Below are 288,358 nucleotides of genomic sequence, written 5' to 3'. Positions count from 1 at the left end.
AATCTATGAGAAAATTATATTAATGTTAATGACCTGGTTACATACAGATTTTAATTTTCTGCAAACTGGGGCTGTCTTCCGTATCTCATTTCGTCTGAGCACAGGTATGAACGCGCCCCCACACCGCTTGCCTGCCAGTGCCAGCCTCGTGACAGAACCCAGATGCCGTTCACAGCCTGAGCCTCTGTCACAGAGGGAAATCCCTCTTCCCAGCTCTGACAAGTCTGTTTCCTGACAGACCAGAAGAGGGGCCTGCGCGGATAGACAGGGAGGTCGTCCGTCCCTCATTCTCATCACAGCAGGCCTACTCGGCCACACTGTGTTACCTTGCTCGCCCTGGCCGTGACATCATCGAGGCTTGTGACCTCACTCCTGATGACGTTCGCTGCTGCTCCCTGGCAACTTGAATGTCCTCTGGCTCTATGACCTCACGCGACAGTAGAGCCGTTGCCGTGGTGATGGGAGTTTTAGTGGGGGTCTTTGCAGCATTACGCTCAGTGGCTAAGTACAAGCTGCGTCCATATGGACCGCTCCACCATGTGCCTGGAGAACAAGCTGGAGACACTGAGGATGGGCCCGAGCAGTGTTCAGGGTAGGAGTGTGAAATTGCAGCAGGCGTGGGCGGTAACAATAGGGCAGAAACAGGCGTGTGTAGGGTCAGAGACAGCAACTTCACGTTAGGCCATGGGAAGCTCTGGAGTACGAGGAAGAGCCAGGCCCTCCGGTGTGGGAGAGCAAATCCGAGGGGTTGGACATCGCCCTCACCCCCGCCCCAGCGGTGTTAAACATCTATTTCTTTTCCTTTACGCCTTTTCTCTCATCTCTGTTCACTCGATTCCTTTCTCCATCCATCCATTTGTGTTCCTCCTTCCTTATCTCCTCCTCCCTTCCTTTTCTCCCTTGCTCTCACTCACTTCTGTAACCTGAACAGCTCATCGAAGCAGTATTTGATGGGTTTGCAGAAGGACGAGGAGGGTAAAGAATCCTGCTAAGTTTTGTAGTGTACTACCCAACAGCAGTCAGTGCTTCTACCGGGACCAAGGTATCCTGGGAAGGATTAGGCCATTCACGCGCACAACAGGGCTTCGTCGTCCTAATGAGCACTGCCCAGACTCCTGAGCCTAGCTTATTGTGGGCTTGCTGTGGAAACCCCGTATATCACCTTTAGCGTGGTCAAGAACGGCCCCGCAGCAGGGGGGGGGGGATGTTGGGGGGACGAGGTATCAATGACTCGAAGTACAGGGAGAGAAACAAACCAGAACACGAAAAAGGGCACAAGCAAGCTAAATAGTGATGGAATGGAATTCACTTGTGACTCAAATGAATGCATATTTTTTTTAGTATTCTTCTTGCATGTGTTTCAATATATGGAAACTTTGGGATATGGCCCTTCTTAAAAGAACCTCTATACGAACAGCCCAGTAAGTGGTGTGATATTTGTCGCACCTGATTGAATCTGACTCCACTGAGTTAGAATGTTTTGGGTGCGATAAAAAGCATTTAATTACGACTTCTTGGGGAGTAGCTTGTAGATTTTGGTGCTTACTGGGTGTTACCCTACGGTAGCTATTTAGCCTGTGTGATAAATACCACCTCTTTCAAGTTTTTCTAAGCCAGAATGAGGCATAGCGTGTGACATCAGATATTACTGTCGGTATTTCTGTACCCTTTTCCCATTTTCCTGCTGTGTTTTCCTGTAGGTTCCTTTCACTAGTTAGGTCGAGCCTGGGCAGCGCATGTGCTGCTCTGCGAGCCATGCTGTATTGGAGTAGGTACTTGAAGCGCCGCCCACTCTCTGCCCATATTCGTCATCGGCTTGTGTCATTGTCTTTCGTAAATGCTGGCTTCTGATTCGTTATTAGGCTTGTTAGTCCCTCCATAGTACCACCTTGTCTTTATTTGTAACCTCCCATGAGGACTGTCCCTTTCACTTCAGTTGTTACACGGTACGTCTTCTTTAGTCTGTAAGCACTATTTTCTTTGATGACTCTCTCTTACTGTAGGAGGGCAGCAGGGTCTCTTGTGCGTAGTTGTGACCACCGACTTGTTTATTTAACTCGTAGCAAACGGGGAGCTCTTCAAGGGCCATGGGAGACAGAAGGGGGCAACTTAGCGATGCCTTCAGGCATTTGGAATGCAATAGGTCTCACATTTGTGAGAGTTTAAGCTATTGGCATTGTAAATGACAATGCTTTTTATTTATGTAATAAAAACCAAAACATAAATAGAAGGCATTGTCATTTACAATGCCATTAGCTCTAATCGCGTAAATGCGAGATCTATTGCATTGCAGATGCTTGTTTGTTGAAGTGCCCACCCTGAAATAATAAAAACAAATCTAAAATTTACTTACCCATGCTTCCTCTTCCTCCGCTCTTTGTTTCTTCTGGAATGCAGTCAGCGCGAGTCCTCCTGGACCCTCAGACAACTCCCCTCCATGAATCCAGACGCTGTTCTCATGCTGCTGATAATGGTAGGAGCATGAGATAAGTACCAGGATTGGTAAGAGTGGACTGCTGTGGGGCCTGTGCCTGCTCTCCACCTAGCTGTCTAAAGCAGCTGAGTGGAAAGGTTTAAAATGTGCATGTCAGGCTGGCCATCACAAGACAGCTGGCCAATGTGACGTGCAATGTTTAAACTGCAGCAGCCAGCAACACTGATCCCTGTGGTCAATCAGCAGCGTTGGCACCGTCCAGCGCTGCCACTCGGCTGGAATGGAAAACATAATGGTAATGAAATGTCTTCATAACCATTTTATTTTTCATGCTTGCTGCACTGTCAGCGGAGGGGTGGTGATGCTCTTCCACCCTAAGGAAGGAACCCTCACTGATATCTACAGCCTTTGATTAAAGTAAATAGGGTAAATAAGTAAAGCCCTATCATTAATGTTGGCATAAAAATAGCTTTCAAGATTCCTCCTCCTGCAGTGGCAAACCAAATAGCAATGGTTAAAACTCCCTATCCAAAGTTTTCTAAAATACTGGGTATCTCTAATGGTTCTAATTCGGATTTTAATTACATGGCTAACCATCAGGTGGGGTTGGTAGTTTTATCTATCCCAGTAGGGAGCTAGGGCCATAGTGACCTAAATCCAACATTACTAACCCCTTGTGAACTGGACAAGAATCTTGTAGATAACCGGTGCAGGCACTATGTTGTTAACAGTACCAACCCCACTGGGAATCTTGACCAAGTGGAGACATTATCTGTCCCGACTGGAAATGAGTTGACTAGGCAGAGTAGCCCCATCCCCCTTTTTCAAACTACTAACCTGGAATATAGCTGGTTTGGGGCCAAAACGAGTTGATTCAGACTGGATGGCAGATATAGCAAAACAAGATATTTGCCTGCTGCAGGAGACGCGGGTGACAGAAAAAGTATTTATTGATGGGTTCACTTGTTATAGTGTGGAGGCTACACCGGCAGCCCACTTTGGGAGAGCTATAGGGGGGCTTATGATTTTAATTAAGAACGGACGTGTTAGCAGTTCCACGCTGATGGCGATTGATAGTTTTGACCTAATGGGGATTATTGGGACTTTTTCAGCTGGACTCTGTCTATTTTTAATATTTACATCAGGAGCTCTAGGGGACCGGATAATTTCCCCACATTATCCCTACTTGAGGGACTTATGGATAATTTGGAACCAAGACCATTGTTAGGTCTCTCTAAGAAAAAGCTTTCAAAAGTTGCCCTAGAATTGGTTTCATTGACATTAAGTAAGGGTTCTCAGAGCATGCAATGGGTGCACTCGCACTGATTCTCCTAGGGCAGTAACATTCAAGAGAGGGGATTGTACCAGTACTAGTGACTCCTTTTAGTTGATATAAGAGTATGGCCACTCCTGTATGATATGAAAGTGGCGACGCGTCTGGATAGTGACCATAATTTCCTTGAAGTAACTCTGACTGGTGATTCCTTGAATCAAGACAAAAATGATCAGATAACTATTGTGCCAGCCCCCTTAGTAACAAACAACCGTCGCTACGTTTCTTGGCCGAATGTTATGTCCAACCATAAATTATTTACACAGATTTATAAAATCTATGTAACGTACCTTGAAGCATATAAAGGATCGAGTGAGGATACAATCCCTATTTTAGATATACATGTTGGCCTATTTAAAGCACTACGGGAATTTTTTTATCAAAATAGTACTGTCAAATTTCTAACTCCTCTAAGGTGGAGAAATGGTTCAATCAGGCTTGTAAATTAGCTCTGAGAAAGGCTATAATAGAGGGGAATTGTGCCGATATCAAGGGAGCAAGAACCGTAAACAAATCTAACTTGACTAAAGCAAAGAGGAATTGGGAAAGTAATCTACGGAAAGATATTTTGGACTCCCGCAAAAATAATGACATTAGACTATTCTGGTGTCCCCGTTTCTACGACTTGCGCTAGGTGGCGTGCAACACCAGGGAATGTGTTGGATTTTAAATCCAACACCTTCCCTGCTGTTGCGCTAACTGCAGAAGGAATAGTAATTTATACTATTCCTAAGTCCAGCGCGCCACCTAACACAAGCCGTAGAAACTACTTGGGACGTAAAGCCACGCATGGTAACAATGCAGTCGTTGTAACGACCGCGTTGTAACCTACTGCGTGGTAATATCACGCGTAGTAACGTGCTATATTCAGTTCATCAGGGCTGTGTTTTAGCGCCTACCCTATTTTCAATGATATTGTGGACGTTTTAGAACATTGCATGAACGACTCCCCGGCCTTGAATAACAAGAAGATACCTATTTTAATTTTTGCTGACGACTCACTCCTTATATCGAAATCACCAATGGGTCTCCAAATTTTAATTGACATGTTTTAAAAAATTTGTATTTTAAGAGACTTAGAATTAAACTTAAATAAAACCGAGTTTATGGTGTTTCAAAAGGCAAAGAAGGGAAGTCGTAGTATTCACATGGGTAGCGAAACTCTTGATAGAGTACATAGTTTTGATTATCTAGGGGTTAGGCTCATGGACAACCTAAGGTGGACGAGTCAATTGGAAAAATCTACATTAACGATTGAACATAGATCTAATGCTATTTTAAGGTTCTATAATCAAACCAAGTCGCGTGCAATTTCCCCAGCTGTGGAAACTTACTGCTCAACTTCACAGGGAGCTGCTCTTTACGGGCGAATATCTGGGGCTGTGGAAATTTACATTCACTGATGATTGCAGAGAATAACTTTTTCAGAAGGCTACTAGGTCCACCATCTAGTTCACCACTAACCCCCATGTACTTCGATGTTGGGATAAAAAAGTCACCGACCTGGCTATTCTAAAAAGTTTAGCATATTGGATCCGACTTTGGTCTACACCTGAACTTGGAGTTTTGTTAAATTTATTGGTAGAGCTATTGAATCTCCAAGCAGCCAGGGATATTCCTTGGGTCAAATCCATCTCTGGTTGGTTCTCTAAACTTGGAATGCAGAACTTGTGGGATGACCCCAACACTATTTCAGAATCTGACCACAAATTCTAAATAATTCGGTATTGGGCTTATATTAATGACTGCTATGTTATGAATAGCCATCATAGGTCTGTAACTAGCACATTCCTAGGACACAAGCATACCTCTATGTTTGAAGAATTCCTAGATCTAATATTTCCATCTTCAACTAGGAATTTGTATATAAGATTTCACTATGGAATCCTACCATTGAGGTCTTTTACAAGTAAATGGTGTACTAATCAAGAACTCAGAATTTGCCCCACATGTCACTTGGGTAATGAAGATAGACACATGTATTGTTCTTCTGCAGGAAGTATTGTTTCATACGTCAATCTGCCGCGGCATGGCTACTTGTAGTCACCTGGAAGCTTTTAGGATTTTAAAAAGCGACATGTTGCTAAAAATAGTATTTGCTGTAAGTAAATATTTACAAGCAATGTGGTGCAAGAGACTAAAAGTTTTAAATTTTACAGAATGATGTGTTTTACTGGCTGATGCCTCCTTTTATGTATTGTAATCCAACCGCCTATTTGCACTATGCACGGTCACTTTATGCACTTGTTGCACAGCCTCCATCGCATATTTGAGGATTATACTTGTAAATGTACAGGAGGCCTATTGCTGTTGTGCTTTATATGCAATGGAAAATAGAGAATTTTAAGCCCAAAGTTACCTGTTCTGCTCATTTTCTGAAGTAATACATATTTAAACATATTCTTGCACTTTAATATTTGCTGTATTTTGCACGGTCACTTGTGTGTTTTAATATATCACACTGCCTGGAGGAATATTATGAATTATAAGAAATGTTTAAATGAATTGGTTGCAATTTTAATAAGGACACCGGGACGATGCTGTATTTGAGTGTACATAGGTCCCCTTTTAAAAATTGAGCTATTTGTACTATTTTTCTTGTGTATTGATTGTTGGTGCTTCTGTTTTTACTTGCTTGCGTATACTTTGATGGTTATTTCAACTGAATAAAGTTACTACTATTCATACCATTAATGAACAAAAAATTGTAAAACCATGGGTCTAATAGCTACTAATTCTCAGTTCACTACTAATAAAGCTCCAGAAGTGCTGGTTGCCAACTTATCTACAACTGTTGAAAGTTTTCTAATCATTTTGTCATTCATTATGACTCCTACCGGTGGTTTAATTGCACCAATATCTCCCACCAATTGTGTTCCATCTACTGTACTATGTGTGTGTCTGTGTGATGGAGTCATTGTAAAAACATCTATACTATATACGTGATACACCTTAGGAAACAATACAGCTAAATAGCAAATACCCTCCCTACCAGCAGGTATCTTGAAATATGTATCTTGTCCCCAAACAAAATAAACTCCTGGAATGGCTGTTTCTTTACCTTGTGAAATTTTCCATCTACCTCCTACAGTTAAAAATGTGTTTGCAACTACTAAGTCCCACATGTCTGGTTCTACTTTGTGTTTTAATTTTGGAAACACAGATTTTCCCTTTCTCTTTCCAGTCTAATTTCAGGTTTGGAAAACCAAAGGAAATGATGGACGGAGTGTTGAACATTGCAAGCACTCACCCCCAGTCTGAGCATACCCTGCCAACTTATGGCGAACAAAGCGAACTTTGTTCGCCATAAGTTGGCAGGGTATGCTCAGACGTGAGTCCCTTGCTCACTTTGCCACTGGATTCAAGCAAGCCTGGCTGAAGACGGCTGAAATGCCAGAAACCGGTCTAGGAAGCTTGTTTCCGGTCCAGGGAAGGCATGGCTTGGCAGTTTGGGCTGGACTGTTCCCATGAGGCACAGGGTCAGACTGATGTGCATATGACCATGTCTGAACTGGGGTGGCAGAGTGGGCTAAAGAACGGTGATGGATCAAACCCAGATCTGTTGACTGGGTGTGAGTGTTTGATTGGTTCTGATGCTCCGTCCATCACCACCCCCTTTTGTACCACTTTGTTCGCCATAAGTTGGCAGGGTATGCTCAGATGTGAGTCCCTTGCTCACTTTGCCACTGGATTCAAGCAAGCCTGGCTGAAGACGGCTGAAATGCCAGAAACCGGTCTAGGAAGCTTGTTTCTGGTCCAGGGAAGGCATGGCTTGGCAGTTCGGGCTGGACTGTTCCCATGAGGCACAGGGTCAGACTGATTTGCATATGGCCATGTCTGAACTGGGGTGGCAGAGTGGGCTAAAGAACGGTGATGGATCAAACCCAGATCTGTTGACTGGGTGTGAGTGTTTGATTGGTTCTGATGCTCCGTCCATCATCACCCCCTTTTGTACCACTTTGTTCGCCATAAGTTGGCAGGGTATGCTCAGACGTGAGTCCCTTGCTCACTTTGTCACTGGATTCAAGCAAGCCTGGCTTAAGACGGCTGAAATGCCAGAAACCGGTCTAGGAAGCTTGTTTCCGGTCCAGGGAAGGCATGGCTTGGCAGTTCGGGCTGGACTGTTCCCATGCGGCACAGGGTCAGACTGATTTGCATATGGCCATGTCTGAACTGGGGTGGCAGAGTGGGCTAAAGAACGGTGATGGATCAAACCCAGATCTGTTGACTGGGTGTGAGTGTTTGATTGGTTCTGATGCTCCGTCCATCACCACCCCCTTTTGTACCATTAATTTCAGCTTTGGACAAATAATTTTCTTCTTGAACTCATCTTCTTTCTTCTAAACATTTTTCCAAACAGCTTCCTCTCTATTCTTACTGCGTGTAATGTTTGTGTTTCTTCCCTCTAATGTCATAATGAATACTCTCTCTAAAGGACTTGTTAAGCAGGTTAGATTGTTCACATAAACCTTAAAGCTCTCTATAGGCATAGACGGTCTTAAATAATACCAAGCTGTGTCTATTTCTTTTGCTTGCAGATGTAAATTCATGCTTTGTTGCAATGGTACTCTATCTAGAAAGTATTAAATCATAATTTGAGTAAAAATATTCAAAGTGTTCCTGGCTAAATACTAGTGTAAGCAAAATACTACTGTGACTGCGTAAAATAATGATATATGGCGATAAGTAACCTCTTTTGCAGCTGATGACAGTAAGTGGGTGCAGACATAACAGTCTTTTGCGTCTATTCTGTGTGTATACTTGCACTAATCTAGAATAAATGTTAGTTGTGTAATCATCTCTCTTGCAGTTTGCAAAATATGCTTTTAATTTCTCATCTGTTGTGTGTGTACATGTTGCAGTTACATTTGTAGATCTTATCTCCTCATGGGCTGTAAAATAGAACCCTACTAATACTATCGTAATTACGATCCTGCTACTAGAAATACAATACCCATTATAAATTTGCATCTATTTCTAAGGCAACACATGTTTGGCTGTGGTCAGAGCATTTAAGAAACATTGCACAGCAATAAGTCAATAGTTGAATTCAGATTCTCTCAAGCAGTTTTCTTTAAGCAGTCTCGTTTGCACAGTCTTTTTATTTTCAGAAAATCTTCATATAGTCAACCTTAACCCTGCTCCATGTTCTTCTAAAATGTTATCCCTACTCTTCTACTGCAGACTCGGGCCTAGTTAAATCTTATTAACACAAAACAAAAATGTATTACAGTCTTTTGGTTTTTCAATTAATATCGCCTCTTATTCTTTTAAAACAAAACATGTATTTCAGTCTTTTGCACTTTCAATCAATATTGTCTCAAATTTCATTCAATCTTTACTTCTCAGAAATCTTTCTGAACAGTTAGATCCAAGTCATTTGTTTTAGAGTGATGCCATGGGGGTTCAAACAGATAAGATTTTACATCACATAGGTCATCCACTGATGCATTCAGCACTTGGTTTATGTAGAGAGTTCACTCAGGTGCGGAATACCTTCGACAAGGCTCTCTTGCATTCGATCTTCTCAGTCTTTATTGATCTTCCTCTGTGTCACTTGCACCACTTTACTCTGTCTCCTCAGTGATAGTCTGTGGTATTCGATCAACTAACACACTTTTTCTCTGTCTCCTTTGACCATAGTTTTGTGGCCATTCAATGTTGCGGGTGACTCTTCTTCTTCCAGTATTTGTTCCTTTACCCGGATCCTCTGTTCATTCTGCTGTTGTCTCAACTGCTTTCTCAAGTTGAGGTACGGTCTCTTCTTCTTCGTCAGACACTCGGTGAAATCACAGGAACTTGTGTCAGTGCAACTGTTGATTACTCTTCACCCCTTGTTTCTCCTTATAGTTATGATCTTGTGATACTGCTTCTTGCAGTCATTCCTCTTGCTTTAATGCTGTCACATTTTCTCTTCATGCAGGCTCAAAGAACACTATTTCTTCATCTGGATCTCTGACTCTTTGAATGTGCGAAGCATGCACCCAGTTTGGTAATCTGTCACACTTAACAGGATTGTTCTTTATCGAAATCACCTGGAAGGGGCCTTTCCATCTCAGTTCCAGGCAAGTCTTCTGAACGTGCTTCTAGATCACAACCCAATCTGCAGGAATGCGATCATGGCACTGTGCTCAATGAAGGTCTTGTGCGGCAGCTTCAACCTGGTGAGAAACAGAATGCACCACTTCAGCCAATCCTTTGCCATAATCAAGCATCATGTCATGTGTGATGCTCACAAGTGCATTTGCAGGTACGGCAGGCAGACTCATTGCACTCCCCTTCAAGATCTAAGGAAGGGATAACCTGGTCTTCCTATCTGGAATACTTTGGATACACATTAACACCAAAGGTAAAGCATGAGGCCACTTCAGTGTTGTAGGAGCACAAACATTTGCCAATCGGGACTTTATGATGCCATTAAGCTGTTCAACGATACCAGAAGCTTCAGGTCGATAGCTAGAGTGCAATCTCTCCTCAATTTGTAATGCTGCACAAAGCATCTTCAGAACCTCATTATTGAAATGAGTTCCACGATCTGACTCCAGAGAAAGTGGCATTCCTTACTGTGGTATTAACTCTCTTAATAACAGTTTTGCTACAGTGAGACTGTTGTTTCTCCTTATTGGATAGGCTTCCACCCATCTGGAGAAAATGCGCACTATAACAAAGACATAGCGCAACCCATTGCAAACAGGCATCTCAATAAAGTCCATCTGCATTCTGTTAAAGGGACCACCAGATCTCCCTATGTGTCTCAGTGTGATGGGTGTTCTTTTCCCTACATTTATTTTGTCAGGCCGTACTGCCCATGGCCGCATTTCCGACCCCGCCTGCAGCCTCTAGTGAAAGTCCCACCTGACGACTCCCATCAGCTGACGAAGGCAGGGCTTGACATAGTCTTAAGGAAGGGGTCCGCAGGGGAAACGAGCTTCACGTTCCTTTACGGACCCCTGCCAGGCCTCTCTCCTGTTCCTGTTAACACTTGCCTTAAATGCACTCTTGGATCCACGCCAGAGAGTGGAGACGTCCCTGTGTTCCTCTCCCTCCGTTCACAGAGCTCTGTTTGTTTCCGGGTCACCATCTCTGCTTCTTGGGCTTGGTCAGCCTCGGAGTTTCCCTCACCGGCTGCTACATTGTTGCACTCGTGAATGTAGCAATCTTTAACGCTGCGTATCCCGGTGCCTGCATATGGTTAGAGGTATTTAAAGAACCCTAGTTCCTGACTAAGGTAGGATACATGCTGTATTGGTATCCAGTGGCAAGTTCCCATTTTGTGTTCTTACAAATTGGGTCGAGAGCCTTCTCAGTCCTGAATTTTCCTCCTTTTTTCGATTGCTTCATATCTCTTGCTTCTGTACAAGGAGAGATTGCTTTTAAACCAACTGTTTACTCTATATAATCACACCTTTCGACCCTGCACCGTGTTGTGCTGTATTTCTTCCCTTTCCTTATTCTCCTGGCTAGGAAAATGAGTTTTTGTTTTTTTCCTAGTTTCAGGCGATATGTTTTAGGGTCTATTGATCTCCAATGGTGGTTCTCATTGAGGTTGGTATGTTTCACGCTCATCATTGTTGCTAGAATTCTACAGTCCTTAGGAATAATATGTGTATGTTTATTTTCTAGATACACTAATTGGGACTTACGCTCTAAATAAATTGTTAACTCCTACATTCCACTGGCAGACCATTCCACAGGTAGAATACCGGGGAGGCGAGCAGAACAATGCTAGGTGACGCCGCGGAAAGCGCACCTTGACGAAGGTTTGACTACAGGGGCTTTCCTTTTCTCCTCCTCCCATGAAGTACGTAGGGTAAAGAGTGTGGGGTACTAAAGACCCCAAGACAGTGGAGAGTGACAAAGGTCACCCCACAGTAAATTTTCTAAACCACAGTGTTGGTAAGAGTGGTGCCCTTTATATATTAAAATATTAAGGTCCTGACGAATGCCATTTACCACTGTTGACACGAGGCAGAAACATGTCGACCCAATCCTTTACAGCGAGGGGTTAATAACTCACCCCATTTCGCCGTTCACTTAGTTTTATACACCATACAGTCACCTAGTTCATTAAAATTTTGTGAGGTAACTGTAATGGCTTTTAATTTCACTCACTCACTTTGGGCCCCCACTTAGTTAGACGTGCATCCCTGTCATCAGGTGTATGCCCGCCCTCTATCAAACCAGGTTTTTAGAGGGCGAGGACGGCAGATGATGAAGCATGACACCAGGTGGTGTGTGAGACCTTTTGTGAGATGTCCACACTCACATACACATAACACTTCTGAGCACCATTTAGGTCATTCTGATGGGAGCGGCCCTGTTTGTGTATAACAATTTGTGTTGGAGGCTGGCCGGCTCCTATCGCCCTGTTGTGCCTCTAGTTCCCTTCCCCAGTAGAACCTGGGGCTAGTGTGGTTTCAGAATACTAGAATAGCCAGTAATACAATAGCAAGCTTTTTAGTTCTAACAAGTTCTTACTTATGTTTGTGTCTTTCTTCTTTAGGATACCTGGTGACACAGTACTGACCAGAGCAGTGGACTCTACTCTTTCTCCCTTTCATTGTTTTGTTTCCCCTCTTCCCAATCTTCCCTTTTTTGCTTTGACCCAGTTGGGCGAAGGAGGTGGGTGAGGAAAGCTAGGACCTAGCATCTGTTCTGTCCATTTCACCCCTGCGGAAATCCCAGGTGAGCCTCACAGAACGCCAAGCCCACATTTCATATTTCTGCCTGGGCACAGTGAAGGAACGCCAGATAACACTGGCAGATGTGGCACACATGAGAGGGAATTTGCAAGAAGAAACCCAAGCTTTGACACTTAGAGTGGATGCCCTACAACACCTCTCTCGCACCTCTCCACCGCCAGATCCGGGGCCAGAAACCCATGGTACCTTTTTCACGTCACAACCCTCGGCTTCTGGGAGTGTGTCTCCAGTCTATCACATTACAACTCCCTCCTCTATACCACTAGAACCCCCAGAAAGGTTTCTAGGTGACTCTGCAAAATGTCCTACTTTCATTAATCAATGCCAGTTGCACTTTATGTTCAAAGCCTCCTGTTTTCCTACCGAGCAATCAAAAGTTGCTTTTGTCTTGTCCTATTTGGGAGGTATAGCAGCTACGTGGTCAATTCTCTTAGTGGATAGAATCGACCTCTCATTGTACGATTACAGGGCCTTTAAAGAGGAGCTACGATGTCTGTTTGACAGACACTCATTTATGCAGTCTGTTGATACCAAATTATTGAATCTCAAGCAACGATCGAAGGATCTTATGACATACATCTCCTGCTTTAACAGGCTAGTTGCTGAAGCCGGATAGCCAGAAGCCAAGCGTAGTGCTCTGTTCTACAAAGGTCTAAGGTATGACTTGAAAGACATGTTAGCACAAGTGGTAGATCCTACTGAATCTTGTGATGCTTTAATCGACTTAGTGATTAAGTTAGATCACCGTTTGCATGAGAGGAAATGTGAGGAAGGACGGTCTGAGGCTTAGTTTCCTGTCTTCAGAGACAAGAAGCCAGAGTCGGAAAAAACCTGCTGAGTATCCTGAACCTATGTGGATAGGCAGCATTAAAGGGCCCTTGAGTAATGAAGAGAGGTAAAAAAGAAGGGACAATAAATTATGCCTATACTGCGGTAAATCTGGATATTTCCTTCCCTACTGCGCTATCAAACCCAAACGACATACTAAGTCAGGAACTAACGAATCTGAGTAAGGTGGAGTCAGATTGCTTGTGTAGGACAGGTTTAATGGTCTCCCAACTTGTGAGTTATGATCCCATACCCTTCCCAATGCACCATTTTTTCTTCACAGCTTGACTGAGCTGGGGGAATAATACAGCGGAGGTGCAAATCATGCTTGATTCAGGTGCCACTTGGAATTCTATAGATTCTACATGGGTTGAGGGCATGGAAATCCCAATTGAACCAAAAGGTGGAGTGGAAATCGTCAAAACTGTGGATGGAAGTCATATGAAATCAGGGCCTGTCACCATTTCTACCAGAGAATTGGGTTTCTGCATACATAACAGACATTTTGAAACCATCCAACTCGATGTCATTTCTTCGCCTCAATTCCATGCAATTGTATGACTCGCTTGGTTGTAGAAACATGACCCTGATATCAAATGGAGAGACCATACCATGTCTTTTACCTCTGATTACTGTAAAGCTCATTGCCTAGAGAATAACACTTCCTCACAACACATAGCAGGAACTACTGACCCCTGTCTACCCGAATTACCCGCTTGCTATGATTCTTTAAGAGAGGTTTTCGATAAAGAAAAAGCCTCTGTTTTTCCGTCCCTGTGACAGTCGCATAGATCTAGTGCCTGAAGCAGAGATTCCGTTCAGTCGTAGATATGCCTTGATAGAAAAGGAGAACATCTATTTAAGGGAATACTTAGACGACATGTTACAGAAGGGGTTTATTCGGTCATATAGATCAGCAGTATCGTCTCCTCTTTTCTTTATACCCAAACGGGGTCTTCGGTGCTGCATACACTTTAGGGCACTAAACTGTATTACAATAAAGAATCCAATCTCTACTCGACCAGGTAAAACAGGCCACCATTTTCACCATGCTTGATCTGAGAGGTGCCTATTACTTTGTTAGAGTAAGAGAAGGTGACAAATGGAAAACAGACTTTTTTACGAAGTTCGGGCTTTATGAGTATCTGGTTATGCCGTTCGGTCTATGTAATGCCCCTGCAGCATGTAATGCCCCTGCAGCATTCCAATTCTTTATTGACATGGTATTAGGAGAGACATTGGATGTTAACACAATTGCTTATATAGATGACATACTAATCTATTCTTCGTCAATCAAAGAACACATTGGACATGTCAAGAGCCTTTTAACCCGCCTCGAAGCTAACAATCTTTATGAGAAACTAGGCAAATTCGAGTTTCACTGTCCCGAAGTTACCTTCTTGGGCTTTGTACGTCAGCAAAAGGTGTGACCATGGATATTTAAAAAAGGGCTGCCATCACAAAGTGGCCATCTCCTTCTCCAGTGAAGGAAGTACAGAGTTTCCTGGGCTTCGCTAATTTTTGTAGATGCTTCATAAAAGGGTTTGCGTCATTGACAACCCCTATCATCAAACTATTGAAAATAGGAATACCTTTTTTGTGGACACCAACCGCTAAAGAAGCCTTTTCCTACCTAAAGAAATCCTTTATCACTGCCCCCTTTCTGAAACATCCTGACACCTCCCTACCATTTATAGTGGAAACAGATGCATCCCAAGTAGCTATTGGAGGATTATTGTCCCAGAGAGGCAGACAAACAGGTCAACTACACCCAGTAGCCTTTTATTCCCATAAACTCACACCATCCGAAATAAACTATTCAGTGGGAGACAGGGAATTAATAGTAATCAAAAGAGCATTAGAAGATTGGTGTCAGTATTTACTAGGAGCCTTACATACGGTTACAGTTATCACAGATCACCGAAACCTACAGTTTTTGAAAGCCGCCAGGGCCTGATCCATGAGGCAATTAAGATGGACCCATTATTTCAGTAATTTTGACTATATTATACAATTCCAGGAGGGCTTCAAACATGGCAAAGCAGACGTCCTGTCCCGCTATGGGTACAATCTATCTGAAGACCTGAATACACATGACCAACCTTTTATTTTACATCCTGAACGTATTCTGGGAGGTACCTTTTCAGAGGAATCATTTTTGAAAAAAGTGCTTCAGGCACATGAAACTGAGGAAGTCAAGGACCTTTTAACCAAACACAAAGGAATCAGAAACCACAAACTTGTGTACATTCAAGGAGCTCTCGTCCTCCCTACTAAGGCTCTGCAGTTACAAGCACTTGAATGGTGTCATTTACATGTGTTAGCAGGACATCCTGGTCATAAAAAGCCCTTGCCCTGCTCAAAAGATACTTTTGGTGGCCAACTATGAATCAGGACACTCATGTGTATGTTCAGCTATGTTATGTCTGTGGTCAAAGTAAAAGCTCACACTAGGTTCCGGCGGGGCTTTTGACTCCTCTGCCCATGCCTCCTACACCATGGCATTCCATTTCTATGGACTTTATCGTAGAACTACCACCTACCTAGCAAGGGCATACTGTCATTGTTGTGGTTGTAGACATGCTATCAAAAATGTCCCATGTCATACCTCTAAAAAACATACCTGACTCTGAAGAACTTGCTATTATTTTTCTCCAACACATGGTGCGCATTCATGGCCACCCTTCTTTTATTGTTTCAGATAGGGGTCCCCACTTCCTGTCTAGATTCTGGAAAGGGCTGAACACATTGCTACAAATAGATGTAAGGCTCTCTTCTGCTCATCACCCCCAAACATATGGCCAAACTGAAAGGGTTAATCAATGCATTGAACAATACCTCTAAGGTGCCAATGATTGCAAGTGGATAGAGATTGGGACACTTTCCTATGGACTGCAGAGTTTGCATACAACAATGGTGATCATGCCTCCATAGGGGTATCCCCTTTTCTTTGTGACTATCGTTTTCACACCCGTTGTGGCCTTGTCTCCCCTCAGGTTCCTACTACCACTCCTACTGCATCAGACTTTGCGACTCAGCTCCAAAAGATTCATGTTGAGGCCAAACGACATCTGGAAGAGGCAAAAAGTAGATATAAGAATGATGCTGATCACCATCGAAGACCTCCCCCGGATTATGCATGGTGACAAAGTTTGGTTGTCTACTAGAAACATTAAGGTTAAGGGGACAAGCAAATTTAAGCCTCGCTTTATTGGTCCCTATACTGTTTCTAAAACAGTGAGCCCTGGTGCTGTAAAGCTCATCCTGCCTGACTCCTTACTGATACATCCTGTATTCGATGCGTCTTTGCTGAAGCCTATAGCCCCTAGTACTGTTGTTCCTACTCAGCCTCCCCCTGTTCTGGTGGACGAAGAACCTGCATTGTAGACTCTTGTAGAGTCAGGCGTAGGCTTCAGTATTTGATACATTGGAAGGGCTGTGGGACTTGGGAACCTGCTTCTTATGTTCATGCTCCCCGCTTGGTGCGTTTGTGTCATAGACCCTGTCCCAATAAGCCTAAACCTGTTTGAGGGGGTGTACTGCAGGCCGTATGGCCCGTGGCTGCATTCCTGACCCCGCCCGCAGCTTCCAGTGAAAGTCCCACCTGCCAACTCCTGTCAGCTGATGAAGGCAAGGCTTGACGTAGTCTTATGGGAGGTGTCCACAAGGGAAACACACTCCGTGTTCCATCACGGACCCCCGCCAGGCCTCCCTCTTGTTCCTAATAACCCTCACCTTACCTGCATTCTTGTATCCACTCCGGAGAGTGGAGACATCCCTGCGTTCCTCTCCCTGAATTCACAGAGATCTGTTTGTTTCCGGGTCACCATCCGGGGCTTGGTTCAGCCTCGGAGTTTCCCTTGCCAGCTGCTACATTGTTGCACACATGAATGCAGCAATCTTTAACACTGCGTATCTCGGTGCCTGCATATGGTTAGAGGTATTTAAAGAACCCTAGTTCCTGACTAAGGTAGGATACATGCTGTATTAGTATCCAGTGGCAAGTTCCCATTTTGTGTTCTTACAAATTGGGTTGAGAGCCTTCTCAGTCCTGAATTTGCCGCCTTTTTTCAATTGCTTCATATCTTTTGCTACTGTACAAGGAGAGATTGTTTTTAAACCACCTGTTTACTCTATATAATCAAACCTTTCGACCCTGCACCTTGTTGTGCTATATTTTTCCCTTTCTTTATTCTCCTGGTAGGAAAATAAGTTTTTTGTTTTTTGCCTAGTTTCAGGCGATATGTTTTTGGGTCTATTGATCGCCAATGGTGGTTCTCATTGAAGTTGGTATGTTCCACGCTTATCATTGTTTGTTGCTAGAATTCCGCAGTCTTCAGGAATAATATGTGTATGTTTATTTTCTAGATGCACTGTGTGGGTCTTATGCTCTAAATACATTTTTAACTACTACATTCCACTGGCAGACCATTCTACAGGTAGAATACTAGAATAGCCGGATATACAATAGCAAGCTTTTTCGTTCTAACAAGTTCTTACTTACGTTTGTGTCTTTCTTCATTAGGATACCTAGTTAGACAGTACTGACCAGACCAGTGGACTCTACTCCTTCTCCCTTTCCTTGTTTTGTTTCCCCTGTTCCCCACCTTCCCTCTTTTGCTTTGACCCAGTTGAGCGAAGGAGGTGGGTGAGGGAAGTTGGGACCTAGCATCTGTCTGTCCATTTCGCCCCTGCAGAAAACCCAGGTGAGCCTCACACATTTGTTGACCTGTTACACAACAATGACACAACTCTTCTGCAAGAATTCTGAATCTGGGATTAAACCAATTTCATCTAAACAAACACACCATTGCATCTTTCCCTAGATGTGTGTATCAATGGAAGTGTTGTGTTAAAGGAAACAGCAAACTATCAGGCAATACTGGTCTCCCATCAGCTGATATTCAGATGTCATTTGCATTTTATCACAAACTGCTCTGATCCAACCCTACTGCTCTGCTTCTGAAACATATTCTTGTACTCTTTTCAGTTCCTCTCATGTGTCAGCTACTGACATCTACATTGAAAAGACAGTGTTCTCTTCGGATTCACCTGCGTAAACACCAACTCCATTAAACATGCAGGCCACTCATGCACAATACTGTGCAACTTCATCAGCATATCTCTTCCTGACTGCAATGTAATTATTGACACTTCAGTGAGCAGCACATTTTACTACTGCAACTTCCGTGGGCAACTGGAGAGTCTCCATTAAGTTCTGCAAATGCTGGCCATTTTTTATTGGCATTCCAGAGTATGTCATGAAACCTCTCTGTGACGATAAATGTCAAAAGTCATGGACCACACCAGAGCCTTACTGACTATCTGTAAAAATTGTTACTTTCAATTGGGCTGTTAATCTACAAGCTCTTGTAATCAATTCTGAAACTTGTGCTGAGTTAATACCTTGAAGCCATGAAGTTTCTACAATATAATTAATGGAGCAAACAGCATAAGCTAGTCTTACGGTACCTTTATTGTTTCTCAGACATGAATCACTGGCACAGATTATATAATCAGGCTCTTTCAGGGGTTCATCTTTAATGTCTGGCCTTGGCTTGGTGCATAAATCTGTGACATCTAGACAATCATGTTCAACTTCATCTCAAATATTTTCATTCACAGGTAATAGTGTTGAGGGGTCCAAAATGTGACACCGTTTCAAAGACACATTGTCTAAAGATAGGATCTGTTGCTCATATTTTGTGAGCCTGTTGTGGGTCATGTACTGTGTTTTAGTTTGGGTGAGCAAAATCTTAATCGATTGAGGGACCATAACAGTTGAAGGATGTCCCATCACTATGCTCTCATACCTTTCGATAGTAACACTGACAGCAGCAACCGCTTTAAGGCATCCAGGCAGTCCTGCAGCTACAGGGTCAAGGGTAGCTGAGAAATAAGCCGTAGGTCTTCGAGCATCTCTATACGTGTGAGTAAGAATTGAGAGAGCGCAGCTCGCCCTCTCACTGCAAAACAATGTAAACATCTTACAGTAATCAGGTACTCCTAGTGCAGGGGCATGAAAGAGACTTTCTCTCACCTCTCTGAAAGCTTTTAAACAATCTTTGCCCCATGGAAGTGAATCAGGCACATTGTTGTGTGTCTGCCTCAGTAAAGGCTTAGCCCCTAGGGAAAAGTTAGGTATCTACTGCCTGCATTAGCCAACCATTCCCAAAAACATTCTGACATCTCTCTGTGTTAATGGTGGATTCATCTGAAGAATCGCCTCCACCCTCTCTGGAGACACTTTTCTCGCACCTTTCTCAATGGCATGTCCCACGTACTGGAATTCTTTTCAGCAATCTGCAGTTGGAGGCTTTCCGACTGACATCTTCGGTTTCACTTTACAATGCCTGTGGTCGAAAGTGAAACTGGCCGCTCATTCCGGCTGGATTTGAACAGGCTCAAGGAGTCCATCAGCCAGTCGAATGCCCCACCGTAATCCCTGAGTACGGCATTTCTGCCATCGGGATCACTATGTCGGCTTTCAACAAGCTTTCCATGTAGGGCTTTCCGACAGGAAAATAATAATTGTAAAGCCTGTCAGAAAGTGACTTTAGGGGCCCTTAACAGGGCCCTATTCCTTCACGTCCTCCGGTTGGGGGCCGAGGGGGCACTTATGGTGCCCCCCTGTTAATCCCTGCACTGTGTGGCAGGCACCATAAGGAATTAACAGAATCTTACATTTCTCTATGGGAGCTTGTGGTACGAACATGTTATGGCCACAGCACAATATCCCATAGAGAAATGGGAGTATGCAACCGCACCATGTGCGGTTGCATTGTAATACTGCGAGCAGATGTCGGTCAGTCCAGAATCCGTAATGATGTCGGTCGTAGGCAACTCCGACTGATATAATCAGGGCCCTAGTGTCCATTCTCAGCCAGGTGATTCAATAAGGCAATTGTATACTGTTTACAAGCTTCTAGTGTCTCTGATGCCACAAGTGGGTCATCAATGTATTGCATAAGAACTGAATTGTAGGGCATTTGTAATGACTCCAGATTCTTTTTCAAGATCTGACTAAAAATAGAAGGACTCTCTGTATACCCTTGTGGGACTCGGCACTATGCCAAAACTCACTGTTGGAACACAAAGAAAAACAAATATTGTGAATCTTTATGCAATGGCACTGAAAAGAATGCTTGGCAAGGGTCTAACGCTATGAGCCATTCTGCTGTACAGGGAATCTGAAAAAGTATGGTGGCTCGATTTGGCACCAAGAAACAACATGGGAAACAATGCTATTAATCTGACAGAAATCCTGCACAATCCGATATTTACCATTGGGCTTCTGTAAACCCATGATCGGAGAGTTGCACGTACTCCCAATGAGTTCCCCTGAAAATACCTTTCCTCAGCATAGCTTCAATTAAGGGTGTTATTCCTGCAATTGTTTCTGATATCAAATTGTATGGTGGTATTCTTGGATACACCACTTTTTGTTTCCGTCCGATATCTTTCCCTGTGAAATCCCACACTTCTAGGTTCACGGTCTCTTTTAAATCTGGAGGCAATTCATTTCTCACTGGGAACCACCCTACAGCTGTATCTTGTTGAGCCATTTCAAACTCGATGCCCTCATCATGTGTTTGCAACTCTACATCAGCTGGAGTACAGTAAATTGTGCAATTTAACTTACACAATAAAGCTTTTTTAAGTTCAAAAGATTTTTATTGGATAAGTAAAGGTGTCAATACAAGAGAAAAAAAAAAAAAAAAAAAAAAATACAAACATGTCTTCAATTGGAGAAGAAAGGTAATACATGGTAGTGAAAATATACAATTAATCAGAGGATAACAAGGGTTTGAGGCTAAATATCAAAAAACAGCACTGGTAATAATGAAAATTAAAGTAGCTTATATAAAAAGAATAATACAAATGAAAAACAATATCACTCAGGGAGGCTTAGAGACCTCTTGCTGAATAGGTGATACATGGGAAGAGCGTTTAGCACAGATATCTAGATACAAGGTTACAGGAAGCCATAAATCATGTCGTTTAGCAACTAAACTAAGGGGGTGCACAAAGACAGTGTCTAGCCTGTGATTATAACACACATTGTACCACCATGCTTTAAAAGAGATATTCGTAAAGTTTTTCCAGTTGACGGTGATTTGCTGGAACGCAACAGCTAACAACAAATCAACAATTTGCGTATTAAGATGAATGTCATCCCAGCAGGGAGAAAGGCTTCCTAAAAAAATATTGACAAAAGAAAAGGGGAATGTAGTGTGGAATATGGCATTGATTTGGGCCCAAACTAGTGTCCAGAAATTTTTCGTGAAAGTACAAGAAAAGAGCATGTGAGAAAGAGTGGCGTTAGGAGCAGAACAGGACCAACAGAGATCAGGTGTGGAAGAAAATCTTTTATTCAACATCTGGGGAGAGAGGCGGAGTCTGTTGTAAATGAAGAAAAGAGTTTGTGTGAGGGAGGCAGCCCTAGATGTCTTGCGAAGTTTGGTCCATAGTTTATCCCACAGGGAGGTGGGCCAAGAGATGGCAAAATCAGATTCCCACTGTTCCTCAACTTTGGATTTTGGTCTGGGTGTGAGAATCGTATGGAACGAGTGGTATAATGAGGAGGCTGTAGGGTGGGTGCGCAGGAAGGAATGAAGGTGTGAGGTAGGGTTGGGAGGGCGAGGATGCGTAGGGTGGTTAGAGAGAAGAGCATAAGTGGACATGACTGCATTTTTAAGCGCAAGATACTTGCAGGCAGAAGAACGGGGGAGATGGAAGTGTTGACTGAGAACGGAGAAGGATAAGAAATCGGAATTAGAGAAGAGTTGAGATACCCAGATTAAACCCCTCTGTCTCCAGGTTTTCCAATAAAAGGGTTTGCGATTGATGGTTATACTATTGTTGTGCCAGATGGTGGAATTGAGAAACTCTGCTACAGAGGAAGGGGGGCTTGGGGAGGTGGAGAGAAGCAGCTTGGCTGTGAACTTGTGGATAGGAATGGAGGAGAAGTGAGGCTTGCGTGAGAATGAGAGGTATTCAGCAAAAGTGAAAGGGGATAAGGAAAGTCGCTCAATGACAACCCATAAGGGGGACGGCTCAGCAGGGTCTTGCAGCCATTGGGAAGCTTGCCGCAAGAGGAATGCCTTGTGGTAAGCGGGAAAATTTGGAAAGTTAACTCCACCTTCAGACTTGGGGAGTTGCAATCTGGACAGGGACATACGTGCTTTTTTGCCGGACCAAAGAAAGGAAGAGAGAATAGTGTTGATTTTCTTAAAGAACTTAGCAGGGATAGGAATTGGGATGTTAGAAATGGTATAAAGGACTAACGGGGAGAGCATCATTTTAATCGTATCAAGACGGCCCCACCAGGAGAGGTATAATGGGTGCCATCTAGAGGTGAGGTCGGACAGTTTTTGGATGCATTTATTGAGACATAATGAAACAGTGTCAGGGAGGGAGGAAGTAATGTGTAAACCTAGATATTTGATGTGTGAGGAGCTCCAGGTAAAATTGGACGCCATAAAGTCCGGTTTAAAGGTGAACTTGGTAAGGGGTAGAATCTCACACTTGTCATTGTTTAGCTTATAACCTGAAATCTGAGAGTAGTCATGGACTTCAGCTAGGAATGCGGGAATGGAAGATGTAGGGTTAGACATGAATAGTAGAATATCGTCTGCGTAGGCAGCAAGTTTAATATTAGTTTGGGAAATTTGGAAACCATGTAAGTTGGGGTTTTGACGAAGCTTTGAAAGAAAAGGTTCCAAGGCCAAATTAAAAAGAAAAGGGGAAAGAGGGCAACCCTGACGAACACCCCTACCCAGATTGAAAAAAGAGGAGACTAGACCGTTGGCGCAAACCGCCGCTCTAGGGCTGGAATACAGAAAGGAGATAAAGGAGATGAAGTGTGGGCCAAATCCAAACCATTTGAGGGCGGAGAAAAGGAAAGTCCACTCCACCCTATCGAACGCTTTTTCTGCATCTAGGGCAATGGCTGCAAGTGAGTCTTGGAACTGTGGAGATTTGGAAAGGACATTAAACAAAAGTCTGGTGTTATCAGTGATGAAGCGGCCCTTAACGAAGCCAGATTGTTCAGGGCCTAGCAATTCGGGAAGGTAAGGGTCTAATCTAATGGCGAGAGATTTGGCATACAGTTTATAATCAATGTTAACCAAAGAAATTGGTCTGTAATTCTTACAATGTTGGGTATCTTTGCCTTCTTTGGGTATGACACAGATGTGGGCATCAGAAAATGTACCTGAGGAAGAGCCATTCAATATGAAGGAATCAATAAGGGAATGTAGTCTGGGCAACAACAATTTGGAAAAATGCAAATAAAACTCAACTGTGAATCCGTCTGGGCCGGGGGCCTTATCTTTCTTGAGTAATTGAAGTGCTGAAAGTAATTCATCGCTAGAGATTGGTGATTCAAGGGCGGATAAATCAATAGGGAAATTGGAGGGTGGTTGGATGGTGGCGAAGAAAGTAGCAAGAGAATGAGGAGTGGGGTGAGTCTCAGAAGAGTAGAGTTTGGAATAAAACTGGGAGAATTGCTCTAAAATATCAACATCCGTATGCTTTAAAACAGAATTAACATCGTAGATAGATTCAATATTCAGTTTGTTTTGCTTGACTTTTAAATAGTTGGCTAAGACCTTCCCCGCCTTGTTTTTACCCCCATAGAATTTTGAACTGGATTTTAACAAATACAATGAAGCATCCTCAGTGGATTGTTTGTTAAATTGCATCATAGCAGCAATGAGAGCAGTCAAACTTTCTTGCGAATGGGATGTATAGAAGGAATGTTCTAATTTTTTAATCGTACAAAGGAGGTCACTGGTACATTTACGAGCGTTCTTGCGTTTAGTAGCCACAAAGCTGATAATAAAACCTCTGGCTGCTGCTTTATAGGCATCCCAGACAACGTGGTTAGGCATAGTGGGAGTGTCGTTAGTGTTGAAAAATTCTGTGGTAAAGTCTACAAAGGAGGCGGAGAATTTGGGGTCGAGGAGTAAAGTGTTGTTAAAGCGCCATCTCTTTGGTCCAGTGGACTTGGGTAAAATGTCAATGTTTATCAAAACAGGGGCGTGGTCAGAAAATAAGATGGGGCCTATGTCAGCATGGGTGAGGGATTGGGACATATGATGGGAGAGGAAAATATAGTCAATACGGGACTGGGAATGATGAGTCGGGGAGTAGAAGGTGAATTCTTTAGAGGTGGGGTTGCAGAGACGCCAGGAATCAATGAGTTTATGCTGGGATATCGCTTGAGTAAAAAGCTTGTGGGACTTGTTGGGGATAAAAGGTGCCTTGGAGTTCCTGTCTAAAAAAGGATCAAAGGGTAGGTTATAATCACCTGCTAAAATAAAATTATCATCAATATATTCAGTGATGCGGGAGGCCATTGCGCGCCAGAAGACCTGATCACCTCCAGTAGGAGCATAAATGTTAAGGAGGGAGAGAGGGACGCCTTTTGAGGAGAGTTTGACATACAACCATCTACCATCAGGATCTGATTCAGAAGCCAAGAGCAAATGGGTAAGAGACTTGCGGACTAGTACAACCACACCGTTTCTCTTACCATCACCCGGAGATGAAAATACAGCCCCCACCCAACCTCTCTTAAGTTTAGCAGCTTCAGCATCAGATAGATGGGTTTCTTGTAAAAAGACAATGTCTGCATTTAATTTGGCTAAATGAGAGAGGATTTTTTGTCTCTTGATAGGAGAATGCAGACCTCTAACATTCCAGGAAACAATTCGAACTGACATTAAAGACTAATCAAAAAATGGACCAATTGGAGGGTAGGACAGCAAGGAAATGCCTCACAGCGGACAGGAGCATAAGAGGAAAAGAGAGTGAGATGAGAACTGACGCGAAAAGACAAGGGTAGAAGAAAAAGTGAGTAAGGAACCAGTGAAGCCATAAAAATAGGAGAGAGCCAAGAAAGCAGAAAGAAAGTGAAGAAGATACAACAATACTCAAAGATAATGGTAGGTAAGGGCCAAGGGGAAATAGAATAGGTAAAGGGAGATGAATACAAGCAAGAGAGCCAATACACAATGGGGAGAAGAAAAAATGAAGAAAGAAAGATAAGGGAGAAGCATGAAAAATGCAATGACACCAGTAAATCTGAAAACAACGAGGGAAAAGGTACAATAAGAAAATATAAAGCAAAGAAAAACATGATAAATGAGGAATGAAGAGTACTTACGAGGGGTAGCACGGGAAAAATACAATCAGGAACTGGGAATAAGCGGAAACACACATGGAGATGAGGGGAGGGAGGTAGGGCCAACTGGGAGAGGCAGGGCATTCGGGGTGAGAGAGACGTCCAACCAGGGATAACAGAACGGAACGCAAAACAGTGATCTGTGAAGGGAGAAAGAGAACATAGTTAGAAACTCGAATACACGTTGATAAAGAACAAACATATGACCAACTGAAGAGCCCGATTAACACTATCAGAGGACAAAATGAAAGGCATAATCTTGACGAAAGGTCATACATTCTGAAGAACCTGCGAAAGAAAATGAAAGCATTAAAGCAGGACAAATTAGAGAATCAAGCTGCAGCTGCAAAAATAAGTCATGGTGGATGGGAAAAGGGACCGGCTATCTCCATGTCGGGCTGACCGCAGGAGTTCAGGAAGCTTCGAAGACGGGCAGGATCCTCATATGTCGTAGTCTTGTTATTATAAGTGACCTTAAAAAGGCAAGGATGAAAAAGCCCATATGTGGCACCAATGGAGCGTAGGTCAGGTCTCATGTCCAGGAAGGCCTTGCGACGGTTTGCAGTGGTCCTGGCATAATCTTGTGCAAAGAACAAGGTGGAGCCTGACCAAGTGAGGCGAGGAGAGGCTTTGGCGGCTAAGAGGACTTTCAACAAGTCTGTGTACTCTAGAAAGTACATTATTACACCTCTAGGCTTCGTTGATGCGGAAGGAGAGGAGGAAGCTCGACCAAGTCTGTGGGCACGCTGGATATTCAGTGAGGTGTCATCAGGTAGGTGGAGAAGCTTCGGGAGAAAGGATTTGAAAAAGCTGATGGGATCATTCCCCTCACAGCCCTCCACCAGGCCGTAAAGGCGAAGATTGTTGCGCCTGTTACGATTTTCGAGGTCCTCCACCTGCTTCTGAAGAAATGAAATCTGCGTGTGCATGTGGGAAACCTTGGACGCGGATTCCTGAAGAGAGGAGACGTCACGCTCCACCAGCGATACTCTTTCGTCCATCGAGGCCCAGTTATCAGTGAGAATCTGCAGCTTAGCATTCGTCTCCTCCATGAAAGGGCGCAGGGCCCGTATCTCTTCGAGGATTAGCTCCATTGAGATGGGCGAGGAGGACTTAGGAGGCGAAGGCGGGTCTTTCTTTAACCTCTTAGAGTTCACTTTTGCCGAAGGCTGTGAGGTGATGTCCGCAGTCGATGTCATTTCAGTTGAAGGTAGAGACTGAGAGGCTTCCAAGTGGGCCAGTGCCGTGAATAGTTTGGAGTTCTTAATGTAACTACGTTTTTGAGTCTGACTAGAGCAATGCGCCATCGGCACGCCAATGGAGCGCGCAGTCAAAAAAAGAAGAAAAAATATCTTATTGCCCAACTGAAAAAGGAGCAGGGAGCAAATTAATAAGGGAAGGAAAATGCCAGGCCACAAAGTTGGAGTCAAAGGTGTTGGAGACTGGAAGCATAAGATGGCATAAGATGGCCGCCGTATATGAGGAAAGTTGAAAATTCCAGTCAGCAGAAAAAGGCAGCGGAAATAATCATGTTGAGGAGAAGAAAGAAAGTCACCTTAGAGTGCAGAATGTCCACAACTGTGCTTCAGGAGGTGCTGGGGTCAGTAGTTATGCATGAGGCGTCCAGGGGATCCATGCGCGGCAAAGCGCACTGCTGAGGCAATCACGGGCGAAAATAAACAAGATGGCGGCCGCGGCCGCTGACGAGCCGCGACCGAAAATAAAATGGGTTGTAAAACCCAAAATAACTGTGCCTCAGCGCCAGAAAAGGATTAAAAATGATCTTGGCATGTTCCGACAGGAGAGGGTGCCCTTCGTTGGTGGAAACTGAGGCGCGAACCGCCAGTAAACCCTGGTGTGAACGGAGCTCCTAGCCGAACGCCGCCATCTCCTTCTGGCGCCAAGCCACGCCCCCTCCACAATAAAGCTTTTCCTAGCAGATATTTGGGACTTTAATCACAAATGACAAATTGGCATTTTTTCCTCAAACGACCCTATTTGTACAGGAACTTCTTCTTAAACTTGGTTTCTGAACTGTTAATTTGAAACTCCTACAACTTGGGTCTTCTTTCCCAAGAGGGGTAGGTCTGGAACTTCTGCTGTTCTTACAGTAGATCTGGTAGCACCGTTTTCAATAAGGAATGACACCGGTGGCCATTTACTTCTCCCTTCACAAATGGTCCACTCTGGTCTACCTTTAAGACTGCACCAAGATAGCAACCCTCCTTTCCCCTCAGGCACCGCCATTGGGAGTTGACGGAGCTGAAACCATCATTATCAAACACAGGAAACTGCTAAAATGGGTTCCGTTCCGGAATGGGTTTAAGTGTGCTTTAGGCAACTGGTTCAAATTAAATCTGGGGTTTCCCATATTATGTGGTATAGTCAGAGTTTGTGGAACTTGCATCACTGGGAACTGTTTCTGCATTGGCACTTGCATATGCTAAACTGGCACATGTTGCATCTGAAATTTGATTCCTTCCCTGCATTTGTACATTTCCATTTACTCCGTCTGCTGAGGGATTAAGCCTACGCTCCTTCTTCCAATGCCCAATCTTGTTACATAGGCAACAAGGAGTCATTTTCTTCAGTGTTGCAACATCCATACCAGTATTCGGATCAACCAGAACACCTCTGCATCTACCAAATCACTCTTGAGTACCTTGTACTCCATCTTGTAAACCAATACTTTGCATACCACCGAGAACTTCTGCAAACGACTGACTCTGAAAACCTTTCTGAGCAAACTTTGTGTGGACTCACATGAATTTCCCCTTAAGCTTTTTCTGCTTCATCTCTTGTTCATCACTACAGTATTTTGCATATCTCAGAATTTCATCTAATGACTTTGCCAACAAATCACAGTCTGCTGAATGTGCGTACTAATTTCTGGTCTTAACCAAATTACAAACTGGGACACGAAGAAACCCATATCACTAGGTTCTGAATATCCTCTTCCACTGTGTTGTAGAAACACCTGCAACAAAGGCTCATAGTAATCATGCACTGATTCCTTTGGCTCTTTGGAGGTCTTTTATTCTTAACCCAGTCAATGCCTTTTGGAGGCAACTTTGCACTCAGGAAAGTAATCAATGCTTCATATTTCTCCATGGCTACAGGAGATGGTGCATTAGTGTGAGCATCTCTCGTTGGCTCTTCACGCTGCCATTGTACAACAACCTTGCATTCAGCCCACAATTCATTTGGCACTACAATGTCAAAGAATGTATTTACATTAATCCACCATAAACAGGGGATTCCCTTTTGTGCAAACCTATTTCATGTGTGAACCCAAATATATATCCCAATAGTACCAAACACTGTATTATATCAATATTAATAATTCATAAAAATGTAAAATAATTCATAAAATCACTTTGTCTCCTTGTTGTCATACAAAATCAATACAATAATCTTCTGCTGTTCACACATTCAGTGTAAGCAAAACAACTTAGGAAGAATGATTAAGATAAAGTGGACCTAAGGAGCAAACAAAGAAATGTATACATGTACTAATAGGTACAAAAATATGATTTTCTTTATTTTATAACAATATGTGTTTTATATAAAAAGATTACACATCATCTTTACATATCTTCATATATCCCAAACAAACCAAGAAGATAAAAGATAGCGCATATGGTTAGCAAATATTTAAACACATGATTTCAACTTTGTCAAAAAACCACATGTGGGCAATGTTTCTAAACATGAAGTACATATAGATTCTAACTTCTATCTTGTGGAAAGCAATATAATCATTTAGGCATGGCTCTGCAGATGTTGAATCCTACGCGCGTTTCGGCTAGAAGCCTTCATCAGGACGCCATGTATATATATTTCATATGACCTAAACAGAATACATGTAAACAGAAATGAATATCAATGTTGCAAATAGATCCTATTTAAGAAAAGTTTTATATACATTCCTAAACTAGGGGGAGTTTGAGCTAGATAGCTCATCATTGTAAGTAACAATTCTTACAAAATCACCACAAGGCAGATGATTCAAACATCATTGACTGGCCATACCAGACCCACAGGTAATTTCAAGTGCCTGTCTTGTGTAGCTTGCCAATTTGCAATAGAAACATCTACATTTACTTTCAATAAAATCAATCTAAAGCTTAAAACCCTAACTAATTGCAAAACATCCAATATCATCTACCTACTTCTGTGCCCATGTGAAAAAGGTTACGTAGGTGAAACTGCACGCACCATGGCTACACGACTTACTGAACATAGGTCAGCTATTCGCACACAGAAAACCCAAGCTCCTTTAGTGCGACACTATATGGAAGCACAACATAATGAGGATGAAATAAGATGGCTGATTTTGGGGAAAATCCGTATGAATACTGGTACTTCCAGCATACACATTCGTAAATGTCGAGAGTTTATTTTTTTTTTTCACTTAATACCTACCAAAATGGGATGAACAGTGAAATCCCATGGGACCAGGTACTAAAACATAACTGTAACTAACTTTCAGATCACTACTTTTAGAGCAGTCACTACAATACTTTAGATCTGAGAGCATTCCTATACATGACAGAACATCTCAAATAAGTGGGTCACTCTCAATTAATTCACATAACAATACCATTGCCATACTTTTTCGGTCATCACACGTATACCTGGTTCCCCCAGAACGTGCAATTCCAGATCTCGTGCCCGGTTAGACTTTCCACTCTTTTCCTAGAATTATGTTCGGGCCGATATCCTTATCAATGTCTGAATTGCATCATTCACATTACACCCAATTCCAGGAAACAATTTTTCATGGATAATACATTTTCCTCTGATGTCCCAATACAATCATGTTCTCTGTTTACTTAAGGTTTCACCTTCAGTACTATGAACTATCTCTAGATCGGCATACAAATGTCCAGGTTTACCATTCCAAGATGGCCATTACTTAGCTTTTCCTCCCGTATGAGAGTGTATCATCGCTTTCTACCCCCTTAGTTTCCATTTCGGATCACTCTAACTGCATCCGGAGCACTAGGTATGCTACCAACTCTAACTATACAGCATAAATAGCACCGCGTTTTGGGGTCTTTCCCCGCTGGTTCCAACAAGGTGAACTCCCATCCGGGCAAACTTCTGATTCTCCTCCACTCGGTTCCCCCTCGCCTGACAGCGGACATTCGGACGCTACAAGTAAGTACTAGGCGTGCTAATAAATGCTCCGCATTAGTGGCTACTCCCTATCGCATAGGCATAGCAGCCTGTTATACCTCTTTCCCGGTTTTCATTTCTGCAGACCATTGTTCTCCGCCATCCACAGATGCTAATATACCCACTTTGGAGTCATTTACCATACCCGGTGTTTACGCCAAAACTACTGGGTAAGCGGTCGATTCATACACTTAACAAACCTTGCCTAGAATTTTGCTGAAATATCTCTAGTCAATATTGTTTTATCTTTTCCCCTGCAGTCTATTGTGACCTTATCACACAACACCTTTTTTACATCCAGAAGGCGAGGGGAACACACTGCTCGACTAAATTCGAGGTACACTCTATTTTGCCTCTACATCGGTTCCATTATTCTTCTTTTTTATCCACACTCTAAAGTTTAGATACATAGGTGTATAAGTTCCACTTTTTTATGGCAATCTTAATAATTTACATACATGTGAGATCAATAACCTTTCCAGTCCAATTCTGTATACATATGGACCTACGGACCAGTAATTTCATTGCGATATGCATCTAAGGCACTTCATCTTGATATTCCACTATTGGACTTTTGCACTGATATTTTTGTATAACCAATAAAATGTTTCTTGACATTTTTAGGATATTAATATATCGTTCTGTTTCTACAGGGATCAGAACTTATCTAGATCAGACTACATCGTTGGGCTTGATTTAATACTTACCTATATATCTCATTGATACATCCTCTCTTTGATCCTGATACCCATCTCAGAAGTTAGAATCTATATGTACTTCATGTTTAGAAACATTGCCCACATGTGGTTTTTTGACAAAGTTGAAATCATGTGTTTAAATATTTGCTAACCATATGGGCTATCTTTTCTCTTCTTGGTTTGTTTGGGATATATGAAGATATGTAAAGATGATGTGTAATCTTTTTATATAAAACACATATTGTTATAAAATAAAGAAAATCATATTTTTGTACCTATTAGTACATGTATACATTTCTTTGTTTGCTCCTTAGGTCCACTTTATCTTAATCATTCTTCCTAAGTTGTTTTGCTTGCAATTGTTAGAAGCACCCAGATTTAGGATTTGTTTCAGGGGTACCCTTATTTTTTCAAACACACATTCAGTGTAATACACAATTTGAAACCTTAAAAATATCATACATATACATATATTGTGTGCAACTCTCAAAACCAACTGTACAGTGTTTATCTCATATAGTAATTACATTACATTAATGAGCACAATTCTTTTCATACATTCCTAAGATTCAACAAAACCCACAACAATGAATACTCATACAAAAAATATCACCCTAATTCCTAAAGAGATTTTTCTGTCGACGTGGCGTTTCGGCGGCTCTTGTGATAGATTCCCCTCCTTCTTCAGTACTAATTCATTTTAAAACATTTCCCATACAATAAAACAATTCTGTTCAAAGAGACAAGTAAACATAAAAGCCCAATCGTTAAACAATTTATATTTTTTCACTAAAAACATCACTTAATATATGCATGATAAACAAATACATTTTATTTTGATTGGGCTTTTATGTTTTCTCATCCTGAGAACCCGTTGATGGCTTTTTATTTTCCCCATCTACCTCTGATTGTTTCTTTTCACATTTCTTTGACCATTTTCTCTCTAAATTTTTCAAAGCCACTCCATTTACGAATGCATTTCATGAATTCATTTATGTGCAATCGCATTTCTGAGGAACACATTGTTTCCATAGCTTCATCATTCAATTCAACTCTGTAACTTCTCTGTAAAGGAAAACTTTTTTAAAGATCAACATCATGTTTTCTAGTCAAATCTGTTAATTAACGTGTAATTGCTCAGGTAAAATCATTTTATTTTCTGATACTGGTTCATATGATCAAGTTCTAAGCATCCATTAATAATCTTCTCTAACTCCACTTTTAGTTTGAAAACATCAAGCAGTCTCTCCCTTTCAGGTTCTGAGGTAACTTATTGTTCTACACTTTCTGTCTTTTTAAATCCTGCAGGTTCCTTAAACCATGGTGGAAAAATCCCATCTTCAAATAAATTGGTTTCTCCCTGGGCTATTGGTGTTGTAAAGACAATCCTCCCCCCTTCTGCCAATGATTTAATCATTTTTGGTGGATTCCAGACAACAATCTGTAATTTCTGTGATGCTGGAACAAACCCTTTTACAGGTCCTACTCTAATAGTTCCTTGAACTACTGCATTTGGAATTACATGAGCCGGACCAGTTATGATGTGAATCTCTAATGGCAGTGCTGTCACAACCCTGGAAATGGATGGACAACTGGAGGCATCACTGTAGAAACATTTTTGATTCGTGCAATCATATTCGGATCTACAGCAGCAATAGCCATTGCTAAATCAGATGCTGAAATACTCTCAACATTTGTTACAGGATCCACATAAAGTGGTGGACTTGTTGCTAAAATTGCATCCAATATATCATCCCCTGAATCAGTATCTGTCTTTGTCTCATCTTTTTCATTTTCTTTTGTGTGATTTATTCTTTCTCAATTTATCAGGTGTCTCTGTGGTAATAGCTGGATATAGTCTAGTTCCCTTGACTATGGCTTTCCTCCATCTCTGTTGTTCCTCATCCCATCGAGCATCTGCTCTTGTAGTCTTATTCTGGTATGTTTCACTTTCCCTATCTCATTCTGGCATTTTGCACATTTTTGTTTTTTTATACTCAATTTTATTGGGTTTTAACAAGGTGCAAAATCAGCCAACACATGAAATCCTGACATAATTTCCATGCAACTCATCACCTACAGTACACATAGTCAAAGCTTTCCATATCTCAAACCAAAGCCCATCTTGTTTGCCTCTTAACCCAACAGACCCAGCCACTTGCCCCATACTTTCTTGTGTTTAGTCAGGCATCCCCGGGCTTCATACATCAATTGCTCACCAATCCAGTCCTTTGCACCACTGGGAGATCGTGGGCGGAAGGCAGTTTTTCCATTTAGCTGCAATGTCCCTTTAACCACCATAATGGCCACACCCAAGAAGGCGTTGTCCGCTCTCGTGCCTCTGTGCCCTCCATCGCCTCCAGAATCCAAGTTTGGGGCATAAGGGGAACTTCCCAACCCAGTACCTCAGTCAGTTCCTCAACCACTCGCTTCAAATACTTCACTATGTCCTTACAAGATGGTAATTGTTCGTGGGCCATAATGGCGTCCCGCCAATCCTCGTCTTCTAGGGGACTCAACCATCTCTCCCACTGGGACCGTAATTGGTCTAAGGTGTTGGGCGAGTTATTTACTAGGGATCTGTTAATCTAAGAGACTCCTCCTCTCCCCAGTGCTCCCAAGAGAAGCTTGGCCTCTAATGGGCTGAATTACGGTAATGTGGTGCCAGGGGGGATGAGCAGAGTAAGGGCATGTCAGAGCTGCAAGTACTTATAAAATGGTGTATGGTTGAGTAAGTAAATACCCTGTAGGTCTTGAAAGGTACAGAAATGCCCTCCTGTCCTCAGGGGCCGCCCCATCTCCAATGCCATACTGGTGTCTGGAGTGTCAGTTTGGTGTCCCATGGAGAGTATTGCAGTGCTGCCCGCCAAGCAAGGACTGTTACCGATAGAATAGTGCGAGGGACAACTGACCCGTAAAGCATCGCTTGAATCCAGGAAAATCCTAGCTCGTCTAGTTCTAGTTGGTAGGTCGGGTCCGACCAACCTGGTAAACCACTCATTGATGATCAGAAGCAGCGTCGCGACATAGTAAAGAAAGAGATTTGTCATGCCCTTTCCACCATCATACGGAGCCCTCTGACAGTGGGTCAGTACCATCCGCGGTCTAGAATGCCCCCATAGGAACAATGTCATTAGTTTATCTATGGATAGAAACCATTGGCGCAGGAGATAAAGCAGTTCTGCAGTACGTACAGGAAGCACAGGATTATCATAATTTTATACAAGGCCATTTTCCCCATCGGGTTTAGTGGCAGCTTCTGATGCTTTCGCAGATCAACCCTGGTCTTCTTTACTAAAGGAGTCAAATTGAGGGACCCGGTCAACTCTGGGTGCAGCGCTACCCAGATCCCCAGATAACGGAAGCTGAGGCGTCTGATGGGGATGTTGGATTGCCTGTCAATACACTCTCTTTAGTTATGAAGGGGGACCAATATAGATTTGACCGGGTTAAGTCTTAAGCCTGACGCCTCCCCAAAAGGTTACAGGAGCTTAAGACACCGGGGGCCAGTATGTGCTGGATCCTCAATAAACAGGAGGACGACATCTGCGTACAATGCAATACACTCGCCGTGAGAAGCACTCCAGCGCCAGCCCTGGATCTGGGCATCACAGTTGATGCTGCAGGCCAGGGGTTCAATCGCTTAAGCGAAAAGCAGGGGGACAAGGGACAACCCTGCCTCGTCCCCTACAGAATCGGGAAATCTTGTGAGAGAGTCCCATTGATCAATACTCGGACCGACGTAATAGAGTACAGCACTCATACCAGCCCTCTGAAATACGGGCCAATACCTGCCCAGACCAGGACCTCTTCTAGGTAACGCCAGTCCACCGTATAAAAGGCCTTCTTGAAGTATATCAAAAGGAGCGCTAGGTACGGCGACAGGAGATGCAGTTGGGCTAGTGCCACATGTAGCCGTCTGAGGCAATGCCTCGTGCTATGCCGGGGCATGAATCCACATTGGTCAGGGTGTACCAGGGCAGCTAGTACCTGTTTGAGACAGGTAACAAGAATCGTGGGGTAGATTTTAACTTCGGTGTTAATATGGTAGATCGGTCTGTAATCCGAACAGGAAGTAGACGGTGGATTTGTTTTGGGTATGACTACAATCGTGGCCATATCGATGTCTCACAGGAAACCTCCTTGTTCTATCGCCTCCTCGTACAGGGTCTGCAGTTGCGATGCTAGGGTCTCTCGAAATGGCGAGTGATATTCTGCCTGGTAACTGCCTGGTCCTGGCATTTTACCAGAAGCTATTGCTAGTATAGCTTGGTCTACTTCCTCTCTGTGATCGGCCCGGGCGTCAGCCTCCGACAGTCATGGGAGCGGGATGTGTCGCAAGAAGGCAGTGACGTCTCCTGCCTTTGGGGCCCAGACGTTGGAGTAGAGGCACTTGTAATACACTATGAAAGTTTGGGCTATTGCCTCCTGTGTCTGTTGGATACATCCGTTAGTATCGACGATTTCTGGGATTATCCGACAAGTTAAAGGGCGGGATGCCATCCAATACAAAAGCTTACCATTTTTGTCCCCCCATCCATAAACACGGGCAATAGAAGACCTCCACATTTGTTTGGCCGATTCTAAGGAGACATGGTGAATTTCCTCGTGTATGTGCTCGAGCTGGCGAGACTCCGTGTTTTGGGTTGTTGCGCTCACGTTCCAGACAGAGCGTCTAGGTTTCTAAGCAAGAAAGACGCTCTTTCTGGGATCAGTGCATTGCCTTGACGCATCCTTTAGCAAAGCCTCTGATGGTGGCTTTACCAGCCACCCACAGTGTACCCAGTGATCTCACTGTACCTTTGTTATGCTGGTGTTCTTCACCTAGGGCCTTTTTGCTGTCTTTGTTTTGGAGGAACCAGGCGTTAAGCGGCCAGACAGGGCGAAGTGCTCCAGAGGGTCCCCCATAGCGAGGAGTAGAGGTGAGTGATCGGAGATCCCCCGGACGAGTATTTGGATGCTTGCTACCATGCAACAATCTGGGGTGGGCATAAACATCATGTCATTGTGGGACTGGGAGTGATGGGCCGCAGAAGTGTGGGTATACTGGTGGAGTCAGGGATTCCATGTTCTCCAGAAATCACAGAGCCCAAGCCGGGAGGCCCCGTCTGAGAGTCGCCGGGCACCTGAGCGTCGACCATGAGAGGGGACCCCTGTAGCATTGTTGGTAGGATCCATGACTGCAGTGAAATCCCCCCGATCACTGTCAGTCCCTAGGGAAGAGGCGTCAGAAGGGTTGTGAGATCCCTGAGGGAAGTCTCCAGGAGCACTGCAGGCATATAGACCGTTATAATATTGAGGGTGTGTCCTCCCATCTTCCCTGTGAGGACTAAGAAGCGTCGCTGGGGATCTAGAACATCTCGGGCAACCGTGAAAGGGAGAGAGCGGTGAAGGAGAATAGCTACGTCCCCAGATCCGCAGGTGAACCCTGCATGGTATACCCTATCATATCCCTGCCAGGCTTAAAACCAGCACTGAATGCCCAACAGATGGGCTTTTTGCAGCACAAGGACTCCGGGGGCTGAGCGTTGTGTTAACTTCAGGACCCTAGCGCCCTACACCCTGTCCATGAGTCTGTTGACGTTCCAGGAGAGGACGCGGAAGGACTCTTTATCATTGCAGGATGGTGCCATTGATGGTGTTACTATAAGGACATTGATTGCTGAACCTGGATGCATGTGGGTCTGCGTGCACCAGGACTGCAAGCGAGAGCATGGACTTATCGTTATCAGGTCACTAAGGGCCATATGTAGGAAGCCCAATACCGGTCGGTAACGGCCGATTTTCGGTAAATATACCGTTCCCGACCGGTATTTAGGCTTTTGCTATGTAGGGGGATCATTTCTGGATTCGGTAATTTACCGAATCGGTAAAATTACCGAATCGGTAATTTTACCGATTCGGTAAATACCGAATCCAGAAATGAGATGTAGGGGGAGTGTGTCGTGGGTGTGGGGATTCGTTATTTACCACCAACTGAGAGTTGGTGGTAAATGACGAATAGGTGTAAAAATGCATTTTTGTGCACTGTGAAGTGTGCAATGTGGCAGACATACATGCCCTTAGGACATGTATGTGCGCCACATGTGCACACATCGACGAATCAGGGGTGCAACAGGGTGTCAATGTGACACCCTGCCACCCATGATACAGCCTCCCCCATTACCGATTCGGTATTTACCGATTCGGTAATGGCAACTGGCTTCCCATTCATTCCTATGGGCCTCCAGGCCCATAGGAATGAATGGGAAGCCAGTTGCCATTACCGAATCGGTAAATACCGATTCTAAAATACCGACACTTACCGATTCGGTATTTTTTTACCTACATTACATTTACCGATTCATAAATACCGAATCGGTAAAATTCGGTATTTAAGAATCGGTAAATGTAATTTACCTACATATGGCCCTTAATGAGGAATACAGGCTATGTGTGTATGATGTAGCAAAAAGCTGAATGATGTGCAGGAACTTGGAAGAAATCTCCTGAACAATCCCCCCAACCATCCTCCTTCCCCATACTTCTTTCCCTGAAGCATCTGTTGCCCTACCCTTAATAGTTCAGTTCAAACAGGTGTAACCATTACAATTGGAAGGCGAAATGGTGGACGCTCCATGCTGTAGGATTCAAAGAGTCTCAGAAGTTTAAAGTATTAATGTTTCTCGAGGCCGTCATAGCATACTCATGTGTCTGTGGGTGCTGCCCTATATCGCTGGGCTGCGGGAAAGGTCTGTGTCTCCAGACTCAGTGAGTGGTCAAACTGGAGATTCCCTCTGAGATGCTCTCCCTTCCAATACACGGTCTTGCAATCTTCCGTGTTGTCTACTTTCAATAGGGGATGTGAATGCGCTTCTTCCCGTCAGTCTTGGTTACCGTTATGGTTTCCGTAGAGTGTTGCGGCCCCTCCGGGACCGAGTGCATCGCCTCTGTGGCCCTGATCATTTAATCTGCTTGATGTTGGTGTGCGCCTTGTCGGGGATGCAGCTGTCGCATTTTGTAAGGTCATGGGTCGTTCCTCAGTAGTCCATGTCCAGGCTGCCTCAGGAGTGACAAAGAAGTGAATCTTATTGTTCAGGATTACCCTGAGGCGGGCAGGGAACAGGAGTCGGTAGGACATATTAAGCACCCTTAGTTTTTGTTTGACTGAAGTGAAGGATCTCCTATGCATCTGTACTTCTTTCGTATAGTCTGGGAAGATCATCACTCTGTTCCCTTGACATGAGAGGTGGGGCTGAGAGCGTGCCTCCTGCAGAAAAGCATCTTTGTCCTTAAAATTGAGGATGCGTGCTATGATCGGTCTGTGTGGAGCCCCAAGGTGGTGGTTTGGGTGCCAGGGCATGGTGAGCCTGTTCCACTACAAACCATGCGGACAGCGCACCAAGGGCATCCATGTCTTGATCCAGTTCTCGATTAATGGGGTGACCTGGGTAGGTTCTGTCCCCTCTGGTATGCCCACAAAGAGGTGATTATTCCTACGCGAACGATTTTTGGTATCTTCTGCCCTTCTGTGGAGCACGGCCGTGTGGGACATTAGGCGTGATAATTGAGTCTTTATTGTTGCAATATCATCTACAAGGGTGGAAAGTCGGGACTCGGCTTCAGTGATCCTGGCCGTCGCATTATGGAGGTCCTGCCTAATGAGTGCAACGTCTATGTGCACTTCTTATATCTTGTTCTCCACTGAGCCCTTGGAGGTTTATATGGCCTGAAGGATGGTGGCCAGGTCCCCTTCTGGCAGAGGCGTTGTGGCTTGGGTTGAGACCCTGGTGCCAGGGTTGCCAGAAGTGTACTGTTCCATGCGAGTTTGAGAGGGAGGTGGCTTCATCACCTTGTCCTTATCCATGGTCACGTAGTCAGTCTTCTCACCTGTCCTCAGTTACAGGAGGGAGAGGGGAGCGGTCTCTCCAGAGGCAGCCTCACCCCAGCCACCAGAGTGACCGGACCTTCGTCTGCTCAGACTCTCATGACTCATGGAACATGTCAGTTATTTCCGTGCCCAGGCACTTGAACCACCAGGGATCCCTTTCTGTGAGTCGGGAAGGGTTCGGGTCTCCAATTCTGTGTTACATTTCTTACTGGGGGCTTAGATGTTGTGCCGTTATTCCGTCATCTCCGGATAAGGCTCAGGTCGCTGTGTCCTGCAGGGTAAGGCCTCCACCTCGTGCCATCGACGGTGTCAAGGTCTTCGCCCTATTTTTAGTTCCTGCGCCAGTACAGCCCCCCCCCCCCAAGCTGTTTTCCACATGGAGCCTCCTCAGTCGTTGGCTAAGGGCCTCTCCGAACCAGATTCAGACCCTGTATCTGTGGGCTTATCCACTTTTTTAGCGTGGCCACCAGGTGTCAGGATGTCAGGTCGGCGCAGCCTCTCGCAACCTGGGGAACCCACTCATCAGTAGGGCCCCCCTCAAAGATTACCCCTCAGAACAGGCAGAGAAGACCACCCAATGCCAGGGAGCCTTCAGGCTGGGGGTCCCCCTCCTCTCAGAGTCCGAGGAACATGGCCGGGTCTCTGCTCACATGTGACTGGTGTCAAGGATTGGGTGTGTCCTCAGCCAGGAGTCCACTGCTGGCATTTTCCCTCATGGGAGTTAGGCAATTAATGGATCCCTGTGGGAGGGCTTGCCCCGCACCCCCAAATCCGATGCCGCAGCCTATCCTCCCGGGTCACTTCCTCACCTGGGCGGTTAGCCTGCAGTCACCCAGCCTTTAAGGTCCCCACTTGCCGGTCCATTGTGAGTACCGTTGGGTCCATGAATCTGTCGTTTTCTTGCAGCTTCACCTCTCAGAATGATGCAGCTGTGGCTCTGATGGGAGTCATGAAAGAGGGGGGAGAGAAGGGGGAGGCTGGCGCCGTCCTCACAATTTTCTCTGTCGGGGGTGTTGCCGCCCGTCCAGACAAAGTGGCCTAGTCCATATGTCTCGCCCTGGCAGCCTCCTGGAGGAGGGCCAGGGCCAAACTTGCAGCGTCAGTGGAGGCCTCGACGATCTGACAATTTACTTCACCCTGGACCAGGCAGGCATTGTGTTCTGCAGCATTGTCAGGTCAGAGGAGGTCCGGACAACCCGGCAGTCCCCGCCGGCAGATTGTGCAGTAGGCATGGGCCCCGGGAGTTTAGGCTGGGTTAGGGGTTGCAGTCTTCTGGATTTTAGGCGTGGGAAGCCGGCCGGCCCTGGTTCAGACCCTCTCGCTCCGTCCCAGGGGCAGTTACACCTCCTCACCTTCAGTCACGTCAATCTCTACCACACGGTCTCCCGTGCCACCTCCTTCCTTGAGCGGGGACGGGTTTCCAATTGCTCTTTGGGCTTCCCTTGGCTAGCCCAACACGAGGTCCGATGGGCCCAAGCGTGTACAGCTCTTCTTCTGGGCTCTACCACAGGGATTTTGCCACCACGATTCATGGTGGAGGGCCAACCTGGCGCAGCACAGCCCCTGGAGCAGGGAGGAGAGAGGGAGGGAGGTCGCTTCTTCCCCCCACTGCCCCGATCCTACCCCTCTGGTCATGCACCGTACCTCGCTCCGGCAAAGTGGCCTAGTCTGGAGCTGTGCTCCCCCTGTTAGCTGTCTTCTGGACACTCGGTCAGGGATCGCTCCTGCGACCGCTGCTGCAGTGCTGGTGGAGACCCCAGAGGCCCCGGGGGGGTCCCCCCGCAGGGGACAGGCAGGTTGCAGATTGAGCAGTAAGTTTCGCTGTGGTTGAAGATGCTCGGGGCAGGCCGGCAGGGCCCACCAGCCGAGAGGAGGCATCGAGGATCTGGGCTTGAGTGTTGTAATAAGCTTGTGGACTTGGAGCGGTCCCACCCTCGGAGGTCGATTGATCCCAGGCAGACGTTCTCCGCCTGCGGCTCTCTCACAGGTTTGCTCCTGCTCTCTCAGTCGGCACTGGTCTCGGCGGGCCATTATTCTCTGGGGAGTATCATACCAGAGGCTCTAGTCACTGCTTTCCTGGGGGACCTCCATTTTAAATGGGAATGCTTCTTCGATTCCGTCCGGGACAATCCTTCCATCGCTGACCACCAGGTTCACTGGCCGTTATCCATCACTGGATGCAGCAGCCAGCGATCCTGTTTGGGTGTCCTGAGATTAGCATGAATTCGAGCGGATGATGGAGGGGTCCGGAGCACTCTCAGAGTGCAACCGCCATCTTGACGCTAGAAGCCCTGCCGCCATTTTGCACATATTTAATGCTTCATACTGTGCAGGTCTATGTGGTGGCTTCATTTTGTACAACTTCTCTTTCAATTTGTCAATAATTTTCAACTCAAATGTACCATATCTAGGAAAACTCAACTGACCCTCTTTTTCAGTAATCTTGCACCATTGACGAAGCCACAAACATGTATACAATCCCAATTTCTTTGTCATATAATGTGCAAGTGTACCCTCGGGAAGCGTCACTTCACCTTCCTGTATCGGAGTTCTAACATCACCTTTCACAAAGTTCTTAAATCCCTTAAGACATTTCATGATTCTCGCACAGTTCAACAATAAATGTTTCAGAAAATACAATTCAAATTCAGTGTTCTGATTCTTTTCCGTAAACGTCAAATCTCTTTCTACAATCCTGTCACAGTTTTAATTCTTGAAGACTTGTCAACTAATCTCAATGTGGTATACACACAACAACTAACCTATCACAACGCAGCACTCTGTGTTGTCATCAACCAATCACTGTGCGACAGTACACCAACCTTCCAATCTCAGCGTGGCACACTATGACGTATGATCTCACTTTCTGCAGCAGCTCACCCTACCTTATAAATTTCTCTCGTACACACAATTCTACAATCTTAAACAAATGTAAATAAACAAATCTTTGTCTGCTCCACCAAAGAAAACAAAAATGAAACTCAACATTCAGAATATTAAGGGTTTTACACTGTCTGACTTTTCACACAAAAATAATTTTCACACAAAGGAATGAGATCTTGAACAGTGGGAAATTACTCTAATCAATGCAGTTTACCCCTTTGCGTAATTAGGTTCTGCCAACATCAATTGATATTCGTACAATCACAACAAATCATTATAATCCCTATCTCAATTGTGTATTCGACGGGACTTAACATTCTTAACAGACAAGAAAACCACATAAGTGTCTTTTACACTTATTTCAATATCCAAGGTTCCTAGGCTACGCCGAGCCTGAAATCCTCTTCAACTTCTTAACAATAAACACAGAAACATCCCAAAGTCATTCAACACATGTACTCCAAATTCAATCAATAAATACAACAATAATCACAATTCACAATGCATACCCCTATTTATACTCACACCTCCAATGTAGCAACCTCTTTCAGAAAATCGCACCTCGTCAGTCTTCAAGTTCTGGGCATTTGGCTTTGGGACTCGGGCATTACTCTAACTTGGACAAGTATTTATAGCTCCTCTTCTCAACTGGCCCTGGCCACCTTCCCACGGATCTGCAAGATCATGGCTGGAGGAAGACCCTTCTCCTACCTCGCTGCGAAGACCTGGATCTCCCTGCCTCTACATATCTTGCAATAACTGTCGCTGTCTCAGTTCAGGTAGGACCTCAAGGCCTGGCTCTTTGACTGACACGTAGCTCCCCACCCAACTCAGCACCTTGAGACCCTTACGGGTGAATAGTTGTGCTTTACAAGAACCTTGATTGATTGATTGATTGATTGATTGATTGATTGATTGATTGATTGATTGATTGATTGGTTGATTGATTCTCAGAAGGGAAACCGTCCTTCTGCTAACATATTTTGCTGGAGCAGGAACCAGTTTAAATAAAACTCTGGTTTGCCAACACAAGCACACAGGGCTGATCTCAGCTTCCAGTGCTGCGGACTAACAGGTTGACAGACCTTAGCCGTTGTAGTTGAGAAGATCAGGAGCAAACCATCACATAAATATTAAACACAATTTCTGTCTAAGTTCAGTCAATAATGAGAATTTTTAAAGATTTCTAGGGTTTTATTATTTTCAAAGTTTAGTAGATCGTCTTTATTAAGCATCATAAGTTTTATTTATATTAGTTTCAAATAATCAGTCTTTTACAGAACTGAAACAGAAATAAAGGTTAATTCAATTAAATACAATGCATTAAGCGTGTTCCATGAAGGAAGAAAATCCCTATTCTAAGAAAGGGCGAAAGGTGTCAGTTGGTACCCATAAAGAGTTTGAGCTCGAAAGAGAGTAAGATCAAGGATAAAGCTCGAAAAGATATCCAAAGGTCATAAATTGGTCAAAGCAGAACTTTCCATAAAGAGATGTTCACGAAACTCTGTAGAATCTCAAAGCAAAGGAAGTAGAGCAAATGAAATATGCATTGGAAGTAGCAGTAGCAACCGCAATCAATAAGTTTGCAGAAGAGTCAAGGTATGGCGTGAACAGCATGGAAAGAGTGAGTCCCTGCATGTGAGGTGTGGAAAATGGTGTGTGTGTTAACCTCCTCTAGGAACACGTATTATTAAACACAGTCAAAACGTAATGTTTCATTTTCTTCTGCTCCCGTCCAATAATCTTTCAGGATTCTTCCTGGGACCAGGTTCACTCCTTGGCTTCTCATGTGAAACACAATAGTGTACAGACAGTAACCTTCGAGTATGCAACTTTGTTATTTCAAAATCCAAACTACACACGGCTTCTTCATTCTAAACATCCTTTCCCATAAATGAGACTACATTTCTATCCTTCTTATGAAGCAAATGAAGTTTTAGCTAACAATGAGCAATGTAAAAATTGAAACATCTGTAGTAATGAAGGAACATTCTCTTCAAGATTTTATCCTTGGGAATAAAACAAGTATGCTAAATGAAAGCAAATTAAATTTGTGTGCTATAGTCTGTGTGCTATTTGCCATAATTCTATTAAATAAAGTTTTATAGTGTACATCTTTAAAAAGAAATTGCACAAAGTATGTGGTGACATGTAACCCTGACCTCTTGCAGGGTCGTCATGAGCAGAGGGACCCACCACATTTGCCACACGTATGCACCTATTTGAAAACCAACTGCTGAAGTTGTGGTGGACAGAGAAAAGCTGTAGACAGTGTGCCTCCCTGCTTTAGAGTGATTCACAGTGAAGTCAATGAGTATACATCATGGAAAAGCAGGGGGCATGCAGCAGGAGAGAATTTGTCATCTTGCTCTTATTTTTGGCAGTCCAACAACAGTATGGTCACTTGTCCCAATATTTTGCAGTTTAATCACAGTAGCAGCTCTGTAACTGTGTGTTGTTTCAGACTTCTGGAACCTAACAGTTCCTTTTATGAAAGGAGAAGAGGCTCATGCTTGACATGAAGTGTATATACTTTGTGATTTTCTGGCTATTGATACGTATATTTGCCTGCTCATTTCATATCACTGGCCTTCTTGCTATTCCTTACAACATTCATCTATTCCTAGCAACAACAAAAAGACTCGTCCATGACATATAACAGGCATTCTTGCTATTCCTGACATAATAGAAGTCCATCACTAACTTGTCAGTTAGTCACAGGCATTACTGATACATTCCTCCTACCGCTAGGATAATAGAGACCCATTTGTGATATATCAAGGACATTCTTGAGAACATTTTTGCCATCCCTGGCATTATAGTGGCCTATTCATGCCATATAACATACATTACTGACAATATTCTTGCCATACCTGGCATAATGGTGCACCACTGTTGATGTGTTATGGTGATCTTTACAACATTCTCAAAACCACCACCATACTGGTGCACATCTTAGACAAATGATGGGTATTCTTAAGAACAGGTTGGCTATCTATTTTATATTAGTGAGCCATTCTTGACAAATTATATTCATCTTTGACAACATTATGACTGTCCCAACCATATTGGTGCCCTTCTAGGTGAGTGTTATTGTCATAATGGTAGTTGTGAGCACGAACCTACACGTACACTGTCTGAATGTAATGTGAATTGTTGGGAAAAACCGACCAGAGACGACACCAAAACCAGGTACAGATGGTATTAAATAAAGGTGTTTCTGCAATAAATTATTCTTCAATCTTTAATTCACCGGTCTTATTAAAATACTAATAGCTTTTTACCGATTTTAATTTAGGTGCGTACAGAATAGAGCTGGCTGTGATTGATTAATAAGATGTAACTATCTCCAAGAAGGACATATTAGAGTCCCACAAGAATTAAATTAGGGTAATAATGATGCCCTATATATTTTTTAATCTCTAAGTAAAAAGTAGGACTCTTTAATTACTAAGTTCCACTTTCCTTTTCTTAAAATCCCCAGAGTCTGTAAATCATTGATACGTTGAAAACCAGATGCTGGATCTCGTAATGTCACAGTTAGCGTGAAACCTAAAGTAAACGATTCAGTCTATTTAAAATCACTACTTAGATTTTTAAAAAAAAAAGCAAACTGGGTTCTGGGATCTATGGCTTTCTATGGCTATGGCTTTCTATCAACTTTATTTTACCTGTTCACGCTATATCCTGACTTTCTAACATCTTTGGAAAAGACACGAAAAATAAAACCTTCACTACCTTTTCCTATATAAAGACAGACACAACCATAGGTGATGGTCAATCTACTTTGCAGTTACTATGTATAATGAACTACAGTGTAACTCTCAAATTATGTTCTAGGCAAATGAGTGGCATTTCCTGACGAAGACACAGCTTGCATTGGAACAAACGTTGAAGACAATAACTTTTTCTGCCACAATTTAAGTTTTTGAATTTTATGTGAATTGCTAATCAATTGTTTTTATATATTTGAATGTATGTATTTGTATACTAATTAGACACCCAACACAGTATGATATATGTTATAAATTGTTTTTAAAATTGTAATAAACTATAGAATTTTAACTAGATTAAACTACAATTGCAGTGTTTTATGTTGACTGTTACACTGAGCTCACAATTAAAATGTACCCAATAGATGTATATATCTAAAGACTTGCAACGATAATACGTTTTTAATTGCCTAGGGATTTACTCTACACTATATTCGTGCCCTGCCCTAGGAATTGCTGTATCAATTCAATAGGGGGGTCCTTGTTATTTTCATAAAAGCTGCTAGCTCTAAATAGAGGTGGAAACTCTAACGTAAATTGTAACAAAATATGGATGAGTTCTGTCAATGCACAAAGGAGTTTCTCTTAATCTTACCAAGTGAGCGCCAATGGTTCCTACAGGGAGCGGTGTAGTCCATATACGGCATTTGGTGCTTCCCGATTGGACCCATCTCTATTTCCCATGATTTCAAATCAAGAATGGTGATATTCTCAGTAAGAATAAGAGGCACAGGTCAAGATTTTAAGGAGTTTATATAAAGAATTATTAAGTAAAGTACATGTTAATGTTATATGAAATTTGTTAAGCGCTCGTACGCCCGGAGGCTTCATGGCGCTATAGAAAGGAACAGGCGAAGCCATCGGTAGGTAAGGAAAAGCAGCTAGTGATGCGCCTGGGAAAAGAGCCAGGTCTTCAGAGAATGTCTGAAGCTGAGGATGTTGTCGATGAGTTTAAGATGAAGAGGAAGAGAGTTCCAGAAGGCGGCTGCCAGATGGTCAAAGCAGCTGCCTCCCAGACGTTTCTTCTTATACGAGGGAATAGTCAGAAGAGCTTTATGAGCAGACCGGAGGTTACGGGAGGGGCTGTATTTTTTAAATAGGTCTCTGATAAAAATAGGGCCAATGTTATGTAGAGACTTGAAGAGAATACACCCAGCTTTGAAGGTCACGCGTTGCTCAACCGGGAGCCAGTGCAGCTGTTTCAAGCCAGATCTAACTGATTGCCTATTAGAGATATTCAAGAGAAGTCTGGCTGCCTGGTTTTGAACCAGCTGGAGGCGTTTAAGCTCTCCAGTATGGAGCCCGAGGTAAAGACTATTGGAAAAGTCCAATCTGGACAATACAAGGGAGATGACGATCTGAGTGAGGGCAGCTTGGGAAAAGAAGCGGGCGATTTTCTTTATTTTCTTCAGCTGAAAGAAACTAGAGGAAACAACAGCTCCGACCTGTTTTTTCAGGGAGAGATCCTCACTAATAAAAATACCAAGGCTCTTGACCGAGGAAGATTTGGATGGGGGAGCACCCATACAGGAGGGCCAGAAGCTGGGGTTCCAGCTGAGGGTGCTACATCCAGGCAAGACCAATTCGGTCTTGCCTGGGTTGAGTTTCAAGTGGTTGCGGCTCATCCAACTCAAAATGTGGGACATGGTGTTTTGAAATTCTACCACAGAGTCCTTGGTGTTCAGAGGAAAGATGAGCTGCAAATCATCGGCGTAGTTAAAAATGGTGACCTTAGCGTGCCTGAGGGAGTACAGAAGAGGGCGTAGATACAAATTAAAAAGCAGGGGAGACAACGAGGAGCCCTGGGGTACTCCACAGATGGTAGGTATGATGGGAGCAGTAAACGAGCCCAATCTGACCGATTGAGTGCGGTCGGTGATAAATGAATGGATCCAGCTCAGCGCGGGGCCCCTAAGGCCTGCCTGTTCGACACGGTCGACCAAGATGGTATAGTCGACCGTGTCGAAAGCGGCAGAAAGATCTAAAAGTACCAGAGCTTGATGGATCCCCTCATCCGCATTCCGCCTCAGAGTATTCTGCACCGAGAGGATGACCGCCTCAGTAGAATGGCAAGGGCGGAAACCGGCCTGATTAGGTGCTAAATATTCCGACTTTTCAAGGAATGTGGAGATGCTGTCACATACATGGGATTCCAGAAGTTTAGCACAGTATGGCAGCAGAGATATAGGCCTGTAATTGAGAGGGTCTAATGGGTTGGCTCCTGCCTTTTTTATGAGGGGAATAAGGAGGGCTTTCTTAAAGTTGTTAGGAACTTTACCCTGAGCGAGTGAGCCATTCAGCAAGGGGAGTAAGCCCCCAGGGATGATGGTGCCCACTTCTTTCAGGATGTAAGGGGGACAAATGTCATCAGGGGAACCAGATTTAATTTTAGAGAGAAGTAAAGATAGATTAACGTTATCAATGGGGGGGTAGGAGTGCAAAGTAGCAGGGTTGTAAAAAGTGTCTGCAAATAAAAGGGGAGACTGAGTGGTAGAAATGTTTTGTTTAATGGTGCAGATTTTGTCAAAGAAAAAAGAGTTTAATGAATTGCAAAGTTCCTGAGTGGGAACAGTCGGAAGGGAGGTTCGATTACTGGTGCTAAGATCTTCCACAATGTTAAACAGTTCCTTGGATTGATTGTGGGCCTTGAGAATTTTTTCCGAAAAATAGTCAGTTTTGTGTTTTAAGATAAGCTTTTGATAGTTTTTGCGAGCCTTACAGTAGTTAGCCTTATCTTATTCTGAATAGGCTTTACGCCACTTGCGTTCCAGTTGACGGACCTCTAGTTTGAGGGTTTTCAAAAAGGGTGTAAACCACCTATGGGCGTCATTGGGGCGAGAGCGTGAAGAGTAGGTACATGGAGCGTGAGCATCCGCTGCCTGAAGTAACCACCCTGAGAAAGCTTCTTCCATTTTTTCGATGTCCCGGTCAAACGAGGGAAGGGAAGAAGTTAATGAAGAAATAAAAGCAGGGACATCAACATTCTTCCACCTTCTAGTTTTTCCTCCTGGCTTAGGCAGGGGGTTTCTACTTCTCCCGGTGGTCATAGTAAAATTGATCAGATAATGGTCCGACCAAACACAGGGTGTAATAGACTGAATAGCCATGGAAATATTTTGGGACCAGATTTGATCTAGGCTGTGCCCTTTGACATGAGTAGGAAGGTGAATATGTTGAGAAAGGTTCATATCAAGAAGGGTTTCTTTCAGCGTGGCTGCCTGAGAGTCAGACTCGGCGGAGTCCAGCCAAAGGTTGAAATCTCCTAGCAGCAAAATTTTCTTATGGGAGATTATCAGAGGAGCGAGTTGTTCAGCTAGAGAGGCCGAAAAAGAGGACGTATTTTGGGGGGGGCGGTAAATAAGGATGAGAAGTAATGATCCAGTGTTAGTATCCATTTTAAAAATCAAATTGTCTGTTCCTGGTATGTCCAGAGATGGTAGAGAGGAGACTTTATGGGTGCTGCGAATAATAGCAGCGACTCCCCCGCCTCTTTTACCGGCTGGTCTATCAACGTGCAAAATGTAGTAGTTTGAGGGAACTGCCGCTAAGATATCGGGTAAGGAGCCCTCAGTAAGCCATGTTTCAGAGAGAAACAGGAAATCAGGTTGTTCCTCCTGAAGCAGGAGAAAGATATCCAGATGATGTTTGACCATGGATCTAGTGTTTAGGTATAAGCATTTGAGAATAACCTCAGATTCATTAGAGGTGGGATGAGGTGCATAAGACCTGGGCTTAGGAGCCTTACCGAGAGTGAATTCGGACTTCAGAATGCCGTAAGTGGCAGCGCGCTTTAGAACAAGAGCGGGTGGTGCGGGACCAGCGCTGTCGGTAGGCCTAAGTGACAGCAGTGAAAGGGAGGAGTAAGTGTAAAAATTACCAGGAGTTATGGCCCCAGGCCCCGGGCTGCCGCGGACGGGCGCAGACGGGCTTGTCTTAGGCGCGTCTTCGGCGCGAAGACGGCGCTCCCGCTGCGCTCGTCCGCTGCGCTGGGGGGGTCGGCACATTTGTAGAAGAAAAAGAGGGCGTGGCCTCGCAGTGGGCGTGGCTACTCCTTTGTCGCGCTGGAGGGGAGGCCGTTGTCCAGATTACGGAAGATATGTTTTAGCGCGAGGCAACAGCGCTGTAACACAGGTGAGCAAGTAGCATTTAATAATAAAAACACAGCACAAGAATGAAAGTTTTAAAAAAGAAATGCGAGATGCTTAACAAAACCTCCGGCTTTCCGCCTCAGAGGGGTTCCAATTAGTCTAATTGAGATCTAGCATAAGCATGGTTAGCAATAGTGCATACAGAGAACTCAGTTAAGTTCAATGCATAATCCAGCATAGAACACGTCTGCCTAGAGTTCGTTTATACATAGATAGAGTAGCCAGAACAAATTCTTTCTTTCAACTTAATTCAGCCAAATCAAGTTTTTTTTAATTTGGCTGTGATTCAAAAGGAAATATACAAAAAAGGGAGGATTTATTTTTATACTTTTAACTATACTTTTAAATACATACTTTTTTGTCACTGCGCTTTAGATTTTGTGAGTGAAGAGGAAAATAGATTGATAAAGGAACCCCATGTGACATAACCATAACCAAATTCCTAGATATGTGTGCCAATAAAGTGACCATTAATAAAAACAAGGTTATTGGTATTTATAAGGATGTCCAATTGTTCAGTTTTCAATGCAGGGGAAGATCATCCAAATTGTTCTCTGGTACTTCATTATTTGGACTATACTTTTGGTGTTGTCGACGACGTTTTAACCCTACTTGTAATGTGAGGTCTCATCAGGACAGATTTTTTCCTGGAGACTAAAAATAGCGCCGTATTAGAGGTGGTCTTATTTATTATTTATTTTTATAGTTTTATAGAGCGCGAACCGGACCCAAGCTAGGGTATCAGAGCGCTTTACATAAGGAGTAAGGTGAACACTGCATACAAAGCAACATAATATACAAGTAACAAGGAATAGCAGCATTGAGAAGAAGTGTTCTGTACAGAAAAAGACAATTCAAGTTTGTGTAGGTCTTAACTTCACGGTCAGGTGACCCGAGAGTAGAGGTAGTTCGGAGGTTGTAGATCTGGTGTCGTGATTGTGCGGATTTAAGGTAGGAATTTGCTCATCAGGAATAATTTTGCTTCCTTTTTGAAGAGAGGAGTAGAGGAGATTTTTCTGATGTATGGTGGAAGCGAATTCTATATTCTTAGCGCTGCCCCAGAGAATGCGCTGTTGGAAGTTTTAGTCTTCTTGAAATGTGAGGGTTTAAGAAGTAGATTGTTTGCGCTCCTTGAATGTCTGTTTCCTCCAGATAAGGTACGTTTTTGGTACGTTTTTGGGCTAGATACTGGGGAGTGTTGTGGTGTAGCACCTTGTGTGTGATGCAAGCCATTTTTGGGTGGATTTGAGCTTCTTTAATGTTACAATTTGTTCAAGTGGTATTAAACGGGGCTACAAGAGCTAGGAGGATATGCTTAACTGTGGATGAGCTGTGCTCTTCCTAGTCTGCACAGGTCCGATATACTGATATTGTGTAATCATCCTTGTATATGGGGCTGAGTTTGCCTGGAGGGAAACAAGGACTCTATATTTGGATTTCCCAGTTGTGCGAAAGTGCCTTTTTATAGGGACTCACTGTGAGTAGGAGTCCGAATGCTTTACAATACTCAATGGGTTTTCTGTAAAATATGATACTGGGGAGTCTTACGGTTTGGAGAAGCCAAGGTTAAGGTCTTCTTCCCAGTGGATAAATGTTGTCTATATAGAGGGTCAGAGGTTCAGAGAATTACTGATCTAGCCATATGAGGTTTCTTGAGGTGCTCAAGAATCAATACATCATTCTCGCTGACGCACCTTCAGTTGCAGTTTTCCGGCTGTCCACGGATGTCAGATGCCGCATAGAAATTTCAACACTGCATAATCAATCTATACTCAGCGCAGGCTCTTCTCAGACAGTGACTGTGTTGTAGGGGTTTCAGTAATTTATAAGAAACACCGATCGCAGTGTCTAACCCCTGACCTCAATTACATCGCGCATGTGTGTGTGGTGATGTCACGTGCCTAGGGAAGGCAAAACTTGCCTGCAACACAATCGGTGTCAGATCATGATGCACATGCACAGAATCCGCAATGTGCGGTTTGCTGGTATCTTGATTTATTTAATAAAAAGGGTGGGTTAGGTATTGAACTAAATGTGCATATTATTTAGATATTTTTTAGGGAAGGGGATACAGTCAATACATCCGAAATTATGCTTTATTGGTTGGTTGTTGTCACTGAAAGTGACCATCATTTAGGTGTACACAATATAACTTCATGATACAGTTATACACATGTATAAAGGACCCTATATAGAACCCTTGAAGTCGTACTTAATTCATATTTGTCACTAAATGTGACTGTCATTTGTACAAAATAGCCAAAAAGAATATGAAAGTTAATGAACGTTGATGTAGATATGCACTTGTAAAAACCTTTATAATACAATTCATTCATGTATTCAAATAAAAGGTGTTAGTTGAATTACAAAGATACAGCGATTTACAGAGAAAGGAGCCCATAGTAGCTTTATACATATTGGTAGAGGTCTTGTTTACCAACATAATATATGGCATATTACAACTGTGTATGTAAATGTCTATCGGTATGCAAGAGGACTAATGATACCGCCACAATGGAAGGCTCACCTCATAGGGGCTAGCAGGGAAAACTTCTGTAGGTGTTAGACGGTGTGGTTAACTACTGAGAGTCACAAGCTTACGCCAATCTTCCAGTGTGTTCAGTCCTTATCTAGTGGAATTGCATCTGTCTTTCCATTTACACTCCAAGCTCTGCAGGATACCTCTTGGTGGGACAATGGCATTCTCAATAATCTGCCACCCTAGATCATCTGGTATGTGTTTTTTCACTGTGTAATGTTGTACCAGCAGGACAGTTTCAATTTGACAACGAATCCGGCTTCTATGTTGGCCGACTCTTGCCTTGATTGGTTGAGATGTCTGTCCCATGTAAATCACATTGCGGCGACACCAGATACAGTACATTACATTTGTGGAAGCACAATTGGTATGCTGACGAAGGTTGAATTTTACATCTACAGATATGAAGTTCCTTGTGTTGGTGGTGTATTGACAGGCAATACAGTTGCAGCATTTGAAGTGACCTCTAATAGGGGATAGGCCTCACATTTCTTGTAGTGTGTTGTTCTGTTTGTTTAGCAATGCAAGTATTTGAGTGGACCAAATGGTTCCTGATGTTTTTCCCTTTTCTACACGAAAAGAGCAGAACTTCTTTGACTGTACTCATGGTGTTCACAGGGATGAGTGCCATGTTTTGTCTGCACCAAGACACGCAGGTTGTAGTGGCAGTGTGTGTGTGCTTGGTGAGGAGACCCTTAGGGTAACACAATTCATGCTGCAGTGCTTTAACCACAAGGCCCTTGGTACCAGGGGTACCTTTACTAGGGACTTATATGGGAGCTAAAGTGGTGCCAATTGTGGAAACAAAAGGTACAGTTTAGGGAAGGAGATCTGGCACAAGGGACTTTGTTGCAGGGACCCTGTGCACTTCCAGTTGAAATTACATCATTTTCCAGGCAGAAAGTGGGGTCTAACCATGTCCAAATGAGGCACTTTCCTACAATCAGCTACCAGCATAAAAGGTTTTCTGTACAGAAATACATGGAAGTGTTCACAGCTAAACTTCCTTTTTCAGGTTATGAGTAAGCACCTTCTGGTTGGGACAAACTCCTACTTGCATATGCCACAATACACCTTCAAGCATTCAGGTGTCTGCTGTGCTGTGCAAGAATAGCACCTAATCCAACTGGGCTAGCGTCAACAACACCCGCTGTATGACGTTTTGGATTGAAATAAGCCATTTCAGTTGCATTCTCAATGGCTTGTTTGATTTTCTTTAAACTGTTTTCGCGTTCATGTGACCACTAACATTAAACATCCTTTATCATCAACTCTCTCAATGGAGCACTTACAGTGGCAATGTCTGGTATATATTTAGAACAGTAGCTGGCCATGCCAAGAAATGTGAAAAACAACAAGAGAGAGAGGGTAAGGACACACTCTTAATCCCCCTAAGCAATGATCATTAAACAACGGAAGAGTGCACAATAGACAAGAAAAAATGGGAAAAATAATAGATATATACTATAGGACATAGATATATATCAGTGCGCAAATGACAAATCACTCGAGTTTAGTTAAAGAACCCTCACTCACCAACCTGGTTAGTGACATGCTTCATCATAGGGTTCCACCAGAGATGCCTACTGCACCTCTGGTGTGCTTCAACGCTTATTTATAGTGGAGCTCAGGATTGATCTTGTACCAAACAAAAAACAATTTTTTATGTGGTAAATGTCAAAAAAAGGGAGAAAAGTGCTGAATTAAAAAGTGCACAGGATTAGACCAAGGCAATTTTAATGGTGGCAAGCCTGGCACTGAATAAAAACAGGTGAAAAACGGATGTTAGTCACTGATTGAATTTGGTCAGGTACATCCTAATCCTTGGTCGACATGTTTCAGCCTCTAGGCATGATTACACGAAGCTTTCTTCAGGACATACAAAACAAGCACCTTGGCGGTATAAGCTCGCTAAGGCTTACCCTAACCTCAGGTGCAAAAACGTATGAACTCATGGTTTTTAAGAGGCCATCAAGCACTTCCCAAAGGCCATAAAAATGTCTGTAAAAGAACATACATGTGAAAAGGCAAGTAAATCTTATGTATTTGCACGACATTTAGTAGTATATTCTTCTACTTCATCCAAGAATGAGATAGTCATAGGGCAAATGTTCAAATAAAGTTCTTTCAACTCATTGTTCCAACATAGGAAACTGACACTACTGCGTCTACGTCCTAACTTGACAAAAACAGAGGAGAGCCCAAACTCTAGATGCTACTCTTCTGAATAGTCAGAAAAACGAGTAACTCTACTCATTGAAACAGTTTATCTCTTAAAATGTTATGTAAACTGTTAGAAGTGATTCAACGAACATGACTACAAAGGCCAAACATAATTGTTCTGGCTATAGCTAGGCAAACCAACAGTTAAGTGAAAACAAACTTTGATAAAAAGGGAGAAAACAGGGCTTACGTTTAAGAAAAAGTCATCCTGCTCCTTGGGCAAACGGTGGGTAGCGGGACTCCAGAACAACTACAAAGGAAGATGATCAGGGGGAGACTTAGTGAAGCAGAAACCCCTCGTCCCTTGACATAGCCAAATCGTACTGCTACTATAGCCGATCTAGTTTGCAAACGGTACTTACTTCTTCCGAGTCCACTGCCCAACAGAAACACCTACTAAATCCCACCAGGCCCCGAGACGAGGAGGTGTTGTCATGTCCGTGTATAAATAGACGGCGCGAAATCTCGCTCGCATTGAGCGGAAGCATTCGCCTGTCACATGACCAAACCTCGATCACGTGAATCTCGACGTGAACAGGACATGACTGGCAGAGCAAAAAAACTAGACTGCCAACCTCGTTCACCGCTGCAAGGAGAGGAAAAAACTTTATTGGTATCTAACGGAAGCGCAGACACAATTACAGTATCTTGAACATAAAAAATCGGGGATTCAGTACCCATGATTTTAAACGTGTATTACGCCAGGTTAATAGAGTTAATACCTTTCATAGAAATTCGGTATACGGTTGACTGTTGTTCAAAGAAATTGTCCTACGTTATCTAATGGACCGAATCAGAAAAACACGAATCCTAATGACTCAAAGGTGTAAAGTATCTTAAGCATAAAATCCGGGGTAAAGTACCCGTGATCTTGTATGTATACTGCACCAAACTAGTAGAATTAGTACCTGTCACAGAACTTAGGTCTAGAATTTACTGTTGTTCATAGATATTGTCCGACGTTGTCTGATGAGTTTAATCAAAAAACTAAAAAACAGAACAAAATAGATCCTTATGACTCACAGGTGCGGAAAAGTAATTAAAGAAGGCCAGCAAGGTGGCATAGAAATATCAAAGGTATGGGGCATCTATGTATACACAGAGAAGTAATTCCAACTAAGTTCAGTACGCACTACTAAACTCTGCGCCCCAACACAGTACCTCAAGGAATATTTTCTTTTTCTTCTTCTTCTTCTTTCTTCCTGTTCTTTTTCGAATAGTAGATTAGGTGACTTGAACCCCGATTGAATGTGCTCAATAATAGTCCACTGTAGATCGTCCGAAGTGGGATTGAGACGCAGAAAATGTTCAGTCAGTTTCGTAGTGTGTTTCTTGCAGCGGATGTTACTACGATGCTCGCAATGCGTTGTTTAACCTTGCGAGTGGTCATACCATCATATTTCATCTCACAAGGACAAGTGATTAGGTACACCACATTAGTGGTATTACAATTGGTATGACCACGTTGGATCCACGTTTTGCCATTTTCCAGATTCAATACCTTGGTAGTCGAAGTGAGGTGGCACACACTACATGAGCCACATGGAAAATGCCCCAAAACAGGAGGTGGTCCCCAAGCATTAAGGACAGAAGTCTCTTCAGGATTATTTAGGCTCCTAGGTCTGGTGTGCACCAGGGAATCTTTAATACTTTTTGCCTTTCTGTATGAAAAAAGCAGCTTCTCCCACTTGATGTTATTACTTTCGAGAATCCGCCAGTGTTTCTTAATAGAGTTAGAGATGGCATTAGATGCAACATTGTATGTGGTTACGCAAGTAAGCGGAATATCAGCCGCTTGCTTACAAAAATACTCCAGAAGGGCCTCCCTAGGTTGATTCCTAGCCCTCTTACAGCTGTTCCTCAAAATTATTTTGGGGTAACCTCTGTCCCTCAATTTTTGTGTCAACTCTTTTGACTGTTTTCGAAAATCCTCCACCTTACTGCAATTGCGTTGAATATGCAAAAATTGCCCATAAGGGAGGTTCTCTCGTTACGGTCTTGGATGAAAACTTGAAAAGGTCAAAAGGTTGTTTTTGGCTGTAGGTTTGTAATAGGTCTTTTTCAATAACGACCCTTCTGTCTTGGTGACTACCACATCCGGAAACACCATCACATCCCTGTTATAAGAGTGAGTAAAAGTCACATTTGGGTCACATGTATTGATCCAAGTAAAAAAATTGAGAAGGATATTTTCAGAACCTTGCCAGATGATAAAAACATTGTCTATATACCTCTTCCAAAATAACAGATTGGAAGTGAAAGGATTAGACAAACTCAGAATATGTTTACATGCCAAGAAATGAACAAACCATTGAAACGTTTTGTGGGAGATCAGCATTTGACAGTGCATGTACTTGTTAGGACACCAGTCACCTGAAAACCAGGTTGTTCCTCTGGGGCGACGACTGGCCCCCACACCCCTTAAACCCTTCTCCGACAGCAATGACAGAACATACACTGTTCCTGAGAAGAATTCCATGGGAAGAGGAATTGGGAAGAGAGAAAAAGAGAAGAGAGAATAATTGCCTGGCCGATGCACGTCTTATAGCTCTGGTTAGTCTTGCGCAGTATCCTCTATAGGCAAGAAGATGAAAAGTTGACAGATGTTCTACAACACGTAAACATTTGGTATCAGTAATGGTTACCACCTGACTTAAACATACACAAGAACATATAAATAATTTATCATGTAAACATTAGTACCGTTCAATATTCTGACACAGTTCAAACGATCATGTGAATAGATTCTGTCTGCACTGGAATTCTGTGCTAGTATTTTCAGACTGATTTTGCAAGGTTGAAACTACATATGACAAATGTTAAAAGATACAAACAGAGTCTCTTTACACTATAATTATATACCACTTTTCTGTGAAAAATCTTTGAGTTTCTTTTGATTTATAAGCAGCACCAATAATTTTGCTTACGTGCGCTCCTTTATGTAGAATACGTGCTTTTAAAATGTCCCAGAACGAATTTCAATAACCAGCAGATAATGCTATTGTCATGTGCAGTCTCTAATTATAAAAACATTCTGGAATTGTCTTTTGTAGTTCGAGAATGATAACAGAGTAATTATAGTAAGAGTACCTTTGAAGTTCAAGAATGGCACCGCAAGGTGCGAGGGCCAAAGAAATACCTTCAACTTGAAGTCTTTGTATTTCTTTTTCTAGGCTAAGAAGCAGAAAAAGCCTGGTTTGCTGATAGATGCTAGAGAGCATTGACAAGGAGTGAGCAGGAAGAGGCGTGACCGAAGGATGAGGACCGGAGGAGCCGGAACATCAAGGAGGACTAGAGAAGCTGGAACAGCTGCTGGAAGATACCACCAGGAGTCACCCTGATGCTGGATTCCAGGTAAGTGGAGAATAGAACGAGGCCAAGCAAGACTGTTGGTTAGCTGTCACTATTTATAGCAGATGCTACGTGTTGAAGAAACACGTGGTGGGTGTGTCTCTAAACAGTGCAGGAGCACCGGTGTTGACCGTTGGGAGTTACCAGGTGGAAACAAGCTGTTGCTCACTAAGGAAAAGTGTTATGCTTATTTACATATGACACGTGTACCAAGCCCTTTAATACTTTGTTTAAAAATGACACATGAAACGTTATCAATTCTTTACCAGACTTTCAATGATAACAACACTTGTTTAAACATAACACATGTAATAACAAGCACTTTATGCATAACTGTTTATTGCACAGGTTTTTATGCGCATTCTGCTTAATCAATGTATCTTATGCATAACAAAATATCACATGTAAAGAAATTATATACCCATATGAATGGTACTTGCACTATTCACCTTGTGATTCCTAACAGTACTTTAGCAGGCTCAGGTATCATACCCCCATCAGAAAATATATTTTTAAAGAATTGTAACTTTGTCTTATGGAATTCACATTTATCTGCATTCAAAGTCAAACCTGCATCAGCCAGTAAACGACATACTTGTGTGTGTGCCTTATCGTGCTCCTTTTGGGTAGCTCTGAAAACCAATGTCATCACTATAATGGAACACATTCATGACAGGCTGTATGATACGTCGAAAGGCATATTGGAAAGGTTCTGCAGCTGATGACACACCAAAGCGTAGTCTTTTGTATTGAAATAGACCAACATGTGTTTAAAAGGTTGAAAAGTACATATAGTTTTCTTTGAGTTCCAACTGATAACCTTTATTCAAATCAAGGCAAGAGAAAGCCTCTGCACCATTTAATTGCGTTGTCATAGCAGCACAATGTGGACCTGGATGTCATTCTCGTTCAATTGATTTTTTTGTCTAACGAGGTGATACTTAAAGTACAGCCCTCCTGACCTTCACATGCGGCCCCCTGCTGAACGACCGCACTGGGCTACTGTTTACTAAGGAGAGCACTAACCTTAAGAAAGACATTAAATAAACGGGCAACTGTTTATTTACAAAATAACTGAAGAAAAAGAAAAGAAGCAAAAAAAACTACCCTGCACCACTTAACTTTAGGAACACATTCTTTTTTAAGACATCTTGCAACAAACGAATAAAAATGAAAAAGTCTCTTCAAAATTCAAAACGTTTATTCCTTAACACACAGAAGCAGTTCACCTTTAGTACATCAGATTATATCATTGCATTGAGAAGTATATTTTAAAGGTGATAGTTTTTATAAATGAACGTAGAAACATTCATGCCTCTTCCCATCCTGACAACAATGCCAATAAGAGGCAAGTCCGTTGTCACGTTGAACCCTCTGGGTGGCCTGGACTGTTATACATGGAAACCATTATAGTTTATTAAATCAAACACAATAGATGGTTTTGTACAGTTCATATCCTGAACACGTATATTTCAAGGTGCTCTTACATGTGAAAGGAAGAAAAGGGAGGCAAAGTGAAATGTAACAATTGCCTAGGATCGCAAAATTTGGACAAGTGGGGAAGCCGGGATTGAGCATAAGTTTTTTCTTTCACAGTGTGTAATCCTATTTCATTCCAATTCAATAATGAAGTTAATTCTTTTTTAGGTTGAGCCTACAGCGAACATGTGCTGTCTGCAAGACCTGCTGTAATCACTTCCACCACATTATTCCCAACTGCTGCTTGCCATAGATTCCCTCCACTGCCCCTCTTATTTGCTGCATCCTGACTCATTCTGGCAGCCGATAGCTCACTTCCGTTCAAAGCAGAGGAGCACCGGCCAATGACAATCTCCTTACGGATGTATTCTTTATCTGTTTATTGGAGAAGCCTTATTCTGGTGCTCTCTCGCCCAGCCCCTGTAATTTCTACAAGTGCTGCTCCATACCACTGCTTCCTCGTGTAGCACTATCTTGCTCCGGTGCTTCCTTACCATAGCTTGCTCCATCTGGGCAATAGAATTTAAATATTAGGTCTTAAGGAAAGGGTGCAGTACCACAGGCTGTTACTAGACTTCCCACACCTAGTAATAGCATGTGGTACTGAACCCTGTCCATCATTAGTGGAATTCTTTTTCTTATGCTACTGCTGGCATAATTTTAAATAAAAGAAATTAACATTTGCAACGCCAATAGCTCACATTTTTTCGCTAAGGCAAGACCTATTGAATTGCAAATGCTTGTTTACACTTGACTCTCCCGAGGTAGTGATAGCAAGAAGAGAAGTCTGGTAGAGGGATAGCAATTCAGATACTGCATAACACAGTATTGTCAAATCTATGAATCTTCTAGAGACTCTGGTATTAATTTAGAAGCAGTATGGAATGGAACCCTCAAAATAATTCCATGACTCACAGACCACATCATGTCCATGATTCGCTTCCTCAATGCCCACCTTACTCCCCACTCCGCTGGCATCAATGCGGCCTTCGGGCAAACCACAGACCATATTTTGTGGCTCCTGTGAAAATGTTTGTGAGTACCCATGGCCTAACGCATGTCAATGCATATGTGTACCACTCCTTCACAGTCCTTTTTAGGCATTACCACGATGGGAGAATTTTATCCTACTGGGGTGAGTTTGTACTAGGAAATTTCTGGCGCTCACAAAATTAAATCTTAATTATATTTCACAGACTCAATTAACTGCGGTGCTCCAGGGGAGGGGAATCACCCTAAACCCTCCAAATCGTTACCCTTAGGTCCTTACAAGAGAAATGCAATCCTCAGCACACGCATTATAAAAGAAATTTCATTTTTAATAATCGCACACAAAAATTTGTAAAGTTTTTTTCTGGTCTTTGTCTTCAATTTTCTGCGCCCAGCCAACACGTGTTTTGTTGATAGGGGGATACCCCGTGGCTTCTTCAGGACTATAAGAAGATGATGAGACCAATTTCATATTCCAACCATATACAATATATTATGCATTGCATTTAACAAATGGCGAAGAAACATCACACCACTGTGAAATATCCTTTCAGTTGATGTGAACATAAAAAGGAGATATCACAATCAATTTTGTACTGTGGAAACCCATGCATGAAATATTCTTTATATATAAATGGTATAGCATTATATTAGCAGCCCCTAATTATGCGGTGTCAAATATGTCACCACATCTCAGTGACTCCATTTGGTGGTGCCCAACATCTCAAACCTTCAAATCCACCTGTAATATTTTTGTGAAACCTGGAGATCAACACAGAAATTGTCCCCACATCTTTCTAAATAATAAGAGAGCCTACCTGTCAGGCTCGCAATTTCTGTCTTCGTCTCCCACCTGTAATGGAGAGTGCATCAAAACCATTCCTGGTGATTTGATCTGTAGATCACATTTGCTCAACAAATATATAACCCCTTTCTCAATATTTCCCAATATTTTACCTCTCTGCCAGTTCTACTTCTGTCCCGGCTGTTCATATAATATTGTCATCTCCCGTGTTTTGATTGTATTTCAATGTGGTGTTACCCTGTCAACCATATTTCATATATTACTCAATACTAGAGTCCATATTGCATCATTATAGTGCGTATCCAAACGGTGTGGAAATTTATACCATCTTACCCATACTACGGGTGGTGTTCCAAATAACTTCAATCCAGTCGAGTGTCAAGCAATCCGCACATTTAACACTTTCAGTGTAATCTCCTGCAAGTTAATATGTCAAAATATCTTCGTATGAGTTTCTCGCTATATTTAATGGGCACCCCTGACCCAAAAGAGCTTAAAAACTGGCTTGTTACACATACTTGTCAGCGAGTACACTCGTGTACATATCTCCTGCAAAAGTGTTGTCGTCGGAGACCCGGAAGAGGAAACTATTCCTTGTACAGGTACTACTTCACTAGTTCTTCTATTGACAACTAGACCGCCCACCTCCTAATCTGATTTTAGCAACCAATGGGGTAACCCAGTATCCCTCAGAACCTGGGCAAACTTATATCAAAAACACAATGGTTCTGTCGGGTAAAACCATATCCTACTAAATACACAGCAAAAGTCTGAGTGAGTCAAAGGTGACACAAGGAACAAAAAACAAATTTTCTAATATTTCAGTTTTTATATAAATTCATTCATTTATACGTTTATCTCCAAAGATTATTTGCAAAGGCCATCACAATACAGAATCATAACAAATAGTGACAAAGTGAATCTTGGTGCTCAGTGAACAAAGTGCAAGACAAATACAGTGTAGTTTAAAAGGTCTCAGTTATTATTGGCCAGCGAACAAAGATTTACAGTAGTCTTGCGAACTAAGGCAATTCAGTAGTTTGAGCAGACTCTAATTACTGGTCCGGGGAAAATTGTCGACGTTTCAACCCTGTTAAATGCACTATTAGCAAGTCGGTGTGGGTCTTCATCAGGACAAAAGCAACGTGATGATGGCCTGTGAAGAGTAAATTAACTAGTATCAGATGTGTCACGGGAAGACTACCACTCACAGTTAATTAAGGTGGTATCGCACTCACCTATGATATAGGCGGGGTTTTCAATCCTTTCCGCAGTTAATGATTCATTATTAGGATCGAATGTATCTATGGACGAGTAGAACAGAATCATGACTAGTACTCGTTGTGTTCATGAAAGATTACCCTATTTACATTTAAATGGCTCTAGTGGCAATTACAGCTCACCTCGATAATGGCCGTCGTGATTATAACTAAGTCACGAGGATGTCACTACGTCTGCTATTTCTCAGGAGAAGAATGGTCCAGGGCGATCCAATCTAGAAACCATTAAATTAAAATTAAGGATATAAATGGTATAGTCGTATTTATATCCAATTGTTCTTTATTTGTATATACCAAATTAAAATAGTGTCCGTGAAAGAAGTGGCCAAAAATGCTCACCTCTTTAAGCTCGGTTGAGGCGATATAACGTCACTCAAACTGCTGTTATACTCGATCTGTTAAATATAGAAATTTCCAATTAAATACAAGCTATTTCAGTGTATCACGGGTAATGCAGAGCAGAGTTCCACATCATATAATTACCTTGGTCCGAGTATCACAAAAAACGGCAGGCGAAAATCCCAGCTCGTCCGCGTCTATAGAGAGACGCGTTCGAAATGAACTAGCATATATATCCAATGCGCATGTGTCTATGCGTCAGTTACGCGTTGCTAAGCAACGACGTCCAAACACGTCTTCTATGGTAATCGTTGCCTGTCAACGTGGAATGCCATATGGTCCGCCGAGCGTGAAAGGCAGAACGTAACCATAATAGTTTCCATCCTAATGCGCATGTGTCTATGCGTCAATTGCGTGTTGCTAAGCAACGACGTCCAAACACGTCTTCTATGGTAATCGCTGCCTGTCAACGCAAAATGCCATATGGACCGCCGAGCGTGGAAGGCAGAACGTAACCATGATAGTTTCATTCTCTCAACTATACGCCTGAGTTGAGCGCATTTCCAAAGATAATAAGAGACATATGCCTTAGCATTAAATGTCAGTGTCTTACATCGAGACTCGTTATTTAGTACAGCGAGAGAATCTCATTAAAAGCTTCCATTCATCCAATGTGAGTTACTGTGTACTTCGATATAATCTACCAAACTTGTTGATTGCATCACTCTTAATTTAGACATTATATCGTGTTGTTGTTACAATATAAACTAACATATATGAACACATACATTTAAGAGAATCCCATCAGATCCAAGTGTTGAAACAATTCAGTAATGATAAATCCACAGTTAAATTACATTCAACGTTTCCAATACTTTTGAACAACTATGACATTGTAAACAATCATAGATTTTTTGGCCTCATCTAGATCTATGGCATTTGGTATCTTAATAGACCCTCTTCAGTTTCGATAAACTAGAGCCATTTAAATGTAAATAGGGTAATCTTTCATGAACACAACGAGTACTAGTCATGATTCTGTTCTACTCGTCCATAGATACATTCGATCCTAATAATGAATCATTAACTGCGGAAAGGATTGAAAACCCCGCCTATATCATAGGTGAGTGCGATACCACCTTAATTAACTGTGAGTGGTAGTCTTCCCGTGACACATCTGATTCTAGTTAATTTACTCTTCACAGGCCATCATCACGTTGCTTTTGTCCTGATGAAGACCCGCACCGACTTGCTAATAGTGCATTTAACAGGGTTGAAACGTCGACAATTTTCCCCGGACCAGTAATTAGAGTCTGCTCAAACTACTGAATTGCCTTAGTTCGCAAGACTACTGTAAATCTTTGTTCGCTGGCCAATAATAACTGAGACCTTTTAAACTACACTGTATTTGTCTTGCACTTTGTTCACTGAGCACCAAGATTCACTTTGTCACTATTTGTTATGATTCTGTATTGTGATGGCCTTTGCAAATAATCTTTGGAGATAAACGTATAAATGAATGAATTTATATAAAAACTGAAATATTAGAAAATGTGGTTTTTATTCCTTGTGTCACCTTTGACTCACTCAGACTTTTGCTGTGTATTTAGTAGGATATGGTTTTACCCGACAGAACCATTGTGTTTTTGATACACCTCCTAATCTGAGCATGAGGGCCTATCCAATGGCGGTTTCTATGGAACTCTTCTATGTCTATCCTAAATGCGCTCTCGTGTATTGGGCACCAAGTAAAATCTCTTCTTCTGTAGAAACAGAGTTGACCCAATATTCCCCGTGTTGTATGGATAATTCTTTTGCCACATGTTTTGTGTTAAATAGCTTCCCGCATTATCAGAATCGGAATGCCTACATGATTCCAATCAAGTTACACATTTGTTGTGCCATATTTCAGAAGTCATCAAGACTAGTGTGCTTTCATTAGATGCATCAGCTAAATTACAGTATTTCATTGGTTATAAATCCCCACCAGTGAGAGCCACAATTCTTCTACATTGTGTAGAGAGCATGAAAACACGTTTGGAACAACAAATGCGTAAGTTGATTGGAATCATTCAGGTATTCCGATTCTGATCATGTGGGGGCTATTTAACGCAATACATGTGGCAAAAGAATTACCCATACTGCACGGGGGATAATGGGTCAACTATGTTTCTACAGAAAAGGAGATTTTACCTGGTGCCCGATACACAAGAGCGTATTTAGGATAGACATAGAAGAGTTCCATAGAAAACACCATTGGATAGGCCCTCAAGCTCAGATTAGGAGGTGGTCGGTCTAGTTGTCATGAGAAGAACTGGTGAAGTAGCACCGGAACAAGGAATAGTTTCCTCTTCTGGGTCTCCGACGACAACAACACTTTCGCGGGAGTTATGTACATGAACGTAATCGCTGACAGGTACAAGTAACAAGCCGGTTTTGAAGCTGTTATGGGGCTCAGGGGTGCACATTAAATATAGCGGGGAAACTCATATGAAGATTTTTTGACATGTTAACTTGCAGGAGATTAGACTGGAAGTTTTAAAAGTGTGGTTTGCTTGATAATTGACTGGATCGAAGTTATTTGGAACACCGCCCGCAGTATGGGTAAGATGACATCAATTTCCACACCATTTGGATATGCGCTATAATAATGCAATATGGACTCTAGTATTGAGTAATATATGAAATTTGATTGACAGGGTAACACCATATTGAAATACAATCAAAACGCGGGAGACTACAATAATATATGAACAGCTGGGATGGAAGTAGAACTGGCCGAGAGGTACAAAAAGCTGGACAATATTGGGAAAGATTGAGAGAGGGGTTATATATTTCAGGAGCAAATATGATCTGCAGATCAAATCACCAGGGATGGTTTTGATACACTCTCCATTACAGGTGGGAGATGAAGACAGAAATTGCGACCTGACAGGTATTTAGAGAGATGTGGGGACAATTTCCGTGTTGATCTCCAGGTTTCACACAAATGGATTTGGAGGGTTTGAGATGTTGGGCACCACCAAAGGAAGTCACTGAGATGGGGTGACTTAGTTGACACCACATAATAAGGGGCTGCTAATATAATGCTATAACATTTATATATAACGAATATTTCATGCATGTGTTTCCACAGTACAAAATTGATTGTGATATTTCCTTTTTATGTTCACATCAACTGAAAGAATACTTCACAGTGGTGAGATGTTTCTTCACCATGTGTTAAATGCAATGCATAATATTCTGTATATGGTTGGAATTTGAAATTGGTCTTATCATGTTCTTATAGCCCTGAAGAGGTTGCAGGGTATTCCCCTATCAACGAAACACATGCTGCCTGGGCGCAGAAAATTAAAGCCAAAGACCAGAAACGTAGACATTTTCATTGGCAATTATTAATAATGAAATGTTTTTTATAATCATGCGTGTTCTGAGGATTGCATTTACCACGGTGGGAGAAACCCATGGTGTGGGACCAGTAGAACGCTCAATGATATCATGCTTAAGTAATGATTCAAGTTCTTTTTCAACAGCATTTATAAATGAAAAGCCATTTGTCTATGTCTTTGAGCAACGGAACGGACGACCTCATTTGCAACTTTACTTTCATTGTCTTAAGCTTTTCAGAACCATGAAGCAATGAAAGGAAATTTTATGGCAAGACCTGAGGCTCCCATTATGCTTTCTTATCTTGCCTTTATTCACATAGCAGCCAAGATAAGTACTAAAAACTACAGTTCCCAGAGGGCCAAGCAAACAACTGGCCAGTGGGAACACGTAAAATCAGAACATCATAACCAATAAGGTCGTAGTAATACGTATAACGTCATAACTGACTGCGAACAGTCCTCTTTTCTTGCAGCTCGCAGTCAGATAAGTGCCTTCTCTTCGTTGCTCCGTTTTTCAATGCATTAATATATAGTTTTTATTTAAATGTGGCATTTGCTGTACACTGTATTGTTTCATTGTTTCTATTGTGCCCTTCGCGCTTACCGTATTGTTCCGTTTTAGCGCCTTCTCGCTTTTCAATAGCTCAGCTGTTTTCCCGTTCGCTCTCTCGTGTGCGTTGACTGTTGTGTCTAACGCGTCGCGCAGCGGCTGCTTTCAGCGCGCTGTGGCTGTTTCGCCGTTCTGTAACCTCCCTCAGCACGCGTCTGTTTTTCAATGGCGCTTCCGACTTCTGGTGCCTCACGGAGCCGTGTTCGCTCCCTTTCAGCGCCGCCTCTGGGGAAGTGTCTTGCAACAAGTTTCTGCTCTGTTTTAACGCCCTACATCACCCGGTCCTTCAATTTAACCCTTTCTCTCCGTGTGAAGCATTTGCTTATATGGAACTTGATAGCTCCCCTGCTTCAGACATGCATAATGAGGAAGGTGAAGCCTTCAAAAGCGATTTGAATGCTTTTATCAACAGTTCTGTGGAGAATGCTGTGGAAGCATCAATGAAACGTTTTTCTAAAGGCATGGAGACTTCAATGCTCAGTCTGTTGTCCAAAGCCTTGTCCCATTCTGCGGGGGATAGCAGAAAACGAAAGTTGGTACCGTCTGTGTCTTCTAATGTCCCCGAAAATGCGTCACGCTTGATTGGCGAAACTTCTTCGCACCAGACTGAGTTCTCTGTTCCTCCCAGGCCTCCTTCTAAGGAGGGGTTGTCATCCTCTGACGGTAAAAGAAAATCTAAATCCAAGCACGTTGAGGTACCTAAAAAGTTGGTGATTTCCACCATTATGGACACAGCCGATGATATGGGTGACGCAGATGATGATTTGTTTGACGTCTTTGACGTTTCAGACCCTCCTTCCCTTCCCTCTAAAAAATTCAAATCTGACTCCTTTGTTTTCACTCCGGTGTTAGACTCTGAAGGTGCCCCCATGTTTTATCCTTCCACTATCCATCACCCTAACTCCACGGAGTGGTTTACGGCTTCGCATGTTGGCGATTATATTTCGGCCAGACTCCGGCTTTCCCTCGACAAGTCAGCCCGATCTAAGTTAAATTCTGAATGTCCTAAACCTTCTTTACCTTCCAACATTACCGTTGCTCCTTCCATTGACCAACCTCTTCTTACTTTTTTCTCAAAATTTGGCAAAGACCCCCGCAAAGGGGTGGATAAAGCTTGGTCCACCTGCCAGGACAAGCTATTGGATATTGTGGGCCCTTTGGCTCTCATTTTTGACTTGGCAGAAGCTGCTCTCTTGGAAAGACATGATTTGAATGCTGAAGATATTTCTTTGTGGGTCCAACGAGCCTTCTGTCTTTTAGGTAACGCCAACGCAGCTCTCACTCATGAGCGCCGTAAAGGGCTTCTTATCAAGCTTGATCCGAAGCTGGCTAATCTGGCTCCTCTAGATCCCGGCATCAAGGCAGATGGACTTTTGTTTGGGGATTCCTTGGTTAAGGACCGAAGTAAATTTGTCACTACCTTCGCCTCTTTGGATAAGGCTCAACAATCTATTAAAAACGTTTTTTCCCCTCGGGTTTTTGGGTGGGCCGACAGAGGCAGGAGTCGCTCTTCCGGCCGTTCCTATCCAAATCAAGGCTCCAGAGGCTCCTTCAACACAGGTTACCAGGAGTTCAAACCTCAGTTCTACCCACAACAAGGTCGTGGATACAGAGGTCATGGACAGAAAAGTTTCCGACACAACAACAGCAACCAACAAGGTAGGTCTTCTCCCGGTGGGGGGTCATTTGAAACTCTTCATCCACAAATGGCACACTCTCACTGCAGATCCTTGGGTTCTAAACTCCATCCAATGTTATCTTATAGAGTTCTACGCGCCACCTTCCCAAACAGTTTGCCCTCCTCCTCTAGTCTTCTCGGCAGACATGTCTCCCCTCATTTCAGTTGAGATTCAAAATCTTCTCCAAAAACAGGCCATTCTAATCGCCCCTCTATATCCGTCGGGGTTTCTCAGTTTCATTTTCCTTGTCCGAAAGAAAAACAAGAAAATGCGCCCTGTTATAAGTCTAAAATGGTTCAATCAATTTGTGGTGTATCGCCACTTCAAAATGGAAACTATCATTCATTTGCGAGATACTCTTCGCCCAAACGACTGGATGGTCAGATTAGACTTACAAGACGCTTATCTTACCATTTCTATTCACGCTTCTCACACCAAATTCCTTCAATTCCGATGGTTAGGCGTCACTTACTGTTTTTGCTCCCTTCCTTTCGGCCTTTCGTCAGCACCATGGTGCTTTACAACAATCATGAAACCAGCGGTGTCTTACCTTTGATCCTCGGGATCAGGCTGATCATTTACCTAGACGACATTCTGCTCATGAGCACCGACAAGCAGAATCTCTTGTCGGACTTGACCACCACTCGTTCTCCTCTTCTGGATCTGGGTTTCCTTCTCAATGTCGAAAAGTCTATGCTCTTTGCTTCCCAGAGCATTGAGTTTCTAGGTTTTCTCATGGACTCTTCCACGGCGTCTCTTCTGCTTCCACAGTCGAAGGTCTCAACCAAGTCAGAGATTTCTCACGTTCTTCAAACCTCCCTGATATCCATCAGATCTCTTGCTCGGATCATCGGCCTACTCTCTGCTTCCATCCAAGCTATCTTTCCAGGGCCCCTTCATTATCGCGCCCTTCAACGTCTAATGATTCGGCACGTCCGCAAAGGTCTGGCTTATTCTGAACTCATTGCTTTGGATCAAGAGTCTTGCGTCGAGCTCCAATGGTGGATCGACTATTTAGATGCTTGGAACGGGCAAACTATCTTCGCTTCGGCCCCAGATTGAGGTTCTGTAGCGATCCAAACCCGTGTGTTCGGTATCGTAGTACTGACACGATTTTGGTACCAGTGAACCGTAAATGATCCATTTAGTATGTGACAGTGTTTTCGCTGTGCTACGAGCATGGATTCACTGAGGAATAGGGCATTCTGTTGTAAATTCATGGCATCCATCTTGGATACGGCATCCATTTTGTTTCTTGCCCTCACATAGTCAATGGACAAGCAATGACCCTGGCTGAATCACCTTGTTAAGGACACGTAAGCTTTAATCCAAGGAAGCTGATGCTGCGTGACAAGGCAGAAGCTACCTCCCTTGCCTGAGGCCAATCATGCTATACTGGTTCTTGTGTTCGTTGTCCTGATCACAATTAGGAGGCCGAAGACAGTAGCCATGCCCGTTTATGACCCACAAGCATCTCTTATCCTACTTATCAATCTTTCACACCTGGCTCCGCTCCTCTCCTTCTGGGCTTTTACTATGGGGAGGATACAATTTTTATGATGGGGTGGATCGGTCGAAGAATGGAAAACTGACATGAAGACTTGATCGAACACTGGAAACTTACAAATAATTATCGTTTGGTATATGTTTATTGTTTGTTTGGGATACCGGGCTAGGCATGAAAGATATTTTTGGAATGCTGCCTGAGGACACATTTGGTGTATTTAAGGAGCGACCCACTTTATACAATTGGAACAGTCTCCTAGATTCTGCCTTTGTGTGGTTCCTACGACTTCTGTGTCCCTGCAGTAAATAAACCTTGGTCTCTGACGCCACCATCGAGAAGCCCGTGTCTCTGTTTATTTGTGCACCAAGGCAGGAAGGAACTCAGGGGTCTTTTGGGTGTTGTTTCCCTGACACCTCTGGACTCTAGAAAAGTCCGGAACCTCAAGATCTTGTATTAGAATCCGATGCAAGCCTATCGGGTTGGGGCGCCTGTTGTGGTCCAATATCGACTGGCGGTACATGGTCTTGCGAGGAGTCGAAATTGCACATCAATTGTTTAGAGATGCTGGCAGGCTCCTTTGCAATCCAAAGCCTCACGAAAAACAGAGTACGCTGCTCCATTCTCCTTCGAATGGACAATGTTTCTGCGGTCCGCTACATAAACCATCTAGGTGGCACCAAGTCCAGACCTCTAGCAGACCTAGCAAAGAGTCTTTGGGAGCATTGCCTATCAAACAAACTATCGCTCAAAGCAGAGTATCTTCCTAGAGAGCTCAACTCCATAGCAGATTGGCATTCTCGCTACCTTCGAGACTCCAGCAATTGGAAGCTTCCTACATCCGTTTTCTGATCTCTTTCTCAAAAATGGGGCCCTTTTCATATCAATCTTTTTGCTTCTCGCCTCAACACCGAATTGCCTTGTTTCTTCAGCTGGCGGCCGGACCCTCTGGCTTTAGCGACGGATGCGTTTCTCCAGGACTGGTCCCTTCATCTCAATTACGCTTTTCCTCCTTTCCTCATGATCAACAGGGTACTTTCTCAGGTTTGCCGCCAGTCGACCTCCTTGGTCATAGTAGTTTCATTTTGGCAATCACAGATGTGGTTCCCGTCTGTTCTGGAGATGACGGTGGACTTTCCGGTTCTACTCCCCATTTGCAACGATGTGCTTCTGAATCCCTTGGGTCATCCTCACAGCCTCATCCTGGACAACTCCTTGGTTTGTCTGCTTGGAAAGTCTCCAGCATGTCCCTCCTGACCTCCTTATTTTGCAAGAAGCTTCTCTCTTTATCAGTAAATCCTGGGCCCCAGGTACCTCCAAAGTTTACAAGTCTGCTTGGTATTTATGGTCAAGCTGGTGTCTGGAATGACATATCTATCCCTTTTCAGCCCCTCTAAATTTTGTGGTTAATTTCTTGGCTTCCGAAGCCAGTGCAGGTAAGTCCTACAGAACGGTCAATTTGTATAGGTCAGCCATTTTCCTTAACCATTGTCCTATTGATGGCAAGCCTGTCGGAGTTCATCCTCTCATTTGCCGTCTTCTTCGAGGAGTAAGATTTTCTAAACCTCCGTTGGCTATGTATTCTAATTTATGGGATGTTAATTTGGTCCTTATGTTGTTTTCTGATTGGCCAGACAACTCTGCTCTTTCCCTGCAAAATGCTCTCTGCAAAACTTACCATGTTACTTTGTCTTGTTTCCATTAAACGAGTTTCAGATGTTAAGGCTCTGGATGTTTCCTCTCGCCAGTTTTCTCCTACTTGTGTACTGTTTCATGTTAATAAACGTACTAAGACGAACTTAAGCTCTGTTATTTACCCCTATTTCCCTTCCATCCTAACCTATGTGTAGGTCAATGACTCAAGGTTTATGAGCAAAGAACCTCTGATCTCAGAAAGTCCTTTCATTCCCAACTTCTCATTTCTTTCCGTAAACCCCATCTTCCTGTTTCTTCTGCTACTCTGGCTCGTTTGGTTCGTTGGGTCATGTCCCTCGCGGGCATTGACGTCTCTGTGTTTGGGACCCTTTCCACCAGGGGAGCCATGGCCTCCAAATCTTTCTGGGCAGGCTCGCATTTGGAGGACATTCTGAGATCTGCGGATTGGTCTAACGACAATGTATTCAGAATGTTTTATTGCAAACCAGTTCTTTCTGCTGTGTCTTTTGTTATAGATATGCTTTAAACAAGCATAAAAGGAGCCTCTTCGTGATGGGCTTCCTAATCTACAAGAGTGTTCTTCACCTCTTCATGACGCCTCGTCTTCCTGTTCAGCTTTCCCCGCTGGGATTCCTACTGTTCGAGTGACCTGGTTGGATTTTGGTCAAGAGATTTGTTCCTGGACTTTGGCCTTTTGTATTGTGTTATCTATTGTTCCTCTATTTAGTGACCTTATCTGAGCTGCTTGCCAGCGAAAAGAGGACTGTTCGCAGTCAGTTATGACGTTATACCTATTACTACAACCTGATTGGTTATGATTTTTTGATTTTACGCGTTCCCATTGACCAGTTGTTTGCTTGGCCCTCTGGGAACTGTAGTTTTTAGGTCGAGCCTGTAGCGGTGCGCATGCGCTGCTCTGGCGAGACTTCTTGTAAGGGGCTTTGAAAAGCACACCACACAATCGTGTGTGTGGTTTTGTTTTCGTCACAGGCTATTGGCTTTTGCGTGCGTCTTTCTAAGAAAGACAGCACGCAATTGGGCAAAGGCGGGTGCATGTCCCGCCTTTGCCCCACACACGGCCTATTGCTTGTGGTTACCCGCACAGGCACCATCTGTTTTGAATTATCATGCCCAGATGTGTGCGTGATAATTCAAACCAGATGTCTGGCTGTCGCGTGCGTGCGCGCACACACCACTTGTGTGCCTGTTTTTGTTGGTGACGTCTTTCAGTTAGTTATATATATATATATAGTACACACCAGCCTAAAAGTATCCATGAAAAGGGATACCTAACATCACTGTGCATTTAAGCAATGACTTCGGGTTTGCGTTGCAAAACTCTCAAATAGGCATCACAACGCCATCCTAACAGTCGGTTTTTCTCTGTTTACTAAAACCTTAACAGATCAGATGCTGTTTTGTTTAGATTTGTTAATGTCCTTCTCCCGTGTACTCATTTACATTCAGATCCCTTTGTCCATCCCAACCTCCTGTCTCCTCTTACTCTTTTTCTGTAAGTTGTGACTACTACACAGCAAAGCCCTACTGTCATCTCATTACATTGCACTTAAAGCCCACCTGCTGCCTACATTTGTAGGTTTTATTGTCACTCTCAATGCTTGCTTTATATTCACTGTCTTGTCTTGTTCACCTTATATTTGTCCCTCAACTGGAGCATATCGTCTGTACTTGTGTCCTTCCATCGCCCACTTTTAAAGAATTACTTTTTTCTTAAACACTCCATGGGAGTGCCTGTGTTTTCCAAATGCTTCCTTAATGTGCTTCTCCCCAACTTGAACTCTACGTTTCTCTCTTGCCTGTTTGCGTCTCTCCCCTCAGTCTCTGTTGCACTCTCCCGTATCCTTCTCCCTTTGCATAGCTGTCTCCCTCATCTGCATCTCTGCCCGCTGTCCTTGTTGGTCCCTTGCACTTGTGCTTCTTTTTCCTTTTTGCCCGCACTCACAACCCAACCTTCTCCTCTGTACCCACTCTTGCCTTGGTTCTCTCTTTTTATGTTTTTTATGAACACACCTACAAGGGAATTTGTTGGCTGCATACTCATGAGGAAGTTGCCCCTTTGCATCTCAGCTGGGCTGGCTCTCTAAGCTTCCCTACATCATTTTAAAAAGTGAGGTTATTAATATATGGAAACATTTACCTCTGCAGTTTAGAAATTCTTCATCAACTGCCAACATACCAAATACGTGCCAGTTCATCATGTTTTCCTTCTGCCTTTAAAAATTTGGAAATTACATGCAGCTGATTGTACGGCTCTAGCAGAAGAATGAACTAATTTACAGCGTTTTGTGTTTCACTATATAAAGTTTGAATAATTAATGTCATTCATCTCGGGGTTAAACCTACCTGTATCAGTATCAGGTCGCCCATTACGTTCCAGTTTTTTCTTACAGCAGTTGTTGCTTTCTGGCTTAGGCAGTTAAAGTGCTACACTGCTTTGGTGTCTCGAGCTCCACTATTAGGAAACTTATGTTTGAAGATCACTCCCACTTGATCTAACATGATACACAAAGGGCTACATTGGCTTTTAGATGCCCGTTCCACGTGTGATAGATAGCCCAACCTGCAGGCAGGAGGCTGTAAGGGGAGGAAGGTGGGCTGCCATTCTACCCATTGAGGAGAAAGTTCTCGATCAAGCAGGGGGAAGCAGAAAGATAAACGTTGAAATATTTGTGCAGAAGACTTTTGTTGACCATTATACAATACCAAACTATTTCTGAATCTACCAATATGCTATTGCTTTTGTGGCGTCAGTACAATTTAAAGTACTACTGAAAGTCATAGCTGGTAATATCACTAAACAAGTTTTACCTATTTATAGAGAAAGGTAATCTTCCCCGGGTGGGGGCAATTGAACATGGATACTGGGAGGTGAAAGGCTGGGAACACTGCTCTAGTTGACGTTCAGCCACTTTGGTTTAGAGCCTTCATAGCCAATAGGTCTCGCCTTTGGGATCTTATAAGTGTTTAGCCATGCAACAGTTGATGTTGTTGCACGAAGGATATTGTGCTGCATAACTAAATACTTATAAGGCCCCAAAGGCGAGACCTATTGGCTATGCCAATGCTTGTTAGTACTTATCTTGGCTGCTATTGGAATAAAGGCAAGATAAGAAAGCATAATACTCGCCTCCGTGTCTTTAATAAAATTAAGACTTTCCGACATAATGTATTAGGAAAATCTACATTATTTACTATTTTGTGGTGAGCATTCATGTTGTAGTTCTTGGAAATCAGTCCCATATCAATAGCTGTGCCGAAGCTAAGTAGAGAGGCACTTGACTCTGTCCCTTGAAGCACATGGATGGGTGCTTGCACCTCCATTTTATTGTGTTTCATCGCTGCTACAAATGAACTTTGACTTTTTAAGGGTATCGATGCAGCCCATATATATACTTTAGTTTTCGACAGCATAAATTGTGGTAAGGGATGCAATTCATTATATTTCTCCACAGGCATAATGTTTATCGATGAATCACTGTCGATGATGAAAAGTATCGACAAACCATTTACTTTCAGTGTGATTTTTGGACAATGATTGAATGACTTTGGTGCTTTGGCATGCCGACTTTCTTTTGACTGACATTTTTCTTCACATGCGGCCAGTGCAACATGCTCACGCATTTCTCCGGAAAACATCAACATGGCACAACCATCTTCTTCTCTTTCACTTGAAACTGATATCAAAGATCTGTTTAACGATGATTTAGATGACAATCGACTTAGTTCAGTGTCGCTTTGTCGTGTCTGACATCTCAGCTGGGCCTTGTGAGTGTTTGCCGAACGTTGCTTCTGGAACGTTCTGACGGCCATCTTGTCTTTGCACCGTGATGCACTTGGTTTTCCCTTTGCTTTGCACACAGTCACAAAATGGTTCTCCTTCCCACAGCCCTTACATATCAGTCTAATGAAGGGACATTTGTCATTGTGTAGAAACGAAAACCCACATCTAAAACATAACTTCTTTTTATGTGTAGACATCACCTTGTGTTCTTCAGTATTTTGCTTTGACTCTCTTTTCACATTTATGACTCATTCATTCTGGGCACCTTCAGCCTCCATGTCAGCAGCTTGTCGATTGGCAGGCTCTTCAGCTCTAGCAACCATTAACACTTGTTTCAGACTCAGAGTTTCTCTCAGCATTTACTGTCTGAATGAATTGGACAAGCATTCATCAATGACCCTGAGAGGTATAGCTTATTCGTCATTAAATTAATTGAACGTACAGTGTCCGATGAGTGTGTTAAGTCTTTCTACAAATTCATCAATGGTTTCACCAACTTTTGTCGTTCTTGACTGAAAATTTATTTTCCATAGTCATCATTGGATTGTACTTATGATTGAAGGTTTCTTTAATCTGACAGTATGTGGTCTTTTCATTAGTATGTGGCATTTTCTTTATGACTTTCTTCACGCCATTGCCAGCAAGATTTTTGAGGTATTTGATGATCTTTTTATAAACAACTTCAAGTGCATCAATGAAATGTTCAAATGTCTCTATCCACATAGTCTGTCGATTGCCAATATTTAGCTTTTTGGCGGTATCGAATTATGAAGGGGGTTTCAAGAAGTGAGAAGCGTAGGTACCAATTGTGGGAGTGGCTGACACAGAGAGTGGACCTCTCTCCGACACTGTCTGCCGTCTGTTAGGACCGGGGTTATCATTACCATCTCAAAAGGACCTGTGATGTGCTGGTCTCTGGTTCACTATGGACGTTCGGTGAAATGGTGTCCTTTCTCTTGGCCTCCATTAAAGCTCTTCACTTTCTCAGAGACCTTTGGCGTTGTTCTGAGCCACCATCCGGCAGCTTTGATGGTGTGCCACTTCAGATACTGAACAAACTAGTAAGCAAAGCCCCTGTGCTTCTTCTAGAGTCTCTTCGTCCACTGCTGAGGTCCTAGAGCTCTTCCTGTCAAGGCTCTTGTAAGTACATTGACAGTAAGTGATTATCTGCCTCCAACCACAGTGTTCTCTTGCACTTGGCTGTCGCTTTGTACAGGGGCGTAACTTAGTTAGTAAGATTGGTGGTGGGAGGGGTGAGCTCCAGACTTTCCAACAAACCTGCTGGCATATAATGTTAAAATTCATTTTGCAACAAGCATGATGCATGAGAAGGGCCTACGGGTCAAGGTAAAGGGACAGGACTGTGGAGTGGTAGGAGTACCAAGTGAAAGAAAGCATTATATTTTGTAAAATAACCAACATTTTTTAAGACTGTCAAAACAGAGAGAGGGAGAGAGTGTGTGTGCATTTTTGTCTGTGTGTATGTAAAAATTCCTGGTGAAATCCGACAGACACCTCACCATACTCGACTGAAAGCCCCTGCACCCATCTATTTAGCTGAAAATAGATTTATTGGGGGGGGTGTAACACTCCAAACACCCTAGTGGACAGACTTAAGACAACAATATATCAACATCTTATGATTTCAACAATGGATAACACATAAACATATATCAAAAGGAGAACCAACAATATCTTGATTTTTTTTACAAAATAGACATTATTTTTATTGATAATGATACTAGAAAATTCATTTAATTAAAAAAAGACTCCATTTATACTCATTCATTCATCCTCATTCATCCAGCAAAAATCTAGTGTACATTAAAATTTACAATTTTTCTTCATTTCGGATGGGTACAATGATAACAATTGGAGTTTAATAAAAAAGGAGACAATGTGGCACACAAGTAATGGACTGTTGTGTTCGACGCGCGTTTCGGCACTGAGCTGTGCCTTCGTCAGGAAAACAGGCCACAGTAGATCAAAGTTGATTTCTTATGTCTCTTAACGATGATCAAAAGATCCTCTTTTATTGATGAAGGCTGTAAGGCATTTCTTGCCTTTTAGTAAAAAATAAGGATACGCTGAAAAATGAGTATCCAGGAACAAGGTGATGTTCTTTGGTTTTTATTTTCTAACTTTTTAACCCAGGTTAGAGATGGACCTGGCATCCAGCTTCGATATTGTCCTTTATATGGATTCCGATATGTTTGTCTGATAGTATATGCATTTATTTGTCTATTGAATTCTGTTTGCCGGATAAAAGGGTCCTCCGCACACCGTCTGTACACTAGATTGATTAGTCTCTGCCTTAAGGAACACTACCCTATTAGCAGGGGGCCTCTCTCCTTACAATATATACACTCCAAACACCCCCCAGAAGCTACACCCATGGCATTGTACATTATGACACCGGGTTGATCTTTGCTTGACAGCACTTGTAAACGCAGCGTTATCACTCCGTACTAGGTATGGCTCTATGTTGCGTAGTAGTGCTATATCTTTTGGCCTGATCAACAGATTCTCGATCAATGACATGTAGATTCTCTGTAAATACTTTCGTTTTCCAACTGCATCACAGTGACTGAAACTCCACATACATTCAGCATTGATTATGTACTACAATGACGGCACACGTGGCACTACAAGCGGTTTGCCTGGACACCGGCAAAGTCCCTGAGGGAGCACTAACAAACTTTGGGTTCCTTATCCCCTAATCTCATTGCCATTTGTAGAATCTTCCCATCTGGGGTATCTGCCAATGAATACACCACACATAGAACTTAGTAATACACGTCTTTATTAGTCTGAGAGTAACGCGAACTCTATATTCTAAAGCAACCTTCACTGCAATACACTCTAGCCATTATGTCATAGCTCTACGGAGTTCATTAGGAACCAAAAGGCTTCAATCATTGTTAACTCTCAAGACACTACACACTTGTTTTGAGTTATCACAATTAATTCAAACATTACAATTGACAATTTGTAGGAATGATAATCTGAGACAGTTGAGATGTCCTTGATTAGGTACAACATGGTGAGAAGCCTCTGGAATGCTCACCCTCTTCTAATGTAAAGCTTGCAATTTTATGGCAAGACTGGAGGCTCCTATTATGCTTTCTTATCTTGCTTTATTTTCAACAGCAGCCAAGATAAGTACTAAATACTACAGTTCCCAGATGGCCTAGCGAAATGCTGGCCAATGGGAATCCACAAAAGTACCACATCATCACCAATCCAAACGAAGTAACCTATAAAACGTCATAAATGACTGCGAACAGTCCTCTTTTCTTGCTGCTCGCAGTCAGATAAGTGCCTTCTCTTTATTGCGCTATGTTTAAATACATTATTGTTGACATTTTGCTAATTTAGCGGTATTTATATTGTTGTTTCGTTCTCAAGATACCTCTGTGGTTTCATGCTTGCCGTTTCTTTGCTTATGCAGCCGTTCTGTCACGCCCGGTAGCGCTCAGCTGTTTTTCCCTTGCTCGCGCGCGCGTTGACAGTTAATCTCAACGCGTCGCACGGCTTTTGTTCATTGTCCCCTTATCTCTTGGAGTGCGCGTCTGCATTCTGTCGACGTCTCTTCTCGCTGGTTTTCTCCACAAGCCTCGTTCGGCTTTCCTTTTACCGCCGCCTCTGGTGGGAGTGTACCGGTGCTGTTTTCTGCCCGGTTTCAGTTTCAGCTTCTCTTGTCCTTTTTAGTTAACTCCATCCTCACCATGTGGCTTTTCTGTTATTCCTATAATGGAGGTGGATAGCTCCCCTGGTTCAGACCTAAATAATGAGGAAGGCGAACCCTTTAAAAGTGATTTGAATGCCTTTATCAATACCTCTGTAGAAATGCTGTGGAAGCTTCCATGAAGCGTTTTTCCAAAGGAATGGAAAATTCTATGCTAAGTCTGTTATCTAAAGCTTTGGCCCATTCTGCGGGGGATAGCAGAAAAATAAAGTTGGTATCCTCTTTGTCTTCTAAAGCTGCGTCACGTTTGGTTTGCGAGTCCTCCTCGCATCAGAATGAGTTCCTCCCAGGCCTCCATCCAAAGAGGGGTTGTCTACTTCTGAGGGAAAAAAGAAATTCAAATCAAAACATGTTGAGGTACCTAAAAAAGTGGTGGTGATTTCTACCATTCTAGACACAGACGAGATATGGGTGACGCAGAAGATGACTTGGGTGATATTTTTGACATTGCAGACCAACATTTCCCTCCATCTAAGAAATGCAAATTGGATTCTTTTGCTTTTTCTCCTGTTTTAGATTCTGATGGGGTCCCTATGTTTGACCCTTCTACCATCCGTCACCCCAATTCCACGGAATGGTTCCCTGCTGCTCATGTGGGTGATTATATCTCGACCAGACTTCGGCTTCCCCTCGACAAATCTGCCCGTTCAAAATTGAAGTCTGAATGTCCCAAACCTTCCTTGCCTTCCAATATTACGATTGTCCCTTCTATCGACCAACCTCTTCTTACGTTTTTCTCTAAGTTTGGCAAAGACCCCCGTAAAAGGGGTGGACAAGCTTGGTCCACATGTCAGGACAAACTTTTGGATGTTGTGGGTCCCTTGGCTCGCATTTTGATCTAGCAGAATCTGCTCACCTTGAGGGTCAGGACTTGAATGTTAAGACATTTCTTTGTGGGTCCAAAGAGCTTTCTGTCTTTTAGGTAACGCCAGTGCAGCTGTTATCCATGAGTGCCGTAAAGGGCTTCTTATCAAGCTTGACCCTAAGTTAGCCAACCTGGCTCCCCTAGATCCCGGCATCAAGGCAGATGGTGTTTTATTTGGAGATTCCCTAGTCAAAGATCTCAGTAAATTCGTCACTACTTTTGCCTCCCTGGACAAGGCTCAACAGTCCATCCAAAACGTATTTTCTCCTCTGGTTTTTGGACGGGCCGGCAGAGGCAGGGGTCGCTCTTCCGGCCGCACCTATCCCAATCAAGGCTCCAGAGGCGCTTCCAACTCAGGCTACCAGGAGTACAAATCCCAATCCCAACGAGGACGTGGGTACAGAGGTCGTGGTCAGAAGAGCTTCGACACAACAACTACAACAACCAACAAGGTAGGTCATTTGCTTCCACCTGTGGGGGGTCATTTGAAACTTTTCATCCAAAAATGGCACACTCTAACCACAGATCCCTGGGTTCTAAACTCTGTCCAAGGCTATCTTATAGAGTTTTACGCGCCACCTTTCCAAACAGTTTTCTCCTCCTCCTCCGGTCTTTTCAACAGACATGTCTCTTCTCATTTCCAAGGAGATTCAAAGTCTTCTTCAAAAACAGGCCATTCAGATAGCCCCCCTAGTTCCTTCAGGTTTCTTCAGTTCAATTTTTCTTGTCCAAAAGAAAAACAAAAATTGCGTACCGTCATAAATCTAAAATGGTTCAACCAGTTCGTGGTGTATCGCCACTTCAAAACGGAAACTATTATTCATTTACGAGACACTCTTCGACCAAACGACTGGATGGTCAGATTAGACTTGCAAGACGCATATCTTACCATTTCCATTCACGCTTCCCACTCCAAATTCCTCCAATTTCAATGGCTATGGGTAACCTACCGGTTTTGCTCCCTTCCGTTCGGCCTATCATCAACACCGTGGTTCCTTTACAAAGATCATGAAACCGGCGGTGTCGTATCTACGGTCCTCTTGATCCAGGTTACTCATTTACCTGGACGACATTCTGCTTATGAACTTGGACAAACAGAATCTCTTGTCAGATTGAACACCACTCGGTCTCTTCTTCTAGACCTGGGTTTCCTTATCAATGTCGAAAAATCAATGCTCATTCCTTCTCAGAGCATCGAATTCTTGGGCTTTCTCGTGGATTCTTCCACTGTGTCTCTTCTCCTGCCAAAGTCAAAAGTCTCCTCCATAAAGTCAGAAATCGCTCACGTTCTTCGGTCCTCTCTCGTTTCCCTCAGATCTCTCGCTCGGATCCTTGGTCTCCTTTCTGCCTCCATTCAGGCCATCTTTCTAGGGCCCATTCATTATCGTGCCCTCCAACGCCTAAAGATCCGGCATCTGTGCAAAGGCTTGGCTTACTCCGAACTTATCGCCTTGGATCAGGAGTCTTGCATCGAACTACAATGGTGGATCGACCATTTTGATGTGTGGAACGGACAAACTATTTTCGCTTCGGCCCCAGATCTTGTGTTAGAATCCGATGCAAGCCTGTCGGGTTGGGGCGCCCATTGTGGTCTAATCTCGACTGACGGTACATGGTCTCACGAGGAGTCCAAATTGCACATCAACTGTTTAGAGATGCTGACAGGCTCCTTTGCAATCCAAAGCCTTACAAAGAACAGGGTCAGCTGTTCCATTCTTCTTCGCATGGACAATGTTTCTGCGGTCTGCTACATAAACCATCTAGGTGGCACCAAGTCCAAACCTCTTGCAGACCTAGCAAAGAGTCTTTGGGAGTACTGTCTGTCAAACAAACTTTCTCTCAGAGCAGAGTATCTTCCTGGAGATCTCAACTCCATAGCAGATTGGCATTCTCGCTACCTGCGAGGCTCCAGCGATTGGAAGCTTCTTCCATCCGTTTTCCAATCTCTTTCTCACAAATGGGGCCCTTTTCACATCGATCTTTTTGCTTCTCTCCTCAACGCCCAATTACCTTGCTTTTTCAGTTGGCGGCCGGACCCTCTGGCCCTAGCGACGGATGCCTTTCTCCAGGACTGGTCCCTTCATCTAAACTACGCCTTTCCTTCTTTCCTAATGATCAACAGAGTACTCTCAAGTTCGACTTCTCTGGTCATAGTGGTTCCCTTTTGGCAATTAAAGATTTGGTTCCCGGCTCTTCTCGAGATGACGGTGGATTTCCCAGTTCTTCTCCCTGTCTGCAACGATCTGCTTCTGAATCCTTCGGGTCATCCTCACAGTCTCATCCTGGACAACTCCTTGGTTCTGTCGGCCTGGAAAGTCTCCAGTCTGTCCCTTCTGACCTCATCATTTCACAAGAAGCTTCTCTCTTTATCAGCAAAGCCTGGGCCCCAGGCACCTCCAAAGCCTACAGGTCTGCTTGGTCTTTATGGGCAATCTGGTGTCTGGAAAGACATATCGATCTCTTTTCAGCCCCTTTAAATTTTGTGGTTAATTTCTTGGCTTCTGAAGCCAGTGCAGGTAAGTCTTATAGAACGGTCAATATGTATAGATCAGCCATTTCCCTTAATCATTGCCCTATTGAGGGCAAACCGGTTGTAGTCCACCCCCTCATTTGCCGTCTTCTTAGAGGAATTTGATTTTCCAAACCTCCGTGGGCTAAGTATTCTAAGTTATGGGATGTTAATTTAGTCCTTAAGTTATTTTCTGATTCGCCAGACAATTCTGCCCTTTATCTAAAGATGCACTCGGCAAAACCTACTATGTTACTCTGTCTGGTTTCCATTTAACGTGTTTTTGATGTTAAAGCTCTAGATGTTTCTTCTAGACAGTTTGCTCCTAATGGTGTTTTGTTTCAGGTTTCCAAACGTACCAAGACTAAGTTGAATTCAGTTTTTTATCCCTATTTCCCTTCCCATCCTAAGTTATGTGTAGGTCAATGTCTCAAGGTATACAAGCAAAGAACCTCTGATCTAAGAACATCCTCTTATTCTCAACTTCTCATTTCCTTTCGCAAACCCCACCTTCCCGTTTCCTCTGCTACCCTGGCCCGTTGGGTTCGTTGGGTTATGTCCCTTGCAGGGATAGATGTTTCTGTTTTTGGTGCCCATTCCACCAGGGGAGCCATGGCTTCCAAAGCCTTTTGGGCAGGCTCTTGCTTGGAGGACATTCTGAGATCCGCGGATTGCTCTAATGATAATGTATTCTGAATGTTTTATTGTAAACCGGTTGTTTCTGCTGTTTCTCTGGTTATTGATATGCTTTGAACAAGCATAATAGGAGCCTCCAGTCTTGCCATAAAATGTAGATTTTCCTAATAAGGTTATGATGGAAAGTCTTAATTTTATTAAAGACACGGAGGTGAGTATTATCCCACCTCTACACTTCTAATCTGTGTTTTCTCCCTCCCTACAGCGGCTACAGCATTGCCTCCCGCTTCCTCGTGATGGGCTTCTTTTCCTGCAGAAGTGTCCCGCTACTCTTCATGATACCTCTTCTGCTCGTTCGGCGTCTGCAACATGGATTTCTCCTATTTCTACGTCTTGGTTGAATTTCGGTCAAGATATTTTTTCCGGGACTTTGTTTTATCTATTGTTCCATTTTTTATTGACTCTATCTGAGCTGATCGGCAGCGAAAAGAGGACTGTTCGCAGTCAGTTATTGCGTTTTATAGGTTACTTCGTTTGGATTGGTTTTGATGTGGTACTTTTATGGATTCCCATTGGCCAGCATTTCGCTAGGCCCTCTGGGAGCTGTAGTATTTAGTACTTATCTTGGCTGCTGTTGAAAATAAAGCAAGATAAGAAAGCATAATACTCGCCTCCGTGTCTTTAATAAAATTAAGACTTTCCGTCATAATCTTATTAGGAAAATCTACATTCTTTAGTTACAGCTGAGAAATAACAACAATCACGTGGTGTGGAACAGCATAATTTCAAATGGAGGACAGTACTTCTGTAATGTATCACAGATTTGATTTTAAGCAAATTTAGAAGCATTAATAAGAAAAAGCGTTCATAGTTCCAATAATGGACACATTTGACAAACTTCAAATACAGATGTGCCTTATTATGTCCAAGTTACCATCCTTCACCCGTTACATGGGGGGAGGGGGGATTTACTTCAGGGGGTAATGTTGGCTTTTAATGATCAGTGCTTCAGCGAAGCTGTATAGGATAAACAGTTTCTCGTTGGTTTGAACGAATAGGCTTCAATTACAAACCTAACAAATGATTAGGAAAACCACACTACACTCTCTTCTTCGCCCTGCTTCACCAGCCGTCACTAGATATTCTATATTTTGTTGTCTCACTTTTAAAATCATCATCACATTATATGGCTACACCATTTTATACATGAGACTTGTAAACATTACTCTTCTGTATGCTTAGCATAATAATTATCATACTGCATACTTATTTTACGAGCTAAGCTAAACACTTCAAACAAGGCGCACAGTGCAACGTGGCGTTCGGAAAAACACAAAACTGAGCAAACATGTAGGTGAAGTCAAATTGCCCTGTTCATTTCATTGTTTTTAGGTCTCGCTAGCGTAGGCTGCGCGCATGCGCAGTCTCGCTGGCGAGATTTAATGATATGGGGTATTTTCTGTAAGGGGCATTAAGCCCCGCCCCTCTTTTCCATTGGCCGGCATCACCGTTTATGCTAAACGGTGGCCAGCCATTGGAAAAGAGCTTGTTGTGACATATTCGCTCGGCTTTTTCGGCCATCCCATTTGGACGGCCTCGCCTGCTTTGCGTTCGTCGCAAAAGGTTTCTTATCTTTATGGGGCCAAACACATGGCCCCATAAAGATAAGAACACTTTTAGCAGGCGAGGCCACGGCAGAAAAAGCCAAACGAAAACGTCATGGGCGAGCGCTTGTTCTTAAAAGCCATGTGGGGATCCTGGTGTGTCGTTATGTCATACCTTCTTGTGCCAGTGTCTGATGTCAGCATGGGCCGCTACATTAGAGGCGCAGCCAGGCATCGGCGTGAGAACTTCCCTCAGTACAATCCGCCCTTGAGGCCTTCTTCATACAGGGGTGCCCTCCAATGCCCACCTCGCATTAGTCTGTGACCCGGGGGGCAGTGGATGGCAGAGGTCTGTAAAGGGTGCTGAACCAACCGAGTTATATTATAGGCTATCAACGCGCACCCCCATTCTGCAAAGCGCCCGCTTTTTCTGCGTCCAGTCAGCGCTGTGCCCGGCGCCCTGGCACTTCTCATGCCCTCTGCACGCCACTAAACTAATGTTTACCCAACACCCCCCTACGGCGTCTATCTGCTGATACCATCTTATCTGTGAAGCAACAGGGCTCTTGGACCTTGGCTCTGTGCTCCCCTGCTAATAAAGAGTGGTTGTCTAGGGCGGTTCAATTATGCTCTGAGGACAGCTGTCATGCCTTCTTGCAGGCTTTGTTAGTCTGTGGTGGTTCTCCGATGTGTTCGGGTGAACACCCGCACCCCCCCCCAGGCTTTCCATCCTTTACAGGGCGCGGCGCAGCGGAACGGCGTGTGAGCCGCTACCAGGTTGGAGAGTGTGGGAGACATTCCCTCTGGTGAGCACGATGAACCTTGGCCCCTTCCCTGCAGATCACACATGGGAGGACGAGGGCCAGGCCTCCCTCCTGCTGGCGTGCAGTGGTATGAGCCTCACCGCCCCCTGAAGTCCACCCTCCCAAGGAACAACTCTGCACCGCAACATTCCTGCGAGGAGACGTCATGATCCCCTAGCCCCTCCAACTATTCAAATCCTGGTACCAAGGCTGGGACGCCGAGCCCAAGTGTCCATCCGCCTGACTCCAGTTCAGAGGCTCGGACGTTGCGAGCAGCACCACCTGCCACGCCCCCCACTCTCCCAACCCAAAAATTATAGTTTCTTTCTTGCAGGTTGAAAGTGCAGAACTTGTACTTTCGGAGTCGCTTACTACATTCAGTGAAGCTAAACCCCTGATGATGTGTTCCCAGGTGTTTTCTTATGACTTCCCCACCTTAGGCCTGGTGCCTTTCTCTCTCTCAATTGTCATTGTAGATTTGTATTAAACTGCCTCTTCATTGCAGCTGAGCACCATTCAGGGATCAGCAGCATAGGACGGAGATCTCATGTGCCCGAAGAACCATTTGCTAAATTTCATACATTCAATTTTCTGAAGCTAGTCCTGAAGCCTTGGCAGACCTCCAAAGTCTTGCTGGTCTCCGACATTTGCAAATTTGACTGAAAAATGTAACTCCCTTTGCCTGTAGGTGGGTCTATGACAACATAGGGCCCTACACCCATGGCTTATAGTACTGTTAGCTAAAGTAGTGCCTTCCTTCTGGAGTCAGAGAGCAACTTTTCATTCCATTGTCTTTTAAAGGGTAAGCATTGTTATCATGTTTGCTTCTCTTGATGCTCAGTAGGCCTGAATCTTGGCGCCATTTTGATCATGGATACTACCGGCCAATGAAACTTTCTTCGATGTGGTGAAGCATGAGACGGTCAGTGAGCTCTGAGGTGTGGATCAGAAGTGATTGGATTGATTACTGATAGGCAGGTTGTGTGACCTTTGTTTTCCACATTTTTTGTGGAGCCGGGAATGGTCATCAGACCCAACTCTAGTGCCAGTTGTTCTTGGAGGAACAGAACCCCAACAAGTCCTGCAGAGGAATTACCAAGTAGGCAAGCTTTTGTTACCCAGGTGGCATTCCAACATCATCCGAACGGCACAAATACCTTTCTCAGCCGGTATGTGCCAGGTTTGTCCAGCAGCTGTGAGCACACATCTTCAAGAGGAACAAGCCCATGACACATTCATGTCACGCAACAGGCGTGATGCTACTCACCAGGGAACCTTGACGTGGTTTACTCATGCTTCTGTTTCATACCTCACAGGGTTCTCGCCTGTCTTGTGTACCTCAGATTCTCTTTAAAACGCAGGAGAGAAATATATATACCATTGTGTTGTAATCTGGCTCTTGCTGTAATTTGTGACATGAGTTATTGTCTGTTGTGAAGATGTTTTGATAAAACCACGTATTCAAATTAAAAGATTTTGAAGCATATACTTGTCCTTGGAAGAAGGTGTGTGCAGCCACAGGAGACCTCTCATCTGAATCTAACATAGGGTTGGTGGCAAGAGTGAACCCCTGAAGCTTTAGAATATCGGGGTGAGTCCTTTGTGCGAGGGCTCCCCGAATCCATAAGAAACTGCATAACGTGGGTCTGTTGTCCATCTGTCCCCCCAGAGTGCCAGGCACCGAGATGGTGAAAGAGTGATGCTCCTGCTTGAGGCTTGCGTCTCATCAGCCCTCTCGCTGGTGCAGCCAGGACCCATCGCTACCGGGAGGGGGCACTGAAGGGCCACTCCAGAGAGGGGATCAGGGATGGCTGCCTGCTCCCATGAGGCACCATGGCTCCCCTACGGCATTTTGGGTCTGCAAGTTGGAACCAATCACTACTTTTGATGGGCATTGGTACAGACCACTGTCTCACTTCTTTTCCAGGTTCTCATGAATTCTCCAGTCCCCACTGGGTGTGGCAACGGAGGAGCGCATTTCTGGCTGGGAGCAAGAAAAGATTCCCAGCCCACAGTGTGGATAAGGCTGGGCGCCTCATCACGCCAGTAGCAAACAAAGACGCCTTTCTATTTCCACAGGCCTGTTTTGGCAAGTTTTAAAAACTAAGCTACATACTCTTGGCTTTAAAACTCACAGGAGCTCGCTTGTACAGAGCTTTGAGTTGAGACTGGCGGCACATGGACACTTGAGCCGGTGGGAGGGCTAAACCTCTCTCAGAGCCGCATCTCTTCTTCCTGTCTGCCTTGTTCATTGATTTTATAGTTAGAGCTCAGATTAATACCACTAGAGACATGGCCCGTGTGCAGGCTGCGCTGCCCCCCCCGGACTCACTGTCTCTGGAAATGGTATCTTCCTTGCCAGCTGAATGAACCGACGCCGAAGAGGACTCTTGCTAGAAGGTGCGATGCAGGGGGGGGGGTAATCTCAAATGATTTTGTCCTCGTCATTATCAGCTACGAGAACCAACTCTTGCCCTACTCAGAGCAAGAAACTCACACGTTCCCCTACTCTCTCCCATGCCGCCGGCGAAGGCGACACAGCCCCACCTCCTCCCTGCCCTGTCCAGCACACTCCTTGCTCAGCTCTTGGCCTGCTGTCACAATAGCATCCCGGTCAGCCCTGGGTTCAGATGGAGCCATCCCAGCTGCTGGCTTCCTGAGGCAGGAGGAGGGGCTTGTTGAACCGCCGCTGGCCCTGCGGCAAGCGATGATGGATCTCTTTCTGCTGTCCTAAGTGGGCCGGGACGGGTCCGGGGTAGAGGGTGTTCCCATTCAAAGGGGGTCTCGTTTGGACATTCGCGTTTGATTGTTCCCATTGTAGCAGTGCTCGGGCTGATCTGCAACTGTCTGGTCTCTGCCTGGAGTGGGAGTGTTTGTAAGTGGATGAGACTTTTGTAAACATTCCACTGAACACTATTGTTTTTCCGTACTGGTTCCCCCTGCTCATAGTGAGCAGCGGTACACAAGGCATAGGAAGGCAGCACAGTCAGTTCAGAGAGGGAGGCCCAAGTGGCATGCCGCCGAGAGCAGTGTTGGTGTACAAGTCCGTAGGCATGTGAGTGTGTCTACACTACACCTCTAGCAACCCGTACTTAAAGCCACCAGTGTTCCTGGGCTGATATCAGACGCGCAACACCCATTGGGCTCACCGGGCTTCAGCCCCCCCCCCCCCCTCATGTGTGTCAGCCCGGCTGAGACAGCCTTGCGGGCTGGCGTTCGTCTAATTGCAGCCGGACCCGAGTACTTCACAGGTCTTTAAAAGACCATTTACTCGTTAATGAGGCTTTTGTTGCGTTTTCGCCCATTCTTACAGCCACTCTGCCTATGGCTGGAAGACTTAGCCCCCCCCGAAATCTTTTTCAGGCCCCCCCCGAAATTTGGCTCTAGTTGCCCGCCTGGCTGATGTGCGAGGTCTTTGTTTTGGGAGATGAGGTACGTCAGTTTTTAGTTCGCGCATGCGCTGCTCTAGCCAGGAGAGCACCTTTTGAAATCAATTCTGCGAGGGCTCTCATGCACGCGTCTGCAATGGACAAAGATGGCTGCTCTCACCATTTGTCCATTGCAAACAGCATGCGCGTGTCCGTGGGACTGTGGACAGTCCTACGCCATTTTGTTGCCATAGCAACAAAATGCTGCTTCAAGTGTTTTTTTTTTTAATGTCAGGCCCCCCGGGGCACAAGCAGGCATCCACTTCTGTCTTTTTGCTGAGATCAGCTGTCCTCACAGAAGTGGATGCCTGCTTGTGCCCCGGGGGAACTACAGGACAGCCGTTAGCATTTGCATGCAATAGGTCTCGCATTTATGCGAGTTTGAGCTATTGACATTGCAAATGACAATGCCTTTTATTTGTTTTAAAAACGAAAACAAGAATAAAAGGCATTGCCATTTGCAATGTAAATAGCTCAAACTCGCGTAAATGCGAGACCGATTGCATTGCAAATGCTTGTTAGAGCCTTGTGACGCTTACCCACATGGGAGTCGAATGTCCAGTAAAAACGAAGAAAAGACTGTTTGAGGAAGCAGTGTAGAAATACTTGATGAAAAAAACAAGCGCCTGAAGCTTTCTTCCTTTTATAATGACAGGTCCAATATGTGCTGAAACGGAAAAAACTCCATAAAATATGATTTGCATTCGATCAGCAGTATTAATAATCAACGTTAAATTGCACGGAAGAACACTCGCTAACGAGAACAATTCATAAACAAATACGTACGAGTAGGCATCGCATAGCAAATAAACAATCAATCAGGCATAATCAAGAGCAGGCCTTTTTTCTTCAAGTACTGAAACGCCAGCAATCGATATCTATACCGTTAAAACACTTAGAGAGATATATTGGTGAGTTCCAATATGGCCGCTCGGCTGTAGCAATCGGAGACTAGAGTAACACAGTCCACTTTCTATGTTTACTCGAGGCGCCAATTTCAGTTTTTTTTAAACCGTACTGGAACCTCTGCAGCTGTTATATTAAGGGGGCAGAAAACGTCTATTCAGGTAATATGGGGAGAGGTGTGCAGCCGATGGGTTGGGGGTTGCGGTTGACACCAGGGAATGCAAGCACAGGAGTCGCCGCGATCGTAGTGCAAACATACACGAATGTAGGGATTCTTAGTAATCCAGTGGTATAAAGCTGTCATTTACCAATAACAGTTTTGTCAGTCAGTGGCAACTTTGTATTTGCAATTGCTTGAACATAGAAAACCGTCCCCATGTCATAACGGTTTCCGGTAGTTTTACGGTGACCAGATGTTCGCAACTAAATCATCGGCAATGCTATCAGTTTGGCTTGAGTTGTACAGGAAAATGCAAACCTGGTCGTTTGGCTCTGACTGTACCTGTCTCTATTCTGGACTGCTACTATCGCGTGATTTAGGGTGACCTGCCAGACCAACTTGCATTCATTCATTCCCACCGAGCCCATTTGGGTCTTTGTTAGAGACCTGGTCTTTGAGAGATGCAGAGTGCGTCAGCAGTATGTGAATGCTACTCATTGTGGGATTGTTGTCTGCTAGTATGTGATGAGCGTAAGGATCGTTCAGTGTGTGACAGCTAGTCTGTAAGGCGGCTGATAGTGCTGGTATTTGCTAAGTTTTACTTTTACACCTTAATGACCTCTGACCCGCCAACCCCCAATTTGTATCACTGATCCATACGTCGTCTATGCAACTGATTGTATTTATTGCTGTAGCCAAGCAGAAGCTCAGACGTGTCCCCGGGAAACCAGCCTCAGACCCTTCTAATTTTTTCCTAATAAACCGAAAACAACAATTAATATAAAATTAAAAACACATTTCTTTGATACCTTTGACATCCTTCCAGTAGTTAAAACTTTATCGTCATTATGCGAAGAAACATTTTGTTCAGTAGGTAAGCCTACATTCTTGTCTAAGTTGTCTCAATTACCACTGTAATAATCCTTTTCATCATCTACCATATTATCACTCCTTTCCTCATCTGTGTATCATTTACTTAACATACCACTGGTATGATTATCCATAACATTTTCACCATGGGGCATATTATCAAGGACGGCGATACAATTATCGCAGCTTTAGCGGCAGGAAACTGCAGCTAAAAGCTGCGATAATGGGCTTGATAATATGCCGCAGAGAATTCCAATAGAAGCCCGTGTTCTGGTGTTAACATGGGCTTCTATTGGAATTCTCTGCGGCATATTATCAAGCCCATTATCGCCACTTTAGCGGCAGTTTTCTGCCGCTAATGCGGCGATAATTTTACCGCCTTCCTTGATAATATGCCCCTATGTTCTTTAAAATCCCAATAAGAATAATCCTTTTCACTGGAATTATTGGCTTCCTTGTCCATTAGCAATCTTTCTTGTCTAGGTTTCAATAACACAACGTCACTCTTACTCCACAGTTCCTTATCCTTTAACAAGACTGCACTATTTGAGACTTTCACAACTTGAAAAGGCGAGGTAAATTGACCTACACCCCCTCACATATCTTAACCAATGAATAGTTTTATTACAAAGGGATTCACTATTTTCGTGAACATGTTTATGTTTACGTTTGGGGATCTTGGTCATATAAATTGTTGGTAAGTTGGTACCTTCTCGAATAACACTTCTTTGCAGATTGGATCTGATAAGGTCTTTGTTATAAAAAAGTGGCCTATTAGAAATTGCACTATTTCGATTTTGGTCCGAAGATCTATGTACTTTTAGGGATTCAGCGTATGATCCAGTAGATCTAGGTAAAGTGTCCGTAATAGTAACAGCGGAGCCCCGGGGTTGAATTTCCCGGACTGTGCTCGAACTAACCTCCTCCCCCGAATATGTGTAGATGGTGCTCCTAGTGCTGAAACAGTAATAGGAGTAATTGAGGGGAAGGGGACAGGAGTTAATCGTTGCTGCTCAATTCTACGTGACAGATCTTCTACTACTTCTAGATGCTGTAAATAGAAATAAAAACAGAGTAGTTAAGTTAGTGGATTAGGTTATCAAAAAACCTGTGAAAGTACCGAAAGGAGAATCTGAATTATACGGGATGATATGTTGGCAGTAAGGAGGATCTCAATGGCAAATTCCCAGACTGACTGTATAGAGTTGAAAGTGACCAACGTTGAACTAGCGGAAAATGTATTGGCTTTGGAATACCGCACCTCCGCCCCAGGGCAGTCTGCAATTCAGATTAGATCCTCCCCTCTGTGATCATTGGCAAGCCCGGAGGGGTTGACTAAACAGGGCCAGGTTGGAACTGAGTCCGGGCTAAATGCCATAGACTGACTAAAAAAGGGTACCCAGCAAACAAAGTTCAGTATGAGATCAGATGTCAGCTGTGGTGTTTTGGGTTCCCATCCAAAAAGCCTAGATGTGAACAGAACGGAGATGACTATCCGAACTATTGAATCAATGGATGGGGTAGTCGAGGCTAATGTGAAGGGGTCTAATAGACACACCCCAAGGATGACCCATGTTCTTTCGTGGAACACAGCAGGCCTTCAGACCAAATTAGCTGTCCCTGAATGTAATGAATTCATCGAGAAGTATGATGTCTGCATGTTCCAGGAGACCTGGAGCATGGTTCCCCTATATAAATCTGGGTATACTACTTTTTTTGTTCCAGCTTCTTGGTCAGGGAAAGGTCGTCCATCAGGGGGCCTTCTCATATGGATTAATATTTCTCTGAATTGGTCAATTGTGAAGGGTAATCTCGATTCAGCAGACCTACTACAGCTATCGATTAAAAGTCCAACCACAAACATAAAAATGGAGCTCTTTAATATCTATGCTCGAGGGTCTCCTGGGGCCCAAGTATCCTCAACCCTTGCTGCTCTGGATCGAGAGTTATTACATCTTTATCCACTTGCTAACATTATTGTAGCAGGAGATTTTAATTGCACTTTCGAACCATTGAGTAGTGAGGACTTGCTGGGCACGAACGACACAGATAACAAATGGGGTATTCCAACTCTTAATCTAGCTCCCATCAAGAAGTCGTCCCAAAGGACTATTCAAATGAATGCCTTAATGTTCGAATATAATCTAAGGGCAGTAAACGGCCGGACGCGTTCAGACCTACACGGGGGTAATACTTTTAACATAATCAGTTCACCATCACGCATAGATTATATCTTGATTAGCGTACATCTATGGGGAGATCTCATAGATATGGTAGTAAAAGACACCCTCGATAGCGACCACAATCCCCTCTGTATGCAAATTAAAAATAAATGGTGACCCAATGACCCTAAAGCAGAGGAGCCCCTTAGATTATTGACAAAAGAGTATGAGCCCTCTAACTGTAACCGTCGGCTTAAATGGCATAAGGTTGCAAATCAGGATGACAAACTTTTTAGTATAATTGAATTATTACATCATAAGATCAAGGAGCTTGACTCGTTAGGTGACAATTTAAAACTAACTCACGATTCCTGTTTCCCTGACTTTCATCAAAATTCAATTACAAAGTTGGGACAATTTTATACCATCAAGGTCAGCAAAACAGGGAAGGTAAACCGAACAATGCCGAAGAATTCTTGGTATTCGGTTACATGCAGGGATAAGAGGCAGGCGTTATCCGTAGCCCTGAGAGGGAAAGATGTGTGTTTAATTAGAATGGCCAGAAAGGACTACGCTAGATCCCAAGTGGCAGCAAAGCGCGAGTGGGAAGAGACCCACTGGCAGGAGCTCAAGTTAGCCTCGCGACAAAAAGATTCCACGCTATTCTGGGAGATAATCAATAAGGGGACCCGTAAAGGTTCTGAACCGATATCCAATCATATTACGGGGTAACAATGGTATGATCATTTCTATGACCTTTACTCTGGTAAGGCGGATGTTTCATATACAGAAGATGATTATCACCCCTATACACCGGGAGATTCCTCATTGGATGAACCTTTTGACTTACAGGAGGTAACCCGGGCAATAGGAAACATAGCCCCCGGCAAAGTAGCGGGTCAGTACAGCATACCCGGTGATCTCCTTCTGTATGACCGGAAACCCTGGGCACAGTTCATTTTGCGACTGATGGATTTTATAGCTAGAGGCCACCCAGTCCCCAAATCCTGGAAAGGGGCGGAAGTTGTTGTGATCTATAAAAAGGGGGATAGGGAGGACCCTGCCAACTACAGGCCGATTAGCCTAATAGATGTGATGCAAAAGGTGGTTGGCAGGGTGCTCCTTATGAGGTTAAGTTTATGGATGGAGGAAGGTGATATTTTGTCGCATCTCCAGGCTGGTTTTAGGGGGAGAGTGGGCACGGTGGACCAGGTCTTTAGATTCTTTATGATCTATTGGAAGACCGTGGTCATAGGGAAAGGCAGTTTGTATTTGGCCTTCATTTATCTGAAGACTGCTTTTGACCTGGTCCCCCGCCCCAAGCTCTGGCAGGTGTTGCGTGAGTTAGATACTCCCCCTCCCTTGGTTTTGGATTTTATCAGACGCCTCCATGAGGGCAATTATGCCAGAATTAGGTGGGGAACTCAGGGACAGCTAACAGAGAGGATCAAGGTAAACAGGGGGTACGCCAGGGCTGTGTATTGGCGCCGACCTTGTTCTCCCTCTTTGTGAATGGGGTGGCAGACCATTTGAGGGAGTTTCCGGCCGATGCACCAGCCCTGGCGGGTGAAAAGATCCCGACTCTCCTGTACGCTGACGACACCCTGTTGCTGTCAAAAAGCCCAAGTGGTCTCCAAAGGCTGTTAGACAGATTTAGCCTATTTTGCTCTGGTCGAGGCTTAATCATTAATACTGTTAAAACAAAATTGTTGGTTTTATCCCCCTCAAAGCGGTTTAGAAATAACATTACCCTTGAAGGGAAACCATTAGACTTAGTTGAGTCTTTTGATTATTTGGGTATACGGGTCACTAGTGACATGAAGTGGAATTCCCATTTGACAAAAATGCTTCTGAACCACACGCGAGTATCCGGGGCAATTTTAAGAGAACAAAAACTCTCTGTAAGTAAACCAATATCCCCGGCCCTTGTGGTTTATGAAGGCAAAGCACTCCCCTCAGCCCTTTATGGGGCTGAGCTTTGGGGCTTTGAGAACACCACTGACCTTGTAAAATCGGAGAATACGTTTTTTAGAGGTCTGGTTTCCCTTCCCATTTCGACACCACTGAAGCCCCTGTATTTAGATCTGGGCAGACGTTCAACTAAAGATATTGTACGTCTCCGCCCTCTACTTTTTTGGGCCCGCATCAGATCGACCCCAGAGCTGTCTTATTATACAGCAGCCTTTGGTGACATTATTCAAGCAGATACAGGCCAGAGGGTTAAATGGATTTCAGATCTCAGGCGGTTATTAACCGACATAGGTTTAGGGGAGGCATGGGTTAGCCAGACCCCGCCTCCCAAACAGGTTATAAAAAAAGCTTATTGGAATTGGGTGGAGGTGGCTCAAGAGACCAATGCGGACAGGGGAACCCTCACTGAGCGGTTCATAGAACATAAGCCGGTCCGAAAGCTGGAGGCATATCTTGATTTTATCCAAATTCCTAGAGATAGGTCCCTATATATGAAAATGAGAATCGGAACCCTCCCTATTAATGACTTAATAGTAAGTTGGAGGAGGACTGAACGATTGGCATTAGTACCAGCAGTAGTGCCATGTCCAGGATGTGGAGCTCGTACTGAGTCCATTGCCCATTTTATGTTGGCTTGCCCAGCGTACAGACATATAAGAAGTAAGTGGTTAAAACCTGTTTGTTTACAGTTGGGCTCAAGAAACTATTTGTCTGTCTTACGCATCCTCAGGACAGATACCACCTCCCTTACTGTGATCTGTGGGGTGGCCAAATACCTGGGATGCGCATGGGCGTTACGTTCAAAGTTTTTAACACAAAAAAATATGGACTAGGTCCACACGAATTGTCTTGCACTAAACTGCTGTACATTATTTTTATGATATTTAAATTTATGGGGCTTTCCCCATTTCTTTTATTCTTTGTTTTTTATAAAAATGAATTCAATTTTTTATCACTCTGTAAATGAACTGTTGTTGTTAGTTTTATACTAAATCCTCCTCATGAATTGTATAAGAATTGATTCTGCTTTTATGATATATTTGTATCAAATAAAGCTTTATACATACATTTACAGCATCATGATACCACTTTGCCACCTTCTGTTTTTCTACAGTTTTTTGTTGAACATTTTATTCACTTTCATCAATCTTACTACACTCTTTCTTAGAATTATATAGTTTTCCAAATTTCAGCGGGAGTACGGTATTTCCTTTTCTTCCTCTCAATAAACAAAGGGGAAACCCCAGTTACTTTATTGATAGTATTTTTATAAACTTGTCAAAAATGAACTCATGTACTGACCATTGTGACACCATGGCTAATTGTACTCCTTCCTTAAAAATCTATTTACACATTCTTCTTGACTATTTGAAGATGGACTGTTTAAAGGTGTTTTCTCTTGTTTAACTCCAAGTTGACTTAAAAAAAGTCATTTCACTAGACACAAGTTGTATCCCTTTATCAGACACTAATGTGCTAGGCAAACCTTCTGTTACCAAAATCTTCCGTATAAATTATATTACTACCTCTGTAGTGATGTTGGTAATGCATTTGTAATGAAAACATTTAAGTTAGTAATCTGACAGAACCGCCATATATTTACAGTTGGACTCCAAAATACTGAACGGACCAGAAAAATCGTTGGCAACATTGGTCGATGGTCCATTTGAAATGTCTACACATTGAAAATAATTTTTACAAGTTTTCCAATGTTGTCAGCACTCAAACACTGTACACAATTATCTACAAATATATTTACACCAGAATCCATACCTGGCCATCAGTAATAACTTTGTAAACGTTTCTTTGTAGCAGTAGTACCTGGGTGTCCCTTATGGGCTATGTTTTTATAATTATTTCCCTAAGTTTACAAGGTGGTATATATACATTTCAGAAATACATAGGTTTCATTGAAACCTATTTTTCACTCTACATTTCACCAAATTAATTGTTGTATACCCGGTACACAATGAAAAACCATTGCAGGGTGCAACTCAGTTATTGGCTCTGGGTACCCCAGGTGCTTGGTGAAACCTATAAGTCCTATATATCCCCCTAACCAGATGGGTTCAGCAGACTTAACGGTATATTGCTTTAAAAAATCTACCATAGTTAGAAGAACGTACAGGTGAAAATGCAGGCACAAATGGCTATTTTTTCAACTCAATATTGTTTTATTTCAACCTTTACTTATTGTTGGAAAACCTTGAAGGATCTATACAAATGACGCTGTGCTGAATTCAGAATTTTGTCTACTTTACACAAATGTATAGCTTTCAGGGATCCATAATTGGATTCACGCCCATTTCTGCCGCAAACTGGAATGAGGTTGAAAAGCACAAAAAATAGGCTATTTCCCAGTAAAATGCCAAAACTGTGTAGTTAATTTTTGATTTCTGCCAAAGTCTGTCTGTTCCTGAAAGCTAGGATTTTTAGCACCGTAAAACCTTCGTTGATACAGTTTGCAGGGAAAAAACAGATGCTTTCTTCTGCAGCACTTTTTTCTAAATGAGAAAGTGTTGTGGAGCTGAACTGCCTACTGTAAATATTGGGGTTTTATGATATTGGGGTGCAAGAAATTATTGGGGTTCCGCTCCTATTGGCAAGTGCCCCTTTTTGCATGGTTGCCCCCCACTTTTTGCCTGATGTTGAGGCTCTTTTGATCAAGTGTGCACTGGGTTCCAGCCAACCAGGTTCCCAGGGCCTATGTTCTTTACCTAAAACTGTACTGTTGCACACCCAATTGGCAACTCTCTGGCCACATGTAAGTCCCTTGTAAAAGGTACCGTGGGTACCAAGGGCCCTGTGACCAGGGAAGGCCTCTAAAGGCTGAAGCACATATTGTGCCACCCTTAGAGGCCCTTTACCCTGACCCACACACATACTGCCATTGCAGGCTGCATGTTCTGGTGCAGAACAAAGTGAAGAGTCGACATGGCACACATCCCTGTGTGCCATGCCTACAACCCACTACCTATGGCATAGGTTTTCCACCCTTACCCATACAGTGTCTAAATACATTCTTAGACATTGTAAGGTCAGCAAACCATGAAGAGTATATGGTCTGGGAGTTTGTCATTACGAACTCCAAAGCACCATAATGGCTTTACTGAAAGCTCGGAAGTTTGATATCAAACTTCTCAGCACATTAAACCCACACTGATGCCAGTGTGAGATTTAATGCAAAATGCACTCAGAGGGCATCTTAGAGGTGCCCCCTGAAAAATGACCTGATTCTAGTGTCCTGGCTGCCCGCCAGCTGCCACCCCAGACATGTTTCTGGACCAGGATGGGCAGGGACCACGAAGGGGAAGCTTCAAAGGCTTGCCGCCTTTGTGAGCTGACCCAGCTATTTCCTGCTCCCAGTAACTGGCCCCCACCGGTTCTGACCCCAACTTTGGGTGGGAGAATAAGTGGGAAATCAAAGGTAGGAAGAGAGATTTGCCCACCTTTGCCAACCCCACCCCTCAGGTGGAGGAGGCGAGGCAAAGCACAACTATCAGTCACCACCATCTTGAAGATGGGGGGACCCAGCCAACCAGAGTGCGGCTTATACCTCCTTTCCACTGGAGGGTGGCATAATAGGGGGTGTACCCAGCCCCAGTGAGGGACCCATTGGTCCCAACCTGTACCTACCCGAAACGCCCCTAAATTTTGTATTTAGGGGCAACTCCAAACCTTGCCTCCTTAGACAAGAAGAAGGACCGAAGAGCTGTGTTGAAGGAAGAAGAGGACACCAACTGACTTGGCCCCAGCCCTACCGGCCTGTCTCCTCCTCGACCTGCTCCAATGGAATCCCTGTGTGTCCTGCAGCTAGCAGCCCTCCAGAACCTGGAGGACCTGGCCTGCCTTCTCTAACAAGACTTTGTCTCCCGTGAGCACCAGATTTGCTCACCAACAGACTCTGGCTCCGTCCAAATCCACGAGTCTGCACCCGACACCCACGGCTCGAGTTTAAGTGGCCACAAGGAGGTCACACCGGCGATACTGACCTGGTATTTGGTGATCCCTGACCTACCTCAAGTGTCCTGATGATGCCTACAGCCCCTATCTGGAGGATCCCCTCTGACCGCGACCGGAGCTGGTAAGGAAAACAGATGTCAAAACACACCCCTGCACCTGATGCCCTACGGCCTGAGTGGCCCAACCGACAGTGTCCTGGCAGCCCAACTTACCCCTCCAACCGATGGTCGCCTCCAGAAGAGATTGGTGCCCGAGCCTGCAGTGTTTGTTCTGACCGTAGCTTCCCCATTGAAACCAACAGGCCTTCCGAAATCGATTCTGCACCCGGCCACCTCTGTGCCACTGTGGGTGCACCTTGTGTGCTAACCTGGATTCCCCTTTGCCCTGAGCTAAACCCCAGGTGCTTTGCTCCCACATCCAAGTAGCGTGCCCGTGAGCAGCCACCAACCAGAGCCCCCTATTCTCCATTGGATAACATTAGCTGTCAGCACTCTGTTCCCGGCCGCCCTAGTGCCGCTGAGGGTATTCTATGAGTGCATCTTTGACCCTGGGGAAACCCTGGTTCTAATCCCAGAAACCCAACTGCCATAACCAAGCACATACCTTTAAACCAATAACTTCATTTCCTCCCATAGGATTGCATTGACTGCTTTTCTGTGAAAAAAGTTATGTGGAGTTGGAAATTGTATGATCACTTAATAACTGTGTGTTAACAAAAACTGACTTACCTTTTATTTAGGAAATGTCCCAGGTTGATATCCAGGCATATCACACCGAGTAGAAAAAGTAATCTGAAAAGTAATCACAAAGTAATTGAAAAGTAACTGAAAAGTAATTTCGATTGTTTCGGAACATTTGACCTACCTGTATCTACATTCAACTGTATTATCAGAAAACTACTATTTTTACTTACCTGCACCAAGTCTGGCTTGGTTCTAAAAATAAAATGCAACTAATAAATATTTGTATACAAAACAATTGGTCAGAGTTCAGTCTTTGAGTGTGTGTGAAAATCATTTCTCGCCTGAGTGTGTACAATAAATGCTTAAAACTATCCTCTGATAAAGTCACTACCACAAATAGAGAGTAAGGTATCTACTTTTACCTCTGTTAGCCTTTGCGGATCCCCTGGACTCTGTGCACACTATACCTTACTTTGGTATAGTATATACAGATCCAGCTTCCTAGAGCTCCCACATGTTTAATACCAGGAACATGTTTGGCTTGGCCTCTTGCATGGCCAGGATGCCCCCTCCTCCGCCCCCAGGCTTCCTGAAGCAGTAAGCTGAGACAGTCAAAAGGGCATACCCAACCTCACAATTTTCTTATTTTGAACAACTGAAAATCAGTCCCACCCCTCATCCCTGCCATCGCTCAAATAGCAGTGCTTGGGAATAATGTATTAGCAGTCCACTGCTTTCAAGGCCCTTGTGGAATTTCTAAAGGGAGCCCTGTCACCATCTGCCTCACTTCAGTGTCTGGGTCTTTACCCTTCAGCCATATGAATTGCCTAATACACTTAAAACACAACGTTCTAATACAATAAATGTGCTACTCCTATATTGCAGCACATACTCAACATGCGCACATGATGTTAGTGCAAGAATCTGGATTTTATTTCACAGCGAAAGTATGAGGGGTTAGTAGAGCGCACTCACTGATGCAGGAACCACACAATATAAATTATATAGCAATTCCTATACCTATGTGGTGCACTGAAGCACTTGCCTGCTTGAGCAGCAAGCAGTGTGGTTGTAAGGTTTAGTTTTTGATCCTATGTGAAAAGTGTTTCTATGTCGGAAGTGAGGACTGGCGAGGTTCAGTTATCGTGTTATCGGACGCAGGATGTAGCAGTATGGTGAATGATGAGGTGAGGCAGATGTACATGCAGTTTTATGGTTTGCAGTATGCTGACAGCTGTGAACAGCTCTGATGGTCTATTGATTACTTTTCTTATGATTATAGTCTGCTTATCTGGTTACTGAAGTGGGTTGTCGAATCTGAAATTTTGAGTACAGTTGTAGTTCTGATCTGGGATGGTTGGCGGGAGAGAGAAGTTGAGAGATCTGCTGGATGGGCATTTGTACAATCATCCCATATCTAAGTGTCATTGTAAGATGTAAAGAAGCTGCCAAAGTGTATAGATATTTGGGACCTATGATGGTCTACTACATTAAAATCCCCTGATTGTCCAGCACTGTGTCACATATGTCTTCAGTTATTCCATGGCAGTTAGTTTGGAAATAGCTGCTTAATTGGCTGTGCAGAAATTTTGATATACAACCCTTATATCAGATTCTTATGTGACTGTAAGAGGTTTAAGTTATAATTGGCTGCTTACCGCTGAATATTCTGGTCTTATTTTGAGTCAGAACTGTTATATATGAAATCACTTTATTGTGTATTGCTCCTGTGAACCATAGGCCAGCCCTTCATAGCTTACCTGCTTATTGAAAGTAGTTTGCTGGTTGGGTTGTTTCCAGTGTATGAGCTAAAGACTGAGCTTGAGGGTGGGACTGTCTTTCTGGGTTCTGTCGCCCGAATGTGGGGTGGTGTAGTTATCTTGGAAAAAGCAATGTTTCCAACTGTCTTCTGGAGTGTAATTACTCCTGGATGCTTCGAATGCTGGTTGGTAGTGACCTCAAGAGCTTGGCGGCGTGTACTGATAAAGCAGTACCTTTTGTGGTTAGCTTATGGTAAGGTTCTATGATAGGTGGTGCAAGCCTGGGGCGCATTGTCCTATTTTATTTGTATTGCTTGAATTTAACTTGTAGGTATAGCGCTCCTTTTCCTTGGGAGGCTCTGAACAATGCAGAGTGCCTTAAACATTGCCCTTCTAGCCATTGGAGTGATTGCAAGACTGGAGTCCTGCTTTCTCTTGGGTGAAGGCAGAAAAGAAGTTTTGCGGCAGCATTTTGGAGAAGTTGTATTTTATGTATGAGGAATGCGCGTGCTCCAAGTTATAGGTTGTTGGCATAGTTGAGCTTGGAGGTTGAATGTGAGGAAGACTTTCAGTTTCTCTTGGTATTCAAAGACTGGGAAGATGCAACATAGAACGAAATGCGATGTTAACGTGTTATCAAGGAACATCTAAATTTATGGTTACCCCCTAGGTTTCTAATTTCTTTTAATATCATTGAAGGGCCTTCAAGTTCCTTAGGCCATATGGCAGTAGGCTGGTATTTTTGCCACTGTCCAGAGGTCCTAATCTTTGTCTTTGTGGTATTCAGCTGTAGGTTTTTGATTAAACATGTGTTTGTGGCACGAAGGTAGTTATTAAAGTTTCAAATGTGGCAGTCTCCTGGGCCATCCATTAAAAAAAAAATTGAGTGTCATCTATATGGTTGTTGTAACAGATGAGGTTGAATGATTTAATCAGTTTTGGTAAGGATGTTTGAATAATTGAGGGGATATGATGGACCTCTGTGAAACTCCACTGTGTTACATGCGAGGAGCTGATGTGAAAGGTGGTAGGTAAACAATACTTTGTCTGTGAGATAAGAAGCAATGCATTTTAGAGCATTTTCAAGGACTCCAAGATAATGTAGTCTTTGTGGTAGTGTGCAGTGTCAAATGCAGATGATAAATCCAGAAGCAACAGTGCAGCCACTCCGTTCTTTTCCACCATGAGTTTTAAATCATCTCTGATGGATGGCTGACTGTGTGCCTCTGCCTGACCTGAAGCCGGACTGTTGGTATGAAATTAAGTCAATATGTTCTGTAAAGTTTGAGAGTTAAGTAAACACTGCTCTTTTATAAGGTTTTCCTAAGAATGATCCATTTGATATTGGCCTGTAGTTTGCTGGGTTGAATGGGTCCAGGTTTTTCTTCTTGAGGAGAAATATAACTTAGGAGTTTTTCGGCTCAGGTGGGAATGAACCTAGTTTAAGAGACTTGTTTAGTACGCATCTGGCTACCTCCCTTGCAAGGGTTGTGTGAAAGATATCTTCAACAATTTTGTCACAAAAGTCTTGTGATTGCTGTGCTTCTGTGTTTTGGCACTCAGGATTACTGTATTCTGCTAAACTTCTGTGGAATTCTTTAGAGAGGCAATCTATGTCAGGTATGCTTGTGGCGTAATGGTGTCTCTGTGATTCTGATGGCTCTTCTGTATGCTCTTTTATAGTAGTGTCTTGCAATTGGGCTCACAGGGCAGGGATACGTGTGCCTGTTTACTGAGCATGAGGGATTTCCGTCCTCACAAAGATTATCACCAGCTACTGTCCCACCTCTTTCCCCATTGGAAAAGGTTGAACATCCACCCTTACCAGGAGTAAGAGTACAACTTTTTACAGAGTGGGGGGGGAGAAACAGGTGTTGGGAAATTGAATTTGCAATCGTTCAGCAAATATTTGCATGATCTAATATCTGTGTGTTTATTTCCTCAAATGAAAAGGGAAGCCACAAACGTTGCTAAAAGTTTGCTAGGCAGTTCGATTTCTAGGCCTATGTAAACACATGTGAACTCCTAAAAGTGGTAATTCTGCTCCAATTCAAGGACACATAAGTGTCAGCGCCCTTTTGTAATTTGTTTCAAGAACTGTTTCCCAAATTCAGTTTTATTTTGCCCATGATGGTTTTACACTGATTAATTATTGTTTTATTGTTGTGCATCAAGCATGTTTTAAGTAGCAATTTTTGTGTGCTTGTTTTCTTTAGAAAGAAACAAACACCAATCTTTCATTGGAGCTTCTGCGTGTTTTTGCAGGTATCCTGGGTTCATTCTGGCTTTATTCTGGGAGCATTAAAAGGAGCCACAATTGATATTTTGCAAACGTGTACAGGTTTTTAGACTGTTGGGGATGCAAGCTGAGCTCACTTTTCCTTTTTGAGCCTTCCATAATGATAATGAGTTTGAAACAGTAAATAATATTTACACGTTTTAACAACTTATTCAATAGAATGGAACTCTTTCTGAAAAAGTATTGGCAGCTAGGGAGTTCAGTCACCACACTACCCAAAGTAATCGCACGTTTAACATTGCATGATCATCGCCCACCTCAATTGACCAGCTACCAGATGGGCATACAATAGACTATTAAAGACACAAAAGATGAATCACTTTAAAAAGAAAATTATATCCAAATTTCTTAGCTAAAGTATGCAATAAGTCGGTTTGTGCTTGGATTTTCTTTTATTTCTTTTCTTCTAAACAAACAGACACACACAGAGAACACCTTTCCCACAACACATGGGCTTCTTCAGGGCAGTGTGATTCTACTAGCAATAGTTGTATATTAGATGAATGAACGCTTCACATTGAGGTTTAAGTCGTATGTTCCCCATGTCTTCAGCACTAGAGTCAAACCTTCCGTGTCCACGCGTAAGCACACGGATGCAACGGGTTTGACTTTAGCGCTGAACATGGCATATCACTTTAAAATTCTTAAAAGTAGGATATTTTTGAAGAAACCGTGACTTTGGGACCTAATATTTGCTCATTTTGTCTAGCTTCCAGGTTTTTGAAACTAGTGTGTATTATAAGACTTCAACCTAGGTGCGACACTGTCATTCATCTACTATAGAACTATTGCTAGTAGAATCGCTCTGCCCTGAAGAAGCCCATGTGTTGTGTGAATTGACTGCGTGTATCTGTCTGTTTTTTAATAACAAAGAAAAGAAAAAAAGAAAATTCAAGCACAGTCTTATTGCATACTTCAGCAAAAAAAAAATGGGATATGACTTTGTGTTTTTCAATTGCCTCCTCTTTTGTGTCTTAGACTGGAACTCTTACCTCCATGACAGACCGTCTTCTTTCACAGATCCATACTGTGCCACTGTAAACCACCAGACAAAGGGGTTTTGCTGCCCAGGGTTGGGCCTACTTGACAAGTAGACAAAAACATGAAAAATTGTTGAAGCCACACAATATGTTCTGAACGTTACCAAATTGGTTACGTCAGTCCTCCGCCGGCTCTGTCCTCTTGCTGTCCTTGGTTTAACAGACTACTTTTTAAAAAATGTTGTCATTTCTTGGTAACAAACTATATATTTCTAATTAACTTATGTACTGAAAAATATCGAACCTCAAATCCAAACCACTTAGAGCAAGAGTCTACTTGAAAAGTGCTGTTATCGCCTTGAAATAAAGGCTGGGTGGGTTTGGCTGGCACACTTATAGGGTTTTTCCATTTAGTAACTAGATGTTCTAGCAGTCGTTTTGAACATACTAATGCTTTGGTGCTCCATAAATTGTCTCCAGTCCATTCAACATGTCCACATGCTTCCTAGAAAGGAGGCGCCCTAAAGCGGAGAGGATAAATGCACTCTGCAGCAGACTGTCTGTTCTTTAGCTGCCTATCCCCTCCTGTCTGCTTTCAGTACAGGAAGGCACCCTTCTTCTATTATCACTTAGCCGCATGCAGGGCATAGTGTATAAGCTGTTCTGGGTTTTTATTATTTAAATATATAGAAATTCTCTCTATAAAATGAAAACAGCTTGAACACCTTTCCCAATAGTTCCTGCACATTTCGATCTCAGACTTCAGTATACGATGATTACAATTTCAGTGCTCGAACATTGGACTATAATAGACTGATCCTTTAGACAGGTTTTTTGTACTGATCGTAAAGGGAAAATTAAATGCAAATGTTGTGATGCATTTTAGTTTTGCATCTTTCCTCACAAACAGATGGCAATGTTTGGGGATAACCCTGCAGAAAGGGCCAGTTCCAACAGATGTTATATCCTCTCCATATCCTCAGCCTCAGTTCCACATTTTGTGATTACAGATAAATCACTTAATCTCCCTGTTTCAAAAACCAACAAGCATTGGCAAAGTCAGTAGGTTTCGCCTGTACGAAATCTACTGTTAAGTCTTTGCTCGACAGCGCAGGCGCTGCTCGGCTAGACAGTGCATGCGCTGTTCCAAAGAGACTTGTTGTGTTCCACCTCAGCATGCCTGATTGCCATTGTAATTGAGAGTTCTAATATCTCTCTAAACTGTACATGGCCATACTACTGCGTATAAATTCAATCTCTTTTCCCTATGACCAATGGACATGAGGTTTTGTAGGGTTATTCACCCTAAATGCACAATTATCCATGTTAACACCTCTTTTAGCCCTAATTTACTTTGTTGACACTATACCCTCCTGCTGAGTGGTACCTGTCTTTGTTTTCCATTTCCAACAGTTTATATGGTGAGAATTGTAATTGTAGGTATTACAATACGTCTTTCAGATTTTTCCGTGAAATTTTACTTCAGGTTTCCAATTTAGAGAGCTTCGGGCCCCCGCGCAGTCTTCCTTCTTTGCGACGTGATGACTTGTCAAATCTGTCCAGCATCGAGCGTCTGTTACGAACGGTAAACGGCGTTTACTTAGCATGCGTTACTTTGCATGCCATTACTACGCGGACGTTAGTACGCACGCGTTGTTACTTAGAAAACCTTTACTACGCAAGTCGGAACAGCGACTTGCGTTAGGGGGGGGAAGGTGTTGGATTTAAAATCCAACACCTTCCCTAGTGTCCGCATAGACTGGAGTTGGAATAGTAAATTATACTATTCCAACATCCAGCACCCCCTACTGCAATTCGTTGTTCCGAATTGCGTAGGAAAGGAATGCGAACTAAAAACGCAGTCGTACTAACGACCGCGTAGTAATGGCATGCGTACTAAACGCATGCGAAGTAACGTCGTATATTCGTTACGAACACGTTACAAGCGTGCTCGAGCGAGCCGAGCCCTTGCACTTAACTGGCAGGTGGCTCGTAGCTACGGTTCCCTTTCATCAGAAGCAGACGACTTTCAGAATAGCGGTGAGTTCCTGCAGAACACTCGTTCTGCGCGCACCATCCTGATTAGCTTTCGAACGGTTTTTGAGTGTCACGTTTCTTGTCTTAAGCCGCTCTACTTTTATATTTGTAGATTGTTGACCGAGCGGCCTTCTCATGTGCCCCAGGAATCCCAAAGGTAATTCCATTGCGAACCCGGGTGGGGGGCACACTTGAATATCGTGTTTGTAAGTGAAGTCTTCAGGCCCTAATACAAAGTGGGTTTTCACTTTCTATTTTGCAGATTAATTAACCTTGGTTTATATAATTCAATGGCTTAATTAGTTTGGCTCGGTCCGACCAGTCCTTGTGAGGGACGGACTTGATATCTATCCTTTTTAAGTAAGTAGAAAGATTTCTGCTATTCCCAGTCTTGCCACTCCTTTTTATGTAGTTGGGAGGTTTAATGACAGTCTGCACATTATTGTTTCAGGTGCCCCCCTTTTTTCAATTATTACTTTTACACTTGTTTTTGAGTAAGGTCATCTTTATGTTTAATCCCCAGGTGCCCTGTTCTTCCTTTTACCCTTGTCCTGAGGAAGCCCCACCCCCAAGGAATTAGGAAGCCTACTTCTTTTAGGGGTCAAAACGTCGACTTTCTTACTGTTCGCCAGTTTGTTCAACAGCGATTCTTCACTCTGTTATTGATTACAATCATGGCTTCGCAATTTTTTAATGTTGTTTTTATTCATGTGGCTTAAGGATGAGCCCTTTTCTCATGTAAAGAAACATGTGATTTGAACTATACTCTCTCTATATCCCTTATCCTCACTCAAATCACCAAACCCTCTATATCACCCCCTCCTCGCTCTTTTCCCCCCTGTGTTGGGCTACTTGCATTTGCCATTGTTTTGATACAGTCATTTACAACAAAGCTAATGTTGCGTTCAGTGTGATTAAATAACATTGGACCTCTAATTATACAACGTGTTTGTCCTATTATGTTTTTCATTCCTTTAATGTTTTGTTGTTTCAGAATAATTCTTTACTGGTACCAATCTTATATTGTAGTGTTCTATATGTAGGCTTACATGACCGCCCATCTTCTACCATTTGTAAACTTCTGCATCGATTTAATTTTCTTGGATGCTGTTCGTCATGGCATGTGGGCGTTATGCCCTCTTCTTGTGTTTGGCACTCCCATAGTGCATTGACCAAGTACACGTCTCCTTACACTGCTCCCGGTTTGCACAGCTATTTATTCTTTGTTTTCAAGCACTCCATGAGAGTACTTGTGTTTTCAGGCTGTCTCCCTTATACTTATATACCACTAAAATTCAAGCGCGTGTACATAAACAAATGCATTTCTTAAAATGTTGGTAAAACACGGACAGCACTTGTTTATTTTTATATTTTTGCACGATCGATGGTAGTGAAGCACTCGTACGAACACGAGCCGATGCTACTGGAGTACTTTCAGTAATCACCAGTTATATTCCGCACTGACAGGTTAATTTGCGTTGCTGATCCTGCTTCAATTAATGTATTTTTTTAACCCCTTCATTGTTGCATCCTCCCACCCTCTCCGGTTGTTTCTTGTCCATCTCCCCATCCCCTCCAGCTTCCCTGCTTGACCCATTCCCCCCACTCCCCCCTCCCTTGTCGCAGCTGCTTTTATTTTTTTGCACGATGCAGTGGAATTGATGTGCTCTTTCCATCCTCCGTCTTGACATAGTCTCCCTTGTACACATACACACGTACCACTAAAATGCATAAGCGTGTACATAAATATATGCATTCCTTAAAAAAACATGAATAGGACTTGTTTATTATTTTTTTGCACGATCTTGCCATAACGCGAACATGAGCCAATTGTATTGGAACGCTTTAAGTGCTCAGCAGTTACATTCCGCAATGACCCATTTATATTTGTCGCTGATCCTGCTTCAATTAACATATTTTTACCCCTTTGTGTTGCTTCCTTATGCCTTCTCCTGTTGTTGCTTGCCGATATCCCCATCCCCTCCTGCTTCCCTGCTTGACCCGTCCCCCCTACTACTTCCCTCGTTGCTGCTGTCTTTTTTTTTTTTTGCACGATCTGATGGTATTGGAGCACTTGTTCTGTCCTCCATCGTGTCATAGGGCTAACACGATCTGATGGTATTGGAGCAGTTTAAGTGCTCACCAATTTTATGGCAAGACCGGAGGCTCCTATTATGCTTTCTTATCTTGCTTTTTATTCAATAGCAGCCAAGATAAGTAACAGAAACTACAGTTCCCAGGGGCTCAGGGAAAAACACTGACCAATGGGGACGTAGCAAACAGAAAACCTAAGACCAATCATGGTAACCATTACAATAAACGTCATAACTGACTGCGCAGCTTCCTCTTTTCTTGCTGCTCGCAGTCAGATAAGTGCCCTTTTCTTTGCTCGCTTATATATTTCTGGTGAAATTATTGGTTATTTGCATATTGTGTTGGTAACTTGTTTACTTTGTGCCTCAAGGTATTTCCACACGCTCGCTTTCGCTCTTTGTGCCGCTTTGAATCCATACGCGCCTTAGCGCTCACTTTCTTCTTCCCCCCCCCCCCCCCCCCCCGGTCTCCGGTGGTGCTGTCCTTCGCGCGCTCACCTGCTTTCATCGCGCGCTCGTTCCCTTACGACGTTCTTCGCCTCACAGAGCGTCCCTGAATCAGCGCTTCGGCGTTTTCAACCTCACGGAGGTCCTTTCTGCTACTTTCTCTCGCTCTTTCCGACGCGAGTGCTCCAGGCTCTCCTCGTTCCTATACACGCCCCTGGGAGGTTGCTTCTGCTCGACTCCTCCCCCTTGGCTCCACGTTAACCCATGCCTACCTCCTGTTGCAAATATGAGCTCTGACAGCTCTCCCATGAGAGACCAGGCTTCTCAGGAAGGCGAAGCCTTCAAGCATGATTTAAATAAATTTATTAATGCCTCGGTAGAAAATGCTGTGGAGTCCTCAATGAAACGCGTGTCCAAAGGCATGCAAAACACGATGTTAAGTCTGTTGTCCAAAGCCCTGGCCCAGTCTGCGGGGGATAGCAGACCAAAAAAGGTGGTTGCCTCTGCTTCGAATACTGCGTCATCACTGACTAGCGAGGTCCCCTCGCATCTGATTGAGGACAAAGTGCCTCCCAGGCCTCCTTGCAAGGAGGGGTTCATAGCTTCCCAGGGTAAACGCAAGCATAAGTCCAAACATGCAGAGGTTCCTAAAAAACTAGTCATTTCCACCATTTTGGACACTGATACAGACTTGGATGACGCAGATGACTTGTTTGACGTGTTTGACGTCTCTGATTCCCCCCCTTCCAAAAAGTTCAAATCGGATTCCTTTGCTTTTGAGCCAGTCTTCGACTCCGACGGAGTCCCTATGTTTGACCCTTCTTCTATCAGGCACCCCAATTCTACCGAATGGACTCCTGCCTTTCATGTGGGGGAGTATATTTCTGCCAGACTACGCCTCCCTCTGGACTCTACGGTCAGATCACGTCTAAAGTCAGAATGCCCTAAGCCTTCCTTACCTGAGAAGGTTACTATGGTTCCTGCTATCGACCAGCCTCTTCTAACATTCTTCTCAAAATTTGGCAAAGACCCCCGAAAAGGAGTGGACAAAGCTTGGTCCACATGCCAGGACAAACTTCTCGACGTGGTGGGTCCCCTGGCACGCATTTTTGACCTGGCGGAATCCTCCCGTCTAGACGGTTCTGAATTACCTGCTGAAGAAATCTCCCTATGGGTTCAACGCGCCTTTTGTCTTCTGGGCAATGCTAATGCCGCCATCACACATGAGCGGCGTAAAGGTCTTCTAATAAAATTGGACCCCAAATTGGCCAATCTTGCCCCACAAGATCCAGGTTCTAAGGCTAACGGCCTTCTTTTCGGGGACACCCTGGTTAAAGACCTCAGTAGATTCGTGTCCACTTTCGCGTCTCTGGACAAGGCGCAACAATCCATAAAAAAGGTTTTTTCCCCCCGGGTTTTTGGACGGGCCGGCAGAGGCAGGGGTCGCTCTTCCGGCCGGTTCTTCCACAATCAAGGCTCCAGAGGTGCTTCCTCCTCGCAAGAATTCAAACCACATTTCTACCCGCAACGCGGCAGAGGCTTCCGGGGTCGCGGACAGAAGAACTTCCGCAACAACAACAACTTCAATCAACAGGGTAAGTCCTCCCCCTGTGGGAGGTCGTCTAAAACTGTTTCTTTCCAAATGGCAAACAATCAGTGCAGATCCTTGGGTTCTAGACACGGTTCAAGGCTATCTTATAGAGCTTTACTCGCCGCCTTTTCAACCCACCCTACCGCGTCCCTTGGTTTTCTCCCTCAACACACAAGCTCTCACAGATTCGGAAATTCTTTCTCTTCTTCAAAAACAAGCCATCTCCATCGCCCCCTTCGATCCTTCGGATTTCCTCAGCTCCATCTTTCTGGTTCAGAAAAAGAACAAAAAGTTACGTCCTGTGATCAATCTCAAGTTGTTCAACCAGTTTGTGGTTTATCGCCACTTCAAAATGGAGACCATTCTTCATCTTCGAGACACTCTTCGACCAAACGATTGGATGGTCCGACTGGACCTTCAGGACGCCTACCTCACTGTGCCCATTCATCCGTCACACACCAAGTTTCTTCAGTTTCAGTGGTCAAACGTCACTTACCGCTTCACCTCTCAGCCTTTTGGTCTCTCTTCAGCCCCCTGGTGCTTCACAAAACTCTTTAAACCGGTGGTGGCTTTTCTGAGATCCCTCGGGATCAGACTTATCATCTACTTGGACGACATCCTTCTCATGAGCTCGGACAAGCAGCACCTTCTCTCACATCTTCGCACTACACAGTCCCTCCTTTTGGATCTGGGTTTTCTTCTCAACTTCGAGAAGTCTATGCTCATTCCTTCCCAGTCCATAGAATTCCTGGGTTTTCAAGTGGACTCCTCCACAGCATGTCTTCTTCTCCCTCAGTCAAAGGTCTCCATGATCAAGTCGGAGATTCGGTCTGTCCTTCGGTCCTCCCTCCTCTCCCTTCGATCTCTGGCACGGATAGTCGGTCTGCTATCCGCGTCCATTCAGGCCATCTTCCCGGGGCCCCTTCATTATCGCGCTCTTCAGCGTTTAAAAATCAAACATCTTCGTCAGGGCTTGGCTTACTCCGATCTCATCTCCCTAGACCACGAAGCTCGAGACAAACTACTTTGGTGGATAGACCATTTAGATGCGTGGAACGGCCGCGCTATCTTCACTACGGCCCCAGATCTTGTATTAGAATCAGATGCAAGCCTGTCGGGTTGGGGCGCCCGTTGTGGACAAATCTCGACTGGAGGTACATGGTCTCGAGAGGAGTCCAGATTGCACATCAATTGTTTAGAGATGCTTGCAGGCTCCTTTGCAATCCAAAGCCTTACCAAAAACAAAGTTCGATGTTCCATCCTTCTTCGCATGGACAATGTTTCTGCGGTCCGCTACATAAACCACCTCGGGGGGACAAAGTCCAAGCCTCTGGCAGAACTGGCAAAAAGTTTATGGGAATACTGTCTGATGCATCAACTTTCCCTGACGGCGGAATATCTGCCGGGGGACCTCAACGCGGTGGCAGACTGGCACTCTCGCCATCTTCGCGACTCCAGCGACTGGAAGCTCTTGCCATCCGTCTTTCTATCCCTTTCTCACAAATGGGGCCCTTTCTCGATAGACCTGTTCGCTTCACGCCTCAATTCTCAGTTACCCCGTTTTTTCAGCTGGCGCCCAGACCCTTCTGCTCTGGCGACGGACGCTTTTCTTCAAGACTGGTCCCTTCATCTCAATTATGCTTTTCCTCCTTTTCCCATGATCAGTCGTGTGCTTTCTCAGGTACGTCGGCAGTCGACGTCCTTAATCCTGGTAGTCCCGTTTTGGCAGTCTCAAATTTGGTTCCCGTCTCTATTGGAAATGGCGGTGGACTTTCCTGTCTTCCTTCCGGAACGAGAGGACCTTCTACTCAATCCCCTGGGCTGCCCCCACAACCTCATCCTGAACAACTCTCTGGTCCTGTCTGCTTGGAAGGTGTCCGGTCTTCCACTGTTGACGTCCTCCTTTCGCAGGAAGCTTCTCTCTTCATCAGCAAAGCCTGGGCCCCTGGAACCTCAAAAGCGTACAAATCCGCTTGGTCTCTTTGGGCAAGCTGGTGTCTGGAACGGCATATCGATCCCCTTTCAGCCCCTTTGAACTTTGTGGTTAATTTCCTGGCCTCGGAAGCCAGCGCGGGCAAGTCCTATAGGACCGTGAATCTGTATAGATCAGCCATTTCTCTTAACCATTCCCCTCTTGATGGCAAGCCTATTGGCTCTCATCCCCTTGTCTGCCGTCTACTAAAAGGAGTCCGCTGTTCCAAACCTCCGTTGGCTAAGTATTCTAGCTTATGGGATGTTTCAGTTGTACTTAAGTTGTTTTCTGATTGGCCGGATAATGCTTCCCTTTCCCTAAAAATGTTGTCTGCAAAACTTACTATGCTGTTATGTCTTGTTTCCATCAAACGTGTTTCTGATGTTAAGGCCTTGGATATTTCCGGCCGTCAATTTTCTCCCACAGGGGTTACGTTCCAGATTCACAGACGAACCAAAACTAATTTGAATTCTGTTTTTTACCCTTATTTTCCCTCTCATCCTAAACTTTGTGTCGGTCAATGTTTAAAGGCCTATGAACAATCTACGGCTAATCTCAGAACGCCCTCTAATTCCCAGCTTCTCATTTCCTTCCGCAAACCCCATCTCCCTGTTTCCTCTGCTACCCTTGCCCGTTGGGTGCGCTGGGTTATGTCCCTGGCAGGCATTGACGTCTCCGTTTTCAGAGCTCATTCCACCCGGGGAGCCATGGCCTCTAAGGCCTTTTGGGCAGGCTCCCGCCTCGAGGACATTCTGAGATCAGCTGATTGGTCTAACGATAATGTTTTCCGAATGTTTTATTGCAAGCCTATTGATACGGTGGCTTCTTTGGTGGTTAATATGCTTTGAACAAGCATAATAGGAGCCTCCGGTCTTGCCATAAAATGTAGATTTTCCTAGTTTTTATGACGGAAAGTCTTAATTTTATTAAAGACACGGAGGCGAGTATTATCCCACCACTACACTACTAACGTGTGTTTCTCCCTCCCTTCAGCGAATCCAGCTCTGCCCCCGGCATCTTCGTGATTATCCAGTCAAGCATCGGCAGAGTTTCTCTGCCCCCACGCCTGTGTCACCGTCACCGATGTCTACATCTCTCCACTCCTGGTCTGCGCTGGCTCAAGAAGTTTGTTCATGGACCTTGGCTTTTTCCTTGGTGTTGGCTATTGTTCCGCTATTTTCTGACATTATCTGACCCGCTCGTCAGCGAAAAGAGGAAGCTGCGCAGTCAGTTATGACGTTTATTGTAATGGTTACCATGATTGGTCTTAGGTTTTCTGTTTGCTACGTCCCCATTGGTCAGTGTTTTTCCCTGAGCCCCTGGGAACTGTAGTTTCTGTTACTTATCTTGGCTGCTATTGAATAAAAAGCAAGATAAGAAAGCATAATACTCGCCTCCGTGTCTTTAATAAAATTAAGACTTTCCGTCATAAAAACTAGGAAAATCTACATTACATTACACAATTACACATTCATTGTCCTACACAGAGGGAAGCGTAAGTGATTTGTCCAGAATCACAAACTGTTAAGCCAACTCCGAGATTCAAACCTGGTTCCCCAGTTGGCATCTCTGGCTGTTACGCCACAACTCGGTTCACTTCAAAGCTCAGACCAGACCAGAGAAATTCAAAATGGATGACGCTAAGAGGAATCCAACAAATATGTGCAGGGATCTTTCCAAGCTTCACAATTCCATGTAATTTCCTCATGCATAAAATTGTTGCAGCAAGTTAATCTCTCCTTTAGGCCTACCTAGAGCACATGGTTCTCAGGAGCAGAGGTGAGTGATAGCCAGCCCAGAGAATATGTTTTAGGGTATATTCTTTTGGGTGGAAATTATGAAATAGGACGAAAGCAGATCCATTTACAAATGCTGCGCACATTGTTTGGTTTTAGGTACTAGAACAGATTCCCGGTTTCACTCTGTATTTCAAGGTGATCTGGCCTATTCCAATCGTGGACCCCAAACTTTGTGTACTGCTTTGTAGTCGTATACACACTTAAGAATCTGTGAAGGACCTGTTGCCAAAGCAAATGTAATTTCCAGCAGACACTTTCTCCCCATATTCATAAGTGATCAGGCATATTTTGCTATTTTATGGAGTTGCGGTTTGTACATGTAAACTAAAATGGCTCAGTTGGAGCCCAGCTCCGTGGGATCCTCACTTAAAAGTTCTCCGAAACTTAAAGGTGTCAATATATGGTCAATCTGAAAACTCTGAAATTTTTCTTTGTATTTGACTTAGTATGCTTTAAAATAGTTAGAGCAATTTGTCAATATATGGTCAATCTGAAAACTCAGAAATTTGTTTTTGTATTTGAATTAGTATGCTTTAAAATAGTTAGAGCAATTTGCTAAAGATGTTATGGGATCCAACTTGGTGGACGGCCAAAGTCTAACTTTTTTGTTGTTGCTGCAGAACCATTGTTACAAGTAATTGACCTTTTGGTTTGGTAGTAATATTTAAATTCTGCATGTTTTTGAAATTGTTTGCTTATAACATAAGGACTTTTATTAGCTTTCAGGTCTGCAAAATGTCCCTAACGTTTCCGACGCAGCCCACTAACGAGATTGTGGCCTTGATTCGACAGCAAGTTTTTTCTGGCTCGGAAGCAAAGAACATCTCGAAAAATGATTTGTTTCCAAACGCAAAGGTAAAATGTTTGATTGAGCTTGTTGCTTAAATTGAGATTCAAAGACCGCTCACCTGGCTTCTCGACCACATTTTGATGCACTTTAATGAGCATTATCTCTTCTAAGTCTATGTGAGTTTGAGGATTAAAGACTGTTCTTTTCTGTTGCTTTTCTCTATACCACCAAATCAATTTACTAAATTATAAGATGCTTATGATCGGTTCAGTATCAGCATGACAGAATATAGTTTAGGGCTGGCGTTAGCCATGATGTTTTGATTCTAGTGAAACGTTATGTATAATAAACTTTTAAGGGGTTCCATTGGTCTGTATCACCATTCGCGTTTGTCTTCCACCCATTAGAGCATACAGCATAGGGCAAAGGTCAAGCCCACTTCTGTGTTGACTAACTTGTGGCATTCTTCCCATCCACAAGGAGCATACCAACACTCAAAATAGTTCCCTCACATGCCAGTGAATACAATGGCAATGTGAGCTTTTTGCGATTACATTTGTTTCCTTTTAGAAAATGTTAGTTTTTTTCTTTTAGATGTAGATCTCAGGCATTTTTTTTTTTTTTTTTAAAAGCACATACAAAAGGCTGGTATCCAACGCCAGACCTATTGGTTTTGCCAATGCGTGTTTGTGAATGGTTTGAAAACAGATGGTAAATGTGTTTACAGACGTTTTCGGTGACATTAAGTCATCTCAGACATGGTTGGCACAGTTTTAGCGCAATACAGAAAGGTTCCTAATGCCATCTCTCTGTCTTTCTCCAAAAACTCCTTTTGACTCTTTTTGATAATCTGACATCAACTAATTTCTTTGCAAGGAAACACATGAGCTAAAGGGGACACCTTCGGCTTTTTAAATTTTTTTATTTGTCAGCTATTGTCATTTGCTTAGTCTTTTGATTGGCTTGCATAAGTAAACTTCAGCTTGTGTCCTGAAGTCGCAAGTTTGCATCCACATCCCTTTCTGTATGTGTGCCATGGTTGCTGGCTTATTACTTTTTTATTAGATTTTAACATTTTAGATACAGTGAAGCATAATATTTTCCACACTTGAATTACATGCACAGGTAGACTGAGACAGTTTCGGCGATTAAGTGTACGGTGGTAGGTATTGTCTTTCTTAGCTGCCGCTGGACATCATTACAGTCCCGATATTACATACATATTGAGGCTATCTACATTGATCATATGTGTCCTGTAATATGCCTGTAGGCCTGTAGCTTGGCTGTGGAGCTACGTCTTCCCATGGTACTTGTGGGAGTCATAGTATTCTGTCTAAGTGATTGGACGACATTCCCTGTCCTCTTGACGTTATCGAAGTTGCTGACTTGTATCTCTAACTTGGAACCTGGGTGTAGAAATGGGGTATTGGATTGGGGCAGCAGGGGGGGGATGCATGCAGACGGGAGGGGGGGGGAGTAGGTCTTCTATATAGGTGTGGGTGGCTACTTAGTGGCTGACGACTTTTGATGCAGGGGGGGCCATTACTTCCCCTGTTTTATAGTGGGGGTTGCTGGCTTATTACTTATGAGTATAGTACATAAAACGTTTCCTGTCTAAAACATACCTGTATACAAAACTTATCAGCCAAAGTATACCTACTTCAAGCTCATTAACGTTATCTAGATTAACAACCACCTCGACAACCAACTGGACCCCAGCACCACATCCCTCCTGGACAACCTCCACAACATTGGACCCCACCAGATCGTGACCGAACCCACGCACTCAGCAGGACACACCCTCGACCCCCTCTTCACAACAGGAAACTCCCATCACCTTCAGCCACACCACCAAACTCCCATGGACTGACCATCGATGCGTCCACTTCACCTTCAGAACACCCACCATCCACAGACACCAGCACCTGCTCCCACGAAGAAACTGGACCAGAATCACCGAAGACCAGCTAACTTCATCACTCAGCAACTCCACCCCAACCATTGCGGAAAACGAAAATGCCAGCACCGCAGCCCGAACCCTGCACAGATGGCTCTCCGACAGCGCCAACACCATAGCCCCCCTCAAGAAAAACAACAACACCCACGCCAAGAAAGCTAGATGGTTCACCACTGAACTTCGAGAGTCCAGACGCACTTGCCGCCGCCTCGAAAAGGCCTGAAGGAACACCAAATCCACAGAAGTCCACAACAACTTCAGAGCCCTCACCAACGCCCACCACCAACTCATCAGAAAAACGAGGAAAAAAGCGATTGAAGACAGAATCTCCACTCATGCACACAACAGCAAAGAACTCTTCAACATCATCAAGGAGTTCGCCCAACCCACTAGCGAGTCCACCAACATCCCTCCCTCACAAGACCTTTGCGACAAACTCAGCACCTTTTTCCACCACAAAATCAAGAGCATCTACGACAACTTCGACGAAAACAACCAACAAACTGAACCCTCACCAACCACCCCCGACACCCTGAAGCCAGCAATCGACAACTGGACAGCCCTCACCACCGAAGATACACTGAAGACGATGAAGTCAATCCACTCCGGGGCCCCCACGGATCCCTGCCCCCACCACATTTTCAACAGAGCCGCCGACACCATCGCACCCATGCTCTGCCACACCATCAACCGCTCCCTGGCAACCGCCTCATTCCCTGACGACTGGAAACACGCTGAGATCAACCTCCTCCTGAAAAAACCCTAGGCGGAACCCACCGACCTCAAAAACTACAGACACATCTCCCTGCTCCTGTTCCCAGCGAGTCATCGAAAAGCCACCAACAGCCAACTCACCACATTCATCAAAGAGCACAACATCCTCGACTCCTCCCAATCCGGCTTCAGAAAAAACCACAGTACGGAAACCACCCTCCTCGCCGCAACAGACGACATCCGTAACTTACTGGACAAAGGAGAAACAGCAGCCCTCATCCTCCTCGACCTCTCAGCGGCGTTCAACACAGTCTCTCACCGCACCCTAATACGCAGACTCCCAGACACAGGGATCCAAGACAAGGCCCTCAAATAGATCGCTCCTTCCTCTCCGGCAGAACACAGCGGGGCAGACTACCCCCCCCCCCCCCCTTTCCTCTCAGACCCTACACCTACCACCTGCGGAGTCCCCCAGGGGTCCTCCCTCAGCCCTAGGCTCTCCAACATCTACATGGCTCCGCTCGCCCCCATCGTCAGAACCTACGGACTCAACATTGTGTCATACGCAGACGACACCCAACTCATCCTCTCCCTATCCAACGAACCCAACACCGCCAGACACAACTTTCGAGAAGGCATGGAAGCCGTCGCCAACTGGATGAAAAACAGTTGCCTACAACTAAACACCAACAAAACGGAAGTACTCATCATGGGCCCAAACCCAGACGCCTGGAATTACACCTGGTGGCCCCCCGCCCTCGGAAGCCCGCCTACCCCCACGGACCACGCACGCAACCTGGGAATCATCCTGGACTCAGAGCTCAAAATGGACCGCCAGATCAACTCCGTCTCATCCTCCTGCTTTCTGCTAGTCACTTATGTGAGCAGAAAGGTTTCTTGGCAGCAATCTGTTGAGTGGCAGCTGCACCCTTCTTTTCTGTGTTGGTGCTAGATGCCATCTCTGGCCACTGCTGTTGACTCTTAATCCCAATTTAGTTAGGTTGGATATTCCAAGAATACTTGCCGGCAGTCCTCTAGAAGCGATTCCATGCAGGTATTCCACAATTGCACACTTCATTCTACTTGGCTAAATTTGCAAAGAAAGACCCTGAATGTAGGAAGTTATTTGAATGTTTATTGACCACACTGAAAACCTGACTTGGTCGTACCCTGGGACTGCCGCAGTTAGCTATGGAGTGTAAATTTCCTGGTCTTTCTTAAACATGTACTCTATTTCAGATTACAGTAGCATTTCTATTGAATTTCTACTTGCATGTCTGCCCCTTCTCACCGTATGGGTCTTGACTGATGGAACCCATGTTTTCCGTGGATGGGAATTAGCCTTACAGTACCCTGCTATGCAGATAAGGATGCTGCCTGATCCCAGGTGCACCTTTCTTCTAACAGATCTGCTGGTAAGCAATGTTGGATGATAATGATTGTGAGGAACTGGCAAGAATGAAGATTAAAGGATTCTAAGTATTTCTACCTGTATTTTCGAAGGTTCAGTATAGCACCATTGCTGTTAATTTTCATTTGTGTAGGACGTGGATTTGTGATCTTTATTCTTCATTTCAATTCTGAAAAAATGGATGAGCTTTTTTTACCCACGTGATCTATCTTTTCCCATCATTCTTGTAATGTTCTCTGGTTCATGAAGAACATATTCAGAGATATCCTTTAATAGATTTTACATAACTTCACTTATCTTTAAAACCCAACAATGTCATGAGTGCTGCAAACTGTTTTAAAAAAAACATATTTAACAGCCGTCTTCAAATCCTTCCTGTTTATCTCGCAGGACTTTGGAGGCAGCCGCACATCCAAGAAAACTTCCTTAGTGAGGCCTTGAAATTTGATCAGGGAAACACTACTTTGCTTGGCCGTGGCTTAAGCTGTCGATAGCTTGTTTGACTTAGTCGCCATGAATGGGCCCTTTAAAGTTCTTGGTTGTTTAAATATAATGGTGCTCTGAGAACGAGCCCTGCTCTCACCAACCAATGAATTTTCTATTTTATTATTGCTATTAGCTAGTGCATTTTGAAGCCCAAATGGTAAATAGGTGGTAGTTCTCTCTTGGTTAGACATGTTCACATTCTCTATTTTCGCTACACTAAAATGAACTTGCGTGATAATTCAAGTCGTGAATTATCACGTAATGCTAGTGTGTAAGAGTTGTGGGTATGTCTAGTCTTGCCCCAAGCAGAAAGCACCAGTCTAACTAAACAAATGCAACTGATCGTGGCTTTTTTATGACTTCCCATATCTCTGCCCCAAAACTTTAGTGTATCATTCAGGGCCAGCCTGAATATTGGAGGTAGGGGGTCAGAGGGAATAGGGGTTCGGGTGGTGTGGGCAGTTACATCTCAGGGGGCACCTCAAGCTGCAGAATTACACCTATGCTGAAATTAAGTGTTAATGAAGATTGGCAAAGACTGCTGTTAACAAATCTGAGGTCCTGAGGGCAATCATTTGCAGCAGACGTATGTAACACATGAATGTATTTTTCCAAATTGGTTTATAGTGTCTTAAATACAAGACTGCTTCCATATTCTTTCTAGCCCCAGATCTTTTAATAGCCACAAAAGCTCTTAGTGTTTCATCGCACTAATTCAATCCTGAAATCATTGCTATTTGTTATTTAAGGAGGTTTTTCTTTTTGGTCCAGACTGAAAACCAGCACATTGGGCTGTTTCTTGCTTTGATCCAAAGCTAGACTGAGCATCATCCAGCAGATGGTTCTAATTGCTTTTGGATCCGTTTTCTTGTCACCATTTTCGTATGTGAGGAAGCGGGGTTAATGAAGCCTGTTCTCCAAGTTTCTGAGTCCCACTCCACGTTGCTTTTGGGATAGGCAAAATCACTTCTCCCACGTTATGTGGGCTGTTTCTTTCCTGACCTACTCACTTAGTGAGTTATTTGCGGTTTGGAATATATTCTGGCCAAGGATTATGTGCTTGTGTCTGGTGTTTAAGAAAATGCATAGAAACTCCTTAATCACTTGCCTTCAATAGATGATTATTGCATCAAGTAGGAATTTACTGAGTGGGTGTTTGTCCCAATTTCACTGGTGTTTTTATGTAATGTTCTGAAATCTATTTGGAGAAAGCTAACAAACAAGTTGTTGCAGAATGTGTGTGTGATAAGACCTTAGGGCAATTGGGAAACGCTGGATCTAAAACACGTATTTTCTTGCGACCTATTTTGGCTTAACAACATTATTTCTACATACCTTTTCCTCCCATTCTCAGCTGCATTTTTGTATTGACTACAGTGTTTCCTTTATTCCAGCTTGTAAATGCGGAATTTCCTGTGTTGATATAGGTTTGATGGCAGTTTTTGGCACCTCGGCTTCCACGTGGCATTGGTTCCATATGCTTATTTATTTAGAGCACATTCTTCAAATGCTCTGCTCATTTCCATGTCTAAAAATAGCTTTGGCAATAAGGACCCATGACAACCATTAATCATTTAAAATTTTTTGGGTCCTTCATTTCCATAATGATGGTGTGTGTACACCCAAGTCACTCTGGTTTTAAGAAGGATGCCCACATCTGGCCGTTGGGCTTTGCTTCGGATATCTGAGACTAGAGAGTGATTTTATTTTATCAAAGACTGTCTCCTTAGTGCCTCAATTTCATGAGTGTGGGGATTTGGGTGTATTATATATGTATGTAATATATAATATGACTGTATGGCCTTACAAGGAATTCACTTGCAAAAACTGTCTTGGGTCCAGTCAGGCTCATTCGCACAACCTTAAGTTCAACCCTGGGTAGCTATGGCTTCGAGCAGCAAAGCCTGAACAAAGGAGCTAGTGTAAAGCCTTTAACAGCATCAACCAATGAAAAAGGAAAGCCACGCTACACGGTAAAAAACACACCCATTCATAAAAATGGATTAAATTGTTATGAATTTTTAGAATCCAAGAGGAGCAAAAAGGTTCCAGACATACAGATATGTAAAGAAAACTTAATTTTTAATCCAACCTCAAAACGCGTTGGTAAGTGTATAGTTTGTAAACATTTGAAAAGCTTGTAAAAGTTAGTCCGGCTACTCTGGCCAGGCTTGGGCATCAAATCTGACAGGGAGAAGGTCTGGGGGGGTCAATGGGGTAGAGCGTTTTCCAGTCCAGTTCCAAACTTTACAGCACTACCGCCCTAGACTTCAGTGGAGTGGTCTTGATGCTGTGGATTCAAGAGATGAAGATGCTCTAGGTGCTGTGTGGTCGACGGGGGTACCTTTTGCGGTTATTCCTCGGTCCACAGGTCAGGTGGGACGACTTTGGCCACATTGGTTTGGGTGACCAATCTGGACTCAGACGTCACTCCCAGGTTCGGCTGACTCAGTGCAACTTTCGGTCTCTTGGGCTTCCCAGAGGAAGCTATTAGCGAATTTTACATAGTGGTTACCAACTTGCTGACGTGGGCTACTACAGTTGTGCTGACCCTGCTGCGAGATGTAGGGGTCAGTCCACTGCTCTTTGGATTCACTACTTTGGTCTGTGGGAAGGGCATGACTTTTCCCAGAGCAAGGAGCCACAGGTACAGTCCCCTTCGTTACCCCAAGGTGTGCATGTGCAGTTCAGCAGACGGTGCAGCCTTTCTTTGTGCACTCCAGGGGAAAGCAGGGCAGTTCTTTGGTCCTTGTTCCAGATCCAACATGATCTAAGGGTCAGAGTGGCAAATTCATTCCCAGAAAGTGCCCTGCGGGGATTATGCGGTCACTAGCCAATGTGCTACCAGGTCCGCTCCCTCTTGGTGACTACTTTCTGTGTTTGTGTGGCATCTAGCAATCCCAGAGTGCACTATTCTGTCCCCTCTCAAGACACAGACTCTTCTTCGGATGTTAGGAGCTTAGTAGCCCACCCTAGAGGTGGGGCTACCAGTTAGCTACACGCTCACGGGAAAACCAGTTCGGGTACTCGTCTTCCCTCTCTGTCCCTGTCTCCAGCCCGTCTACCTGAACAAAGGTCAGCCCCTCAGGAGTGTGAACGTCATTTGCCCACCAAATAATGGGGAGGGGTTACTGGCTAAAAGAAGGTGGTTGTGTCCTTTGTCTTTCCAGTTGAATGTCTGCTAGGGAATAATCTGGAGATCTCAGCATGGGATGAGGTGGAGATGAGAAGCCATTCTTGGAATACCTGAATGGGTTTGTGTAAAAACAAGAGCACAGAGCAAAGCCATTCATGAAAAAGAGGTATTGGAGCCAGGAATAATGGCCCAAGAAACCTGCAAGAGATTAAGCAAGAAGGCTGGGAAATCACTTCTGAACAGACCCAAGCTCAGGTCCTCTCTCCCTTACACGGCAGAGCTCCTATGTCCAGGGGACATTCTAGGGAAGATCTATGCTAGGGACAAAAAACCTGTCCCACTCTTGAAAGCTTCATTCAGCAAGCTGCTGCACAGGACGGTGGTGATGTCAGTGGATCCCACAGGACCGATTGGGAGGAAGGACTCCTATACTCTGAGGCCAGAGACTCCAAACCTGGTGCCACTAGGAGAGTAGTAATGCCTCAGACGTTCAGGGAGTTTCTACTCACTTTGGCCCATCACATCCCTCTAGCTGGGTATCTTGGCCAGACCAAAACTTAGAGTAGGTTGGTTGACTATCTCATCTGGCCAAACATGTCCCAGAAAGTAAAGGAGTTATGCAGCACCTGTGTTACCTTCAAGCCAGTGGCAAGACCTATAGCAAATCAAAGGCCCCTTTAATTCCACTTCCAGTGGTTGGGGTCTCCTTTTAAGGGCAGGGGTTGACATTGTTGGCCCCCTTGACCCTCAAACCGCTTCAGGGCAACAGGTCTATTCTGATGGTAGTGGATCATGCCACCAGGTATCCTGAGGCTATTCCCCTTAGGACTGTTGCTGCTCCTGCAGTTGCCAGGGCCCTCTTAAGTATTTTTACTAGAGTAGGTTTCTCTACGGAGGTGGTTTCAGACAGAGGCAGTCTGTTTACCTGAAAGTGATGTGGGCTGAGTGTGGGGTGACTTATACGTTCACCACACCATATCATCTACAAATTAATGGCCTTGTTGAAAGGTTTAACAAGACCATAAAAGGTATAATTATGGGACTCCCTGACAAGCTTAGAAGGTAATGGGATGTCCTGTTATCATACCTGCATTTTGCCTACAGAGAGGTGCCTCAGAAAGGAGTGGGTTTCAGTCCCTTCGAGCTTCTGTTTGGCCATACTGTTAGGGGTCCTCTGAGTCTGGTAAGGGAAGGCTGGGAGAAGATTCTCAAAGAGCCTAAACTGGACGTACTGAACTACGTGCCTGGCTTTCGCTCCAGGATGACTGAGTATATGGAAAAAGCAAACCACAGTCTTGAGGTTCCGCAGAAGGCAGGTCTCACTATCAAGGCCAACACGTGCCAGATAGGACAGGGATCAGTTGTATACTTGGGCCACCTTGTAGGTGGAGGCCAAAGTCAACCCTTACCAAGTTCAATACTTCTCATGAGACACCTGAACTTTGAACTCCACACCAACGACAAAAATACCATCAAAGGCACCCTTGCATACAGACCCCCAGGACCACAAAGCGGCCTCAGCAACGCCATCACAGAATTCATCACCCCGCTCACCATCGAATCTGAATACTACGTCTTCCTGGGAGACCTCAACTTCCAACTAGACGACCCCATAGATACCAACTCCACCAACCTTCTGGAATGAATGGATAACATCAGCCTCACACAGCTGGTCTCAGCCCCATGCACAGAGCAGGACACATGCTGGACCATATCTTCACGTCTAGCAACAGAGTCTGATACAGCCACACCACGGAACTCACCTGGTCTGACCATTCCACTTCACCATCTCTGGACCACCCCGCACCACCCCCAATCGCCACAGCACCCCCTTCCACAGCTGGATCAAAGTCACACCGCACCATTGGACTGACACCCGCAGCATCACCGACCTGACGTCTCCACCAACCTGAATTGGGCAGTAGAGAACTTTAACGCCTGGATCACCAGCGCTGCCGCCGAGTTGCCCCACCAAACCAGCCAAAACGCACAGATCAACCAAATAAGCCAGCTGGTACAACCTAGAACTCAGTGAGCTGAAATGCAGATGCAAACAACTAGAAAGGAGATGGCGCGCCAGTGGAAACTACACTGTGCGAGCCACTTTCAAGTCTGCCCTCAACAACTACCACTAATTTAAAGTCGCAAAAATGGAGGCCCTGACAAACCACATCGAGACCAGCGCCAACCAGACCAAATAACTCTTCACCATCGTCCTAGAGTTCACATGCCCATCAGCCACCAAAAACTCAATCCCGTCCTCGGAGCTCTGCAGCGCTCTTGCAGACCACTTCCACAACAAGATAGCTATGATAGACTGAAACTTTGATCCCCAACCTACCTACCTCTTCAGCCTCCGCCCTTTCCACGATGACAGCCTCCACCCTCCCACTCAATACATGTAAACAACTCAGAACACCGAACACTGCTGCCTTTAATTAACTCCATCCACTCTTGAGCACTCACCAACCCATGCCCCCATCAACTCTTCAATCTCGGAAGTGACAGGATCACCCACCAGCTCACCACCCTTCTCAACGCCTCCATCGCCACAGCCACCTTTCCCGATGCCTGGAAACAATGAGGTCAGAACCCTCCTCAAGAAACCCTCCGCAGACCCCAGTGATCTCCAGAGCTACCGCCCCATCTTGCTGCTCCCGTTTCCTGCCAAAGTCCTGGGGAAGGCCATCAACCCCCAACTCACTGAACACCTGGAGAGAAACAACCTGCTTGAACCCTCCCAATCAGATTTCAGAGCCAACCACAGCACTGAGACAGCCCTGCTCGCCGCTACAGATGGCATTCGCACCCTACTCGACAGGAGAATCAGCCACCCTGATCCTTCTCGACCTCTCCCCAGCCTTTGACACCGTCTCCTGCCACACACTCATCAAACGGCTGCACCAGATTGGAATCAAAGATGGGGCTCTCAGATGGATGGCATCATTTCTCGCAGAGTGCATCCAGAGAATCTGCCTGCCTCCCTCCCTTCACTTCATATCCCAAGTTCACTATCTGCGGCGTCCCTCAAGGTTCCTCCCTCAGTCCAACCCTCTTTAACATCTACATGATGCTGCTAGCGGACATTGTCAGAACCCACGATGTCAACAACACACAGCTCGTCCTCTCGTGATCTGCGGACCCCACCACGACTAAGCCCAACTTTCACAACTGCATGAAGAAGGTCTCAATCTGGATGAAGGACAACTGCCTGAAGCTCAACATGTCCAAAACAGAAGTGCTGATTTTCGACAGCCACATCTCCCGCTGGAACGACTCCTGATGTCCATCGGAACTCTGACCCACCCCCATTCTGAAAGACCACGCACAGCTCCTGATGTCCATCGGAACTCTGACCCACCCCCATTATGAAAGACCACGCGCACAAGTTCCACATCATCCTGGACAGCCAACTCTCCATGAAAAGGCAGGTCAATGGTGTCTCCTCAGCCTGCTTCTGCACTCTGTGATTGCTCAGCAGAATCTTCAAATCGCTCCCCATGAGGAAAGCAATGAAGCAGGCCCTCCTCACCAGTTGTCTGGACTTTGGTAACACCCTCTATGCGGGCACCACCAGCGAATTCATGAGAAGACGATACAGAACGCAGTAGCCAGACTGATCTTCAACTTTCCCAAAAGGACCCACATCACCCAATACCAGCGAGACCTCCTCCGGCTCCCCATCCAGGAAAGATACCAATTCAGACTACTCACCCAAGCCTACAAAGCCCTCCACGACCAAGGGTGTGCATACATGAACCACCGCCTAAACTTCTATCAGTCTCCCAGAAACCTCCGCTCGCCTCGCCATCACACAGACACCGCGCATCCGCTACTGCTGCACCGGAGGACACTTCTTCTCCCACCTCGCTGCCAAGTCCTGGAAAGCCCTCACCCTCCGAACTTCACCATCACTGACAGACTTCAGGAAGGGAGTCAAGACCTGGCTCTTCGACTGAAACCTGCAGCCCAGCGCCTGGATACCCTCACAGGTGGCAACCCATGCTAAACAAGTACCCCATGATTGACTGATTGATTACAACCCAAGATCCAGACTATTCTGGACTGGGTGGCTCCAGCAACCCATACTCCAGTCAGGGCATTCCTTGGCTTGACTGGGGTACTACAGAAGGTTTGTGAAGGGGTATGGTATTATGGTGGCACCCCTCACAGAACTGACCTCCAAAAACCAACCAGAGAAAGTTAACTGGACAGTGAGCTGTCAAAAGGCATTTGACACTGAAGGAAGTAATGTGGTCATCACCCATTCTAAAAACTCCAGATTATTCGAAGCTGTTCATTGTGCAGACTGATGCCTCTGAACATGGGATAGGAGCTCTCCTATCCCAGGCCACTCACTTTTTGCTCACTGGTACTAAAGCTTTTAATTTGGAAGTGCATTGGTGCCTGCTAAGTCGGCGCCAGTGCGCGTTCCCTAAAAACTACACAAGGGCTCTATGGTAACCCAATTGACAAGGACTTTAGCACTCTTGTAGGTCCCTGGTACTGGTGCCCAGGGCATGGTTACTAAAAAAGGTTCTCCAAGGGCTGCAGCATGCATTGTGTCACCCAAAGGGACCCATACTTAAATTGCATGCCGACTGTCGTTGCAGGATGCGTGAAATGGTGCAAACCATTCTGAAAACACAGTATTGCCCACTCCCTGTGTGCAATGCCCAAGTACACTGAATGTACTATATGTAAGTCACTCCTACAGCAGGGCCTGGAGCCCGAAGGCAGGGTGCATTATATTACATGTGATGACACATCTGCATGAGCAGATGTTACCCTGTGATGCCTAATTCCATTACTAAGCCTTGCAAGTGTTCAGGATGCCATTATGAGGACATGTACTGGGCACTGGCCATTATGAGTTACCGAGCTACATGATGGCTTCGCTGAAAATAATAGTGTTTGGTATCAAACACCTCGTCTTAATAAATCTATATTGATGCCAGATTTATTATGACATGCTCCCAGGGGGCACCTTAGGGGTGCCCACTTTAAACCTACTAGTCACTTATTGTGTTGGCTGACTGGTATCTTCCAGCCTGCCTCCACAGTCTGGTTTGTGGCCCCCTGCAAGGGAGAGCCTGTGCTTTCAGAGGTCTAGGATGCATGCTCGGCAGAAGGTGTTCCCACCTTCTCCAACAGTATGGCTATCGATTTAGCATTTCAAGGCCAGAGGCTTCAAAGTCTCTGCCACCTTTGATATGCAACCCCAGCTTACTCCCAGATCTGGGGAACGTTACCCCCTGCCCTGGGGCCCATTTGGCACCAGAGCAGACAGGAAATTTGATATTTAGGAGGCGTGATGCACTTACAGGTTAGGCACACCCCTATGGTGGGCCACCTAAAGTGGACAGCCAGAAAGGGTTTCACCATCTTGGTTTTGCTGAACTTATGGAATTCTGGGTCAGCGTTATGCCCACTCCTCAAAGGAAGTGGTAATATAGGGGGTGTATTCACTACAGGGGTAGGTAGCCCATTGGCTATTACCTCATACTCCCATAAGCACCCCTAAATTGAGTAGTTAGGGGCACCTCCAACACCAGACCGACGGATTCAACTAACTGGGAACAGAAGAAGGACAAAGAAGAGGCAAGCCCGCTAGAAGGGCCTGCACCGAACTTGACGCCAAACCCTGCCTGGTTGCTTGAGCTTGACAATTGCAAAGACCCGACTCGTCCTGCAGCTGTGCATTTTCACCAATACTTAAGCGGACATCCCAGCACTTTGACAACTATCTAGAATTTCCCTTTGGGGTGGAGGAGCCATACCCCTGCAGCGAACAACTGCATCTGCTCTGTCCACCGTGCTGCTGGCCATTGGGCTCACTGAGGATGCATCGCCTTAGGAAGAGAACTTCGTGGCTGTTGGAGGTCAGCCCTGTCTCTGCCGAGTTTCGAGCCGCTAGACCCTCAAGGAGCTCCTCTGCACCAATACCCTGAGTACTGGAGGACATGCACCAGCCAAGGCTTGTTTGTGGCCAGCCCAGACATCCCAGCTGTGGAAAACCTTCCTGCACAATGAGGGAATTCAGGACCAACGAGAGAGACGACCAGAGTGGCCTTGCTGTCTCATTTTTCTCTCCTGCCGAACTGACCGACAACTGTGAGAACCTCGATTGGCCAGACAACCGAAACCTTCTGCACCCGAGCTGCACAGCCCGGGGCCATGACTCTTGACAGCATCCCCTTGGCCTAGGGGTCCTCACGACCTGAAACCCCTTTTGGGTTCACCCGGACTTGTCCCCAAGTCCCTTCTTGCAGCATATCGTTCAGGTCCTCATTGACTGCTACGGTGTAGACCTCGAGGCTACCATCCTGACTAGCACCTCTGCATTCGGCCACCACAGGGCACATACCTCAAAACTGTTGGTGGTTCTTTGGATCTTGGCCCCATAGCACCTTAAGTTCAAAAGGGCACCCTCGAACCTCAACTACAAGTATGTTTTCTGTGTATATTTTTCCTCCAATAGGATAACATTACCATGTTCAAGGCTCGTACAACAAAAAACGTTATTTGAGTATGTTAGCTATTTATTTGTGAAATCGGTATCTCCGAAAGTACTAAAGTTATGCTAAAGATCTTGGTGTCTAAATTTACATAAAAATCTGTGTTCTTTTTATAAAATGGTCTTTTAAGTGTGTGCATCATTTATTGACTCTGTGTGTGCAAGAAATGCTTTTCACTCCCCTCTCGTAAGCCTAAGCTGCTCGACCACACTCCTACAAATAGAGCACTTGGGATTGTTAAAGTCAGCCCTGTAAACCAAATCAGGATCATCTGGACTTTTTGCATGGTGTGCCCTTACATTGGCACTACTACATAAAAAGCCAGCTTCCTACAGATGGCATCCATTACAATTTGCAAAGTGTAATGGGAGAGTAGTATTAGGCAGCATGTAAAAGGCAGGCGGAGATCTTTTTGGATAGAAAATGGATCAGAGTTGAATGGAGAACCTTCAAGTTGACCGTGTACATCATCAATCTAGAACCACGTTGATCTTTGTAATCCGTTACCTTCTTCAGCATTCAACACTGCACAGTATTTTTGTATGAAAGTAGACTAAGACGACTTTGGGAGGGTCACAACAAATTACAGTCTCCCTTTAGGCTCTCTCTGTTAAAAAACGCTTTCCGTCATCCTAATTGTCACATCAATTCTCCTATGAAATGTCCTGCCTAAGGGCAAAGCATCATTCCAGACTATCACAACCAAACCTCTCTCAACAAATTTAAAAATCCCTCTTCGCTGGTGCTCTGAGCCAAAATTGCCCCTCGAACAGGCTGCTGCCTTTCAGATTTCCCCTTCTGCTTCTCAGATACTACTTCCTGTCATTCTGTACAATCCGATTACCACTCCGCTGGCGTCTGAGCTCTTACCTTCAGTGTGATCACTACAAACTTTCATTTTGCCCTCAAACCCTAGCCAACCTCCACACACTCATTTCTAGGACCCCATCTTCCACATTTTCTACCATCTGCGTCAATGCCCCTTCCTCTGCCTGGCCCTCTGAGCCCCTTCGCTGTCTGGCCCTTCTTCAGCCTATACCCCACCAAGCTTCAGAAGACACAATGCTACATACAGAATGCGCCCTGAACTTTCCCAAACCTATGCAAGCTAATTGTAGGACCATGCACATCCAATATGACTGAGTTGCTTTTGAGACTACCCGGAACGGGGTACTGAAAGAGATAAACAACTGAGAACAGAACCTTGGCATTTCCGTCTTTTGTTAAAAATATGAATGCGTTGGCTGACTCGTAGTCGGTTTATCAAGTCAAGTAAAAAACAAATGTAATAAGAATACTTTGGTACGTCTGACAAGGCAATAAAATACCCCTTATGGTTAAATGCTCTGCTGCAACATTTTAGGGAAAAACATCCTAACCTACAAAAACTAAATCTGAGAAAAGCAGGATATCTGTTAATAAGGAGAGTCTCTTGCGATCCAAAGCCCTTTATGGGAGACAGGTTGATTTCTAGGAAGGACCAGGGTTACATACTAAAGGGTCTTGTCTCTGGATAGAGAGGTGGCCCTTTGAGCTTATACTCTTTAAGATGCGCTCAATTGCATGTTATCATACTGGGAGAAATGGTTGACCTTAGGTAGGCCTTTCCCTCAATGCATAGGCTGGTTTGAAAAACAAATGGGCACTAATACCAAAGGTGCTGAAAGGGGATCCATACTTCTTGCCATTTATCAGTGAACCCACCTCGTCCAAACTGATCGATGGTGCAGAGTTCTGGTTGTCCAGACATCTCGAATAACCCAGCCTATGTAAATTAGACTCCAATCATTCCATCTACAAATTCTAGGTGGCCCTGGAGAATATAGATGTTGATTTTCCATGTGCGAGCTGGCTTAGTATAGGGTAAAGGGGAAGATGAATGTGGTAACATTAAGGCCAATTGCAAGGGAATTAGCAACAATGCCAAAGAGTTCCACAGATGTACTACAAACATAATTCCTGTAAATATCTGATCTTGGGCAGGAGGTGGAGAACCATGACTGAGGCAGGGGATGGGCTGGTGGCAAAAACAGGCAGTTGCAACACATGCCTGGAAATCAATACCGCTGTTAAAAAAAGTGCCCAAAGTAGCTGCTTTCAATTGGTTTACCAGTTTAAAGAACAGCGGTAAGAAAGTGCCTCTTTTTGTATGATCAGCGCCCAAATGTTTGCATTGATGCTGTTAGTTTTTGAACTCTGAAGGGGACTGGACCCTGCTGACCAGGCCCCAGTACATGTGCTCTGACCCCTCAAATGTGCATGTGCATTGACTAATCCCTGGGTGGCATATTTAACTCGCCTATAAGTCCCTAGTATATGGTACAAAGTGTACCCAGGGCTATAATTTAAATGTCACTAGTGGACTGCAGCACTTATGGTGCCACCACTACAGATACAAGATGAAAACATGGCTCTAGGACTGCTCTCAGCTTAGCGAGGCAGTTTTTAAACTACCAACCTGACATGGCGAGATAGACCTTTTTGGCAAGTCAAAATCTTCCTTTTTAATATTAGTAAGTCACCCCAGGCAAGGACTTAGTAGCCCACAAGGCAGGGTGCTAAATATTAAAAAGAAGGACATGTTCCTATTTATGCTTGACACGCCCGACAGTGAAAACTCAAAATTATCATTTTCACTTTAGCAAGGCTGGTGGCCCGTTTGGCTAACATGGAGCTACACTAGTCCACGCGCTAAGTGCTAACTTCCATTTGGGACAACCAAACATAGTACTGTAAAGTATTAAAGAGATCATTCAATTACAGCCGACGTATTAAAGTCAGATTTAAGTAACTTTTAATATAAAGGTGAGTTTGGAAAGTCACCCCTTCGTTGCCTAAATGTCTGGTAGCCTTTTCTGCTCCACTACAGCAGCAGTCACTCGAGGCAGCCTGTTGCTCTCCTGATGGCAGGTGTGAGGTGGTACAGGGAACAAAATGCACTATTGGTGGGCGAAGGTATGTGTGACCTCCTCCAGCAAGATGGCCAGAGGATGTCATCCACAGATGGCCCAGCTTCCAGAAGCTACCGCCTCTGAGAAACAAATGCAAGTCACTCCTGCACGCTCCATTGTATAGTTATACAGGCTGGAATCTCCTCTAGGGGCGTGGAAGCCTGTTGCAGAACCGGTTTTCCTGGAGGAGTGGCTAATTATACTGCACACACCTCCGGGGTGTGCCCATAACTCTGACCAGAGAGATGTGCTGAGGGATTGTTTAGTGCCAACCAGAAGGGAAATGGGATCAGAAGGGATAATGTTGCCCCATGGGAATTGTAGCCCCATTGGCTAAGGAGTCCCCTACCACCCACAAACCTGAAATTGGCATGAAAAGTGGCACTCTGGCTTCCAGCCTCAGAACACTGTTGGACCCGAGAAGGACAAAAGGAGGAGTGCACCTAGTAAACCTGTGGACCTCTGAAAGGAAGGCTGGCTGCACCAAGGAAGACTGCATCTGCTGCACATACTAATTAAAGACAGGACTTCAGAAAGAGATGGAATACTCCGCCTAAAATCACCCTAACAGTTTAATATTATGTGTCAGGCACTTTGCTCCCAGGTGTGTCAATCACCGTGCAGTCAGAAAAAAACTTACGATGGACAGACTCAGCAAGGTGTGCCAATCATTGTAGGCTCCTTCCTCCCTAAATAGTGACCCCAAAATTATGTAGCATGTAGTCCCATATGTATAATGTTACTTTCTGATGGATACATCTGCCAGTGGATTTCTCACCTTGTGAATATCCCCTGCGCCAGCAACATTCGGAAACTTTCATAGCTCTCCACGCTGACGAGTACGATGTCACAGAAGCACGGCTTCGCTCGCGGCTCCGCTGACGTCACTGGATCCATAAGAGGACCTCGTCGGCGTGATGATGTCAGTTCCCTTTTTTCCGCGCCGTCGACGCTAACGGTTTTCTGGGACTCTCCGCAGCTTTGGCTAGTTACTTTGTGTTTCTGCTGGTTTTCTCTTTCTTCTTGCTTTCTGATCAAAGATGTGGACGAAGAAGTCCGGATTCAAGCAGTGTAGAGAGTGCGGTAAGCACATGTCCATCACGGATCCGCGCGAGGACTGTGTCTGGTGCGTATCGTCGGATCACGACGTCGAGGGATGCTCTTGCTGCCGAAAGATGAGTACTAAGGCTTTAAAAGAAAGAGAAGCTAAGTTGTTTATAGCAAGGATGAAAAAAGAGAAGAGAGGTCGAAGACGCTCCAGGTCGAGGTCGGCGTTGACGTCGGGACATGCTTCTAAGTCCAAGAAGCATAAAAAGAAGACGAGGCATGGTTCTCAACACCGTTCGGATAAGGAAGTGGCTCCGAGATCGACTTCGCCTACTCAACGTCTTAAGGACTGTATTTCTCCCTCTCCTGTCTCAAATCCTGCTTCTCCTGTTTGCCTGACCTCGCCTGCGGCTTCACCGGAGCACTGTCCGGCTCCGGCTCCATCTCCGACGCCGGCTCATTCTCCGGCTCCAGTTGAAGAAACTCCGGCTCCTGATGAGTCTTCGACTCCGCTGGCTCCACCGTCGACGCCGATTGGCCCGAGTCCGGTTATGCCTCAAACTGCGCCCTAAAGCCCCTTTCCAGGCCCGGGACAAGACCCATCGCATTATTTGAATGCAATGTATGGTGTCTTCACGAGAGTGATGTACCCCTCTGGAGCACCTTCAGGTCCCATGGGTCCAATGGTTTTTAATCTGGGGCTTTCTCAAGCCTACGCTCAGGCTGCATTTATGCCTTTTTTTCCCAGCGATGCCTTCTTGGCATTTCCCGGCGCCGAGGACATCGACGCCGCTTCCATCTTCTCCGGCTCCAGCTCGACCTCGTTCGACTCCAGCTGCTCCTCCGGAACCGTGTTTGGCGCCGTCTGAGTCGGTTGCGTTGCCACCGACGCCGGTCCTGGGGATTAGGTCCAGGCGAGAAGCTCAAAGAGTCCTGGAGGAGCAAAGGTACCAGGTTGAAGAGATGGAAGAGGGTTAGCTCACGGAGTCTGATGACTTGTTTGAAGAATTGAAGGAGGCTAGTGGCCTGGATTTGTCACCAGAGTGGGAGATTACTCCTCCAGCCAATACTCCCTCTAAAGATGTGGCTCCTTACCACACGGTCATTAGGAAAGCAGCAGAGCTTTTGGATCTACAGTTGCCAACTGCTGAATTCAAGCCTAACATCCTTGCTGATGTTTTACATTCTGCCTCCACCGTGACAGAGCCTTTACTACCATTTAATGAGGCCATCACTGAACCAGTCATGGAGGTTTGGCGAAAGTCCTTTTCAGCTCCTGCGGTTTCTAAAACTGTGGCTAGAAGGTACAGGGAGGCTCCAGGTGATCCAAACTTTCTTACTTCCCATCCGTCTCCGGAAAGTCTGGCGGTTCAGGCTGCTTGCTCTAAGAGGTCTTGCGGTGCCTTTCCACAGGTCCCTAGTGACAGGGACGCTAAAAAGCTCGACCAATCGGCCAAGAAAGTTTTCTCCGCGGCTAGTATGGCCTTAAAGTCAACTAATGCCACCTGTCTCTTGGGCCGTTATATTCATGCTCTCATGGATTCTGCTTAACAGCTGGCTCCTAAGTTATCTGAGGAGGACAGGCAGAACTTTAATGAGGTGCTGTCAGACACTCCGGCGGCTGCGCGTCAGGTTATCCAGAGTGGCCTGGAAACTGCGGACTCTGTCGCCAGAATTATGGGGTCCTCTGTCGCCACAAGGAGGAGTGCGTGGCTGAAATCATCTGAGTTCTCTCCTGATGTGCAGGCAACCCTTCTGGACCTGCCTTTTGACGGTTCTGGGCTTTATGGTAAAAAGGCTGATGCGGCATTAGAGGGATTTAAGGAAAGCAAAGCCACGGGCAAATCTCTGGTTCTGCAGACACAGACTAGGGGTTCTTTTAGGAGATACAGAGGCTTTGGGAGGTCGTCCTTTCGGACCTACAGGCAGCCCCAGCAGCAGCAACAACAGCACACACTGTATAAGAGCTACAGGGGCAGGATCAGAGGTCGTGCTCGAGGTCGGCAGCTCTCCTCCTCCTCTTCCTAGCTCCCTCCCATCACTGCAAAGCAGCCCTAGATCCACCATTCTGGATCATGTTGGTCCTGTGGGTGGCCGGCTTACCCATTTTCTGCAAGATTGGGAATCGGTCACTTCAGACCTTTGGGTTCTAGATCTTGTAGAAAATGGGTACGCTCTTCCCTTTCGGGAATTTCCTCCGATTTACCCTCCTTGCCAAGGTGCTTGCTCGGAGGACCACCTTCTTCTCCTGCAGGAGGAAGTCATTACGTTACTAAAAAAAGGTGCGATAGATGTGGTTTTGGAGCAGGAGAGGGGTCAGGGATGCTACTCCCGGTATTTCCTGATTCCGAAGAAGGATGGCAGGCTATGTCCAATACTGGACTCAGGATCTTGAACCTTTTTCTGAAGCAGGAGAAGTTCAAGATGCTCACCCTTGCGCAGGATCTTCAAGCGTTGCAAAAGGAGGACTGGATGGTGTCGATCGACTTGCAGGATGCATATTTCCACATCCCCATCCTGAAGTCGCACAGGAAGTATCTCCGTTTCACGGTAGGGTCGCAACATTATCAGTTTGCGGTCCTTCCGTTTGATCCTACAACTGCACCTCGAGTCTTCACTAAGGTGATGCCAGTGGTGGCAGCCCATCTCAGAAGGTCGGGAATTCCAGTTTTCCCCTATCTGGACGACTGGCTGATCAAAGCGGAGTCGCCAGAGAAGGTGCTTCATCATCTGCAGGATACAACTCAGCTGTTGTACAAATTGGGTTTCTCGATAAACGGGCCCAAATCTCACCTGGTGCCCTCTCAGCGCAACCTGTTCATAGGGGCGGTACTGGATACTACTGTGTGTCGAGCATTCCCTCCTCCTCAAAGTATTCTCGACATACAGGAAATGATTCCCTTGTTTTTCAATAGAGAGGTCGTTCCAGTCCTGAAGGTCCTTCGTCAGCTCGGTCTGTTTTCTTCCTGCATTCTGTTGGTCAACCATGCACGCTGGCACATGAGGGCGCTCCAGTGGTGCCTCCGCAGGCAGTGGTATCAGCACAACGGAGATCTCAGGGAGTCTGTGAGGATCTCCAGAGAAGCTGCAGTGGATCTGTCTTGGTGGAGCATGGAGGGCAATCTGTCTCAAGGAAAGCCCTTCCACCTGTCTCCATCGGTGGCCACAGTGATAACGGATGCATCCACTTTAGGGTGGGGTGCGCATCTGGGGATCTGGAGGTCAAGGGTCTTTGGTCTCCAGAGAAAAGGTTGTTTCACATCAACCTTTTGGAGTTGCGGGCGATGCGTTTGGCACTCAAGGCCTTCCTCCCTTCCCTTCGCGGTCAGTCTGTTCAAGTCCTGACGGACAACACTACCGCGATGTGGTATGTCAACAAGCAGGGAGGAGTGGGGTCGCATTGCCTCTGCAGAGAGGCTCTGCGTCTCTGGTCCTGGGTTCAGGATCATCAGATTTGTCTGATGGTAAATCATCTGGCCGGAGTTCTGAACGTGTGTGCAGAGACAGTCTCAGTCGGCAGTTCTCGGCCGACCACGAGTGGAGGCTCCATCCAGAGGTGGTTCGTCACGTCTTTTGGACGTGGGGAACTCCTTGGGTGGACCTAAAGTCCAATTGGTCGCACACTGCTCTACCTACCAGCGTGTTGCCCCAAAGAATTGTGGTCCCTGAAGTCCGCGTCGGCGGGTACGCCTATGCCCGAGTCTTGAGTGCAAGTAAGTGTAGCGATAGCCATCCCTGGACACGTGTTTCGAGGTAGTTGCCTCTCGTCAGCAGGGAGTAGGTGAGTGTGTAGGGTTGCTGTGTAGGCTGTTAAAATAAGTGTTCTCAGGTATAGTACCTCTCGTAGCGTGTAGGTGCATAACCATGAGCTCGTCAGCTCCACAGGCTCAAGGAGCCTGAATATTAACAAAAGTCCAATTGGTTGCACACTGCTCTACCTACCAGCGTGTTGCCCCAAAGAATTGTGGTCCCTGAAGTCAGCGTCAGCGGGTACGCCTATGCCCGAGTCTTGAGTGCAAGTAAGTGTAGCGTTAGCCATCCCTGGACACGTGTTTCGAGGTAGTTGCCTCTCGTCAGCCGGGAGTAGGTGAGTGTGTAGGGTTGCTGTGTAGGCTGCTAAAATAAGTGTTCTCAGGTATAGTACCTCTCGTAGAGCGCAGGTGCGTAACCATGAGCTCGTCAGCTCCATCGGCTCAAGGAGCCTGAATATTAACAAAAGTCCAATTGGTCGCACACTGCTTTTTTTTTGTTTTTGTTTTTTTTTTTGTTGTTTTTTTTTCCTCGGGTGGACCTGTTTGCCACTCACGAGAACGCTCACTGACCGTCATTCTGCAGTCTCCAGTATCCGATGCAGGGAGCTTTAGGGGACACGTTTCAGTTGAGATGGAACTCCCATCTCCTTTACGCATTTCCTCCCATACCCTTGATTCCTCGGGTTCTGAGAAAGATTCGCCAAGACCGAGCCCAAGTCATATTGATCGCCCCGGATTGGCCAAGAAGGGTGTGGTACACAGATCTTCTCCACCTCTCCTCGTGCCCTCCGCTTCGTCTCCTTCTCAGGGCAGACCTCCTCTCGCAGTCGGAGGGGCAGGTTCTACACCCCTACCTTCAGAGCTTACACCTTCATGCCTGAACGGGGCAACCTGAATTCTTTTTCTCTCCCGCCTGATGTGGTAGATGTAATTTTGTCTGCCAGATGTCATTCCACTAAATCTATCTATTCTTATAGGTGGTCTAAATTTGTTCTTTGGTGCGGTGAGAGGTCTATTGACCCTTTGTGGGCTTGTTTATCCAACATCCTTCAGTTTGCTCTTTCTCTTGCTCAGCAAGGCTTTGCTGTAGCTACTGTAAAGGGATATTTATCGGCCTTGTCGGCATTCCTTTGATTGCCGGATCAGCCGTCCTTGTTTAAGTCACCTATTGTATTGCGGTTCATTAAGAGCCTTACCAACAAATTTCCGTCTATTCCCTTTATTGTGCCTCAGTGGGACTTAAATCTTGTCTTAACTTACTTGATGGGTACTCCCTTCGAGCCCTTGCACAAGTCTCCCTTAAGGCTGTTGTCTTTCAAAACAGTTTTTCTCATTGCCATTACCTCGGCAAGAAGGGTAAGCGAGCTTCAAGCTCTAAGTTCGAAACCCCCGTTCTTGACCATTCATGCTGAAAGAATGGTACTCTGGACCAGGGCTGATTTTCTGCCAAAGGTGGTAACTCCTTTCCATCTGGGGCAGTCCATTACCCTTCCTACCGTCTATCCTCCCCCTCACCCTTCCAAGGAGGAGGAGCGGCTTCACCGTTTGGACCCTAAGAGGGCGGTGAGCTTTTACCTCGATAGGACTAAAGACTTTCGAGTGGATGACCAGCTCTTTGTGGGCTTTGTTGGCTGCAGGAAAGGCAGAGCGGTGCACAAGCGCACCCTTTCAAGATAGATTATCTTGTGCATCAAGATATGTTACTCTTTGGCCGGTAAGGAACCTCAAGAGGGTATAAGGGCTCATTCTACCAGGGCAAAGTCTTCGACATCTGCCTTATCTAGAGGTGTTCCTGTGGAGGACATTTGTGGGCCTCCCTCCACACTTTCGCGAAGCATTACTGCTTGGATTCCGAGGTGAGGAGGGACGGACCCTTTGCTCATTCCGTCCTTCAGGACTTTTTGGTATAGAAGGGTGGACACCCTCCTCCGGGAGTGGGACTGCTGTGGGAATCTTTTCACAAGGTGAGGAATCCACTGGCAGATGTATCCATCAGAAGAACAAGTTACTTACCTTCGGTAACGCTTTTTCTGGTGGATACAGTATCTGCCTGTGGATTCCTCACTGACCCACCCGCCTCCCCGTTGTCCACCCTTGTATACCTACAATAGTGATGTTGTTTCAAAATTTATTTATCACTGTCGAAGGAAGCGTGTTATTTCTTTTGCCTTCCTGTATTATCTTCACACTGTGTGTGTTGTTTTGTGTATTATGTACTGTGTATACTGTATATATATATTGCTGTCAGTCCGTCCGTGTGCCTCGAAGGCACGGAAAAAAGGGCGGAACTGACGTCATCACGCCAACGAGGTCCTCTTAGGGATCCAGTGACGTCAGCGGAGCCGCGAGCGAAGTCGTGCTTCTGTGACGTCGTCCTCGTCGGCGTGGAGAGCTACAAAAGTTTCTGAATGTTGCTGGCGCAGGGGATATTCACAAGGTGAGGAATCCACAGGCAGATACTGTATCCACCAGAAAAAGCGTTACCGAAGGTAAGTAACTTGTTCATTTCGTTCCTTAAATTTTGACATCTATTGTGCTTTATGAGGTAATAATGGCTTTTATTCTGTTTTAGGTCCTGAAACAAGCTTATAGCGATATATACCAGACACTAGGGCTCGTATAATCTCTTGCTGGACTGGAGGACCGAAACAGCATAATGGACTCTTTTTAGCCCACTTTTAGGCCTTTTTAGAGGTTTTTTAATACTATTGGTTTTACTTGCCCAAATGGAAGGATGGATTGATAACGTGGGCTCTTATTTGATATTAGCTTAATCCTCAACAATTGTTTTAGCGTTTTGTAATATATGTATTTTATTTTGTATTTTAATTTATTTTGATCATGTATTGGACTGTATTGCATGTTGCACTTTCATGGTCATTCAACCGAAATAAAGTCTATTGATGAAGATGAGATTGGCTTCTCCTACTGACATGGTGAGAGACCCCAAGGGCTTGACCTGCTTTCACTCGTGCCAAGGACCAGTGAGTGGAATCCTAAAGCTAGTTGGCTAGCCTCTTGTTAAGCTTCAGGGGCATAAAAGCTCAAGCGACTTGCAACTGCAAAGTTCAAAGCTGACCAGTAGCCACTGGACTAAAGTCCTAGCCCCCTAAGGGTGTCTTCCAGATCCGTAGCTGGTGCTAGAATTTACTCTTTCTCTTCACAGAACTGCAACTTGCAAGGCAAAAGAACCATTTTTGGGCACAGATTCCTATGATTATATACAAAAACTACTTGCTGGTACGTAGGTAGCCTCAAACACCTTGAACCGAGACTTCACCGGACTGCTGGCCTTTACCTGTATGTCAACATCAAGCCCAATGCCAGCCTCAAGGTGCAGAGGACACCGCCAACGAGAAAAAGGGCTAGAAACGTTTGTATGTGCCAAGTTAAAATTATGACCGGGCCAACCAGGTGCCTGCATCAATCCCAGACTTCCATCGCAGTTGGCCTGGAACTTTAACTTTGCTCCAGACCATCACGTTTGAGGCTCAGACTAATGCAAAGAGTGAAAAGCAGTGATTTACCAAACTTTTGAAACTTTTTTTGTGTGAGTTTTAATAAATATATATTTTTATTGTACTGTTAAACAAGTCAAACTGCTGTGACATTAAACATAGTTACAAAATGCGAAGTGGGTCGCACACCGCTCGTCATACTAGCAAATAACCCCATAGGATTCTGGAGAATGTAGTGACAGCGGCGGGTACACCTATGCCACGAGTGTAAAGTTTAAAATGCCATCCCTGGACACGTGTTTCGAGGTAATTGCCTCTCGTCAGCAGGGAGCAGGACCGTATGCGGGGTGCCAAGTAGACTGCCAAAAAAATAAAATCAGGTATAGTACCTCTCAAGGCGCGCGGGTGCGGGATCCGGGCTCGTCAACCCAATAGCTCAGGGAGCTTTAAATACAAAATGCGAAGTGGGTCGCACACCGCTCGTCATACTAGCAAATAACCCCATAGGATTCTGGAGAATGTAGTGACAGCGGCGGGTACACCTATGCCACGAGTGTAAAGTTTAAAATGCCATCCCTGGACACGTGTTTCGAGGTAATTGCCTCTCGTCAGCAGGGAGCAGGACCGTATGCGGGGTGCCAAGTAGACTGCCAAAAAAATAAAATCAGGTATAGTACCTCTCAAGGCGCGCGGGTGCGGGATCCGGGCTCGTCAACCCAATAGCTCAGGGAGCTTTAAATACAAAATGCGAAGTGGGTCGCACACCGCTCGTCATACTAGCAAATAACCCCATAGGATTCTGGAGAATGTAGTGACAGCGGCGGGTACACCTATGCCACGAGTGTGAAGTTTAAAATGCCATCCCTGGACACGTGTTTCGAGGTAATTGCCTCTCGTCAGCAGGGAGCAGGACCGTATGCGGGGTGCCAAGTAGACTGCCAAAAAAATAAAATCAGGTATAGTACCTCTCAAGGCGCGCGGGTGCGGGATCCGGGCTCGTCAACCCAATAGCTCAGGGAGCTTTAAATACAAAATGCGAAGTGGGTCGCACACCGCTCGTCATACTAGCAAATAACCCCATAGGATTCTGGAGAATGTAGTGACAGCGGCGGGTACACCTATGCCACGAGTGTAAAGTTTAAAATGCCATCCCTGGACACGTGTTTCGAGGTAATTGCCTCTCGTCAGCAGGGAGCAGGACCGTATGCGGGGTGCCAAGTAGACTGCCAAAAAAATAAAATCAGGTATAGTACCTCTCAAGGCGCGCGGGTGCGGGATCCGGGCTCGTCAACCCAATAGCTCAGGGAGCTTTAAATACAAAATGCGAAGTGGGTCGCACACCGCTCGTCATACTAGCAAATAACCCCATAGGATTCTGGAGAATGTAGTGACAGCGGCGGGTACACCTATGCCACGAGTGTAAAGTTTAAAATGCCATCCCTGGACACGTGTTTCGAGGTAATTGCCTCTCGTCAGCAGGGAGCAGGACCGTATGCGGGGTGCCAAGTAGACTGCCAAAAAAATAAAATCAGGTATAGTACCTCTCAAGGCGCGCGGGTGCGGGATCCGGGCTCGTCAACCCAATAGCTCAGGGAGCTTTAAATACAAAATGCGAAGTGGGTCGCACACTGCTCGTCATACTAGCAAATAACCCCATAGGATTCTGGAGAATGTAGTGACAGCGGCGGGTACACCTATGCCACGAGTGTAAAGTTTAAAATGCCATCCCTGGACACGTGTTTCGAGGTAATTGCCTCTCGGGAGCAGGACCGTATGCGGGGTGCCAAGTAGACTGCCAAAAAAATAAAATCAGGTATAGTACCTCTCAAGGCGCGCGGGTGCGGGATCCGGGCTCGTCAACCCAATAGCTCAGGGAGCTTTAAATACAAAATGCGAAGTGGGTCGCACACCGCTCGTCATACTAGCAAATAACCCCATAGGATTCTGGAGAATGTAGTGACAGCGGCGGGTACACCTATGCCACGAGTGTAAAGTTTAAAATGCCATCCCTGGACACGTGTTTCGAGGTAATTGCCTCTCGTCAGCAGGGAGCAGGACCGTATGCGGGGTGCCAAGTAGACTGCCAAAAAAATAAAATCAGGTATAGTACCTCTCAAGGCGCGCGGGTGCGGGATCCGGGCTCGTCAACCCAATAGCTCAGGGAGCTTTAAATACAAAATGCGAAGTGGGTCGCACACCGCTCGTCATACTAGCAAATAACCCCATAGGATTCTGGAGAATGTAGTGACAGCGGCGGGTACACCTATGCCACGAGTGTGAAGTTTAAAATGCCATCCCTGGACACGTGTTTCGAGGTAATTGCCTCTCGTCAGCAGGGAGCAGGACCGTATGCGGGGTGCCAAGTAGACTGCCAAAAAAATAAAATCAGGTATAGTACCTCTCAAGGCGCGCGGGTGCGGGATCCGGGCTCGTCAACCCAATAGCTCAGGGAGCTTTAAATACAAAATGCGAAGTGGGTCGCACACCGCTCGTCATACTAGCAAATAACCCCATAGGATTCTGGAGAATGTAGTGACAGCGGCGGGTACACCTATGCCACGAGTGTAAAGTTTAAAATGCCATCCCTGGACACGTGTTTCGAGGTAATTGCCTCTCGTCAGCAGGGAGCAGGACCGTATGCGGGGTGCCAAGTAGACTGCCAAAAAAATAAAATCAGGTATAGTACCTCTCAAGGCGCGCGGGTGCGGGATCCGGGCTCGTCAACCCAATAGCTCAGGGAGCTTTAAATACAAAATGCGAAGTGGGTCGCACACCGCTCGTCATACTAGCAAATAACCCCATAGGATTCTGGAGAATGTAGTGACAGCGGCGGGTACACCTATGCCACGAGTGTAAAGTTTAAAATGCCATCCCTGGACACGTGTTTCGAGGTAATTGCCTCTCGTCAGCAGGGAGCAGGACCGTATGCGGGGTGCCAAGTAGACTGCCAAAAAAATAAAATCAGGTATAGTACCTCTCAAGGCGCGCGGGTGCGGGATCCGGGCTCGTCAACCCAATAGCTCAGGGAGCTTTAAATACAAAATGCGAAGTGGGTCGCACACCGCTCGTCATACTAGCAAATAACCCCATAGGATTCTGGAGAATGTAGTGACAGCGGCGGGTACACCTATGCCACGAGTGTAAAGTTTAAAATGCCATCCCTGGACACGTGTTTCGAGGTAATTGCCTCTCGTCAGCAGGGAGCAGGACCGTATGCGGGGTGCCAAGTAGACTGCCAAAAAAATAAAATCAGGTATAGTACCTCTCAAGGCGCGCGGGTGCGGGATCCGGGCTCGTCAACCCAATAGCTCAGGGAGCTTTAAATACAAAATGCGAAGTGGGTCGCACACCGCTCGTCATACTAGCAAATAACCCCATAGGATTCTGGAGAATGTAGTGACAGCGGCGGGTACACCTATGCCACGAGTGTAAAGTTTAAAATGCCATCCCTGGACACGTGTTTCGAGGTAATTGCCTCTCGTCAGCAGGGAGCAGGACCGTATGCGGGGTGCCAAGTAGACTGCCAAAAAAATAAAATCAGGTATAGTACCTCTCAAGGCGCGCGGGTGCGGGATCCGGGCTCGTCAACCCAATAGCTCAGGGAGCTTTAAATACAAAATGCGAAGTGGGTCGCACACCGCTCGTCATACTAGCAAATAACCCCATAGGATTCTGGAGAATGTAGTGACAGCGGCGGGTACACCTATGCCACGAGTGTAAAGTTTAAAATGCCATCCCTGGACACGTGTTTCGAGGTAATTGCCTCTCGTCAGCAGGGAGCAGGACCGTATGCGGGGTGCCAAGTAGACTGCCAAAAAAATAAAATCAGGTATAGTACCTCTCAAGGCGCGCGGGTGCGGGATCCGGGCTCGTCAACCCAATAGCTCAGGGAGCTTTAAATACAAAATGCGAAGTGGGTCGCACACCGCTCGTCATACTAGCAAATAACCCCATAGGATTCTGGAGAATGTAGTGACAGCGGCGGGTACACCTATGCCACGAGTGTAAAGTTTAAAATGCCATCCCTGGACACGTGTTTCGAGGTAATTGCCTCTCGTCAGCAGGGAGCAGGACCGTATGCGGGGTGCCAAGTAGACTGCCAAAAAAATAAAATCAGGTATAGTACCTCTCAAGGCGCGCGGGTGCGGGATCCGGGCTCGTCAACCCAATAGCTCAGGGAGCTTTAAATACAAAATGCGAAGTGGGTCGCACACCGCTCGTCATACTAGCAAATAACCCCATAGGATTCTGGAGAATGTAGTGACAGCGGCGGGTACACCTATGCCACGAGTGTAAAGTTTAAAATGCCATCCCTGGACACGTGTTTCGAGGTAATTGCCTCTCGTCAGCAGGGAGCAGGACCGTATGCGGGGTGCCAAGTAGACTGCCAAAAAAATAAAATCAGGTATAGTACCTCTCAAGGCGCGCGGGTGCGGGATCCGGGCTCGTCAACCCAATAGCTCAGGGAGCTTTAAATACAAAATGCGAAGTGGGTCGCACACCGCTCGTCATACTAGCAAATAACCCCATAGGATTCTGGAGAATGTAGTGACAGCGGCGGGTACACCTATGCCACGAGTGTAAAGTTTAAAATGCCATCCCTGGACACGTGTTTCGAGGTAATTGCCTCTCGTCAGCAGGGAGCAGGACCGTATGCGGGGTGCCAAGTAGACTGCCAAAAAAATAAAATCAGGTATAGTACCTCTCAAGGCGCGCGGGTGCGGGATCCGGGCTCGTCAACCCAATAGCTCAGGGAGCTTTAAATACAAAATGCGAAGTGGGTCGCACACCGCTCGTCATACTAGCAAATAACCCCATAGGATTCTGGAGAATGTAGTGACAGCGGCGGGTACACCTATGCCACGAGTGTAAAGTTTAAAATGCCATCCCTGGACACGTGTTTCGAGGTAATTGCCTCTCGTCAGCAGGGAGCAGGACCGTATGCGGGGTGCCAAGTAGACTGCCAAAAAAATAAAATCAGGTATAGTACCTCTCAAGGCGCGCGGGTGCGGGATCCGGGCTCGTCAACCCAATAGCTCAGGGAGCTTTAAATACAAAATGCGAAGTGGGTCGCACACCGCTCGTCATACTAGCAAATAACCCCATAGGATTCTGGAGAATGTAGTGACAGCGGCGGGTACACCTATGCCACGAGTGTAAAGTTTAAAATGCCATCCCTGGACACGTGTTTCGAGGTAATTGCCTCTCGTCAGCAGGGAGCAGGACCGTATGCGGGGTGCCAAGTAGACTGCCAAAAAAATAAAATCAGGTATAGTACCTCTCAAGGCGCGCGGGTGCGGGATCCGGGCTCGTCAACCCAATAGCTCAGGGAGCTTTAAATACAAAATGCGAAGTGGGTCGCACACCGCTCGTCATACTAGCAAATAACCCCATAGGATTCTGGAGAATGTAGTGACAGCGGCGGGTACACCTATGCCACGAGTGTAAAGTTTAAAATGCCATCCCTGGACACGTGTTTCGAGGTAATTGCCTCTCGTCAGCAGGGAGCAGGACCGTATGCGGGGTGCCAAGTAGACTGCCAAAAAAATAAAATCAGGTATAGTACCTCTCAAGGCGCGCGGGTGCGGGATCCGGGCTCGTCAACCCAATAGCTCAGGGAGCTTTAAATACAAAATGCGAAGTGGGTCGCACACCGCTCGTCATACTAGCAAATAACCCCATAGGATTCTGGAGAATGTAGTGACAGCGGCGGGTACACCTATGCCACGAACTTCATGTACCAGCTTCCCTTGGGGCGACCCGGAGGAGGAGCTAGCGGAGTGCGGTCCATTGCGGTTGTTTATAAAAATGGCTCCCTCGAGCTTTGAGCTGACAAGCTCCTGGACGACGCACCTGCGTGCCTGTGCGGGCACTGAGGCCCTTGACGGTTGCTTGGCGGCCCTCTCTTCCACCCCTAACTATTTAGAGATCATCAGTTCAACAAGCACTTACTTGCACCCACTGGGGTGAACCACTCAAGAACTCCATCAGAGATCATCAGTTCAACAAGAACTTACTTGCACCCACTGGGGTGAACCACTCAAGAACTTCATGTACCAGCTTCCCTTGGGGCGACCCGGAGGAGGAGCTAGCGGAGTGCGGTCCATTGCGGTTGTTTATAAAAATGGCTCCCTCGAGCTTTGAGCTGACGAGCTCCTGGACGACGCACCTGCGTGCCTGTGCGGGCACTGAGGCCCTTGACGGTTGCTTGGCGGCCCTCTCTTCCACCCCTAACTATTTAGAGATCATCAGTTCAACAAGTACTTACTTGCACCCACTGGGGTGAACCACTCAAGAACTCCATCAGAGATCATCAGTTCAACAAGTACTTACTTGCACCCACTGGGGTGAACCACTCAAGAACTTCATGTACCAGCTTCCCTTGGGGCGACCCGGAGGAGGAGCTAGCGGAGTGCGGTCCATTGCGGTTGTTTATAAAAATGGCTCCCTCGAGCTTTGAGCTGACGAGCTCCTGGACGACGCACCTGCGTGCCTGTGCGGGCACTGAGGCCCTTGACGGTTGCTTGGCGGCCCTCTCTTCCACCCCTAACTATTTAGAGATCATCAGTTCAACAAGTACTTACTTGCACCCACTGGGGTGAACCACTCAAGAACTCCATCAGAGATCATCAGTTCAACAAGTACTTACTTGCACCCACTGGGGTGAACCACTCAAGAACTTCATGTACCAGCTTCCCTTGGGGCGACCCGGAGGAGGAGCTAGCGGAGTGCGGTCCATTGCGGTTGTTTATAAAAATGGCTCCCTCGAGCTTTGAGCTGACGAGCTCCTGGACGACGCACCTGCGTGCCTGTGCGGGCACTGAGGCCCTTGACGGTTGCTTGGCGGCCCTCTCTTCCACCCCTAACTATTTAGAGATCATCAGTTCAACAAGTACTTACTTGCACCCACTGGGGTGAACCACTCAAGAACTCCATCAGAGATCATCAGTTCAACAAGTACTTACTTGCACCCACTGGGGTGAACCACTTAAGAACTTCATGTACCAGCTTCCCTTGGGGCGACCCGGAGGAGGAGCTAGCGGAGTGCGGTCCATTGCGGTTGTTTATAAAAATGGCTCCCTCGAGCTTTGAGCTGACGAGCTCCTGGACGACGCACCTGCGTGCCTGTGCGGGCACTGAGGCCCTTGACGGTTGCTTGGCGGCCCTCTCTTCCACCCCTAACTATTTAGAGATCATCAGTTCAACAAGTACTTACTTGCACCCACTGGGGTGAACCACTCAAGAACTCCATCAGAGATCATCAGTTCAACAAGTACTTACTTGCACCCACTGGGGTGAACCACGCAAGAACTTCATGTACCAGCTTCCCTTGGGGCGACCCGGAGGAGGAGCTAGCGGAGTGCGGTCCATTGCGGTTGTTTATAAAAATGGCTCCCTCGAGCTTTGAGCTGACGAGCTCCTGGACGACGCACCTGCGTGCCTGTGCGGGCACTGAGGCCCTTGACGGTTGCTTGGCGGCCCTCTCTTCCACCCCTAACTATTTAGAGATCATCAGTTCAACAAGTACTTACTTGCACCCACTGGGGTGAACCACTCAAGAACTCCATCAGAGATCATCAGTTCAACAAGTACTTACTTGCACCCACTGGGGTGAACCACTCAAGAACTTCATGTACCAGCTTCCCTTGGGGCGACCCGGAGGAGGAGCTAGCGGAGTGCGGTCCATTGCGGTTGTTTATAAAAATGGCTCCCTCGAGCTTTGAGCTGACGAGCTCCTGGACGACGCACCTGCGTGCCTGTGCGGGCACTGAGGCCCTTGACGGTTGCTTGGCGGCCCTCTCTTCCACCCCTAACTATTTAGAGATCATCAGTTCAACAAGTACTTACTTGCACCCACTGGGGTGAACCACTCAAGAACTCCATCAGAGATCATCAGTTCAACAAGTACTTACTTGCACCCACTGGGGTGAACCACTCAAGAACTTCATGTACCAGCTTCCCTTGGGGCGACCCGGAGGAGGAGCTAGCGGAGTGCGGTCCATTGCGGTTGTTTATAAAAATGGCTCCCTCGAGCTTTGAGCTGACGAGCTCCTGGACGACGCACCTGCGTGCCTGTGCGGGCACTGAGGCCCTTGACGGTTGCTTGGCGGCCCTCTCTTCCACCCCTAACTATTTAGAGATCATCAGTTCAACAAGTACTTACTTACACCCACTGGGGTGAACCACTCAAGAACTCCATCAGAGATCATCAGTTCAACAAGTACTTACTTGCACCCACTGGGGTGAACCACTCAAGAACTTCATGTACCAGCTTCCCTTGGGGCGACCCGGAGGAGGAGCTAGCGGAGTGCGGTCCTTTGCGGTTGTTTATAAAAATGGCTCCCTCGAGCTTTGAGCTGACGAGCTCCTGGACGACGCACCTGCGTGCCTGTGCGGGCACTGAGGCCCTTGACGGTTGCTTGGCGGCCCTCTCTTCCACCCCTAACTATTTAGAGATCATCAGTTCAACAAGTACTTACTTGCACCCACTGGGGTGAACCACTCAAGAACTCCATCAGAGATCATCAGTTCAACAAGTACTTACTTGCACCCACTGGGGTGAACCACTCAAGAACTTCATGTACCAGCTTCCCTTGGGGCGACCCGGAGGAGGAGCTAGCGGAGTGCGGTCCATTGCGGTTGTTTATAAAAATGGCTCCCTCGAGCTTTGAGCTGACGAGCTCCTGGACGACGCACCTGCGTGCCTGTGCGGGCACTAAGGCCCTTGACGGTTGCTTGGCGGCCCTCTCTTCCACCCCTAACTATTTAGAGATCATCAGTTCAACAAGTACTTACTTGCACCCACTGGGGTGAACCACTCAAGAACTCCATCAGAGATCATCAGTTCAACAAGTACTTACTTGCACCCACTGGGGTGAACCACTCAAGAACTTCATGTACCAGCTTCCCTTGGGGCGACCCGGAGGAGGAGCTAGCGGAGTGCGGTCCATTGCGGTTGTTTATAAAAATGGCTCCCTCGAGCTTTGAGCTGACGAGCTCCTGGACGACGCACCTGCGTGCCTGTGCGGGCACTGAGGCCCTTGACGGTTGCTTGGCGGCCCTCTCTTCCACCCCTAACTATTTAGAGATCATCAGTTCAACAAGTACTTACTTGCACCCACTGGGGTGAACCACTCAAGAACTCCATCAGAGATCATCAGTTCAACAAGTACTTACTTGCACCCACTGGGGTGAACCACTCAAGAACTTCATGTACCAGCTTCCCTTGGGGCGACCCGGAGGAGGAGCTAGCGGAGTGCGGTCCATTGCGGTTGTTTATAAAAATGGCTCCCTCGAGCTTTGAGCTGACGAGCTCCTGGACGACGCACCTGCGTGCCTGTGCGGGCACTGAGGCCCTTGACGGTTGCTTGGCGGCCCTCTCTTCCACCCCTAACTATTTAGAGATCATCAGTTCAACAAGTACTTACTTGCACCCACTGGGGTGAACCACTCAAGAACTCCATCAGAGATCATCAGTTCAACAAGTACTTACTTGCACCCACTGGGGTGAACCACTCAAGAACTTCATGTACCAGCTTCCCTTGGGGCGACCCGGAGGAGGAGCTAGCGGAGTGCGGTCCATTGCGGTTGTTTATAGAAATGGCTCCCTCGAGCTTTGAGCTGACGAGCTCCTGGACGACGCACCTGCGTGCCTGTGCGGGCACTGAGGCCCTTGACGGTTGCTTGGCGGCCCTCTCTTCCACCCCTAACTATTTAGAGATCATCAGTTCAACAAGTACTTACTTGCACCCACTGGGGTGAACCACTCAAGAACTCCATCAGAGATCATCAGTTCAACAAGTACTTACTTGCACCCACTGGGGTGAACCACTCAAGAACTTCATGTACCAGCTTCCCTTGGGGCGACCCGGAGGAGGAGCTAGCGGAGTGCGGTCCATTGCGGTTGTTTATAAAAATGGCTCCCTCGAGCTTAGAGCTGACGAGCTCCTGGACGACGCACCTGCGTGCCTGTGCGGGCACTGAGGCCCTTGACGGTTGCTTGGCGGCCCTCTCTTCCACCCCTAACTATTTAGAGATCATCAGTTCAACAAGTACTTACTTGCACCCACTGGGGTGAACCACTCAAGAACTCCATCAGAGATCATCAGTTCAACAAGTACTTACTTGCACCCACTGGGGTGAACCACTCAAGAACTTCATGTACCAGCTTCCCTTGGGGCGACCCGGAGGAGGAGCTAGCGGAGTGCGGTCCATTGCGGTTGTTTATAAAAATGGCTCCCTCGAGCTTTGAGCTGACGAGCTCCTGGACGACGCACCTGCGTGCCTGTGCGGGCACTGAGGCCCTTGACGGTTGCTTGGCGGCCCTCTCTTCCACCCCTAACTATTTAGAGATCATCAGTTCAACAAGTACTTACTTGCACCCACTGGGGTGAACCACTCAAGAACTCCATCAGAGATCATCAGTTCAACAAGTACTTACTTGCACCCACTGGGGTGAACCACTCAAGAACTTCATGTACCAGCTTCCCTTGGGGCGACCCGGAGGAGGAGCTAGCGGAGTGCGGTCCATTGCGGTTGTTTATAAAAATGGCTCCCTCGAGCTTTGAGCTGACGAGCTCCTGGACGACGCACCTGCGTGCCTGTGCGGGCACTGAGGCCCTTGACGGTTGCTTGGCGGCCCTCTCTTCCACCCCTAACTATTTAGAGATCATCAGTTCAACAAGTACTTACTTGCACCCACTGGGGTGAACCACTCAAGATCTCCATCAGAGATCATCAGTTCAACAAGTACTTACTTGCACCCACTGGGGTGAACCACTCAAGAACTTCATGTACCAGCTTCCCTTGGGGCGACCCGGAGGAGGAGCTAGCGGAGTGCGGTCCATTGCGGTTGTTTATAAAAATGGCTCCCTCGAGCTTTGAGCTGACGAGCTCCTGGACGACGCACCTGCGTGCCTGTGCGGGCACTGAGGCCCTTGACGGTTGCTTGGCGGCCCTCTCTTCCACCCCTAACTATTTAGAGATCATCAGTTCAACAAGTACTTACTTGCACCCACTGGGGTGAACCACTCAAGAACTCCATCAGAGATCATCAGTTCAACAAGTACTTACTTGCACCCACTGGGGTGAACCACTCAAGAACTTCATGTACCAGCTTCCCTTGGGGCGACCCGGAGGAGGAGCTAGCGGAGTGCGGTCCATTGCGGTTGTTTATAAAAATGGCTCCCTCGAGCTTTGAGCTGACGAGCTCCTGGACGACGCACCTGCGTGCCTGTGCGGGCACTGAGGCCCTTGACGGTTGCTTGGCGGCCCTCTCTTCCACCCCTAACTATTTAGAGATCATCAGTTCAACAAGTACTTACTTGCACCCACTGGGGTGAACCACTCAAGAACTCCATCAGAGATCATCAGTTCAACAAGTACTTACTTGCACCCACTGGGGTGAACCACTCAAGAACTTCATGTACCAGCTTCCCTTGGGGCGACCCGGAGGAGGAGCTAGCGGAGTGCGGTCCATTGCGGTTGTTTATAAAAATGGCTCCCTCGAGCTTTGAGCTGACGAGCTCCTGGACGACGCACCTGCGTGCCTGTGCGGGCACTGAGGCCCTTGACGGTTGCTTGGCGGCCCTCTCTTCCACCCCTAACTATTTAGAGATCATCAGTTCAACAAGTACTTACTTGCACCCACTGGGGTGAACCACTCAAGAACTCCATCAGAGATCATCAGTTCAACAAGTACTTACTTGCACCCACTGGGGTGAACCACTCAAGAACTTCATGTACCAGCTTCCCTTGGGGCGACCCGGAGGAGGAGCTAGCGGAGTGCGGTCCATTGCGGTTGTTTATAAAAATGGCTCCCTCGAGCTTTGAGCTGACGAGCTCCTGGACGACGCACCTGCGTGCCTGTGCGGGCACTGAGGCCCTTGACGGTTGCTTGGCGGCCCTCTCTTCCACCCCTAACTATTTAGAGATCATCAGTTCAACAAGTACTTACTTGCACCCACTGGGGTGAACCACTCAAGAACTTCATGTACCAGCTTCCCTTGGGGCGACCCGGAGGAGGAGCTAGCGGAGTGCGGTCCATTGCGGTTGTTTATAAAAATGGCTCCCTCGAGCTTTGAGCTGACGAGCTCCTGGACGACGCACCTGCGTGCCTGTGCGGGCACTGAGGCCCTTGACGGTTGCTTGGCGGCCCTCTCTTCCACCCCTAACTATTTAGAGATCATCAGTTCAACAAGTACTTACTTGCACCCACTGGGGTGAACCACTCAAGAACTCCATCAGAGATCATCAGTTCAACAAGTACTTACTTGCACCCACTGGGGTGAACCACTCAAGAACTTCATGTACCAGCTTCCCTTGGGGCGACCCGGAGGAGGAGCTAGCGGAGTGCGGTCCATTGCGGTTGTTTATTAAACATAGTTAATTGAAGAAACACAGCAGCAGCCATTGACAAAGACAATGAAGGACAGCCACATTGTTACATTGGACCATTACAGTAGTGTGCCACAGGCCGGTCGTAAAAACAACATCATCATTATTACTAGACATCATTATCAGTCCCGTCCAGTGATTCACAGATGCCTCCCCTATACTCATTCCACTTACCCCATAATTTAGTCCATTTATTTGGGCAGCCCCTTCCCACATATACTACCCTCTCTGCCAACAAGCACCAATCCATGTCGTTCTGCCAGTCCCGCGAACACTGTCTCGATTCGGATCTCCACATGCAAGCTATATTCCGCTTGCCCCGCATTAGTCCTAAGGTGATCCAGAGACAGTCCATACAACCGAGGTCTATTTCAGCCCACTCGTTAAGAAGGCATAATTTGGCAGATAGTGCCAGACCACTTCCCACCACTTTGTGGAGGGAGGTCAGCACCCTCTCCCAATAATGTTGAAGCAAGGGCCAACTCCACACCATATTGAACAAGCATTTGCAATGCAATAGGTCTCGCATTTACGCGAGTTTAAGCTATTTGCATTGTAAATGACGCTGCCTTTTATTTAAGTTTTAAAAAAGAAAACAAAAATAAAAGGCATTGTTATTTTTAATGTGAATAGCTCAAACTTGCGTAAATGCGAGACCTATTGCATTGCAAATGCTTGTTCTGCAAATGTAGAGGGGTGTAGAATTACGTGGTGTCAAGTAGAGTGGAAATATGCAGAGTGAAATTATGATGTGTGGGGTGAAATTATGTGGCATGAAAGTATGTTGAGTGGCTTGGAACTGTGTGGCATGGAGCTGAATTGTGAGATGTGGAATTGATTGGCGTGGTGTGGCATAGACTGCAATTGTATGGAAATCAATTATGTTACCTGGAGTTAAATTATGTGGCATGGTGTGGAATTAAGGGATGTGGTGTGGAATTAGTTGGCATGGCGTGGAGTAGGATTATATGGTGTGGTGTGGAATTGTGTGGCATGGAATTGTGTGGCATGGAATTGTGTTGAGAGGAATGGAAGTATGTGTCATGGAATGGAGTGGAAATATGTGGCATGGAATGCAATTATGTGGTGGAGTTGAATTATGTGCCGCTTAGTGGAATTATGTTATTGAGTGGATTCATTAATAGTGGAGTGGAATTATGTGGCATGGAATTACGTGCCATGGAGTGGAATTATGTGGTATGGCATGGAATTAATTGGTGTGGATTTGTGTGGTGTGGCCTAGAATTGTGGGGTGTTGAGGCAAATTGTGAGACATGGAATTGTGTGGCGTGGTATGCAATTGTGTGACATGGAGTGCAATTCTGCGGAGAGGAAGTATGGGGATGGAGTGGAATTATGTGATGTGGTGTGGAATTATGGGGTGTGGTATGGAATTATGTGGCATGGAATTGTGTGCCATGGAATGGAATTATGTGGTGTGGATTTATGAGAAGTGGAGAGCACTTTATGTGGCATGGAATTATGTGGAGTGGAATTATTTTGCATTCACTGAGATAGACATGTTACTGTGTGGCGTGAACTACAATTATGTGACGTGGTGTGCAATTGTGTGGAGAGGAATTCAGTGGCGTGAATTGGAATTATGAGACATGGTGTGAAATCAAGTGGTGTGGCATAGAATTAGGTGGCAAGGAGTGGAATTATGCTCCGTGGAGTAGAATTATGAGATGTGACATGGAATGGTCTGGCATGGAATTGTGTGGTGTGGAATTGTGTGGTGTGAAATTATGTTGGTTTGGGGAGATTAAATTTAGGTGGTACAGTGTGGTACAATGTGGAATTATGTGGTATGGAGTGGAATTATGTCTCATGGAGTGGAGTTATGTAGCATGATGTGGAGTCATGTGATGTTGCATGGAGTGAATTTATGTGGCATGGAGTTGAATTGTGTGGCATGGAATTGTGGGGTGTTGACTAGTGGAATTATGTGGTGTAGAGTAGAATTAGGTGGCGTGAAATTATGTGGAGAAGAATTGTGTTGCATGGAATTGTTTGGCATGGTATTGTGCGGCATTGAGAGGATTGGAATTATGCGACATGGAGTGGAATTATGTGGCTTGGATTGGAAATATGAGGGTGGAGTGCAATTAGGTGGCATGGAGTTGAATTGTGTGGTGCAGAATTGTGTTGCACGGAGTGTAATTGTGTTGACTGGAGTGGAATTGTGCAACGTGGAATTGTGTGGCGTGAAATGCAATTGTGTGATGTGGAGTGCAATTGGGTGACATGGAGTGTCACTGAGTGGAGTGGAAATCATATAGCATGGAGTGGAATTATGTGACATGGTAATGAATTGTGTGGTGTTGAGTGGAATTACGTGCCGTGGAATTATGTGGCATGGAGGCGAATTACATTACATGGATTGGATTTAAGTGGTGCAGAATTATTTGGCATGGAATTGTGTGGCATGGAATTGTGTGGTGTGAAATTGTATGGCGTGCAATTGTGTGCCATGGAGTGACATTTTGAGACATGGAATTGTGAGGAGTGCCACTGTGTGACATGGAGTGCAATTGTGTGGAGTGGGATTAAGTGATGGGGAGTGGAATTATGTGACGTGGTGTGGAATTATGTGGTGTGGAGTGAAAGTGTGTGGCATATAGTAGAATTATGTGGCATGGATTTATGTGATGTGCAATTGTGTCGCATGGCAAGGAATTGTGTTGAGTTGAGTGGAAATATGTTGAGCTGAATTATGTGGCGCGAAAGGGAAGAGGCATTATGTGACACAGAGTGGAATTATGTTGTAGGGAGTGAAATTGTGTGGCATAGTATGTGGCATGATGTGGAATTATATGTTGTGCACTGAAGTGGAAATATGTGGTATGGAGTAGAATTATGTGGCATGGAATTGTGTGAGTGGAAATTTGTGGCATGAGTGGAATTATGAGATGTGGAATTGTGTGGCATGGAACTGCGAGGCCTTGAGTGGTGTGGAATTATGTGGCATGGGGTGAAATGATGTGGTATGAATTGGATTGAAAATATGTGGAGTGGAATTATGTGACTTGGAGGGGTAATATATGGCATGAAATTATGTGGTGTGGAGTTGAATTACGTTGCGTGGAACTTGGTTGCGTGGGATTCTGTGGCGTGGAGTCGAATTGTGAGACATGGAATTGTGCAGCATGGAGAGCAATTGTGTGGCATGAAGGGCAGATGTGTAACTTGGAGTGCAATTGTGTGATGTGGAATGCCATTGTGTGGAGTGGAGTCATGTAGGGAGGAGTGGAATTATGTTACACTTTGTGGAATTATGTGGTGTTCTGTCAAATTATGTGGCATGATGTGGAGTGGCATTATGTGATGTGGAGTAGAATTATGTGACATAGAATTGTGTAGCATGGCGTGGAATTGTGTTGCATTGAGTGGTGTAAAATTATGTGACATATAATAAAGCGTAATTATGTATAGAGGATTTGAATTATGTGGCATGGAGTGGAGTGGAATAATGTGGCATTCAGTGAAGTTCTGTGGCATGCAAGGGAATTATGTGGCATGGAGTGGAGTCGAATTATGTGCAGTGGAGTGAAATTGGGATGCGTAGAGTGAAATCATGTGGCGTGGAACTGTGAGACATGGAATTGTGTGTTGTATAATTTTTGGGCGTGTAGTGGAACAGTGTGTTGTGGTGTGGAATTGTGTGGTGTGGATTTGTGTAGCGTGGAATTGTGTGGCATGTAATTGTGGGATGTGGAATTGAGTGGTGTGGGATTGTAAGGCATGGAATGGCATGGAGTAGAATTGTGTGAGATCGAGCAATAAATATAGGTAGTCAAATCAAACAGCAGATGGTGAAAATACGAGTGTTTGTTTATAAAGAAAACGTGTTGGTGGAAGGTGGCTTCGACACTGAAAATAAAGGGAGTGCCATGTGTTGTGTGAAATATACTTCAATAAAGGTATCCTGGCTATTACAAATAAGAAGAGAGGAATATAAACACGTATATGCTTTCAAAATATATGCATTGTAAATATCAGTAAAAGTACATTATTTTTTAAATGGGGTACCAGGTTGCATTTTATATCATAGTGGCCTTGCAAGTACGTTTCCTACAATCGTGTAACAACAGTTGGATAAATGAGTCACCCGGCCAAGTGTGCCTGCTCATGTTTAAAGTATAGACTGGGAGGGGTGGGATGAAGCTATAGGGCCAGTGAATCGAACAAGCCCAACTACGAAGACTAAGAGATCGCACACGGTGGCAGACCAGACAAGCTGTGCAAGACCCATTTAATGCCACAGGGACCTACTTTATACAACTCACACGAAGAAAACACATGGGTGAAATATCAATATCTTGTTTTCTGTGTAAACCAGCAGCTCCTGTATTCGGTTTTGTAGCGCTGCGGTAATAGGCGCTACCAACGGACACGAATCGCTCCCTTTGAAAAATGATTATAAAGTACGGCATAGCGAAGGAACGTAAAATACACATTCGTTCTTCGTTGTATTAGGAGAGGGGGGTACTGGAATCCCGGCGGGATTATAAAGTCACTCTGACGGTTTCTGGTAGTTGTGCACTAGAAGAAGCTGTTTTTCACACTACTGGCATGAAGCTGGTTCCCTGCCAGCTTTTAAATGCTGCACCACGGTTTTTGCACAGCGTGCTCTGCCTCCAGATCAATATTGACAAGTAATGGAGCACACGTCTGGCACTGTGAAACATTTAGTCACAGACGGACAATAGGCCAGGGGACACATCTGAACTATTTACAGCCACAGCCAGTTTAACAATTTCTTAGCGAAGGCAATCCATCCTGTCACGATTACCACCCATTTACGGCAATAAGCTTTATCAGGTCTTATTAGAAGTAAGAAACCAAAAATCACACCAGTGAAAAACGAGGCCACCAAGTTAGAAACCAAGGACAATGTTGACGCTGCTGCTAGTGGATGCCAATGTCAATTTAATGAACACTTATGCAAAGTTTATTTTGAATGGAACCAGGCTTTGAAGATGAAGATCATCCTGAAGGCCACGGATTTATGAGGAAAGTTGCGAAAGGAAACGCAAAATAGTTGCTCAAGTGCTGACCTGCACATCATACCTGGGTTCAAGTAGAAAACTCATGGGTCTACGGTAGTCCAAAGGACACCAAAAGGCCAAATTAAAGGCTGCTCTTCAACATACAATAAATATAAAACACGAATGTGTTGCCCACCTTCTTAGTTTTATACTGGAAATATTCTTAAGATGAGTTTAATGCAAACTCATATACTATGATCACTGTGGAAACCTCTTATATAAGCAAACATTAATTAAATGGAACAGAAATAAGAATTGCAAATAATCTCACATATGCGCAAGTGAAAATTGCATGCACAGCTCCCGTGGTCAGAAATAAGGGAACAGAACACTACAGACTTTAGCGAGTGCACTGCATATCCTTAAAGCAGCGGAGACTCCTCGGCTAAGGCGGTTGGGTGGCACTCCTCTACAGTTTGAGCAGCAGAAATAGGAAAAATAAAATGATAACTAGGTTATTTTATTTTTCTGTTGTCAGGTAGGTTTACTGGGCGGGGCTTGGCTGTGTCACAGTCAGCAGGGGGTGAGGGTGAAGAGTGGTGGCCACTTCAGTGCGCATGAATGTTTAGCCACCAGGCTGTAATGCACAGCCTGGTGAGGCTCCCACTGACTGAGCGCAGAACCATGGCGCTCAGACCAATCAAAACGCAGCGTTGTAAATGGCTTTGGGGAGCCTGGGCCTGTTTCCTGCTTCAAGCATGAACAGAAGTGGATGACGTTAAGCAAGGCGGCAGTCCTGGAGCAAGGTAATTTCATTTATTTATTTTCCCCAACCCTACCCATGCTACTCGGTGGCAGCCACCACTAAAATGCACAATTAAACTTGAAAGCCACCGAGGTCTTATTTATGTATTGAAACATTGTTTTTAAACTGTCAACACAATTTCCATTTATTCCCAATATAATATTCACATATCACCTAAATACGGGAAACGAAAAAACAGAGCATCGTGAAAACAACTTCCAGGGTGTCAAGTCACTTTAGACTATTACACTGCAGACGGGCGATTTTAAAATGCACCTACCACTTGGTCAAACCATGTTAAGCCATGAAACTCGTTCGCAGCAACAAAGGGAAACAGCCAATTAACACACTGTTTTGATATGATCCGCAAGCTAACCATTGTAAGGCCTTCAGACACAAGCAAGTCTTTGTGGCAATAAAAAGCTCCTTGGTAGCAAGGAAAATTGGAGGCGAGCCAAAATATCCACATGTGCAAACAACTTCTCTCTGCATGTGGCTCGTTTCCAACTGGCAGAGATGAGCCAGGGCTACATTTCATTATGGGAGTGGGGGTAAACAATTGCTATTCAACCAGCTACTTGGACGTTAGATAAAAAAAGGCACCAATTGTTTGCGGGCAAGTGCAGCAACACGGAAAACGTTTTCTTAGCATTATGTATCATGGTGTTTCAAGTGCCACATTTAAAAGTGTCCGCGGCGGATTGTCAGGTTCTCAATACAATGTTGAAAGCGAAACGACGCAGATCTAACCTGCTTTGTATTTATTTCAGTGATGCGGGCGCTACTGATAGCTACCTTTCCATTAGGCTGGGTCATTAATTGCCATGCAGCAGGCCTTCATTTTAGATAAAAATAGGAGAAAACACGGCACTTGACTGAAATTAGAGGACTGAATCTCCAAACACGTCTGCCAAGATCTACTTAGTCTCCATGGGAACATGTGAAAAGTACCTACAAGAACTCTGTAAGTGTGTCAACACCACCACCTGAATACGGAACTGTACATCATTCCGTTAACAGATTCGCGCCAAAAACTAGAAAGCAGCTCATCTTCATGTCACCTACACAGACTCTTCACATCACAATACTAAACAACTTAAGCTAATTCTACAGGTCAATGTTTTTATGTTGCCAACGCGGCCGCGAAAGTGAAAGTGATCGCAATCGCGATTACGATCGCGTGCAGCGGAGGGCGCGCGTGCACGTTCACGTGCACTGTAGCTTTAGGCCACGGCAGCACTTTGAAAAAGCCCGTTTACAAAATGTCTCGGCCAGATCAGCGCAAGCGCTGAATCAGGCGAGACCTAAAAATGAACCATCCTGACCACAACCTTAGGGCACCCAGCATGATCCGCTCTGCCCATTTTAACCAGGGTAGTACATGCATAATAGCTGCGATTGAGTATTTCCGGCTACACCAGGTGAAATCTGGAGCGTATGTCCACCTCTGTAGGGGAGGCCAGGGCTTCCAGCCACTCTTCCTCCTCCTCCAGATTCCCCCTGTCTCACTCCCACCTCATCCGCAGCAGGTCAGGGGAGTTACTAATTAATTTGTGATAGGTGGGCGAGATCGCCTGCCTCTGCATGTATTCATCAAGAAACCGAACCTCAAGTGGAGAGGACTCTGTAGGTCCGACCCCCTGGGAATTGCCTTCCAAAGGGCGTGCCTGGCCTGTAGGTATCTGATGGCCTCAGCTGGGGCCAACTGGTACTCTCCCTGCAGCTCGGGGAATGAAATCCCATCTCCCTGTCTCAACAAATTGCCCACCCTTGACAGACTCATAAATTCACATTTATCAAACCCTCTTGTGTAGCCAGGGTGCCTAACTTTGCCGTATCCCACAAGGGGGTGGCCTGTGTAATTTTGTGTCTCCACCCCATGCTGTATAGTGCAGTATGCCAAAGCGTCACCATTTAATCAGTAGGGCTAAGGGTAGGCACAGCCCCTGGACCCCCATATAGGGCCCTAAGATGGCCACCCGGCCTCATGTTTCCCTTGTTCATCCTATGTGCCGTTTCCCCCTCTGGGAGATGGACCCAGTGGTTTACAGGCGTCAGCTACACAGCTCAAAAGTACTGTTTTATGTCAAAAAGGGCTATACCACCTTCAAACCAACTGTGAGCCGGTTTATGCAGGACTATACGGGGGGATACCCATCCCAGAGAAGGCTGCGCACCTGACTGTCAATGTTCTGGAAATAGGTCTCCAAATATGGCATGCTGTGGCGCGCATACAAGAATCGGAGCAGGGCCATCATCTTGAAGAGGGCCCCTCCCCCCCAGGAGAGAAGGCAGGGCTCTCCAGTGTTGGCCGTCCTCTCTCAGCCCACATAAGGGTGGCTCCAGGTTGCGGAAGTAGAAAACCCCAAAATCACTTGTGATTAAAAAATCCCCAAAGATTTAAAACCACCCGTCACCACTTGGGCCTCACAAGCATTCGGCAACACCGGGGCCTCACTGCTGAGTACATATATTAATGATTTCTGCCAACTGATAGTGTAGCCTGAGTACCTCCGGTATATAGTGAACACCTGCATGATTCTTTCATGGGAGTTGGTGGGGTCAGCAACATACAGCAGAATAGCATCTGCATGGACGGAGATTCTATATCCCACTAGCAGTCCATCTCAGTCCTCTAATCGTAGCGTCCATTCTCACACACGTCGCCAATGACTCCAGCACCAAGGCAAAGATCAAGAGGGAAAGAGGACAACCCGGCCTTGTCGCAGCGAAAACAGAGCCGGCTTACCCCATTCACAGCCACCTGGTTCAGTGGATCAGAATATAGGAGCCGATTCCAGGACAGAAAACAAGTGCCAAATCAGAGCTTTTCCAACACTGCGTAAATAAAGGGCAACTCTACCATGTCGAAAGCCATACACGCATCCAGGCACAGTATAATTGCATCCTGCCTGATGTGTATCGCTTGGCCCAAGACACCATGCAAGCAACGCAGGTTAAGTGCTGTGCTCCTATCCAGCATAAAGCTGGACTGATCTGGATGGACCAGCTGGCTAATCACTTTTATCATGTGAGTGGCCAAACGTTTGGCCAGTATTTTAACTTCCGCATTCAGTTATGAAATGGGCCTGTTTGAGGCACATTTCTCAGGCGGTTTGCCTTCCTTGTGGACAACCACTATAGAAGCCACTGTTTGATCTCTCAGCTTTCTAGGAATATGCTCAGGAGCCTGGGCGCCAATTCTTGCTCCACAAGTTTGTATAACTCTATGGGGAGTCCATTGGGCCCCACCGCTTTACTGGAATTAAGAGAGCTGATTGTGTCTGCCACCTTCTCCTACATCAGATCTCTGTCCATCATTTCCCTATCTTATTGGGATAGGCTCGGCATTTGGATATCTGCTAGTAGCTCTCGGGATTCCTCAAGCACCAGCCGAGGCGTGTATGTGGGTATAGTAGTCTGCAAACGATGAGGCCACCCCCTGTCTGTCTTGCAAGCGCTCCCCAGCATAATTTAAGATTTCCAGAAATCATCAGGATCTCGTCTCCCTCTTTTCCAACCAGGCGAAGAGCTTTTCAGTCTGATAACACACTTCGTATAGATAATGTTAATTAGCATGAAAGCAGGTCCTGGCTGCCTCCATTGCCACATCCCTATATTCCCTCGCTTTCATGGCCAGGTTGTGATTAAGGTTTCCTCATTTTCTGGAGGCCAGGTGGGACTCCAATGTCATGATCTCACTCTCAATTCTATCTAGACTCGCTCTCTTCACCTTCTTGTATCCAGCAATCGAGGCTACGCCCTGACCTCCCATTACCGTTTTGTATGCCTCCCACAGTGCCTACGCTAAAGTTACTGATCCCTAATTTTCTTTAAAGTAAGTCTCTGTAGTTTCACAAAGACTATCACAGAGGAACTTTAAAGTACTATGGATTTAACACCACCAGACGACTACCGCCTCCGTCCGTCAGTCCATAGGTTGCACAGACTGGGAAATAATCAGAGATAACCCCTGACCAGGTGTGAGATTTCTTTAAAGCACTGGAGTTTACGGGCAAAGGTTAGTATATAGTTAATGCGCTAAAGACTCCCATGGGCCCGTGAGTGGAATGTTTATTGTTGTGCTGTTGATTAAAAGGCTCGCCACGTATTAATGAGCCTGTGTGTCCCCATAAAGGTCGATGTTGTGATGTGAGCTGGCGAGAAGACCAGCGGTCTGCCTCCTCATCCTGAACGGCGTTAAAATCTCCTCCCAAGAGAAACCCACACTCCGAATATATGCAAAAGCGCACTGATATCTGAGAAGGCATCATCATGTTGGGGGGAATGTAAAGGGAAGCAATGTTAAATGTGGTGCCCTTTCATTGTCCTGACAATGTAACAAACCTTGTGTGGGGATCAGGCCATGTCATCTGTTTGGTAAGAAGGAGGGTTTTACGCATGAGTATGCCAACACCTCTCGACTCCCCCACCCCCCCTTGTGTATCCTGCATGAGCAACCATCTTGTAACCTCCACAGTTTAGTGTGTGGCTGGTGTTTCCTTGTAAATGTGTTTCCTGGAGGGGGACTATGTCAGGGGAATGTCTCCTAAGATATTGTAGCACTACCCCTGGTTTGATTTTGTCCCCCAGGCCATTAACATTCCAGGAAAGTATCTTAAAGGCTGGGGACATCAGTGTTTCGGCCATATCGCTAGAGTAGCCAAAGGGCACCAGTGGCCAAACTCCCTTCCATTGTACTGAAGAGCCCCACTCGAATAAGAAGACCCAAAGAGACTATCCCAGTTCCCTGGAGGAATTCTGTGCTCTCTATGAATCTGACCGTGATCACTACAGGAAGGAATAGTGCCATACATTTTTTAAAAAAAGCATTCAGGTCTAGTTCTCCGCTGCTGAAAACAAAAGTCGTCACCGAAGTCAAGATGAAACAACAGAACAAAAATATGCATCATAACTAAAGCCCCAGCATATCCCTCCTCCCTCCCTGCATGACCGACTTAAAACTGCGCGCCTCCTCCCCCCAACTGTGTAGAGCGCCTGTCGCTTCAAAACATTTTAACAATCTTAGGGGGACTGTGATTCTCACCGTGCCGTAGCACATCCGCTCCCCACATAAACTCACACAGTAATGTTGCAGCTGACGAGATTTGTGCCTGAAGTATCTCAATTGCAGTGTTCAGCGGACCCTTCAAGAAGACCTGGAGGACCAGCGCCCCCTCAACCTCTACAATAAACACAGGGGGGGGTATTAGGATGACCCATGCTATTAGACCTGTGGCTCTTGTGTCTGGTTTGGCGGGGCAACATTGGAGAGCCGCCTTCCTCTCTGCCCTCGGGGTCCTGAACCCCGACTCTCCTCCAGCAAGTCCAAGGCCTCTTCCGGTGTCACAAAGTAGAATGTCTTTCCCTCTGCCACCACCCTTTGATTTGCCGGAACAAGGAGTACTTCAGTTCTCTCTCTCTGGGTGCTCTCTTACCGCCAGAAAGGAATGACTTGGTCGCTGAACCTAGAGAGTGAAATCTGGGAAGAAGGTTGTTACACTTGACTGGTGGAGCACTACGAGTGGTCTGCAAGATGACACCTCTGTCCTGGTAGTTACAGATGCGCGCTATGATCGGGCGCAGGGTGCTTCGGTTTTTTGGCAGAGCGCCGGGGACTTTGTGGGCCAGCTCAACAAATAAATCATTTGAGAGGCCACGGGGCTCAAGCTGTTTGAATATGAGTTCCTCAACTAACAGGTCAACTGCTAGCCCTACCATGCTTTCAAGGAAACCCTATTATTCGGACATTGTTTCTTCTGGGTTGTTCTTTGTAGTCATCTAGGCAGGCCTCCAATGTGCACATAGCTGCAGTCAATTCCATCACTCAGTTTTTCAGCGTCTTCATCTCTGCCTGTAGGGCAATAATTGAGTTCTCGGTTTCTTTGACTAGTGTCTCCATATTTCAGAGTTCCTCTTTTATCCTTATCTTCTCTTATCAGGGATAGGTCTGTGGACTTGACATCTATTTTTCCTTCCAGGGCAGTGTGAATCCCTTGAATCGTGAATAGTGTCCAATAGAGTGGGGGGTCTCCACAGCCTCTGCAGTTTGGGCCATGGACGATTGCTGATCCTCCTTCAGTGCTTTAGGTGCGGCTTCCTTGGTCAAGGTAAATTTGTCGAGCTTAGTTTGATGTATAGCCCGTGGTCATTTTATTGCCTGTCATCATTGGGGATAATACCACTGTTACCCCTGCTGGCGGCCACTGCTGTGTGCTGGAAGAGGGATGGTCACCGCCGCCTGCCGAGGGATGGCAAATGATCCCCAAGTGGCCAGTTGGGTTTTCTTTCCCAACCCCCACTCACTCTGGAGGCAGGAGCAGTAGTTTTTGTGCCCCTCATGATGCTCATTCTCTCAATGATGGCCTGGCCCAAGGAAGGGCTCTCACTTCTCCAGTGCTCTACAGAGTCCTCCCTGGCTCCACGGGCCTCCGTGTCTGCTCCTGAGCAAACCAATCTGTATGAGCGCTGATAGTCTCTCCGCATTGATCAGATCAAGCTATCACACGCTTTTTGGGCCAAATAGATTACATCAGGGTGAAATACCCTCTCTTTAGCGGCTTCTTCTACAGTTCACAGAAGTATGCTCCGCGAGGTAGGTACCTCGACGGCACTGGCAGCACTTTATATGGGCCGCTGGGGGCTGTCAGTATCTGGCTGTTTTAATGTGGGCTATCACGGGGAGGGAGACATCCCCTTGTTGCTCCTCGAGCGTGTAAAAATAATGCATCCCCTGGGGCCACAACAAGTGCCTGCAGCTCGGCGCGGCGGCATTCTTGTCTCATGACTGCCGCACAGTGTATGTAAACTAGGCCTCGCCGGGGAGCGCCACTTCGGTCCATGGTCGCGCCCGTCAGCAAGCATGGGGCAGACTGGATCGGACTCGCAGGCTGAACACAGGATATGGGCGGCAATGTCCATATACCCCCAGGTCCCACTTCAGTTCCAGAGGCCGACGGTCAAGTCCGGACTCTGGCCCCTCACCCGAGATCTGCCGCTCCTCACAGCGGCAGGTTCTGGAGCGCAGCCTCCCCCCGTTGACCTCTCTGCTATGCCGAAGCACCATGCTCTCACCCTCTGCCGTCCCTCTCTAATCCAAGGCGCCACCTCTGTATGAGTAGGCCGCACCTCATATCTTTCCATCACTGCATTTTAGGGGGTAAGTCCTGTGTCGTCGTCAGGTGGATTTTGGCACAGATGTTCGGCGATTAGTGTGGTTGGCTACAGGAGCCGTTTCAGAGAGTGTCCATCTTCCCTGGCGTTTGGCCACACCCTCCTCAAGTGACTTTTAGGATTACTGTGGCAACTGAGCATGGTTTGAGATTGGATTAAATTAAATTTGCCACTATTCTACAGGTTTTCTGCAGTTATTTCTTACTCTATTTTGAGAAAATAAGTACTGTCCTGAAGAAAAGGTGCTTTTGTTGATGGTCCTAAATTAAGCTTTTTAAATTATTTGGTATGCTTAGATAATTAAGGATTCAGTGATGCATGACTTATTGATGACTTGACACCAGGTATTTATTATAGGTAGGATAATCATTTTTTTTTTCCGTTGTCGTGTTTGCTCTTACCCTTTTCTCCTTCTGCCTTGTTGGTATTTTTACTTTTTAATTTCTTATTTAAATTTTATTATTGATGCAGTCTCACTTTGCAAAATAGTAGTTAAAAATGTGAAATTTTTCAAGATTAAATGAATATATCTTGTCTAGGTAGACTAAAAGGCAATTTACCTGGAAAATCCTAGGTTACCATCGAGGCACAATTTTATGTTTTCTAACACACTGGCCTTCAAATGGCAGACGGCAGTCTTGCAAATGTGAACCACTCCAGAAACTCCACTTAAGAAAATCAGTATAATGCTATAAGCAAGAAGTTGCTTGATCCATGCCAAAACGCAGGTCTGCACAAAATAGATAGATGGCTAGTAATTGTGAGATTTAAATGGAATTACTTAAAATATCTCCGTATTAGAGAGAAGAACAGTAAATTATCTGGTAAAATGTCAACTCTATCTGCATGCAGCACTTAGATAACTGACAGGAAGATACTTTTTCAGGAGTATGTCATACAATGGAAATATATTTTCTGTTTCTCTTTTTTTTTTTTTTTTTTTCTTTTTCCATTGATGAGTGTATAACGTTTCTCTTTCTTCTTTTTTGTATTTTTTTGTAGCCCGAAGTCTTACAAAAGATTTATATGAAATTGCTGCAGATAATATATGGATATCGACAGGAACACTTCTACATGGTACAACGTTTTTATTGGCACATTGTGTATTTATTTATATATATGTATATATATAATCTCCCTTAGATTAACACTTTATGCACACACTCCTTTTTGGACCTTTAGCTAATGACCTTTAAATGTACTAATCCAATTGCATGTTTTATGTAATATTCTGCCACTACTTTAAACTACTGCAGGATACCGATAGTTTGTTTAATTAATATAATTTTTTTTTAAAATCGAATCATTTTTCTAACATTACGATAAAAATAATTTTTTTTAGATCGTCCTTCCTAAACCACTCCTTGTAAGCTTGCTAGGTCTGGAAACTGTGAAGCAATTCACCCTTGTGGTGCCATTTGATTCCCGCCGTGGTTCTCTCAGACCTCTCAATGGATATATGGCAGTATTTCCATAAAGGCACAACTATTGCCAAGGGTGATGTTTCTCATAATTGCCTTGCTCCAGGAAGACTAGGACAAAAATAGGACTAAGTTAAGGCCTCATAACAACCAACTTCAGAGTAGGGGAGGCAAGAAAATGATGAAGAGCGACAGTAAAGTTGCAAGGTCCATTCATAGCAAATGCATTTATCAATGTAAATGCATTCTTCCAAAAAATAGTACATTTAGCGTATTCCACATCTTGAAAGTCTTCCATAGTAACCTCCAAAAGAGAGGTTTCTGATATACATGCCGTGTTTATTTTTGGCCATTAATGTATTGCCCTCGCTGGACAATCATTAGCCCAATAATATATGCATGTTCTTTGCGGTTTTCAGAATCATATCAGTCAGTGGCTTGAGTAGGAATGTTCAACCTAGATCCTCCAGCGCTAACTGTAATGGTGCTGGCACTGAAGCTGAACTGTATCAGAGGTAGCTTGCACCATACTTTTGGTGGGCCAATACCTGCATTTTGAAGGTGTGACATTAGCTATGCTTGCACTGAAACTCAGTGGCACATTATTAGATTGAGTCAGCGCTGTTGCGGGTCCAATCAGAGCTGAGGTGTGCATGCAAGATGTTTCATTTTGGATTCAGCTCAAATAGGTTAATGAGGGAAAAAAGGATAACTTAATTGCTGCGTTTGTCTGCTTTGTTTTTATTTCTTGTATTCTTTTTGTATTTGAATAGGTTTAGAGGAGGAATCAGACTCATCTGTATCTATGTTTTTATTTCCCCATTTATTTTGGCTTTTTGGTAGCGGATGACAGTAGTATTGTTTTTTATATTTCTGATGGTTTGGTGGCTCGCCACCATTGAGACTGAATGACCCCAGAAAGCTCTGGGTTTTCGTCAGAAAGAAGTCTGAGATTTACTCCTCTCCTGCTTTTAATGTGCCACAATTGGATTACTTCTCCATCACAGCCTTTGGATTTGTATGCATAAAGGTTGGTAGTGTTCTGCTCACAGACACCAAATACAAAACTCTACCCTGAAGAACTTGAATCCTAAGAACTTGAAACCCAAAGGTTTGGAAGGAGAAGTTTGAAAACATTTTTTAACTTCTTTCCTATAATCCGTGAAAATAAACTTGGCAATTACTGGCAAGCACCAGATCTCTGCATCTGTGGTGCTTAAAACAGGAGCCACTTGTGCTACTGGCCCTTTATAGGTCTTGATCACTACCAGTGAGGAGCGCTTCCGGATACATAGTTGGCAGACAAATGGCACAATGCAGAGCAACAGGTTGAATTGCTTTACCTTCTAATATCCAGATGCAGACCGCTTCCTGAAAATAATTGCGAAACTAGCCGGTGGAAAATGTCCACTGACAATTTTCTTTAATAAAAAAGAAAAAAAAAGTTAACCTGCAGGATTTGAGTAGAAATGAAAAGATTTGGCTTTATGCTAGTCTAGTGGTGAAGCATAATATGCAATGCCATTACAAATTTAGCTTGACAGTGCTTTTGTTGAAGTAGTGAATTGTTTTTACATTTCAATAAAATGTAATTTCTGTAACCCACTCCCTAATTTGTTTAAAAAAATCAACAGGTTACCATCATACCATTTTAGGCCATCATTAATGTGCAATATCGTAACAGTTTCATAAGTTATTCTTTTTCATGAATATTTCCCAACCCTTTTTATGAATGTAGTGTTTGCATAGCAGACTTATACCGAAAAGATGGATTCGGGTTTCAGTAGTGGTCCAATTGTTGCAAACTTTAAAACGCTCCTGGTACATTATAAAGCGCAACTGTGGGAATTTTTTAATTTCGAAGCTTATGTTGGGTTCAGTTTGCCCAGTGGAACCACTTTTTTATATGGGTGGGGTGAGCTTATGAGTTGAGCAGGCAGTTGGAGTCTGCCTTATAGTGAAGCTGGAGATTCCACACTGGGTTTAGAATGAGCATTGTTGTGGAAGATTTGCTATTGGCATTGTAGACCTTCACACGTAGGATGATAACATGTTCAAAATTTCAATACATAAATATTTAATGTATCTGTTGTACATGACATTCAGTATTTCAGCTTATGTTTCTTTTAGGGGCCTGTTGACATCGACATCCCATATTTCAATATATATGAAGGATTTCTGCCCATTGGTAACCTTCTTTCCTTTATGTAAGTATTTTTGTCCGTAAGTACCTCAATTCTTGTGTCCAACCTCTTCCCCATAAACCCTGTTTTTTGGTCAAGCACACATAACTTGGACATTCTTTTTCCTTTTTTATGGATTTGGGCTTCTGCACTTTAATTAAATTGTAACAGGGACGCGAGTAACATTGCATGGCCGTTTATAGAAGACTGTTTCTCCCAAACCAATGGTTCTATTTGAGCCACTGACATTTTCTTAAGCATGCTTTAATATTGTGTCCAGATCAGCTTTCTGGCAGTCATCGCAACTCCAGGTCATTGCTAATACGCTGGTGAAAGTGGGTAGGAACGAACTGCTTGCATATAACAGCGCCGTTACCCCATAGCTTCTTGGTAGTTGTAGTTCAGTTTTTCACACAAAGCTCATAATTTTTTTCAGCTATTGTTCTTGCTTTTATGTTAATCTGTGAGCCAATCAAGAAATCAGAGGGCCCAAGTGCTCATACACTGGTTGGTACACCATGCATAGAAACCTATGGCAAAAGTGCCACTCTTAGCTGGTAAAACCATAAAATAAATTAAACTGTGAAACTTTTGCTGTGGTCCCATGCGCTCATTGAGAATAATTGATTGCAAGGGTCTTTATAAACTCCAGTGTACTTTGAGAAAAACACTGTATCAGGGCATCTGGCAAAGAATGCTACATCTCAACACTGTGGAAAGATCACTCCTCTTAACTGCCCACTCGTGCCCACCACTCTGCAAATGATTGTTGTCTTGGATTCTGGCCCTGTGCAGTTTCCTGTTGTCTTTGGGTAGGTTTGTGCTACACCCCTACCTAAATACATGCAGTGTTGGTCCTTACTGTTCAGTGCCTGTGGCAGCACAGAGACTATTGTAGCATTTAGCTTTTCGTCAGAGTAGATGACACAACCACGTGAACTTTCTAAGGCAAGCTGTTTTCTAAGTCTAGTGTTTTTATTTGATGTCCCCTGTTCCTATGGAAATATTTGGTCTGATCTGTATATTACATCTGGAAATGGAACTATGGTGTCCGGCATATTTATTGAGACTAGGAGCAATGGTGGTTGTCCCTCTATCACAGAATGTTATCAGAGTTTGCCTCTGGATCCAACTGTAATCTGATTTCTGGAGCTTATGAATGGAAATTGGGTCTAAAATGTTAAGATCTCTTTCTTGAACGAGAGTTCCAGATATGGAGCTCGCCTAAAAAGCTTTAAATGCCCAACCATATATACCCTTTGGCGCAAATTCCTTGAATTGTGACAGTATGTCAGTTTGTGTCGCTCATGATCCTGATGTTCGATTTCGACTAGGAAAATGTAACTTTTTTTCTTCTTCAAGTATGGTTTGCCAGTCTATAGACAAGAATATGCAAACGGGCATATATAAAAATATCAATACTGTCTTTTTTTTTTTTTAATTCAGTCACTATGCTTCATTCCAACCTATATAATGAAGTGCAGTGCCTTGTAACTTTAGTTTGTCAACAGTTGCAGCCTGTGGTCTCACTTCTGTAATTATTGGCAATGCAAACGACTATTCTAAGATCTAACACTCCTTTGCGACTGCCATTTGAATCCTCTTGCTGCCTTTCGGGAACAGTCAGGGGTAAAGAGTGTCTACCACGACATTGGAAGTGACTGAGGGTAGAGGGGGTTATTCTAGGTAGGGTACAGTTGCTACTTCTCGGATCTCCATCGACCTACCTTCCACGTTACGCAATAGATCTCTCAACTGCTCCAAAATGCAGGGTGCCGAAAATTGCCATCCACAACTGGCATTATAGGACTCCACATTTCTGCGTTTTAGAAACCAGGCATGCATGTCAAGCACCCAGTAGATTTTGTTTTTACAAAACTCTCATTATTATAGAACCAGATTTAGCAGCACAGGTTTTGCACGAGTTACTAAAGCTTTACCTCTAGCCAGGAAAGCCTGTAAGTCCCAGATGCCACCCACCCCCAGAACTGCAGTCTAAATTCATTATTTGCTCTCTGAATGATCCTGGGAATTTCTTAATGGTCTATGGCACTGTTACTCAAAGTACGGCCCGAGGGCCGCATGCGGTCCTGCCGACTTTAACATGCAGCCCCCTGGTCAACAGCAGCTGTGAGCTGCTCTTTACTCGTCTCAACACTAACAATAAAAGGATGACAAACAGTCAAACATCTATTTAAGTGTATTTAACATGCAGAACCTTTTCACATTGATACATCAGATTATATCACACATTATATTATATTGAGAAGTATTATTTTAAAAGTGATAGTTTTCAAACATGAATTTAGAAACATTAATTCTTCACTCTGGTCCTCATGTTTGTGATAATGAAGGAAAAGAGAAATAAAACAATACCTAGGATCACACAAAAGTGCGGAAGCTGAGATGAATCCCAGGTTTTCTAATTTCCCATTGTGCAATTCAGCCACTAGAAGTACATGCTTTGCTTCCCCTACACCCACCTTACTGCCAACTCCCTCCACTCATCCGCCACCCCGCTGGCATCAGTGCGGCCCCTGGTCACAGCACAGACCAAACTTATTGGCCCCTGGGAAAATGTTTGTGAGTGCCCATGGTCTATGGCAACAGTTCTTACCTTGGAGTTCGCAACTTTTTAGAATATTTTAAAACATATTACAAGACTAATAGTATATATAAGAAATATAAAATTGAAAATGTTAAAATGCAATGTAAAAGAATTTGAAATTGGAGTCTAAAAATTAAGCCGTTATACTCCTCTTGATTCATACCAGCACCACAAGTACGGTAGACAATGTAGTATGGCCAGTTGGTGGCCTCAATTGAAGCCCTGGCTCGACAAAAGGAGAGCAAGCATTAAAATGTAGTCTAGGATTTTGCTTGGTGTTTTAGAAATTAACACCAAATTTTGCAAACCTCCAAACTTCCCAGTAAAAATGGTTGGCTTTTGTACATTTTTTCGGTTTGTCAATTACATCATTTTATCATTTGTGTATTTGTTTGATATATACTTGTTTCTGTATTTTTTGTGTATGGGTTCAAATTGCTTAGGGCGGGGATCCTGGGTTCCAGTAAACATTCACATGGGGTCCAGAGAAGTCAAAAGGTTTAGAACCGCTGTCCCCTGGTATCTTCTTGCGTCTTTGTTAGTCCCCGAGTACTTTGCGCTTTAAATTCAATTGCCGTGTAGTGCTTTTCTGATCCCTTTAAATAATTTTGGTTTTCAGGGAACAGTTAATGCCCAAGTGTCGTGTGTACGACTTTCAGCTGTCTGACCTCGTCAATTCAAGTAAGTGAATTTGTCAACTCAAATAAAAGAGCAAAAACGTTTATGCACGATCCGCTCAATGACCGCTTTATTTTTAGATGTGCATATATTTGCTTACTGCAGAGTACGATGCTTTATGTTTTTTATACCGTAAAATGCAAGCTAGATGTTCTGGAACTTTCGTTATTCTAAAGGACCGGAAATAAGTTTACAGTTGAAAAGCTCAGTAGGTTGGTTGGTGTTTAAGTTCAATGTACACTATCGAGAACCGTGCTTATGCTGTTTAGAATATAAAGCAACATTTCAAATTTTGTCTTTTAGAGGGAAAGCGGACAGGTTATTGCTTGAGTGGTGTTCTGAATTTCCTGGTGTTCCGAAACGCCCGCCGTGAGGTTTTCTTGCAGTGGTCCAGCAGTTATGTAAGGGGCGCTTCAGATGTTTCAGTTTCTTAATGCTGCTGTATGTTTGCCTTTTTTGACCTTGCACTCTCCTCCAGGACTAATGTGAAAGACTTCCTTCTCCGAGGGGTGCAGAGTGGTGACCTCCTCTTTTCAGAGTGACCACCTTCTGTTCTGGGTGATAGGCCTGGGCGGAGTTCTGCGTAGTGGAAAAAAAAACTCTGCTGCGATCCGCTGAGTTCTACAAGCAGCAGCAGAGTGAGGTAAGTCGCACTGTTTGCGCTGATTTTTAGCTCTGGGAGTTTTTCCCGTGCTGTAAAATCAGCATGAACGGCACCACGCAAAGCGCAAGCGGGCGGAGCTTCTTTCTGCCGCTCAAGTAGATGTTCTGCTCAAGCGGCAGCTTCCTCAAACCGAGCAGCAGGTTTCTCATTGTAAGCGGTATTGACCTGCCGCGACCAACAGAGATAAGAGATCTCGCCGGGAGGTCTCTCTGAGTACTTCTACAGATTTATGCCCCAATGCAAGGTTCATCCTTTGTAAGGCACATGCAGTAGCCTTCGATACAGCTTCCTGGTGGTCTGTGTGAGCTTTATAATTCAAATGATATCTACAACAAAGTCCTAAACATCTATACTCATTTACCACCTGTACTCGATCACCGCTTAGCCACCACTTGTGCCTTGTTTTCTGGGCAATTCTTCTGAAGAGTACCATTACTTTAGTTTTGGACATATTTATTTACAGATAATTTACCTGACAATATTCTTACTGAGAATGCTTCAAGTTGTCTCTGAAGCCCTACAGAGGTGAGATCCAATAAATCTGTATCATCAGCATAGTACAGTGATGAAAGAACCGCTGTTCCTAATGTGGATGGAAACAAGCAAACCTGTTTTAGTGCTAGCGGCGCATTAGCAATGTAAATTGAAAAAAGGAGAGGGGCCAATATACACTCCTATCTTAGACCATTAGGATTATCTATTTTCCTGGACAGTACTTTGTTTCTCCCTAGTTCTACCCTCGTCCATGAGCCCTTGTGTAATTGAATTATCAAATGTAACAAACCAGGCAGAATATTCCAGTTACGCAGTCCTTCCCCCCCAAGAAGCACCTGATTTATTGTGTCAAATTCCGTTGACAAATCTATATCTGGCACATAGAGGGGCTGTTTCCTTTCAAAAACATATTCCTCAGCCAATAGTTTGAGTAGTAAGCAATCACCAACTGTTGAGTGCCCTTTACAAAAACCCAGTTGGACCTTTGGGACGTCTCTTTCAATTACTACCTGCTCTTTCAGTAAACCTAACAGATGTGTTGTGTAAATTTTACGAGAGATGTCCAACAGGGCGATCATGTAGTAGCTCCTGGGTGACGCACATGCCCCTTTTTATACAAAGGTACCCAAATATTTCCTTTCCAGGACTCCGGTAAATCATGGCCATTTATTATAGCTCCAAACACAGGGGTCGGAACTTGGGCCCACAAACTAGAATTACGTTTTATTATGTCTGAAGATAGGCCATCTAGACTTTGGGCCCCTGAACTCTTTAATTTTTTTATTTATCAGATCCTCAATTATGCTTACTGAGGGAAACAGAAAATCTCCTCCACCTTCCCCAGATTTGGTGTGCGATATTTAAAATTCCCCGTAACACCCTTATTTTCTTCTTTTAGCTAATCTATATCTGATGTATATCGGACCTACTCTTCCTCAGCCACCAGCGATGCTTCTATTTTTTGGTCAGCCCAAGCACTCAGCTGACTTTATTCCAGAAACCCTTTATTCTTCCTGTTCAAAGGGAAACTATGACTTATGTCCAAGCTATCTATTTATCCTTCCAAATAATGTTTCTTATTTCTTTTCTGTAATTGTTCCTATGTTGTTAAACTAGAAACAGCCTATTAGCCTTGTCCTCTCTTGTGTTCTTATTGGGCTAGAACTTTGCCCTCTCCTTAGGAGATCTTTGTATGCCGTTCCGAGACCTTTTACATATTAACACCAACAAAGCCTCCCCCCTCCCTCCCGTGTAGAAAGAAATCCATCTATCATAATCTTTCGAAATAGTCTGAGGCGTATGTTTAACGTGGGATTTCAGGAGCATATCGATATTATTTATAGTTTGGGATTTCAGTTGAGCAGACCATATCATCCTATGCTCATTCCTGCAACAGACTGGTAAACTATTCTGCCAATGATCTCTTAAGTACACAAAACTGTGCAAGGAAAGCAAGAGCAGTTTATGACCACTACCTAAGGATTCCCACATTACAAGATCTGTCCCATGCCGTAATTTGCAGAAAAAATTATAGATTATAGCATAGCCAATCAATGTTGCCACCTTCCCATTATCAAAAGTGTATTGCCTCAGCTGATCCCCCTGTACATCTACCATTTATAGTAGTCCTATTCTAACTATCTAATATGTCCAATTTCCTACCTTTCCCATCCCCACGCTGTATCATCAGACCCTAAATCGGAATTCCCAAGGCAGTTTCCTTTTCCAACTGTAGTTCATCCTTCAAGGAAAAAGAAGAAATCTTTGTGCTGAAGACACCAACCAATAAAATTGGCACATTTGGGAATTTTTAAGTCCTTTTTTCCAATAACACAACCTGTTAGGGGGGGGGAGCTCTTTTTGCCAGCATCTAGGGACTACCTGGCCCATCATCCATCTCTGCAGGAGGGGGAGGAGTGCAGGAGCACCCTCACACAAGTGCTATATAGTGCCAGTGCAGCCCCGCTCACTTGGGGGCCAAACCTCTTGTTGCCAGCATCTAGGGACTACCTGTCCGATCGTCCATCTCTGCGAGAGGGGGAGTGAAGGAGCAAGCTCCCACAAGCCATATATAGTGCCACCTCAACCGTTTTTTGCGGGATGTGCCCGGGCCAAGGGCGGGCATGTCCATGCCCGAGTCCAGAAGAGGCTGGGCCACCCCACTAAGCTTCTAATTGAGGTACTTTTGCACTATTTTATATTTGGTCGGACCCCACTTGAAAGCATCTGCAGCACTGTCGTGCTCACGACCTCGCAAATCCTTACTCATTTGACTGTTTGTTTACTATTGCTGTTTAGAGAGTTTACATAGCTCACATATGCTTATATTTTTTGCTCATATTAACTATTTTCGTGCATAGGTTTTTAAGCATCACCATCTGGGAGTATTTGTGTTTTTGCAAACCCTTGTTGGCATGTTAGGTGCCATTGTATTGTTCTCCCTGTCCCTTCTTACCCCTAACAAAAGGCCGTTACAAGTATACTGTTGGACTCCTATTGTATACCTGCGGGCTGTGTCCTAGGCCTAAACCTTATAATCTGGATGCCCCTTGACTTTAATAAGAAAATTGTCTAGTATTAACCATAGGAAAAAGGAAAATTATTGAAAAACACTCAGGGGAGCCTACAAATAAGAAAGTTCTCAAGACAGCTTTAAGTAATTGCATTATACAAGAAATTGATGATCTCATTTAGGAAGTGGAACAAATATTATGCCCAGTTAACTCTAAGCTAACTAATTCTACAAGAGAGAAAGCAAAAGTAGCTCCGTTATTTGCACAAAAAACAAAAGTCAGAGCACCTTTGACTCCCAAACCCGTTGCCCCAGTCACTGAGATACGTCCCCCTCAAGCAGTGATGAAACCGTTCCCAATCACAAAAGCAACCCAGGTACTCTGCACCTATCTATATGGTCCGCTACTTACCCATGACCTAAACAGAGCGGACAATTCTCCATGAAAAACAGGTAATAACACAACCTATAAATTTCGTTGAGCCGAGCAGTGCACTAAATGAGCTATGGGACGTCATTAACCTTATGAAAGCTGAGATAACGGACTTGAGAGCCAAGGTGCACCTGCTATACAAGCATGCTCCACATTCCCTTGCCCTCTGGTCCATGCTCCATCAGGACTGAGAGTAAGGGTATCCAAGCAGATCCCAACTTTATCCACCTAGCCAGGGGGGCTAATCCTCTGCATCCCCAGGGATTTAAAGAATTTATTCTGATAGTGCAAAAGACACCCTATTATGATATGCACCCAGAAAGCGATCCCATCCCTTTCTATCCAACCAGGGGTATGCACACGAATCATGCACGTTGTGGATACAACCCTTTACATCTGACACGCTGTAGTGATAGGTACCTAGAACCTGCTCATGAAGTACGATCTAGAGACTTCAACCCTCCCCATCATGCAGGAGCTTTCTTTTCGCCCAAGACTGCACCTAGATAACAAGCCAACTATTTCTAGGTTTCAAATTCTAGAACAAGCTTTCAAACGCCCGGTAAAGCCTAACTCTACAGCTTTATATCTGAAAAGTACAATGGAGGAGATATTTGTAGTTCCAGCTCACTAAATAGCCAGACAGGGGACCTGACAGGAGTGTCAAAGCTCCTAACGCATCAGAGAGAGACTGAGCCATCTGGAATTAACAGGTTCATTCACCTTTTGAATGGTATCCGAAAGTGTTAGTTTGATTCACTTGACATCCTTGGGGCCTCCGGTCTCCCCTCCGATGCGGAAAACTTCGATTCCATCAAGCTGACCCTTAAATCTTCCCTTCTAGTAAATGGCCTACTATCACTTGATGCCCGCACATCTCCACCTTTAAACTCAAAAATTGAATTTAAAATTGCCCCCTTACTACCAGAGCTCAGTAAGTGACCCTTAGCTTTATCACCTATGTCATCAAACGACTGACTGGTGACGTCAGCCAACAGTCTGAGTGGATCTGCTAGAGTAGTGCCTTCATCTCCCTCATTTGCTTCCTTAGAACCGACTCCTATAATATTCTCCCCATTGGGAGACTCGAATACCCTTATTTCACCAGACATGGATGCTAAAATAACATCTATACAGGTAGAGTCGATATATAGTATCATAGTAGCGAATACCTTTGCCATAATATCTATGAACATAGCTGGATTAATGAGCAAAATGCCACATGAGGATTGGTGTGCATTTGTTGATAAAGCTGATGTTATTATGTTCAAAGAAAAATTGGGATATTGACCCACAACATAGGCAATGATTTTAACCCTTCTTTACATCAGCTCTGGCATCACAGGCTGGAAGACTGTCTAGGGGTCTTGCAATATGGGTTAGCAGCTCAATTGGATGTCAAGTAAACAATTCAAAATTAATTTGCTTGACATACTAGTTATAGGACTTTCACCACGGAACAGAAAAAAAGATTAAATATATAATGTTTACAACAGAAGTACCAGCAAGTCAGTCGAATCCTAGGTCTTAGCACTAATGACAGAGTGTATTGTGATGGCCGATAAGGCCACCACTGTTGTAGTCAGGGGAGATTTTAATGTATGCTATGAGCCTTTAACCCTTATAAGGGATATAGCTGGTGAAAAGGACCAGCAGAGGGGTATTCCCCACTTGCAAGGTCAATGTATCCTACTCACGTCTAAGGCTGCTCTTTAGCTAGTTGATCTGTCACTCACTCATCAGTTGAGAACTTGTAATAGGCGCACAGTATCTCACTGACATGGAAGTTGAATTCTGTTTTGAGAGTGACCATTATCCCCTACTACTTAACCTTCGGGTTAGCCAAGATTCTTATAACCCTAGATATTTAGAGCAGCCCCGTGGTGATTTGACCATTGTCAAAAAATAGAAGAAATGTCGAATGTGATACATAATTAGACCTTAATTGCTTTTGCTTGCCCAGTCTCCCACTGTACACCATTATGGATCTCCACATAAAATGTTTTGAGAATATGAAGAATCTCTTCTTTACGAAACCTGTTGCCTCACGAAGAATGTTAGTTTTAGGTAATCACTCCTAGTATAACAGAGATTGCAGAGAAGTGAAGACCTACTTGATTAAAACTATTAAAAGTAGCACATTGTACAAAATACAGGCTGCCAGTGCCAACTACAACGAGGACCAAACAAGGCAAAAACAACTTGGGACACATCCGTATGGGGGACATTTTGGAAGCCGTTTAGACAGGGAGTCAGACCAGAGTCTAAAATTGTACAGTTATTTATATTTCTAAAGTGCAACGGTTACCCGAGGTTGTCCTGTCGCTAGCTACTACCATCTGAACACAGGTTGATATGGAAATCCTACTTGCGGAAAAGCCAGATTTAAAGTCCTTTCCTAAAAGCCATTAAGTCAGTGGCGGTTCTGATGTGGAAAGGAAGTTCATTCCAGGCCCTTGCGGCGCCGGTGACAAAGCTTCTCCCTCCCCAGTTTACTTTTTTAATGAGAGGTACTATCACCATCTTAGCTCCTGAGGAGCGAGGGGCTATTTTAGGGACATACCATTGAAATAGACGTTCAAGATATTCTGGTCCTATTCCTTGAAGGGCTTTTAAGACAGTGCAAAAGGATTTAAAATGCACTCGGCGTCTAACTGGTAGCCAATGAAGGCTTTTAATTTCCTTGGTGACTGATACACATTTTAACGTGCCGGTAAGCAGTCTAGCTGCCGTGTTTTTCAAAAGTTGGAGTTTGTTTAAATGTCGCTCTTGAATGTTCCATTATAGACCATTACAATAAACAAATCTTGATAGAATGAGAGATGTTATAACTATGCGTTGACTGTCCCCCGGCAGAAAAGGCATTATTTTCTTAATTATTCCTAGAGAGTGAGATGTCGCTGATGTAATTGCATTTATCTGGTCCCCAAAAGTGAGTTTATCGTCAACTATATCTCTCAGATTTTATTGCTTCCCTGCTAGGTTTTGGAAGGGTGCCTAATTCTTCCGGCCACCAATTGGGAGTCCAGAAGCTGGCATTATTTCCAAAGATGATGACCTCAGTTTTGCTCGAGTTTAACTGCTTTCATGCAATCATAAAATCTCTTGCTCTTATCTAATTCCTGACCTGGCAGCAGAGACACCACAATTTGCATATCATCCGCATATGAAGTGAGATGAAAGCCAAAGGATCTGATCAGGGCGGTCAAGGGGGACACGTAAACATTAAAAAAGAGTGGGACTAAGGGGTGACCCCTGAAGCACTCCACAAGGTAAGGAAAGAGGTTTTTTGAGCAGAATTTGTCCAGTGCCACAATTTGAGTTCTTTCAGTTAAGAAGGATTTCAGTAGCTTCCAGGTTTTGCACTGAATCCCGCAGGCCGACAAACGGTCCATCAGGAGATCATGATGGACCGTATTGAAGGCCGCAGAGAGATCCAGCATAACCAGTGCTGCATTGTCGCCCTGAGCCTGGGCTTCCCTTATTTCTTTGGTGGATTTTATAAGGGCAGACTCTGTGCTATGTCCTTTCCTAAACCCATATTGAGTAGGATCCAAAATTTTGATTTACCTGGAGAAAGGCACTGAGCTGTGTATTCATGGCTTTCTCCACCAATTTAGCTGGCAATACAAGGCGGTAAATTGGCCGATAGTTATTAGGATCCTTAGGGTTTAAGGTTTTTTTTTTTTTCAACAACGGAAGGATTGATGCTATCTTCCAAGTTTTGGGAAAATGCCCTGACTAACATGGCATTAAATAAGGAAATAAGCGAGATGGCAAATTTGATCAAAGAGACCGGACAAGGATCATAAGGAGAGTCTGATCTAATAGAGGCGAGTAGATTTAAAGTGTCTTTAATGGACTGTGGAGCAAACTTATCAAGGGTAGGCAATAAGTCAGGTGCTGTTTTGTCCCGTGCAGTTAGAACATTCGTCCCTCCCATCGGGGAGAAACTGAACGACGCGAAGATAACCTCCACCTTCTGCAAGAAGAAAGTGGCAATTTCCTCACATAACTCTTGACTACTTGGACTTTTAGATGGTGAGGGGGAAGCCAATCTAGATACTGTCCTGAAGAGTTCTTCAGTCGAACGCTTAGCCAGTTTTATTTGATTTGCAAATAATGCTCTTTTTGTAGTAAATAAAAGCCTATTGTAGACTCGAAGACTTTGTTTATATAATTCTTTCTCTGCTTCGTTGTATTCTCTTCTCCAGTTGCCTTCGAGACGCTTGCAAACGAGATTTTGTTCCCTTAGTTCCACAGAGTACCAGGGAGCTGTTTGTTGGGATCATTTGGGGTGCAAAATTTTCACAGGAGCTAGTTTTTTGCAGGCTGTCTGCGCCCACTTTGTATGACGACATAGTGGCCTCCTCAACCTCTGTAGGCAGCGAGCAGGCGGTCGTAGTGAGGTCTTCTAACTCTGTGCCCTTAATTTTATTCCATGCTCTTAGTTTTATCTGGCTCTTAAGGGCCCCAGTGCTATTGTGTAGTTCGGGAGGGACCGACTCAAACTGAATTGCTACGTGGTCTATCCAGGCAAGTGGCAACAACCCAGTACAGGTTACCCGTGGATGACTGGAAAAATTCCCATCCAATGTATGGCCTGCAAAATTGAGTGGGACATTCTACATGGTGCCTTAAATCAATGCTACTCATCACATCGACAAGAGCGGTTGTGTCGGGGTCGGTAAGCGCTTCCAGATAAAAGTTAAATGAAGTGAATCCGAGCAGAGCCCATCCTCTAGCAGGGTTCCAACTGAAGCTAGAAACGTGTTCCTAGGTCCTGGTGGTCTGTACAATAAAATGCCCTTGAGTGATGATCGGAAAAGGCGGAAACTGAAGGAAAGTGCTTCGCAAGTTGAATTAGATGCTGTATGAAAGGAGGCATTTAAGGAGCTGTGATATATTACTGCCAGCCTCCCCCCCCCCTCCTAATGGGCCTATTCTGTGTGCGACAGGAACCCTGGTGGAGTAGCTTTGACTAAATCAGGTCCCGAGGCATCGTCTGTCCAGGATTCAGTGATGAGCGCAAGTTTTATATTAATGATCCTCCATAAGTATGGCACACTCCATTTTTTTAAAAATTATTTTTGTTTACAGATTTTTATTGATTTTCTGAGAAGGTCAAACAAATAACTTCATAGACAGCATACATTAATGATTCGGGAAGCAATACATTACAAGTGCAATTAGTGTCATAGCTGCAGCCTCCCAGAGGGCGCCGCTCAGTGACTCCCCAGGGCCCTCATGCCCCAATACTGAATCCCCTCTCAGCCCCCGCTTTATGCAATTATACAATCCCTAGCAGCTCCATGTATATTGTCGTTCAGAGTGCAGGGTCATCGTAGGCATGAGGGAAAAACAATAAAACACCCAGCCCCAACACCCCCACTCCCCTACTAACCCTCAAGTCCCCTGTAGACCCCACCAACCCCCCCAAGCATGCCGCTGGCTACTAACTAAAAGGTTCCAGGTATTCCCAGTTCTTCTCCAGGGACCGCCTGACTCCCCAGCACTCAAATTTGAATTCTTGGTAGGGCAGAAACACTGGAGGCGACCCCCCTCGCCGCCCTGCCATCGGCTGTAATGCACTTCTCCGTCAGTTAGAGCCTGCAATATCAGATGTCTTGAGCGCAACCCCCGTCTCAGCCAACAATAAGTATGGCACACTCCATGCTGTGTTTTACCAATGATCTGGCGTTTAGCAATAAACATCGTAATGGGTCTGCATTAGGCCGCTCAGTGTTTGCCCATTTCTGTGGGCTTGGCTGCGTGAAATAGAAATTGGGGGAGAGAGTTTTTACAGCTGGGACAAGTGGGGGGATTGATCTGGGGATTGTGTAGAATGTTAGGCACATACAGGCGGTATCCTTACCTCCAGTATTCAAAGCGAGTAGCTCGACCCTATAGTACTTTGAAATGATAGAAAGTTCTGACCTAAAAGGTGCAGGGGCCTGGTGCTGAGAGCGGATTGGCCCAGATGGACTTGCCTTTGGCACGTCAGCTGTGTGGTCGTGTCAACATGTCCATTTATATTATCGAGCTGAACAACTAGCCCTCTAACCAAAATGGTGACCCGCTCTGACTTGCGAGGACCGATCAACGTGCTGCCAGCTACAAGGATCTAGGACGGGCAGGTTACAGCGTGCAGGTAGAAGTAAATATAATTGTACACACAACACAGTGAATCACAAGTTAAAAAGAATAAAAACGCTTTTAAAAAAGATTTTCCTACGAGCTATAACCCAGCTCTGTGATCAGGGAAAGGCAGCGCTCTACCACACGACTTGGTATCTTATTTCCAAGCTTTTTATAGTAAAGGAAAAGATGCCAACAAGGCCATTACAATACCAGATACAGAGGTGCTGGCTACTGAACTAGACAATGACTGCTCTAGAGACACTATTACACCCCCCCTAGAGGCAGCAAGCACAATAGCGTTTTTCACTCTGGAGGAACTACGTACAGTCATGTGTGCGCAGAAGGCGGCAAGGCTCCAGGCCCAGATAGAATCCCTGGGGACCTATATAAAACCGAGCCAGATGTCTGGGCACTGAAAAGTTATTTAATTTAATCGAATTGCCAATGCCATCATGGCAGGTGCACCAATACCCACAACGTGAAGAGGAGCTGAGATTATTCCTATTTTTAAGAAGGTCCTAAGATCTGACACAGCTAATTATCACTCAGTCTCCTAGATAATGCCCCAAAAATATTTTGCAAGCACATTTTGGACAAACTGTTGCCCTGGGTGGAGGACAACAAGATATTATCCCAATTACAGTCCTGTGTTCCATTGCAAAATGAGTACAGTAGATCAAGTCTTTAGATTTTACCTACTAAGATGGAAAGTGGTGGACATAAACAGGGGCAGCCTTTATGTAGCATTTGTTGACTTAAAGGCTGCCTTTAATATGGTCCCAAGAGCAAGATTCTGGCGTATACTAAGATGTTGAACTACTGCCACACTTGCTGGACATCATAGTCCGCCCTCACACAGATAACTACACACATATTCGATGGGGTGTTAATGGTGAAACAACTGAACCAGTATTGGTTACTAAAGGGGTTAGACAAGGCTCTGTCCCGCATTGTTCCAGCAATCCAGGTCCAATCATGATCACGTTTCGCTGATGGTTACTCTTGATATGTGTAGGTTTGTATCCTTTTCTCTGATTTTATTATAAAAATCTTTTCAGTTCCAATGTCTCCATTGCTACCAATACCCACATGCGAGAGTTTGTGATGGGTCGGGTTAGGCTGTGCCCCTTTGCTTCCTTCTTGAGGATTATCATAAACTGTCATCCACCTAATAGCCGCAGGCCATGGTAGAAAATGCTCGTAGACATCAAAGCCTGCTTGTCATTGCTCATCAGTTGAGTTAAGACCCACTTCCGCTACGATCCTAGAATGAAAGTGAACCCCTTACATGTGGCCATGAAGATGAGATAGCACTCGCCTGAGGGAAGGAAACCCAGGCAATATCTTTAGATGTTATTTTGACCAGCTGTGGTACCATTTTTGAAGGAGAGAAGATCCTAGATCTATTTAGGACACGTTTTGTATCAGACCACAAGAATATCCACCAGTCGGAGAACCCATTCAGCAGCATTATAGGTGTTAACTGAAATTCTCTTACCCATCATTGACCACCGTCTTGCCGGCAGCCCCCAGCTGCAGCAGTTAATGCAACATTACATTGTGTGGTAACTGCCATGCCCGTGCCACTGCACTCTCTAGACATAGGGGCCACCTGACTTAAACCTGTTGTTAGCCATTAGTGGGCCTACAGAATCTGTGGGGTCTTGTCCATAATAGGGATCACCTGGTTGGCTTAGTTACAGGTTTCTTCTTGGGAGCAAATTGCTTTCCACAGATAATTCCCAAATCTGAAGGCACTCACCAACCGCCTCCTCTGCAGATTCCTTTAATAGTTAGACTCAAAATCGAAGCAATCTTTTTCCTTTTTTAGTTATTCTCCGTTTCCAGTTTTGCTTCAATTTGAGATTTAACAATCCCGTTGTTAGCTTCAATTATTTGGGGTAAAGCAGGAGCATCTTTCCACTTGATCTACTTCGTTCCCAGCTCCAGTAGTATTTTTTCCAGAGAGATCTTCATATGCAATCATTTCAGGCACACTACTTAAAGGTTGCAGTCCTTCATTAGTAGTCACACTTGGGAGCATGACATCCTCCAAGTCGGTCTGGGTTGCTTTGTGACAGTTCACAAGTGTAGATTTTCCTTGTACACACACCAGCCCTTCTGCAGAGGATTCATTATTTGTCTCAATAACCGGATTTTCCTTACTCTTGTATTTTTTCATCCTTAGTTCTGATAAAAACTGTAAAATCACTAAGTTTGTGTCAACATTATGTTCAGTAATCCTTTAGGTTTAGACAGTAGTTTAACTATAGATTCCAAAATGTTATTCATTGAAGCCATCCAGCTAGAGTTAATTGTAGCTTGCCCACTTAATAGATGACATTTATTGGTCTACTTGTGTCCTTTCCAACACTATTTCGGCAAGTCTCTGGCTGTGTTTTATTAAGTAGCAAGACACTCTCAAGAGAAGATGATAAATCAATTACATATATGGGAGTGAGAGTCTCCATGGTTGGCACTCTTGGGCGCTTCTTTGCGTCTTATCATAAACTGCACAGGGACTTGAGGACTGATTTACATCTCACAGTTTCACGCTGCCTGGAAGCATAAAACATAGGGGCATGTCTAGCTTGTCCACCAAGCCTCCTTCTCTCTCGAAGTTATCCGAAATTGACTTAGTTGGTTCATATAATTGCAATGTTTCCCTTCATTGCCCGAAAACACAGTTGGTCCTAAAATCTCTAATACGTTGCTCCACATCTATGATTTTCCCACCACAAGCGTGCTTATATTTATTTAAATTCAATTCAACAGCCATTTTATCAAATTTAGAGCAGGAGCTGGGGGCATTTACCAAGACCTCCTATGCTGCTCCTTGGTCTAGTCTTTGCTCAAACAATAAACAATATCTTTATCTGGGCCGGGATCCATGACCTCATTAGTATGCACTTCCACAGTCACGTTTAGCTAATTCTTTTGTCCTCTAGCATCTCCAGACATAGGGACAGATAGTGATTGGGTCACTGATAGATACATTTTAGCCCAGACGATCCCAGTGACAAACTTGTTTACCGCCCCCATGCAACAATTGCCAGATGTCTCAACCTTCTTTGACTTGGGTTGCAAGAATAACCTTATTGAGTAATTCGATAGCCTTGCAACACTTTGATTCTTAATTAACTGCCTCTTTCTCACAACTCGAGATCTTAAAATGCATAGTGGGTTTACTGCTACCTGAGCATCTGAGATACTAGTGGGTTACACATTCGATTTCAGCTTCGTAGACACATTCTCTCAGTGAAGATCCTCGCCTGCCGACAATATTAAGATGTGAATCGCAGATGGATCTGGTATGTTCCTATTCTTTTTTACCATGATGCCTTACTTCTGTGACACCGCCACAGCACCCATAGACAGCTTAATTCCGAGGCTTAATGAAACTATCTCCACCACTAAGGGAGCTGCAAGGTACCCCTGAACGTTCTATGGGCAAATAACACTAACTGTCAAGCAGCTCTCAAAACGCTTTCCTTCTGCCTTTTTTGCCCTAAAGCAAATTATGGACGCTGCTCACTTCCTGGTTCCTGTTACAGGTCAGCGTTCATATCCATTTGTGTAGTAGCCTCAGAGCAGCATCACCGCAGCAAGAGCAACAAGCCTGGGTGTCCGCAAACACCAACCACGTGATCAGGAGCAGTGTTGAACTCGCTAGCAGCCTCTTCCGTCCTGTGTCTCTGTTCTTCATCCAGCCACCTCTCCAGTCTTACATACACACCAAAATACACAAAGAAAGTTCACAATTGTAGTGAGGTTGTGTTCGCCTGTCATCCCACAACATTTTTATGAAGGTTCATCAACTTTGTCTCTTGGGTCCAAGATTTACTGAACTTATTGGGCGTGTTGTTGAATGTGGAAACTTATGCAGTTGTGAAAAAATGATGGCCTGTATATCTGGCTTTAATCAATGAATCCATGTTTAGGATTCCCTTTCGATATGTTAATCTTTCTTCAATTTATACACCAAGTTGTTTTGTTTCCCAAACATACATACTGCAAGGAAATATTATCAATAGTCATTTGGAGTTGTGTCCTCGCGTTCTTGGATTCTCTTTTATTTTTTATGCCCTTTGCTGTACTCTTATCTACTTTTTAATATATGTTGAATTTCCTGCTGCTGGATTCAGATGTGCTAACAATTATTTACTTATTTAAATCGTTTTTATAGTGCATCTACTTCAGTAAATGTATATTAAAAACTAGGGTTGGACGAAGAATTCCTGCTCTGCCGATGGAGTTCGCAGGGTTTTGCCCACGTCTGAAAAACTCTGTAAAGTAACGCGTAGCAGACTTTTTTGTCTTTCGCGGTTGGCCGACGTTAAGTTGGCAAACGCTCGAGAGAAAAAAACGCGCGATAGCCCTCCTGGCGAGATTTCTCAGCGTGGGCGGTTGCTGCAGGTTGCAACTGCTTGTGTTGAGAAATCTGCTGCTTACATTGAGGAAGCTGCCGCTCAAGTAGAATGTCTACTGGAACTGCAGAAAGCAGCAGTGCCCTCTGGTGTGATGCATAGCACCGTTCGCGCAGAGATTACAGCACAGCACAATCTCCCGGCGCTAAAACTCCATGCGAGCAGCGCAACATAAAAGACTCCGCCACTGGCGGAATTCCACAGAGCGCAGCGGAGTTTTTCTGGCACTTTGCTGAGTTCTGTGGAGTAAAACTGTGCCCAGGCCTTTTAAAAACGATTAAAGCCATTAAGAACGTTTTACTTTCTGCTTCTTCAAAATGTTGACTCACTATATTTCTTTGTGCATTTTATTGAAATTAAAAATTCTTCTGTTTAAATCACAAAATAGTTTGTTTCCAGAATACATGGAGGTACTCCAAAAGCCGCATGTCCTACAAAATACTAACTCTTCAGTGACATGCATTTTATTTTTTTGGTTTCTAGCGATCAGCGCTAGAAAATCTGCAACAGGTACAGAAATCAAACGACGAAATCCAGATGAAAATCAAGAAACTCTCGTAAGTACAATATTTTTAGTAAAGTTTAGGCTGGGTGTGACGATCATACGAGAACCCTGGCATCCATTCAACAGACTGGGCTGTTTGCATGTAATTAATGTAAATACTTCCTCTTCTTTTGATAAATTTTCACAGGAGGTTCAGTACAATTTATAGAGACTATCAGGTTTTATTTAACAAGACTACGAATAGGCACATTGCGCTTTTTGGTTGCTTTCCCCGAGATGGGCTTTTGTCTCCAAAGCTTCCCAAATGCCCATGTGATGGTAAGTCCAACCAGACTACATTTGACTTTTTTGTAACTTTTTTATAGGGATCTGAGGAAACAAATACTGCATCCATTGTTTTTAAAAAGAAAAAATATATTTATTATAAAGACTCTTTTAATTTATTCCGTAATCTTAACAATGTGAATTTGTGCTATCGAGTTTCTGTCTGTTTCTTATGCCATCCAAAGAAGGAAATGAATAGTCCAATAATTATCCCTCATCTTATGCCTTTTATAATGTCTTTTAACTTGATGACCCTCAGGTTGGCACCTAACTTGCTATAAGAGACCATTAGTTATAGATTCCTTACCTTAGATTTACCCCCAGGCGTCAGACTGGATCGGGAGAATTTTTCTGTAGCAGTACCCCTGCACGTCGGTAGATGGCATCGGTCGACTCCGCTTTCGGCGTCTTGGTCGCCGGCATGACGTTGCGGTGTCTACTTAGATGCTGCCCCAGCGCGCTGACGTCATTTCTTTCTTTTTCCGTGGCAGCCAGCGCAGATCCGGAGAAGGCTTGCCCCTTAGTCACTTTTTGACTAAACTTTTTTCAACTTTTGTCGAACGTCTTTTTGAGTCTATTGACTGCTGGTAGCATGAGGCATGTTCCATTGTCGGACCGGCTTCAAGCCTTGTGACTCCTGTCACAAATTGATGTCTGTCACAGATCCACACCTCGTGTGCCTCTGGAGCCTGGACCACAACCTGAAGTCATGCTCCGACTTCCAGGCCATGAATCCAAAGCCTTTCTGGAAGCGTTCACGAAAGCTCTTGGAGGCCCGGCAGTCCACCCCGTGTCATTGGAGATCCCGGTCGAGAGGAAGGTCTCGGGACAGGTCGCGCAGCCACCACCACTCGTCATCGAAGTCTTCGCACTCCTCTGGTAAGTCGAAGCACAAGAAGTAGGCGAAGAAGCATCGAGCCTCTTTGCCTTCTCCCTGGCCGCTGCGATGCAGGACCCAGAGCGTCATCGCTCTCCCACTCCATCTTCGGAGCCTGCTTCTGGGACGGCTCCGTGCTTCCCTCCCTTTCCTGGAGCCGGAGCGTCCCCTGCCCAGCTTCGAGCTTTTCACGAAGCGCTGCACAGCTTCTTTGGGCAGCCCGACTCCGCTGGCACGCCTTCGGGCCCCGCGGACCTGGTTGGTGGCCCTGGGCCTTTCGATGCAGGCGGCTCTGGCCCTGAAGTTCCCTCGAGGATCCAGACCTGGATCCGTATCGACACCGGTCGACCTCACCGTACCTTCCACGGCACCGATTCCAGTGCCCCCAACCGGCGTGGACCTCAGCCTCACCCCTGAGTTTGACACGGCACCGGACCGGCATCGGGTGAGGAGGACTGGGAGTGTCTGTAGACCCTTTAGCTGACCAGCTTGAAGAGCCGGACTGGCGAGAGGAACTGGGTGATGCCAGTGGTTGGGATATCTCCACAGACCTTGGCATGCTCTTCCCCCCCTCACCGTGGCTATGGAGGAGGGAGCTTTGTAATCGGTGATGTTGCGTAGGTCGGCTTAGGCCTTAGGCCTGGAGCTTCCTACGGTGGCAGTTAGGACTAACCTCCTGACAGAGGTACTTCAACCAGCAGTTGCCTCTTCGTAGCCCCTGCTTCTTTTTAATGAAGCCCTCACCAACGTCCTTCTGGGCACTTGGTCCAAGCCCAGCACAGGGGCTCCTGTAGACAGGATGATTGCCTAACGCCACCGCCTGCCCCTGGGCGACCCCCTTTTCCTCTCCCAACACCCGACCCCGTAGGCTTGTTGGTCCAAGCCTCGTCTTCTAAGGGCGCATTCCCTACTGCTCCCCCAGATAGGCAATCCAAGAAGCTGGACCACCTTGGGAAGAAGATGTTTTCTTCCGACAGCTTAGCGCTGCGGTCGGTGAACACAGAATGCCTCTTGGGCCGTTCTACCCATATGGTATGGAATTTGGTTGCGGAAGTGCTGCCACAGTGCCAGGAGGAGGCCCGGGCCGTTCTCACCCGCGCGTTTGCAAAGGGTCGAGACGCAGCTAACTTCACCATTCGGTGTGGGCTGGATACCGCCTGCTTTCTGAGCAAAACGGTTTCCATGTCAGTAGCCTAGAGGTGCTACGCCTGGTTGAGGACGTCTAGTTTCTCGGGGGATATCCAGTCCACCCTTCTGGACATGTCCTTTGATGAACGTCACATATTCGTTGACAAGGCGGACTCGGCGCTTGAGCGCTTCAAGGATTCTGGGGCTACGGCCAGATCCTTGGTCCTCGTGGCAACCTCTCGTCCCTCGCATTCTGCCTTTTGCCCCTTTCATGGCTACGGAAGGGGTGCCTCACCACGTTCCACCCAATCGAGCCACAGGGCCAAGCAAGCTGCCCAGCCTATGCGTGGCCGCAGACGTGGGACCTGCGAGGCTGGTTTGGGGGCCAGCAGGTGGGCCAGTCCACCCATACCCCCTCTGCAGCAGCCTCCAAACCCTCCTAGGCTGACCTTTCAGAGCCACTAGATGCCAGTGGGCAGCAGGATTCGTCATAACTTCCCCCCTGGCAAAACAGCACGTTGGGCAGGTGGGTTTTGAAGATAGTCCGAAAGGGGCTACTCCCTCCCCTTCAAGACTACCCCTCCCTCCATGCAACCATCCTTCCTTCGCCTGTCGGAGGATCACTTGGCCCTTCTCTGCCAGGAAGTTGCAGCTCTCTTGGCCAAGGGAGCTAGTGAAAGGGTCCTTGTGCCAGATGTATGTCATGGTTGCTATTCCCACTACTTTCTGGCAAGCAAGAAGGACAAAGGCCTGCGTCCTATCTTAGACCTCAGGGCCCTCAACCGCTTCCTCCGGAAGGAGAAGTTCAAAATGCTCATGATGGCTCAGCTCCTCTCTGCCCTCGATCCCGGAGACTGTATGGTAGCGTTGGACTTGCAGGACGCCTATTTCCACATCCCTTCCTGCCAACCACAGGCATTACCAACGATTCACGGTAGGCCACGAGCATTTTCAGTTTACCGTGCTCCCCTTTAGCCTTACCAGCGCCCCTTTTGGTGTTCATGAAAGTGATGGCGGTGGTCGCAGCTCGCCTGCGCAGGTCAGGGGTGCTAGTCTTCCCCTATCTCGACGGCTGGCTGTTAAAGGCAGGCTCGCCCAACACTGTCGTTTCCCACCTCTAGACTACGGCGGACCTCCTGCATTCGCTGGAGTTCTCTATCAACGTGCCCAAGTCACACCTCATTCCCTCTCTGAAGCTCCTCTGCATCTGAGCAGTTCTGGATACAGCGCAGTTTCTGGCTTATCCTCCCGAGCAGCGTGTCCGGGATATTTGGACTATGATACTGATGTTTCAGCCTCTATCCCGGATTTCGGTGAGAATAACCCTGAGGCTGCTGGGCTTCATGGTCTCCTGCATCGTACTGGTGGATCATGCCAGATGGCATATGCGGGCTGTGCAGTGGGACCTGAAGTTCCATTGGGCGCAGCATCAGAGGAATCTTTCCAGTGTCGTCCAGATCTTGGAGAGTACTGCACGTCAGTTGCAGTGGTGGCTCGCAAACCAGGATTGGGTTAGCGGCAGATCCCTTTCCCTTCCCCATCAAGAGTTCACAGATGCGTCACTCCTGGGATGGGGCGCCCACATGGGAGAGGCGGAGATCAGGGGTCTCTGGTCTCTGGCGGAGTCCGGGCTCCACATCAACCTTTTGGAGCTCCGGACGATCCATCTTGCACTGAAGGCATTCTTTCCTTCTGCCAAAGGAAGAGTAGTGCAGGTGTTCACGGACAACACCACCACCATGTGGAATTGCAACAAACAGGGCGGGACGTGGTCGTGGACCCTTTGTCAAGAGGCTCTTCACCTTTGGACATGGCTGGAACATCAGGGCATATTCCTGGTGGTTCAATGCCTGGCAGGTTACCTGAACACCAGTGCGGACGAACTCAGCTCCCGGTGTATGATGGATCACGAATGGCGTCTTCACTCAGAGGTGGTACAAGGTCTCTTTCAGCAGTAGGAAGAGCCTTGGTTGGATCTGTTCTCCACCGAGGAGAATGTGCAATGTCAGCAGTTCTGGGCGCTGGAGTTTCCAAAGTGGCACTGGCTCGGCGATGCTTTTCGTCGCAAGTGGAATTGCGACCTCCTGTAGGACTTTCCGCCTGTACAACTTCTACCCAGAGTGCTGAAGAAGATCAAGCGCGCCCGAGCATAAGTCATTCTTGTGGCACCGGACTGGGCACAAAGAGTCTGGTACCCATAGCTCTTGAGTATTGTCATCGATCCTACAATCAGACTGCCTCTTCGAGAGGATCTTCTGTTGCAGCAGTAAGGGACAGTTCTCCACCTGAACCTGTCCAGCCTCCACCTCCTTGCGTGGAGATTGAGCGGCGACAGTTGACAGCTTTCGTCCTTCCTCCCAAAGTCTGTAACGTCATCTTGGCAGCCAGGCGTCTCTCCACTAAGACGGTATACGCCTGTATATGGATCATCTTTGTGGCAGCGTGCACAGCAAAGGTTGTGGATCCCCTTTCTGCTCCTCTTTCAGAGGTTCTCTTCTTCATTCTTTCTTTGGCCCAGCAGGGCTCTGCTCTGGGCACTCTTAAAGGCTACATTTCGGCCATTTTTCGCCTTACTGATCAGCCTTCTCTTTTCAAGTCCCCGATTGTAAATAGATTTCTAAAGGGCATTACTTATCTCTTTCCTCCTTCTCCATTCGTAATGCCCCAGTGGGACTCGAATCTTGTCCTTACTTATCTTATGTGTGCTCCCTTCGAGCCACTACATAACTGTCCTCTTCGTCTTCTTACTTTGAAGACCGCTTTCCTGCTTGCCATAACCTCTGCTCACAGGGTGAGTGAGCTTCAGACTCTGTCCTCCGAGCCTCTTTTTCTTGCAGTTCATCTGGACAAAGTGGTCCTTCGCACTAGGCCCCCTTTTCTACCCAAAGTGGTTAACTCTTTCCACATAGGTCAGACCATCACATTGCCCACCTTCTTCCCGTCGCCGCACCCTTCCAAAGGGAAGGAGAGACTCCAATGTCTGGACCCAAAACGTGCGCTGTCCTTCTACCTTGACTGCACTAAAGATATCCGGGTGGACGATCACCTCTTCGTGGGTTATGTGGGCGCCAAGAAAGGTCAGGCAGTGCAAAAACGTACCATCTCTTGGTAAGTCGTCCTATGCATCAAAATCTGCTATTCTTTGGCAAAAAAGCAACCTCTAGTAGGACTGCGTGCCCACTCTGCCAGGGTGACGGCAGCCTCTACTACTTTGGGACGTGGAGTTCCGCTGATTGATATCTGCCAGGCAGCCAGGCGGGCATCACTGCACTATAACTAATGTATGTCTCTTACAGATTCATTGTTACCAAAGGTAAGTAACTTGTTCTTTTATCCGAATAAAGATTTATTTGATTTGACTATCAGACTATATTACGCATGCCTGAATCCTGCAAGCAGCATGTTGTAATACAGCACAGGGCTTTTTCACACATGCAAAGCAATGGCATGGTCTGATATTTTTATATATAATAAATATATATTTTGTGGAGGAAGAATTTTTTTAAAGTTATTTCTTATGTATCCTTTTTGAGGGTTACCCCATCCCATCTTTTTGGGGGGGGTAACCCCCAAATCCCTCATTTTTAAGCCCTTACCTCCTTTTACCTCTTCCTGCTACTCAACACTATAAACCCCTTACCTTTACTCTTCCCTTGAACCCCAAAAATGGCCTATTTCCCTTTGCCTCTGCCCGCACCTGAACCCTAAAAACACTTACCTCCCCTTACCTGTTCCTGCCCCTCAACCCTAAAAACCTCTTACCCCTTTACCTCTACCATTCCCTGAACCCTATAAACCGCTTACTTCTCTTTACCTACCCCAGAACCATAAAAAGCTCGTGCCTCCCTTTATTACTACACACCCCTGAACCCTAATTCAAACTTACCACCCTTTACCACTACCTGAACCCTAAAAGACCCTTACCTCCCTTTACCACTTTTCACCCCATAACACCTCTTACTACTACATGCTCTTGTGACATGAAGACCCCTGAAAACCTTTACTACCCTGTACCCTAACCCTCCGTGGTGAATTACCCAAAAAAATATGTCCTACATTGTAATGGCTGTGTACCACTGATGGCTGCTGACGTTTTCGAAGTACTCGAAATATTTTGAATATCTGTGTTTGTTCCACTTTCACATTACTATCTCGCATCTCGAGGCAGATTAGTGTGGTCACCCAACTGGACTGTAATTCAGGTTCAGGTTCTCATCATTTTAGCACTTTGTGTCACTAAAACTATGTGGTATCTCTTTGTTTTGGGGGTGGAAATGGACAATAGGTAATGTAGGATCACAGAGACCACAAACACACATTGGTTAGCTCAGAAGGGATCTAAAATTCATTTCTATTTTCAGTTGATGCTTTCCTGAGCCTTTAGTTCAATTTTCTTCTTGCTTGATTACCAGCGGTATGCACCTTGATTTTTACTTGTAGGTCATTATATTTTGCCGAATGTTAAATTGTACTACAATTAAATCGTAATTCCATGCATTTGTTATTAACTGGTTTATTCTAGGCAATCTGATGTAGTCTTCGAGGAACGCTATTAGTCGTTTTCCAACCACCCAGACGAGCACTGCCTAGTTTTGGTACAGACGAACTTTGTTGCTTTAACACAATAGTTGACTTACAGTTCTAAATATTAAAATATTCTGCATCCTTTGGGCTCCCCTAATTTTGACTTGCCTTCAACTGTATGGATAAGTTTTCCCAATCTCTCCAACTTGAGTTCGTTTTTACATTTTTATTATGTATGCCAGAATGTACCCATAATTGTAAGATATATTCATTTACCACTTTTTTAAGTGCTTTAGCATAGTAATAGCTACAAAGGGTCTTACAGTGAGCAAGAAACCAAAGGGAGGAAAGTGAACAGAGGAATGGAACTTGTGAACGTGCGCTTTACAAATAAACATGTTATGTTATGGCGAGACTGTGAGATGATTAATGGGGAGGAAAGGCTAGGGTTAAGTGAAAGAGGAGGAGGGAGCAGTGGTGTGGAAGGCATGGAGGAGATAAGGACTAGCAATGGGACAGTTTTGAAGGAGATGAAATAAAGTGGAAAAGGGGAGGGGAAGGGAAGAGTGTGGGGAGGAAGGAAGAGAAGAAATGCCAGAACGATAGTGAGGAAAAACAAAATTGGGGAGGATGCGAGAGGGACGGGAGATGCTGCAGGGGAAAGTAAGAAAAAGTTACCAGGTGAGGGGGGTTGACAAAAAAAGTAGGGTAGGAGGAGCGGTTGTGATGTAGTCGAGGGGGGAAGGAGTGGAAAGTGAAGACTAGGGGATGTGGAGAAGGAGGAGATGAAGGAAAGGGGTGAGGAAGACATGGAATGTGAAGGAGAGATAGGAGTAGTGTGTTGCAGTTTAGTGGTATGGGAGGAGAGGGAGAATGCAAGTACCCCTGATCGAGAATGCAGAACAGAATAAAGAATGGGTGTGGCATAAGAACACCAGCATCTATGTTGCAGCAGAGCCAGTGGGTCAGATGCAGTCTAGAGAGATGTCTTCAAAAGATGGCAGAAGGACTGAAAGGAAGGTTTTTCCCAATTTCCTCTGGGACAGGATTTCAGTCGAGGGGGGCAGCTCCGGAGAATGGATAATGTAGTGCATGGTAGGATCTGTAGTTGGGATATCCAAAGTGAGGTTGGCTTTTGCTTCAAAAGAACCTGAAATGACCAAAGTCCTACAGCAACATATAGGATGTGCAATGAGACTTTAAATATTTGTATCTTAATGTATATATATTTTTTTTTTCATATTTCCTGCTCACAACTCTCACTGGTGATGGTTTACTTGCACATTTGTGTTGACAATGAGCAAATTTAGACTTATGTTGATTTGTAAACATCACTTTAATATGGTTTCCAAGCAAAGTATTCAATATATAGAATCTTCAAGAAACATACTATATGAATGATCTTTGGCTCTGGAACATTCTCATTCATGCAAGTGTCCAATACAAATGCATCTACAAGATTATAATGGAGGGGTTGTTCTTGATACACTGTTTCAAGTGGTGGCCCATCACCTCCCACAAATCAGTGTCTAATGGGGGTACACACTATATAAAATAACATACACCACTTCCCTTCAACAGATACAAGTGACCTCGGAGTTCCAAGCCCTCCTAAGCCCCTTTGTGTTTGGCCTCTTGCGTCTATATGTTCATGGAACTCCTCAGTGAAATGCTGTATGTGCCTTCTGGTGTGGTTAATATAGTCTAACTCCTTCAGCCTCTTCTTCCTTTAATCATCCATTTGCGGCCAACCCCCCATTGCACTCTCAGCCTTGCCAGGAGTAGTAGAAGCTTTTCTTCAACGCAGGACACTGATTGCAATAGCATTAATCGAACAGAAGAGAGAATATAAGAAGAACTCACAGACTGCTTTGGTCCTTTACTTGTTTGAATATACCTGAATCTGAAAATGCCTTATCTCAGTAACTTGGGAACTAGTAACTGACATAAAATATATGACTGTTGAAGGCTTCTATGTCCTGCACCCACCATTGGAGAGTCCTCCGCAGTAAGATACACCTATCTGCTTTTTCTGTTCGTCCACACCTAATGGTCCATTCTGTTCTGATGATAACCTTGTTATAAGTTATAACAAGCACCTAATAATGCATTTTCTTTTTAAATGTGCTTTTTGACATGAGAAGATACCTGGAATGGGAATATAAGAAAAAAACATAGCCAATTGCCTGAAACACAAACTAGCTACCTTGGAGAGTGAGTTAAAGTTGACTTGTTTTTTATGGCTTTTATGAAAAAGCCAATGTTAACATAAGTGATGAAATGTATATCTGATAGAGACTTCTAGCCGCCGATTCCTTACCTTAGAATTATCCCCAGGCATCAGACCATATAGGGTGTTCGCTGACATGAGCTCTTTACTTTCCGCGCCAGTCAGCTCAGATCTAGAGAGAGCTACCCTTTAGTCATTATTGACTAAACTTTATAAAATCTTTTTGTTGAAGTGTTTTTGAATCGTCTCCTAGTGTGGCAGGGTTGCCATCCTGGAAGGCCGGCTTCAAGCCCTGCGTCATGTGTCACCGACCAATGTTGGTTATACACCCTCCCCTTTGTAGGCCTGTATTGCCTCAAGCGCGACCACCATCCAAAGGCCTGTTCCTATGGCCGCGCCATGAACCCAAAAGACTTGAGGAAGCGATCTCTCAAGCTCCTAGCAGCTCGACTTGCAACACCGCAGCAAGCTTTATCCTGGTTGAGAGGAAGGTCGCTGGAGCGGAGCATGAAATCTTTGTCGCACTCTAAGTCGTCAGGCCACTTGGGTAAGTCCCATAGGAAGAGGAAAAGCAAGAAGTCGAAGAGGGCTTCGACTTCATATCATCCGTCTGTCGATGAGACGAGGGAGCGTCTGCAATCGAGGCCTGGTTCCGCTGTTCAGCCAGCGCCTGGGTTGGCTCCACGCTCCCGTGAGTTTCCGGGAGCCGGAGCAATACTCACTCAGTTTCAAGAATTGTATGAGGCCGTGCACCTCATATTTGAGAGGTCCGCTCCCACCGGAGCCACGCTGTCTGCTTCAGTGCCAGTGTGGCCCCGTGGATCCACGGATGAATCCAGACTGACGCGGTCATGCCATCTCAACCATTCTCTATGTCGACACTCCCAGCGGCGCCATCCTTATTCTGATCACTGACTCTGACATGGAGTCGGATGGGTGACACCAACTGGAGCCATGCCTTCCAGGCTGAGGCCTTAACCCTTTTCTTATGGGCTAGGACTTGGGGAAGAATGGGAGGGGGTAGTGGACCTTGAGGAATACCAGCTCTTTGACACTAGTGTGAACTGGTGTGAGGATTTGCAGGAAGCCATTGGACTGGACACTTCTCCAGATACCGGCATGTTTTCTCCACCTACCGAGGCTACGTAGGAGAGAGCATGCTTCGCACTGGTGTTGAGGAGGGAGGCTGAGGTCCTGAACCATAGCCTGCCCTCTGTGGTAGTCAAGATGGAGGTGCTCCAACCGGTAGTGTCCCCCATAAAACCACTTCCCCCCCCCCCCCCCCCCCCCTTTAATGAAGCCTTTACTAACATCCTGCTTGGGACCTGGTCCAAGCACTGCACCTGGGCTCCTGTGAACAGGATGATTACCCCCCACCCCCCTGCTCCAGGGAACTCAACTTCCTCACGCAGCTCCCTACCCTAGAAGGTTTGGTGGTCGAAGCCTCTACCTCTCATAGCGCTTTACCTTCTGCATAAGGAATCCAAGAGGCTGGACACTTTAAGAATTAAGATATTTTATTCCAACAACCTGGCACTGCGGTCGGTGAAACCCACGTGCCTTTTGGGCTGCTACTCCCACACTCTATGGGTGATGGTTGCGCAGGCAGTGCCAACTCTGCCAGAGGAGGCCAGGGCCGTTCTCTCCCAGGTTGTTGCTGACGGGAGAACATAGCCATGTTCACCATTTGTTGTGAACTGGATACCACTGACTCACTGGGCAGAGCGGTTTCATCAACAGTGGGTTTTTTGGGCATGCCCAAGCATCACTTATAGAAATGCCCTTTGATGGCTCCTGTCTCTTCGGAGACATGGTAGATTCAGCGTTGCAGCTCTTTAAAGATAGCAGAGCTGCAGCCAGGTCCTTTTGTGTTCCACAGCCCCTGGCCACTGGTTTTAGGCTGCGTCTATACCCATACAGCCACAATGGCACGCACGCTTCTCAGCCTCTGCGAGGCCAAGGATGTGGCACCTACAGGCCTCATGGGCCGGGCCTGCCAGAGGTCAATCCAGTCCACCCTCATCTCTCCCAGCAGCCGCAGCCTCCAAACCCGTCTGCCCCCTTATCATTGGCACCCAGTGGGCGCAGGATCCGCCATCACCTGCACCACTGGCGGTCAATAGCATAGGACCAATGGGTTTTGCAGATTATCTGGAGGGGCTACTCCCTCCCCTTTGAGACTACCCTTCCACCCATGCCACCTGCGTGTAATAGGATGACAGAATACCATCTTTCTTTGATCGCCAGGAAGTGATGACTCTCTTGGCCAAGGGAACCATCAAGAGGGTGCCTGCGCCAGGTTATTATTCCTGCTACTTTCTGGTGCCCTAGAAGGACTGAGGCTTTCGATCCTATCCTAGACATGCTCACTCTCGCTCTGGTCTTGTCTGCCCTGGACCCAGGAGACTGGATGGTGGCCATGGACACACATTTCCTGGATGTACTGCCCTGCCTCTGCTAAGTTGGCTGCAGATTGTTTAAGGATATAGACATCTGTTTTCAATGGAGTAAGATATCAGCTATAGCTACAGAGGCATCGCTGCTCCTGTGTAATATAAATAAAATATCCCAACTCACTAACTTGCAAGTAATACATTATTGCATGCTTTATGAATAATTTGCTTGCTATTGGGTTGAAAGTGTAGGTTGCAAATGTGATTGAGTGGGGCATATTTTGCATAGGAACTCCAATACATGGTATGAAAATGGAGTAAGGATTTAACAAGTGCTTGACTATATTAACTGCTTAGAGCAAGCATCTTCATTATTAATTTGTAAATGGACCATACGTGTGCTCCTCCCTCTAACCCTCCATCTCCTAGGGCTGGTCCTAATCTAGGTGGTTTAGGGCGGTCCTAATCTCTGAAACCACTGTAGTTTGTGGGAAATATATTACAGAACTTTGATAACTTTATGTGTATAGCTAGAAGGGCTGAGGTAATCTGCAACAGAACGTTTAAGACTCAGTTTACACCTTTTTGCTGCACCTGCCTGGAAATTGGAGTTAGCTGAAACTCTTGCCTCTGGCCATGACTTAGTAGGGTCTTTTAAAAGGCTAGTTGACATTTCACTTCTCACAAGCTAATCCCATATATTGGAGATTTGCCTTTTCTGCAGGGTCAAGCCATTTTTTTGTTTTTGTTTTTGATTTATGGGCCTTTTTGCTGTACTCTATTTTTGCTGGCTGTAGAACTCTCTGCACTTACCCCTGCTAAACAGTGGTAAAGTGCCTGTACTCCTCCTTTCAACGTGGTAAAATTGGTACACTTCTGATTGGCATGTTTAACTTGCCTAGAAGTTCCTAGTAAATGGTACCAAGGTGTATCCAAGGCCTGTAAGTTAAATTTAACAAGCGGACTGCAGCATCCACTGTGCTATCCACTACAGTCTCAATGTAAACGTGATTGCAGGCCTGCTACGAGTAGCCTGGCTGTGATTTTTTTAAGTTGCAAATTCGACCTGTATAGATAACCCCTTTTGACAGGCCTAAACCTTCCATTTAAATATTTATAAGTCACCCGAATTAGGCCGTATGTATGGTTATTAAAAGTAGAGCATGTAAAGGTTTAATGTTAAACATTCCTTTCAGAAGAAATGCCTGCCCACTGTAGCAGGTTTGGCTGTTCCACAGGAAAACACTGAGCAGCAATATAAATATGAATCCTGTATTTCAGGAATGAGACTAGCTAGAAAAATTATTTAATAACTATTTTTAATTGTTAAAAATCCAATTAAATGGTGAAGTCGGATGTCTTCTAAATATTATCTTTTTTCTGCATGAGGTGTGAATTTGCTCCAAAGCGCAAAATAATAGGCTGATCTGAATGGGCAGAGATAGTCCCTCTGAACCTGGTAGAATGCATGTAGGAGGTGGAAGGATTTTTTTTTTACATTAAAATGTGAAGTCCTACTTTAATGTCCCATCCTGCTTAACAAGTCTGATAGTTAGGACACTTGTAATGCCCTTCAAAGAGGCCTCCCCTGTCATTGGCATATTCTAGCATGCACATGGGCAGGGCCTTCTTTGTCTCTCCAACTAGTCTGCCCCAATCACAGTAGGCATCTTTTGACATTACAGTGTCAGTTTGTTTGATAGGTGTGTTGGGTTTACATATAAGTTTTGGGGCACACTTCAAAGGAGGGAAACAAAATGCATCAACAATCTGTGTGTATCAATTGACTTGTTGCTGAAAGCTCAGCTTCGTTATACCGGACTTCAGTCTCTGATGTTGCTGTAGGTGGAAGGACTGCCTAAAATTGCTCCCTTCTTGGGGGGTTACCTTCAAGGGTGACACTCTGTCTGTGTCATGTAGGGCTCTGTTCGGGGCATGTCTCCTGCCCTCTGTGACAGAACAGGCAGCTCCTCTAGGTCAGAAGTAGCCTCACCAAGTTGTGTGTCCTTTTCTATCAGAGCATGTAACCCTTGACCTTCTGGTTCTTCCACCATGCATTGCCTCCACCCCCTATCCCTTACTGTCCATATTGGCCTCTGTACTCTTTGCCTGGAGACCGTACCCCCAGAAATCTGAACTTCTCTCCCATCCCTGATTAACACCCCCCCCCCCCCCCCCCCTCCATATTTCAAGGATATTGGGGCCATAGGGTGGAGAAGTCCAACCTGTGGGCCGGGCTACCCTACACACCCAGTGAAAGTGGAGACTCACCCTCACCAGTTTACCATCAGTTTCCACCCCCCGACTAAGGGAAACTAGGGCATATTTTACCCTCTCCTTCTGGGGACAACCCTTTCCCAAAGCCCCCCCCCTCCCCCCTTGTGGAGCACCTAGCTGTGGTTGGTTTATTGTTACAGAGTCCCTCTGCTTGCGCTGTGACTGATAACAGTCATAACACTTGGGCAGGTAAAGGAGCTCTCTGGGCTTCCATCAATCAGACACTTCCCACTTGTTCTCCGAAGGGGTATGGGAATCCTTTCCCTCTGGACTCTTTTGGAGCCTTTTGGGGAACTTCTCTGTTTCATCCTGGCCTTCCCCCTCTCTCTGTTGAGGAGGACCTGAACCACCCTTCTTGGGGTGTCACTCCCAGGTACATTTTTGGACACACTGGTGCTGATCTCGTGGCCTACGTTCTTCCCAAGCTCTCTGAGGACAGTGAGCTTAAAGTCAATAACATGTTGGGACAACTCTGGAAAACAGTTACTGAAAATTTGCTCCTTCATTGCCAAATTGTTAAGCTCATCATAATCCATTAATTTGCTGCCCTTCACTCTACCATCCAGTGCCTTACTGAAATAATCTACAAATTCGATCCAGAAATAATCCTTAAATTCAACCCATGATTGATGGGACTGTTTTTGGCTATCCCTGAACCTCGGCTATACATTTTAGGGGTTATGTCAAACTTCACAAAAAGGACATCCTTCATGCGGTCATTACTCATCCTGTCTGCTTTCTCAAGGGCCAATAAGGTATCCCAGCTGGTAGTGGACATGTGCTTCCACAGATTACCCCCCCCCCCCCCCCCGGTCCTCTCCTGAGAATCAATGCATACACAAGGCCACCTCATAGGCCTCAAACCACTTGTCTATATCATCTCTACCACAAAGCTAGAAGGCAGGTCTTTGAGTAAGTGGACCCTTTCACCTGCTCTTTGTACTTCATTGTCACTGCCACCATCCTCACTGTACTCTGAGATCCTCTTTACCATCAGGTCCAGTTTTTTCTGGCTGACTTCATGAGCCAGCAATGCCTTTTTTTTCTTCCAAAGCCAAGGCTAGTTTCTTCTCCTTCAGGGCCAGTTGATTCCTCTTTCCCTTCAGGGTAAGGGTAGCTAGTTGTAGTTTTAGATAGCTCTCTGATTGGGTCAAACTGCTAGAAGACACACTGCTCTCTGCTCCTGATTAAGCAGGTGACCTGGATCCTGCGAGCACCATCTTCTCTGCTGGCTCTTGGCCCCTTAAAGGACATCTTTTCTAGCTCTGGGGACACTCTTTATCCAACCTTTTCTTCTGCCTCCAACTCGCCCTCATCCTCTGCTCCATCACTCGTCTGCCCCTGTGATGAAGACTGCAACATGCAGACTTCTTCCCAGGCTCTGAGGGCTAGCTTCTGCAAGCCCTTTTCTGGCTTCAGCCCTCTTTCACTGCACAACCTCTTCAGCTCTGCCATGTTGAGGCTCTGAATGCTTCTGAGATCCACCTCCAGTTTTGCAAAACGTGCATGTGCAAAATATGGGAGAAGGAATAAAATTTAGGAAAAGTTTTTTGAAGTCCTAGTTAAAAATTAAAAGAGAATTGAAAAATCACAAGGTTGAATTTAATATCAGGTTACAGAAGGAATTTTTTTTTTTTTTGACAACAAACTTTATTGGCATTTATAAGGACACCGGGGAGCTCGTCCCCATACACGGTACCAATATGGATAGAAGAACAGTGAGAATTGGCATCCTTGTTCAACCCCCCCCCTGGTCTGCAAAACATCAGACCCCCAAACCCTCCCCCCCGCCCGCACATCACACCAGTCCAGAGTCCAACACAAATATGCAACATTTCCTAACCGCATGTGCTCCATATTCTGATTACTCTCCCTCAATTCCTAGGGCCCGGGGCCCCGGAGGGGAAGACACCGGGGCTCTGATTTGCCTCTCTATTGGGTCCAATGGCACTGCACCCTCCCGCACAGACAATACGATGCCCCGATATTGCGCCCATCTCTTCCAGACTTTACCATGCTTGGCCGGACAACCCCTTGCCAGGAATACCGCCTCTTCCGCGGACATGCAGCGATCCAATGCCCTCTTCCAGGCCTGAACCGGGGGCGGGGCAGAGGACTTCCAATGCTGGGCAATATCTCGCTTGGCCAGCGTCAAACCCAGAAACAGGAGGTGTCGCTTATAGATATTGCCCCCTATCTCCTCGGTACAGTGCAACAGTGTTAAGCGGGGATCAGGGGGAAGCTCCCAACCCAGCACCCCCCCCCCCCCAAGCAGGACAGAAACGCCTCCCAGAACAGGCGTAGCCGACCACAATCCCACACCGTGTGGAGAAATGTACCATCCCCGTCGCCGCAGCGAAGACACGTGGGGGACTCAATTAAGTGCATGCGCCAAAGGCGGTGCCGAGTGTAATACGCCCTATGCAAGTATTTGAATTGTATGAATCGGTATTTGGTGGCTACCGCCGCATCTCGCGGACCCGCGATAGCTTCCGCCCAATCATCCTCCGTGAGTGTGGGGATATCTCGCTGCCACGCCTCCTTGGTGTTATCTAGGGTGGTGTTCATGAAGGTCGTCAGTGTCTGATAAATCTGTCGGATTTTGTGATCCCCGAGGTCCCCCATCAACCGTCTACCCTCCAGCGGGTGGACAGAAGGAATTTTTGATTTAATCGTAAATCACTTCGTGGTATTTCAAAACACAAGTCCTGGATACCACCGTTGAAAATCAAAGTAGGAAATTGGTTTATTAGTCGAGAGGGGATAAATACCCTCCTCAAGTACTAATCACAATCCTCATCAGGATGAACCCTTAAAGTCACTAAATGAACCTAAGCTCAACCCGCCAAGAAGTGCAAAGTGCCAATGATGGTCATTGACGTGGTAGAACAGGACCTAGGCAAAATTGGACGCTGACTGCGATGGAGAGCGGGTCAGATTGTACTTTCAGACTTTAAACATTTATGTCCCAGTGCACTTCAGGAGTACAATTCTAAATCCCTTGGACCTCAGGGAAGGCACTTAGAGACTCACAGGGAGGCAGGCAGATTCCAGTCTAGGTCTAGTTGCCGCTAATCAGCTGGACAGCTGCAAGAAAGGCCTCTTGAACCTTGCTGGTTCATAAGGGTGACCTGTTCAAGCTATAGTTATACGACAAACTACAAGAGGCCTTTCCTCTTTCATGTTGAGGGCATTTGATCCAAAATTAACTTGGGTTGGCAGCCTGGAAATAGGGACCTAATGAGTATAAAATTGATTGCATCAAACCTCACTTTCTCCCAATATTTTACTTAATCTGTGTGAAAGAATGGTTATTACAACAAGTTTCATTTGCCCACATCTCATTTATCCACATATTAACTAATATGTAAGGGGTATTACAATTGAGGTCAACCATTGTTTTGTGATACCAATCTCTTTTTTTTTTCCTAAATCTTTGCCCACAAATCAATCAATCAATGACACTTATAGAGCGCGCTACATACCCGTAGGGTCTCAAGGCGCTGGGGGGGGGGGGGGGGGGGGGGTGGTGGTGCCGCTACTGCTCGAACAGCCAGGTCTTCAGCTTCTTCCTGAAGGAGAGGTGGTCTTGAGTACCTTCAATAAGAGCCATATGCTTTATTTAAAATGCTTTACATTTTAAAACCCTAACTCAATTCTAAGTAGAGTCATCTGGATAGATTTTGGGAAAGAACGGTTTTCCTTTAAAACATTTGGCATTCAGGGGACTCCATAGTTTGGCCCTATATAAGACCTCTGCCTTGGTTTTCGCCCTAACTGTTGAAATATACAAAAGTCCCTGTACAACTATCCCTTTGATGTCCTCCTAACACATTTTTGTAATATATGTTTCAAACTATAGATTTACATAAAGCAAAAATACACTATCCTGAGTAAACTACTAGTTAGTAAACTACTTAGTTTAGTTGTAATTCTGCTAAGCAGATTTTGCTGATGTGGAAAGCACATCTTCTTTAGGTGTGCACATTAAAAACTTTTTGACGGCCTCTTTAATATCCCCACTTGGAGGGATATGTATGAAACTTCACATGCCAAAACTTGTCTCCGATCACTATTTAATTTGGAAAGTTGCATGTAGTTTCCTTAAGGGGCAGCAAAGCAGTTATTAGACCAAAAATGAACTTTTCAATGGAAAGTGAGACTTGCGTAGATATTAAAGTAGCTTAAAAGTGATTGTGTTTATGGTTATGTATTATCCTGCTCTAGCCTTAGTAGTTCTAGTTCAGGTGCACATCGAAAATTGCATGAAATTGAACACTCACTGCGTTTATTAGCTAATTCATGAGCAGTTTCATGCTGCTCCTCATCTATGGGATAGGAGAAGGAAGGGAGGACAAGGGTGGGATTAAAAAAAAAAAGGCCTTTTCAATAGGCAATTTGCTCTCCATTGCATCAAAAGCCATTGAACAGAATACTAGCAACCTTGGCATGTAAGTAGATCTTTAGTCAAAGTGTGGTTTTTAGGTCTCGGCTAGCGAAGGCTGCGCTTGCGCAGTCTCGCTTGCCAGATTTTTAGGTCTCGGCTAGCGAAGGCTGCGCCTGCGCAGTCTCGCTTGCGAGATTTAACGTTTTTCAGAAGAGGGGCTTGAACCCGCCCCTCTTCTCCCCTCTTCTCCATTGGCTGGGCTCTTAAATGCTGGTCAGCCATTGGAGAAGAGCTTTGTCCCTCCAAACAAGCCCCATCTTTTTCGGATTCGGGGGCATGTTTTTTCGCGTCTTTCTCTTTTTCGTACTCCCTGCCCCTTTTACACGTGGTGGGCGTGTTTGGTTTTTTTTTTTTTTTTTTTACATCGGAAGGTTCGGCCATTTTATGCACGGTCTTTACGGAGCGGGACGTGGGGTCGCTGAGCCCCGGGGCACGGAGCATGGCCCGACCGGAGCCCCGCAACCTCGAGGAGCGGATCTTGGAGGAGAACATCCTGCTCCTACAAAAGCAGCTGGTACGGAGTTCTCTTGTACGGTACTGAATCGCTGTGGCAGGCATTGATTCTCCTGCAGCAGATATCAATCACCCCTGCGTCAGCCCTCAGTCTCCGCCAAACCCTTTACTACTGCAGATGCCCCTACCCCGATATCACGCGTGCACCAAATGTCACCCCTGTAACAACCCTCCGTCTGCACACAATTTCTCACTGCTGTAAAAACTGTGCAGATCTCGCGCACCCCAGACATCACAGTTGTGACAGCCCTTCCATCCTTTTTGTAAATGCAGCCTTTGTGCAAATCCCACCCCAACGACTCTGAATCTACACACCACCTTTTTACTACTGCAGATCTCACTGTTAGCAAATCTCACGGATGTCCCAAATTTCGCCCCATGTAACAGCCCTCACTCTGCTCTAAATCTCTGATCGCTTTTAATCAAGCGGTGCACACCTCTCGTGTATCCCACCCTTGTAAATTCACCAAACCCGTATCGACATTTCACTGCTGTAAATACAGAGGGCGCAAATCTCACCCCTTAAACAGTAGTCTATGAGCACCAGACCTCTCAATACTGCAGATACCATCCCTTAGGCAAATCTCACGACTTCGGCAAATCTTCCCCCGGAAAACAACCCTCCGTTTACTCCAAATCTTCTCTTTCCTTGAAAACAAACGTGCACATCTCTCACATGCAGCCCCCCCGTAATAGCTCTCGATCCGCAAAACGTACTACTGCAAATACCGCACCTTAAACAAGACTCAACTCTGCAATAACCCATACATCCGCGTAGCAGAATTGTCAAATGCACCAAATCTCTTCACGCAACTAACACTTCACAGGGTACCAGGTCCCAAATCTTTATTTGCATAGCGTTTTTTTCCAGGTAATTTTCACCTTGCACGAAATTAGGCGACTCAGCAGACCTAGATCACTTATACACGAGCACCGTCTTGCACCATATTTTCCCTATCGACTGCTTGCGGCTTATTACTGTGTGTCCACCTTTGGTTGTATTGACTCTGCTCAGTCTCTCACATCTGGACGCTGTAACTTATGATCGGTAAACGCTGTGCGATTGCGTGGTTTTCAGTTGTCAGAGCGTGCGGTGTTTCCCTGTTACACGATGTGCATTCTTAGGGAGCTCGGGAGCACATATGCATGTCGAAGCGCCTCGCGACCTCGCCCAGTGGTAGGAAGCGCTGTATGAATAATAAAAGTATGGTCGCTATTTAACCACCCAGGAAACGCTTTCGCCATCGCAAGGAGGGGGAAAGCGCTATACAAATATAGCTCTGCCCAAAACCCTGACCCACTTACACAGCCTGTTTACTTTTTTTTTTTTTTTGCACTGAACAGCACTCGTCATTGCACTGTTTCTCTGTGTGCTACCTCATTCCTTTGTGCACCACGTCAGACACCTCATTCTTCAATACACCCGGTGGCAGTGCTGCGTGTTGTGGTGTGCAGGGCACTATTCTTCCCTTGCACTAATATCTCCCTTGTTTTGCATCCAAAATGTCCCTGTGGCCTGCACTTCATCCAGCCTTTTCACCCCGGATGTGGTCGTTTGTCGACATGGACTTTCTTGCCATGCACCCTTTTCCCCGATATCCCCCTTTCCGGGTGCAGAGCATAGCTCTGTGTGTGTGGGTGCAAATGCAATAGGTCTCGCATTTGAGAGTGATTACGCTATTGACATTGTAAATAACAATGCCCTTTCTTTAAATGTTTTAAAAACAAAAACATAAACAAAAATAATGTCATGAGCAATGCCAATAGCTCTAACTTGAACAATGCCGAGACCATTGCATTGTAAATGCTTGTAAATGAAATGTTCTGTTCGTTTTAGGAAAATGCGTTGGATCTTGTTGGTTGACTTCACAAGCATGAATCACTTGAGTTCCACTTACGGAATCTGAATGTTTAGAGAGCTGTTTAGCTGAAAAGCTTGGCTGCCATTATGAATATGCAACTGTGGTTTGATAATAACTTGTCTGCCTTTTGATGGATCTACAGAAGAGGAGATTACAGAAATAAGTTATTCAAAACGTCCTATATCTGGAGGACTAGAAGTAAAAGCCTTGCCTCGACTTGTCTACTTGAACTACAAGCACATAAGTCCCCTTCCATTCATTAGGACTACACACAAATCCAGAAATGCATTAATTTCACGTAATACATTGAATTTGATTCCCTGCTGGATACCTCTACCATGGATTTCCTTCAGATGGGAAATGTAACATTGCATTCATAGCCATGTTTGTTTAGTGAAGTGTGAGGTTATATTACACTGTTGCTTGTTACTAGCTAGTCCTGCACTCGGTGTCTTGCTACTGGTGTCATTTTGAACACAAGAAGTCAATGGGGATTTTGGGACAGGTAGGAATTCAAGTCCAGATCCGTATTTAATGAATTGGTCGGGAGAAGAGGAGCATGAAAAGTTTGATACAGAGTTCCGATTATTTTTCCATACAGTGGTCTTTTGCGTGAACAAGGTTGTGGAGTAGGGTTTTTTTTATTTGCATTCTTGTACTGCATACTACTTTAATCGGTAACCCCTCTTCAAGCATGGAATTAAATATAATGTCAATAGAGAGTGACATTGACAAACTTAAATGAACATTCTGGAAAGCAGTGTTACAGGAGTAAGTAGGATTTTAGAATTTGGTGAAACTCAAGATTTGGAAGGCGTGTGAGTGGGGAGTGAGTTGAACAGTTGGCCGACCTTTGTTGTAAAAATCTACTAAAGTGTGTAGAATAACCTGACTGTTGCATACGGCGTGATGGAAGCATGTTTTTTTGGAATTGCAGCACAGTGCCGCCAGAGCAACAAGCGGAGTTTAACATGCTGAATTCTGAAATGAATGAACTCAAGCAAACCTTACATCAAAAGTACCGTGCAGAAGATGTAAGTATCTTTGGAAATAATTGGGCAAATCTAATTGTGGATTTGGGAGAAGTTTCAGCTTTTCCACATTGGCCATGATTTTTTTGTAAATATTGCATTTATAGTAATGTCACATTTTTGGTGATTGAGCTCTTTGGTTTACCTTAGCATTAAAACTGGCTCGGTAAAGAGCACTCTTAAATTGAAGAAATCTTGTAGGCTTGGGGGACTAAAAACTAATTTGAATTTTCTAAAGTATCAGAGAAACCTACACACAGGGCCTCACAAAAACTATTGAGCTCAATCCAGTTGCTGTTTACTCTGGTCGACTGTGTTGTGGTTTCTTGGTTTCTCAGCTGCCACCAAACCTCTGTAACAAGAATATTTTTCTTGTGAAAATTAGTAATGTAAGAACTCCCTTGAAAAGTGTGCCCTTTGTGTGGCATCTCGATCTTCATTATCGATTTGACACTACTTTCATCCTACTCAAGACAAGATGGATTCTTTAGTTTCTTCTTTTTAATTAAACCAGCCACCAAAATGGAGTACTGTGTCTGATGAGTTTCTGGTAGTGATCATGTATGTGTTCAGGGGAGGGAGCTCATCCGTGCCTTATGGAGCCTGCCCATATGGCATTCACAGGGACATGCTTCCTAGACATGACCCACCACTGATGTTTTTAGCTGTACTGGAAGGGGGAGGGGCATGCTGGCTAATCACGGCCCTTATGGCCCATCCATGGCATTGTAGAGCTTTATTGGCGACATGCTAGCTAACCATGTCCTGATAAACCACCCATGCCAAACTTCATTGAAGCCTTTTTTCTGAATCATGACATTATAGCCCATCAGTGACAAATAGTGTCCATGCCAGGGACATACTATAACTCTGACCCATGGTTCATTTAGGAGATGTACCCGCTAACCCTACTTTGGTGACTCATTGGTGAAATCTTTCTGGGCATGCTAGCGACATGCTAGCTATCTCTGACATGAGGTCAACCCATCGCTGACCTATGTCTGAGCATTCTTGAAAGCATGCTGGGGATGTCTTCATTACTGTTTCTAGCCATTGAGAAATTGTTTACCATTTCTGGTGACATGCTGGCAATGCACGTTAATATCATGACCAGTTCTTTGTTTTTCGTGGACATTGCTGGCAACTTTCTGAACATCGACGGCATAATAGTGGCACGTCCTTGCTACATTTCGAAGATCCTTAAAAAAACACCATATCTATCACTGGCATATCAGTGGCCTGTCATTTTATTCTTTATATAATTCTGACTAATGCTCGCTTGGCGTTGGTAAAAAATGCTGCCATATGATGAACCTCTGCTAAATTAGTGTTCCTTCTGAATCGCTGCATCTTGACTCAGTTTGGGTGAAAATTGTACAGTAAAACGCCCCATTTGATACTTTTGTCTTTTGCAAAGTTTTCTTGGGTACAACCCTCCCAAGTCTCCTACTGGAGGTACGGCTCCCTCATTCTACCTCACCAGCTGCCTCAGTTTCACAGGTGACAATTGTGAGTATGGATTGGTTTTATTAAATCATTTATAGTTAGTTCTTTAAAATGGTCATTCATGTAGAGGTAGCAACCTGCCTTGATACCTATGCGGAGGCCAATGAGGTTAGGTCAGCATTTATTGAGAAATTTCCACAAATATAAGGCAGTATATAATATGCTATAGAAAACCTCCTCCACCTAAGCCTTATGGGTAGTTTGATAGTGTAGGCACCAAAACCCACACGGCCCTTCACACTGCCCTACTCATTAGACCCCAAGATGTGGAGATAATTGGGAATACCCCTGCACTTTACAAATCAGCTTTGGCAGCTAGGAAAAAGCAGATAAAGGAGGATGCCTGGAATGCCCTGCATTTAGCTAGTGTGCACAAAGATAGTACCGCTAATTGCCAAGTGGCTAATGCCCCCTACTTTACTGACCCATCGGGTCACTCTACTGAAGTGCATATTCTGCAACATCAGTGGGTAGATTATTTCTCTAACATCTATACCACCCAGGACTCCTTGGAGGATCAAGTAGAGGACGGGTGAAGGGACTCGATAGAATTCATTTACACCCCCACACACCCCCTAGTTATTGAGTTTACTGAGTGAGGTTTGTAGGGCATTGATTGAAAGTAAGAAGTGGAAGGCCCCAGGCCCAAATGAGGTCCCACTACATGTCTTTTCTGATAGGTCAGATCTGTGGTCCCCTATGTTCACCAACGTGTTTAATTCAACAGTTAAGGTAGGCCCCCCTGTGTCATGGAATAGCTCAGTAATCATAACTATTTATAAAAAAAAAGGGGGATAAAGCCTAGCCAAAGAATTACAGGCCCATATATTTACTAGATTGTACTGTAAAAGTAATGAGCTGTATTTTACTACATAGACTTGAGGACTCGGCGACCGAGAACAACTTCTTAACCAACACTCAATATGGTTTTAAGAAAGGCCTGGGCACCACAGATCAATGCCTAAACCTGAGCTTAGTCATAGGCAAGTACACAGCTGTTAAGAAGGGATCTATATATTTGTCCTTCATGGACCTTACAGCAACTTTTGATTGCATTTCACGTTCCAAATTGTGGTCCATTATGACTAAGTTAGGTGTGCAGCACTGCGTAATTACTTTTATCAGACAATTATATAAAGATGCAGCTGCCTGTGTATGCTATGGTACAGACAGTGAATGCATTTTTATCTTCAGACTGGGAGTAAAAAAAGGATGCGTTCTTGCCCCATTTTTATTCTCCTTGTATATTAATAGAGTTGAACTTTTTTTTAAAGTGGAGAGCAAAGGACATATCTTGCATTAGGGTTTGCCTCCCCCCCCCCTTATTCTTGTATATACTGATGATGCAGTCTTAGTGGCTAGAACAGGGAGAGTGCTCCAAAGTTTAATCAATCATTTTATTGTTTTTATGAAGAATCGTGATCTGAAAGTTAACAAGAGTTAGACGTTTACCATGATCTGTGCTGCACGGCCGGCCAAAAAAGGTGCTAATTTTATTGATAACTCCGAGGTTTATTTGTCATCAAAGGTGGCCGCCACGTTTTCTTACTTCGATATCCTGTTTGGTGACAAATATAAATGGAAACCAATGTTCTATCTTTGAAAAGTCTATCATTGGCCTTCACGGTTTTTGTAAAAAGTTGAGCTCGAAGCCAGTGAAAGATTTCTTCGATTTATGCATGTAAACGTGTGCCCATTGCTTGTTATGGGGCTAACACATGGGGCATGATGGACATAAAGTTGCTTAAACAAGTAGAAAACATCATTTTGAAAAATCTGTTGGCAACCCCTTAAAGTTATACTAATGCCATCTGTCATGCGGAATTGGGTATCCCCTATATAGAGGACAGAATTAAACTTTCTCCCCTCTTACTGTGACATGTTATATTTTATATGGGTAAGGGAGGAAACTGTCCTTAACAAGATTGTCATAAAGGATTTCTTTCGACTTCATTCTGCCTTAGATATTCTTTAACTCGCATATGGGAAGTCTGTTTGCGAGTTGATTTGGCAACCGCACCTTTTTGCCGCACCAGAGTCTTTCCACCACCTAGAAAAGGGAACTTTAAAGCAAGTGTTTATGAGAAGGCCGCATCAAAGAGAGAATCTTTAGATAATCCTGAATCCACAGTGCGTGTATACAATCTGGTGCACGTTCGTGAGGGCCTCCAACAGTAATTTACTCCCTCTCCTGGTGGGGTTTCCTGACAATAGTTGTACTTTATCTGAACTATGTGTATGCCCCTGCTAGGGGAAGTTTGTTCAGTCAACCATACATATTGTGTTCTTTTGCTCTTTTTATCTGCTGTCTAGAAAGGGATTCAGCCTCCAGTCTCTAGGTCCCTCGGTGTCCAAAGCTGGTCACCCTCAGGATTTGGCTCCCATCACCTCCGGGGCTCAGAGCAGTCACCATGAACCAAGACACTCCTGCCTCCGGGCATCACTCATGAGACGCCCCTCCTTTGGTAGCAGCACCTTGGGTCCTTTTAGTTCCCAGTAGGATCTCTCCGGTGACCCCACCACTCCACACCCCCCCCCCCCACCTCGTCTCAGGGCCTCACACACGGTCCCTCTCACCCGTGTGAGCACTCCTACAGGCCGGAGCACTTACTCCGCAGTCTGCTGCATCTCGTCTCGCTGTCAGGAGCCCGCCGACCTCCAGCAGTCCAAGGCCAACCCGACCACTGGCAGAAACAGGATGTGTGCATGCAGGCGGGGCAGGCCGGGAGCAGAGGCACCTCGCAGCCCTGGCCGCAGACATTTGGGGTGTTCCGCAGCACAGCGCAGGTACTCACCGTTTTACCCCTCCATCTGTGTCGGTAGCCCCAGGCAGGTACTTTTCAGTACCCTCTTGCCCAGGCGGCCCACTGCACCAGCAGCTTCACACTTCACTGGGGGTGGGGGGAGGCACCTCCTACGTTCCCCGGTGGTCCGCTAGTCACCTCGGGGATGGGGGGTGGTCTGCCCAGCAATCTGCCACTTGACATCTGGGTCCGGCGATCGCCCCTCAGCTCCGGCACTGCACCAGGGATAGTCGGGTTGCCTAGGCCGATTTTCGAATAGGAGCCTGCTGGGCAATCACACTGTTGCTCCCACTGGACCACCCTCAGGCGATGGTCGTTGGTTCCAGGGAGCAATCAACCAGTGCAGATTGCGCTGGGGGCATTGAATCAGTCCTGGAGCGACAGGATCTTCTACAGATTCAATAACTCCGACTGGACCTCACCCCTCCTAAAATTACAGGGTTCAAGCCATGCTGGGACTGTTACAATCACATGTCTGTTGCAGATTCCACATGGTATGTCTTGGGTGTTTGGGTTCGGGCCACAACTCCAAGCTGTGTGAGGAGTGTGCTCTTATGCATCGGCAAGCAATCTGGGATCGCAAAGTCAAGGTGTACGCTGCCAAACACAGCAAAAAGTCTTGTAAGCCCTACTCCCTCTCAAAGTTGAGAGCACATTCCTGCTCTCTGATTGCTCCTCCTAACAGGTCTTTGTTATGGTCCAAAGTTTTGGGCAAGTTTAAGTCCAAGATGAAATGTAAGAAGACCAAGAGTGACTTGTCCCAGTCTACCCTTGATCCCAGTAACCACCAAAAAGTCAATGAACCATCTGATTCTGATATGCCCCCCAACCTTCCTGGGTCATCTACTATGTTGCAAAAGATTGAGGCTTTCAAAAAAGTTATGTAGGACATTTTTTGGCACCTCTGGTACGCCTTTGAGCCCCACATAGACATGTAGGCCTCCAGTCAGGTTACCGCAACAGGATTCGTCCTCACTGCTGTCTGTGCCTCCTGAACCTATCTTGGATTCTGCTCAGACTCTGGAGCCGACCTCATGTCCGGCACCACGATCTATGCCGGTTCATGCCATGTCTTGGACTGCCTCACACAAATGCCACCGAAGGTTGATGCCGATCTTATTGTCCTGCCTGACTCTGACCTGAATCTGCCTCAAGCTTGATCGAGGACGCCTCTGGAAAAGTCCTGACGCGACCGGTTCCACTTATCTCTGATTCAGACAAAACACCACCTTTACCTTCAGTTCTCCAACAATTATTTGGACCTTTTCCCTGCATGGGGCTGAGTTCTCCACCTGTTCTTTCAGAGAAGGAGACAGCCTCCTTTGCTGTCATAATCAGACGAGCAGCTAAAGTCCTGGGCTTGCAGTTACAATCTATTGAGGTGAGAAACAATATTTTTACTGAAGTTTGCAGCCTCCAAGCCTTTTCTGTCATTCAATGTATCCCTGACTGGCACTCTCTTTGGCACCATAGCTAAATCTTGTTCCTGCCCACTTGTAAATGGACAGGTAGCACAACGCCACAGACCTGCTTCAGGTGACCATGCTTTTTTATGCAATGTTGCACTCCTGAGAGCCTGGTAGTTCAGGATTCCACTAGTAGATTTAACCCAGACTCATTCCTGATACTTTCCCTCAAATAGAAAGTTGGAGAGAATTAAGGCATTTGGGAAACTCGTGTTCTCCCTGGCTTGCTTCGTCCTCCAATCAGTTAATACCAGCTGCTTGCTAGGTAGGTAGTCCCACACATTATAAGACAGTGACGCAGAACTCCTGCCAGCAGTCCTAGAGGAATTTCCCACCAATCTCGTGCAGACGATTCAGGATGGTCAGGATGCGGCCAAGTACAAAATAAGGTTAAGTCTCGACATGACCGACGGTGTAGGCAGAGCAATCGGGACTAGCGTGTTGCTCTAGCGCCACGCTAGGATGAGATCCATGGGCTTCTTGGGCGACATTAAGGTTTCACTCATGGATATACCTTTTCATGGGTCTCACTTATTTGGTAAAAAGGCTGATTCCGTCCATGGCTGCTTTAAAGAAAGCAAAAACACAGCATGCTCACCTCGTTTCTCCACACATGCAAAGCAGTAAGGCCCAAAACTTTCACCCCCTTCGAAGCATTGGCAGGGATTTCACATACAGGCAATGCCAAAGCCTTTCAATAGAGGTACTCCTGTTCCGTTGGGTTAGGGGATCCAGTAGATAGCATCCAGGCCCGCAGGGGCAATGAAACTCCCAGTCTGCCGCTCCTCCAGCAGCAATTCAAAGTTGCTTTAGTTTGCCCTTAGCTGGTGGTAGAGGTGTGGCGCAGCGACCAGAGTGCCTGACTCTGGATCGCGGGGCTCACAGTTTGATCCCTGGCGGCAGCTAAGATCAGCATCATGTGACTCTGGGCAGTAGCTCACTTAATCTCCCCGACAGCCCCCCAGCGCCTGGATACCCTTAGGGGTGACACATCCGCGCTTTACAAATGTAGAATTATTTATTATTACTTCGCAGCACACGACCACCATGTGGGAGGCAGAATCAGTCATTCTCTCCACAGGTCGTAGGCCATAAGATCCGACAGGTGGGACCTGTAGATAGTTCAATGGATTTATGCCCTGCCATTCCTTTCAGACCTGCTGCATCTTTCACCCACATTGGAGCTGCTTTCAGAGGAGCACTTATCTATTTTGCTGCAGTGAGTTCAGGCTCTTTTGGTGAAAGGAGTCCTAGAGTCCTGGCCTCAGAAATCAGAACTGGATGTTATTTCCTAGTACTGAAAAAGGCAGAGGCCACCATCATATTTTAGATCTCCGACCTCTCATTTTCTAGGCTAGGCTAGGTTCTATTAGCCCTGCGTTTCAGGAGACTGGATTGTAGTGTTTGGCTGACAGGATGCCTGTTTCTGTAAGGCCGACAAGCGCTGCCTGCAGCTCTCTAATGGCCCCCAAGTGTATATGATGATGATGATGATGATCACAGTGGTTGCAGCATACCTTCGGAGGTCGGTGTACAATGAAAAATGTCCTAGCTATCGTAAAGGAAAGTTATTCTTTTAAGGACGCGGAGGCGAGGATTAGGCTTAAACTTTCTCCATTTATTCACTCCAGCAGCGTTCATCAAGAAACAAAATAACAATAAACTACATTTTCCATGATTCAACGGGTAATGGAAAGCGAACAGGTCCAACATTAGTGTCCAATCCTGAGGCAGGACATCCAATAACTTCCCCCGAGGATGCTCTAACCTCCTCTAGCTCCCTGCGACCACATCAAGCAAGTCTTCGTGTTATTCTTGCTTGCTGGCGTCCATACCTAAATCAAAGAAGGATAGTTGTAACTGAGATAGGGAACAACCCGTTCGTCTTCTGATAATGTGACGTTAACATCCTGAGCGAGAATAAGGTAACCATGAAATAGGCAGTGACAAACAGAAGTAATTGTAAATCTTTTACCCACCTCACATACGTAGGTGTTCTGGGAGGGACTTCAACTGAACGCGTGGGCTAATCCTCGCTTCCTCGTCCTTAACAGAATTGAAACTTTCCTTTACAATAGCTAGGACATTTTTCATTCTTTGGCTGGACCGGAGACTTCAGATTAGGCTAGTTTAAAGCTTGTCCACCACCAAATATGCCAGTGACACGACTGGCTTAAAATAAAATCTTTTGAAGGTGGAGTCTGAGGACCAGTCTGCGGCGTTAAGGATGTCCTCCAGTCGCGCCCCCAGGAAAAAAGCTTTTGATGCCATTGCACCCCGAACAGAGTGAGCTCCCGAAGCCAGAGGTGTCTATCCCTGCTTCCTGCATCGCCCAGCGAACCCATCTCTCAATCCTAGGTAATGAGACTGCCCCGTGTGTTTTAGTGAGAGCTATAAACAATTGTCTGATGCCCCGTGGGCGTATGTCTACTGTCGCCACCTCGTAGGCCTTGAGAGCCCTGACCACCCATAACTTAGAGACATCAGGAAAAGCGGGGTTGGACACCAACCTCTAATTATACTTGGTTCGTCTAAAGATATGAAAGGTAACTCCTTCTAGAGTGAAGACTGCCTGTGAGATCCAAGGCCCTCGCGTCACATTCTGTGGCAGGATATCAAACATAGAAGGGTTGCTAGTTTTGCCAACTTCTGTTTCCTGGATAGGTACTTATTGGAGGGCCATGATTGGAACAAGTTTAAAAATTTGTTAACATCCCAGAGAGCTGAGTACCGAGGCTCCGGGGGCACAGATCGTTTGATACCCCTCAGTAGCTTACATATGAGCAGGTGTTCGCCAATTGGATGACTGTCTACTGGGATATGTCCCGCTGATATTGCCGACCAAAATGTATTGATTGACCTATAAGCCAGGCCCTCCTTTGCCAAAGAGGCTAAACAATTAAGGATGTAGACAACATCTGCCCCCATCGGATCCACCTGTTGTCGAAGACACCAACTCCCCCATCTAGACCAGGCGGAACGGTTTCTCTTGTTAGTTCTCTCTGCCCAAGACTTTGCGAGCAATGATGCAGTGTCTGCCGAAAGGACTGGCACTTTCCAGCGTTGCCTGTAACCCGCCAGGCCTTCAGGTGAAGACCGCCCTTGAGAAGGAGGTGATGGGGATTCCCTTGAGGATATTTGAGGAGATCCTGAAACTGGGGTAGACGGATTGGCAATTCCCCGGAAAGTTCCATCAGAACTGGAAACCAGGCTTGAGACCGCCAGATTGAGGTGATCTCCACTAGATCCGTCTGCTGTCTCCTCACCTGGGTTGACATCCTCATTATCATTGCGAACGGGGGAAAGGCGTAACCCTGTTCCCCACTCCAGTCTTGAAGGAATGCATCCACAGCTTCTGGGTCGGGACGCCAACTGTAGTACCTTTCCAGTTGGGCATCCAGCAGAGAAGCAAAGAGATCTATCGAGAAGGGGCCCCTTCAAGATTGGAGTTCCTGGAGACCCTGGGATGTAGTTTCCACAGACTGGTGTACTTCCAATGGTGGGAGAACCAGTCCCCAACTTGGTTGGACGTTCCCGGAAGGTGTTCCGCCAATAGCGATATCTGGTTGGATAGACAATATTCCCAGAGATCTCGTGCCAGGTACGATAAAGCCTTGTACCTTGTCCCCCCTAGATGGTTGATGTAGCGGATCACTGCTACGTTGGTCATCTTGAGTAGGACACAGCATTGAGCCTTGTCCCTGGTCCAACATCTCACCGCAAAGGACCCTGCCATTAATTCCAGGCAATTTATGTGAAGACCCTGTTCCGCTTAGGACCATTTTCTGCTGGTAGAAACATTTCAGCACCGGGCACCCCAGCCTGAACCGCAGGCGTTGGATTCTAGAACTAGGTCGGGTTGGGATCTGTATATAGCCCGGCCGTTCCAAGCTTCCATGTGGGAGATCCACCATTGTAATTCGGTCTTGGCCTCCTCTGAGAGGGGCGCAAACTGGGAGTAAGTGAGGCCTTTGCGTAGATGTGAACATTTGAGTCGTTGGAGGGCCTTGTAGTGGAGGGGGCTCAGAAATATGGCCTGTGTTTAAGACGACAGAAGACCCACAACTCTGGCTAGGGGGCGTAAGGATACTGTGGGCTTTGCTAGCGTACGTCTCAGTTTGTGTCTGATCATGGATAGTTTGCGAGAAGGAAGGGACAGAGTCGCGTTGACAGAGTCTATCATGAAGCCCAGGAACTGCATCTTCTGAGAGGGGATAAGGTCTGACTTGGATTCGTTGACCACAGAACCCCAGGGACTCTAGAAGGCTTACTGCTTGTTGCAGCAAGACGAGCAAGCGTTGTGGACACTGACTCATAATAAGTATATCGTCCAGATAGATTCAGTCTGACCCCCTCCGACCTGAGGCCCTACATCACTGGCTTCATCACCTTGGTGAAGCACCACGGAGCAGAGGAGAGACTGAAAGGAAGGGAGGTGAACTCGAAAATCTGGGCGTTCTACTGGAACTGAAGAAAGCGTCTGTGAGGAGAAAAAATTGGGACCTCTTTGAGGTCCAAGCGCACTATCCAGTCCTGATTTTGCAAAAGGTCCCTGAGGAGATGTATACCCTCCATTTTGAAGTGAAGGTAAATTAGCCACTCATTGAATTCTTTGAGGTTTAAAGCCCCTATCCTTTTCTCTACTAGAAAGATGTTGCTGAGGAAACCCAGTGGGTGAAGGGTTGGGGGTACGATCGCTTCTTTCTGCAAATGATCCGAAACCTTCCTGTCTATTAGTTCCATCTGATCTTTCGGGAAAGCGAGGGGTTTTAGGTGAACCAGTTGAGTCGGGAACTCAAAAAACTCTATCTGGAAACCTCGGACGGTCTGCAAAACCCAGGCATCTGAGGTTAACGAAGCCCAATTGTGTAGAAAGACTTGCAGTCTGCCCCCTATTTTATATCCCCGAGCCCTGCGATCTCACCTTGCTGTTTGTTGTAGGAACCATTTCCTCTTCCTCTGCCGCCCCTGCAGCGTGGGTATGATATGGTGGGGTAGAAGTTCTCAAATTTCTCGGTGTCCTGCCATTGTCCTCTACGAGGTTCTGCAGATTTGTAGGAAGCTTGTTTGTAGGGACGGCCGGTCAAGCGCTCTCTGCCATGACCGGCTGCGGCAAAAACACGTGGGTGAAGATGCATTTTATGGACGTTTGGGCCTTGTCCAGAGAGTTAAACGTATTTACAAATGTACCCAAATCCTTGACAACGGGGTCTCCGAAGGGATTACCCTCCGCCACTGGTCCAGCCTCCGAGGTGGCCAGTTCTTCTAATTTAGGATCTATATTTATCAACAACGATCTGCAACGTTCCATAGAAATTGGCGCATGTGCATTTCCTAGAAAAATGATCACTCTCTGTGCCCAGCTAGAGAAGGTCTCTGGGGAAATAAGACTGCCCGAGGCTTTGGCGTCCTCCACTAGGTCTAGTATCTTAGCCTGGGGGCCTGCCATGTCCAGTAGCTTATCGTGGCATGCCCTCCAAGAACGGTCTATGCCCTTCTTAGAATCACGGATCAACTTTGCTAATCTTAGGGTCCATTTCCGGCGTGACTGCAACTTTCCCATTCAGAGTCGGCACTGGGCATTCCGCTCTTAAGCGCTTCTAACCTCCTTGTCGAGAGGTTTACGATGTCTGGCCGCCATATAAGCTGCTACCTTAGGGGCCAGAAACCATTCTGCTGACCTTGGATGTAAGAGGTCATCCGGGTTCAATATATCGCTACCTGCGTCATGATCTGCTGTCTGATCTACTTTTGCCAGGCGACATGGTCTGGCCCTAGTCACCATCTCCTTCAGAGGTCTTGGGGGGGGGGACTCATCCGGGTCCCCCGTGGGCAAAGTATTGGGGTAACTTAAGGGTCCCACAAGATCCTCTGATGGTCTAGTGGGGGCTGAAGGGGTCTGGGCATCCATAAAAGCCTTCTTTAAACACTCGAAAGCGTTGTTATCCACTCCAGCGTCATCAGCACGCTTCCTCTTTGTGTCTAGGGCGGTAGTGGAGGGCTGTCATTGAGGTAGGGCGTTCTTAGCCCCGGACAGGCCTTCCCTCGGTTCAAGGGGTTGCTGGCACTGGGCCTGAAGTTGATCTATCTTCCTCTCCAGGGTCGCAACCGCTTGTGAGACTGCCTTGAGGATGGAGGTGTCCCTAACGTGGCAGAAGTTATCATCAATGGGCAGGTAAGTAACCTCCTCCTCATAATAATCCTCAAAGTCCTCAATAACTTCTACAGTTAGGGCCTATGGGTAGAAAAAAGGGGCTTAAAGTGGGGAAATACCCTTTAGTAATTTTGGCCCTTAGGTTGATACTATAGGGTTGAGCCCTGGGACCACTGCTCCCTACTGGTGCTGAGGGTAGTCTCTTGCCTGGGCTCGTCCCTGTAGTAGTAATTTTAATCGGTTCATGGGTGTCAGGCTCCGGGCAGGGGTTCTCTTTACTTGGCCCAAGCGTTTAACAACACTAATTACAGTGAATAATCTTCCCCCACGTGTGTTAACAGGCACGCGGCTGTGCCAGTCTCTCAGCAGCTGACACGGCGGAAAAACAGACTTGCCGGTCCGCGGGGAGAGGGTAGAGATGCATCCAAGCACGAGAATTGGGTGTGCGGTCCCCTAGCGGTCGGGAGGGCCGCACCGCGCAAGAACAGAGAAGCCGCGAAGGAGCGAGAAACACTCCCGCGGCCATTAACGCATTAAGAAATGTTACGACAGGCATCAAATGAAGCACACATCAAAGAAAGCATTCGCGCATAGGAAATACATGCAGAACTACACATTTACAAGCCGAAAACAGCAATCATGAAAAGGGAAAAACCGAATCGCTTATCTTGGTGCTGCTGGAGCAGCAAAGAAAGAGGAGAGTAGAGCGTTCTCGGGTGAAGTTATTAAGATGTCCTGCCTCAGGATTGGACACTACTGTTGGACCTTTTTGCTTCCCAGTTCCCGTTGCATCATGGGAAATGTAGTTTATTGTTATTGTTTCTTAATGAACGCTGCTGGAGTAAATGAGAATGTTTAAGCCTAATCCAAAGCATCCGGTCCTGCCATAGCATTACTTTCCTCCTAGATGACTAGATAAATGCGGGCTCGCCACAGTCAGTCGTGGACCACCTCCATACAAAGGGAAACCTCCTGACATCTTTGAGGGTTCACTATTAATGTGCCAAAGTCACACTGGACTCCTTTCGGAGAAGCTTTGTTTCATCGGAGCGACTCTGGATACTGTCTTCCCTGCGGATCAGTGTCCAGGACGTTTGCACTATGATCAAGATGTCTCAGCATTGGTCCTGGGTCTCAGGGAGAGTGCTTCTGAGGCTTCTTGGAATATTGCCTCCTGCATCCTCCTTGTCGACCGTGCAAGGTAGGGCATGCAGGCTCTGAAGTGGGAACTGAAGTCTCATGCCCAGCATCAAGGGGACCAGCATGGCTAAACAACCTTGGGAAAGTCAATAGGCCTCCTAGTCAAAATCCATTGGCTTAGCCAATTTTTGTAAGAGTACATCATAATGATTTTATGTGTAAAAAAAAATAAATGAGACATACTGTGTTTCACTATTCTTTTTGCAATCCTTAATTTTCACTTGGTCTTTCTCTGCTTCTTAAACCATGAACCTAGACACACCATGGTTGTTTCCATGTATGGGTTTGATGTCCCATCAGATGATTTGATTTGTAGTTGATGTCTGCCTCGGAGTCACAAAAAAGAAGGTGTCTGGTCTTCATAAGCTTGCATTTGAAGCTTCTAATTTGTAACATTACAGTTTGATAGTTCTGGTGTATGCGTGTGATGCTTAATTGAGTTGAATTAAAGTTATTATAAACTTTATTTAGTGATTTCTCAAAGTATTGTGATACATTCGATTATATACGGATGTAGAGAAAAGGAGAACAAAGGTGATACATTTTACGTTTGACACGTTAGGAAAAAACACATCTATCTATACAATTGAAATCAATATAACATCTATCATGTTTTGTGCGGACCCTCAAAACGGGCGAGTTGGCCTCGATACTCGGGTTGCCGTCTCCACACGTGTCTGTTACAGAGGTACTAGAGTTGAAACAGGGGGTAGATGGGGATAGGAGTGTGCAGTGTCCGGTTTTATGATTTATGTGCAATCAACCCACCCCGGTGGGAACTAAACCCGGTTCTACCTGAGAGGGGGGGCCGCGTTGTAATGATGTCAGGTAAGCTCTGAACCGGCCCCAGACATCCTTAGGCCTCGAGATGGAGGGGACAGTGCTAGCATACACTTATCCAGTATTAGGGGTGTCTTTCATAGATTCACATGCCTGAATCATTCCCCGTCGTCGAGACGGGAGCCTCCGGTACATAAAAAAGTAATGTCCTATAGACATACATAGAGAAAAATAGGCCTAAGGGCCTCCCCTTAGCCGCCTATCTTAGTCCTTATGTAAAAAGGACCAAACTCTTAGAGTCAGCCAATCAGCTATCACCTCCCTCTAGAACCTTCCTGGCAGGAGCCTCATTCCCTCAGATTTTCTACCGCACGTTGTGCTAGGGAGTCTCCAGCCTGAGTTCTCCTCAGGATTTCTTTCAAGCCAGATTATTCACGTTTTTTGGTGACTTTCTTCTTCAGGATTTCAACGTTGACTACTTCAGGCCTCTTATTGCTGCAGTGAGTGTTTATTTCATCTACAACTCCTGGCATGTCTGAATCCCAGAAGAAAGCCCTTTTCAGGGCTTGTTCTTCATGTGGGAAGAAGAGGCTTCATGTGGACGACAAGCATGAACTATGCTTGTATTGCCTTTATCCGGACCACGTCCCTAAGGACTGTAAAATATGTAGGTCTTTTCCACATAAGACCTTGAGAGACAGGGAGGGCCGCCTGCTTATTTGGCTGGACAGGCTCAAGGACAGAGAGAGTGTGGTGTCCTCAGAGGCGAGCTTTTCCGGAGCCTCTGAAGTCTCCCTGAAGAGGCCGAGAGTGACATCTCCTGGCCCCTCAGACGCTCCTCCTAAGAAGACACACAAGACGTCTTCAGAGGCAAGATCTTCGAAATCTTCAGTGTCTGACAAGGTCTCTCTCACGTTCAAGAAGCCTACTCTGTCGGCCACAAAAATTGCGACACCATCCTCTGCGCAAAAAAGGCCATCAGGACATGTCTCCACAGCAACGACAACCGTGTCCACATCCACAGCGGCGTCGGTCCGCTCGTCGACGACGACCCCTTCATCATCGTCTGCAGGTACCCCTATCTCGTCTATTATACTCTTAAAACCGTCGTCTAAATCATCGTCGACGACGAAGATAGTCCCGTCGAGGACCTCGTCGATGAGGAGCCCTCCGTCGATGGAAGAGTCGACGACGAGGATATCGATGACGAGCGCGTCGACGACGAAGGCATCGTCGACGAAGATGTCGACGAAGATGTCAACGACCAAGGCATCGTCGACGAAAGCGTCGCCGACGGAAGCGTCGACGACGGAAGCGTCGACGACGAAGGCATCGACGACGACTGAATCGTCTACGACCGCATCGTCGACGAAGACTTAGTCGACGAGGAAAATATCGTCGATGGGGACGCCGTTGGTGACAGCCATACCGTCGACGACGAAGCCATCGACGAGAATGTCGTCGTCGTCCGTGGGACGGAAAACCACGGAGGTTTCTGTGCAAGGATCTGCTGGCAAACTTTCCAGACCACAGATTACCCCGGAAACAACATCTCCAAGCAAGGTCCAAACCAATTTACCTCTGGAGATTCTGCAGAGTGAAGAGTCCGAAGAGGAGCTCTTTCAACAAGCTACTTCCCCTTCCGAGCTGTTTGTCAAATGCCAAAGCACGGACGAGGAGCAGGAAGACTCAAGCGCGCAGGAGCGCCCCGTCCAGGAACAAGTCCGCACGGAGGTCACTCCAATGGTCTGCCTCCCTCTGGCAATAGTTAAGGACCTCAAGTTCCTTATCAGGGATTACAAACAACGTTTCCCGGAACCACCAAGGCTGGATACAGGGGTCCCAGTGCCAACTACAAACCCCCCAACGACAGCCCCAAGGCAATCACGGCCGGTTACGCAGGTCTGCCATGAGCCGCCACCTCAGGTGATAGTCATCGGATGAGGAGGCTGAGGAGATGGAAGAAGGAGAGGTCCAGGGAGACCATTCGGACCAGGATGAGGAGGAGGAGTATGTAGCATCTTCACCACCTTCCCCACAACCGCGCCAGGCGGATTCACCACCTGTGGATATTGGTGGTTTTCATAAGCTCGTTGAACGGGCTGCGACGCGGTTCCATATGGTCATGGAGTCGGCGGAGACGGAATGCTTCCTCCATGACTTTAAAGAGCAGACGAAGAAGACGACCAAATCAATCCCTATCATCGACTTCCTCTGGGACCAGGGAAAGAAGTTGATGCTGACGCCAGCTTCAGTTCCTGCGGTTGTTCCGCGCCTGGATAAGAAGTATAAGGCACCGTCCACGGCACCAGCTTGCCTGACTGGCCACCCGAAGCCGGATTCTGTCGTGACCCAAGCAGCCCAGAAAAATTCACGAAATCCCTCCTCGCCTCTGTCAGCACCACCGGACAAGGAGGGCAGAAAATTAGACACAATAGGCAAAAGGTTTTCGACCACTTCGGCAATGACCATCAAGGTGGCCAATTCCATAGCCCTTTTAGGGCGTTATAACCGCCAACTTTGGGAGGATATTGCCCCATATTTAGCAGAACTTCCGAGTGCGGTTCAGGATGAGGTGAAGGCACTACTTTCCGAAGGCCAGACTTCTGCGGCCGAGATCATCGACTGCGCCATAGATGTAGCCATGACAGGCTTTCGTCAACTGGCTGGGGCTGCAGTCCTGCGCCGCCAAGGATGGCTCAAGGCGACGTCGTTCAGGCAGGAAGTGCAGACGAAGGTGCTAGATATGCCCTTCGACGGACAGCATCTATTTGGAGATAAAATTGACGAGGCGCTCCAAGCCATTAAAAAGGACACGGACACGGCTAGAGCGCTTGGAACCTTGCAGGCAAGGAACCAGTCCTTTCGGGGCAACAAATCTAGAGGTCAGTCCTCCTACAGAGGATCCTTCCAGAATAAGTCCTCATATTCTTTCCAGAATAAGACCCAGTACCAGCAAAAGCATCAACAGGGTCGACAGTCATCTTACGGAAGATCTAATTTCAGGGGTAAGAACCAGAAGAGGGGCACCGGCGGACGCCAGTGACCGCTTACTCCAGCCAGTCCAGCTACCATCTTCTTCTTCACAAATTGGAGGAAAATTGACCCATTTCCTAAAAAATTGGCGCATCATCACCTCAGATCGTTGGGTGCTCCAACTCCTCAGATTCGGCCATTCCCTAGAATTTACCGCCATCCCGCCTGCAACCCCTCCCCGCAGGTTTCCACACAGACATCTGCGGCTGCTGCTCCGGGAAATATCGGAGATGTTAAGCAAGGGAGCAATCGAGCGAGTTCCATCAGCTCAGAGGGACAAAGGATTCTACTCCCGTTTCTTTCTGATACGCAAGAAAGAAAAGAAGTGGAGGCCCATCCTGGACCTCAGAGCACTCAACTCTTTCCTGAAGAGTCAGTCGTTCAGGATGGTGACGCTCCAAGAAATCCTAGGCATTCTGGAGGAAGGAGATTTCATGACATCCTTGGATCTTCAGGATGCTTACTATCACATCCCAATACTCAGGGGGCACAGAAAGTTTCTACGTTTCGAAGTGGCAGGACAGCACTACCAGTTCAAGGTCCTTCCGTTTGGCCTCAAATCCGCTCCGCGGATTTTCACCAAGTGCCTTTCTCCTGTGGCAGCTTTCCTACGTCAAATGGGTCACCAAGTTTTCCCCTACCTAGACGACTGGCTGGTCAAGGCGCCCACGGCCGTAGGCGCAACCAAATCCTCCAACGCTTGTACCAATCTTTTCCAACATCTAGGATTGACACTCAATCTTCAGAAATCACATATGTCCCCAACGAGAAGCATCACCTTCCTCGGGGCTACCCTGAATACGGAATGCGCAAGAGCATTTCCTTCAGACGAAAGAAAACACAGGATCATATCGCTGGCCAAGACGGTGGCATCAAGGAAATCCCTGAGGGGTTCGCACCTTCAAGTCACTCCTGGGAATGATGTCTTCTTGTATACTACTCATCCCTCACTGCAGGCTGCGGATGCGCCCACTGCAGGAGGCTCTCTCGAACCAGTGGACTCAGAGTACAGGTTCGTTCGAGGACATTATAAGCATAACACCGCAAATATCCAAGAGTCTCGAGTGGTGGAAGGATTGCAGAAACCTCTCGAGAGGACTACCGTTCCTGCTTCCAGCAGCGCCACTGGTGATCACCACAGATGCATCTCTAGCGGGCTGGGGAGCTGTCCTTCAGGACCTCAGAGTAAGTGGCAAATGGTCGGATCGGGAGCAACGCCTCCATATCAATCTGCTGGAGTTGAGGGCTGTGTATCTAGCGCTGCAGGCCTTTTTACCACGCATCCAGAACTCCCAGGTGCTCGTCAGAACGGACAACACCACGACGATGCATTATCTGAACAAGCAGGGAGGAACGCGTTCGCTCACTCTATCGCGCGAATCGCAGAAGATCTGGAACTGGCTTGTTCTTCAGGGGATCACCCTCAGGGCGGACTACGTCCCGGGAAAGGACAACACCATTGCGGACGCCCTAAGCAGGCAGAAATCCCTCTCCCACGAATGGGAGCTCAACGAGAGTGCACTAACACACGTATTCTCGGAGTGGGGGGTTCCACGAATCGACCTGTTCGCCACCAGGGAGAACGCCAAATGCCCAAGCTACGCAAGCTGGCATCCCCAACCGGAGTCGCTCGGAAATGCCTTTTCCATAGGCTGGTTCAGCGTATTTGCGTACGCCTTTCCACCGTTCCCGATGATTCCCAGGGTCCTCAGGAAGATGAAGGCGGAGCCCTGTACCCTAATTCTGATCGCCCCGTACTGGCCGAGGCAGCACTGGTTCTCGGACCTTCATCGCCTCTCCATCAGGACACCGATTCGTCTAACACAGCACCCGAACCTGCTGACAATGTCCAACGGGCAGGTGCATTTCCCGAACCTCCAATCGCTCAGGTTATCGGCCTGGCTCCTGAGCACAGAGAGTTCTGCCATTTGAACATCCCGCAGGAATGCAGGGACGTGCTAGCAAAAGCGAGGGCGGACAGTACCAACAAAACCTACTCTCTCAAATGGAAGCGCTTCTGCGTTTGGTGCTCGGAGAAGGGCCTGAGACCACTTCATATCACGCCCGAACAGATATTACCATATCTCCTGCTCTTGGCACAGTCCGGATTAGCGCATGCATCCATAAAAGTGCATCTGGCGGCAATTTCACGTTTTACCAGGACTTTCAAAGGCCCGTCTCTCTGGTCCAGTAGACTTGTTAAACAGTTCCTTAAGGGTCTTTATAGGTCCTTTCCAAGACCTCGACGGGTCCCACCGACATGGCACCTCAACTTGGTCCTTAACCAACTCATGAAGCACCCCTTTGAGCCCATTCACCGAGCTTCCATCAAGTACATCTCATGGAAAACGGCTCTATTACTCGCTCTAACATCTGCCAGGAGGGTCAGCGAGTTGCAAGCTCTCTCCATTCGGGAGCCCTTCATGCAGTTCAAACAGGACAGGGTGGTGCTGAGGACAAATCCCAAGTTCATACCGAAAGTGCCTTCAGACTTTCACCTCAACGAGCCGGTGGTCCTACGCTCCTTCTTTGCAAACCCTACCACGGCAGCAGAAAGGACGCTCCATTCTCTGGATCTCAAACGGTGTCTTAAGTTTTATATAGACAAGACGAAAACCTTCCGAAAGTCTTCGCAGTTATTTGTGGCCTACAGCAGACCAAGGCTGGGTATGCCTCTAACAAAACAGAGCATTTCAAGGTGGATCTCTTCTGCAATAGCGTTCTGCCATGAAGGGGCCGGACGGCCGTTGCGAGACAGGGTGGAAGCACACTCCACCAGAGCGATGTCCACGTCAGCAGCGCTGTTTGCTGGAGTGCCGATTTTGGACATCTGTAGAGCGGCGACGTGGAAGTCACCGCATACCTTCTCCAGACACTACTGCCTGGATGCCGAACTTACGAAGGATGCGGCAGTGGGGCCAGGCGGTGCTCCGCCATCTGTTCCAGTGAGGTGAGCCTTCCAACAACCCGCCTTCCTGGTATGCACATTATTTACTGTTTTACTGTTTGATGTATGCCAATGTTTCAAACTGTTATGGTAATATGTGTATTATCTAAAATAACTATACGGCATGTTACATCAGAAATGTGCATAATGTATTGCTAACTACTCTGATTCAGGCATGTGAATCTATGAAAGACACCCCTAATACTGGATAAGAAACGCGTTACTTACCTGTAACAGCAGTTATCCAGTATTGGTGTCTTTCATAGATTCACATGCAACCCTCCCGCCTCCCCTGGAAGGACTCACGCCTCTCTCTAACTATATTACGCCTACCTAGCTTGGTGCGTACGAAAATCTGAGGGACTGAGGCTCCTGCCAGGAAGGTTCTAGAGGGAGGTGATAGCCGATTGGCTGACTCTAAGAGTTTGGTCCTTTTTACATAAGGACTAAGATAGGCGGCTAAGGGGAGGCCCTTAGGCCTATTTTTCCCTATGTATGTCTATAGGACATTACTTTTTTATGTACCGGAGGCTCCCGTCTCGACGACGGGGAATGATTCAGGCATGTGAATCTATGAAAGACACCAATACTGGATAACTGCTGTTACAGGTAAGTAACGCGTTTCTTCACTTCACATGGAGCAGGAAGCTAAACTGCCCATCCAGTTCTTGATTGTGGGTGCGGATTTGTTACCCTAGTGAATGGCTAATTCTCTTTTGGCCAGTAATAGACATATGGCCACAACATTTTTTGGGGAACTGAACCACGTAGCCTAGGAGGGCAATCTTGGGAGTGGGTCTAAGGGTATGTGAATCATGTTGCTCAGTGTTTTGTGTTCTTCAGACCAGTATGAGTATATACGAGGGCAAGTCCATGCAACATGGGCAAAGTCAGCGTGTGCTGCATTGCATTTACGGCACGTGTGTGGTTTAGAGGGGTCTATCCAGTGAATTTTTGCTGGGGTGATGTACATTCTACGAAGGAATTTAAAATGGATCAATTCATGTCGGCTATTGAGGGAGATGTTTTTGGTGGCAGCACAGCATGCTTTCCACTGATCATCCGTTATGGGATTGCCCCGATCTCCTTCCCAATCTCTACGGATCTTGAGTTGAATTAAAGTTAGGCATGAATATTAGCCTTTTCTGCCTTCAATTAATCGTGCTGTACTTTCCAAATGATGAAAAATATGCATTTGACATTTTTAGTTAATATATTTTTTTTATCATTTTTCTTCACAAGGCAGCGTTGCAAGAAAAGTTTGCCCAAAAGAAGACTGAGTATGCTGCACATGCCAAAAGACTGGTAAGGCCTACATTTTGTTTTGTCACAGTCTCCAGCAAAATGCTAATTACACATTTTTGAAGTTTTGATTTTGATAAAAAAGTAGAATTTATTCCGCAAATTGTAGATTCTGGGAATTAGGCTCATTCAAGAGGTAGTAGAGGAGCAGTTTCTTCATGAGTTGATCCAGCTTCCCAATATCATCATAGTAATCAAGAGTGGGAGTCACCCCACTAGTTGTTACACTAAGAGCTCCCTAAATCTAACTAGGAGAAACAAAATCTTCTTTTGTATGAAAGACCTCTCACCCACTAATAAACAGAGTGGCATGCTTCATCATAGAGTTCTCCCCAATACTAGCTGAGGTCCAGCGGTCCGGTGGAGCCTTGGTCTTGACAACATTCAAGGCTACTCACAAACCAGCAACTAGTAGTAGTCTGAGCCTCAGACTGTGTGCTCAAAAAAAATTATCTTTTTCTTTAGGCTCACAAGTTTTAGTTATGTGGCAAGAAAGAGTTCACTCTAGCACCAAACAAAGGTGCAGGATCAGAGAGGTATATCTTGGGGCCTCGGACTTGATCTCCCGGGCTACACCAGCGGAGTCTAGAGCAAGTCAGTTACTACTGGTCAGCTTGCCACTTTGCAAATGCAGGCTTGTTTAGCTTTTGTGCCCCTGAAGCTTAACAGGAGGCTACCCAACTAGCCTTTTGTGTCCACTCACTGGTCCCTGGCATGAGTGGGAGCAGGTCCATCCCTTGATGTCTCTCACCACGACATTGACCGTGAGAGCAGCACTTCTCTTTCTGAAGTCCTGTCTTAGCTCAGCAGGTGCAGTCTTCCTTAGTGCAGCGTTTCTTTCTGAGGTCCACAGGTTCAGCAGTTGCAGTCCTTCTCCTGCCCTTTCCGAGTCCAGCAGTGATCTGAGACTGGAAGCCAGGGGTGCCACTTTAATGCCAATTTAGAGTTTGTCGGTGAGAAGGACTCACTAGCCAATGGGGATACAATTCCCACAGGTCAATTCAACTCTCTCATCATTTCCTGTGGGCTTGACACTAAACCATCCCACAGTGCATCAATGGCCAAATCCAAAATGTCAAGACTTCTTCCCTAGGTCACAGCTATGGGCACATCCCTGAAGTGTGTCCAGTATAATTAACCACCCCTCCGGGAAACTGGCTCTGCATCGGGTTTTCCCCTCTGGAGGAGATGCGAGTCTGTCTGCCTATGTAAAGGAGTTGGCAAGCCAAGATGTGACTTGCATTTGCCTCTTAGAAGCAGTAGCATCTTTAATGCTGGGCCATCTGTGGCCACACCTCCTACCACGAATAGTCCTTTTTTTCCCTATTCCTGCAGCGTGCCAGTGGCCCCTGAGAACGGGTTGGATCTGGGCACGTTCTAAGGAGATTGACTCTTTTGTGGTAGTAGTGCGCAGAAGTTTTGTACCTTCAGAGTTCCTACTATGGCAACTGGGACAAATTAACTGATGGTAAGCTTCCAGCCTGGGCCTGCCACCTCAGATCTCTTGCTGATTTTAATAAGGCTTTGATAGAAATTTTTATGATCACCTGGTCTAAGCCATATTCCCTCCCCCTGTAAGTCTTCCAGCGGCTAGTCATTATAGGCCTGCCCCTGGGTACCTGGATTTTATGACTCCTCATGTGACTCTTGAAAGCTTGGTAGTTTGATCTGCCACAAGTAAAGTGAATCCCAAAACCTTTCTTCATGTACCGCTAGACGGAGAATCCAAGTGCGTTGACGTATTTGGGAAAAATCTTTTCCACCACCGTTTGCCTCTGAGGTTCCTAAAAATTGTCAGTTTGTTGAGATGTTACACACATGACCTGTAGGGTATGGATAGCGAGATCTTGGCGGCCATCCCCAATGAATTTAAGAATTTCTTAGCCTAGGTAATCCAAGACACATGATGCTGCTAAGTATGTCTTGGGCTTACCTGGATACAAATTTGAAGAAGACCATCAGGCTCACGGGTGCCAAAATGAGCAACAAAGGTGATAATCCAAAGGGCTGGGATAAGGAGCAGGAAGAGTTCATATCAAAGATTTGGGAGTGATTGAAAAGAGTCTGCGTAAAACTGGATAACATAGAAAGGAAGCCCCTATCAGAAATAAGAGAAGTCAAAGAGAGGGTTATTACACTTGAGAACATGTCAAAATGTACCCGGCAAAATTCAGTATGGATCAAGACCACAAATGGAAACCAATGCTATAATAGAGAATGCCATCTCTGAAAGAGAACATTTAGTTCCAAAAAGCCCTTTCAAGTGCCACCATCATCCAGGGCGCACAGTGTATACCCACCACGCATTAACCGGTAGGGGGATCTCAATATCCCAACAACACTAAGGACCAAAGCCACCAAACGATCGCAGAAGAAGTCGGTGCGTAATCACTGCCAACTGTCACAGACACTTTACACATACTGCCGGGTGCTACCCTTTACGTCATTGTCTTGAACGATGTCCCCACATTACACTCACATTCTAAAGAGAACTGGAGTGACCTGAAAATTAAAATAGTACATTGGATGTCAGACAATATTAGTGACATTAATTTCTTGTAGCATGAAATAATAATGGTTAGGAGAGTAAACTGGGTTGGGGTCACTCCGAAAACAGGGCATGGAGATTGTTTTGTAGTTAACTTTCGACACCCAGCTCTGGTAAAGTAACTTTTCCTAAACCTCCATTGAAGACAACAGATCCATAATAGCCTTGATGGAAAGATTCCAGCTGTACCACAGTTTTTTTCTACAAACCCTGAGTAAATTACCTAAAACCGCAGAGGTTTTCACTGTGGTACCAACCTATTAATCCCAGAATGGATACCCCTGTGATCCATTGTAATAGATTCGCCCCCCTTTCCAGCCTCAGCATACAGGATTGACAACAAAAGGACATTGGTACTGAGGTGGATCAGAAGGGACTGGGGAAAATTACATTCCATCAAGAAGACGGGGGTGAAAATAGGTAGAAGTTATAACAGCAGTACACTTGTCATTATATCATGGATGGTTGCCAGAGTTAAAAATAAAATGGATAACAAAGAATGGTTAAGTCATATAAACTGCACAACTGATTTTGCTTGCAGGAACCCTGGCAGTTGTGAAGTTTCAGCATTGAAGTTGGTCTCCATAACTAGCCCTTCCACCTCCTCGAATAGCGGGCTGGCAAAGGGAGGACTGGCGGTGTAAATTTCAATGATAGCATTGGTAGTCTTAAAGAAATTATATTCTGAATCCTCTTACTTTCAGTTTGACATGAAAATACATATGCTACTGATACATTTATATAGTCGTGTTTTTAACAAGACTAGAAATAAGGAAGTCACCAATCTAGATAGAACTGGAAAATGTGTAAATGAGCAAAGCAGGATGTGTATATATTTGGGTGGGGGGGTTATAACACTAGTAAATGCCAGCACACATCTAGAGAGGTATGTGTGGACACGGTTGGTTTCAGGAGTGCTCAGTCACACTTTCCTCGAAACCTATATATGGAGAGACCATTATTGAAGTGTTAACCAAACTCAATTTAGAATTGTTGGAGCAGTGTGTTGACAAGAATAAAGCCCCACTGCCCACTTTCCAAGGTAACGGCAGATGTTCGATTATTGATCAAAAAATTCTCTCAGCAAAAGGAGCAGAGATGTTAGAATCTTTGCAGATAGAACCCACTAATTTTAGCTATCACTTCCCTCTAACCCTTACTCTTAATATCAAAAACAAACATGGGAAAACCCTGCAATTGGCAGCACACATTGAGACAGTGAGTAATAACGGAGTAAGCCTTAAGTGGACTGGAGTAAATTAATCCGCCCTCCTGCAAACTATCGTAAAAGATAAGAATTATGAATTTATCACCTGTACAGAATGGGGTGCTCCTACAGAAAAGATTGTGGGAGCCTTTGGGAAAATCACATTGGCAATTGCCAATACATTAAAAGTAGTAAATAATGGCTCAACTAGAAAGAACCCAGGTCGGTTTCACCACAATTGCTCACTGGCCAATCGGAACCTAAAGAAGTCATGACAGTTAACTAAGCCTGGGCGGTGAACTCCGCTCCGTTTACGGAGGTTGCAGAGTTTTCTGCACTCCGCACTTTGCGGTGCTCGCGGAGTGCAGAAAATTCTGCTCCCTGTAACGAAGTGAGGTTTTTTTCCCTACTAGCGGACTGTAAGTTGCAGAGCGTGAGCTGCTGCTCGGGTAGAATTTCTACTTGGGCGGCAGGAAGATCCCCGTGAACGGCAGTTCGCACTGCACTCTGGCTACTTGCCGAGCTCCACAGAGTTTTTAGTCACTTTGCGTAGTTCCGCGTAGCGACACTCCACGAATTACGCCCAGGCCTGCAGTTAACCCCAAGAAATAGGGAGGAGGTTAAAAAGTTAAGACTCATTTACAAGCATTCGGTGGGTGCTGGGTAAAGAGAATTACAAGAGCAAGCTTGGGCCAGTGTGGAACAGGATGCGGAAACTGGACACACCTTGCTGATTTGGAAAATTATAAACAACCCATTCCTCAAGGACCACCTTGCACCAAAGCTGGATGTGCTTGTTTCCCAGGTAGATTGGAATAACCACTTTTGAAGTATTTTTAGCCAAAATAATGAGTGTTCCCTCATCCCCAGGCAATACACTTTCCCCATCACTAGTATTGTTAAAACATGTAAGTCTAGAATAAGTAATCCTTGCAATCAAAAAAATGTGTCAATGGGTGAGCCCCTGGCCGTGATGGGGTCCCAATAGACACTTTCAAATCTTATATTACACTATGGACCCCAGTTTTGAGTCAGCTATGTAGTGCCACAGCACAAGGGTGTATCCCCTCCACTTGGACAGATAACATATTAGTCCCAATATTTAAGAAGGAGGACGGAGGAGATGTAAAATGTTGAATGAATGGGCACTTATTTGGCGCAAATCTTCTCTGAGGAGTGTCCTGGCGTTCTGCACCGCCACCGTTCAGTTTTGTCGTTCAATATCCCTTCTGGACTCCTCTGCTAAAATGATGGGCAGAATCATCTTGGAGAGGCTAGAAACCTGGGCAATAGATAACCATGTGCTGACAGATTCACAGTAAGGGTTCAGAAGGTATATTAGTACAGTGGAGTAATGAATCGACTTAAATCTCCTGATTAGTAAATATACCCAAGGGACGGTAGAGCACTTTCATCTGTTTTGCTGACCTGAGTAGTGCCTTTGATCTTGTGAACCACAAAAAGTTATGGGAGACTATAATAGAAATGGGTGCACCGGAATAGATTATCTCACATCTGTCACAGCTATATACCTTTTTAAGTGAACGAGTACGCTATGGCATGAACAGGAAATGCATGCCAAGCTTGAGGGTTGCAAGAGGAATTAGACAAGGATGTGTCCTCGCCCCGTTTTTGTTTTCATTATATATCAATGGGGTGGACAGAATATTATAGCAGGTGAACTGACGTTCCAAGAGTAGGCACTCACCCGACTCCTGTCCTTCTATATGCCAACGATGTGGTATTGCTATCGCTGATTCTCTTGGAAAGATTAACATTCAATCTGAAATAATGGAGTTTGGTCTAAATGTAACCGACAGCTGATATGTTGGCAGCAGATTTTTAGTGCAGGGCAACGTCTATAACTAATAGCTCCACATTTCTCTCTATTTCTTTTATGTATCCCATAAACATGTGGGCCCAATTCTTCTTGCACACCATGCAATGTAGACCTGCGGAGTTCACTATGCCATATAATGCTACGACATGGTAGAGATGATGGTCACAAGCTGGCATTTATTTATTGTTTTTTCTTATCTGCTTATTCTTAAAAACTCTGAGATATTGCACATTTGACACTTTGAATTTTAGGACATGACTGGCTGACTCCCAACGTTGATTACCGAAATTGCTTTTAATCTGTTGAAGATTTAAAACCGAGCGATAAGCTCAATATAACTTATGTATTGTATCATAATCTTTTATGTATTTCTCGTACCCTTTTATACACTACCTAATGTAGATCTGACTAGCTACCTGCTCTACATAATGTTATGATAAGGTAGAGATGAAGATCCCAAAAATGTTTTTATTCTTAACTTTGCGATACTTTGCACATTCAGCAGCTTGAATTTTAGGACATAATTGGCTTCCAACCCTGATTACTGCAATTTTGTTTAACCTGTTTATGATATGATAGATTTAAAACTGTGTGATAAATCAATTGTAATATGTGCATTGTACCATAATGTTTTATTGTATCTGATAGTGACATCTAGCAGCAGATTCCTTACCTATGGATTTTCTCGGCTTCAGACTGGATCCGGAAGATTTTTCACAAGCAGTACACCTGGTAGATGGCGTCGGTCGACTCGTGTGGCGTCGTCCGCGCCGGAAGTGACCTCTGCATCCCCTATATAGATGCCACCTCGGCGCGCTGAAGTCAGTTCTTTTCTTTCCACGCCAGCCAGCGCTGATGCAGGAGAAGAGCTACCCCTATGTCCGTTTTTGACAGGATTTTTGCGACATTTTGTTATTTGTTTAGGTTTCCTTCTGGTGTGTCGAGGATGTCATTGAGGAAGACCGGTTTTAAACTCTTGTGGCTCCTGTAACTGCGCAATGTCTGTTACAAACCTGCACCTTGTGTGTTAATGGTGCTTGGAGCGCAACCACGCCTCCAAGTTGTGTTCTGACTGCCTGGCCATTGCACCGAATGCTTTGAGGGAGCTGTCCCTGGAGCTTCTAGCGGCCCAGCATGTGATTCAGCAGAAGTCACAGCCCTGCACGAGAGAGAGGTTTTGGGACCCTTCTAGGAATTTGAAGTCCTCTTCTTCCCACTCGAAATCGTCTGGGCACTCAGGTAAAAGGCAAAAAAACACAAGAAGTCAAAGTGCACTTCGACTTCTCCTCGTCCGTAGGTTGGCGCGGCGAAGGAACATCGGCGTTTGAGGCCTGGTTCCTCGGAACCAACGCCTAGGCCGACTCTGCGTCTCCCATGTTTTCCGAGAGCCAGAGCTTCCCCATCTCAAATAAAGGAATTTTATGACGCCATGCGCCTCATTTTTGAGCTGCCCGACCCCTCCGACACACCTTCGGGCCCCTCTGAGTCGGAGGGGGTTCCATCTGGTTCCGCACTGGCTGCTCCGGCCCCTGCCCCAGTGGGCCCTCATGGATCCGAACCGGCGCCGGTTGTTACACTATGACCTTCCCTGGTGCTGGTCCCGATGCTCCAAGCGCCAGCCACATTCTTATCCCCAACGACACGGAGCTGGAGCTGCGTCGACCAATGCCAATTACGGCGCCGACAGGACCCCCGCGTCTTAGGTCGGAGCCTGAGCCATATTCTGAAGGGCTAGCTGTAGGGGAGAAATGAGAGCAGTCACTGCCCCTTTAGAATAACAGTGGGAGCAGGATATGGACTAGTGTGAGGAACTGGGTGATGCCAGCGGACTGGGCACATCTCCTGTGATACCGGCATGCTTTCTCACCCTACTGTGGCTACGGAGGAAGGAACTACATATGTAGTGGTGGTGCGGCGGGCGGCTGAGATCCTTGACCTTTGTATGCTCTCGGTGGCAGTCAAGACTAACATCTTGTAATATCAAAATGATGGCAGTGGTAACTAAGAGAACAGTCAGCACCTCTGTTAACGTATTGCACAAGTATATATTAATCTGTCATGTGGCGTGCTCAATGTTAACACTGTGCCATCCACAGTGTCCCCCTGTGCAGAAAGGAAACTTCCTCCATGCACGTACAATCTAGAAAACCAAAAACAGAGCGCAGCACCACCATAACTACCAACTGACCGACAAAAGTCAGTAATGTATTTTAATTGTCCTAGTACATCATGACTTAAAACAATCCAAATGACAAGAACGTAAACAGCAAATATTTATTTAAACAAGTTGACATGTAGTTGTAGTACATCCACAGCCGACACGTGTTTCGTCGATGAACGACTTTCTCAAGGCTGAAAGTTGCATCTAAGTGTTGTAGAGTCCACCAACACAGGCTATTTAGTTTATGCTCGAGATTTGGCAAACGATAATAAGCTATCTCTACCGATCCGCATGTGTAAGGACCTTTAGAAATATCATAAAGTCGGGAAATCCACATAGGCACCCCTTTTCCCACGATGGATTTGGGCAATTAAAATACATTACTGACTTTTGTTGGTCAGTTGGTACTTATAGTGGTGCTGTGCTCTGTTTTTGGTTTTCAAGACTAACATCTTGACGGAGGTGTTCCAACCGGAAGTTTCCTCCTCTGAACCCCTACTCCTGTACAACGAAGCCCTCACCCACTTCCTTCTGGGGACCTGGTCCAAACCCAGCACAGGGGCTCCTGTGAATAGGACTATTGCTTGCTGCCACTGCCCTGCCCCAAGGTACCAAATTTCCTAATCCTACACCCTACCCCTGAGAGCTTTGTGGGCCAGGCCTCTACTTACCATGGCGCGTTTCCTGATCCATGCAGGAAATTCAAGAGGCTGGACAGCTTGGGTAAGAAAATGTTTTCTTTTGCCAATCTTGCATCGCTGTCAGTGAACACCACTTGCTTATTGCGCCGCTGTAGGAAAGTGCCTCTTTAGACATGGTTACCCGCCACTTTTTGCCTGGAAAATTATGTAATTTTGACGGAGTGCACAGGGTCCCTGCCAGCCAGGTCCTCTGTGCCAGCGTTCCTTTCCCAAACTGAACCTTTTTGTTTCCCAGTTGGCACCACTTCAGTACCCTTTGTAAGTCCCTGTGATCTAGGCCATTGATACTAAAAAGGGTAGAGAAACAAATTGTCCCCTCACCAAGGACATGCATGCTGCCATTGCAGACTGCATGCATTGGTGCAGGCAAAACCTAAGAGTCGACATGGCACACTTTCCTGTGTGCCATGCCCACAAACACTGCATTGGATATAGGTAGGACACTCCTCTAGCAGTCCTGGGCCCAAAGGTAGGGTGCGCTATATCCCCTGTGAGGACAAATCTGGGCAGATATACCCCTGCAATATCCTTGTTGATTCTTGAATAGTGTAAGTGAACAGGAAGCAATGGAGAGTACATGGGCTGGACACTTTTCATTATGAGTTTCCCAGCTCCATGATGGCTTCACTGTAATATGTGATGTTTAGTACCACACACCTTGACTTAATAAACACGCAGTGACTCCAGTGTAAAATTTATTAATAATTGCACTCAGAGGACCCTTTAGAAGGGTCTCCTGAAACCTACCAACTTCTATGGTGTTGCTGACTGGTCTCCACGAGCGTGCAGCTACTAGACATGTTTCTGAACCCATGTGGTGAGAGCCTTCGCTCTCAAGGGCCAGAAACAATGCCTTCTTCACACCTCCTCCATGCAGAAACAGCTTTCCAGGGTGGGAAGCTTCAAAAGCGATGCCGCCTTTGAACTCCGAGCCACGCCTCCTGCTAGCAGCAGATGGCAACCACCCCTATCCTGATACCACTTTCAGCAGGAAGACAGGTGGGAAGATCAGTTTGATGAAGAGGAGGGACCCCAGTCAACCTGCTCCACCCCGAAGACGGGGCAGGCGATGTGGACCCCCCAGCTCACTTTCCACCATCTTGAAGATGGGGGAAAATAGCCTATCAGGTTCAGGGTCATGCCCACCCCCACCTGGGGTGAGCATTTAGAGAGTGTAGTCACCCTAAAGGTAAGTAGCCCATTGGCTACTACCTGGCGCTCCCTTTAATGCCCCTAGATTTAGTATTTAAGTGGCACCCCTGAGCCTTGAATTTCAGATTCGACAGACCCAAGAAGACCATGGATAAAGAAAAGCGGCTGACCCCGAGAACAGAGAGCCTGGACTGTATTTTACAGTGAAACCCTACCTGCAGCCCAAAGGCTGAAAGACCTCTACAAACCCCAGGGGCCCGCCAGCACTTCACCAAATTGCCTAAGAACTCCTTTGGAGTAGAGGTGTTACTCCCCTGCATCGCAGCCAACAAAACCGCAGAGTTCGAATTCTTGACTTGCAGCTCTCCAGCCCCGCCGATGCCGCAACTGCCCAGGAGAAGGTACAGCAGCTCTGAAGGACCATCTCTGCCTCCTTACCAAGTCTGGAAGTACCAGGATCGTCTGGAGCCGAGTAGCGCCAACCTTGGGGTACCAGACGCCCTGCAAGCCAAGACTGACTACGAGAGTCCAAGCCAGACTCCAACTACCTGAAGACCAAGCACCCATTTGAGGGATATCAGCAGTCCTGAGACCCACTCGCTGCGTAGCACAGTCGTTCTGCACCAGCCCCTTTGAGGTGTTTGCCCCTGACCGCGAGGTGCACTTTGCGCACCAGAACTTGAATCACCTGTTTGCTCTGCACCCAGCTCTGCTGGCAGAGATATCTGAGAAACCTATGTGTTTCCATGCTCCCCAAGCCCGTGTGACCTCTAAACTCTCTTGAGTGCCCTCAGGCTTGCCTACAAGTCCCTCTGTGGGGCCTGTTTTTAGGTGGCCTCCCTTCTTCGTAGCCACCAGCTACTTACTCTCCCAGCACCCTGCCCCTGGTTGAATCCGGGACGCTCCGTAGAAGCTGCTGGTAGAACTTTGAACCTTGGCTCCCTAACATTTGAGTTCTAGAAGGTGAACCCCCAAAGTCCTACTGCACTGTGATTTATTGAATCTGTATTTTTCTCTATAGGTTAACATTATGTGTAATTTTGTGTAACTGTATTGTACTTACCTTGCTTATTGCTGAAACTTATTGCATGATTAACTGTAACTGAAGTTCTATGTTCAAAATATATATAAAAAGACTTGCTATTTTTCTATAAATCGATCACAACTTCATTCTTTAGTGTGTGTTCTATTTATTGCCTCTGTGAGTGCAACAAATGCTTAGCACTACCCTCTGATAAGCCTAACTGCAAGGCCACACTACCACAAAATAGAGCGTTGGTATTATTTACTTTTGCCTCTGTAAACCAATAAGGTTCTCTCTGTCCTCTCTCCACAGTGTACCCCATTGTGGTACATTGTATAGAGAGGTGGGTTTCCTACAGCCACTATTCCCACACGCTGTGGGATATGATTGTGCAAGGGCTGCCACAGGTCTCAGAGGAGGTTCGGGCAATTGTCTCCCAAGCAGTAACAGATGGAAGAGACACAACGAAGTTCAGTATACGCTGTGGCTTGGACATGACCGACTCGCTGAACATAGAGCATTTTCGTCGATGCTGGCCCTCAAACGCCATGCCTGGCTGATAACATCTGGCATTTCCGGGGCACCCATCTCTTCAGAGACCAGGCAGACTCTGTGCTGGAAAGTTTTATGGACTCGCAGGCTACAGCCAAGTCCTTGGACCTCTCTGCTGCCCCACGTCCCCAGTCTGCCTTTTGCTCCTTTCGTAGGCTCGGAAGGGCTTTCAACCTCATGGATAGTGTAGCCACTGGTCTGGTCCAGCCACGTTCTCCCTCCCTCTCTTCTTCTCCCCCCCCCCCCCCCCCCCCGCATCCCTCCACCCCCCAGCATTACGAAGTTCCAAAATAATCAAATAAAGAATGGAGACATGATAAAAATCCAACACCATTTTATAAAGGTTGGTTATATTTGTATCCTTAAAATGACACCTCAGTGACAAGAATCCATGAGAGGGCTCAGGAGATCTGCATTTTTAAATGAACAACAAATCACTGTTTTTGTTTCAATGCAATAAATCATTACAAATGGACAGCATTCGTGATCAAATTTTGCAAACTTTGGTAAACTACTACTCCAGTTGGCTGTGGGTGACGAGCTCTGGCAAGGAGCAGGTCACAGAGTCTAATGAAGCTTGGTAGGGCAGTTACCTCTCATTCAAAGGAGTCCCGAGTCTAGTTCCAGGCTCTGGACTGGTGGACTGCCATAGACTATAATGTATTTGTCCTGATGCAAGGGATACAGGATGCTGAACCAGTGAACGAACAAGTTGGGGTGATTTTAGCCACAGAGGCCGATGTCCCTCAGAGTCCGGTTGAAGTCCAGCGAAAAGCCAGTTGCCATTGATACGATTGAAGCTGCAGACCAGTAGACCAGTGTGATAACTTCCGCCTTGGGCGACCAAACCGTACTCCGATGATTCTCCCGGGTCCAGCACACTGTGGTGCAAGTTTTGAGGGACGGGTCTCAGTCTCCCACGCTGCATGTTGGTAGTTAGTGGTGTTCAAGAGTTCATGGCCATCGACTCACCAAGGCAAGCTTCTTCGTTTTGTGGCTCTGTAGATGTAACAGGAAGTCAGCCAACTGACTCTGGGAGTCACCTCTTCTGTCTGGGGCTTGAGGACGACTGTCCTTTGAGCTGTGCAACTCCGGTACAGTCATCTGTGCTAGCCCAAGGTACAGCAGGTGCAGTCCACTCTTGGTGTATCCTATTTTTGCTGAGTTCAGGGAATAGCAGGGCAGTCCTCCTTCTGTCCACTCTTCAACACAGGTATGATCTGAGGACTGAGTGCCACTTTTATGCCCAGTTAGTGCACTCAGGGGGATGTGGCAACTACTTGCCAATGGACTACCAGGTCCCCTTCTGCATAGTGACGATTTACTGTGAAGTCTGGCATCTAGCTATCCCAGAATGCACTACTACTCTGCCCACTCCCAACATGGCAGAAAACTTCTCTCAGTGTATGGAGCTTGGTAACCCACCCTGGAGGTGTGGGTACCTAGGGTTACACGCCCACGGAAAAATCAGCTTGGCAGCTTCTTCCCCCTCTCTACCTACAGCACCAATCTGCCTGCAAGAACAAAAGAACACCTCCTCTTGTGTGTGTCCCCCATTTGCTCTTCAAAGGCAGCTTCACCGTTGAAGCTCGCGTTTTGGCCTTCCTCCCAGGTAGAAGTCACACATCTCTCAACAGCAGGCCCTTTGAGTTCCTTCCTGAGTCATTCACACTCAACCCCTCCCCCTCCCAGGAGGGCCGAGACTGTCTTGTAGCCAGAAACGTAAACAGTCACTGGAATACTTTAGCCAACAAAGTAGCTATTTACTAAAGTTGCCATTTTTGCAAAACTTACATTACATTCGACTTGACCATCAAATTGTGTTTAATGCAACAATTCTTTTGATACCTTGAAGTATATTTAGTAGTCCCATTCAGAACTTAGCATTGCTGAGTTGTCAGCATGTAACTCTATATTCGCCAATGGGGCTATTTGCCTTTCCACAGTAAAAATAATTTTACTGTCAGGTTATGTAAAGATAAGAACCATATATCCAAATTTTTAATATAATGCACTCTACCTTTAGGGCCCAGTAGGCCTGCCTTAGGGGTGTCTTATAAATATTACAAGCATTTGGAATGCAATAGGTCTTGCATTCACACGAGTTTGAGCTATTTCCATTGTAAATGACAATGCCTTTTATTTATGTTTTGTGTTTTAAAACATAAATAAAAGGCCTTGTCATTTATAATACTAATAGCTTAAACTCTCGCAAATGCGAGACCTATTACATTGCAATAAAGGGCCTTCTCTACCGCATGTTAGATTGTAAATATCAGAGGAAGAGCCCAGCCTGCAACGTCTTCAAAGTAGTGATAAATAGTGCAGTGAAGATGATGTGCAAGTGTTGTACATTACACAGACGCAAAGTGTGAAGTGAGAGTTGCATATGATCTGAGCTATAAACACAGCGCTCCAACACCTTTCCCTCTGTGATTACACTATCAGGGCTCAGGAGGAAGAACGGAAGGGGGGCTATTTCCTGCCATCTCCGTCATTTGAGTGTGCAGAGTGGCATTGCATAATGTCATTGCTATCTTTGGCATAATAAACACTCCAGCTGGAGTAGGGCCCTGGCTTCACCTCCTGGTGCAGGGCGGGCTGTGCTTTATGGCACGCATGGAGGGAGGAAGGGATGGTCTCTGCTGCAGCCCTGGCCTCTTACAGTGCCCCTGCTATTACTCGTGAGCGAGGGGCACTGAGGTGGTGGTATTGGTGGTGGTGGTGGTACTGGTGGTGGTGGTCGTCGTACTGGCGGTGGTGGTACTGGTAGTACTGGTATTGGTGGTGGTGGTACTGATAGTACTGGTGGTGGTACTGGTGGTATGGATGGTACTGGTGGTGGTGGTACTGGTGGTTTTGGTGGTGGTGGTAATGGTGGTGGTGGTGGCATTGGTGGCGGTGGTGGTGGGTGTACTGGTGGTGGTGGTACTACTGGTGGTGGTGGTACTACTGGTGGTGGTGATACTACTGGTGCTGGTACTAGTGCTGGTGGTACTGGTAGTGGTGGTGGTACTGGTACTGGTGGTGGTAGTGGTGGTGGTACTGGTGGTGGTAGTGGTGGTATTGGTGGTGGGTCTGGTATTGTTGGTGGTATTGGTATTGATGGTACTGGTGGTGGTAGTGGTACTGGTGGTGGTACTGGTGGTGGTACTGGTGGTGGTACTGGTGCTGGTGGTAGGGGTGGTACTGGTGGTATTGGTGGTGGTACTGGTCGTGGTCTCGTCTGAACAAAGGTACGCGGCCACTGTTAAAGTGAAAGCGCGGAATGGTGCGCTTTTACAAATACAAGCATTTGTTTGTCAAGTCGACAAATACTTTTTTTTTTATAAAAGCTCCCCTTTCTGCGCTCTCACTTTAGTAGCGGCTGCACACCTTTGTTTAGACGAGCCCGTCTATAGAAAGTAGTGTGCCACCGTTAAAGATAAAGCGCAGAATGGGGCGCTTGTTTAAAAAAAAAAAAAAAAAAGTAGTCCATGAATAACTATATAAAGGCCTACAGTGTAATGAAACTGTAGTTGACCGGTGTTCCTGGCTTCCAAACGGAGCACCGGCCAACAAGGAGCCAGTAAACAAAAGCGATGGCGCTATGAACCAATAGCAGGCAGCAGCTGAAATTACACTCTGTAGAGTTTTTACAGGTCTTGCATGCGCGCTGATGCTCGACCTAAAAAAGGAAGGTTTTGAGTGTTGCTATTATTTTAAATGGCCAAGTCAAGTTAACAGTCAAACTGCTCTGCCAGCCAGCAATGACTGGTTGCGGGTCTCACTTTGCTTTGTCATACTCATGGTGCCACAGTAAGTGGTGCAATCCACGAGAGAAACTTTAACTTACAGGCCCTGGGGACCCCCAGTACCAGATACTTGGGACTTATAAGTAAGATAACTTATTACAATTGTGGGTGAACTAATCAAACATATACCTTTTAAAGGTTAGAGAACCGGCACTGAGATCTGTTTAGTAGGCCTCAGTGCACCTTCAGCGTTGTAAAACTAACCGCATCAGTCCAAAAACCTGGGGGTGATCATGGAAAAGGAGCCATTTCCTTACAGTTTGGTATAGTGGTAACTATGTGGCCTTTTGACCAAGTCAGTCTGTTGAGCTAGAACCTTAGGATGGTAAATTGACAGTGGAGTATAATGAAAAAACAACAATTATGCCTTTCCAGTTCACCTTTTCACAGTCCTCCGTGGTACAGCCCGTGCGTAATAACCCTGTATGGCAATACTTTACATGTTCTTCGTGGGCTTCCCTTCTCCTGTTTACTGGTCCCCTCTCATTGTCAGTACTATCAGTGGAAAGGTCTCCTCATTGGAAGATACTTTTGTCATGCTCATTTTAATCAGGGGCAGTCTGTTATTACCACATGTTCATGGAACAGATGTGGATGCTCTGATAAACCCAGATAGTGGGTGTGATAACAAATCTGTTGATGCACAAGTGCAATGTTGGCTATTTGCCTAACCTGTATTGTGGTGCTGTCTTATTTTATTCATTTTCTCTTTAAAGGTGTATATATATATATATATATTACCATGTAAAAAAGTTAAAATGGTCATCAACCTGCATATTTAGATGCCCTGGACATATGTTAGAGAAAGGTTAGGGGCTGCGTATAGATTTTGAATTTGATAACACTCTTTAAAATTGTCTGACTCTAAAAGTCTGTCCTCTGTATAGACCACTAGTGTGCACTGTAAACATTTGCTCATCGTCAGTAGTGCCCAGTGGAGCAATTTGCTCATCAGAACTAGAACCCCTTGGGACGATACCCACATTGTCACTAGTGATCTTTGAAAGGATCTTCTCGTTGACAGTAACTTCAGGCATCTGTCTAGTAAATAAATTATATTCAGGAAGTGTTTGCACCACTTGATAGAGCTAATTTCAGTACTGTTTACTTCGAGATGTAGGTCCCCAGATAATCCCTAGTGGTGGATTTCATTTGACAACATAAAATTGTAGATGATGCATGAGTGCGAGGCCAGCTATTTATTTGACCAGAATTGGTGTGACTGAGGATGTTTGAGCTGGTGTTCCAATTTTTAGCCAATTGATTATAGACTGTAGCAGTATAGGAGGGACTCTTGTACTGATGTAAGGAACTACATCGGAGACAGATTAACCTTCCATGTTTCCACCTGCAACATATTATAGTTGGATGAGAAAAGGCCATATTTGAAAGTTTAACTTTTTAAAATAAATGGGTATTCTCTTAACTGCTTAGTAAAACCACTCCATCCACAAGGCTTTTTCCTCATTCCTTCCATCTTGTCACCTCTTGCTCGTTTTTGGAGCCTTCTTAGTTTCCACTGCTTCAGCGCTCAGTCTTTAAGCGATCTTAAGATGGAGTAAAGTGCTTTACACAAACATAACCTAAGATTGCTCTTGCAGCTTCTGTGAAATAAACTGATTCTGTATAAGTCAGCAAGATTACTTGAACAATTAACTATTTGAGTTCACCCTTCCAAGTCTTATATATTTATAGCTCTCTTAAATTGAAGAACTGTGAAGCCACACATTGTTTTTTAGCTTATCCACTGAAGTGTTTAGTGATTAGCAAAAGGAAAGGTCAAAGCAACCACATTTTCGAGAACTGTTGGCCAAGCTATTAAGCAGTCCAGTATCGATTAAATTGCTTTTCCTCCTAGCCATGTCACCTGTCTGGTGTGCAGTGCTTCATTTGGTACACCATCTGTTTTGTTGCAGAGTGAGCTGAAATTGGCCATGGCAAACATGAGGGAAGAACATGAAAGGATGAGGGCTCAAATTGTGGAGTCTCCTGAGGCGCGAAAGAACAAAACTGAAAGCATGAAGGCAACTGTGAGGAAACTCAAAGTGGAAAGGGTAAGATTAGAAGATTTTGATTATCATTTTATTTTAAATTTAAGCAGTTTTTGGTGGTATTTAATATATGTTTAAGGGAGTGCTGGTAGGGGAGTGGTTTAGAATTGTCTGGACTACACAACAACCAAGTCACAAGTTTCAGGTGTGATAGTGGAATATGCCCGTGACTTCTCTGTTTCATAGGCTGCAACCAGTCCTTCTGTCACGGGTTCTGTTTCAGGTTTTTAAATTGTTATATTATTACATTCTTGCAGTTTTAGTCCTAGTTTATATACGATCTTCATTTGGTTCAGATTAAGATTGTCTGAAACATTTTTCAGTGAAAAAAATAAAACCAGTTGGGCATTGATTCTTGTTGCCTAAACTGCAAACCTGATTTGCTTTCCTGTCGGCATATAGTGCGCTTGACCACATCTCAGGGGAGATCATGTGCATAGTGCAGTGTTGCACTGGCCTTTTGGGCAGTTTATCAGTCTGGGACTGCCAGATGTGCTAGCTTGAAGAGCCAAGCTGTGGCCCTTTTTTGGGGATCTGTGGGCCGTGACTGGACTAAAAACACCAGCCCACACACTTGCATATTGGTCTGTTAGATAAGGCATTCACCCTATAATGATCTTCTGTGGGCAATCCTTTTTAAGTATCAGATTGTTTACTCACACACCTCCGAACTCCTTAATGAACTTGTATCAGTATAGCTTTTGTGTCAAGTCTCTGTATTTTGTCTGCCAGTGAGAACATGAGGATGAAAGGATCAAACCCAGAATGTGCATTACATCTTATGAATAGTCAGTAAACGCAGTAGAAGCAACAAAAGCTACCAAACCCATTGGGAATTTGAAGGGGTTTATTTGTTAAAGGTTAGATCTTTATTACATTTTCTCTTTCTTAATAACTTAGTTGCACATGTTCAGTAAGTTTTAAACCATTCCATGATTTCCTACTTTCTTAATAAGATAAGCCATGCATGAGTTTTTATTTCTATTGTATGCATCAGAAAGTTTTAACATTTTTTTGTCTTTTATTTTAAAATAGCAAGAGACGAATGAAAAGTGGGAGCATTATCGAGAACGAATTGCTGTTGGGTCTATGTGGCAAACCGAGATCCAGTCCTTTCTCAAAAAATTTCAAGTCCTTGAAGCTAACATGGGAAAGAAGGCGAAAGTTTTAACAGATGTTGGTTTTCTTCTTTATTTGTTGCATGCTCCTGAAAACTTTACTCTATTTTAGTCCAACCACCGCACTCCCATATTTTCTGGGCACTGTTGATGGGAGATTCATGTCACTGTGACCGTGATGGCTGTGCTTGGGGAAGCTGATCTGACCGTAGACACAGGCTCTGTACCCTTCTGTTTCTCTTCTTGTCTGTTGCTTCCTGACCATTTATTTAAAGTTGTCACTGTCCTTGTTTAGACACTTGCGTTTATTGAGACCTTTGGTGGATGCAATCCGTGCAAGCCACCTGGACCCAAGGTCCACTGCAGATTTTCACTTGGTGAATTTATGCCAAAGATTCCAAAGTTTCCTTTGCACCATCTTTAGTTTTAACACTTTTCTTGTAGGCTCCATACACAGCCCTCCTTGCTTTAACACATATACTAGTTGCATTTACTAATATGAACTCTTTTGGATAGTGCTGCGATTTGAATTTCTTTTTGGCTTTCACTCACATGTCTCTCACCGTTTCCTAGATCACGAATGCAGATGAACAGGTTACAGCCGGTAACATGGAGTTAAAGAATCTGTCAAATGAGGAGGCTATGGCCAAGAGGAATCTGAATCTGAAAAAGGAGAAGTTGGTCAAATTGGACATAAAAATCAGAAAGAAGCACGAGGATGGTGATATATACAAACAATCAGTTATAGAGTAAGTGGTGCCTATGTGGTCCCTTTACCTGGTGTATTTTTCCCCTCTGAGTTGACACTAAAGTCATTTGTACTCTGTGCCGTATGACTTTTGGAAAAACATCGGGGGGGGGGGGGTTGTAAGTTATAGATTCAGAACACAAATCTACTTATGTTTCTGGATAAGAAGCCACTTTCCTGTTTTGTTGTGAGACCTCTGAATCTCCAAATTCTACCCTTTCCTCCACCCAGAGATACAAAGTAGGCATTAGTGTAAATGGATTTTTTTTTTAAGCCAGCTCATTGAAACTGGTGGTTCTCTAAGAACACTTATGAAAGGTCCTGGGTAATCAATATATTGGAGTGCAAGAGGCTTATATAGAAGCAGACTGGTCTTAGTTGTTTGCTGAAGTGTAACACCTACAGTTAGGTTGACCTACTGATGCAGACTAGAGCAACAGAAAATGTGTGACCCCCAAGACATCAGGTTTAACTTTGATGACATCATGAGTGAATCCTCTATTCTAGTGCAAATGCATATTGTTCCATTGATAAGCATTTTCATATAGTCTATTTATTGCCGTTGTGCTGTGTTGCCTCGCTGGAAAAAACACAGCTTTCTTTGTAGGTGTGCGTTAAGAATGGCCTCTGTTTCTTGGGGTAACAGTCAAGACACTGTAGGAGAGGTCATGCATCTTCCAGTTCATTGTCGAGCCAGATCATGACTGGTGATCTCAGCTGGACAAGTATCCTTGGGTAAGGCTGCCAAGTACCAGGGCTAACCAGCACAATATGTATCTTTAGATTAGTGTGGTCCATGGTATCCTCCCTAGTGCTTGCCTTGATGCTCTCCAAACACTTGCGTTTTTCACTTATCAGTATTTGAATGTCTGCCATTTTGATTAGCTATTTAATGTTAAAACATCTAGAATTTAGGTTGTGGTGCCATTTTAGATTGGCATTTTATATGTTTGTTCTTTACTTATTTTCAATAAGTTTATTATATTCTACAACCAATAGATTAGCATCTAGAAGAACATAAAAGTGAGGTTCCCTCTGGGCATTTTCTTTTAAGAAACCCTGACTATTAGTATTACAACTCATTGACTCTTATTCATTTATGTGTAAAAGTCAACATTTTCCTAGGGACTTTTTATGTTTGCCTTAGCTAAAGAAATTTGGTCAACCTATTGTACTTGGTAATAAAGGAGGGGGGACATGTGGCATGAGGTTACTGCATGTTTCTCTTTTACATGTTGCTAAACCTCAGCCATTGTTTTGCATCTTGCCACAATGTAAGCTGGTGTAAACATAAGTGAATCTATTTTCATTTATATTTAGAACATGGAGTTAATTATGAAAGGGCAGAGCTTGGGAGTCTGCCTTCAAAATTGCATATTGGCTTAAAGCTGTATTCTCCAGCAAAACCATACTCCATAATGTATGTCTCCTACATCATCAATATTCTTTACCACCACTTTAATCATCTCTCCTACATAACACACCTCCTCCCTGTACTCCTCTTATACCCTTAAGCCCACCCACCAACAAAAGACAACCACCAACTACAATAGATGTCCATATTCCCAAACCTCCTGTTCCACATTCACCTTACAAATACCACAACCATCTCCCCGCCTAGCTTCCAATCCTCATTGCTTTCTCTCCTTTGGTTGATCAGCCACCCAGGCCACTCATGCTCACAGGTTGACCAGGGACAGCTCTTCCCAGAACCATTCTTTCTATTGCTTCTGCCTTGCATGTACATGGGGCTTCTTCCCTTCACTTCCAGTAGGCATAACCTATTCTTCTCTGGACCCCACACCTCCACATACATTCCCTACAGCTAAACATCTTAATCCACTACACACTTCACTATCTACACAATACCACCGAACACCAACAGCTACACTACAGATATCTTGCACCACTTTCATCAATGAAATGAAATGAATTTGTACTTGTATAGCGCACTTACACCCCGGACCGGGGTTTCCTGGCGCTGTACTCATACCGCTGTGGAACCCTTCCTGGCTTTTCCCTATGAAATGTCCACTCCTGGGCACCCCCAAGGTGAAGCCAGGCATCCCAGCGCTGTTGGGGCTTTTGTGGAGATTAAGCAAGCTATTGCCCAGAGTTGCAGAGTGGGACCCATGATTAGAATAGGCACCGAGGCGAGAATTATCAGGTCCGAGGAAATTGAGCCCAAGACCCGCCGAGGCGAGAATTGAACCCTGGTCCCGGCCCAGACCTCTGCATCAGGGTCTGCCGCTCTAACCATTGAGCCACACTTCTCCACAATTGCACCAACTACAAAATATTGGCATCTCCTCATCTCGCCTTACATGGCAGTTAACATTTTATAGTGCACCACACTTATGCCCCACTCTCTCCTGGAGACTGTCAGTTGATAAATCCTTAAGGAATACTCTTGTCAAACTTGTCAATTACTGCCCAATTTTATTGATGGATGCTCATATAAAAATCTATATGAAATTACTCCAAAATGGATTAATATCACCTCACATTTCCAAGCAGTATTTGCAAGTGGGAGTGGAACTGGAACTATTGAATAGATATTTCACTTTCAACTTTTGTTTTCAAATCTATCCATCGACAAAGAGACTATTATATTGATTTGAAAACTGCTTTTGATGGTTGAAACAGATGTACCCTTCCGCTGGATCAGATAAGGTTTGAATTACCCAACTGCCTGATGTTGGCAGGTAATACTTTGTATTGCAGTGTATCGGATAGAGAAATCTAACTGCGGATTCCTTACCTTAGAACTTCCCAGTGACAGGTTGGATCCAGAAGAATTTTCTTACCAACACCCCTGCGCGCCAGTAGGTGGCATCCGCCGACTCCACATTATGTCATAGGCGTCGGGTTCATCGCTTGTGATCTCCACGGCGTCAATATAGGTGCCACTGCGGCGTGCTGACGTCATTTCTTTTCTTTCCATGCCACCCAGTGTAGATCCGTCAAAGAGAGAAACACCCTATCATTTTTGGACAGACGTTTCTCGACTTTGTTGCATTTTTTTCAGTGTGTAGGATGTCGAAGAAGACCTCTGGGTTCAAACCGTGCTGCACCTGTCACCGCGCCTTGTCGTTTACAGACCCCCACTCCGTGTGCCTTTGGTGCGTGGAGTGCGACCATGACCTGAAGTCGTCTCAGACTGCTGGGCCATGGTATTGAAAGCTTTTAGGGAGCAGTCCCTTAACGTGCTTGCGGACCAGCGTAAGACACCTCCGAGATCTCCTCGAAGATCTCGTTCCCGCTCCTTGTCTTAGTCGAGAGGAAGGTCTGAGCACCGCTCCGGGTGATCCGAGTCTTTGTCCTCCCAATCTAAATCTTCAAAAGGGTCAGGTGAGAAGCATTATAAAAAACACAAGTCGAAGCATGCTTTGTCTTTGACCCGTCCGACACCCGACAAGACAGAAGAGTCTCAGCGTTCGAGGCCCCGCCAGTGGGTGCCTGGGTCGACTCTACATTTACTTCATTTTCTGGGGACGGGAGCGGCCCCCACCGAGTTAAAGAAATTTTCTAACGCCATGTGCTCCATATTTGGGTGGCCTGACTCTACCGGCGCGCCTTCAGTCCCCGTAGGCTCAGCGGAAGGAGTTTCCCTGGGTTCTGCCCCATCTGCAATGGCGCCAAGGGCTTCTCAGGGATACCACCCCAGACTGGTGCCGGTCATACCCATTCGACCTTGCCCAATGCCGTGTCCGACGCCTAGACCCTCGATGTCCCCCAGCACCCATTGGTGAAGCCACCACCATCCTAATTCCAGACTACACAGAGCCGTCCGGGCATCACCGACACGGAGGCCGGCGCCGACTGAGTCCTTGGACTGTATGCCGTATTCTCAGCCTTATACAGAGGGGCTAGGATTGGATGAGGATTGGGAGGGACAGCAGGACCCCTTAGATGTCCTGTTTTATAAAGAGGAAATGAACTAATACGAGGAACTGGGTGATGCCAGTGGCATGGATACCTCTCCAAAGCCTGGCATGCTTTCTCCTCTTAACCTGGCTATGGAGGAGGGGGCTTCCTTCGCTATGGTGGTGCGTAGGGCTGCGGAGTGCTTGGACCTGCAGCTTCCTACTGTGGTGGTTAAGACCAATGTCTTGACAGAAGTTCTGCAGCAAGGTGTCTCCACTACAGAACCCTTGTTGCCATTAAATGAGGCCTTAACAGACATTCTTCTGGGCACCTGGTCCAAGCCCAGCACAGGGGCTCTTGTGAATAGAACCATCGCCTGCCAGCTTGCACTGGGCAACCCAACTTTCTTCTCCTCTCACCCGACCCCGAGAGCTCAATGGTTCAAGCCTCTACTTCTCGTGGTGCGTTCCCTTTTGCACCCCAGGATAGGGAATCCAAAAGGCTGCATAGCTTTGACAAGAAAATCTTCTCTTCCACTAGCCTCACATTTGCGATCGGTAAACACTGCATGCCTTTTGGGCTGTTACTCCAATTCACTGTGGAAGACTGTTGTGCAAGGACTGCCTCAAGTCCTGAAGGAGACCCGGGCTGTCCTCTTTCAAGCTGTTGTAGATTGGAGGGACGCAGCAAAGTTTCCCATACGCTGTGTCCTTAATACGACTGACTCGCTGGGCAGAGCAATTTCCTTGATGCCTGGCTGAGAACGTCTGGCTTCTCTGAAATGACTAAGCCAACCTTATGGATATGCTCTTTGATGGCTCTTGTCTCTTCAGAGATGAGGCAAACGCGGCACGAGAGCGCTCCAGGTAGTTGCAGTCTAGGGCCAAGTCCTTGGGCCTCTCAGTATGCTTCTGTCCCACGTACACCTTTCGCTCCTTTTGTGGCTACGGAAGGGGCTTCCAGCTTCACCAGCCCTACCCTAGCCAGAGGACTGCACAAATACAGCAACCTCTGCATGGCGGTGGGCACTATGACCCCATGGGTTGGGCAGCCAGAAGTCAGGTCAAGCAACAAATCCCCCTTACTCCTCCGTCTTCAAACCTTCCCAGTCCGGTCCTCCCAGATCATGGGCATCCAGTTGGTGGCAGGATACGCCATCACCTCCACCACTGGCAGGATATCACCTCGGACAGGTGGGTTTTGCAGATAGTCTGAAGGGGTTATTCCCTCCCCTTCAAGACTACCCCTCCCTCCATGCCTCCAACATACGAGCGGCTGATAAGAGATCACCTGGCTTTTCTTCGAGAGGAAGTCAATACTTTCTTAGCCAAGGTAGCGACAGAGAGGGTTTCCAGGCCAGAAATAGGCTAAGGTTTCTATTCCCGCTATTTTCTGGTCCCCGAAAAGGATGGAGGCCTTCGTCCTATTCTGGACCGCAGAGCCCACAACTACTTCCTCAGAAAAGAAAGGCTCAAGATGCTCACTCTTGCTCAGATTCTGTCTGCCCTGGACCCGGGAGACTGGGTCGTAGCATTGGTCTTGCAGGGCGTTAATTTCCATATCCCTGCTCTGCCTGTCCATCGCTGCTACCTGCGATTTATAGTGGGCCATGAGCAATTTCAGTTTAACATGCACCCCATTCGGCCTCATCAGTGCCCCTCGTGTGTTCACCAGGGTGATGGCAGTGATCACAGCTCATCTGCAAAGATCAGGTGTTCTAGTCTTCCCCTATCTCAATGTCTAGTTGTTGAACACCTTTCATCCTGAGTGGAGCTTAGGCCTCCTATACCCCTTTCCGCCGATACGCCTCCTGTCCTGAGTGCTCAAGAAAATCAGGAGCACACAGGCCCAAGTCATTCTTGTGGTTCCGGTCTACCCACGGAGAGTTGATATCCTGAGCTTCTGCAGATGAGCACTGATCCTCCAATCAGGTAGCCCTTTCGGGCGAATCTTCTGTTGCAGCAGCAGGGAAGAGTTCTCCACCTGAACCTGTCAACCCTCCGCCTCTTTGCGTGGAGATTGAGCGGCATCAGTTGACAGCTTTTGACCTTCCTCCTGAAGTATATGAAGTTATTCTGGCAGCCAGGCGTCCTTCCACCAAGTTGATTTGCACCTGCAGATGGCAAAACGTTTGTATATTGTACTGAAGGGTCTGTTGACCCCCTGTCTGCCTCCCTCCTTGATGTTGTTTTCATTCACTCTCTTACCTGGCAGGGCTCTGCTCTGGGCACCCTGAAAGGTTACCTTTCGGCCCCTTCTGCTTTTCTACGGTTGCCAGATCAACTGTCATTAGGCAAGTCCCCTAGTGTACATAGATTCCTGAAGGAGCTTACACATTTGTTTCCCCCTCACCTTTCCTCATGCCCTAGTGGGACCTTAACTTGGTTCTCACTTATCTTATGTGTGCACCAATTCAGCCACTGCACAAGTGGCCCCTCCGGCTGCTTACTATCGAAACAGCCTTTTTAGTGCCAATAACTTCTGCCAGGAGGGTGAGCGAATTGCAGGTTCGTTGTTCTCGGGCCTCCTTACCTGACCATCTTTCCAGACAGTGTAGTGCTCCACACTAAGGCTTTTTTACCTAAAGTAGTGACACCTTTCTACCTAGGGCAATCTGTCACCTTGCCCACCTTCTATGCCCCTTGGCATCCTTCGAAGGAAGATGATCGCCACCGCCAGGACCCAAAAAGAGCATTATTGTTCTACCTTAACCGCACTAGAGTTCGAGGAGGACGACCAACTATCTGTTTGGTACGTTGGAGCAAAGAAGAGACGTGCTGTGTAAAGAAGGACTATCTCCCGATGAGTTATCCTCTGTATTAAAATCTATTGCGCTTTGGCCAAGAAACAGCCTTCTGAAGGCCTCGGAGCTCGTTCAACCAGAGCTAAGGCAGCCACCACGGCCCTCCAGCGTGTTGGCCCCTTGTCTTTGACATCTGCCAGGCTGCTACGTGGGCATCCCTGCACACGTTTGCCAAGCATTATTGCCTGGATAATCAAGGCCTCAGTCCTTCAGGCCTTTCTGGTTTAAGCTTTTCCGAAGTCCCTCCGCCGGGGATGGTATTGCTTGGGTGTCTATTCTATGGTAAAGAATCTGTGGCTAGATGTCTCTATCAGATGGACAAGTTACTTGCCTTCGGTAAAGCCTTATCTGGTAGAGACACGATCTAGCCGCAGATTCCTTACAGACTCACCTTTCCTCCCCGCTCTGCCGATAAGTTATACATCTCAGGGCTGATCCCTTTCAGGGGCCTAGTTGTCTTTTAATACACCGCTGTCAGTTAACTTCATGGCTCCGTGCTTCTGGCGTGGAAAGTCATGATAAGTACTGACGTCAGCACGCTGAGGTGGCGCCTATATAGACGAAGTGGGTGTCCCTGCGATGAACTCGATGCCTACAATGTCATACCGAGGCGACCGACGCCACCTACCAGTGCACAGGAGTACTGCTAAGAAAAATCTTCTGGATCCAGCCTGACGCCTGGAAGTTCTAAGGTAAGGAATCTGCGGCTAGATCATGTCCCTACAAGTTAAGACATTATCGAAGGTAAGTAACTAGTCCAATATGTACATTATAGGCCCTGTTGGGAAACCATAGCCAGGTTTATTGTTAGCTGGGGAGTTTGTATGTGAGAAAATGTGGTTTATTATATGGCCTGGTTGTGCGACCTCACTGTAATACAATCACAAATGAAACTTGAGTCCAATTAAGCTTGTTTGCTAAACCTTAGCTCAACCCTGGGTAGCTGTGGATTTGCGCAGCCAGGCTTAAACAAAGGAACAACTGTAAAGTAGGCCTACCAAAATAACACAAAGTCACACAACACTAAAGAAATCCAAAACCAATTTATAAAAATAGACCTTAAATTTATGACTCTTTAGACACCAAAACGAACAAAAAATCCCCAGAGGGTTCTAGAGACATAGATTTTAAATTAATTTGTAAATGACTACAAAATTCCAACAAGCATTGGAAACAGCGAAGTTTGAAAAGTTTGTAGTGTTTTGTTCGGCAACTCTGGCCCATGTTGGGTGACCAACTCCACCAGGGGGAAGGTCAAGGTGGCCAATGAGGAGTAGTAGGACAGTTACCTTGTCACCAAAGCAGTCTTGGGTCCCTTTTCAGACTCTATGGAGGAACCCCCATAGACTTTAACAGATGCAAGGAATACAGGATGCTGAGAATGTGATGTGGTAGACAGGGGTCTTTCTGGGGTTCCTCCTTGGGCCACAATCCAGGTGAGGCAACTTTGGCCACAGAGTTGCTGTCGCTTGAAATCCTCTTTGGTCCAGCAAACGTCCAGCTGCCACTGGACTACTGGTCTCCAAGCACAGCAAAATCAGCAGATCCCTTTGATGAAGGACAGTGTCTGTCCTGTGTGACCTGCACTCTCTCGCGCTCAGCAGGCTCTGGTTCAACTGTTGAGTTTTGGGACTCTGTCTCCCAGGCTGCACATCAGAGGTCAGTGACGGTCAAGTGATTGTGGCTGCAGACTGCCAGGCTTCTTCAGCTTTTATGGCCCTAGTGCTGTAACAGAAAGTAATTCAACTGACTCTTGGAATTTACCTCTTCTGTCTGGGGCTCAGGAGCAACTCTCCTTTATGCCAGGCCAAGAATCATCTGGTGCAGTCCAGCTGTTGGTGCAGCCTCTCTTGCCAGGTCCATGGAACAGCAGGGTAGTTCATCTTCGGTTCTCTCCAGTCCAGATGTTATCGGATGTCTGAGTGCCAGGGGTGCCATAGGTAGGCCCTGAAAGTGCCCTCAGAGATGTGGCCGTTATTAGCCAATGGGCTTCCAAGCCCTTTCCCTCCTGATTACGACTTTTTGCAAAGTGTGACATCTAGCTATCCCAGAGTGCACTATTCTGCCAACTTCCAAGATGGCCGAGCCCCTCTTTGTGGAGCTCGATAGCACACCCTAGAGGTGTGGCTACCTGAAGGCTACACACCCATGGAAAAAATGGTTTGGCAACTGGTGTTCCGCTCTCTCCCTGACGCTAACCCATCTATCTGAACAAAAGAGCAGCCCCTCTTGTGTGTGTCCACCATTTGCTCTTCAAAGGCAGCTTTCCCTTTGAAGCTCGCCTTTTGGGCTCACACACTGTGTGGCTTCCTGCCAGGGAGAGGTAACACCTCTTCAGCAGCAGATCTCTAATTTTCATACTCCTGGGAGTCGTTCACACTTCTCCCCAGGAGGTCAGACGGCTTTCTTGTGGCCAGCACCTTCAAATGACCACTGGAACACTCAAGCAACAGAGTGGCAGCTTTCTAAAAGATGCATTTCTATAAATGTTGCATTAAATTCAATGTGGGCATCAAGTCGGATTTAATATAACAGTTATTTTGATAACTTCAAGTATCAACTTTAGAAGTCCCATTCGCAAGTTAGCACAACCGAGTTGTCAGTGTGTACCCTGTACTCTCCAATGGACCTAGCTTTTCTTCTGTAAAAACGAAAAATTGGGGTTGTTACTGTTAGGACATATAAAAATACATGAGCTACTTTTTAAGATACAGCACCCAGACTTGGGACTCGATAGGCCTGACGTAGGGGTGAATTATATTTATTTAAAATGGAGGCTTGGGTTTTGCCATTAGTTTAAGTGACATAGTCAAGTTAGAAGTCTAAACTGCTCTGGCAGCCTGCCAGACAGGTAGACATATTTTCATGTTCTCACATTCCGGGTGGCATAGTAAGTAATGCATCCCTGAAGAGATACTTTAACGTACCTGCCCTGGGTACCCCTGTACCATATACTAAGGATTAACGAGTAAGTAAAGTCATACCAATTGGTTATAAGCCAATCCAACACTACACTTTTAGGGACAAGGCACTGAGTTCTGGTTAGCTGCCCTCCGTATACGCTGAGTCAAAAAACCAGCAGCATCAGTGCAAAACGTTGGGTGTGATCATTCAAAAAGAGGCATTTTCTTACATTGTTGTTGTGTCCTTGCACAAAATCTGTGGAATAGTTTTTTTGTTTAAGAGCATTCTTTGCCTAGTCTAGCAGGCATTTACATTTCTGTACTTCTGTGTGGAGGTGAGGCAATTTTGTTAAGGACTACCTCAGTCTTTTGTCAGTTCTTGATGAACTTTGTATGTATTGCCAGAGAAAATCCCTGGAAGAGTATATAGATAAAACAAAAGTTATGGTAGTTGGCGCAACAAAAGGTGAAAAACTGTTGGATAATGTTTAATGGAGCAGTGACTGAAAGAGTCAGTTCGCTTGTTTATAGGTTACGTTATTCATATTTGTAAAGATCCAGCCATCATAGTACATCCCCTCTCTGGTCTTTGTGTGAGATTAGGAGAGTATGTTCAATGGTTAGTTTAGAAATTATTTGCATATAGCCTGACAGTAGAGTGACTAAGATCTTGGGAGATCTTTGTAGAATTTTTATGGTTAGGTGTGCTGGACATTAACATTTTTTCTGTTCAGAGTAAGGTGTCCTATATGTGCACCTACCTTTTGCTAGGGAATTTAGGACTGCTTTGTGCATGAGGCTGGTGTTTATGCTGGATTTATTGAAGTGTTGGCTGTATTTTACTCTGTGATGCATGACTGATATTGTTTTGCCATTGTTGAAGCCAACTATTGCAAAATGGGTTCTGACTCATTCAACTCCCTGAATTTTTTTTGCTTGTGGATTACCCGATGTTTGGACGGTTACTGTGAGTGAGCCTGTCTCTCACCTACTGTAAACTTCGTTGAAGTGGATTGAGGGTGGTAGTAGCCAGTATATGCTTTCAAAAACAAGGCCAGCTACTCTGCAACTGGGGGTTAGAGGCCATTGGGTGGCTGCACGTGTACATGTGTGTGTAGATTGAGCGAGTTGAATTACCATAGTGCTTAGCCCGGTATCTATGTGCAGGTAGCCTGTCGCAGAATTGACTTTTCAGGGATAGGTGCTAACCCGGTGTAGGCCTTATAATGTAAGTGGGCGTTCATATTGTAAGTTTGAAGTGCTTAACTGATAGTGTGTGCTTAACTTATACATTATGGGTAAAATCTGCACCAGCGTACAGTTTCCCCATTGTTGGGCCGTTAGACGAGTGCGACACACTGATCATATGGTACATAGACCCCAAGTACAGATTCAATGTCACCTTTGTCATATCTGGCTCTTGAGAATTTGCCATATTCCTCTGGCTTAGCTTCTAAATAGATTATAAGCTTTTGTTTCCCCTGCTGGGATAAGCTAATTACTCTGCTGGTCATGGGGATGATCAAAGGCCACTCAATAAAATAGGGCCATTTGCCAGTGCATGGTTCTGTTTCTGGGAAATGGAAGGGTGTGACAATTACTTTTCACACTGTACCAAGTCTTGGTAGGCTTATTCCAAGGAGGACAAATGGTAACGGCTGGACCGCTTGAGCCAATTACAGGAGGAAAGGGGCCAGCATCTGTGGCAGTGGAAGGGCTTACATCTGCAGAAGTGGTCTTTCAACAGACCCATCTGTGTCTCTATTTTGAAATGTCCCAAAATACTGTGCAGGATGGTTGGTGTGTTGGCATAATGTCATACTAGAATTGGGAAGAGGTGCCTACCTACTGGAACTTTCCGCCCCGGCTTAAAAACCTCTGCACAGGAAGGAGAGAAAGAGAGAAATGGACTTTGCAGGTCCCTAAAGAAGCCCAGACGCCCATCTGAGGTATTGGAGTACCCTAGACGTAACCTGGATGGGTCACTGTGGATCTGCCTCTCGGCGCCAATGGACCTCTTACACCTTCTGAGGGACATTAGAGGGATGGACCAGCTCAGGAACCCTGGAAAAGAAGGCTACCTCTGGACCTTTTGAGGACCCTTCAACTGGCCAAGAACGCTATGGAACCTGGAAAGTGCAGACCATGAGAGCTGCAGATTGCCCCTGGAGGTGACTCCCACCCTGAGGACAGCACAAGGCGCTGTACAGACTACCTAAAAGCACCCAAAGGAATTAGAAAGATTTTAGAAGGGGCGAAAGGGGAAAAGACTAGAAGTTCTGGTGGCTAGCGCTGGCCACCAGAAGATTTACACCGGAATCGCCCAAATTGGCCAAACGCGAGCAGAGAAGCACAGAAAGAAGCTTGATTTCCTCCTTCTCCTTCCGTCCAGATCCCTCCAACCCACCCACGGGGGGACTGGCCAGAACTGGTCATGGGTAGCACTCCTCCTTGATCTTCCTGAATACTCAGGGAGGGACAATGGCCTTGGAAGTCAGCGCAAGAAAATGGACGATGTGAGGGGTCATACATGGGGCTCACACCCTAGTGATGTTTTTTCCCTAGAGGCCGTTAGTTCCCAGGAGCCAACACAAGAGATAGCTGGAAGAAAGGAAAACAAACCGAGCACCGTCACACTCTAAACACAAGAGACCCCTTGGGAGGGCCAGGACTCTGGGAACGTTGACCTCGAGGACCGGGAAGACAGAGGCAAATGTGGGTGAGGGAGGACTTCCCCAGGCCGACACTGATGGCAGATGCTCCCCTGCTGAAGCCAGTTGTTTCCGCGCAGGGATAACAGAAGCACAAAAGTCTGCTTCTATGCCACTCTTCAAAAGCCTTGCTGGCACGGAGAGTAGCTGCGACTGGTGGCTTCCTCGCACCCCCAGCAAAGAGCAGTCTGGTGCCACACTTGGTGAACAGGGCATCCTGAGAAAAAAGTCCTGCCAAGAGAGCAATAAGAAAAACAAAAAGCACTGTGTTGTGCGAGGCTGCACTTTGGAGAGAAAAATTGACTGAATGCAAAGGTGCGCCTCATGTGTCACTTGGGCCACCTAATAAATATTGATCGCATGGTACCCTGGAGGGCAGGGGGCTCTGTGGCATTACATAGAAGTTTGCCAGGGTGAGTTGGGGAAGCCCATAAATTAGCAGTGGGCTCCCTTAAAGCTAAAAGGTTGTTCTCTCCATATCAAAAAGTTTGCCCTATGTCTCCTGGGGCTAGATTAATGCCCCTGGAAAAGGTTGCTATCTATACAAGCACTCCTGGAGGTTGGGAATTTGCCTGAAGGCTCAGAAGTGTGAGGACCTCTGTTGGTGGATCTTAAAGCGGCATTTTAATGTTAGTCAAACAAAGACTTGTGCACACAAGTTATTGAAATGCTTTATTGACAATGACAAGTTTAATAGTGAATCATTACATACATTCCTGAAGGTCTTAGAAATGCTTTGACAATCACTAACAGTGAGTCATTACATGTCCTACTGTACATTGTTGATTATAGTAAGATGATACCATCCTTAGTAATTTTTAAAGGTGCTGCATTGTTTTATTCTGACAGTATTCCTGCTTTTATTAAGTGGTGACCCTGATGAAGTCAGTTGGTTTGCCTTTAAATAACAGCGCCCATTCTATTGTGTCTAGTTTATGGTTATAGGTTTTAGGGCTTGCTAAGGATGCGAACTAATAGGAGGGTGTCACAAAGAGTAGTTCTGCCTGTTGTCATGTATATATTTGAAAATGAATGCATGGTATTGAGTATATTTTCTTTTTTATAAATAAAAGCACAAACAATGTTTACTGCGTATTGGCAAATGGGGGAACTAGCCCTCTCCATCTCCTCTGAGTGGGCCTTGGACTACTGTGCCTCGCTATCCTGAAAGAGTCAAGTTCTACAAAGGGATACTTGGTGCCCAGTAGGTGGAAGATGGCAGACTTTTTTGTTGTTGTTACTTGTACAGGATCCACATCCTTCGCTACTACACTTTCTTACACCAACTATGACACAGGTATGCTGTTGTACATGTGAGGATTCTAATTAAATGTATGCTGTTTGAGTATGTGGTCAGAGTAGTTACCTTTCCTTGACCCATTGGAACTCTGTGTGCAAACACATTGTCTTGGACAATTTCACTAAAACATTTAGGGCCATATGTAAAAAAGCATTTTTCCGGTCGCAAACTGTCCGATTCACATGTGCAGAAGCACCTGTGATCTATGAGAACTGCCTCTTAAATAAGCAGTTCTCATAGAGCATAGGTGCTTTTGCACATTTCCCACTATCGGGTAAATCCCTTTGTATACGTATTTTGAATGTTATTTTCGACAAACCTGCTCCATAAAACATTACGTTTTTTGCCCACCTGAAGTGTAGATGGCTCGGTGAGTTGGTGTCTCGCTACATACGTCTGTGTGTGTGTGTAACCTCAAGGTAATCGGTTAGAAAATAATGGGACCAGCTGAGCCTTTAAGTCATGAGTGACATAGCAATTGTTTACGGTGGTTTTAAGTGAAATTTTAGAATTCTGTGTTTTTAAAATATATATACTTCTGGCAAATTAGCCTACTTTGTACATTATTGTCATTTCTTAATTCAGGCTTAAGTACTTAATTAGCAAAGGCTTGATCAGTTCAAATGTATAAGCCCCGTGAAACATCAAATTCGTATTCCATTTGAAAATAAACTATAATAGTCCAGTTTACTCTAATGGGACTAACTATATGTAGCCGCATTCTGCACTTTTTACTAACCTAGAGTGGCTGCAAAAACTATGCTACGCTTTTCAAAGAACAGGGGCTGCCCTTCGGTGGAGTGGAAATATTGAAACAGTACAGATAGATTACATACAAGATGCCCCTTTTTTCCCTGTCTGAGCAGAGTGTCTTCCTCTGCAAGGGAATGTCACACACATGACTGGCATAGCTGCAAAGGACACTAGGTCCATGCGCGACTAGTTAGTGCAGTCTCAGTTTATTTCTTAGAGTTCTGGGACTTGTAGTGCTGGTTTTATACCAGGTTCAATAACACTACAAGTCTCCAAATTCTAAGAAGAAATTGAACTGGCCTAACTGGTCATGTATGGAGCTAGGAAACTTGAAAGCATAATATAATGTGAGTGGGCATTCATAGGATAGGTCTGTAGTGCTTACTGACTGTCTGTGGTGCTCTTGAATTGCACATTATATGTGAAATGTGCACAAAAGTACAGTTTCATGCCACGTAAGCATACAGGTTCCAGTGATGTATCAATCATTGAGCAAACATGCTTTCTGAGTGTAGATCCACAGTACCTTTCGTCATATCTACACTCTTTATGGCACTTTGAGAATGTTCTTATTTCCTGTCTCCCCAATAATCAGATTCTAGGCCTTTACCCCCTACTCAGCCAAGTTAATTATTCCGCTAGCCAGTAGGACGTTCAAAGGCCTCCCCACACAATAGCCATTTACGGTGCTTGACCCAGTTTGTGGGAAAAGAAGGCGTGAGGAGAGGATATCTGTTAAATAACTCCTCGCAAAAGAGGACTGCCAGCCCTCTGGAGCCAAACGCAGGAGGGGAATCAGGCACCTGTCAGTTGAGCATGGAGCTTAGGCTCCCAGAAAAGGTCTTTCCAAAGTCAGTCTTAAAATGGTCAGGAATGCTGGGCAGGCGTGGAGTGATGTGGCACCCTAAGATTGGCCAGGGGTGCCCGACGTCTCAAAAACCTTGCACAAGGGAGAGACTTTGAGAAGACGCTGGACTTGTGAGTGCAATACTGTAATACTATACAGCTGGAAGGAGAAGCCACCTGGCTTCAATGAGAGAATGGGCTTTGACTTCATCTGGCACCCAGGACTAGAATGGGTCTGTCCCCCACCAGTGGCACTAGCGCCCCTATGCCCTCTGAGTAGCAGTTAGGTGAATCGTCTTGCTGTGGGACCCTGGATGGTATCACTGGGACTTCAGTGGACAGGCTCCTGACTGTAGACACAGAGGTGGTCTTCAAGTGCTCAGGAGGCTGTGGGCCCTGGGGAGTGTGTCAGGAGGGTGTTTGGCTCGCAGGCTATGGGAGGGGCTGTGGAAGATGCCTCCCAAGCAGGAGAGTGCTTGAGCAGTCCAGGCAGAGGGCATGTCTAATAAGGGAGTGGTAAAACCAGCCTCCCTAATGGAAATCCAAGTTAGGAACCAGGAGGCCTGTATAACATGCTCTTAGGGGCTAGGCTGGTCCCCAAAATCAAAATGATCCAAATATCCATGACATCGGCTGTACAGGGCCAGAGAAAAACACCTGAGAAGCTTGGTACTCATGGGTGGAGGGGGCAAGCGGGAAACGGAGCCAGCGTCGCTGCACTACAATTTCCTAAAATTGCTCCAGGCAGGGCCAAGCCCCCAGGGATAGGCGCAACTTAAATGTTTTGTTTTAAATGTTGTGAGAATCTGTGTGGGGCCCCCTCCACAGACCCTTGCCCACTGGAATCCTTCCTTAGGGCTCGATGCATAACAACATTGTCCCCGGGGACCCCATCTCCCTAGGACAAATGAAGCACTGGTTAGCACTGAAGCCCTGATGGTGTGCAGCCCCCACTTCAAATGGCAGAGTCTGACGAGAGCAGAGAGCACACCGCAGACACATCATGCCCGGGTGAGGGCAGGAAGAAACCGGGAGGATGTGCCAGCTCCACGAGGCACACATCTGCTGTAATGCAGTGAGAGCCAGCAGGGCTGTGCGAGAGTTGGCTCCCCTCCTTGGCCTCAACAATAGATGCACGCCAGGTGCCCCATCAGAGGGGCAGGGGCACCAGGGTCTTAAGAAAAATGCAGCACATGGCCACATGAAGAAGAATCAAAAGGAAAAAAGTATTTCAACTGCTCATGTATTATTCATTGCTGGGGGGTATGGGGGCATGGGATCATTAATTTGCGTATCTGGCTCGGTGTGGCCCAGGAAGAGTCTGGCACCACCAATGTTTAGGACGTATGTTTGTGAAAGCTGCAGGGAGTGCAGCAGCCCCCCCCCCCCCCCCCTCCAGAAATGTTGCTGTCTAAAGTCTCTAAGTCTCCTGGGGCATTATAATTATGACCCCCGGAAAGACTTTCCATTGTTTGGAGCACTCCTGGAACTCGAGCTTTTGCTCATTAGCTCTGGAGTGTGGGACGCCCTGTGGGTTCGGCTTAAAGCTGCGGTAGCAGCAATGTAAAAGTAGAAATAAGACTGGGACACATTAATCAATGTAGTGCTTAATTGACAATGTTCATGATTGACGATGCAAAGTGTTCTATAACGGTGAATAGTATTGAATGTTGGTACTGTCTGCATTGAATTCAGTTGTGTTGCAGTGGTGGATTATAAGATGTTTTCTGCTTTTACTAATGTGGTGAGCTCCCCCAAAACGCTAGTAGGCCTGCCTTATTGATAAGAATATACTCTTATATTGGGACGTATTATTATAGGGTTCGGGACCCACTAGGGGTGTAACGTGTCATGAGGGTGTCATCAAAGCTATTTCCATCTACCTGTTTGTAGATATTTGTAATTTAATGCATAGCATTTAGTACTATATGTAATGAAAGTACTTTTCAGTGACTGAACATTGCTTTTTTGAGTAGCCTTGTTACATGCCAGTAAGCTAGAGGTACTAGCCAAACCACACCCACCTTAAGTATTGGACAGCTCTGCTTCACTACCCTGAAAGAGTCCAATGCTACAACGGGATACTTGGTCCCCACTAAAGAGAAAATTGCGTACCTATTACTTGTGAAGCACTCACACTCTTTGCAACTGATTTCATACACCTTCACCCCTCCTCCCAAATCAAACTTCTGAGATTCAAGAAAGTGATCAAAAATGATCGGTATTGAGAGGCCCTTGGCTTCTGTCTCCCCAGGGACATGCTGCTAATAGCATGGCACATGTCTGTCTAATTTGATGCTCTCGTCCTGATTTGTAGGAATCACCTTCCTCCCTGCAGAGTGCTTTGGTCAATGTCGATGTTATGCAAAATCAATAAAATGAATATCACAGAATTATATTCTTGGGCATCAGGCTTCCATTATGCATAGAAATTGGAGCATATCATTTATCTTTTAGCATTTGAGAGTGTGGTCCTTTACACGAGCATGAAGTGTACAATGGAAGTTGATTTAACATGCTGGTAAGTTCAGTATTACTTCACCATAGATGAAAGTTAATGATGGGCAGGAGGGTGTGTGTCGGAACCACAAGGTGGGAATATAGGACCCCATTATGCATGTCACCTTATATGTATTGTTTATATTGCATGGGGATTTTTGGTGCATATAGCATAAACGTGTTGTTTTCAGGTCTCACCTACAGATCACTGTAGCTGTCTAGCAACATCTTATGTCCTCTTACTTGCATACACCACATAACACACACCACACAACATACAGATAAACATACCTATACAGAAAGGGGCTTTTGGCCAGCCTCTTTCAGTCATTTGCTACTGTGGTTCAGCTGGCTTTAGCCATTGGCTAGTAGGGTTGTCCATCAGCATTCTTATTAGCCCAATCCGTTTTGTGACTGTGAAGGCTATCTAACAAAGTAGACCACACACACATTGTCATTAATTCCTTGCTTTTCATTTATTTATTTTTGGTGCTCTGGGACCCCTGCCTGTGTTTTGCATATTGCACTTCTTCACGCTCCTCTCCACCATCGCTTAAGTCCTCCTTTTCTCTCACTTTTCTACCTGTTCCTGATGTGTTCTCATTGTCACTGCCCATGTCCCTCGCTCTTGTTATGGCTTTCTCTTTCTATTCTCTTGTGTGCCCAGTTGAATGCTTCCACTATATCTCACAAATCGAGAAAACAGCTGTCGGTTCTGGGATACTGTATCCTAAATGAAAAGGATAAAGTCCCACTCATTTAGAATACAATAAACAAGCACCTCCTCCTTTCCTTACTGTCGTGTCTTCACCAACCAACTTCTGCCCACTTAGCCTCACGGTACACATGTGGTCTCACACCCACTCTTTTAAAACTCGTCGTGGAGTGGGGTCAATATGATTCACGGATCCCATCCCAATCCATACTGTGATGAGCTGGGAGAGGATGGGGTTAGAGTAAGAAGCAAAGAGGCTGTGCAGCGTGATCCTCCAGTCCTTGCCACCCATGTGATGGTATCGTACTTTGACAGTTGTGCCTCAGGCATGAGTGAAATTTGAATTACGCCATCATAATTATTGGAATTTTGTTTTGTGCTTATTACAAGACATTTCTGACATAACGCCACTACATGTAATTACATGCATGTGCTGTAAAATGTTATCACTAGCATACAGGAACAATCAAACACGAACAGCTGTGGTTCGCGGTGCTTTGTTATAAAGCAGCTTTGTATCAGAAATTGTCGCGAGGGTGCATTTTGTGTTAAAACATAGTGCAAAATGACGGATTCGCATTTTGCGTAATTCTGCAACATTTCCTATAGTTTTCCAAAATTTAGGGTAATTATGTGTGAGAAAGTGTATTATTAGTTTGAGTGATTGTGGAACCTCACCGAGTAATAATGTCACTATTCTCTATCAGGGCCTTGAATGCAGGGGTCTGGCCCAAAGTCAAAGTTTTAGGTTGACCACAATGGAGTGCCGGTTGGATGCAGGGTCCGGGTTAGGCCCAGTCAAGTTTTCAACTTGGTACTAAGAAACATTTCTGCTTCTATTTCTTGACGACAGGGCTCATCAGCGGGGTCCTTTGCAGCTTGAATCCAGTGTTGCGTTCAGTGTCAGTTGACAGGTGAGGTTTATCGGTCCGATGAGAGCCTCAGTCCTCAACTGGAGTTTGAGGCTATCCACAAACCTACAAACTTTTCAGCAGGTGCAATCTGAAGTTGGCTGCCCAGGGAGGCCTCGACGATGGGGAGCCGAGTAGCGGTTGTGTGGTAATCTCTGGTTCTTTTTCCAGCAACGTTCTGTTTGAGCTCTTCCAGGAGATAAATCTACTCTAGCACCAACCAAGGGTCCAGGAGCTGGGAGTAGGTACCTCTTGGGGGCTAAGACTTGGTATCCCAGAATGCACCAGCAGGATTCCAGAGTTATAACTAAAAATGAAAACCTGGAACATTTGGTTAGCTTGTATACAGAAACACTGGCCCTGTGGCCAATAGTATCAGAATCAATTTAAATTTACCAAATAGTTACTTTAATTTAGTTCATATAGTAAATTTGAAGAGAATCCTCAGTGACGGGCCAGTGCGTTTGTAGTCCGAAACATGCTCGGTGCTGTTATAAACAGGACACACATGTGAAAATCAGTGATCAAAGATGTCTGTCATAAAACAAAACAAGTTTTTTTATGCTGTGTCCTAGTTTCATAAATTTGGGGATTTATTTATGTATTTTTCTAAACTTTTCCATGTTTTTTTTTTTTTGCTTTTGCAGAGTTTTATATAGCGCGAACCTGACCCGAATCGGGTATCAGAGCGCTTTACATAGCTCCAGTTACGTTACATGAGGACACACATTCATTTTGGTTAGGCACGGGAGATTAAGTGATTTGCCCAGAATCACAGGACGTTCTGCGTCCTTGCCGAGACTCGAACCCAATTCCCCAGATTCGAGGTCGACCGCCCTAGCGGTTCGGCCAACTCCTCTCCCCAAATTCCCCTTTTTAGGTCGAGCCTAGCGCAGCGTGCATGCGCTGCTCTTTGGGAGGCTTCTTGTGATCACGCCGAACTTCTCCATGTCCGTTTGGCAACTCCCACACATTGGCCTTTGCGTGTGTCTTTCAATACTGAAAGCACGCAAATGGCCAAAGGTGGGTGATTGACCCACCACCTTTCCAATGTGTCACTCACACGGTGTTTTGCTCTCGGGACCGTGCAGCGGCGCGCAGTGCGGCAGATGCATTCCTGTGTCCGCACCCACCATTTCTATTGAGCTGCTGTTTTTAATTAGCAGCTTGCGCGCCATTTGCAACACCTCCCACTCTTCTTTGTTTGTTCTTATTAGCAGCCGACTGGTTTCACTTTAGGGAACGCGGACCAGGCTTGCTGAAAGTGCAAGTTCATCCTAAATGTCTTTTTTATTTCGATAGTGTGACCAATCTGCCTCTCATCCTTCTGAGGTATACAGACAGCTTAGTGGGTTAATGCGTGCCCGGCAGAAACATTTGTATACCATGCTAGCCACAGGATTGTAGTGTTCATTAATACAAGGTAGAGCAGCAGCATTTTCACACCTTTATTATATTTAGGTCACCCTTCGGGGGCCGCTTCTTTAAACAGTGACAAACGGCTTAGGGACTCAGCATAGCTGCCAAGTAAGGTACACCGCTGCACTCTAATACTCCCTGTGGGGAAGTGCGCCCTGGTCCCATGAATGCCAAGGAATGGGGATAGATCTTGAAGATATAGGCAGCTTAGTGGGTTAATGTGTGCACCGTCGAAACTTTTGTATAGCATGCTGGCCACAGGACCAGTCGCTTTATCTAATTCATTTATAGAAGCTTTTGCTCTTCGTTCTGTAAATAATCAACACACTGTGTGCCTTAACCTCACCCTCTGAGGAAGAGGAGCGTCTCCATCTTCTAAACCCAAAAAGAACTTGACCACACAAAAGAGTTCCACGTGAACGAGCAACTCTTCGTGGGTTATGTGGGAGGTAAAAAACTGTCAGGCAGTGCAGAAACTAACCCTTTAGCGCTGGGTTGTGATCTGTATTAAGATCTTCTACGCTCTGGTTAAGAAAGCCCATTCCACCAGGGGAAAGGCTGTGACCATGGCATTTGCTTGTGAAGTGCCAGTACTGGACATCGGCCAGGCTGCAACATGGGCTTCCCTGCAAACATTTGCTAAACACTACTGCCTGCCTGGACAGTCAGGTCCGCAGGGACGGGAATTTTGCCTGCAGGACATTTTAGTGTGGCAAATCTGTCCACAGCCCACTGCCAGGATGGTATGGCTTGGGTATCCAATTCAAAGGTAAGGAATCTGAAGCTAGAAGTCTCTATCCGATGAACAAGTTACTTACCTTCGGTAACGCATTATCTGGTAGCGACAATATCTAGCTGCAGATTCCCTACAGACCCACCCATACCTCTCCGCGGACTCATTTATAGGGCCACGGTTGCTCCCTTTTCTGGGCCCTAGTTTGAACACATACTATTCGGTTCAATTATGGCTCTGGTCTTCTGGCGTGGAAAGCGTGAAAAGTAACTGGTGTCTGGTTCGCGCCTATATAGGTGACTGCAACATCACATCCAGCACCAACGATACCACGCGGAACAGAACAGAGCTGCCTGGCAGCGTGCAGGAGTACTGCTCACGCAAAAGGTACCGCCTGGGAAATTCAAAGGTGAGGAAATCTGCAGCTAGATATTCTCTACCAGATAATGCGTTACCGAAGGTAAGTAACTTGTTAATTAATACATGCACTCATAGAGTACCTTAGAGGTGCCTCCTGAAAACCTACCAACCACTAATGTCCTAGCTGACTGGTCCTAGCCAGCCTGCTACCACAGTCTTTGCTCTCAGGAGGTCAGGAACAAAGCCGCTCAGGCTGCGAATTAGCATTCCAAGTCAGGGAGTGTCAAAGAAGCATCACCTTTGGTATGCAAATCTGTCTTTCCTCACAGGAGAGGATGCCAACCCCATGCCTCCCCCCCCCCCCCCCCCTCTACCCCCACCCCACCTTGAGCAAGGTACGTTTGGCGCTTGGACAGGCAGTATAATTAGTAGTCTGAGAGGGGTGTACGCCCTCAAGCTAGTTCCACCTCTAAGATGGGCTGCCTGATGTGAAAACCAAAATTCAGTCTGCCATCTTTTTGATGGCAAGCTTAGGAACTCTGGAACTGGGTTATGCCCACTTCCCACAGGAAGTGGTCATGGTGACCCCAGGGGTAAGAAGCCCATTGGCTACTACCTTACACTCCCCTAGCTCCCCTAAAGCCAGGATTTAAGGCAGTCCCTTGTACCAGTAAATTAGATTCTGTTGACCTAAAAAAAGGACTGAAGAGCAGAAAAAAGCAAGAACTGAAGAAGAAGCAACTGACTTGGCTCCAACCCTGCTGGCCTGTTAGCCTATTCTCGACGATTGTGCCAAAGTCAAAACAATCTGCAGGCTTCTGAGCTTCCAAAGCCAGGGAGGACTGCCAGCTCTTCTTAAAAGACTCTGGAACTCCAGCAGAGCTGTTCCCCTTTACCCTGCAGGCACTAAAGAAAGAACTGTGTGGACTCCAGAACCACTTAGACCTGACTCCGGAAAGCACCACGGCACGCAAAGTGGGCCAACTGTGTCAGCATGGTCCCCAGACCCTCCAGCCTTGAAGCCCACCTTGGGTTCCCCAGCTGTGGACTTCCCGATGCTGCCTGCAGCCTCTGTGGGCAGGCCCCCCTCTACTGCGAGGCTCTGATAAAGACAAACCTGACGCCTCAAGGCGCCTCAAGGCACCTCAAGGCACCTCTGCACCTGTCATCCTTGGTCCCAGCAAAAGTGGACCGAAAGTGTCCCCGTGCATCGTGAGGCTTGAGCCCCCCTGCTGGTTCAGCCTTACTGGCCTCCCAGTCCAAACCTGCATCCTCTTTCCCACCGACCGATCCCCATTAACTAACATTGGGCACCTGATGCTGTATTACACCACTGCACTCCGCTGCCCTAGTGCCGCTGGAGGTGACCTGCTGGTGCTGGCTTGGACCTTGCCCTGTACTCTACCTAAGTCCTGAGGATTGGTCCAGTAAGCCACTGTAAAGAACTTGTATGCAGTGTTTGTTTTCCTCTTAGGATAACATTGCTGCCTATGGAAATTGCAGTAAGTGTCCATTTTTTAAACCTAAAAGTATATCTATCTTGAAACGTACTTACCTGATCATATTGATTCTGGTGCCTAAATATACATAAATGTTATTTTTATAAATTGGTCTGGAACTCCTTACTGAGTCGTGTGTACCATTTATTGACTACGTGTATTGCAGATGTCTAATACTGCTCGCTGATATGCCTATGGGTGCTGAACCACAATACCCTCTAGTAGAGCACATTGGGATTGCTAGAGCAAGCCCAGGTCCACTCAATAAAGGAATACCTGGGCTCTTTGCACAGTATACCTCTTTTTGGTATATCCTATAAAGAACCAGCTTCCTACACCAGTCTGACGCCTGGCTATAATTCTAAGGGTAAGTAACCTGTAGCTAGATAGTCTCTACCCGATAAGGTGTTACCAAAGGTAAGTAACTTGTTCTTTTTTTCCCTCAGTACAGGACAGTTCTTATACATGTCCTGGAATTGAGGGCAGTTATCCTGGAGCTCAGGGCCTATCTTCTCACTATACGCACAGCCATTTTCTATATGAGCAAGAGGGGATGCTCAATGCTGCTCTTTGTGTCGTCATTCCCATTCTTTAAATGAGGTTGCCGAATGAGAGCAGTCATCTGACTCCTACTTAATTTATTGTCACTCTAGAACTACAGCTGGAGGAAGTTAGTTATTTTGTTCAAATTTCACCTAATTGGGAACTCATCAATATTATTGACTTTACTCACCATTTGCAATGCACTGACGTTATGTTGTTTAACACAAGGGTCAACGCAAAGAGCACAATCTTTGCTAGTTGCATTGACATACTCCTTTCTGGAGGATCCCTTTCTTTTGCAGTGGTCAAACAGGTCCTTTTTAGGGTACTTCCTCCATTGTGCTTAAATGTAAAGCACCTCTTTACCTTTGCAAGACCCAAAATTATGAAACACCCAAAACAATCCAACATAATGAGATATTTGGCTGTGGAATCTCCACGCATCTTTCCATTGAGAGACCGGGATCTTCTACCACTAAAAGAACCCAAGTTGGAGATGGGGCCCATGTAAAACTGCTCAACCTGGTAGTGTCATTTCTGAAAGGTTGGTCTAAGGTCATAGAAGGTGTGTCAGAAATCTCTCATTGTACCTAAGTGGGCCACGAGTATGTCTACATGGTTGCAGTGCAGGGACCAAGTGCATTCCTGAGTGGATTGTTTATTCTCCTAGCTGCTGCTAGTTCATATTTCTTTCATGCATGTCGTCTATAGACACTTTTGGCACAATTGTTGACTCATGCAAGTCCAAATGAAGCTTAATTATTGTAAATTTGCATGGTGTTTGTACTGCAGTGCTGATGATTTCAGGTGAGTGATTTATATTTTATATGGCAAATTGTTGCACTAAAACGTTATGGGCATACAAGACTGAACGCCCATTTTTCTGTTAAATGTCTATATATACTAGTCACAACTTTGTTGTTTTCACAGTACATAAATATGTTAAAGGACTAAGGGAAGCAAAAAATAAGTATACGCATGCCACTAATTTAAAAAAACGTAATAGGGGGTTCCTATTTATGCAATCTCGAGCATTGGTTGGGCTCTCTGAAACCTCTAAACTTGGCGCCCCCTGTGTATTTTGCACACCAAAAGCTTCTCACGGAGAAAGTCATTCTTGCATGAAATACTTTGATAAAATATTCACGGGAGGCAAGTGCTGAACGTGTATGATTTTTAGATCTCGCCTAACGACAGCTTTAGCTTTTCCTTGTCGATGTATCTATTGTCTACAATAAAATGTAAATGAAGTCTAATTTAGGCCTGCTCCTTTCTCATGATTGGTTGCTGTGTATTGTTCCCTGTTCCTTATTATATATAGCATTCCATTCTGTTTTATTTGGTCTGTCTCACGCCTGGGTCATGTTTCAGATTGGATGACTTGGATTCTTCCACTGCTGACGTGAGGGAACTATGTATGTTTGTTAATCTGTCAGCACTCCTTGGGAGTGCATCACTGATGCATTATTAACAAAAAATGTTCCACCGTTGTAGCCACCATTTCGTGAGCTGGAGTACTCAACCATCTTCAAATCCTTTTTTTTATATAGTTAGAAAAATGAATTATAAGGTATCCAGCCATGCATATGCATGAGTGACCTTCATGAAATGTTATTGGCTCTAATCAATGCCAAACAAACCAGCATTGGCAAGGCCAATAGTTCTGTGCCTTAATGTAAAAGGGCAAGACCTGTTGGCTTTGCCAGTGCTCGTTTCAATACGGAAACTGCTTTTTGAAAACCCTTTTGATTGTCTATAGTAAAAAGAAGAGAACACTATTCAATCATTTAATTTAGAATGTAGAATTTTAGAAAAAAAAACACTACAACAGCATTTGATCTGTGGTACTGAGACTTTTGAAGCTGTTGCTTGCAGGGTTCTGGTGGCAATTTTGTATGACTGCAGCTACAGTGTTTAGGTTTTGCTTGCTTTTCATGAAGAGCACATTCAGGAAACAATGGGCAATTATTTAAGCTCTGCATAATAGTCTGGGCCTTTTATCTAAATGCATGCTTATAGACTAATAAACTAGAGGAAGGAAATGTGATTGAGTCGACGCCTGTAATTGAGTATTACCCACATTTCACGAGAATTATTTTTTTAATTTCGTTTAATTTGCATACTTCATAAGTATGACAATATCCCTATGATAAAACCGTTTTAAAGCTATTTGTTTGCTGAAATAGCAACCAAACTTATAATATAGTTAGGCATAACCCACCCCCTCGTACAGAACTTTTGATCTGAAAACCATCCTTAGTAAAATCATTGCACTTGACATTGGCCCTCAGCGGGGTATTAGTCACCCGCTAACTTAATATAAAACACTTTGCAGACAAATGTACGGCTTTAGATCCCATACATAATTAGCATTAGCTTGTTTCATGGTGCACCTCTTTGTGTAAACCAACAATACACGCTGGTGATTGTGTCTGCATGTATACAATATATTACTAGTCGCACATTTGGTCACTGTTGAGAAGACCCATTTGAGCCTGCGAAAGCTTAGTACCAAATCTTTGTCATATGTTGGGCCAAGAGTGAGACCCAATTCCAACTGCCTTGCATTTTGCGAGGCTTCATTTCTCAATTCGACATAGTCCTCTGCCTGTCCTTCGTGTCAAACTTGTGCTTTTTTCAGTTAATAGCCATTTACAGTATAGTACACTGTTTTTTCTGTGTGCCAGGGCCTGCAATCGTATTCGGGAGAAGAGAGAAGCTGCCAACGGAATCTTGTTTCAGAAGGAAAAAGAAATTCAACAGATTCGCTTGAGGACGAAAAGACTTACTGAGCATTCGGAAGAACAAAAAGCAGAAGTTCAGGTGAGCAAAATAAGTGTAATCTGTATTGTGCAATGTTGTGTACTTTGAGTATGCAGAGTACGTTACGGTAAGGCTTGGTATGCATTAAATATTTTCCAAATTACTCCATAGCAGCTGCTCTGTTGGTGGCCCCACCTTTATCCTCCCTGGAACAGAGTACCCAAATCCAGGTCAATTCGACTCTGATTAGAAACAGTTTACCTAAAGTTCACCCACCAGCCTCTACGCGCAGTCTGCCTGCACATAGGATGCCTACCAGGTCTATTTTAGAAAGCTTTCCAAGTGAAACATAAACTACTTCGTACTTTGAACATGGTAGCATGGAATTGACAAAGAACATACCTGCAGCCTTAGTTGACAATCCAAGAGCATGTAATGATCAGTTTGCTAGACTCACTGCTTTTGGAAACTGAGAAAGTGTACTTACTCTACACTGATGCTTCCTCTATTTGCCACCGTTTAGGTGAAACACAATTCTAGTACCCTCTTCTACATTATGGCAACCCAGACCAAAGTCCAGAGAAGCATTGCCTTAGTTTACGTAGGATCCTATAAGCACTGTTCAGTTTGTAATCATACCAGTATTCTTTTCTTTGTGGAATCCAGTGCCCTGCTTGAGTGAGACTGGCTAGTTTCAGCAAACTATGTGGACCAAATGTATGAATATTTCATGCTTATTGGAATTGTTAATGTTAGAAATGGGGTTCCTGGTTGGCTAGGGTATACACCTAAGCTAGGCAGAACCCATAACTCTAGTCAGGGTAAGGGAGTTACACACCCAAGATAACCCCTGTTCACCCCCCTGGTAGCTTGGCGGAGCAATCTGGCTTATCCCAGAGGCAATGTGTAAAGTGTTTGCGCAACACACTCACACACCAGTAACACACCACAAAAAGAGACACAAGGTTATTTAAAAATATCCGTTGTATTGTTCATAAAACCCATTAGACCACTATCACATAAATCACTGTGCCACTAGGCATTTGTCATGACGTCACATAGATCATAAATCACTTTGCCATAAAGCAATGGTCATAACATTACAAGTTAGTGCACTCAAGTAGGTACTCATAGGATGCACACGTTAAGAAAACATCATCACAACACTACACATTATGCAGGTCCCAAAGTGATACTCATTATCCTATCACATGTAAGGCAAAATGACATAAATTATCACATCAGGGCACGAGCTGTAGCAGCTGGGTAAAGCACCCAAGATACAGGAATCACCAGTCACTGTGCAACATAACAGTACAAGCGTCAGACCAACCTGCATCAAAACATTAGTTCATAAGTAACCCCATGGATGAAAACACATGCATTAGAATGTCACAATACCAGCAGGGACAAAAACATATTCCCAGAAGTTTCTAGGTTGTAGCATACATGCACACCTCTTAGGGTTTCCCAGCCCAAACAAAGAGCTTCACAAGAAATAATTCTGCCCATCCACACTTCTCCTAGTAAGGTTTCCCCCAGTCCTCCAGAAGAAATATTTGATTATGGGGATGACGAGGAAGGAGATTCAGATGAGGAGGGTATGTTTGATGTGGCCCACAGACCTTCAGATCAAATGCCAGGAGGATGATAATGAGTATATTTACTACCCTCAAGACCCCAACCAAGATAGACAGAGGGAACAAATCATTTAAATGCTTTTTTCCCTAGTATCAAATCTGCAGCATATGGTGAAAGATTACTACCGCAGATTCCCTCCATCAGAACCGGCTTTTTCAGTCCCTCAAACTCCTATTACTCAGCCATCTTTGATAATAAGATCTCCTTCTTTTTCTCCACCACCTGCAGCACCGCAACCGCAGGGTCAAGAACATCACACTACTGATGATGAAAGTGAGGAAGGAGAACTGGATGAGGTATCACTGTCTAACGAATGGGACGATTATCAGATACAGACATGATCTGCTTCAACCCCACCTCCGGTGGATTTGCCACATAAAGACATAGGGGGTTTTCATACCCTTATGGAAAGAGCGGCAAAGAGATTGTAGCTTCCCCTGGTCACCAAACAAGCTGACTGTTTCGTATACGATTTTAAGGAGCAGACTAAAAGACAGGTTCGTTCAATCCCAATAGTGGATTTTATATGGGAGGAAGGCCTAAAGGTAATGACAACACCAGCTTCAATTCCACCTAAGTTAGAAAAGAAATATAAGGCACCTGACAGCTCACCTGCCTGCCTTATAGGGCAACCAAAGCCAGTTTTGGTGACTTCCTAGGCAGCTCTACGTCATGCCAGAAATCCTGATTCACCGCTGTCCGCCCCTCCTGATAGAGAGAGAAGACGTCTTGACTCCATTGGCAAGAAATTCTCTACTATGGCAGCAACCACGGTTAGAGCGGCGAACCCTTGCCATTCTGGGTAGATACAACTGCCAAATGTGGTCGGACATTTTGCTGTTCATTGATATGTTGCCTGAGGACTCGAAGGCAGAAGCAAGGAAAATTCTTCAGGAAGGGGAGAGGATCTTGGCGGAGATTATTGAATGTGCTGTAAACGTTTCATCAACAGGTTTCCGTCAGTTGGCTGGGGCGACGGTCCTAAGACGATCGGGATGATTGAGAGCTACCTGTTTCCGCCAGGAAGTACAAACTGAAAACATTGATATGCCTTTTGATGGTGAATCCCTGTTTGGCCGACTTTGATGAAACGATTACAAACGATTAAGAAAGATACAGATACTGTGAAGGCGCTAGGCACCCTGCAGATTAAGAGGCAGCCTGTTCGTGGAGCAAGAGGCCGTGGTCCATCTTCCTTTCGGGGAGGTTATAACCAGTACAAACAATTCCAACCGTATCAGTGACAATCCCTATATACATCAACACAACCGCACCAGCGGTCGTACAAGCAACCTCCTGCCGCTTCCTATAAGCACTATAGAGGAAAGACAGCCTTTAGAGGCAGAGATGCCACCAAGAAACAGTGACGAACGCCCAGTGTCTGCCACAATTCCCACCAGTTCTTGCGAAATTGGTGGAAAGATTTCCTGTTTCCTCCCCAAATGGTTTATGATAACAACAGACAGATGGGTCCTAGATATAGTTTCCAACGGTCACACTTTGGAATTTCAACAGATCCCTCCAAATTGCCCACTCGAGGTCCTTCGCCTTCTCATCAAACTGAATTACTCTCTCAGATAAAAGTCATGTTGCACAAGGGAGCGATCCAAGTGGTAGCAAGTGCACAGCGAGGGACAGGATTTTATTCAAGAAATTTCCTCATAAAGAAATCAGGGGAATGGCGCCCAATTTTGGACCCACGTCGCCTCAACAATTTCCTGAAAAAATACTTTTCGTATGTTATCTCTTCAGGAGGTGCTTCAATTAGTGAATCAAGGAGATCATATGACAACCTTACAACTTCAGGATGCCTATTTCCATATCCCCATTCACCTCAAACACAGGACATTCTTATGCTTCAGAGAGCTGGCATGGACTATCAGTTCAGGTTCTCCCATTTGGCCTTCGTGCGTCTCCTCGAGTGTTCATCAAGGTTCTGGCACCGGTGGTGGCCTTTCTATAACAAGCAGGAATTCAAATTTTCCCTTACCTGGACGATTGTCTCATAAAAGCAAAATCCTGTAGAGTCGCAAGCAACCATACTCAGTAAGGCCTGTCCTTTTTCCAGTTCTTGGGGCTGTCCACCAACGTTCCAAAGTCTCAGCTAATCCCCTCGAGGGTCAGAACGTTATATACACTCAACAGGCACAGGCCTTTGCTTCATTGGAACGGCAGAAAAAGATTCACAGGCTGGCAGCTGTACTCCTCGTTAAAAAAAAAAAAGTCAATTTCAGTACGGAAGTACACATCACTTCTGGGAATTCTGTCTGTGAGAAGGTGGCCTGGTATATGCTGTCCACTAATTAAAGTGGGCACCCTGTACCAGTTCACACGACCCTTATGATGTATGAGGTCAAAGATAACCTTTAGAAAGCTATCCTAGTGGTAGCTGTGGAGAGCAACCTTACAGCTTAATCTTGAAGGAATGTAAACCAGCTTGTTTTACCAGAATATCACCTCTTATATGACTAAATGAAAGGAGAATCAATCAAAATTAGGGGGAGGAGGAGGATTGGGCTAGGTTCACCCTCCTGTGTTACAGAGAACAGAAAAAAGAATCCGTAGATGACGGATCAAAAGAACCTAGTCAAGAAAAACGGGGGATTGACCAACTGGGTGAAAGGCCACCTCTAGTTGTAGAAAAGAAAAATGTATTTTCTTGAGTCCCCTCACTCACTCAGGGTTGCCCCTAGGTGACGTGCTTCATCATTGGGGCCATCCCAAACATCTATATCTTAGTAAGTGGTGCAAGCGCCATCTTACACAGTCTGCAGTAGCAGGCCTGTCGTGTCATTTTGAATGGCCTCTCATGGGTGGCATAATACATGCTGGAGCCCATGGGAAGCCTCTGGGGTACCCATGTCTGGGGTACATGGTGTACTATATACTAGGGACTGAAAAGGGTACCCCAGTATCCAATCTGGAGTGTACCTAAAGTACATACATAGCAATTTAAGGGAGAAAGCAGATAGACTGGGTCCTGGATAGCAGGATCCCAGTCAGACTAGTCCAAAAACAGTGTGACATGAGCAAAAAATGGGGGTACCCATAAGAAGCAGATACTACTTTCCTACACTGTCCTCCTGCATTCCCCTCATTCCCAACTGCCACTTGCGGATGAGACCCTTGCAAGAAGAACTAGAAAGTCAGTGGTTACAAATCTAAGGGTCCTTCGAGGATATCATCCTGATAACACCACAGACGAAAGATGCGCTTCGATGTTGAACTCACATCCCGAACATAGCCACAGGCTAGTTGTTCTTAATAGAATAACCGCAATACGTAATTATGACTGATGCCTCCCTCGAAGGTTGAGGAGCACATCTGGAGGGTTTAACAGTCAAGGGCAAATGGGACAGCCAACAACGGTCCCTACACATCAATCTGTTGGAACTCCAAGCTATTTTCCTGGATCTGAAGTATTTTCTTTCAAAAATCTCAGGAGCATCAGTTTTAATCTGGACAGACAATACTACTAGTATGCATTATCTAAACAAACGAGGCGGAACAAGATCGACAATGCTATCTCTACAAGCCCAACAAATTTGGGATTGGGCAATTCAGCACCAGATAATCTTAACAGCGGAACATGTTCCAGGAGTGGCCAATATCCTTGCAGATTCCCTGAGCAGGTCAATCTCTGCCAGCCACGAGTGGGAACTGCACCAACCAACGTTGGATCACCTCTTTCAATCATGGGGCAAACCGAATTTAGACCTATTTGCAACCAATCAGTACCTCAAATGCCGATTCTTCGCTGGAATGTGTTTTTGATCATATGGTCAAAGTTATATATGCTTACCTTTTTCCTCTGATTCCTTTCATTCCAAGGGTGCACCGGAAGATGAGGAAGGAACCTTGCCGAATACTGCTCATAGCGCCCATGTGGCCTCACCAGTTCTTGTTCACGGAGCTCCGCCACCTCTTGGAGTGCAAACCCATTCTGTTAAGTCCGATACTGAACCTGTTGATGACAAATCACAGCCAGGTCTGTCATCCAGACCCAACATCTGTTCGATTGTCGGCTTGGCTCCTGAACACTGAGTTCGCCGGTCTAGCCATCCCTGCTGATTGTCGAAAGGTCCTTGCGAATGCTAGAGCTCAATCCACCATAAAGACTTACAAGCTCAAATGGAAAAGATTCTGTCACTGGTGTTCAAGCTCCGAGGTACATCCTATTCAGTCGCCACCAGAGCAGTTACAACCTTTTTTCCTACAGCTGGCTAAGTCTGGTCTGTCCCGTTCGTCCATTACGTTTTTTCTTGCCGCAATATCCAGATTTCGGCTCCATAATGGGTCATTCACTTTGTTAGTCAAGAATTATGAAACCATTTCTAAAAGGCTTGTTTAGGATGTTCCCACCAATAAGGCGGCTGCCTCAGCCTTGGCATCTCAACATTGTGCTGGTGCAACTTAAGAATGAACCATTTGAGCCCATTCATAGAGCGGACTTCAAATATATCCCATGGAAAACGTCCCTTCTGCTGGCTCTTACGTCAGCTAGATGAGTAAGCAACATACACGCTTTCACTATTCGTCACCCCTTCCTTTAATTTTCAAGGGACTTTGTTATACTTCATAGCAATCTTACTTTCATCTCTAACATCCCATCGGATTTTCATTTGAATGGGCCAGTCATATTAAATACTTTTTTCCCAAATCCGCAAACACCAGCGGAAAGATCATTACACTCCTTGATAGATGTATAAAATTCTATTTGCAGAAGACCGCCAGCATCTGCAAAACTGACCAGCTGTTTGTGGCATATGGGAATTTCAGGAAGGGATATCCTGTTACTAAACGGACTATAGCGTGTTAAATATCAGCAGCTTTTCAGTAATGTCATCAACAAGCAGGAAAACCACTGTCTTCAACAGCGAAAGCTAACTCTACGAGAGCTGTTTCCTCTCAGACAGCCCTCTTTGCCGGTGTGCCTATACAGCAGATTTGCAGAGCAGCAACCTGGTCCAGCAGGCGCACATTTTACACAGCATTACTGTTTAGAAGCCACAGGCAATGCCGACACAGCTGTAGGAAATGCGGCTCTCCGTAATCTTTTTCAATAAGGTGAGCCTCTCTCCTTCCCACCTTCCCATATGGTTTGACTATTCCTTTTATTTTGTTTACAACTGAATTAGTGTTGTTTATGTGTGTACATTGTTATATTTATATACATAGGTGTATGGAAATGTCTATATAGATATATATTTATGTATTTGTGAAGCATTTTACTATGTACATGGTTACGTATGCTTTTTCTGCATGACATCAGCATACAGGCCTATAATATTACTGCCATCTATTCGGATTCATGCATGTGAATCTATAAAAGATAACCCAATACTGGAGAAGAAAATAAGTTACTTACCTGTAAACTGAGGCTGCACCTAAACTTGATTTATGATTTACCTCCTTTCTGGAAGTGTTGGAGGACCAAACAGACTTGCGGGTCCAGTAAATGGGAAGGTGGAGGGGTTGGGGGGGATTTAGTGCTACTATGTAATGAAAAGCACTCACTTTCTTGAAAATAACTGAACCGGACATTGAGTTAAAGTACACATTGGTTGACTGTCAAGTTCTGGGCTCAAACACGCCACACCACCTCCCTAAAAAAAAGCCAGTTTGTCCCTGTTACCTTAAGAGTTCATTGCCGAAAGGGTTCTACTTAGACCAGTTTGCTGAGTAATAGAAGTACCTAGTATTGGCAAACTAACTCCATCATCACAGCAGCTTACCTGTAGCCCTTGTTTTCACCATGACCTTAGTGGGGTCTGACATCAACTGCTGCCTAAAGCATGGTGGATAAGAACAGGAGAAATGAAAGAATGGCTGACATGCAGAGAACTCCCTGTGCATAAGGGACATTGCAAAATAATGCCGCTTTCTCCCCACCCCTCTCCCTGTCTGTCTTTGGGGTTTCATTTCTGCAAAACACTGCTGAATAGTCAGCCATTATATGGTGGCCACAAGGCATAGGATTTTTACCGAAAGTTCTAAGGCCATGTCATTGGGTGCAATATCTTTGAACATACCATGCCAGAGCGGCTTGTTTCTGGCACAGTTGATTGTTGGCATGGACAGGTCCGCCACCATTCCACTTGCTTGGAATTCCACTTGCCTCAATTTAATGGGCCTGTTAGGTTTTCAAAATACTATTTGTTTCTGTTTGACAAATAGCTGGCCTGTACTCAAAGAATTCTATGGCAGGACACGGAGGCGAGGATTAGGCTTATACTTCCTTCGCTTTATTACAGTAATTAAGCTCCAGAAAGAGGAGCTTAATTACTGTAATAAAGCGAATGAATAAAGGAAGTATAAGCCTAATCCTCACCTCCGTGTCCTTAATAGAATTGGTAACTTTCCTTTACAATAGCTAGGAAATTTCTCATTATCCATATAGATCAAGGATGAGGGTAGCCAGGCCTCTTTGCACCTACGCAACGGGGAGATGAATCATTCTGATACATTTGAAAAGCAGCTATAGCATTGATATCACACAAACAATAAGCAGGTACTAAAGATCTCCATTTTTGGACTGCTTCTTTTAATTCAGGACTGAGAACCTATGAATGATCCAGTGCTTGAGAAGTAAGTTACTGACCTAATTACTGCTCTTCACTATTGGTATCCTTCGTAGATTCAAATGCGACCGGCCCAACTCTGAGGTGAGGAAAATAATAATTTAGCACACATTAGTTGTGACATCTGAAGATACCTCTTATGGTTTAGTGCTTCAACAATTCGATAGATGGAACCGAAAAGGCCTGAAATTAGGTAACTTGGCTACTATACTAAATAGTTCTTTAACACTGCTATGTAAATGTACTCAAGGTCCCAACCTGATGGCAATATTTAAAAATAATTTGTGTCCATGAAATGGAGCAGTTGGGAGCTTAAAAATAAGAAACCTAGTCCTCCTGCACTTCAAAGAGCTTTTTGAAGAGAGGGAACCCTTTTTAAGATACATCCAGCAGTTCTATAGCAAGGGTATTATTGGGCAATCTGAATGGTGCATCTTTTGCTTTTCTGGCCTCCTGTGTCTTTTTTCCTGTTACCTTTCCCAGGGAGGATATTTTTATTCCGTTCGGGCTAAGAAATATTAATGAAGATCCCATGACTGAGCAGAAAAGAACATGGTGTTTATTTTATTTAGTAAACCTAGTTGATCATTACTGCTTTCACCATCCCATTCATGAGCAACTTCCCACAATTCCAATGTAAAATAGGAGCTATGCTACAGGTAAAATGAATTTTGTGCTGTAGATAGCTAAGATCTGAGCTGAAGTAACTAATGTAGCATTGCACTGTGTGATTCTTGGAAGCCTAAATCTGTTAAAGTGATAGGCTTTGATTACTTGAATCTGGTGAAAGATTCTAAAAGTCTAGTTTAATCGGAAGTGACTGCTTAAAAATTACAGCTACATAGTACACATTTAAAAAATTATTTTCTCTATTAAATTTCAAAGATACCACAGATATGTGGAGATACTGAATGCTTAAGAATCTAATGAAGCTGCAGACTGGAGAATCAGAATTTTATAAAAGTTAATTTTCTATCTACAGGGTTATTTAACATTTGTTTTACTTTCCTAGGCAATCATTGCTGGTTTCCAAAGTGGCTTGGAAAAATATCATGCAAGTCTGATCCGAGCAAAAGAAGACGGGGCAGCCAGTCAAAGCAAGAAAATTGATGATCTGAAAAGAAAACGAGACAAGAGATGTTAAGATACGAGTGGCTATATTCTTTGTATAATCAACTAAACCTGTTCTGTAAATATAAAAATTCTTACTTTCTAACTCCTTATTATTTATAATGCAAGTATTTTTACACATTAAAGTATGTTAAAAACACAAACCCTTCATATTGCTGCCTTCTTGAACTGCTGCATTCTTCATCTTTAATTGACGTATGTGCATGCAAGTAATGTCTCCCAGATTTCAGTTTTGCTTCCGAAAATGTTCTAGGTACTCCAACATCCTCCTTGTCATGTACGTAGAGTTAATAATTTACAGATCACTTGAAATATCTTGTTTTTGTTTATTTCCCTGTCACAAGTGTGCACCCATCGGGCAGTGTTGGACTGTGAACCCTTAAATTAGGGAGGGCAAACCTTATACTGGTGTGCAAACCTTATAAAAAATTAGGGCTTTCTGTTTGTAAACCAGCCTCTCCCAGACAGAATTTTAAATTATCTAAAAGGAAATTCCTAGGACTTTTCACAATGATTTAAAATATTCTATGTTGCAACTACAGTTATGGGGTTTCAATTGAAAAGCTGGTTTTATTTGTTATGCATATAACTTAGGTGGCAGTTGAAAATCTGCATGAAACTTCCAAAAAAAAAAAAAAAAAATTACATTCGATTTACGTTAGGTGTGGAAAGTTTCACGCTGGTCTATCTGATTGGCGGACAATAGGGGGGGTTGATGAAAAAAGTAGCTTTTCTATTTTAACTCCCGTAGAAAATGTTGTCGTGCACTACTGAAAAATTCTAAATGGAATTAAATCAAACTTTGACTCAAATTTAGTTTCCCATTCTCATTCATTTACATAAGATTTAATGCTGCCACTTTTAAAAATAGAGTACAATATATACACAGCCAAGTTTTGAGTCATCATCCTATTGATCATAATAGCAAATGCAATACAAATTAAAATCAATTCTTTCAAAGGTTAAAAAAAAATTGTGTAGCCTTCACAGTAAAAGCACAACACAATATAATATGACAAAAAAGCATCTGTGGGGGGCGTGGTCTCGCCGGGCAATGGAGTGAGACGTGTGCCGCTTCAGCTCCTGGCAGCCGCTGGGATCATCTGCATTTTTACAGCGGTTCTGCAGCAGCGATTGGGCCCGGATAGACGCCTGAGTGGGGCTGAAGGCGAGGGTCAACCGGCGAGGGGCTCAGAGGAGATCCGGGACGGCGGAGGGCTCGGGACTCTGCGGTGGCGAGGGCCCGGAGATCGCTGTCCCGCCCGCCATTTTGCCTGCTGCTTGCTCACGGCAACTGGCGCCTGACATTTGTGGTGGGGGCGAGGTCGGAGGCCCGGTGGGCCAGGCGGACTGCATCGGAGCTGCCCTCTCGTTGCCTCGGAGCTGCCCTGTGGTGCCACGGGTCCCGGACCGCCTGGGATACCGGTCTTGGGGTCCCTGTGGGCGGAGTTGCGGAGTGGTGGCCGCCATCTTCCCCCGGCCTGGCCTTCCTACCTGACGGACTGCTGAGGGCGCGGATCGGAGAGGCGGCGAGCAGTGGCGCGACAGCTGGGCCTGCGGCGACGGTGACTGCAGAGGTGAGGCGGGGCCCGAGGCCCGTGAGGAAATCCGGGCTGTGGGACTCGGGCGGCGCTGCATAGCCGGAACAGCTGGGCGTTGTGGAGGAGGGCCTGGCCGCCATTTGCTGAGACAGGAGCGGCAGAGGTTGGGCGGCGAGGTCGGCCCCTGAAGAGAGCCTGGTGGAGTGGCGGGCCCGGGTCTCCGGGAGCCCGTGGGCCCCCTGCCGGATTACTGGTGACTATTGGAGCATCTGGGGCCTTGACTAGAGATCGGCTGCCTTGCCTGCATTGCCCCCGGAGATTGGCGGTTCGGGGCAGGACTGGGTGGAGAGCCGGGAAAGGTGCCGCGCCCCTGACTCCTTGAGGCAGCTCGGATCCGGCGGTGTGGCGGCCCTGGGAGCCCTTCGGGGGTGCGAGTAGTGGCCCCGAGATTGGCGGCTGGAGACTGGGGGCCGGCTGAGAGACTACATCGGACCCTGAGTTGGTGGAGAGCCGTGCCT

The 288,358-nt window shown here is 45.3% G+C and overlaps 1 protein-coding gene across 4 annotated transcripts; it reads left to right on the top strand.

The window, feature by feature from the left end:
- The first annotated feature begins 88,005 nt into the window (after positions 1-88,005).
- NUF2 (NUF2 component of NDC80 kinetochore complex) lies at positions 88,006-286,442 on the top strand. Of its 4 annotated transcripts, none has more exons than XM_085601504.1 (14): positions 88,006-88,251; positions 115,692-115,827; positions 167,560-167,634; positions 170,109-170,185; positions 173,389-173,450; positions 173,751-173,848; positions 188,603-188,676; positions 210,137-210,233; positions 231,366-231,428; positions 248,321-248,458; positions 249,491-249,631; positions 250,147-250,322; positions 276,871-277,006; positions 286,181-286,442. In XM_085601504.1, exons 2-14 carry the CDS (start codon positions 115,708-115,710, stop codon positions 286,310-286,312), a joined length of 1,389 nt encoding a protein of 462 aa, XP_085457630.1. In that variant the 5' UTR covers positions 88,006-88,251; positions 115,692-115,707; the 3' UTR covers positions 286,313-286,442. The 4 variants fall into 4 exon arrangements, with proteins under 4 accessions (XP_085457630.1, XP_085457631.1, XP_085457628.1 ...); XM_085601505.1 differs by lacking the exon at positions 88,006-88,251 and adding an exon at positions 88,510-88,726; XM_085601502.1 differs by lacking the exon at positions 88,006-88,251 and adding an exon at positions 89,053-89,283.
- The last annotated feature ends 1,916 nt before the right edge of the window (positions 286,443-288,358 follow it).

Source organism: Triturus cristatus, chromosome 4_2 (assembly GCF_964204655.1).
Source record: "Triturus cristatus chromosome 4_2, aTriCri1.1, whole genome shotgun sequence".
NCBI classification, from domain to species: Eukaryota; Metazoa; Chordata; class Amphibia; order Caudata; family Salamandridae; genus Triturus; species Triturus cristatus.
Note: the sequence above shows the minus strand (reverse complement) of the source record. Positions and strands in the feature narration are given on the sequence as shown.

Bases quoted from the DNA above. Each gene is read 5' to 3' on its own strand.
- NUF2 (XM_085601502.1), top strand. The intron at 188,677-210,136 runs GTAAGTACAATA...TTGGAATTGCAG, and splicing joins ATGAAAATCAAGAAACTCTC to CACAGTGCCGCCAGAGCAAC. The intron at 249,632-250,146 runs GTTGGTTTTCTT...ACCGTTTCCTAG, and splicing joins AGGCGAAAGTTTTAACAGAT to ATCACGAATGCAGATGAACA.